The sequence below is a fragment of the Artibeus jamaicensis genome, unplaced genomic scaffold, assembly GCF_021234435.1.
Source record: "Artibeus jamaicensis isolate MK-2021 breed Jamaican fruit bat unplaced genomic scaffold, CSHL_Jam_final contig_196, whole genome shotgun sequence".
Classification (NCBI taxonomy): Eukaryota; Metazoa; Chordata; class Mammalia; order Chiroptera; family Phyllostomidae; genus Artibeus; species Artibeus jamaicensis.
In genome coordinates, this window is record NW_026521401.1 from 1,414,823 (window position 1) to 1,648,273 (window position 233,451).

General features: G+C 45.1%; 7 protein-coding genes and 2 pseudogenes across 31 annotated transcripts; 4 read left to right on the plus strand and 5 right to left on the minus strand.

Annotated features, from left to right (window-relative positions):
- The first annotated feature begins 689 nt into the window (after window positions 1-689).
- SIDT2 (SID1 transmembrane family member 2) lies at window positions 690-16,459 on the plus strand. 6 transcript variants are annotated; one of them, XR_005082810.2, is made up of 28 exons: window positions 690-1,419; window positions 3,059-3,180; window positions 3,462-3,626; window positions 3,714-3,759; window positions 4,176-4,277; window positions 4,383-4,466; window positions 5,217-5,316; window positions 5,509-5,574; window positions 6,498-6,591; window positions 6,991-7,043; window positions 7,769-7,840; window positions 8,010-8,081; window positions 8,272-8,334; window positions 9,124-9,242; window positions 9,534-9,607; window positions 9,703-9,769; window positions 10,341-10,414; window positions 10,556-10,679; window positions 10,926-11,043; window positions 11,539-11,675; window positions 11,927-12,035; window positions 12,252-12,328; window positions 12,496-12,542; window positions 12,814-12,919; window positions 13,575-13,685; window positions 14,880-14,993; window positions 15,083-15,223; window positions 15,870-16,459. XR_005082810.2 is itself a non-coding variant. In XM_037147286.2 (27 exons), the coding sequence occupies exons 1-27, from the start codon at window positions 1,237-1,239 to the stop codon at window positions 15,143-15,145; spliced, it is 2,562 nt and encodes an 853-aa protein (XP_037003181.2). In that variant the 5' UTR covers window positions 690-1,236; the 3' UTR covers window positions 15,146-16,459. The 6 variants fall into 6 exon arrangements, 5 of the variants coding, with proteins under 5 accessions (XP_037003181.2, XP_037003182.2, XP_037003183.2 ...); XM_037147286.2 differs by having other exon boundaries at window positions 15,083-16,459; XM_037147287.2 differs by lacking the exon at window positions 8,272-8,334 and having other exon boundaries at window positions 990-1,419; window positions 15,083-16,459.
- A 97-nt stretch (window positions 16,460-16,556) lies between these two features.
- On the plus strand, window positions 16,557-23,324 carry TAGLN (transgelin). Of its 2 annotated transcripts, none has more exons than XM_037147301.2 (5): window positions 16,557-17,550; window positions 21,614-21,805; window positions 21,906-22,083; window positions 22,347-22,449; window positions 22,749-23,324. In XM_037147301.2, exons 2-5 carry the CDS (start codon window positions 21,626-21,628, stop codon window positions 22,891-22,893), a joined length of 606 nt encoding a protein of 201 aa, XP_037003196.1. In that variant the 5' UTR covers window positions 16,557-17,550; window positions 21,614-21,625; the 3' UTR covers window positions 22,894-23,324. The 2 variants fall into 2 exon arrangements, with proteins under 2 accessions (XP_037003196.1, XP_037003195.1); XM_037147300.2 differs by lacking the exon at window positions 16,557-17,550 and adding an exon at window positions 18,309-18,395.
- Window positions 23,325-23,588: 264 nt separating this feature from the next.
- PCSK7 (proprotein convertase subtilisin/kexin type 7) lies at window positions 23,589-53,489 on the minus strand. 6 transcript variants are annotated; one of them, XM_037147280.2, is made up of 17 exons: window positions 53,290-53,382; window positions 51,642-51,763; window positions 50,696-51,175; window positions 49,834-49,968; window positions 49,060-49,225; window positions 47,811-47,901; window positions 46,814-46,868; window positions 46,201-46,339; window positions 45,246-45,346; window positions 40,084-40,251; window positions 39,521-39,628; window positions 38,988-39,090; window positions 27,142-27,298; window positions 26,483-26,577; window positions 25,607-25,700; window positions 25,301-25,418; window positions 24,562-25,017 (listed from the first exon to the last, which is right to left on the minus strand). In XM_037147280.2, exons 3-17 carry the CDS (start codon window positions 51,161-51,163, stop codon window positions 24,652-24,654), a joined length of 2,364 nt encoding a protein of 787 aa, XP_037003175.2. In that variant the 5' UTR covers window positions 51,164-51,175; window positions 51,642-51,763; window positions 53,290-53,382; the 3' UTR covers window positions 24,562-24,651. The 6 variants fall into 6 exon arrangements, with proteins under 6 accessions (XP_053528239.1, XP_037003175.2, XP_053528246.1 ...); XM_053672271.1 differs by having other exon boundaries at window positions 51,642-51,804; window positions 53,290-53,354; XM_037147281.2 differs by having other exon boundaries at window positions 53,258-53,335.
- Window positions 53,490-53,551: 62 nt separating this feature from the next.
- On the plus strand, window positions 53,552-109,325 carry RNF214 (ring finger protein 214). 2 transcript variants are annotated; one of them, XM_037147292.2, is made up of 15 exons: window positions 53,552-54,000; window positions 55,506-55,621; window positions 57,673-58,183; window positions 58,870-58,929; window positions 63,636-63,776; window positions 66,580-66,719; window positions 105,119-105,215; window positions 105,394-105,482; window positions 106,116-106,206; window positions 106,410-106,508; window positions 106,720-107,096; window positions 107,210-107,342; window positions 107,518-107,622; window positions 107,927-108,022; window positions 108,932-109,325. In XM_037147292.2, the coding sequence occupies exons 2-15, from the start codon at window positions 55,509-55,511 to the stop codon at window positions 108,995-108,997; spliced, it is 2,118 nt and encodes a 705-aa protein (XP_037003187.2). In that variant the 5' UTR covers window positions 53,552-54,000; window positions 55,506-55,508; the 3' UTR covers window positions 108,998-109,325. The 2 variants fall into 2 exon arrangements, with proteins under 2 accessions (XP_037003187.2, XP_037003189.2); XM_037147294.2 differs by having other exon boundaries at window positions 57,673-57,718.
- LOC119050729 (PRELI domain-containing protein 1, mitochondrial-like) lies at window positions 59,673-60,320 on the minus strand (annotated as a pseudogene).
- On the minus strand, window positions 84,879-85,210 carry LOC119050780 (cytochrome c oxidase subunit 6A1, mitochondrial-like; annotated as a pseudogene).
- A 206-nt stretch (window positions 109,326-109,531) lies between the features above and the next one.
- Window positions 109,532-133,612, minus strand: BACE1 (beta-secretase 1). 3 transcript variants are annotated; one of them, XM_037147296.2, is made up of 9 exons: window positions 132,861-133,612; window positions 119,763-119,851; window positions 118,035-118,251; window positions 117,412-117,549; window positions 116,595-116,729; window positions 115,533-115,634; window positions 114,577-114,726; window positions 114,153-114,324; window positions 109,532-113,574 (listed from the first exon to the last, which is right to left on the minus strand). In XM_037147296.2, the coding sequence occupies exons 1-9, from the start codon at window positions 133,116-133,118 to the stop codon at window positions 113,333-113,335; spliced, it is 1,503 nt and encodes a 500-aa protein (XP_037003191.1). In that variant the 5' UTR covers window positions 133,119-133,612; the 3' UTR covers window positions 109,532-113,332. The 3 variants fall into 3 exon arrangements, with proteins under 3 accessions (XP_037003191.1, XP_037003192.1, XP_037003193.1); XM_037147297.2 differs by lacking the exon at window positions 116,595-116,729; XM_037147298.2 differs by lacking the exon at window positions 114,577-114,726.
- Window positions 133,613-140,501: 6,889 nt separating this feature from the next.
- Window positions 140,502-225,287, plus strand: CEP164 (centrosomal protein 164). 11 transcript variants are annotated; one of them, XM_053672728.1, is made up of 34 exons: window positions 140,502-140,629; window positions 143,140-143,221; window positions 143,698-143,822; window positions 148,148-148,250; window positions 153,256-153,367; window positions 170,696-170,900; window positions 179,421-179,576; window positions 179,981-180,115; window positions 181,039-181,116; window positions 189,293-189,664; window positions 190,626-190,706; window positions 194,527-194,610; window positions 198,931-199,016; window positions 199,952-200,119; window positions 203,008-203,145; window positions 205,804-206,013; window positions 210,500-210,631; window positions 210,717-210,933; window positions 211,937-212,014; window positions 212,239-212,370; window positions 212,715-212,837; window positions 213,948-214,091; window positions 214,506-214,589; window positions 214,737-214,808; window positions 215,119-215,294; window positions 215,654-215,780; window positions 216,026-216,093; window positions 216,560-216,767; window positions 217,715-217,822; window positions 218,460-218,574; window positions 219,376-219,708; window positions 220,581-220,647; window positions 221,468-221,590; window positions 221,783-225,287. In XM_053672728.1, the coding sequence occupies exons 4-34, from the start codon at window positions 148,169-148,171 to the stop codon at window positions 221,874-221,876; spliced, it is 4,308 nt and encodes a 1,435-aa protein (XP_053528703.1). In that variant the 5' UTR covers window positions 140,502-140,629; window positions 143,140-143,221; window positions 143,698-143,822; window positions 148,148-148,168; the 3' UTR covers window positions 221,877-225,287. The 11 variants fall into 11 exon arrangements, with proteins under 11 accessions (XP_053528703.1, XP_037003169.2, XP_053528716.1 ...); XM_037147274.2 differs by lacking the exon at window positions 143,140-143,221; XM_053672741.1 differs by lacking the exon at window positions 143,140-143,221 and having other exon boundaries at window positions 216,062-216,093.
- On the minus strand, window positions 144,607-145,063 carry LOC119050774 (cytochrome c oxidase subunit 6B1-like). The gene has a single exon (XM_037147277.2). It carries the CDS (start codon window positions 144,991-144,993, stop codon window positions 144,733-144,735), a length of 261 nt encoding a protein of 86 aa, XP_037003172.2. The 5' UTR covers window positions 144,994-145,063; the 3' UTR covers window positions 144,607-144,732.
- Window positions 225,288-233,451: the final 8,164 nt, after the last annotated feature.

The following is a 233,451-nucleotide window of genomic DNA, read 5'->3' on the forward strand; positions in this document are numbered from 1 at the left end:
TTTATCTGTATTTCCTTAGGATAGAGTCTCAGAAATGGAATTATTGGGTCAAAGAGCATAAAGCTCTTGAAGCTTCTTGAAATATAGTGCCAAAATATTTTGTAGAAAAGGTTTCACCGATTTACACTGAAAGTCATTATCTTGCAGTGAGCTTTGTAGCTGCCTCTATAGAGAAGGGGAGAAAGCCCCTAAGCTTTTTAAGGCATCCCTGAAGCTGTGCGGCTGCTGCAGGGGGAGGTGAGATTGCACAGGGATTCCACCTGCAGTTCTGCTTCAACTACCCCTCAACCCTCAGGGCGAATGTTGTATTTGTTCCCTAATTCTGTGAGTTCTTCATTTCTTAAGATCCCAGAAGGAAAAAAAAAAAAAAGAAGGCCCGGGTGGAGAATGTTAGTGGTAATGGCAGTGGGCATGGGAGTTGGGGGGGATCCTATCCCTAAATTCGAGCAAAGGGAAGTGGTTAACAAGAATCCAACACTTGGAGATCCTTCATGGAAACATCCGTCTATTCCAAAGTGAACTTCCAAAGGGGCAGAATAACGAAAGAGGAAGCAGTAAGGGAAAAGGACTCGCAGACATCCGGCTGGAGTGCTATGGCCCCTTTAACTCTCAATCCGGAACCTGGCCCTTTAAATCTGTGTCAGTTTCCCTTGACGTCAGGGGGAGAGTCCAGCAGGCTGTTTACAGCTTCGCGGAGCTCCACACTCTTCCCTGTTGTAGGCGCCGGAACCGCTGAGCCGCCTGCCCTTAAAGGGCTCGCACTCAATTCGCCCGGCAGCGCGGCGTCCCACGACTACCGACTGTCACGCTCCTCACTCTCTTATTTCCCTCCCTTCGTGGAAGCTTCAGCGGCAGGCTTCCCCACCTTTCCTCCCTCCCCTTTCCCAGCGTATCCAGGCTCCCGGCAACCAGCGCACTCTCGCTCACGGCTTAGGCGGGCGGCCGCCAGGTCTCCCAGCCGTGCTCAACCCCTCGCGATCTGGGGCCCCTGCCCGCGACCGGGACGCCACTCCCCCTCCTTCTCCTTCTTGCCGCCCCTCCCCTCTGGTGCTCCTAGGAGCGTCTCTGCTGCTCCAGGGAGGGGACGTTTCCTAATCTCAGGCCCGGGTTAAAGTTCTGGTCCTGGTGAGATGGTGGCAGCTGCGGCTGGAGCCGCAACCTGTCCCGGTGTCCTGCGTCCCGTCCCGGTGTCCTGCGTCCTGTCGCTGCCGCCGCCGCTGCCGCCCTGCTGGGGCCATGTTCGTTCTGGGCTTGCCCTTCTTGGCTCTTTTGGTGGCTTCGGTCGATAGCCATCCGGGGCTTCTGGGGCCCAAGAACGTCTCGCAGAAAGACGCCGAGTTTGAGTACCCCTACATGGATGAAGTCAACAGCGAGCTGGTCAACATCTATACCTTCAACTATACTGTGACCCGCAACCGGGTGAGGGCTGGGGCTGGGGTGGGGCTGGTGAGTGAGCGAGCAGACGAGGCGGTCTGTCAGTTCCCTGTGGACGGGCTGCCTTATGGGGTTCCTTCCGTTTCCCTGAACCATGCTGGACCTTCTTGACCAATCCTCCTTCCTTTGCCAGCATTGTTTCTCCTTAGCTCCCACTGGCCAGGCTCTGAAGGTGCCTCATTCTTATCTTCTCCCAGACTGCCTCCTTCCACCAGATGTGGGCTGAGCAGGACTGACTTCCTCACTACCCAGCAACCAGAGTCTGATAGCTCTGTGGGGTCTGTGGGCGAGAGGAAGCAGGCTTGCCACTGGGCTGGACCCCGAAAACCCCAGGGTATGAGACAGGCTCTGTCTGCTAGGTTCTGCCCAGGCAAGAGTTAGAGCTGAGCCACCTGGGGGATATAAATACAGGACTTCCGGGGCTGTCAGAACTGCTGGGAACATCCCAGCCCCCCTCCAGTCTCAGAAAACCTTGTAAGATGTAGGTGGCAAAGATTTGGCCAACCCCTAGTTGGATGGGAGGAGAGAAAGAGTTTGTCTACTGTGGAGAATATGCCTCACCCTACTTCACTTAGGTTTCTTCCCTGGCTGTGAGTTGACCATGGGCTTAGCTAGGTCTGGGAAATCTAGAGCTGAAATTTGGAGAATTCTTGCAGCCTGGCTGTATGGGCTCCTTTGCAGTACTCTCCATGACTGCATTTACTGGGAAGCAGTGGAGTCGATAATGGGAATCTGATTTTTTTTTTTTTTTTTTTCAGAATGGGGAGGGATTTGGTTTCTGTGATGAGCTAGGATCTGCCTTCAGTGCCTGGTTCTGTAAAGCTTGATCTCCAACAGTTTAGAGTCTTTTCTTCTTTTTTCCTCATATCTGCGGTTACCTTGAGAGCTGTGGCTTCTGTTCCTCTGAGAAATGCTGCCCTAGCACTTGGGTTTCAGCAGCCCAATAATAAGATTCACAGTACTTATTTAGTTTTATTTTTTCCTTAAACTCCTGCTGTCCTATATACTTTACTATACAGCACCAAGAGTGAGTGTGTCTCCATTTTATAGAGGAGGAAATTGAAGCTCAGAGACATGAAGTGACTTCTCTACAGCCCTAACCCTCCGTCAGAGCTAGGGATAGAATTTAGCTTTCTTGGCTCTTAACAACCCCTTGTGTATTCATCCCCACCCTCAGGTTGTCGAATAGGAGCTTCTAGCTCATAAGGAAGAAAGTGGAGGAGCAGTTTTTGCTCCCACGTCCATATGTGTACATGCACATGTGTATAAGCATGTGCATTCCATGAACGTGGATAGGAATGGGATATTCTGGAGATGCCTGAGATCTCCACTGTGCTTCCTGTTGGGAGTGGGGCCCTGAGTTGCTTGGGTCTTGTTGCCCTGCCATCAGAAACTTGTGTCTCCCATAAGCCTCTCCTTTAATCATCACTGGTCCCTCCTGTAGACTTGGGGCTGCCCTGGCAGAAGAAGGGGCATGGATAGCTTCTCAATCACAATGGGGAAAGAACAAAGCGGTTGGCATGACTGAGGTCAGGGCTCACAGTCTTTGGGTCCATGTGTCCCAGGTGGCAGAGGTAGTATTACTACGGGCTTGACTGAGGGGCATTTCCATCTCATTTTGCAGACAGAAGGTGTGCGTGTGTCTGTGAATGTGCTGAATAAACAGAAGGGGGCTCCTTTGCTGTTTGTGGTCCGCCAGAAGGAGGCTGTGGTGTCCTTCCAGGTGCCCCTAATCCTGCGAGGGCTGTGAGTAGGACCTGGGGGTCAGGGAGGGAGTAGGCCCAGGTCAGGCCTTGCTCAGAGCCTCACCCAGGTCCTTATCTGGGGCCTCAGACTACCCAGGGGCCCCTCTGTCTCTCTTCCCCATCTCTAGACCCAGGAGGCTGCTCAGCGGTCTGAGGACCAAGCCAGTTAGCCCAGAGTCTGTCAGCCCAGTGGGGGTAGGGGGGAGGGGTGGTAGACAACCAGAGTGGAGGAATCCTGGTTGAGGCAGTAGTCATGTCCAGACTCTCTGCTTCGGGCCATAGGTTTCAGCGCAAGTACCTCTACCAAAGGGTAGAAAGAACGCTGTGTCAGCCTCCAACCAAGAATGAGTCCGAGGTCCAATTCTTCTATGTGGATGTGTCCACCCTGTCACCAGTCAATACCACATACCAGCTCAAGGTCAGCCGAATGGACAACTTCATGCTCAGGTCTGCAGGGAAGAGTGAGGGGACCATGGGACTGGCCTCCTTCTTCAGCTCTGGGAGTGACTCTGGGGACTCTTCTCTGCCCTACAGGACTGGGGAGTACTTTAGTTTCAATACCACAGCAGCCCAGCCTCAGGTAAGATCCCTTGTTGACTGCTTCTCAAGAGAAGAAATGGGGAAGTGTAAAGTGGGAGTGGGAATGATTGGCAGCCTTTGCTGGGTGTTTCAAGTTGGCTGGACTCTCCCTGAAGAGACTAGAAACAGAGGCCGTGGCCCCAAAGTGGTAGAGGCAAGTAGCATGGGAAGTGCAAAGACATGGGGCCTGGCTGCCATCTTTCCAACTTGCCACACGGGCACTGCCCTGAGTGCCCAGCTGAGGTTGAAAGGAATGGTATACAGAGAGAAAATGGGGCTGCTTATAGTGAAGGCCTTTCTCCCCAGAGAGCCTCCAGTGCCCAGCCCTGAGAGAATTCACACCGTTCCCTTCTAGAGGGATAGAAACAGCATCCTAATGAGACTTGGCTTTCCTTGCCGCCCTCCCTGTGCCCTCAGTACTTCAAGTATGAGTTCCCGGAGGGAGTGGACTCAGTGATTGTCAAGGTGACCTCCAACAAGGCCTTCCCCTGCTCAGTCATCTCTATCCAGGATGTCCTGGTAAGTGGCCTGCCCTTTTACACTCCGCCAGTGGATAACAGGGCTGCTAAGCAAAGGGGACAGAACCCAGGTCCCTGCATCTGCTTTTCCCCTCCTCCTCTATAGTGCCCTGTCTATGACCTAGACAACAATGTAGCCTTCATCGGTATGTACCAGACTATGACCAAGAAGGCAGCCATCACTGTGCAGGTAGGAAACATACATGGGCCTGTGGGAGATGTGGCTGGTGATTAGCTTTCCAAATTCCTGCTCCTTTTCCCCTGCCCCATTCCTCCCCTATCCACAAGACTGAGTCTGGGCCCATTGGTCCCTGAAACTTTGGGTTCCTGATATGTGTGCAAATTGAATTATAATCCCAATTGCCTTAGGAACAGGAAAGCAACATACCCTTTCTAGTTGTCATATCTACTTCATTCACTGTATTGATAGCAAGGAGAGGAAAGGGGCCCTAGCTGAGGCTTTGTGCCTGCACTTGGCAAAGGCTGGAACCAATGCTCCAGGCAGGGAGGGGCAGCCATACATGCACCTCACATTCAGTCATGCAGGTGATGGAGGCAGCATGGTCCCTTCACTTCTTCTCCTGGCCAATGCATAGCCTGTAATAGGGCATCCGTGAGTCCTACGATGGTGAGGTATGCACATATTTGCTCACTGGCCATAGTATAGGTCCAAGCTTTAGGCTCTGGAGTCAGGCAATCTCAGATCTACAACTTCCTGTCTGTGTGACCCTAAGCTAACTGCTAAGCCTGTCTAACAGGGGTAATGACAGTGCTATCTCATAAGGGTCTTTGGAAGCATTACGTAAAATAATATAAAAAAAGAGTTTAGCATAATTTATGGCCCAAAGTAGATATTCGGGAAAGGATGGTAATAATAATGACATAATATAATGATGATAATGGCAATGATGTCGTCATCATCATCATCATTATCCTGCAGCGCAAAGACTTCCCAAGCAACAGCTTCTACGTGGTGGTGGTGGTGAAGACAGAAGACCAAGCCTGTGGGGGTTCCTTGCCTTTCTACCCCTTTGGAGAAGGTAATTTTGTGCCCCAGGCCCAGCTGGGGATGGAGAGGTCTTGGGCACTTCCTAGGAGGTAGACAGGCTGTGTGACTGATGGACATGGTGGGACACACATTTTTGGCTCCAGACTCTCCCAGGGCTGGTTCCACCAACTCTAGCTAAGTTCCAGGTAGCCTTTTGTTTGCCAATTTGATGTTTTACTTCCAGATGAACCGGTTGATCAAGGGCACCGCCAGAAAACCCTGTCAGTGCTGGTATCTCAAGCAGTCACGTGTGAGTGTGGGTGGCTGAGTGGGGATGGACTGGCCTCTGGCTCTTCCTTTCAGACCTAGGGTAGGAAGGTGATGAGGACCTACTCAGCCAGGCTGACAGGGTAGCAATAGAGCAGTGTTCTTGGTAGGCCTCATGATGGGAGGGCCAGGAGGTGAGTCCCAATATAACTTCGTACATAATACATGACTAAAGAGTAAAGTACTGAGTTCTAGTTCTCCCAATGCCACTTCAGAGCAGTACTATCTCTTTGAGCCTCAGTTACCCGGTCTCTATAACAGAGGTGTCCCGTTATAGCATCTGTCCCGTTAGTCTCACTAAGTTGTGAGGTTTAGAGCAAAATCAGTAGGAAAGTACCAGGCCCCTTAGTTATTTATGCTCAATAAATATTTACTGAGTACTTGAATGGGGCCCTTTATAAACTGGAAAGTATAGGATAAAAATAAGAGATTGTGATGGGAGGAGAAAGAAGCTGCCTCTCCTATACGGATTCTTTATTCAGCAAATATTTGTCGAGCACCTTCTGTGTGCCAGGTGCCATGCTGCAGCGACAGCCCTCAGGGAGCTCCTGGCCAGAGGGACAGGAGCCTGTAGCTGCGGCTGCAAGGGAGCTGAGACCTGTGATGAGCAAAAGACAGGTCACAGTGGGAACACAGGACAGAGAAAGTTTCCTAGAGGATGAAGTCCCCGAGCTGTGTTTTGAAGGTTAAGTCAAGATGGAGTGTTTGAGAAAGAAGTAGAGGAGAAAGTTCTTGCAGAGGGGGCAACATGAGTATAGACAGGAGTCATGTCAGAGTCTGGTGGATTTGGGGAGCGGCCGGTTCACACTGGCTGCGGCACTGCATCTGAGGGGAGAAGTGGTGAGAGGTTCAGCTGGGCCCTGTGTCGTGGTTGATGTGTTCAGCTTCTTGCTTCTTTCCCAACAGCTGCGGCCTACGTGGGTGGGATGCTTTTTTGCCTGGGCATATTTCTCTCCTTCTACCTTCTGACCATTCTTCTGGCCTGTTGGGAGAACTGGAGGTAAAATGGAACTGCTGGGCCCTCCCCTGTTCTGGGTTACATTGGGCAGGGGATGTGGGGGAGATGGCCTGGGAGGATCTGAGCCAGCCCAGAGTAATCTTCCATACTGTTCACAGAGCAGAGGGGACCCTAAGCAGCCCCTGTTAGGGTCTGTGGTCCAGGAGCCTCTCCTCTGGAAACCAACCCCTTCTCTCAACCTTTCCAAGCAGGGAGACTCCACATGGCTTCCTAGCCTGGGAAGAACCATAGGATCATGAATAACAGACAGGGTTATTTCCCTCTGTTATAAGAGGTCTCCATCCCTCTCCTGGGATGGAGAGGGTGGAAGGCAGGCCAGCCCTGCATAGGAGGGATCCTTGTCCTGCCCCTCTGGTTTGCTTCTGGATTTTGTCCCTGCAGGCAGAGGAAGAAGACCCTTCTGGTGACTGTGGACCGAGCCTGCCCAGAAAGCGGTACCTGCAGAGGGCTGGAGTGGGAGGGCAGAGTATGCTTGATGTTTTGGAGGGGATAGTGATGGATAGTTCCCTTGGGGGTTAGAGGAGGCTCTCTAGGGGCTTCTGGGTGTTCAAGTCAGGAGTAACACTACAGGTAGGTGTGGCGCTAGGATACTGTTCCTGTCTGTCCCCAGTGTGCTCATCTGAAAGGCTGCCACTTGATTGACTCTCTGGGTCTAGCTGTGCTGTTTGTCTGCCTCGGGCAATGGGGCTCACAGTCTCTGGGATTATTAACCTTTCATTCTCTCTTCTTCCCTTCCATCCCTCTCTCTTTCTGTCCTCCCTCCTGCTTGGACCTTCTGTCTCAGCTTCTCTCCTTGGTAAGCTCCAGGTGCTGTGGGCAGAGGAGCTGGAGTCCAGAGTAGGGGAGAGAGGGGAAGCATAGGGGTGTCTGGGTGGGACCTGGGCAGGCACTGCTGGCTGGCTGTGCTCCTGGTGACTTAGATGCATCCATTCCTTGAGATTTCTCTCTCTCGATAGGGAACACAGGGTGGCTAGTGTTTCCATTGGGGACACACGTGGTAGGGAGGTCAGGGTGGGTGCTGGTGAAGGGAGTGAGCTAAGTTTGCTGTAATCAGTGCTTATTCTTTGTTACTGCCATTGCCACTCTGTTTCTCTCTTCTCCCTGGCTTTTGGCTTCTCTCTGCTTCTAGGGCTAAGGGGATCTTGATGTCTTGTTGCAGGTCACCCTCGGGTCCTGGCCGACTCCTTCCCTGGCAGCTCCCCTTATGAGGGTAACAACTATGGTTCCTTTGGTACGTGTCAATGCCAGAGATTGTGCTGGTCCACTCACAACCTAGTCCTAAGGCTGCCACCTCCAAGGTGCAAATTGGTAGCCAGTCTCTTTGGAGCTCCTCGGGCTCCTTGGGGGTGGGTCTAGCATCCCCTTCCCTGAGGTCTGTGCTTACCAGTTTTATTCTACAGAGAACTGTTCTGGATCCACCGAGGGTCTGGTCGACAGCATGGATACCAGAGACCTCTCCTGCAGTTACCAGGGTGAGCGGGCCAGGCAGGGCCCAGTGGTGTGGTGCAGGGCTGGTGCTGGCTGGGTGAAACCTTATGATGGGTGGTCACCTCTTGTGCCAGACACTGGGACAGGGAAGGGCCTGCTGTCTCTCACCCCTCTTCTCCCTTGGCCCATCCTCCTTGGCTCCACTTCCCTGGTAACTTTCCCTTTCCTTTGAAGGACACGACCAGTTCAAGCGGCGCCTTCCCTTTGGCCAGATGCGGCAGCTGTGCATTGCCATGGGTAGATGTGGGGAGGTGGGGAGCTGCTCTGCCAATCAGCTCCTGCCAGGGTGGTTGACTGGAGCTGGTAGGCTCTGGGGTCAGAAAGATGCTTTGTGCATGGCTTCCCCACCTAATGCCAATGATTGCCAGCTCTTGTGTCTTGTGAGATGAGCAGGCACTGGTGGGCTGGTATCCCTGCTACCCCCAGGGCCAGATATTCTGGTTTGCTCTCATGTTTGCCAGCACCCTCACTCCCTGGCCTTTTGGGTTAGGGCTTGTGGGCAGGGGCACCATGTTCCGGCCTCTAGGGGCTTTGGTCAGGCAGGGTCACAAGAGGAAGCTTCTAAAGGCACAAGAAAAGAATAGGCTAAAGCAGCAGCTGCCCTTCCTAAAGGCAGCCTCTGACTCTTGCCTGCACCTGAGGGCCCACTGTGTCTTTACCCAGTGTCTTCTCAGAACTCGCACAGCTGGGCACCTACTAATCAGCATGACTTCTGCCAAATTCAGTCCTGCTGCCTGTGTCTAGGGCCTAGGGTCTCTCGGCCTGGAAGCCTTAGCTCAGAGAGGGCCGCCTGGCTGGAGCAGTCCCTACTGAGTGGCCTCTCTGCAGAGCCCACCCTGGTTCCCCTCAAGGACTTAGAAGGATTTGGTACCTCCCCCCCAGAGCCTGAGCCCACCTCCATCCCTGATCTGAGCCTACAGTTTGCCTCTTTTTACTGCTTAGTAATTGTGACAATTGCCCCAGGTGGGTGGAGACAGGCCTTGAGCTCTGTGCCCACTGGGAAACCCTTCTCCCCGCTCACTCCAGACCGCTCTCTTGACCCTGTGGGCACACGGCCACGACTAGACTCCATGAGCTCTGTGGAGGAGGATGATTATGACACATTGACTGACATTGAATCGGACAAGAACGTCATTCGCACCAAGGTCTGACACCATAGAGCTGGCCCTGGTCAGGGGGTTCCTCAAGGAAGGGAGATTCTGTGTTCAGTACCTGGTGTATTATCCTCTGGGGAAGGAAAGAGGTCAGTTGGGGCAGGACAGATTCCCAGGGAAACGGACTTGCCTCCCAGCCCTTCTGGGCTGCCTGGCCAGCAGCAGTGGGATGGCTGCGCTCCCTGCCCAGCGCTGTCTGGCCTCTCGTGGGCTCCTCTTACCTGGGCAAGAGGGGCCTCTTCCAGGTGGTAGGAAAGGGGGCTTACTTTAGTTTCTCCCCAGCAATACCTCTGTGTGGCCGACCTGGCACGCAAGGACAAACGTGTTCTACGGAAAAAGTACCAGATCTACTTCTGGTGAGTGGACGGGGTGAATGAGACTTCCTGTTATGTAGGGTCAGGTGGCCATTTCTTGGGTCCTGCTACCTCACTACTTTCCTCCCACTCATCAGGAACATTGCCACCATTGCTGTCTTCTACGCGCTTCCTGTGGTGCAGCTGGTGATTACCTACCAGACGGTGAGAAGGTGGGGCTGGCTCCCCTGGTCCCGCAGCTGCAGGCTCCCTTTCCCCAACTGCAGAGCTTCACAGCCTGGGGCTCTGGAGCAAGCACAGGTCTTAGGTCATCAGTACTGGGTTCAAATCCCAACTTTTACCAGCTGGGTGACCTTGAAGAAATCACTTAACCTCCCCGAACATCAGTTATTTCATCTGCAAAGTAGAGGCAGCTCAGCATCAGAAATAGCACCTTCCCCAAGTTGTTACAGGGATTCATTAAAATGAAAGGTCTGGGACTTTGTAAGTCTCAGTTTCCTTTCCCTTTTCTTTGTACTGAGGCAAGAACTTCAGTCATGGTCACACCCCTGGATTTTTAGCCATACCCAGAGAGGTGTGACAGTGACTGTGCCAAAAGGAGGACTCGCCTGGTGTACATGCGCATGCACACGTTGGCTGTGGTGGCACTTCCTATCCATGGCCAAATGGGATGGCATGGTGTGGCCTGGGCTGGGGCCTGGCCCTTTCTCACCAGGGCAGTGGGCTGAGTTGGGTGCTTCAACAGCCCACCTCCTGTTCCCACTCCCTGCTGCAGGTGGTGAATGTCACAGGGAATCAGGACATCTGCTACTATAACTTCCTCTGTGCTCACCCGCTGGGCAACCTCAGGTGGGAATCTTCTTGGGAAGCCCCTCCCCCAAGCAAATGGTGATCCCGGGAAGTGGGTGGGGGCTCTACGAATGCCTGCCATGGTGGGGAAGAGGCTGGAGCATGAGGCTGAGGCAGTGCACCCTGTGTTGCCCATTCTAGTGCTTTCAACAACATCCTCAGCAACCTGGGGTACATCCTGCTGGGGCTGCTCTTCTTGCTGATCATCTTACAGCGGGAGATCAACCACAACCGGGCCTTGCTGCGCAACGACCTCTATGCCCTGGTGTGGAGCCCCTGCCCTGCCTGCCTAAGCCTCTGCTGCAGACCCTTCCTGTCAGGCCTGCCCATCCCTGCCCTGTCCTGTCCAGCCCCTGGTCAGCTCAGCCCTGCCCAGCACTGCCATGCCCTGCCCTGTCTACATACTGCCTCTGCCCAAGCCTGTTCCTCTCCCGTGAGCTCCCTCTTTGGGGTCCCTTCCTCCCTCCCTCCCTGCCTATCTCATTTCTCTCCCCTTCCTCTTCCCTGACAGGAGTGTGGGATCCCTAAACACTTTGGCCTGTTCTATGCCATGGGCACAGCCCTGATGATGGAGGGCCTGCTAAGTGCTTGCTATCATGTCTGCCCCAATTACACCAACTTCCAGTTTGGTAAGCAGGGCCTCCCTCTTCCCTGGCTGAACCTAGAGCAGGGACTTGCCTGAGTTTTCTACTATCCCTAAGTCACCTGCAGGGATCCCCCAGACTCAGCTGCACAGGAGACCCCAGGGCTGCAGTGTCTTCTGCACACACATCCTAGCTTACAAAGAATAGGCATCTGGTTGCTATTTCACTTATCTGTGCACCTTTCCAATAGAAAGACGTATGGAAGCAGTGAGAAGGACAAAATAATTAAGATATGGTCCTTGATCTCAGGATGCTCTGACTAAGTTGTCTTGTCAGGGGAAGTCAGATGGTTGGTGACAGCCAGTGGGTGGCAGTGTGGTGTGGCAGGGACAGTTAAGGGACTTGAGGTCAACTGCCAGCCCACCATCGCTCTGTGGCCTTGAGGTAGTATGGGGGCTCTCTTCCACTCTGATTGTCAGGGCTGGGAGTTGCGTGCTCAGTGGATGTTGCTATAGCTCATGGCCATGTCCTCCACCCTAGACACATCATTCATGTACATGATCGCCGGGCTCTGCATGCTGAAGCTCTACCAGAAGCGGCACCCGGACATCAATGCCAGTGCCTATAGCGCCTATGCCTGCTTGGCCATTGTTATCTTCTTCTCTGTGGTGGGCGTGGTGAGGCCCTGACCTGCTCTGCTCACCCTGTAGGAAAGGTGCACGGCACGTCCACACACATGGACATGCACAACCCCCTCCTGCACCTTCAGCAGGAGAGATCCCTGCTCCTTCCCTGAGCTGCCTTCCCTGGCTCCTCAGAGAGCACTGGCCTGGCTGAGCAACAGCCTGGTTCCTCCGGAGGAAGGGTGGGCTGAGGGAGCAGCTTTCTTCAGTGCCTCTTCAGCCCTGCCCTTGGTGGCCTCTGGCAGGTTTTCGGCAAGGGAAACACAGCGTTCTGGATTGTCTTCTCGGTCATTCACATCATTGCCACCCTGCTCCTCAGCATACAGCTCTATTACATGGGCCGCTGGAAGCTGGGTGAGGGCATGCCCAGGGCATGGGGCTGGGATTTGCTGGGCCTCATGGAATGAGTGGAATGTGGCCTTGGGGTCCTGGGTTTCAGGAGACTCAGGTTCTCATGGGGGGGGGGCTCTCCTGGGGGGCCAGGAGGAATCACTGATGAGGAATTAGGTGAGGCCTGCTCTCAGCTGGTGCAGGCTGGGGACAGGAAAGGAGCATACTTTCTCTCTGCAGACTCAGGAGTTGGCCGTCGGGTCCTCCATGTGCTGTACACGGACTGCATCCGGCAGTGTAGTGGGCCCCTCTACACGGTATCTGCCAGCTCCCCAGCCCCTGTTCTTCCACCTGCTCTTCCCTCTGGAGGGGGTGGTGGTAAAGCTGAGGGCCCAGGGTGGGGGCAACCAGCTGACTTGGGCCTTCATACTTCTCTCCCTGTGTTTCTTCTCCTCTCAGTCCTTGTGTCTCTGCTTCCCTCCAGGACCGAATGGTGCTGCTGGTCATGGGCAACATTATCAACTGGTCACTGTGAGTCTCCGCACTGTCTATGATAGCTTGGCTAGGTGGACAGCTGGAAACTTGGCCAGCCACTGGCTGCCTTGGGGACCACAGACAAATTCTAAGCTTTGAGCGTGAGAAATGGGGGCTGACAGGAGAGGTTGTTGGCACCTGGGGTTCTAGAATCTTCTGTAGGCCTCTGAAACAGCTGCAATCATAATAAACCATTGGCTTGGCGTGAGGTCAGGCCCTTCCTGCCCTTGCCCTCCCTTGCTTCACCAGCCTCCCTCGCACTTGCCAGGGCTGCCTACGGACTCATCATGCGCCCTAATGATTTTGCATCCTACCTGTTGGCCATCGGCATCTGCAACCTGCTGCTTTACTTTGCCTTCTACATCATTATGAAGGTGAGTGGGGATGGTTGAGCGAGCCTGCTCTCTGCCTTTTGGGAAAAGAGATGAGCACAGCCCACCTGGGGCAGCACTGGGACAGAATTTTCCCGTCCATCTGTCTATGCCAGTGAGGTTTGAGGAGGGGAGAGGCTGATGTCTCTTGCAGGTATCCCCTGGGAACCAACTATATCCTAAGAGCCTCTCACCGTGCACCTTCAGATTCTAAGAATGGCCCATGAAATTGGTAGCACTGCAGGCCATAGTTGGTAAGAGCCTCATTCAGTACAGAACAGATTGAAGAGGCAGGACCCACTGAGTCTGTGGCAGGCTTGAGTGTCTGAGAGCCAGTTGTTTCTCATGGGACCCTCATGCCATCCAATAGAGAGGAGACCCCTGCACAGGGAGAGCACCCTGGCCAGTACACCCACCAGCGCAGGATTCTGGGCACATGGAGGCTCAGCCAGGGTGAACATCAGCAGTGAGGACACTTGGCTGCTAGTGTGGGGACAAGATGAAGGATGTAACTATATGAGGTGATAGTACGAATTCAAGAAGACTTCCCGAAAGCCTGGGAAGGCACCAGGAGAGCGGCATCGGGGGCAGGCCAGGAAGTGAGTTGGGTGAAGCCTGGCCCTCAGGCTGCTCTCTCCTTCCCCACCCTGACTCCCAGCTCCGGAGCGGAGAAAGGATCAAGCTCATCCCAATGCTCTGCATCATCTGTACTTCAGTGGTCTGGGGCTTTGCACTCTTCTTCTTCTTCCAGGGACTCAGCACCTGGCAGGTGAGCAGTCAGCCTGTTGAGTGTGTCGGGGACTCACCTACAGGCTCATCTTGAGCCAACATGTGGCCCATTTTCTTTCCAAACACCATCTGTGAGTGCTCCCTGGGCCAGCACTTTTACAGCCACTGTCTTGTTTAATCCTCCTACCATTCAACTTGCATGGAGGCAGCTGAGGCTCAGGGATGCTAAGGCACCTGCCCAAGGATGCACGTGGCATGGCTGTGACTTGAAGCCAGAGATGTCAGGCTCTGTCTTCTGCCTCCTAGGGCACCTGCCATGGATCAGGTTTCAGTCCTGGGATCCAAACTAAGTCTGGTATGGGCTTTGCCTTTGGGCACTTATAATCTAGTTCAAGAGAGGGACTGTTGGTCCCTGGCTCTCAGTCTACAATATAATACACCAGATAAAGGTAAAGGCAAGATGGGCAAGGGAATGTCCAGAAGGGCAGTGGACAGAGGCCCCTGTGAGTTAGCCGGTCCAGGGAAAGTTCCTGGAAGAGGCAGGTCTTGCTGTTGGCCTTAAAGGCCTTGGGTGATGGGGAAGGTCCTCTGGCCCAGAGATGCACTGACCTGTGTAATGGTACAGAGGCAGAACTAGATGGGGAAGACTTGGGACTCAAGTCTGAATGTACTAATTTGGGAGCTAGGTGAAGACCGTGAGCTCCTTGAGGGCAGGGAAGGTGTTTTGTGACCTTAGCATGTGGCACAGATCTCCCCCAGATACAGAGTGCAGTCCAGCCAGTGTTTGTTGGGTAGAAGTCATAGACCTTGAGTGCCACAGGTCATGGCTGCTGTTGGGCTTGGGAAGGGCTGTGTGACCCGACAGTTGTACTTGGGAAGGAAAATAAGCCTGAAGGAGCCCTGGAGGCCTGATCAGAACAGAGGGCAGAGTCCAAGGCAGGGACTGAGTTAGGAAGCTTTGTGGCCTTCTGGTGTCTCAAGGTCATGACAGCCTTCTGCTGTCACATCAAGGGAAGAAGAATCTGAGGGGAGGAAGGTCTGAGTGAAAGAAAGGAGAGGGCAGAACAGGGGGAATTTGTAACAAAAGCCAGTTACACCTCCCTCATGTGGGAGATGAGGACTAGGGGTGCAGCAGAAAGTGTCCTGCCACTTGGGGCTGGGAACAGGGAGAGGCCTGGAGGTAGAGCCGGTGCCAGGGCGGTGTCAGCAGGCAGCTCTCCCTGTTTCTGCCTAGAAAACCCCTGCAGAGTCAAGGGAGCACAACCGGGACTGCATCCTCCTTGACTTCTTTGATGACCATGACATCTGGCACTTCCTCTCCTCCATCGCTATGTTTGGGTCATTCCTGGTATGAGACTCTCCTGGCTGAGTGGGGAGGGTGGGGTGCAGACACAGACCGCCCCCTTCCCTGTGCTTAACTTGACATCCACCCACCAGGTGTTGCTGACACTGGATGATGACCTGGACACCGTGCAGCGGGACAAGATCTATGTCTTCTAGTGGAAGCCAGGCCCCTTGCTTCACTCATGGGGCCCTGAGCTCCTCTGCCTCACTGCTGGAGTCTTTGGCACCAGGGGTGTGAGTCCCAGCCCTGCTACCCAGTGCTGGGTGGCAGAGGGACACCAAGGCCTAGTCCAGACTTGGCCCCGGACAGTCATGGTGGCCTTGAGCCTTGCAGCTGGCCTCTGCAAGGGAGCAGGGCTGCTCACCTAAAATCCCAGCCATTGGCCAAATTGCTGCTTTCTTATCAGTGTTGGGGCCTTCCAAGGTCCCTGTCCTTGGTTTTCCATTTGTCCCTCTGCAGGAGAAAGGGGGGAAGTATTGCCCTGCCCATCTCATGCCTTGAATTCTACCTTTCCTTCCCTTCTCCCCCAGCCTGTGGCCCAGAGCCCTTCATTCCTCAGTCTGGGGCCTGATTCTTTGGCCTGTACTAAGGCCCCTCTTCTCTTTGGGGTCATACCGGCCTATCATCACTGCCTACTCTGGTCAGCCAAAATAGATGGGGTAAAGGATTTGGGGGACTGGACAGGCTTATGGTGCTATGACCTGCAAAGGGCCCTGGCTGGCTCTCTGGCAGTGGAGGTCGGTTTATATGTAAGAACTGTCTTGGATTTCAGAGGCTGAATTCAGAGGTCACTCTCCTATTCCATCAGCCCCCAGACTGATTAGCCCTAGGATTGGAAAGAAAAAGCAACTCACCCTCTTCCTTCCTTTCTCTTTCCAGGCCCTTATTCCTGCCAAGCCCCAGCTGGGGGCCTTTCAGTGCCATTGACATTGCCCAAGAATGTCCAGGGGCAAAGGAGGGAGGCTACAAAGAGCACAGCCCATCCTGCCTCCTCCACCATCACGGGAGCCCCAGTGCCTATCATAGAAAGGGGCTCGAGGAAGGGACATGACATTTCCCTCTCTGTCCCTTATCCCAGCCTCACTCTAGGGCCCAGGGCTGGCTCCTGAGTTCTAGCCAGTCTTCAGCCCAGTTCTGTGTTGGTCACACCTGCGTCCATATGAAGCTTGAAGTTTACACTGAGTGGCCCCAGCTTGGGGACCCCTGGTAGCTCTGGTCCTGGGGTCCCCTTTGCCCTACCTGGTCCATTTTAGATGCAGAGGTTGGGAGGTCAGGCTAGGCCTCTGCCTTGCAGATGGGAATGTGTTTTACTCTCCCCGGCTTGTTTTCCCAGCCCTCCCTGGGGCTGGGGAGAGGAGGTGGGTCTGGATCTTCCTACAGAACTCCGTTTAAATGTCTGTTTCCCTGCTATGGTTGCATTTCTGTTTTCTATGAATGAGTCTGCATTCAATTAAACAACAGTTCTCGGACCCTGTTTGCTGCTCTTCTGGGTGTAGATGTTGAGAATGTGGGGTCGGGCAGGGGTCTTCCATTTTCCAGTTCTTCTGGTCTGACTTTTCTGAGTCCCAGTCCCATTGGGAACAACAGTTCTTTGATTCCCTTGTGTTTTTCCTCTCCTTTGAGTAGTGGTGCCCAGTAAATGTTTATGAGAGGCCTGCTCTATGCCAGGCACTGTTCTTGGCAGAGAGGGTAGCATAGTGAAGAAACCTTAGCCGTGCCATCTGATCAGAGGTGCTCACCCCTTCTGGCAGGTGGCAGTGACTTCTGCCCACCTGATCCAGTCCGGCAGCTTTACTTCTTACCCGAGCCCTTCCTAGCTTGACAGGCTGCAGGCACAGTGCTCCCTGACATGGCTTTAAAGGACAGGAATATGCAGGTCAAGGCTGGAGTGGTGCTGGGGAAACACAGCGTGGTGGCTAGTGGGTGCGTGGATGACAGGCTCTAAGAGCAGGGAGTTTTGAAAGGGACCTGGAAGGTTGACGTGTATTACAACAGGCTAAGGAGGATAAGATGCAGGGGATAATGGAGCTGGTGAATTTTCAAGACACAAGCAGAGGTCCACAGGCTGCTCTCTAGCTGATCCCCAGTTCCTCTTCTTGCTCTTCCTTGATGATGCCACTAGGAAGCACTGTAGCTCCATGCACCACTAGCCTGTGGGGCATTGCTGGGGAGATTCTGTTGAGTGCATGCATGGTGGAAAGGGTTAGCTTCTTCCTGCCAGGCTGTCCTAGGATGATGGGGGTGGAGGGAGTGTGCCTCAGAGGGCAGCCCAGAGACCCATCTGAAAGTCTCTTACCTTTGTTACCTCTTTTTATCCCTTCCTGAGACCCCAGAGCCAGGTACAAGTAATGTACCAGTGGGTCTCCTTTCTGGAGTGAGGGACTCTGTTTTCAGGATAAGTAGGGACTGTTCCTAAAGGGAAGGAGGACTGATTGCAGCCTTTGAGCCTCTTACCCCAGTGTTGGTGTCTCAGGCCCTGCCACGCCTTAGAGATCCTCTAGATGGGGACCAGGGTCGACTGAGCTGCTGCTGAAGCCTTTATTCTCACCCCCAACTAAAGGTAACTCAAAACTCCCCAACTGAAAGTTCTCAAACCAATCTGGGTGGTAGAGCTGAAACAGTGGGTCTGACAGCCTCTCCAGCTCTCACGTGGGTCTGCGGGGATGATCATTTCTACCACTCACAACTCACCTTGTGGCCTTGGGTAAGATGCACTCTTAGCCTCAGTTTCCTCAGCTGTAAAATGGGGGTGGTAATTAAGCTCTCATAGTGCAGCTGTGAATATTAAATGAGAGCATTTGTAAAGTGTCTGGCTGGTAGTCATTCCTCAGTAAAGGTCCAACGAGAGCTGAAAGCCCTGGAGGAGAGGGTGACTGCTATGTCCCCTATAAACCCGAGGGATGGGCCTTCCCTCCCCACCCCATCCCCAGCTCCTTTTCTCTCTCTGGCCAGACCCTTTTGAATTTTCCCCTCCCCTCAAACTCTGGGTGGGGGTTGGGGCAGGGAACAGTGATGAAGGAGCAGCCCTAAGTCCAGACAGCAGGGAAAGCCTTCGTGGTCCTGTCCATAAAAGGCTTTTCCCACTGGTTCTCCACCAGCAGCACAGCCCCGCCCCACTCGCTCCATTTCCAAAGCACGCAGAGAATGTTTCAGGCAGGCCCGGCAGACTGCTCCAACTTGGTGTCTTTCCCCAAATATGGAGCCTGAGTATGGAGTCACTGGGGGGCCTGGGGGTGGGGAACAGAGCCCATTTCCTCTAAGGGGGGGGGCGTGGGAGGAGGGGGAGGGGGGAAGCTGACATCATCACAGCAGCGGGCCTTTAAACCCCTCATCCAGACAGCGCCCATCCTGTCTGTCCAAGTCCAGGCAGAACTGACTTCTTCCTGCGAGCTCTGAGGAGCCCCTGTAAGTGCTTCTGTCCCAGGCTTGGAGGGAAGTTGGGTTGGAACTTGACATGAGCAGTGGGTGTATTACAGGCAGGAATGGGGCAGCCCACCTGCTTAGTCAGTGTGCATTCCTAGTCTCCAGATGAGGAGGTGGTCCTACCAGACGGGTGGAATGGGATTGGTAGAATCTCATATTGCTCAGATAGGGCAGCTTTGGGTCCATTGAAATGCTCGGGATGACTTGGTTGGTGAAGAGGGATTAAGGGCAGAAACCGAACTGGAGCGAGAGGGGGTGTGAGAGGATCAGTGTTGTCGGGTTAGACTCGGGCTCTGTTCTCCATTGTCGGTCATGGAGGATGTCCAAGAAGGTGAGGAGGTGTGTGAGGACACCAGTGCTGGAGGGCAGTATCCCACTGTTGAGTCCCCAAAAGCCTGAGAAGCATGGCAGAGCCTCTGGGCAGCCCCTGAGGCAGTGGAATGGACCACCAAACCCTTGTATTCTGAAACAGGCAGGGGTGGCAGGGTGCAGGGATAGGTGAGAGAGCTGATTTTTGGGGTTATGCAGCTCTCTCCAAACACTTGACAGTGGGAGATCACCTCACTACAGGTAGAGGAGTGGGGGCTGGGCACTGCCAGGAGCTTCAACTGATGGCTTGAGTGGCTCAGTCCGAGCTGGGCAGGCCTGGAGCCCTGGGTTTTTCCAGAAGGGTCTGGCTGGTTCCCCTCAGGGGTTACTATTCAAAGGGTAGCAGAGTAGGACAGCTCGTCTCTGTCCCTGGACTTTAGATGAGCCGTGTCTCCTGCCATCTCAGATCCACAGGTGCTCCCTCCTACTTGCTGTGTTTTAAAGAGAGGGGGCATGGCAATCCTGGAGAGGCCCCTGGTTCTGCTGGTTTTTTTCAGGTCCCTGCTGGTAGGTGCCCCCTGACCCTTTGCAGCAGCTCTCCCTTCTCCACAGCAGCTCCAAGCTGAGGCTGGGGAGGTCTGTATCAGAGGCCTTGGAGGGATTTCTTGGAACTCGGCACTGTCCAGTGCTTCTCCAGGAGGGAGCAGGGTAGGGTTGGAGGTGTGTGCATTTCATTCCCACCCTGCCCCCACCATTCTGATCGAATGTGAATATTGTCTCTAGATTTAGAGGCTGCAGTTTTTGTGGCCTTGCCACTGTGAGCCTTGATACATGGGCTGTGAGTCTCTTGAGACTGAGAGCTGGGGGGTGAGGGGCACTCTGCTTGAGTCTGGGTGCTTGGACCCCAGGGAGATGTGCCACCTTCCGGGATGGAGAGTGAAGCTGAAGTGGGGAGGAAGGAGGCAGGGGTGCAGACCGAGCTGAAATCACTTGCCCCTGCTGACTGGTAGGTTCTGACTACTGTGATTTGCCCAGGAGCACTTGGGTGAGGGGGGCACACTGCTGAGGCACAAAGTGGGGTGGGGAAGGGAGCTTGCTGTTTGTATCCAATGGGAGGGGGTGGGGGGTGCTCAGAGAACACTGTCCTCAGAGGTGGCCCTGCCCTCACTTGACAAATAAGGAAACAGACCCGGAGAGAAGTGAGTTGCCCAGCCTCTAGAATTTAGCTGAATCCATCTTGTGTTCTTTCTTTCAAACTTTGTTGTCCTCTCAGGACACAATTTGGAGAAAGGGTGGAGGCTGGAGTGGGAAGGACACTTACTGTGTTTTACCTCTCAGCCAGGGTCTGGCTCTCCCAGGCCACTTTCAGGAGACCAGCCTGGGGAGGCAGGCAAAAGACCGATATTTCGAGGAGCCCTGTGGAGGGACAGGCAGCATGTTAGGTTGTCACAGACAGTGTCTCATGGAGTGTTCACAGTCCTCCGAGGTCGATACCATCAACCTCACTGCGCAGGTGAGGAACTCGAGCCCAGAAAAGTTGTCAGCTGTGGGGAAAGGAAGGGAAGGGCAAATGGAGTTTGGCAGCAGGCCTGGGATGGCCCTGAAGTGCTAATGTTCACTCTGCTTCCCACAGTGGTGGGTGTGCAGAGGGTCTCAATTCCCAACAAGAGAGGGAGTTGAGGGAACATGCCGACTACCTGCATCTTCAGACTGTCCTCTCCTCAACTTCTGACCTCTCTGAGGCTAGTGATGGGTTTGGCCTCATTTGGTACCTCTTCGCATGAACTCTGGGCACCACCTCAGGGTGACTCCAGTGGCCAGATTAGGTTCCTCTGGAGCAACCATACCCACATTTGCACAGCACCCTACTTTTCTGGCCCAGCTCATGCAGTCTTTCCCTTCCATTAGTGGGGTTCTCCTGAGCAGGACCAGCCCCAGGTCCTCAGGGCAGCAGCTGCTGTTTGTCTAGACAGGCAGATTCTTGGCTCTGGGATTTCCATGGAGGACTCTGGCTTCTTAGTTACTCAAGTTAGTGCAGTGGTGAGACTGGGCACGAGGGGCATCCATGGGTATACCAGTACATCTCTCTCTCTGTCTCATCTCATCTGGCTCCCCTGAGGAAATGCAATGTCTTGGCCAAAGGCTCCTAGATTCACTGTCTTCTAGACCTTGCCAGGGATGGATAAGTTTGAGCCTTTTTGGCTACAGGTCAGAGTCCGAGCTGATCTGGAAAAGCACTAGAGTTTTGGAGTTCCAGCATCTGGGCTAGAGAAAAAAGGTAGGGGGAAGTAAGAGATGGAGGCAACTCCATAACTTGAGGTGCAGCCAATAAACCACCTCATGCCCAGTAGGACAGACTCCTGTTGGTTTGTTTGGAGGGTGTGGTGGCATGTAGCCTCTTTCAGAAGGCCTCTCCAGGACCTCTGTGGCCACTCTTGGCAAAGAAAGAATGCTCTGGAATGAGAGTTGTTAAACTGGCCTATGGGCTAAATGGAGACTGTCGTCTGTGTAAATAAAGTTCTGTTGGAACAAAGCTGTGCTCATGTATTGTCTAAGGCTGCTTTTGTGGGACAATGACAGAGACCATATGGCCTACAAAGCTTAAAATACTGTCTGGTCACTTACAGAAAAGTTCACTGAGCCCTGCTCTAGACTGCCAAAGAGCTGGTCTCCTGTTGCTCTGGTCTCCAAGTTTGGAGAGGCCCCTACGACTGAGGGGATGAGCCTGGCCCAGATGAGCAGTGCTGTGAGAACGGAATCAGGGACCCAGGGGAGAAAGACAACATCTAGAGTGGCTGGGCACCACAGAGCTGGATCTGCCTGATGCAAGTGAAAGCAAAGCTGTTTTCTAACCCTCTGATCTCTCTCTTCCCTGGCTGCTGCTGCTTAAGCTCTCCCCAAACATGGCCAACAAGGGACCTTCCTATGGCATGAGCCGTGAAGTGCAATCCAAAATTGAGAAGAAGTATGATGAGGAGCTGGAGGAGCGGCTGGTGGAATGGATTATAGTGCAGTGTGGCCCTGATGTGGGCCGCCCAGACCGTGGGCGCCTGGGCTTCCAGGTCTGGCTGAAGAATGGTGTGGTAAGTGGCATTCTGGGAAGGGTTTGGGGCTGTGCCATCCTGCCAGAATTGTGGGGCAGGTACCCCAGCCAAGTGCTACGCTGCATTGTATGCCCGGCAGATTCTGAGCAAGCTGGTGAACAGCCTGTATCCTGATGGCTCCAAGCCAGTGAAGGTGCCCGAGAACCCACCCTCCATGGTCTTTAAGCAGATGGAACAGGTGGCTCAGTTCCTGAAGGCAGCTGAGGACTATGGGGTCACCAAGACCGACATGTTCCAAACTGTTGACCTCTTTGAAGGTACAGAGCAAAGGGGTGGAGGAGGCAGGTGAAGGAATGACCCCAAAGATGGGTGTGTATAGCAGGAATGGGCTATGCGAACGGAAGACCACACCGCACTCACAAGGGCATACCATGGGACCTCCCTTGATTCTGGGCCCTTTCATTCTGGGATAACCTTTGCCTTTGATTGGTCCTTTTTCTGAAGTGGGATCTGGCCCTGCCCTGGGAGTCTTCTTTATACAGTCCTGAGAGTTGTCTGCCCGACCTCTTTCTTCCCACAGGCAAAGACATGGCAGCAGTGCAGAGGACCCTGATGGCTCTGGGTAGCTTGGCAGTGACCAAGAATGATGGGCACTACCGTGGAGATCCCGGCTGGTTTATGAAGTATGTGGCTACTCAACACTTGGGTCTCTGCATGAGAAGGGAGGTGGCCTTGGCTTACCTGTCAATGTAATAGCTAGGAAGGTATGAAGGTCTCTGAGAGGGGGAGATGGGTCCCTAGTAGTTCTTGACTCCTCCCTTTCTACCCTACCGTGCTCATCCAGTCTCCCTTGCCTGAAGGACACAGTAGTCATGAATAAGAAAAGCGAAAGGCATCAGGCTAGGAAGTAACAGAGCGAAGAGAAAACAGGTGAAAAACACCCAGTCCTGGCAAGTTTTTGTCCCGATTCCTCCTCTTCTAGGAAAGCCCAGGAGCATAAGAGGGAATTCACAGACAGCCAGCTGCAGGAGGGAAAGCACGTCATTGGCTTACAAATGGGCAGCAACAGAGGAGCCTCCCAGGCTGGCATGACGGGTTACGGAAGACCCCGGCAGATCATCAGTTAGAGGATGAGGGCCAGCCCCCAGCCCCACCCTTCCCCAGCTCAATGGCTGCAGCCGTCCTGCCTAGCCCACCTTACCCACACATGTGTAGTTCTTCAGCCCCAGCCAAGTTTCCAGGCTCAGAGGCTCCATCACTGAGCAAAGGGGACTGTGCTTGGGCAACTCCCCCCGACCCGACCCCTCGGCCTGACTTCTGACCCCAAACACTGCTCCCCAGACCTCTTCCTAGCTCCCTCGCCATCTCTACTGTCTCTCCCCATCCTGGGCTGAGCAGGGGGGGTTTGGGCTGGGGGTGGCCTGGGTGTGGGGCACGTCCTCTGTCCTTGGCAGCACATGCCCATTGAAGGAGACCCAGCCCAAACTCCCTCCAATTTTTGCTGGAAATTTTGGGGGTTGAAATTCAAAATGGAAAAAAATACATTAATCTTTTCTCAGGCCTGCCTGGCAGAGTTTGATTTGCCCTAGTCACTTCTGTGTGGTTCTGGGATATAGGAGCGTGGGAGGGGACCATCTGCACGGTCCTGGCCAACGTCCTCTGGAGAACCCCTTGCATTCCAGGATTCCAGGACAGGAAGGGGGTCAGATTCTTTCAGAAGACCAGGCAGTGGAAGAGGAGAGTGGATCTCAGGGGTTGCTGGAAAGGAGGAATGACCTGGCAACTTGCCCTAGCAGAGAAAAGGAGATGGGCAACAGCAGAATTGTGTGGAAGGTTTTTATTTTGGAAAAGCTGTGCAGAAAAAAAGTCAATGAAAGTTGCTGTGGAAACAGAAAACCAAACCTTGAGTATTAAAAACAAATACAAATCAACCAAGCAGCTCAAAAGAGGGGAGGAGGCCAAGAATGGAAAGAAAGAGTCACAGCCTGTCAGGCAGACAGCTGGCCGCAGCTGGGTAAGGCCATTTCCCTGAGCACTTTTCAGAGGAAGATAGGGTGGTCACAGGGCTGGAGTTGACAGTGGATGGCACCTGTCACAGTCCTGTGCAGACTCCCCTAGTGAAGCAGCACACCCCTGGGGCCCATGCCCACTCCCAGCTTTGCCAGGAGCATCGTACTGACCCTTGAGGATGAAGGGAGCGAGGTGATGGGGAAGGAGTCGGGGGTATGTTCATGGTTGGCTTCTGATGAGGAAAAACGGAGGCAGCTGCTTTTAGGGCAGTGCGCCAGGCTGAGGGCCGACTGCCATACCAGTCCGTCCAAGGTCCAGGCTCAGGCAGGAAGGTGAGGGAGAAGAAAAGTCTGCTGTTTCCCTGTCCTGGGTCATTAGGACAGGCACATCCAGGGGCTCTTCCCCACCTCACCTCTCAAGTTCTCTTCCCAAGTGACTCCAGCAGTGTTTCTGCTGAGATGCTCTTTTGGCCGGGCAGGCACCTTCACCTTCTCACCATGCACACATGGGGCAGGGTCTCTATGGCCCACACCGCTGACTTGCCCCGCAGAAATGAGGATAGAGGCCTGCCCAACAGGAGACGGGGGGCCAATCCCTTGTCTAAGGCCTTTTCACCCAAAGCCCCTGTTCAGCTAGAAAAAGATCCTGTGGCTGTTGTCACACGGTTCTCTGGTGCCTTGCCTTTGCCACTTGTACCTGCAGAAAGCCCTGGCCCTCCCTGAGCAGTCAGAGGGTGCTCTTTAGCCTTTGGATTTCAGATGTAAGCATCAGGAAGCCTTTTCTCCAGGGCTCCTGGGACTTCGGAGCAGCTTTCCAAGCTTCCCAAAACTGGGGAAGGAAGAGCCTGTCTCACGCTGGGTCTGTCAGGCACTGGGTCAGCAAACGTGCTCCTCCTTCCCCTGCAATAGGTCTGGAGACAGGTGGTGATGAGTGCAGTCCGGGGCACTACTGTGCTGGGACCGGCTCCAGTCCCCCTGATCTAGCAGGTCTGGGCAGAGGAGACCAGAGGCAGGGGGCGGCCCTTCATTTTCTGTCTCCACTCCATCTGGATCCTTGTTGCTGCAAAGCGGCACTGATTCCAGTTCTATCCCCTCCTCCCTGGCTTTTCGGCTTCTCTGGGGCCAGGGGCAGGATTCACTCCTACAAATCGAGTGAGAGGCCACATTCCTCTGGCTCAGGTACACTTCCAGCATATAGTAAACAGTCCAGAAGATGGTAAAACAGCCGACCAGCACCAGGGTCTGGGAGGAAAGTCCACCACCTGAGTTAGGGACAGTTTCCCAAAGCCTGTAGCCTTGCTTAGCCCAGAACAGTGAGTTCTAAAAGTCTCTCTCCCACTAGGGACTGCCTCTCCCATCCCAAACCACTCACCTACCTACATAACAAACACCCTCTGAGAGCTAGCTAGCAGAGGGCACCCCAGTCTTCACACCACCTCTTTCCCCATCACCTGGAGTATCCCACCAAGGACCAACTCCACTAGTACCCTCCCCCTGCCTCTCGTGTGAGTCTTAGCTCTAGTACCTTGAGGGTGTTAGGGGTAATGGTGTAACCTTCTTCCTCAGGAATTTTCAGCCCTGGAGGGCAGGGCAGAGTGAAGCCATCATGCAGGTACTGTCCGTTCATGGCACCTTCTAATACTCTGTGGAGAAGAAAAGAAGCAGGGTGACCTTGGTGAACTTGGTACCATCTGCCCTTCCCCACCCTCCCTGCTTATAGCTGAAGAGAGGGAAGCCCCATGACAAAAAGGAGAGGGCACTCTGTGGGTTCCCAGAGAGGTAGCGCGTCTCAAGTGGCCTCCTTCCCTCTGACAAGTGTGTCCACACCTACCTTTGTCTCTCTCTGATGTCTCCTGCACTCCACATAGAACCATACAGGGTCAGCTGCCACTGCCGGAGGGTGCCAGCCGGGAGCATCTCATCTCCTAGGCGGCAAGTGAGGTAGTCCCTAAGCCATGCCTTCTGCTGGCCTTGCAAACAGCAGAGGCTCTGCCTGCCCACCCCACAGAGGGACTGGACCACAAGGGCTGCTGCAGGAGCTGTGTACCACTGAGCCTAGGGTTTGACAGTCTGTCTCACAGGCCCCACTCAGGGGTGGAAAGGGAAAGGTTGAAAGGTGGCATTCCAAAGCACAGAAGTTTTGCCTTTATCTCTTTCATATTTTGGGGTTTCAGCAGGGATTTTGCTAGGGGGGGAAAAAAAAGTCCTCCTACTAAATTAAATGTTTGAAAACCACCAGTCTAGTGAATACCTAACTTGATGGGAAGTTGGGAGGGTTGGGTTCAATTTCCGGGCTCCTCACTCAAATACTCTGTCACCTTACAGAAGTCACTTCAAATCTCTAGGTGGGCCTGTTTTTAAAAAATAATGATGAAAACTAGTCCTGCCCTCATCTGCCTACCAGGGCTAGCCAAAGGAAGGTTATATGGGAAAGGACTTGAAATGTGGTTTCAACAAGGAATTTTCATTGCTATCCTGAGGAGAAATGGATCAGCCACTTCTCCGAGGAGAGGAGTTGTATAAATGAACCATTTTAGATATCAGCACCCATTTTTTGAATGGGGCTTAGTTTTTGGTATCTACCCTGCTAGCCCAATGGCAACCCTAAATATTACACATGGGATAGTTTCTGTGGGGACTCAGATCCAGAGTGACCAGATAATAATCATGCAAGGCAGGGCCCTGATGGGAGGGTGGGCAGGCTTACCTACGTCCCTGACAATGAGTCTGTAAGACCCTCTTGCCCTTTCCCCCCAGCATCGCACAGTGGAGAAGGTCCAATCATCGAAGCCATTGGGATCCCTGGGGGAGAAGAACAGAGTAGAAGACCTGGAAGCCATGGAGAATGTTTCATGGGCTGACCCTGTTGCCCAGAAACATTCTTTTTCTTACTGTAGTAGCCATAAAAATGTAGCAGCTGTTGCCTGAGCTACAGCCATTTGGGAGGGTGCCATGAGGGGTCCTCACATGCGGCCCCTTGCCCTGGGATCTCATGTGATGAGGGACTTACATCAGTGTGCTAGTGGAAAAAGCAAATATGGAGCAGGCACTGCCTGGGCAGTCCAACAGATAGGTTTATTGTTACTTTCTGGGGCACTTCCTAGCTCTGTGACTCATTTCCTCATTTGTGAAAGGCAGTTCCAAAGGTACTCTGCATGGTTCTTATAAGGACTAGAGAAAATACTTGTAAAATGCGGTGCTTAGCACATTGTCAGTCCTCACACTCAACCTGTAACAAACGGCTTGCAGTTGCCAAGGCCAGCCAGTGCCGTGGTGACTTAGGGCAGCATCAGTGTCCAATGCTCAATTCCTTGAAAAGGCCCTTGTTGCAAAGAGAGCTCAGAAGGTACGGGCAGGTATACGTACGAGTCCATGCTGCGGGGGGGGCCGATAAGGGACATCATGCCGCTGGGGCAAGAGAGTTTCAGTTCTAAGTTGCCACGTCGTGGGTGGGTGATGGACACTGTCACTGCCACGTGCTCCAGGGTCCTCAGCCCCGACATCTCCAGGTCCATCCTGCTGACTGTAGGAGGTCAGGCTGGGCGGTTGGGAAACCAGCCCCATAAACACACCCTTACTTCATTCCAGCACACCCAAGGCACATGCTCATTGAGGCCACAAAGGAAGTCCCACATCAACTCCGAGTGGCACCTGGTGTGCACAAAGTAAGTGGAATGCAGTGGCTGCTTCCAAGTACTTTACAATCTACTTTAGAGTCTAGTTGGGAAGACAACACTAAAGACACAGTTATAAGAACCAAATCGTGGACTTCAACCGCTCATTCATCCAAAAAAATAATTTACCAAGTACCTCCTACATTTCGGGAATGTACTAGATGCTGGGAATATAAGCTAAGGTGGACATGGTCTCTGCCTTCTACATGCAAGTGCAGAATGATACGGCATGAGGTACACATGACTGATACTAAAACAGAGATATCTGATGGTTTCAGCAGGCAGTAGCGAGGTGCTCTGAAGAAGAAAATGAGTGTTGACTGGTAGAGAGGGTGGCAAAGGGCATTCTAGAAGGGGGAATGGTAGGTACAAAGGCAGAGGTGGAAATGAACTAGTTTCATAAAGAATTTTTTAAAAGACTACTAAAGTAAAGAAATTCAAGGAAATTATGCTGATTATAAAAAACCAAAATTAAGAGGATACATAATGTATGGTTCATTTATATAACAGTCACACATAACACAACTGCAGAGATGGAGACCAGGCTTTAGGGATGGGTCAGAGGGGTGGGTGTGGCCAGAGGGTGGCCCTGTCGAGACTGTCCTGGGTCTCGGTTGTGGTCATGGCTACGCACGGCAATACATGGTGAGGCTGTACACACGCACGAGTGCAGGTCCAGCTGGTGAGATACAAACAAGCTGAAAGCTCTCTGGATCTCACCAATGTCATTTTCTTGGTTTTGATATTGTACTATAATTATTTAGGACATTAATATAAACAGAAGGGTACCTGGAACTTCTCTGAACATTTCTTTGCAACCTCCTGTGAATCTAAAATTACTTTAAAATAAAAGTAGTTGAATAAAAATGACAACAAAAAAACTCTTACAATTCTTGGTAAGATGTTGGTAGAAATCCATCTGGACTTCTGTGTATGTATATGTGCATGGGTATATTTTCTTTAATTCCATCTGTAAACTCTACAAAGTCAATGTCCCACCTTCTCTGAAAGCAACACCCTGTCCTTCTACCTTCATTACTCCCACCTTAATCTCTGCATTGTCTTGCTCTTCAAGAAATCCATCAAGCTCCTCCTTCCAAACCCCACAGTTTAGACCCCACAGCTCATCTCTCCAACACTCTCTTAGTACCCTCTCAGCCTCTCTTTGCTTTCTTTTCCTTTCACAGTAACTATCTGGCAGAAGTCCAAAGCTAGATCAACCCAATTATCCCTTTCCTTGGCTAGATCCTCTTGCTTAGTCTTTGCTATTACAAATGAAAAAATGAGACAAGAACAAATAAACCCTTTCTTAACTCTTCACTGTCTTCTACCTAGTGTTAAGAGCTGGGACTCTGGAAACATCCAGCCTAGGTTCAAATCCCACTCTGCCATTTACTATGAGAATTGGATTAGTTTCCTTAGCTTGGGGTAGTAACAGGACTTACTTCATAGAGTGGATAAATTAGTTAATAATCATAAAGTAATTAGAATAGTACTCAGCCCTGGCTGGTGTGGCTCAGTGGATTGAACGCTGCCCTGTCAACCAAAGGATCGCTGGTTCGATTCCCAGTCAGGGCACGTGGCTGGGTTGCAGGCCAGGACTCTAGTAGGGGGTGCGCGAGAGGCAGCCACACACTGATGTTTCTCTCCCTCTCTTTCTCCCTTCCTCTCTCTAAAAATAAATAAATAAAAATCTTTTAAAAAAGAATAGTACCCAGTAAATGTTAAGATTATATAAGTAAATAGATAGTCCTTTTCTTTGCTGTTAAAACTTCTTGAAAAAGATATCTATACTCACTATCTCTACTTTTTACCCTCCCATTCATCCTTACCCTTTTTTTCTATCACAATAGTTAATGTACATGGTTTTTAAAAGTAAACTGGTTCTTTGAGAACTTTTGAATATATTTGAACATACCCAATGTCGTCTGGCTTCCAGAGTTTCTGCTGATAAGTCAAAAGCTTGTTTATTTGGCTTCTCTTATAAGTAAGGAGCCATTTTCCTCTTGCTATTTTCAAAATTTTCTCATCTTTGACCTTCAGCATTTTATTTATTTATTTTTTAAAGATTTTACTTATATTTAGAGAGGGGCAGGGAGGGAGAAAGGGAGGGAAACATCAATGTGTGGTTGCCTCTGGTGCATCCCCTGCTGGGAACTGGCCTGTAACCCAGGCATGTGCCCTGACTGGGAATCAACCCAGAGACCCTTTGGTTCACAGACCAGTGCTCAATCCACTGAGCTATACCATCCAGGGCCCTTATTTTATTTTAAAGTATTTTTATTGATTATGCTATTACAGTTTCCCAATTTTTCCCCCTTTATCCCCTACTCCACCCTGCCCCCCCAACCCTCCTGTATTCCCCACCCCCCTTAGTTCATGTCCATGGGTTGTACATATAAGTTCTTTGAGTCCTCTCTTTCCTATACCAATTTTTATGTTTCCCCGTGTATTTTGCACCTACTAATTATGCTTCTTCTTCCCTGTACCTTTTCCCCCCATTCCTCCCTTTCCCTTCCCCACTGAACTCCCTCTGTGTGATGTCCATTTCTCTGATTCTGTTCCTGTTCTAGCTGATTCCTTAGTTTTTGTTTTCATTGTTTTTCTTTTCTTATTAGGTTAATTTATTGATAGTTATGAGTTTGTTGTCATTTTATTGTTCATATTTTTTATCTTCTTTTTTCTTAGATAAGTCCCTTTAATGTTTCATATAGTAAGGGCTTGGTAATGATGAACTCCTTTAACTTGACCTTGTCTGGGAAGCACTTTATATTCCCTTTCATTCTAAATGACAGCTTTGCTGGATAGAGTAATCTTGGATGTAGATCCTTGCTTTTCATGACTTCGAATACTTCTTTCCAGCCCCTTCTTGCCTGTAAGGTCTCTTTTGAGAAATCAGCTGATAGCCTTATGGGAACTCCTTTGTAGGTAACTGTCTTCTATTCTCTTGCTGCATTTATGATTTCCTCTTTGTCTTTAATCTTGGGTAACTTAATGATGATGTGCATTGGTGTGTTCCTCTTTGGGTCCAACTGCTTTGAGGCTCTCTGGGCTTCCTGGACTTCCTGGAAATCTATTTCCCTCTCCAGATTGGGGAAGTTTTCCTTCAAGTAAGTTTTCAATTTCTTGCTGTTGTTCTTCTCCTTCTGGTGCCCCTATAATTTGGATATTGGAACATTACAGGTTGTCCCAGAGAGTCCTCAGCCTCTCTTCATTTTTTTTCAATTCTTGTTTCTTTATTCCGATACAGTTGGATGTTTACTTCTTCCTTTTGTTCCAAATCATTGCTTTGAATCCTGGTTTCCTTCTTGTCACTGTTGATTCTCTGAATATTTTGCTTTATTTCATTTTGGGTATCTTTCATTCATTCTTTCATTTTTTGAACAAACTCAATCAGTTCTGTGAGCATTTTGATTACCAGGGCTTTAAATTCTCCATCAGTTAGGTTGGCAATGTCCTCATTGCTTAGTTCCGAGGTTTTGCTGTGTTCCTTCATTTGGGCCCTATTTCTTTGTCTTGGTGCCCCTGATAAGTTGTAAGGGGCAGAGCCTTAGGTATTCACACAGTCAGGGCAACCCTCTTTGCGGCACTGTCTGTGGGGGAGGGGCCAGAGAGGGAGCAATGCAGCTACCTGCTTGTCTCTAGCACACTTTCCAACAGACTCTTGAGTCAGACTGGAAGTATCTCTCATTGTGGCAACCCCAGCCATAGCCCACAGTCAGCTCTGAGTCTCAGCTCTAAGTTTCCCCCTTAAGTCAGTCCCTCCTGCGCAGCTCCACTCCTCAGCCACCTTGCAGCAGTTTTTCTGAGTTGCCTTCCCTGTGGTGTCTGCCTTACCAGTCTGGTGGTTCTGGTTGATTATTTTTTAATTCCCTGGTTGTCGGGGTTCCTTGCAGTTTGATTTTCTGGTACTTCTGGTTGTTTATTGATTTTAGATTGGTTGTTATCCTCCTCTTGGTTGTGAGAGGAAGTGAAGGGTTTCTACCTACACCTCCATCTTGGCTGGAACTCCATGAATGTTTCATTTTAGTCATACTTTTCAACTACAGAACTTCTACTTGGTTCATTTTTTATAATTTCTATCTTTTTATTGATTATTTGATGCAACATTATCATCAAACCTTTCTTTACTTCTTAATCGTGGTTTCTCATCTTTTTTTTTTACATGTTTATAATGGCCATTTTAAAGTCTTTTTCTGAAAAATGCAAGATCTGGTCAATCTCACGGGCAATGCTATCAACCAAGAGTCCCATAGTCCTGCAAAGCTATTCTTCAAAAATGAAGGCACAACAGACAGTTCTAGATAAATAAGAACTAGGAGAAGTTGTTGCCAGCACACTCCTTACAGTATATACTGAATCAAGTTCCTTCAAATTCAAAGAAAAAATGAAAGCACCAATAAATGTAATTGTGTCCCTACAGATGACAGTTTAAATGAATAGTATTTCAGTCTTTGAACTGATTTAAGAAGCAATAACATACTATAATATGTACACAATGTACACAGGAATGTGCTGTATAAAGGAGGTCAGTGGGCACAAGCCGGTCCTGGGCTGAGAAAATGGCTGCAGAAGGTAAAGTAGTCATGACAGTGTATTACTGGGTTTGTAACAACAGACATACTGTTTATAACAACACACAAAAGCAGTGGGTAAAGAAAACAGACCTATACAGGAGTAACATTTCTGTATCTCTGGTATTAAGCTGGTACAAATCAGAAGCTGATTCTTTTGTTATGATGCATGTATTAACCTAGAGCAACCAGTGGGGAAAAAAAGTAAACTGGTTCTGGGGTGCTTATAATATAAACAAGCAGCTCCCTACCCCATTCCTCATCATCTTGGTCATTCACTCCCTAGAAGCAAACACTTTTTATTGCTTTTAGTGGTTTTCTTCTGGGATCTACTTTCATATTCCATGTAATGAGCATGAATGGCTATTTCATGGTTTATCAATAAATGCATCATTTATCTACTTTCAGTTACAGCAGGTAAGGACTTACCAGCAGGACCCCATCTTCCCCCTAACTTGCCCTTTCTTCTCTCTTCTTAAAATAATTACATCACAACTTTTGGTTAGATCAATATTTTCTTTACCATACCATGATCTTATAGATATATGGAATTTAATCAAGTAGTGTACAATGATTATATTTCATTCCCTGAACAATTTGTTTTCCCCTCTAGAGTTAATAATTGCCTTCTCTTTTAGTTTATTTAAACTCATGTGCCCATCACTACTTCTCACCAAACTGCACAAAAGATCACTTAACTTCTCTGGACACTATTCTTCAAGTGAACAAACAAGTCAGGGGCTCCCTCACTGCCAGTTTCCCCCTTGGGAGTCTCTCTCTGGTACCTTCTGTCCCATTTCTATCTGTTGTATGGCTGCTGGGTTAGGACCTTCCTTTACCTCTGACTTGGGCTTCACTTCCTCTCTGTCCTCTCTCCCTTTCTCTCTGCCTCTTCCCCTCCCTTGCTTTTCTTTCTTTCTATCCTTTTCTTGGTTTCCTCTTCATTGTAGAGGAACACATCTTTTAGCAGTTTTTTCAGAGAAATGGAGCATAAGAAATACTTGCACATCTGAAAACACCTTTGTTCTACCTTTCCATATGAGTATTAGCTAGGCGGGGCTTTATCAATCGAAAATAATTTTCCTTAGAATTTGGGAGGTATTTGGAGCATTTTGTATTTTTCTTTTGAGTGTTTTTTCAAATGGCCAGTTATCCATATAATTTTCAAAAGCCAGTTGGAAGCTCTAATCATGGGTGGAGGTTTTCAACTGGCAGGCTTCCCTAAAGTTAACTGAACTGGGACAGGACTATTTCATGGAGGGGCCCTCATATCAGCATCTATCAATGTTTGATAAGGGATCATTCCATTTCCCCAGAGAGGAATCCACCAATATCCTGGCTGCCAGTGCCTTGGGATCTGAGCAGCTGCTTGGTAGGGTCTCCCACTCTCTGTGTATGCTCTCTGTCTTTCACTTTCTGCTGTACCTGGAGTCCCTGGCTCTGGAGAATAAACTTCCTAACTCCTGCCCAGATAAGGAATGGGCCAGATCCTGGCTGCAAAAGACGGGAGAAGGTCCTTGAAAGTCTACCTCTTAATTGATCCCTGTTTTCAGTCTCTCATACCTCATCTCTGTCCTCTGTAGCACACGAGGCCTCCAAGTCCTGTGCCTTTGGGACTCTGGCGTGACTGGGCTTGTTTCTCAGTACCACCCTTGCAGGTATTTGCTATGCAATTTTCTTAGCCCTGTTCACTTCTCCATTCATTTCCATCTTCCAAAAATGTGATGAAATATGTCATTTGCTGTGGTCTCCTCTCTCATTCTCTTTGTCCTTGTGTTTATACCATTTTTACTCCTTTATTCTTATTTTGGTGAGGTTTTGGGAGAAAGCAGAAATAAAAGTATGTGTTCAATTTGCAGTCTTTAACCAGAAATCTTCTCCTGCCCCCATTAATTATTCAACCACCTGCAATCTAACTTCTGTCCCTATGAATGCACTGAAACAATACCTCTCAATGCCATCAATGGCCTCTTTGATAAACCAAGGGGTAGCCTTCAGCCCTGTCTGCTTGCACCTTCTCATTGTCCCTGTCCTAGATACCTGTGGTACTGTGCTCCTGATCTTTCTCCTACTTTCAGGATGTCTCTTTTCAGTTGTTTTCTCCATAGGCTCATTTTCTCTGTCTACTCCTTTAACGTTGTCTGTGTCCTAGGTCCTCTTTTATCCTTTATCTACCCACCAATCCTTCCCAGACTTTTTTCTCCCATTTTTATGCTGGCAACTCCCAAATCATTACTTCCAGTCTAAACCTTCAAATTTATTTATTCAACTGCTTCCTGGATATAGCCTTTAGATGATGCACAGAAGCCTAAAACATGGCAAAGCCAAAATTCTCTTCCGGCTTTTCATGCTCAGCAGCACTTGCCCAAATCTGTTCTTCCTTCTGGGTTCTTGATCTCATTTGCTGGCATCACCATCTAACCAGTTGCCCAAACTAAAAACTTAGAAATCTTTATATATATTTAAAAAGATATATGTGTATATATAATATTTATTTACATAAATATACACATGTATATAGGAATTTTATTATAGGAAATTTCAGACATATATAAAAGTAGAAAGAACAGATGTTTTTAACATCTAACTTTATTATGAACATACAGCCAACGTTATTTCAGTAATGGTCCCCACTTCTTCCCCTTCCCAGATTCTTTTAACAGACTGCTCAGGTATCGTATCACTTCATCAGTACAAAGTACGTATCTCTGAAAGACAGGTCTTAGAAGTCTCTTTGACTGCTCTCCTCCTTCCTTATTGCTAACATCAGTTGGTGATAATTTATCTCGGAGGCTGCCTGCAGACTTCAAGATCAAGTCCAGGCTCCTTACCGTGGCACATATGCTGCCGGCACTACTGTTGCAGCCCTGGGCCTTCCTCTGCTCTTACCCCGTGCTCCAGCCGTACCACATGACTGTCCCATTCCCCGAGGGGGTCCATCGACTCTGCATGTGATGCCCTGCTGCCTGGATGTCTCTTTGGTCACTTTTTCTCCTAGCTAGCTTATGTGGTGGCAGAAGGCACCTCTATGATACTTGTATCATCTCTGTGGCAGTGCTTATGACACTGTACTCTACCTGCAGAGTGGACTGTCTTCCCTACTACACTGTGAGCTCTTTGAGAGCAGGAATCGGGTCTTATGTCTGAATCACCAAAGCTTAATACAGTGCCTGCCCTGGCTGGAGTGTCTCAGTGCATTGAGCACTGGCCTACGAACCAAAAGATTGCTGGTTCAATTCCCAGTCAGTGCACATGCCTGGGTTGGGGGCCAGGTCCCTGGCTGGGGGCATGTGAAAGGCAATCACACATTGATGTTTCTCTCCTGCTCTTTCTCCCTCCCTTCCCCTCTCTCTAAAAATAAATGAATAAAACCTTCAAACAAATACAGTGCCTGGGATGAGGTAGGTCTCATGTATTTGTAGAATGAATGAAGACATTTCAGGGAAACAAATGACAGGCTACATTGTAGGAGACAGGATAGAGGAAGACCTGGGGATTGAAAACGCCTGAGTTTCAAGTATGGGAGTCCAGGGAATGGTAATGGCACTAACAGAAATGAGAGAGACTTGAAAAGCAAGCTGCTTTTGAGAGGTGATAATGAAATCTAAATTTTTGTACATGTTAATATAATGTATTGGTGGAATACCCAACAGCACACAGTGATCGAGGAGCAGAAAGATGAAGGAAAGTATTCATGGCACAGTTGGAGGACAGTATGAAAAAGACAGAAGGGGCTTATGGAAAGGAAGTGACAGAACATTGTGGAATGTATTGGGACCCAGAAGAGCCCTGTGAGTGCTTGTCTGTGTCAGCATGTGTACACAGTGGCTTTTTCTTATTGGTCTGCATAGGGGCTGGGTGGTCATGTACATGAGAACATTAGAATTACCATATTTTATTACAATTGAATGAGGTAATATGTTAAATGAGTTATTACTTAGAACAGTGTTTGCCACATACAAAGCACTCAAGTCTTAGTTGATTATTATCTTACTATTATCGTTTGGCCTTTGGTAACTTTTACCCTCTGACCAGAAGATCCCAGGGCTTTATTTGCCCATCATCTTGTGGAAGCTATGAAAATCTCTATCCTTCTCCTTGGTAAGGGATCAGAATAAGAAATTTCCATCTAGGAATCATTTGGTGAGAGGTGGCAGCCAAAGTCCTAAAACCAAGTGCTCTGTCAAGGAAGAAAATGTCAAGAGAGAATAAAGAAGCATGCAGTGAGCCCAGAAGGCACTGATGGCTGGGAGCAGTGGGACAAGCAAACAAGAAAACGAGTACCTTGGGCAGAGTTGCTGGAAGAGGCTATGGAGCAAGCAGGTCACAGATGCTGGGGGAGGAGAGAAGTTGCTACAAAGGTCTTGTTAATAGGGTTGAAGCAACAAGGTCAGGAGGATGAACTCTGAACCAGCCCCTGGATCTGACCAGGAGAAGAGGTACCATGAGTAATGAAGTAAAGCTTCAGTGGTCAAGAGAGTATGTGATGAAAGCAAGCAATTGCTTAATTCATCTGAATTCATTTAATTCATTTGATAATTCATTTGAAAAAGTTACAGGTTGAAGGGAGACAGGAACTTTCCTTTATTTCCTCATGGGTGAGTCAAGGATGTCTGAAGTCAGAAGGAGGAATCAGTAGGGAGAGGGTAAGACTGGGCTGCAGAGGGAAAAGACATGAAGCAGTAAAGGAACAAGGATTCCCTGCCTAGGCAGAAGGGCAGCCACACACTCAGTTTGCAAAGAAGGGTGCAGGGTAAGTGCAAGTGGTGTCTGAGAATCTTCTGTAAATACACACAGACTCTCTTGTGTTTGAGACAGTCCTCTCGAACCCCACTCACCCTCCTCCTCTCTGGTGGAGAGTTTAGACCCAGAGTCAGATCTAAAGGAACCCAGGGCCCCCAAAGGCTTTCCCCCATTCCCTCCTGCTAATAGGAAGAAATAATAATCTGTCTTGCTCTAAAAGCTGCACTGCCCAATATGGAAGTCACTACCATATGTGGCTAATTAAATTTAAGTATAATAAAGCAAAATGTTAGTGCTTCGGTAACACTAGCCACATTTCAAGTGTTTAATAGCCCTGTATGACCAATGGCCACTGAACTCAGTAGCACTGGTAGGGAACATTTCCATCACTGTACAAAACTCTGCTGAACACCACTGCTCTCAAGTCTTACTGGTGTTTCACCTCCTCTTCTGTCTTATGCACATTTGGCTCCCCTCCACCTTACAAAAAGTTCACTTTCTAGCACTCAGACACTGAATCATCCCGGTCTTGGGAACAGACTACAGCTTGGCTACAGAGGAAGAGGTTTCGTGACTGTCTTCGGGACTGAGTTGCTCAATGCTGTATTAACTGGGCATACTTCCCTCAATCTCCAAGCACACGCACAAGCTTGTGCCTTCTGTTCTGTCTACTTAGGGTTAAGTGCGTCCCAACAGAGGGGAAGACACCTTCACTGGCCTCAGAAATTAGCAGGGTCCTGTTTGTGGTCCTCCAAACTGATGAGAGGCTCCATTGGCAAAACTTCCAGGGTCTCTGCCTCTCCTGGCTTCATCCTCTCTCTCCACTAGTCCACCTCAGTCTCTTCTGCCCAGGATGGTTTGTTCTTTCTTGTGCTTCCTAGCAACAAACAAGCAGTTGCCAGATGCCTCTATACCTAGGGAAGTTTGTCAGACATGCTGGGGCAACAGTGCTGGTTCATGAGAAGCAGAGAATGACCAAGCTGGAAAGTACCCTAACCCTCCTCTAAGTCAGCCCTTCATTTGATAGATGTGGTTCTGGGTTACTTTGTTACCTAAATGACAGAAAACAGTCACGGGGGGAGGTAAAAGTTAAAAGGTACACTATCTCCAAGACACACATGGGGGGTTGGACTGATCTGCATCCCTGAGACTATTTTTGAACTTCTCTGCCTTGGCTGATGCTTTGTGCCCTTTCCAAGGTAGCACTTGTGTTACAAAAATTTCAGTGGATTACACCCCTGAATTTCCCTCCAGTAGAGGCAACTGGGCAAGCACTGGACATGGTTAGGAAGAGATGATTCTTCCCAGTGACACCTCCACCCGAGGGAAGCTGCCTCTGACCCTCCTTTCCGAGCTCCCTTTTTGGGCCATTCCTCCTCTTGTAATTGCTCTGGTTTGACCATTTCCTATGAAGAACGGTAAAGTGAGGACACAGTTCTAGTTTGGGTACAAAACATATCATGCTTCAATTTTCACAAAAAATACCAAATAACTCTGTTAAATTTTCTGAAGAAAAAAGAAAGTCCCCCAAGGAGCAGGAGGTAGGGAAACCCTCACATGGGAACATCGGGAAACTGCAGACAGATGAAATGCTAGCCCCAATTCCCCAGTCCTGCTGTCTCCTTTCTGGGAAGGTGCCCAACCTCTGTGCTCAACACAAAACCGCATCTCTGACTTACAGACCTCAGACAACCCCAGTGACCCTGGGGCAGATGGAGGTGGGGTCAGATGGGTAACTACAGTCGATGGAGACATCACCCTTCTCCTCTGTCCCACCCCCAACAGACCGCATGTGACTCTCTCTGTACTAGACAAGGTTGAGAATCAAAGGAAGAAACTCTGACTCTCTCTTCACCCAAAGGCCACTGGGATGAAGAGAATTGTCTGGCAAGCTCTCAGCATGGAATTCAAAGGACTATCGTTCAACATCGTCTCCCCAAGTCCCTACCCACTGCCCACTGGTCTTTCTAGCCTCTCCAGTCAGTTGTTCAGCAGCTCCTTTCCACTACCAGTAACTTGGGAGAAAGGTCTTGTTTAGGCAGTCAGGGGGCCAGCCAACTCAGAAGCAGCAACATGTCCTAAAATGGTCACAGAAAACTCCACAGGTCTGGCTGAAGCTCAGCTCCTAAAGGAGTGGGGTAGAACCCGGGGAGGATGAGTTCTCCATCACCCCGCCCCAATCTCAAGCCCAAGATTAACTGCCTTTCTGCAGACTACTTACCATTCCACAGTACTTCCAGTGAGTGAGGGGACAGTGGGATAGCCTTGTTCTCTTTTAACACGGGGCTGACGTAGGAAGCTAAGTAAGGGACAGATGTCCAGATCTGTTAAAGGAAAGGGGGTATGGTGGGTAAACCAACAAGACTGAAATCTCTCTCATCAACTTGAACTTAAGGGCCCATTTCTCTTTATTTTTCCTCTCCTCATCACCTTCTTTCATTCTTGAGGCTCCTGCTGACATCATGGAGTGCTCCCTATGGCACCAAATCAAGGAGCCACAGGAAATGGCTGTGTACAGGGTAGAAGATGAGAACAGAGCACCCTGAGAGTTCCAAGGCATACTTAGGTCCCATTTACTCCCTACAAATGGTTTGGAAACTTCAATTAAAGTTAAAAACGGGTATCAGCTGGGATGAGGGTAGATGAATGAACAGACATTTATTAGCACTTATAACATGTAGGCAATGGTTTAGGCCTTTCGCCCCTCCCTTGGTCACTCCACACAGGCTCCCTGTCCTGACAACACCTGCTCACCTTGGCTGCATTAACAAGTCTCCAAGCATTGAGCAAGCCGAATCCATGCTGGTGGCTGTGGCTGAAGCCTGCCTCATTGGTGACCCAATCTGCGTGGCGATCCTCATACTGAGAGGACAGAGGTCCTGATTAGTCTCTTCGATTTCCAAAGTGACCTCAGCAACCTAACTCTGGCTTACCTGCTCACCCAGCCAGCTGAAGCCAATCCAGACTCTCCCACCAAGGCCCCTGGGAATGGATTCCCCAAGGACAAAAGGTCAAAGCCCCATGATGTCACCATCCCCGTGGCTTGCATCTAGAGAGGGAGACAGGAGTCACAGGCTCCAGAGAGGGAGCCCAGCCAGAGCTCTCCTTTGTAGGTAAAATGGCATCATCAGAATAGGTACAAATGAGTGTAGGTCTCTGGTCTTGACAGGGTGCCCACTTCTATTCTGCTCACATGCAACTCTGAGAGAGATTTGGCATCTAACCTCTGGAACATTTAGAACCTGAAGCCTCCTAATACCTGTAAGAACTCTGGGGTGGGCTGGGCCAGGTCACGTGTCTACCTGATAACATCTCACCTGGGTGGCTGTGAAGACAATGATGTGCTGGACATCACGCCACGTGAGGCAGGGCCGCACCTGCAGCATGAGGGCTATCATGCCAGCTGCCAGAGGGGCTGCAGCTGAGGTCCCTGTGTGGCCCTCAGTACAGCCTGTGCCCTTCTGCAGATCCCAGTCAGTGGTCACCTGGGAAGTGAAATGGAGGTGAGGGGATTGGGTTAGAGATTGCATTCACAGGGGCTGTGGAGGGTGGGGTACAGACTGGTCCTCAGAACAAGCATTTCAGGTAGGCCCTTCCTTTGTGAGAGCTCAGTCTTTGACCAGAGGGAGGCCCACCAGCAGGTCAAGACAAAGGAGAGCCTTAACCCTTCTAGGTCTCACAAGAGAATCCCTGGAGAGCTGAGAAAGAATACAGACTGAAGAGTTGCTCATGAAGGTCTGGTTGTGTGTGAAAGGAGGTGGAGGCATGGGAGAGGCCTACTGCAGAGGGCAACATCCTGATTCCTGCTGCTCTAACCACCCACCCCAGATTCTCCACCCCAAAGCCCAGTCCCAACCCTCCAGACCCCACAACCACACTAGACAGAGAGGAAGTGGTTGGGGAGCTTCTGGCCCCAGCTGGAGCTGGGATGACAACAGCTCAGCGATAAGGAGATGCAATGACATCAATGTAAACAAAGGGCATGTGTTCCTGGGGAGAGGGGCCTGTCCCCTTGCCCAGCCCATGGGCTTGGTATAGGGTCAGTGTCTACACTGCCTGCCTGCCATGGCCTTGGCAACTGACATGACAAGCTGCGTCACTGCTTTGCACCTGGTGCCTCTGTATGGCTTCCATGAGTCCCGGCTTCTCTACCTGCAGTTCTGAGTGGGAGGGGGCAGTGGGGGCGGGAAGAAGAATTGCCCAGCTTTCTCCCCCCAAGGGGGATAGATGACATCTGTCCCCCATCAAGTTCTTTTTATGCTGTAAATATCCCTGGAGCCACAAACGCTTTAACTGAGAAGGGCCCTGCCTAACTCTGCTCCACTCTGTGGCACTTGGGCTCTAGCACATGGTGCCAATGTTAAGACCAGAGGATTTTTTTCTTTTATTAAACTTTATATTTACGGTTGACGCTATTACAGATGTCCCCATGTTCCCTCCCTTTGCCCCCCCTCTTCTCAGCCTCTGCCCGCCCTTCCCTCTGGCCATCACCACACTGTTGTCCGAGTCCATGGGCCATTCACATATGTTCTTTGGCTAATGCCTTCCCCTTCTTTCATACAGTCCCTTCGTTCCCCCTCCCCTCTGACACTTGTCAGTCTGTCCCATGTATCCATGCCTGTTTCTATTTTGTTCTTCAGTTTATTTTGTTCATTAGATGCTATATATAATTGAAATAATATGGTTATTTGTCTTTCTCTGTCTGGCTTACTTCACAGACATTCTGTCTTTTTTACGGCCGAGTGGTATTTCACAGCTTTCTTTTTGTCCACTCACCTACTCATGAGCACTTGGGCTGCTTCCGGATCTTAGCTTTTGTAAATAACGTGCATATATTCTTTCCTATTAGTGTCTCTGGATTTTTAGTATCTATTTCTGGACATGGGATCGCTGGGTCAAAAGGTAGTTCCATTTTTTATTTTTCTAAGCTTCTTTTCTGGGTCTGGTAGCAGGGCCCTAACTCCTGTCCAGAGCTGCCATTTCCATACCCTGCTCACTGCCTCCCTCCCCACTGTGACAGTGGCTGCCAGGAGCAGCAGTTCCCACTCAGATGCCAGGAACTTCCAGAAGGAAACGAGAAAACTCTCCCAAGCTGTCACCTCAATGAGAGGGGGAGGCCTGGGCTGTGCCAGGGAGCAGACTGATTGTTTCCTGTTAAGGAAACAGTCTCACAGTGAGCATCTAGTGTGTAGCCGGGAGGCCTGGGAACTTGCTTGTGGAGGCAGGAGCCCCAGGCAGCCCCAAGGAAGTCCAGGGAAGTGCTGCTGACAGCTGGATGGTGGGCAGCATGTGCCTGCACACCCTGCCCTCAGGGAGACTGCTTTACTGAGCTGGTCACTGACCAGAGACTGGCAACAGAGACTGGCTTTCCAAGGCAAAGACATTCCAAAGATGGAAACTTGGCAGGATAAACTGTCTTTTCATTTCTGGATGGGTTACAGTTCTGATGGAAGGTGGGGGTGGGGAAAAGCAGTGGAATTGAGTTGGGAGGACAAAAACCAGACCCCTGGGGGCAAGGCTGACAATTACGCCTGGGGACTCCTGTTGGTTCCTGGGCCGGGCCAGATGAGCAGGTCCCCCGAGTGCTGCCAGGGAGAGAAGAGTACAGTTTGTTCTTGCTCTTACTCCTAGCCCAGTCTGGCCTGGGGAGGCTGGCGGGGGGTGGAGGTGCCCTTCTGTACCCAGACCCCTGCCTGCTAAGCAAAGCCTTTCTTGCTGTCTTACTTCAGTACACTCCCTTTTCTCCCCAGGGTGGAAGGGTGGTGGGCAGGGGTCAACTGGCCCAGAGCCTTGGAACACTGTGTTAACCAGAAGTCATTTACTGACAAAACAAAACTTCAGTTTTGGAAAGTGAATTTGGCCCAGCAGGACACAGAGCAGCCTACTTCCCAGTGGCCCCAGAGAGACCTCCTGATCCTGGCCACTGGAGAAATCTCACACACCTGGCCCCAGCCCAGTTCTTGCCTGAATCCCCCTCCCCAGTTTATTCTATTATGGAGGGCAGCAAGGATGGCAGGGAGCTCTGGGATGACAGCTGTGAGACCTGGCTTGAAGATGCTGGGATGGAGCAGAGCCAGCCAAGTGCAGGCACTAGACCCTGAATTCTTGTAAAGCTTCCCATAGCCTGAGGAGCTCCACTCCCTTGCTATACCCAATCTCTTGTTTGCTGTGGCCTCAATTCTAGCACCAAAGAAAGAGTTCTTGTGGGTTGACAAAGACATTCCCTGGACTCTTTATCCCACCCATCCTATAAATGCAACCACTAGCTTTACTCCTGATAATGACCATGAGCAAAACTCACAGTATTTACGTAAGGGCTGAATAGCGATGGAATGATGACTTTTTTTAAGCCTGCAGAAATTATCCAAAGCCCAAATTCTACTAAAGATTGACATTTCAAAGAAGTTCTTTAATCATTGTGATGCTGAGTAGTACCTGTAACAATACAGAAATTTGTAAGTGAAAATTTTAAAGATAAAACCCACTTTGAAGGACTTCCACTAAGATGGAGGCGTAGGTGGAAGCACTGCGCCTTCTCGCACAACCAAGTTTAAAAACAACAAAGTTCTAGCAACAAAAATGCAGCCAAACCACAGAAAATTGAACTATACGGAAGTCTGACAACAATGAACCCTTCAGCCAAACTGGTAAGAGGGGCAGAGCCAGCAGCAGAGCAGGGTCAGGCCGAAAAGATCCACCAGACTGACCTGGGCGCGTGACCCAGGTGTGTGACCCAGGTACGCCAGCAGCCGTGGGCAGATCCAAGGTGAGGATTGGTGGGTGGACCCACTGAGGGCGCAAGGCGACGGACCCACTGTACACTGACCAGTCACACATTCGAGTGCAGATAAACTGGTGAAGGAGTGAGCAGTGAGACGGACCGTGCAGGCCCCAGTGGCGGGAAGCAGCAGAAGGGACCGCTATTGTCCCTCTCTGACCCCGCCCCCACATACAGTGTTACAACCCAGTGACCTGGGTAGCCCCACCCTGGTGAACATCTAAGGCTCTGCTCCTCATACCTAACAGGCACAAACAGATCAAAACATGGCTCAAGAACAACTCAGAGCCCCAGATCCCATAAATCTAATCAATGAAGAAATAGCCAAACTTTCAGATGCACAGTTCAAAACACTGGTGATCCGGATGCTCACAGAACTGGTTGATTTTAGTCACAAATTAGAGGAACATATGAAGGCTAAACTAATTGAAATGAAGGGAAATACACAGGAAACCAATAGTGATGGAAAGGAAACTGGGACTCAAATCAAAGGAGTGGACCAGAAGGAGGAAAAAAATGACCAAACAGAAAAGGATGAAGAAACAAGAATTCAAAAAAAGGAGGAGAGGCTTAGGAACCTCCAGGACATCTTTAAACGTTCCAACATCTGAATTATAGGGGTACCAGAAAGGGAAGAGGAACAGCCATGAGTAAAAAACTTATTTAAACAAATAATAAAGAAGAACTTCCCCAATCTGGCAAAGGAAATAGACTTCCAGGAAATCCAGGAAGCTCAGAGAGTCCCAAAGAAGTTGGACCCAAGGAGGAACATACCAAGGCAAATCATAATTGCATTAGCCAAAATTAAAATGAAGGAGAGAATTCTAGAAGCAGCAAGAGATGAGGGGACAGTCACCTACAAAGGAGTTCCTATCAGACTGTCAGCTGATTTCTCAAAAGAGACCTTCTAGGCAAGAAGGGGCTGGAAAGAAGTATTCCAAGTCATGAAATCCAAAGACCTACATCCAAGATTGCTCTATCCAGTGAAGCTTTCATTTAGAATGGAAGGGCAGATAAAGTGCTTCTCAGATAAGATCAAGTTCAAGGAGTTCATCATCACCAAGCCCTTATTATATGAAATGTTAAAGGGGCTTATTTAAGAAAAAAGAGTTTAAAAAATATGAAGAGTGAAGAGATAGCAAACTCACAGTTATTAACAACCACACCTAAAACAGAAGCAAACTAAGAGGACAGCTAGATCAGGAGCAGAACCATAGAAATGAAGATCGCATGGAGGGTTAGCAACAGGGGAGTGGGAGAAGGAGAAGGGGGGAGAAGGTACAGAAAATAAGTAGCATAGATGGTAGGCAGAAAATAGATGGGGGGGAGGGCAAGAATAGTAGGGGAAATATAGAATCTAAAGAACTTGAGACACGTAGTCATAAACTAAGGGGGGCAATGGTGGGGGAGGGGGTGTGAGGGTGGAGGGGAATGAAGGGGGGAAATAGAACGACTGTAATAGCGTAATCAATAAAATATATTAAAAAATAAATAAAAATAAATTATTAAAAAAAACCCACTTTGACAGATTATTTGGGGCCCTTAGCCCTGCTGTTTCAGCAGGAGCATATGGTTAATACAGATCTGCTAGGGAAGAGGGACCTGAGGGACCAGACAGGGAAGCAGAGAACAAAAAGAAGTATGGTTGTGAGAGGTATTATGGGACAGCGGTGGGGAGTGGAGGGCCCAGAGGGTACTTACAATGCTCCGGAGCATTTTGTCCCCACCGCTGAACGTGACCGCCAGCATGGAGGCACACTCCTCTGCATAGAAAGGCATCCGTCCCTCCTCATCCACTGCACCTGGGGACACAGGACGGGAAATGAGAGCTGAGATAAAAGCCGATCACTTCAGAGTTATCTTTGAGTTATTTTTTGGGAAGTTATCTGAGTTTAAAAAAAAACTTCAGTGGCCCAAGTGCCTCAGAGTGCCCACTCTCCTTACCTGAGCAGGCAAACTCAAGTGGCTGAGGGTATTCTGTGCCCTATATACCATTTTCTTAAGAGGTTCGCCCCAGAGTAAAACTGGGGCATTCCACCTCTGCACCTGCTCATTCACTCATACCTTCATTTTCCTCAGCATTTATTATCTACTGTGAGTCACACACTGTGCAAGGAGGGCCTTATGGAAAAGGACAGTCCTGATTTCAAGATGCCTACAGTCAGGGAGGGAGTTAGGTAAGTAAAGAAGTATAGTAGGGATAGCAAATACCGTGGAAGGGAGCACGGGTGAGGGGCAGTAGGCCTACTGGTAGAGGGGCCAGAACACAGGTCCAACCAGCTGTGGTTGGTGGAGGTGGGGTGGGGTATCTCCAGAGGTTGGGCTGAAAGGGTTTCTAGGGAATGGTAACTTCTAAGGAAGTCCTGGAATCCTCAGAGAGCAAGGCTAGTCCCTCCTAACTATATGAACCTAAAGAGAAGATCATGCTCATATATGAAGATACACAAGAGCTAGGGCACACCAAGGTACACAGTCCCTCACCAGAGTCTCTCTCACTCTCTCTCTCTCTCTCTCTCACTCTCTCTCTCACACACACACACACACACACACACACACACACACACACCCCAAGGTACACAGTTTCCACACCACAGAGTGACTCACACAAGACGCAGTCCCCTCACCACTGAGTCACACGGAACCACAAGGTCACTACCTATGGTGACGGTGTAGATTGAGTTAGCGTAGCCATCATAGTTACAGTTGTCATTGTGTTGGCCCCCATTGCCACTGGCGACCACAAAGACACTCCCAAAGCCCTGGCGGCCAGCAATCACCCCATGTTGCAAGGCAGCCTGAGGAGTAAAAACACCCAGGAAATCAGTTGAGAAACTCAAACGAAAGACCTCTACCTTCCATACAAATTGTCCTCCCCTCCCCTTCCAGGAAGAACAAAGCCCAAAGGCACTAGGTATGGCAGGAAGAGATCTGAAGGTGGACAAAAGGGGAGGAAGTTGTTAAGCAACTGTTGATGGATGTACTTTGCTTATCAGGGAAGGTAGGGTCAGAAATGGGGAGCCAAGCACAAAATCAAAGGGAAATCATCTCAAAGCACTGCTCCCTTTCTTTCCCTCAGGACCTGTGAACTCCTCCTCCATTCTGCTGCCCCCAATTAGGAATGTTCTTCCCAAAAGGAGGTGGCAGGGTTACATGGCACAAGCCTGGCAAATGGGGGTGGGGCGGGAGAGGGACTGATTTGGAATATTCTTCTAAGAACTGAATGAAGAGGGTGTACTAAGTCTCCTAAAGTCTTCACACAGTTTAGTTACCTTTCCAAGCTGATGGGGGCCATCTACTGTCTTCCCGTCATCATCTGGTCCCCAGCTGTTGAGAAATACCCAGAGAGAAGAGCCAGAGCCAAGTTGTGACAGCACCCCCAGGCCCAGCAGTCTCAGCTGGCCACCTCTCTGCCTGGGCTCTTACTCTTCTTCCAAGGGTCCAGTTCAGGATTCCCGTTATTAAAGGACAGAAGGTTCAAAGGTTCAGCTCCCACTCCAAAGTGGAAAAGAGAAGCATATGCTAAGATTCTTTCCCTTGGAAACTTTCCCAATTTGGCACTATTTTAACCTGTTCCTAAAAATCCTTTCTGAGGTCCCAGGGAGCAAGAGATAGGACATAGTGGTAGACAGGGACAGGGGGGCCACCCTCTCCTGATCTAGGGATATATTAGTAGGCATGATGGAAGAGCAACCATGAAGGAAGAATTCAATCTGCGTAAACTCTTGGGTCTGGGTAGTCTTCTGTTCCTTCTCTAAGAGGAAATGTGCATTGTGGATGCCAAGGATTTAAGGGAAGTACCAGTTACAGGGAAGAACAGGTTCCATCAGTGCCATGGGGGTAGCCCAATCTCAGTTGCTTTTCAATCCAACCCCCACCTTCCACCATAGCCACAACCTAAAGCTACAGGTGAGTTTATCTGTGTTGGGTAGAGGGGACTGGTGCTGGGCATTCAGCTTACTTAGTAGCTATGAGTGGAAAGGAAAGCCCACTTTCTCCCAGAAGCCTTATGAGTTTCTTAAATAGCTGGTGCACTCATGTGGCAACCTGATTACTGGGGTGACATGTGGCTTAAGACCAAGAACCCAGTGGCTGGGAGTCTAAGAAATGAGGGCAGTGGGCTTATAGGCTGAACCTAATAGGAAGACCTCTGCTGGAACCTGCCGGAACCTCTGCTGGAACCAGTTCATTTTGCTGTTCTTTTGTTGCAGAGTTAGTTCTAGGTGTCTGAGCCTCTTGCCCTCTCACCTGTTCCTGGCTCTTTCTCACCTGCAACTGTAGATGTCATTGATCTGATAGTGCTTGTTGAACGCCACAGCCTCCATGCTATCTGTGAGGGGTCCATCTAGTAACCGGATACCTAGGCAGCAAAGGCCACGTCAGCTCCTCAGTGATACTTGACCCCTAGATAGGGAACTGGGTGGTGGGTGGGGGGCCATCCGTGGAGATTTACTTTTCCCTCTAAGCGCTTTTTTCTATAGCATGTGTGACTGTCCAGAAATATTTTTTAAGATAATGCTAAATCTTAGGCTTTAGGGATCATGGGGTCTTGTGGAAAGAGAGCCAGGCTAGAATGTAGGTACCTAGGTTTCCCTTATTTGCATCCTTAATCGTGTAAAACACCAATATGGTGCTTGATACATAGATGGTGCTCAGTAAATTGTGTTTATTACCATTAACTACACCTATGCATGCCTAATTTCACCCTCTAAAATGAGGTGGGTCACATTCTGGTGACCACATAGAGGGACAAATGGAGCTTTCAGAAGGGAATTGGACCCTTAAGTTTTCTGGCTCCTCCGTAGCCTCATTTACAGTGAGGGTTGCTGCCCTCTGCTGGAATGTAGGAGGAATACAGCCAATTTATTCAGTCTGTGGGTTCCAAGCGTTTATGAGGAATCATGGGGAAAGCTTCCCCATTCATTCCCTTCACCTTTTGCTTTGATGGACAAAGACTGAGAGGTGAAGGAGCCACAGAACAACCCCAAGCAGAGGCCAGGGCTTCTCAGCTCTCTTGAAAGGATGGAGAACAACAGTAATCCTCAGAAGGGCTGGGAGCTGGAAAGCTGGGAGACAGGAGAGGAGCCTCAAGACATGTTTGGTCGAGGAAGAAGGGCAGATGAGGTGTTTGGCAAACTGAAAATACAAGTATAGTACAGAGAAGCAAAGGAGGTATCATGGCAATGAGGTGGGTCATTGATGGGGCATAACCAAGATCAGAAAAAGAGGGTACTACGCAGGTGGGACTCGAGGCCTCCATTCCGCATCAAGAGCATTCACACTTTTGTCTGTTCTATACGGCAGGGTTTGCTACTAAAAGCACGTCTAAAACACCACTGCTCTGGAAATCAGTGAGCTGATTTGTCCTTTTAGTATATACATTTATCATAAGCATCCTCTCTGTTCTGTGCTGTGTGTGCTGAGGGTGGGCTAAAGATGGTACACGACTCAGGAAGTGGGGCAGGGAATGGAGACTGCTATCGTGGGAGAAACCCACCGAAGCCAGACTTGAAAATACCTGCTATGCGGCTCCCATATGCCACTCCCACCGCACAGAAGCTGTTGTTAGGCACTGCGGCAATCTCTCCCGCACACCGAGTGCCATGGTGGTTGCCATTCTCCACATCCGGGTGGGGCATGGGGTCAGGGTCATTAGAGTTGAGGTCATAGCTGCCCTCAGGGCTCTGAAACATTGGGGTGGGGCGGCATGTGGTCACTCACTGGTTATAAGGGGTCAGGTCTTAGAGCTCAGGAAGAGAGGGGAACTGGGAGTTTGGGGCTCTGAGCCAGGGCAACAGACCCATATGGGCTACATGATATGAGGACAAGACACACTGGGGTAAAACTGAGAAGTGCTACAGTTCATAGGAAATTTTTCTCTTGCCCATTATAGAAATGTGTCCAGAAAACTGCTCCACGACTTGGGAAACCTGGGATAAAAAAGATCTAGGGCTTCCTAAAGGCCAGGCTCTAGAGAGGAAGGTGCTCAGCACTTGTGTGGAGAGGGAAGTTGCCTACAACCTGCACTCCCGACTGCCCAGGGCCAGGAGCTGCAACAGGAACCAGCTAGGAACCACCTGGGGTCCTCTCCCTTGCTGAGGGTAGAGCTACTCCATTTCTTAACAGCCAGTCTGGAACACTGGCTGGGGAGAAGGAGATGACAGACACCATCCCACCCCCCAGGCTCTTTTGTGTGACCCAAAGATCTCTACAAAAGGGGACAAGCCTGAGGCAATATCAAAAAGACAGTAAGACATGTGGGGGTGGGAGGGGTCATTCCAGGGTCACTCACATAGTTGGGAGCAATATCTTGGATGGTATGCTCCACTCCATCGTCCACTACCACCACAGTCACTCCTCGCCCAGTTACATTGCGTTCCCATACACCCGTCACGTTGATGTCTCTGCCGGGGCTCTGCCAGTTTTTCTGCAGGACAGACAGGGTCCAGAACTGTTTCAAAGCCTTGGGATTCCAGTGACACGCAGCAGAGCCCACAGAGATTCAAGTTCTGTCTAGCATCCTCTTTTTACTCTTGGCTGACATCAAAGAGCCAGATAGAGGTTGTACACCAATATGTCTAGGTGGGGACAGAGTCATGGAGGGTCAAGTGAGAGCTTTGCCACACCTAGGTCTCCAGGAGAGCTTGGCAGCATTCATGGGCAATAAAGATGAAATGGTGGATAGGCTTAAGGTTGGCTAATACAACTGTTATGCATATAGTGTTATTATATTAACATTATATAATATAATGCTAGTAGTTAACACTACAAAGTGTTTATCATGTGTTAGGCACACATGGCAATTAATTTATCCTTACTACCTCCACAAGGTAGGTACTATTACAGTCCCTGTTTCACAACAAGAGGCACAGAGAGGGTGAGAAGCTTGCCCAAAGGCACATGCTAGTAAGTGGCAGAACTAGAACATGAGCCCCGGCAGCCTGGTCCCAGCACCCACTCCCTAACCACTGCAGCCCACTGACTCTCTAGAAGTGACTACAGGGAAGGTGGAGCCTGAGGAACAAACATGTCACCGAAGTGCACAGAAATGTCTCTTCAGGCAAACTGAAAAGTAATATAGTCAAAACTTCACTAAAAAATTGGATACCCAGGACCGACCCATCTGAAGCTGAACACTACAGGGCTGGACTTACCAGGTGCCACTGCTGTGGGAACTTGGGGTCATTGAAGTAGACGCTGCGCTTGGCTCGCTTTAGCAGCTTCTGCTCTGAGTGCCAGCGCACAGCGCCATGTCTGGCTAGCACAGCCTCTGCCTGCTGCCGGATGACCTCTACCTGCTGGTCTAGCTGGTGCCCAGCTCGCTGGACAAAGAGGTAATGGCCCTGGAGTTCCCCGATACGTCCGACATTCACCAGTCCTGCTGCCTGGGCCAAGGCATCGGCCTCTTGCTCCAGTGTCTCTTCTTCTCCACTGCCTTTCTGGCTGTCCAGCTGCACAGCCCAGCTTAGCCCCCCTGGGCCCTGGGCGTCAGGCCCACCTGTCCCTGCCAGGCCCATGATGCAGGGAAACAGTAAGAAGAGCCCAGCTATTTCCAGCCAAAGGCAGGTGGGCAGGCCCAGGGGGGCATCCAAGTGTGGCACCTTCTGCCTCTCCTTCGGCATTAGAGCAGTAAGCTGCAGGCAAAGAGAAAGGACATGAGAGATAAAAGAGCTGATAATTGCAGTACTCTGAGATGGGGACTAAGTCATTAATGTACAACTGGAAACCCCCAATCGGTGTCTTTTAAATTAGGAAACATGTGATCCTCTATTTTTATTCAAGTTCATCTCTGTCCAACAGGGACAAGCCCCCAGGTGGAGTGTGGGCTGGGACTAACTCCAGTGAGCCCCTCATCTCAACAGATAATCAGGCAGCACGTCCAGTTGCTAATAGGCACCATACTGCTTGCTCTTTCCCACTGCTGCCATGAAAAGGGCTCAAAAGTCCTATCACTCCCACAGATTACTGGCAGAATCATGACTGTTCTTTAGAAGAGACCCCCCCTCCCTTATTTAGAGGGGGGCAACAATCTTTCCCCAGCTGACTTCCCGGTCCAGATGTCTTCAGGGCTAACTCTTCCCAGTGGGGCCCCATTCCCACCTGGACTGTATGTGAGGTTGAGCTCCTGGTCTGGCTAACCACCTCATGCTCATTTTGTGCAAATGGAGAAAAGGCATCACTTTCACTATGAGTTGTGTTGACTCTGAGCAGAGATTGCAGACCTGTGGACCCCAAGAAAAGAAGAAATGGTGTCCTCCCAAACCTAGTGGAACAAACAGAGGCTTGCAATGAACCCCAGGACCTGTAACCAAAGAAACTGGCCAATCATCAAGTATCATTTCCAGGGACCTCAGATAGGTCATCGACCGGAACAGAACTAGTACAATAAGGCCAAAATAGTACAAAATCCAGAAACACTATTTGTTGTTCTAACCATCATACATACAATCTTTTTCTCTTTTTACCCCAGAGACCTAAAAGAGGACTATTACCAAAAACCCCTCTTGAAAAAGTAGGTCATAACATTTCCTAGAGGTCCAGGTAGCAGGAAAGTAAGAGTAGGTGGAAGGCAGGGGAAAAAGGAAAATATGAGAATGTAAATGAAACTGAATAGACACAAAGGGCAAGTGGGTAACCAGAAGAGAAGAAATGCCGGAAAGCAGCACTAGAGGGCTATCCTTAGTTGCATTAAAGGGCAACTAACTCAGCAGGCTGGCTTGGAAGTGAGGGCTCAGACTTCAAACATGGGAATGCCACCCATGGTTTGATAAAAGGGCCAAATTACAACTAACTGGTGGGCAACCATGGGGACAGAAACAAGTGAATGGGTGGCAGAACTTCTGTGCACCTACTGGTGGCCAGGCTCCTTTAGAAGCATGTGCTGTCTACTGGTATCTCTCAGTACTCACACAGATACCCAGATGGACCTGACTCAAAACATTACAGAAAATGGGTGTTTCACTGAAGTCTCTTTGGAAAGGGAGAGGGAACTTATACCAACATTTCCCTCCAAGATTCTACATTCCACAATTCCTCTCTGGTCCTTTTAGGTTTCCAGGCACACTCCCTCTCAAAGTCCTCTTTGCTCTACAGCAGCAGCCTGGATCGTCCCAAGATATTCAGGTGATTTTGCCAGTGTTCGTACCTTACTAAGTAAAACACAAGCTTGTTTATTAGTAAGACAGTGACTCATCTAGGAAGGCTCCTTCAATCTCAGGAGATTCCGTAGATTTCCCGAAGGGAAGACAACCTGACCACCACTTCCTCCTTGCCCTCTGGCACAGCGGTTCTTTACCCCACCCACCCGATCCCAGGCTTCCGGGAAAAGAATATTGAACACCTCTGGAAACGGATCTTAACCTCCTTCAACTGCTGAACATATCTTTACAGCTCTTAGGTGCCAAGGGAGAATAGAAGTTAATTTGGGAAGCCCAGAGTCCAAGAGTCTGCTCCCAAGAGACTAACCTCGCACTGTCTACACTCTGCTCCTAGAAACCAGGTTGCGTACAGGGGTCAGTTTCATCGATTTCCCCCTCCCTGGCCTCGACTGCCCTGTCCAGGGTACTCCTCCTCAGAGAAACCCAGACTGTTCTGGAATCCCTGACTCCGGTGGCCCACGTCCCTGGGCTATTCCATGCTTGGAACAAGGAGCAGTCTGTGCGGCTCCCTCATCCTCGGGTACCGGCTCCCCCCAGTTCTCGGCCACCTGGACTTACAATACTGCGCCCCCAATGTGTTTCCAACTCACCGGCCGGGCGGCCGCCCCAGCCGTCGCCTCCCTGCGGAAACTCGCGGCTTCCCGGGGGTCCGAAGCCAGTGACAGCAGCATCACTTCCGCCCGGCGGCGCAGCCAATCAAAGGCGGGTCTTCGGGCCCGGCCGGACTGGGCCGACTGGGAGCAACCGGCGAGAAGAGGCTACTCTTTCGGGGATCCTTCGCGGGGAGAGGAGAGTGCGGGTGTGGTGGGCGGGCTTTCCTCGCGGGCTCCACAGTCTCGAGGTCTCGGGCATCTTCAAGAGGGGATTCCCCAGAACCACTGTCTTCATGGTGTTCTCTGGAAAGAGCTTCTTGGTTGAGACATTTAAAAACACCGCGTTTCTTTTCTCTCTCTGACTGTCATGGTCCCGACTCTCCCTGTAACCTTTCTAGAAAGGCTTTTCCCTCCACTGAGTCCCCTTTACTTCTCGCGATTGCATCTCGTCTCTTCCCCACGCACGTCCCTGGAGAGTCCGCTTGAATCTTGGGCTTCCGTTAAATCCTGTTCCTTCGACGGTGCCAGCTCTGGTCGCCAGAGGGCGCTGTCGGGGGCGGCCGGAACCAGTGCGGCCTCTCCTATCCGGGGCCTTGCCTCGGCCCCTCCGCTCGTGCAGCCGGAAGTGGGAGGTGTAGCGCGCCGACCAGCGCTCGACCCCTCCCCCCCGAAGCCCGATCGCCCCCTCCCCCTGCTCCACCCGCTCAGGTGCGTCCCGAGCCTACCCTTCTTTCCTCCTCTGGGTTAGAAACTCGAGGGGTGTGCGGGGTCGGGCTCGCGGGCTGGGGGCTGCGACGCCGTGAGGTGGGAGTGAGGTGGGGGGGGCGTGGAGGGTGCCGTGAGGATGCGGGCTGAGGTCCTGGCCTAGAAGTGGCACCGGAGCTGGCCACGGGATGCTAAGCGGAGGGGAGTGTGCAGAGGGTCTCTGGTCGGAGGCCGAGGACGGCTTAGCTAGTTGGAGGGCGGCCGTGGTCCCCGGCGCTGCTTTCACCCATTGTCCCCTTCGCGTCCGTCCCCTGTTCTCCAAGGACCCGTTGCTCACGCCATCACCGACTCGCTGGCGGTCTCCGTCAGTTTGCGGTGCGGGGGAGATTCCCTAGGTACCTTCCACATTCCATCCCACACCGCAGCCCGATGCACCTGCCCCCTACTCCCTGGGCTCTCTAGCACGGAGTTGCCTGTATGACCCTGTCCTGTGGTTTCGATTCGCTGGGCACCAAGGATAGTTTGGGGGCAGGATGTCTGCACCTGAGGTAGAAGTAACGGCGATTTAGGGGCCCATTTTCTCCTAGGAGCTTTTTCTAATGCGTGAAAACTGAGGCACAGGGAATCTCTGGCTTGTGACTGAAGTGTTGACACAGCTGTCTTCGTACTTGCCAAGGGTGTATAGCTGTTATTATAACTAAAATTTTAAAAATAGAATTTAAACTAACCCTATCTTACACCACCCTCCCCCGATGTATATTTTTTTCCCAGACAGAACCATGAGTTTGTTCTGCAACATAAAAGATAAGATGATGGTTTGATCTAAGAAAGTCATCTATTCCGGTTCCCTTACTTGGATTGTCCTGTTTTCAGCTCATTTTCATGCTAGCATGATTTAGATTCTCATACTCTTTTGCACCCTTGTAGTGACTGTGAAGAGTCTGCACTTCACTAAGTCAGTGGTTGTCAAACTTTTCCCATCCATGGGGAAGTACTGACAGAGTAAAAGATACTTGGGTTGCCCAATATAATATTGCTTTTCTTTCACACACAAAACACCTCCCTAAAACTTCTCTTAATGGAGTATGCTTTTAATGTAATAGCAATAAAACGATTTAAAAATGTATGATATTGTTGATATTAGGCCAAACAATGTATCTTTTGTAAATGGTATTAGGTAAGGTGGACCATTTGAAAGAGTCTCAAAACTCTGGTCTAATGTTTAAATGACTGCATTTATGCCAAAAGTGAAGAAGATTTTGCACAGACTCCTATGATTATATAAATATGGTGCTTCCTGAGGATCGATGTCCACTGGGACCTATTGCATGAACTGGCTCTGTTAATACCCTACTATAGAGTAAAGGCTCTTAAATATTTTCTCCTGGGGTTCAACTTTGTTTCTTTCCTGGAACAACTAACTGTTTTGTGGGCATTCTGAGGGGAAAAGATACATTTGTTTTAAAAACGTGAAACTCGTGGCCTATAATTTGTTTCTGAATGTGCAGAGCATGATGGCTGCGCCTGAGGTGGCTGGTGTGGTGGACAATGCCCCCAATCCTCCAGAATCCTCTTCTAGTGTTTGTGCTTCCAAATCAGACGGAGGTCTCCTAGGTGCTCTAAGGTAATGTGTGGATTCTTGATTGGGGAGATGTTTTTTGGGTAAAGGGCTTTTGAGCTGGGTTTCTTACGGAAGTGTAGCTGCTCTTTTCTCTTTTTGGCTGTAGTAGCACTGCACTGCACTAGATTAAGCTTCTTAAAGGTAGGGACTCTTTGATTTATATTTTTATTTCTGGTGCATAACAGCGTCTTTGACACTCAACAGGTATGCTAAATGTTTATTGAATAAATAGAATACAAGGGGTCAGACTCATCCAAAAATGCACATATTTCTTCACTGCACCCTACATGGATTATATGTTCATTTAGCGACATGTTTATATATTACACATATGTATATATATCTTCTATGTAATGTGTACATAGATACATGTATGTACATATATGTGTATGTTAGTATTTATATATCTGTATGTATCTATAGGACCCGTTGACACATTGACACATTGTATGTGCAGTGTTGTACTAAATTGACTATAGATTCTACTTCAGCTTTTCCTAGAGTATCTAGGACCTAATGCAATAGATAATGCTGTCCTAATAGCTTTTTATTTATTAACACATTTAATCCTCCCTACAATCCCAGGAGGTAGGTGCTAATATTATTATTCCCATTTACAGGTGAGGAAACTGAGACACAGAGAGGTTAGTAACTTGCCCAAGGTTACCAAGCTATGTTGGAGTCAGGGTTTGAATCCAGGCTTGTCTGACAACAGAGTACTTAATAAATATTTGTTTAAATGAAGAAAAGTTTGTTAGTAAGTGGGTAATGGGGAAAAATGTTAAGTAAGCCTAACCACAAACTTGGATCTTCAATTTGTAAATAAAATCAGCCACATACTACTAGTAATAGTAATACCAATTGAAGTTTATTGAGTGTTTACTATGTGCCAGGCACTGTACTAAATATTTAAGGTGAATTATTTCACATAATCCTATTATTTCACAATAATCATATTAAGTAGGTGATAGTATTTCTGTTTTACAAATGGACTTAAGTAATTTGCCCAGAGTCAAACAACTAGTAAGTAGTGGAGTCAGGATTCACACGTAGGTACTATATATGCCCATATTTGTAATGAATTACCCCCTTCCCAACTCCTCAACTCCCAGCAAGGAATCAGCTTGGAGTATTTATAAAGATTTTCATATTACATGATGTTCTCCCAGTTGTTTTATTTTGAGCAGCAAGTGCTACTGAGGAAAGAAAGGCATAGTGACCTGAAGGTTCACTGTATGCTAGTTTGGGGTTTTTAAAAAAGGCAAAGAAATTTAATACAGATTTAGTCATTGTATTATTCTTTTGTGAAAAACTTAACAGTTGCAAATGTTGAATGTCACTGTAAGTAGATTTTAAAAATCTCTTAAAAACTAATATGTTAAGTCACCACGATAAACAATAAAACAATTTATCCCACTGTTGTACCTGTGTGTCCTTGTCTGGGATAAAATTTCTACTTACAGCTTCAATTTTTGATTCAAAATTGTTTGTACTTAAGACAGCCCAAAGTGAAGGTGCTGTGCTCTGGAAAACTGTCAAAGAACCTAAAAAGTGGTTCTGGTCAGAGATCTGTATAGTGATTTAGAGTGAAAATTATTTTTGTGACATGTGAGTGTGGAATAAAAACATTTCTAAACTAATATTTTATGTATTAAAATATGCGTAACTAACTCAATACATGTAACAATGAAATATTCTAATATTAGGCTATTTCATTGGTGTTATTCCTAAATATTAGGAATAATAATAATAGTAATTGAATAATAATTATTCAAATTGGCCTTCAAAAAGTTTTTGAATCTTCAGAGTCACTTATGTGTAGTCATTTACTGTAGACTGTCTCCAAAATCCAGGTTCTTAACCACCAAGCTATACTCTCTGTATGTGGGGTAAATATCACTGGATAAATACCACTAAGTTCTTTTTCATTTTGATAATTGGGGGGGGGGGTTCTTTTGTTCTTGTTCTTTTAGAGGTTACATGAAAAGCATTATGTATTTAATCCTCTTTAAGATTGGGTGAAGAGAGAAACTTTTTATCTTATGTTTTGGTAGCCCCAAAGACCCTGCACAGAAGCACAAGAACTCACCTCTGTCAAGTGTAAGTAGCCAAACGATAACCAAGGAGAATAACAGAAATGTCCATTTGGAACAGCCAGAGCAGAATCCTGGTTCGTCAGCAGGTGACACTTCAGCAGCGCACCAGGCGGTTTTAGGAGAAAACTTGGTAGCCACAGCCCTTTGTCTTTCTGGCAGTGGGTCTCAGTCTGATTTGAAGGACATGGCCGACACAGCAGGAGAGGAGGGGGACACATGCCTCCAGGAGAGCCTCCACCCTGTCACTCAGTCTCTTAAGGCAGGGTGCCATACAAAGCAACTTGCCTCCAGGAATTGTTCTGAAGAGAAATCCCCACAAGCCTCCGTCCTAAAGGAAGGTAGCAGGGACTCAGGCTTGGATTTCCGACCTGTAGTACCTCCAGCAAATGGGGTTGAAGGAGTCAGAGTGGATCAGGATGATGATCAGGATAGCTCTTCCCTGAAGCTTTCTCAGAACATTGCTGTACAGGTCAAGTATCAAGTTTCTACTATTAAAATGGAATTTGGGCTTTTTTTTTTTTTTTTTTTTAGGGTAAGAGACATTTCTTCATGGTTGGCGGAGAACTACTCTTTATTATTTTTTTTTACCGGCAACTTGCATACTATTTCCATTTGGCACTATGTGATGACTTCATTCTGGTGTTCAGTAAATAATAAAGCCAGGAGCCATTGTCTTAATTGTGGTGACTAGGAACTTTATGATCTACACATAATCTCTTTCACTGAGTAATTGATGAGTGTAGGTCATTCACATTCATATTTCCCATCTTTGTCCTTGCAGGAGGAATCCTTGTTAATTCTCTGACCTACATCTTAAGAAGTACAATGTATCCTGCCTTATAGTGACTGGTGTGCTTTGTTGTAGGAGGAAAGATGGGTGCCATAGGTTGTAGGGGGCAATATTCCAATCTCAGACTTCAGGCTGTCTCTCTGTTAGTTCTTGGGTTTTGTTCAGGTTATTTGGTGGGATAAGTGCTCACTGCAGTGTGGATGTCAGTGTCCATTTGCCAGAACTACAGTGCTTCTCTTGCTGTGGAGCCAGTAAGGTAGTTTCTTAGTTACTTGTGGCAGATTTCTAGGTAAAAGTACTAGAGTAATTCTTCCTCTTAAAATGTCAGTGAATGGTTCTGAATATATTGTTTTTTTTCTTTATAGACTGACTTTAAGACTGCTGATTCAGAGGTAAACACAGATCAAGATATTGAAAAGAACCTGGTAAGTAGGTAAACTGTCATTGTTGATATATAAGACCATTAATGCAGAAAATCTAGAGTCATCTGATCTCAGTTGGAAAAGGTGCAGGAACCTCCTTTATACAATTCCTGATGGATAGTCAGCTGACTTCTACATGATCATTTCTAGAGATGGGAAGCTTACTGCTCACAAAGCAGCCTGTTGCATTTTAAAAATAGTTCTTTATTGTTAGATCTCATTCTGAGGTGAGGACAGAACCTCTAAGACTTGTTATAATTCTCTCTTGAACTATGTAGAGTAAATCTAAATCTTCTTTTACTTGTTAGCACTGCATGTTTTTGGGAGAGGTGGGGGCACTGATTGAATTCAACAAATATTTATTGAGTTCATATTATGTGCTTGATATTGTTCCACGTACTTGGGACACATCAGAGAACAAAACAAAGGTCCCTGCCCTCATGGAGCTTACAGTCTGGTTTTTATGATCACTTTGCCTGCACACTGCCTGTGACCCCATGCAAGTCACGGCACCTCTCTGTGCCTCTGTCCTCAGCTACTTGATGCAGGAAGAAGCAAGCCCAGCCCTAATGTGGGTAACATGTCTGGTGCACTGTAGATGCCAAACAAGACACCACACTCCCAAACTACCACCTGTACAGTAGATTGGGCTAGAAGTTGACTTTTAATAATAAAATACAAGTGAGGAGGGCAGAAGAAGTGGAGCAGGGTAGTCTGGTGTGCTGCAGCACCAGGGCTTGGGCTGGCTACACCAGCTGCTGCTGCTGCTGCTGCTGCTTGGTGGCTGCCTTGCTGACAAGGTTCTTGGCCTTTACTGGCAATGCCATCTCCTCTGCCTTCTCCTTGGCTTCCTTGGTTGTCTCAAACTAGGGTTTTGGAAGGGGCCTCACCTTGCACCTTGGCCAAAATATATTCAAAACCCTTCATTGTCTTGGTCACATTGCTGTTGAATTGGGTGAGACCAAATTCCTGGACAGCTCTGAAGATGCCGAATAAGCTAGAGGAGACCCAGCCTTCCCAGCAGATTTCAGTCCAGCTGCTGTTATCAGGTCACACAGTAAACACATCATTTCTCCACACCAGCAGTTTGGCATGGTTGATGTTCCAGGTGAAGGTGGTCATGGTCTGGTTCTGTGGTCCACGATAGAATCTTCCAGTATGTACACCGAGTGAGCAGCATTGGCAGGAAACAGGTGCTTGGCCTAGTGGGGCCTCCTGTGGATCTTGACAGGAATCTCTGGGACAAGAACTTCTGGTCAGGGATCATCTCTTGGTGTATTGAGTCTTTTGTCAAGACATTTGCTATAGAGATTTGGGTACTGCTGCCAGAAGGCAGCAAACACTTGATCCCAGGAACTCCAGAGCATGTTGTGGCCCAGAAAATATTTCACCATCATCCCCAGTCATGGGAACCTTGGCTCCTGCTAAGCATCAGGGGTGCAAAGTGGGGCAGGAAAGAGGGCTTGTGCACAGGTGGTGGCATGCAGAGGCCAGCTTGGGTTCGGTATACACCCGCCAGCTTTGCACCTCAGTCACCACCAGTCCATGCCCCACAAGCTGCTGCCACCATAAGAAGTTGTCCAGTAACCCTACATAGTTTTGAAGTTTTGTAGTTTTGTTTTTTCCTTGCCTCTTAACTCTCAGGACTGAACCTTTCTAGGTGAGACATCCCCAATGTTTTCTTTCATTTTAAGATTTTATTTACTTTTAGAGAGAGGGGAAGGGAATGAGAAAGAGAGGGAGAAAAACATTAATGTGTGGTTGCCTTTTGCACACCCCTAACTGGGCATCTGGCCTGCAACCCGGCATGTGCCCTGACTGGGAATTGAACTGGCAACACTTTGGTTTGCAGGTTGGCACTCTGTCCACTGAGCCACACCAGCCAGGGCCCCAAATTTTTTTTTTAACAGACCTTTTTTCTTTATGTGATAAGTTTCAGTCCTTTCATCATCCTGGTTACCTTTTTATCCAGACTTTCATCTTATCAATGTTTTTTTGAAATTCGATACTAAAAACTAAATGTAATAATCCAGACAGTATAATTAATTTATAATACAATGGGGCTCTCATGCTCCAGCTTACTATTTCATAAGCTGTTGCCTTATTTTGGCAGTCTCATCACTTTCAGTCAAACTCCATCAGTTCTTTCTCTCATGTGTGGCCAACTCCAGCCAGCAGAGTCTGCCTGTTGTGGCTGACGAGAATGAATGCACAGGTGACAGCAATCCTGTGGAGAAAAGGGGAACAGCACCACTACTCTCTCAAGGAGAGAGCGCCTATGGTGCCTTGGCCACTCCCTCAAGAGGAGGGCACCCCAACCCTTGCCTAGACAGGCTTTTATTGTTTTCTTGGGGTCTGACATCAGAGAAAGATTTATTATCTATTACATAGAACAACATTGTCTACATTTTAGGTACAATCAAGAAAATGAAAATAACAGGCAGAGGGGAATGGCGATGAGCTGATTAGCTCTGTCCCTGGGCAAATTCACACAAGCTTTGGATATTACCTTGAAGATAGACAATACACATTTGTTGTTTTAGACCAGGGTGATGAAGTTTTAGAAAGAGCAAACTATAACAGTCTGTATGCATTTTCTAGGCCTGATTCCTACGGGAAAACTCAGTTTAAAGGTCTGGCTCCTGCCCACCACCTTGCTTCTGTAGGTTTTCCATACAGAGCTGAGTCACATTTGCCAGACTTAAACAAACCGGTCCCCTACACTTACGTATTATTTAGTTGTAGCTTTCCATTTTATTCCTAGATAATTAGTTTAAAAAACTTAGAGACAGAGGGCCCTGACCAGGGTGGCTTAGTTGATCGGATGTTGTCTCTGAAAGCAAAAGGTCTCTGGTTTGATTTGATTCCTGGTCAGGGCACATACCTGGGTTGTGGACTGGTCCCCAGTCAAGGCGTGTGTGAGAGGCAACTAATTGATGTTTTTCACATATCAATCTTTCTTTCCCTCTCTTCCCCATTTTTCTAAAAGATAAATAAAATCTTTTAAAAGATGGGCAAAGATATAAGCAAACATTAAAAAAGAACCTTGGAAACATCACTTGGAAACAGAACTTTGTTACCCTGGTCCCCTTTATGTATCACTGGCATTTTGGGGCAAAAACTTCTACCCCTGAAGTGAATGCCTATCTAAATGTATATTTTTCAAGAGAATGGATAATTTTCTTGTTGGAAAAGCCACCTTGGATCAGGAAGAAGTCTGTAGGGTAAGATGTGTTAATTGAATGGAAAAAAAGGAATAGTGTTTGTAGTAACTGTAAGAAAGTGACTATGTGGAGCATGTTGAAGAAATTTAGAGGTAGATGGAAAGAAATAAATTATTGGAGTACATTAATCAGACAAGGCCAGTAAAAACTTTTCAATAGAGAGTTGCTACTTGGGAGTTGTTAATAACAGACAGGTAAAAATATCCTAGAGATGAGAGACCTCACGGAGATATTCTGGGTAGAAGAGAACCTCCAGAGAATAGAAGAGAAAGTCATCTTTTCTCAAACACATATGCTAATTTGTTTATTTACAAAGAGTATTCATTTTGGTTCCTGTGGTTTAAGATGGGATTTGGATGACTATATAGCAATTGAAGGGGCCAACTGAATTTATAAATACACTTTAGTATCAGTCTGAACCAGGTGGAAACTGGCAAGCAATTGGGCCAAAAGAGGCCCAGAGCTGTGTTCTGTTTGGCTGTCTTCTTTTGGGTGGTGGTATGACCTAAAATTTTTTAGAAAGGCAGTGGAACTAGGCAGGTGTTAAGCTTGGCAGCAATGCAAAAAACTTGGCTCCTGTTTGCTCTCCTTTTCATGCATTTATGGTAATTGTGCACTCCCTTATATCTATGTGTTGTAAATTGACCCTCTGTAAGTTTTAGTGTCTCTTTTGAAAGGTGACCATGGCTATTTTTGATTTACTGATTTGAGGGAGGCAGAGCTGAATTGTGGTCCTTGCTTCTACTCCCAACTTGATATGAGAGCTTGCTGCCTTGCTCAACCTGAATCCCAGGTTTCCTATGCCTCTTAGTGGGTCTCTCAGTTTTCAGAGCTAATGATGTAAGACATCCTGTTTCTGGATGCATTTTGATAGGTGGTATGTTCTTTGTTTTTGCCCATTCTTTTCCTGTTTCTCTTAATGAATGATAAAATGCCTCCTTCCTCTTATTCCCTAGAGTTGAGATTGACAAACTTTTTTTCTAAAGGGTAAGGAAATAAATATCTTAGGCCTTATGGGCTGTATGGGCTCTGTTGTAACCACTCCACTCTGCTATTGTAAGGTGAAAGCAGCCTGTAAGCCATTGGCTGTGGCTGTCTTCCTGTAAAACTCTATCTACGAGAACAGGCAATGGCTGAATTTGGCTCACGGGCCATAGGTTGCCACCTTCTGCTGTAGAGCAGTTTTGTACAGTAGGACTCCCTGTAATGATGGAAATCTTTTCTATCTGTGCTGTCCACTATGGTAGCTACTAGTCACATACAGCTATTGAGCATATGAGATATAGCTAGGAGACAAACTAATTAGATAAACTGATTAATTTCTTTTTAAATTAGTTTAAATTACCATAGCCATAGATGGCTAGTAAGCTGCAGTATTGGACACTGTAACTGTGGAGCTCTACATAGTGTTTTGAGCAGGCACCTGGGGAGTGTTTCTTGCAATTATATTGGGGAACTACACTTTTTTTCTGTTGTTACCAATAGGATAAAATGATGACCGAGAGAACCCTGTTGAAGGAACGGTACCAGGAGGTCCTGGATAAGCAGAGGCAAGTGGAGAATCAGCTCCAAGTACAATTAAAGCAACTTCAGCAAAGGAGAGAAGAAGAAATGAAGAATCACCAGGTATTCTGTTTATGTTATGATTGTCAATAATTAAAGCTATAGTCTCTAATCAAACTTTAATTTTGTTTCCAAGTTAGTAGAACTAGAAAAGCAGTATTTAACTTTTTAGTTATTGTAGAATTTTAAGGATAAAAATAACCTTTGAGATCATCTTGTTCAAACTCTGACTTGTCTTTTAGTTCAGAGAGAAAAGGAATGTTTATTTAATATAGCTTTTTGACATAATTGATAGTCTACCTAGAAAATAATTTGATTAGACTGTTTTATCACATCATATTAAAAATACTATACTAGGTAAATTAAAAATCTACATATAAAAAGTAGAAAAATCTTTCAAATTAGAAAAAATTTAGGTAATATTTATAAAACCTCAAGTTGTAAGAGATCATTTTAAGCCAGGCAGAAAACCCAGAAGCCATAAAAAAATTAATAAATTTAACTACATGTAATTAAAAATTTTTGATGCAGCAAATGATTAAAAAACAGGCAAAAAGATCAGTGTTAGGCTGAGAGAAAATATTTGTAGTACATCTGGTGAAGGGTTTAATATTTGTGACACTTTGAGACTCCTATAAATTTGTGGTAAAATCAAATAATCTATAGAAAAAACACGAAAGGTTATTGTATTAGCTCCCTATTGCTGCTGTAACAAATTACCATGAATTTAATGGCTTAAAACACACAAATTTATTATCTTACAGTTTTTATAGGTCAGAAGTCCAACTTGATGTCACTGGGTGAAAGTCATGGTGTCAGCAAGGTCGTACTCCTTTCAGTGGGCTTTAGGAGAGGACATGCTTCTTTGCATTTCCAGCTTATAGAGGCTGCGTGCATTCCTTGACATGAGGCTCCCTTCTCCATCCTCAAGTCGGAAACATTGCACCTCTGACCATTCTTCTCTAATCACATTTTCCTGGGGTCATCATAGGGACAGGGTCTTCATTTTTAGAGACCCATGTTGTCCCTGGCTGGTGTAGCCCAGTGGATTGAGCAAGGGCCTGCGAACCACATGATTGCCGTTCAATTCCCAGTCAGGGCACATGCCTGGGTTGCAGGCCAGTTCCCAGCAGGGGAGTCATGAGAGGCAACCATACATTGATATTTCTTTCCTCTCCTTCCCTTCCTCTCTAAAGATAAATAAATAAAATCTTAAAAAAAAAAAAAGACCCATGTTGTGATTAGATTGGGCCACCCAGATAATCCAAGATTACCTTCACATTTCAAGATTCTTACCAAAGTCACACCTGCAGAGTTTCTTTTCCCATGGAAGGTAACATATTCACAAGTTCCAGGAATTAGAATGTGTCTATATTTTGAGGGTGGGGCTACTATAGACAGTAACTTGCAGAAGAGGAAAAGCAAATAGGTCATGAAAAGAAGCTCAGCCTCACTGGTATTTATTCATTCACTCAGCAAATGTTTTTTGAGTTCCTGATCCAGGCTCTGAAGATTTAGTGGTGAATGAAACATATTCTCTGCCTCCATTGACTATTTCCTCTAGTTGGAGGAGACAGACAATAAAAACAATAAAGAATGGGGGTTAGGGAAGTGCACATTATAATTCTTAGTGACTATTCCTCCTTCTCCCCCAAAGGACTGGCAAAAGTGAAATAAGTTGTCAAGTGTGAGGAAAATGAACTCTTTTCAGACATGGCTAGGAGTATGAATTGTTTTGACCTCTTTGGAAAAGTTATTAGGAATTGTCAGTTAAAATTTAAAATGTACACATACCATGACCTAGCAGTTTCATTGTTAAGAATCTATTCTACAGAAACGAAAGCTTTTGTATTAAAGTGTAGATATCTTGAATGTTTATTTTACAGTATTTTTATTTTACTTATTTATTTATTGAAAGATTTTATTTATTTATTTTTAGAGGGGAAGGGAAGGAGAGAGGGAGAGAAATATCAATGTATGGTTGCCTCTCATGCATCCCCTGCTGGGAACTGGCCTGTAACCCAGGCATGTGCCCTGACTGGGAATTTAACCTCGGTCCTTTGGTTTGCAGGCCCGCGCTCAATCCACTGAGCTACACCAGCCAAGGGCTACAGTATTGTTTTTAGTTCCAAAAAACTGGAATCAACCTGAGGGACTCAATAGAGAATGGTTGGAAAATGCGTATATGTGCATTACGTCATATTATGCAGGATAATAAAATGACCTCTTTTAAAAAAACGAAAAAGCAGTGAAATACATAAGTATACACACGTTTGTGTGAGAATGGTGAAAGATGTGAAAAGTACAAAGCAATACATTGATTGCTTTATGGATGGAGGTGGTGTGCATTAGGGAGTGACTTAACTTTTTATTACTTTTCATATATATATATGTATATATATATGTACTTGTTAAATAGTAAGAAAAGAAAAAACTAACCTCACACATAATAAAATGGGACTGTAACAAAACAAGGAAAGACCATGCTTGTTGAAAGTAACAAACTGCCACCCTGTGCAAGAATACCTTTCTCAACATTCTTGACAGGTTCATTCAGCCTTTATTTGAACACCAGTAATGGAGAGCTTATTGCTTCACAAGGCAGTAAATTTCTGTTGAATTGAAATCTGCTTTGTTTTGACTGTCTTCCTTACATCTATCTAAATACTAGCTTTTGGAGCTACTCATCAACCAGATTCTTTCAGTTCAGTTTGAATTTACTGTCAGTTCGAATTTACTGAATAAATTTGTTATTCACAAATAAGTCAACATGTTAATTTGTGATAGTTGAAAATAACTTTCAGACCAAAATAACTAATTTATTTCCTTCCTTATTTGTGTGTGACTGTAATTGTATGGGACTCAGGAGATATTAAAGGCTATCCAGGATGTGACAATAAAGCGAGAAGAGACAAAGAAGAAGATAGAAAAAGAAAAGAAAGAGTTTTTGCAGAAGGAGCAGGATCTGAAAGCTGAAATTGAGAAACTTTGTGAGAAGGGCAGAAGGTAACTGATGCTATTTGAGAATAAAAAATGTATGTGTATGTGCATAAGGGGCCAGCCCTGTTTCTATTTCCAGTTTCTTTCAGTCTAATTTTTATTTGGAAAACAAGTACACAAATAAATATCCTCTAATGATTGTAGCTTTTGGACTAAAAGCAGGTAATTGTTGGGTCCCAAGTTTGATCAAGATTTTGATACGCATCTAATACTTATTTTACATGATTTTTTTTTAAGTTTAGGCTATGAGAATACTTTGATTGTGTTTATGCTATTCAGCACCAAAAGCAAACTTCAGAGAGTAACATTGTAAGCTGTTTGGAAAGAATTATTTAGTGGATCTGTATCCTCTTCTGGGTACTGGAGCAAGAGTAAGGTGGGCATAGAAGTCAATCAAATTTTCAGTTTTTCAAGTTTATTTTTTTTAAGATTATTTATTTATCTTTAGAGGGGAAGGAAAGAGGGAGAGAAACATCAATGTATGGTTGCCTTTCGTGCATCCCCTGCTGGGAAGTGGCCTGCAGGGAACCGGTCTGCAACCCAGGAATATGCCCTGACTAGGAATCGAACCACGATCCTCTGGTTCGCAGGCCTGTGCTCAGTCCACTAAGCTACACCAGCCAGGGCTCAGTTTTTCAAGTTTCTTAATCTGAGCTGCCTGGGAATCAAGATAGCTGTGAAATACTGTGATGACTTTATTTAAATTCTACTAAAACACATTTTTATTTATCAAGAAAATCTTGGCTTGCTAATGTGTGAAATGAGCTAAGTGAAAAGTAGCAAACTCATTCGGCTGAATCATTTTCCAAGTATGAAAGATGATTATTAAAGGTCAACATGAGAAATAATGTTTGGAAAAGGGCCTAAAGACCAATCAGTTGTTCTGCTGAGAATCTAGTGATAGTGATTAGAAGATGGATAAGTTGTCCACGATGATTCATATGCCAGCATTTATAAAGAGTATATTAGAAGTAGAACACTGTAGTAGGCTTATTGATCAAAGCAGCTACCACCACCACCCAACAAGGCCATTGCATTTATAGTCTACATGGGGAGGATGAGGCACAGATAGGTACGTGTAAGCAGTTTAGAAGCGGGTATCTTAGAGAGTAGAAGTTGGGAAGGTAAGTTTATGATTTTATTCTAAACTCCATGGAAGATTTCCTTTTGACATGTGCTCTCTACATATTTCTATCTTCTTTACCATCTGATTGGATAGCTACCATTGGTGATTGATACTAACAATTTCTGCTTGTAGTCTTGAAGATCTAATTTTTTTTTTTTTATCTATGCCATGCTTTCTGTTATTCTTTCTGTTAAATTTGGGGTCCATTTTTCCAGAAGTAGGAAGTCTTCTTTGCAGATCTTTGTTCTAGCAGTGGTATAAGTTTTATTTAGCATTCCATTTACAATAGGAACTGCAGGCACAAAATTTTGGTCATTGTATTGGTATGCTCAGGCTGCCGTAACAGAATACCATAGACTGGGTGGCTTAAACAACAGAAATTTACTTCCTCACAGTTCCAGAGGCTTGAAGTCCAACATCATTTTGCTGGCAGGGTTGGTTTCTGGTAAGACCTCCCTTGTTGGCTTGCAGACACAGCTTCCTTCTTGTTGTGTTCACATGGCCTTTCCTCTATGCGTGCACACTTCTGGTGTCTCTTCCTATCAGGACACTAGTCTTAGTGGATTAGAGTCCCATTCTAATGACATCATTTAACTTTAATTACCTCCTTGAATGCCCTAGCTCCAAATACACATTGTGAGTTAAGACTTTAACATATGAGTTAGGGGGGTGGGCACAATTTAGTCCATAATGGACATATTTGTTATTCATAGCTCTTTCATTCATTCATTCAATCAACCTTTCTTGAATATCTACTGTGAGCCAGACAGTCTGGGTCTGGAGAATAAAAAGCCCTCAAGGAGCCCTGGCAGGTGTGGCTCAGTGAATTGAGCACCCATTTGCAGACCAAAGGGTTGCTGTTTTGATTCCTAGTCTAGGGCACATGCCTGGGTTGCGGTATAATAAATAGATAATTACAAAATAGCATAATCATACCATGATGGTGGTATGAAAACATTTAGATGAAGCATGTAATCCAGACTGGGTAGAGGGAGTCAAAGAGAATTTCCCAGAGGAAATGATTCCAAAATTGAGTCCTGAGAGATAAGGGAAATGACCACCAAGTGCAGTATATCACCTTGGATTGATCTTGGGTTACGTAAACTGTACAGGACATTTTGGAATAATTAGGAGCATTTGAATATAGACTGCATATTAGGTAATAGTGTCAAATGCTAAATATTTTGAGTGTGATTATGGTATTTATGGATATGTAGAAGGTTGTTCTTGCTAAAGTTTTAGGGGTTAAGTTTTGTGATGTTTTAACTTCTAGGTGGTTCAAAGAGAGAGATAAAGTAAATATAGCAAAACAAAGTATCACAACTGGTGAATCTAGATGAAAGGCATATTTGTTCATCGTACTATTCTTTTAAAAAATTTATTGTTATTGTATTATAATTGTCCCAATTTTCCCCCTTTGCCCTCCTCTGCTCAGCCCCCGCTCCACAGTTGATTCCCACACTGTTGTCCGTGTCCATGGTCATTCATACCTGTGCTTTGACTAGTCCCTTCCCTTTTCTACCATTATCCCCCTCCCTGGTCCCTCACTGTACTATTGTATTAACTTTTCTGTTTGAAACTTTCAAGGAAAAAGTTGCAGTGGTGAGAATTAGCCAGACAAAGAACTGGGAAAAGACAATGCAGGAAGGGCCTCACAGGGAGAATAGCAACTGAGATGTGAGGTGGAGAGGAATGAGGCTAGCAGGGTAGTTAGAAACCAGATCACAAAAGACTCACTGCATTAGGGAGTTTGGGGTTTTTTCCTGATAGTGAGAAATACCGAAGAATTTCAAGGAAGAAGGGGTAACAAAGGATGAGATTTATATTTTAGATTGATGACTTAGGCAGTTGGAAAATGGATTTGGTGTAGTGTAGAGGACTCCTTAGGAGACTGATCTGTCAGGACCTAGGTTAGAATAATGGTGGCCCAAACTAAGATGGTGTCAATGAAGAGGCAAGATGTGAACATGTTTGTAAGATATTGGGGGTAGTAGCACCAGTAGGTAGACAGGGAAAAGTTAGAGTAATTCCCATATTTCTGGCTAAAAGTTGGGATTCTTTTGGAAAATGGGGTTCTTTTATAAGATGTCTCATCTATTTTACTCATAAGTTTCAACTTAAATTCTACCTCCTTTCACAATCTTCCTCATATTTCTTCCTGAACTAATTTCTTTATCCTGAGAACAGCAATATGCCTCTCTGCTCATTTAACAACTATTTTTATATTGTACTCTGAATTTTTTCTATCTGTTTATGTTTTTCCTGACCATTTATATTGTAAAGGCTACTCTCTATATATACAGGCATAAACTCCCTTTTTATTACAAAATGATAAAGATATAATTCTGTAACAACAGTATCACACTCAAGCACGCCATATGATATTTTAGGTGAAATATTCACATTTAAACTATAAATTATTATTATTTTTGAAAGATTTTATTTATTTATCTTTAGAGGGGAAGGGAAGGAGAGAGGGAGAGAAATACAATGTATGGTTGCCTCTCATGCATCCCCTGCTGGGGACTGGCCTGCAACCCAGGCATGTGCCCTGAGTGGAAATCGAACTGCAATCTTTTGGTTTGCAGGCCCGTGCTCAATCCACTGAGCTACACCAGCCAGGGCTAAACTATAAATTATTATACCCATATTATTTTAAGTATATTTTATTGATTATGCTATTACAGTTGCTCGTTTTTTTCTCACCTTTATCCCTCTTTGCCCTGCACCCCCCTTCCCACCAGCATTCCCTCCCTTAGTTCATGTCCATAGGTCATACATATAAGTTCTTTGGCTTCTCCATTTTCTTTACTATTCTTAACCTCCTCCTGTCTATTTTGTACATACTGTTTATGCTTCTCATTCTCTGTACCTTTTCCCACATTCTCTCCCTCCCCCTCCCCACTGATAACCCACCATGTATTCTCCATTTCTGTGATTGTTCCTGTTCTACTTGTTTGCTCAGTTTGTTTTTGTTTATTAGGTTCAGTCATTGATAGTTGTGAGTTTGTTGTCATTTTACTGTTCATAGTTTTGATCTTTTTCTTAGATAAGTCACTTTAACGTTTCATATAATAAGGGCTTGGTGATGATGAACTCCTTTAACTTGACCTTAGCTGGGAAGCACTTGATCTGCCCTTCCATTCTAAATGAAAGCTTTGCTGGATAGAAGAATCTTGGATGTAGGTCCTTGCCTTCCATGACTTCAACTAGTTCTTTCTAGCCCCTTCTTGCTTGCAAGGTCTCTTTTAAGAAATCAGCTGATAGTCTTCTGGGCACTCCTTTGTAGGTAACTGTCTCTTTTTCTCTTGCTGGTTTTAAGATTCTTGTCTTATCTTTAATTTTGGGTAATGCAATTATGATGTGTTTTGGTGTGTTCCTCCTTGGGTCCAACTTCTTTGGGACTCTGAGCTTCCTGAACTTCCTGGAAGTCTGTTTCCTTTGCCAGAGTGGGGAAGTTTTCCTTCATTATTTGTTCAAATAAGTTTTTAATTTCTTTCTTCCTCTTCTCCTTCTGGCACCCCTATGGGTCAGATGTTGGAACATTTAAAGTTGTCCTGGAGGTTCCTAAGTCTCTCCTCATTTTTTTGAATTCTCGTTTCTTTATTCTGTTCTGGTTGAATGTTTCTTTCTTCCTTCTAGTCCAAATCGTTGAATTGAGTCCCAGTTTTCTTCCCTTCATTGTTGATTCCCTGTATATTTTTCTTTATTTCACTTTGCATAGCCTTCACTTCTTCCTCTGTTTTGCATCTGTGATCAGTCATTTCTGTGAGCATCCTGATTACCAGTGTTTTGAACTGTGCACCTGATACATTGGCTATCTCCTTGTCACTTACTTCTTTTTCGGGAGTTTTGATCTGCTCTTTCATTTGGGTGGTATTTCTTTGTCTCAGTGCACCTGTTATGTTGTAAGGGGTGGAGTCTTAGGTATTTGCCAGGTTGGGGCAACCCACATTGCTGCATTTTGGCTCTGTATGTTGGGGAGGGGTCAGAGAGGGAACAGTGCCGCTTGCTCGGCTCTTGCTCCACTTTCAGTGACTTCTCTTGCTATCCACAAGCAAATTGGGCCCTTCTGGTGCTGATTCTCAGATGGTGGGTTTGTGTATGTTCTAGGACCCCGTAGGTCTCTCCAGCAAACTCTGCTGTGAGGCTAGGGGTTTTTCCTGTTGCCAAAACCCCCACAGATTTTGTAGCCAGAGGTTTTGAGGCTTCAGTTTCCCATGCTGGGACCCTGGGTTGCACAGTCTGTCTCACTCCCCAGTTGTTCCTCCCAGTTATCCACATGCAAATGTGGGACCACCTGGTCTGCTAGCCACCACCTTGCCTGCCCAGTCTATTACCTTGCCATGTGTCCTCTCCACCCCTGCTGCCCATTTTTACCCCACCTACCAGTCTGAATGAATGTTTCTTCTTTAACTCCTTGGTTATGGCCTTTCATATAATTCGATATTGGCAGTTCTAGTTGTCTTTTCTTTTCAGATTGGTTATTGTCCTCCTTTTGGTTGTGTGAAGAAGCAAAGCATGTCTACCTATGCCTCCATCTTGCTTAGAAGTCTCTAATCCTTTTTTTATTACACTCATATTATTGCCCTACCAACCACACTCAAACAGGCATTACTTCTGCCAGGCCCCTGTATTTTGTTTGGCCAAAATGTGCACATGTTTTTTTCCATTAAATGAAGGACACATTTTTCATTGTCACCAATAACTTTATTGTTTTAGATGTTTTGAGTATGTCAGTTATCTCCCACATGGTATAACATTTATTGTTCTCAATTAATGTCTTGATTGGATTACTATCAACTTCAGTTTGTCTACCTAACCGTGGAGTATCAGTAAGAAATCTCCAGCATGAAGCTTTGCAAACCATTTTTGACATGTTCAATCAGTCACAGCACCTTCTGCGTACACTGCACAAATCTTCTTGTGTTTCAGTTGTGTTTTTACCTTTCTTGAAATAAGAAAGCAGAATATGTGCTCAAAATGTCACTTATTTTCTTCTGTCTTCAATATTAAAATGACTACACAAAAATTCACCGATTTTGGTAAGTTTTTCTTGTAAATGCACACTTATGGGACAGCTGTCACAATACAATCTCACAAAATTGTTTTGAAAGAAGTTAAAGACAACTAAGTGCTACTAGAGCCATCTTACAGAAGAAAACCAAAGGAACTTTTTGGCCAACCATCTGTATGTATTACAAAAAACTTTTAAAATTATGTATCTGATAATTATTTGACAATTATTTGTTGAACTATTGCATAGGGAATTAAGAGAATTTTTCATTGATATTGTAGCAGGTGACATCAGTAATAGAATTCTGCTAAGTTCTTTGTACTATTTGGAGATAGTCACTATGCATTTTAACATACATACATTTTTAAAAAAGATACCTTGAACTGACAAAAAAACCTGAAATATCCAGGTTAGTTATGTATTTGATTTTTTTTTTCTGGACACCTGGATCCTTTGTCATGGATGCTGTCTTGCTTTTTGTGAGGATACATTCTAGTTCCCACCTTTCATCCATCAAAGTGCTGGCATTAGAAGGGTTTGGCTTGCAGGCTAGTACTCTTCCAGGACAGAACTTTTTTAAGTTCTCTGCCTTTAATAGTGACTCATCAAGAATGGCAGCAGGTATGGCTCTTTCAGAATAAAAGATGGTGAACTTGCAGTTTAAAAGACCTCATCAATTGATTTATAGAAGTAGTAGTTTAAACAAGTAGCAGGAAAACAGAAGTATCAAGCATTTTTTTAAAAATATTCTGAACTTGTCTGATGAACTCATGTGATGGAGTGATTGAGAAGTAGCAGATCAGGGGAATGATTGTTGGGAACATTACTTTGGGTGTGATATAAGCATCTATGCCAAATAGAAATTGATGGTTCATGAGGATTCCTTTTAGAAATTTCTCACCAAATGCTTGTTTATTTAATTGGTATGCTTTGAATCCCTAATAACTTTTCTAGTGATCAGTAAACATAGTGAGTGTTTCTTAGGTGCAATATCAGTGAGGCTGTTGTTGCAGCATCCCATAGTTTGACCTCAGCCTTCAGTCTTCCCAGCTTTCTGTATCATTCCCAATAAATCTATACTTTGACCACATCAAGGCCTCTTTCTTGTTCAGTGACCTCACTCTGTTTACACTAGGCTTTATACCCCTGGAAGCATTTTTTTAGACAGCCTACATGCATGGCTCATTACTTTAATTGTTTCCTTACCATTACCATCAGTTCTGTGGTACCTTTTTCCTTTCCTTTCACTTTCCCATAGTGCTCCAGTCCTGAGTCAAGTTAGTCACCCGACGTCTCTACTCTTATACCTGGCCTGCTGAGTGCTGCCAGAGAAAATCATACGACTATGTGTCTTGGGATCAGGATAAATCTATGATTTCCAACATTATCTGGGTCCCTATGGCACCCTTTTCCTCTGAGGCCTGTTCCAAGCATTTTAACTTTTCTTTCTAAGCCTCTTGTCTCTACCATTTTTCTCTTTAATCTTAGCAAATGATCTTTTTATTTTTATTTCACTGAAAAAATAGAGGCCATCAAGTAGAACTTCCTTTAGTTTCCTATCAGCAAACACAGCTATCCTTTCTTTCTGTCTTTGTGCCTGAATCTAAACTTTCTACTTGTATGTGAATTTAATTCACTTATGCTTCTACTGTTTCTCCATAAGTGGCGCCACTCTCTCCTCCATTGCCTCAGCAGAATAACTGTGAGTCATCCTAAACTACTCTCTCTTAGCACCTCTCCACCACATGTGCATTTACCAAGTTCTGTAGATATTTAATTATTCTTTTTTCTTCATTTACTCTGCCACTGTCAGTTGAGGTTCTCATCAGTTCTAGATTACTGCAGTTGGCTGCTAAACTTTGCCTCTAGTCTGCCTCCCTAGAAATCTTTCTAAGATACAGTTCCGATAATGTAATTTCCCTGCCTAAAATCCTTCATAGTTTTATATTGTTTTTAGAATTAAGTTTAAGCTCTTAGGATAAAAGACCCTCAGTTACGTAGTCCCTGTTTATGTCATGTTTTTTCACCACTCCCTCAAACCATCATTCTGGTTTATGTCTAATACTACATGCAGTTTCCTGAACTAATTTAAAACTCAGCCTATATTGTCTGCTCTAGAAAGCTTCCCCAGGTACTTCCTTTTTCCTCCCCTTCCCACACCCTAACCATTTTGGATGACTCTCCTCCATGTTAATCTAGCATGGTGTGTGTACTTCTGTCTTACCATGTACCTCTGAAAATCTTTTTTATTCACTTGAGTGCTTCCCCATATAGTTAGCTGCTGCTGCTGCTTTTTCTTCATGGTGGGAGAGTTTTATTGAAAAGTTGGTGAGTAAGTCTAAGTCCACAAGTGATAAAATACTTATAGAACATTTTTCATAGAGAAAACCCAATAACTCTGAAATTGAGAAATTAATAAACTTATAAGCTTGGTTTTTCAAAGTATGGGGACAACTATTAGAAAAAAAGAATTAAAAACTAAAATGGCTAAAGGAGGTTAAGAGCCTATGACAGGGGTGTCAAATTCATTTTCACTCGGGGGCCACATCAGTCTTACAGTTTGCCTTCTAGGGGCTGAATATAATTTTAGGACTGTATAAATGTCCTAAACAGTTAACAATAAAGGGGTTAATAAAACTCCTTCACAGTTAAGTGAGAGCTCAGCACTGCCACCAGGTAGAAACAAGGTGCCAGGTAGGATAAAACAAAGTAGAGGGCCGAATTCGGCCTGTGGGACTTGTGTTTGCCACTTGTGGCCTATAATGTATAAGGAATTGCAGGGAGAGAGGAGTTGCTCTATTCATAGGCTTGCAGAATTATTTGATATTTAACAGTATCTGAATGCATAATTTTAAAAAGTAAAAATTAAAATGAAAAACTGATGACAGTGTCTATAAAAAGAATAGTGTACACATTAAGCCAAGTATAGATAAAAAGAACAGCACATTGATATATTCAGCAATGAACATTGCTTTCTTAAACTTGGAATCGAAATGGCCTGGCCAAATTTTTTTCATAATCAAAGTGTAAATTAATCTTTTCATGGTTAGGAACTCTATTTTTCTTGCTAGGTATTCCTTTCTCCCACTTTTCTCTTGAGAGTTTATTCATTTCATTTTTTTAAAGAAAAGGCATTCATCTTTCCAGCTATATTCCAGTTTTTAAAACTTGATCTTTATTTTATTTTTCCATCACCATTTAGTTTCCTTATACGTCTCTCCCCTCTTCAGTTGCCGCACTGTTGACTATGTCCGTGAATCCTTTTTCCCTTTTGCTCAATCTCTCTCCCCCCTAACCTCCACACCCCTTAGCTATCATCCTGCTCTCCATCTGTGAGTCTGTCCCCATTTTTCTTGTTAGGTCGGTTTGTTCATTAGATTCCTAGTTAGCTTCTTGAGGATAGTTATTTTGATTATCTCCTGCTGTGTAAAAAAACCATTGTAACTTAATGTCTTAAAATGCATAATTTATTATTTCTCAAAATTCTTTGGGTGATTGACTCTTTGATGGTTCCACTAGTTTTCTTTGGAGTCATTTCTGTAGCTGCAGTCAGGTGGCGGCTGGGCCTGGAACATCCAAGATGGCTCAGCTGGGACACTAGGATATCTAGGACTTGCGCACTCTCTCTCCCATGTTTGCTCGGGGCTTTTTCCTCTCCAGGTGGCCTCTTCAGTAGAGAAGCCAGATTTCTTGGTGGCTCACAACTCTTGGGAGTGCAGAAGTGGAAGTTTCCAGGCTTTCTTAGGGTGTAGACTTGGCACTAGAACAATGCTCCTTCTGTGGCATTCTGTTGGTTAAAATGAGTCAGAGGGCTAGCTGACATTTAGTGTTGGAGGGGATTCCCAAGAACATGAACACCAGGAGGCCTGATTCATTGGAAGGGGTTCATCTTTAGAGATTTTCTACCACAACAAATAATAATTTTTTTAACTTTATTTTTAATTTTGATTGTAAAGAGAGGGGAAGGGAGAGAGAAGGCAAGAGAGAGAGAAACTTTGATATGAGAGAGAAACATCAATTGGCTATTTCTGTATGTGCCTCTACTGGGGACCAAACCTGCACGTGCCTAACTGGGAATCAAGCTAGTGACCTTTCTGTTTGTGAGATGATGCTCAACCAACTGAGCCACACTGGGAGGGGTGCAAGTAACACATCTTATTTAACTTTTTCTGTTTGGCATGTATTACTGTCTTTTAGATATAGGAAATTACAGAAGTTATATAAATAGGAGACATATAATTAGAGATGTTTTAGAAATGTGCAAGATAAATTATGGGGAGAATCAGAGGCTGGGATATCAACCATCAAGCTCTTACAAATAAGGTGAGTTTAAAAGGATCATTATAAGACTTCTGGTAGTTGAACAAAAAGGAAGAAATAGATTCAGAAGGAATTGGTGTTTGATTATTTTAAACATTAGGACAGAGAAAGAAGTAAAAAAAAATTATTATTTTGACCCTAGGTAACTATGTGCCACATGGACAGTAGTTGGGAAGTAGAATTCCAGTTATAAGTTCTGCACTAAAACTTAAGATAATAAATTTGGGCCCCTGACCAGTGTGGCTCAGTTGGTTGGGTATTATCCCGCTAACCAAAAGGTTGCCAGTTCAATTCCCAGTCAGTGCATGTGCCTGAGTTATGGGTTCCATCTTCCATTCCTGGTAAGGGTGCTTGCAAAAGGCAGCTAGTTGATGTTTCTCAACCTCTCTTTCTCCCTCATTTCTTCTCTCTCTAAAATAGATGAATACATAAATAATAAAAATACTTTTTTAAATATAAAAATAATAAATTTGATTTTATGAGATCTGTGAGTTAAAAAACTCAGTAGGCAATTGGAAATGAGAGACTCGAATACAGAAGAGATGCTATGTCTCAGTTTAGTGTTGACTGCATAGAGATGATAGTTAAAACTACAGAAGTAAATTTTCTGTGGGAAAAAGTTTAGGGTAGGGCTCAGTTCTGAACCTTGGTTTACACCCACAGCTTGGGAGTAGAAAGAAGAGAAGGCAAAAATAATAATCAGAAATAAAGGGAAAGTTCAGAATAGTATAATAGAATTTGAAAAGAGAGAAGATGATTAATAGTGTCAGAAACAGGTAGGAAGTAAAAATGAGAACTAGGTCTGAATAAAGGCCATGGTAGTTATTGAGTATAACCAGTGGGATTTTTAGGCAGGGGTAGTAAATTAGTAGATTTGTTTTCCCCAAATACTTTATTATGAAAATTTCTGATACTAGGAGAAGCCAAAAGTATTGTACATAAACATTTGCCACCTAGATTCAGCAATTAACATTCTGATAAATTTGTTTCAGTAATATCTTTCCATCTGTCTATCCCTCTATCTAGTCATTGGTTCATCTTTTCTTTTCTTGATGTGTATCAGAGTAAGTTGCATTCACCAATAACTTCACTGCTGAACCCATAAACATATATTATTAATTAGAGTATAATATTATTTGCATTTCTTTTTTTAGTAGTAAAGTATATGCAATTAAATACATAAATTTTAAGTATACCATTGAATAAGGTTTTTTTTCATAAAAGATTTTATTTATTTATTTTTAGAGAGAGGGTGAGGGAGGGAGAAAGAGGGAGAGAAACATTGATATGAGGAACTTCGATCTCTGCTTCTCACACACAAAGCAGCTGAAGATTGGGCCCCAAACCCAGGCATGTTCCCTGAGCAGGAATTGAACTGGTGACCTCTTTGCTTTGTGGGATGATGCCCAACCAACTGAACCATACTGGTGAGGGCTACCATTGAATGAGTTTTGATAAATGTATGTACCTGTATAAATCAAACCTCATAAAAATATAGGAAATACTAGTGTTAAATCAGATGGTCCTCTAGTGCACGTTTTTAGTCACTCCCTGTTCCAGTTCTCCCAAAGGCAACTACTGTTCGATGGTTTCACCATAAATGAATTCTGCTTTTTCCAGAACATCATCACACAGATGAACTCATACAATATGTTTGTTTTTATGTAGGACTTCATTCAGCTTTTGAGTGCTTTTGACACTCACTCAGTTTGTCTCTTTTTATTGTCAAGTAGTATTCTTTTGAGTATACCACAGTTTGTTTAGCCATACCTTTGTTGATGGGCATCAGCAATTTCAGATTTTAATTATTAAGAATAAAGCTGCTAGGGACATTCAAGTGCAAGTCTTTGTGTGAACATATACTTTTATTTCTCTAGGATAAATTCCTAGGAGTAGAATTGCTGGATTGTAGAGTAGGTATACTGGGGTGTGCAAAAGTGGATTTACAGTTGGGAGTACATAAAACATAGTTTATTCTTGTAATATTATTTATTATTGTATTTTTTGTATTATAACTATAAACCTACTTTTGCTACTCATATATATTTAGTTTTATAAGAAATGGCCAGATATATTTCCAAAGTGCGTATGCCATATTATACTCTACCTACAATGCATGAGAGTTCTGGTTGTTTCATAGCCTTGCCATCCAAGTGGTTACAGAGTAGTATTTCTTTGTTGTTTAAATTTGCCTTTCCTTAATGACTAATGATACTGATCACTTTTTTTCCATGTGCTTTTTGGCCATTCATGCATCTGTTTTGGTGAAGTGCCCAGTTAAATTTTTTTTGGTTGAGTTCTGAGCTTTTTATTATTGTGTCATGAGTTCATTAAACATTCCACATATATGTTCTTTGTCAGTTATTGGGTGGTCCAAAAAGTCCATTTAGGTTTTCCATAAAATAAAAGAAAGATTTTTTCATTTTCACCAATAACCTTATTGATCTGGTTATTTTCAGTGTGTCAGCTGTCTTCCACATGGTATGATGTCGATTGTTCTCAATTATTGTCTTAATATGATGGCTATCAACTCCAACAGGTCTACCTGACTGTGGAGCATCTACAGCATAAAACTTTGCAGACCACTTTTGACAGGTTTGATCAGTCCCAGCACCTTCAATATATACTGCATAAATCTTGTTTTGAATTTCAGTTGCATTTTTACCTTTCTTGAAATAATAAAGGATAATATAGGAGAAATGTCACTTATTTTCTTCCATCTTTAATATCATAATGGCCCCACAAAAATTCACCAATTTTTGATAAGTCTTTTTTTTTTAACGCACACTGATATGGCAGCTGTCACAATACAGTCTAACAAAATAGTTTCAAATGAAGTTAAAGACAACTAAGTTCTACTAGAGCTATCCTCTGGGAAAAAACAAATGAGCATTTTGGCCAACCCAACATAGTTCTGTAAAAATTTTCTTCTACTCTCTGACTCATTCTTTTTTTAATTGCATTTGTTGATGAACAGAAATTTTAATTTCAAAGATGTCTAATATATCAAGTTTTCTTGTATAGTTACTGCATTTTCTGTCATGTCTATGACACCTTTTCCTACTCTGAAGTACCAAAGATAGTCTGCAATGTTTTCTTATGGAAATGGTATCATTTTAGCTTTTGTTTTTATGTCTGTGATACATCTCAAATTAATTTTTGTGTACAGCGGTAGGGGTTCAGGCTCATTTTTTCCCATGTGGATATCCAGTTGTTCCAGCATTGTTTCTTGAAAAGGCTTTCCTTTCCCCATTGAATTTCTGGACACTGCCAAAAACCAAATGGTATAGTCATTTGTGTAGTGGGTCCATTTCTGAAGACTACTCTGTTGCATTGATGTTTTTTGTCTGTCTTTGTGCCAGATCATGCTTGTCTTAATTATTATGGTTTTATAGTAAATAATGAAGTCAAATAATGCAATGTCTTCTACTTTTTTCCTTCAAGATTGCTTTGGATATTATGTTTTTTATTTTGACATTTATTTTTGCATTTCCATATATTTTTAAAAGCAGCTTGTCAGTTTCTACTAAAGCAAAACAAAATTGGTGAAAATACAGTTGTCTTGAATCTATAGATCTATGCAGGGGATATTGACATAATAATATTGAACAATTCAATCCATAAACATGATACACATTTGGATTTATGTAAGTTTTTTATTTATATTAGCAACATTTTATAATGATCAGTATATAGGTCTTGCACATATTTCTTTAAAATTCTAAAGAAATTTATTCCTAAGTATTTTATGTTCTTTAATACTAAGTAGAATCAGATTTTTAAAAAATTTCCATCTGGCCCTGGCTGGTGTGGCTCAGTGGATTGAGCATGGGCCTGTGAAACAAAGGGTTGCTGGTTCGATTCCCAGTCAGGGCACATGCCTGGGTTGCAGGCCAGGTCCCCAGTAGGGGACACATGAGAGGTAACCACACATTGATGTTTCTCTCCCGCTCTTTCTCCTTCCCATCCCCTCTCTCTAAAAATAAATAAATGAAATATTTTTATTTTTTTAAAAGATTTAATTTATTTATCTTTAGAGGGGAAGGGAAGGAGATAGGGAGAGAAATATCAATGTATGGTTGCCTCTCATGTGTCGCCTGCTGGGAGCTGGTCTGCAGCTCAGGCATGTGCCCTGACTGGGAATTGAACCACGATCATCTGGTTTGCAGGCCTGCACTCAATCCACTGAGCTACACCAGCCAGGGCAGTAAAATATTAAAAAAAAAATTTTTTTCATCTGGTCCTGACCAGTGTGGCTCACTTGGTTGGGTATCGTCCCACAAAGCAAACAGTCTCTGGTTCGATACCAGTCAGGGCACAAGCGTAGGTTGTGGTTTCAGTACTCGTTTGGGTATGTAGGAGAGGCAATTGATTGGTGTTTCTCTCTCACATTAACGTTTCCCTAAAACTCTCTAAAAGTCAGTAAAGTTTAAATTTCTTTAACTTTCTTGTTAGGACGTAAGCATAGTTTATTTTTATGTAGTAACCTTATACTTGATACTTTTCTAAATTCATGTATTTGTATATTAGTTGTTTTATAGAATCTGTAGGATTTTCTACATACATGATCATGACTTCTGTAAACATACATACAGTTTTCTTTCTTTCTTTCAAATCTTAAGCCTTTTATTTCTTGTAAATATTACTGCACTGGCTAGGACCTCCAGTACAATGTTAAATAGAAGTGGCAGAGTGGGGGGTGAGGTGCTGAGATGGGAGTAAAAGACAGAAAACTGTACTTGAACAACAGTTAAATGAAAAGAAGTGGCAGAGTAGTAGACATCACTGCCTTGTTTCTGCTCTTAGGAAAAATGTTTAATATTTTACTGTTTAGTTTGATAATAGCTATAGGGTTTTTGTAGATGCCCTTCATCAAATTGAGGAAGTTCTCTTATATATCTACTTTTCAGAGAGTTTTTAACATGAATTGGTGCATAATTTTGTAAAATGGTTTTTCTGCATCTATAAAAATTATCAAAGGATTTTTCTCTTTGATCTAATATGGCGAATTGCATTAATTTATTTTCAAATGTTAACCCTTCATTTTTGGGATAAACCCAACTTGGATAAGATATATTGTTTTTATATATTTCTGGATTTGTCTTGCTAATATTATTTAAGGAATTTTATAGAGGCATACTATTCTGGTTTTTTTTTCTGATTTTTAAAAATTTAATTATATCACTTGCTCAGGGGTGGATGTTAATATTTCTATGATTATAGATATTTCTATTTCCAAACAGTTAATAAACTCTTGTATTCATTTAATGACTATAGAAAAAAATTATAAGCATAATGTCTGAACATTTTTCTTCTCTTATGTACAAAGTACACACAACACACACATATACACACTATTGGTTTACTTTGTATTTTATAGTAGAGGTATGGGAAGGAGAAAATCTTAGCCTAAGACATGAATCTTTTGATTGTTTTTACCAGGTTTCATATTTAAATATGTTTAACTTGTACTACTAAACTCAGTGAATATCACTTCGATAGGATATAATCCATGTGAGTTTTTAATTGAATTTGTCGAGTGACATTGTTTAATTGTATAGGTTTCAGGTGTACAGTTTTACACTACATTATTTGTATATTGTATTGTGTGTTCACCACCCCAAGTCAAGTCTCCTTCCATTGTGATTTATTCCCCCTATACCCTGTTCTACTTTCTCCCAACCTTCTTTCCTCTGGAAATCACCAACCATACTGTTGCTGTGTCTATGAAGGCACAGCAACAGTATGGTTGGTGTGCCTTCTTGTGGTATGGTTTTCCTTTTTTTTTCTTTATCTCTTTACCTTTTTCACCTAGTGCCACAATCCCCCTCCCCTCTAAAAGCTGTCAGTCTATCCTGTATCCATGAGTCTGTCACAATTTTGCTTGTTAGTTAATTTTGTTTGTTAGATTCCAAATAAGGTAATTTTGTTTGTTAGATTCCACATATAGAGAAGTCCTTGATACTTCTCTTTCTCTGACTGTCCTATTTCACTTACTATAATGCTGTCCACATCTATCTTACTGTTGTAAAGGGTAAGATTTCCTTCTTTATGGTTAAGTAGTTAGTATTCTATTGCATAAATGTGCCACAGCTTTATTATCCATTCACCTACTAATGGACACTTGGACTGCTTCCACATCTTGGCTATTATAAATAATGCTTCAATGAATGCAGGGATGCATATATTCTGTTGAATTAATGTTTAGGATTTCACTAAATATATTCCACTCCAGGAGTGCAATTTCTGGGTAATAAGGCAGATCCATTTTTAATTTTCTGAGGTAACTCCATACTGCTTTCCACAGGGGCTGTACCAGTCTGCATTCCCACCTCCCAACAGTGCATGAGGGTTCCTTTTTCTCCACATCCTCTACAACACTTGTTTGTTGATTTATTGATGATAACCATTCTGACAGGTGTGAGATGATATCTCATTGTGATTTTAATTTGCGTTTCTCTGATGAGTAGTGAAGTTGAGCATGTTTTTATATGTCTGTTGGCCATGCGTATGTCTTCTTTAGAGAGATATCTATTCAAGTCCTTTGCCCATTTTTTAATTGGTTTGTTTTTTGGTGTTGAGTTTTATAAGTTCTTCACAAATTTTGGAATTTAACCCTTATCAAATGTATCATTGGCGAATATGTTGTCCCATTCAGTGGATTGTCTTTTCATTTTGTTGATGGTTTCCTTTGCTGTGCAAAAAATGTTTTAGTTTGATGTGGTCCCACTTGTTTTTTCTTTTTTTATTCCCTTTGCCCAAGGAGATATGTCAGAAAAAATATCACTACAAGAAATGTCTAAGGTTTTACTGCCAGTGTTTTCTTCTAGGATTTTTATGGTTTTGAGTCTAAAATTTGTCTTTAATCCATTTTGAGTTTATTCTTGTGTGTCATGCAAGAAAGTGGTGTATTTTCATTTTTTCTTGCATATTTCTGTCCAATTTTCCCAACACCATTTATTGAATAGACTGTCTTTACCCCAAGGTATGTTTTCGCCTCTTTTGTCAAATATTAATGGACTATAAAGTATAAAGGTGTGGGTTTATTTCTGGGCTATTTTGTTCCATTGATCTACATGTGGTTTTATACCAGTACCGAGCCGTTTTGATTACTATGGCCTATAGTATAGTGTGGTATCAGGCAGTGTGATTCTTCCAACTTTGTTCTTCTTTCTCAAGATTGCTGGCCAACTTGACTAGAAGTTGCTTGGTGACTTCTGGTCAAGATGGAGGCATAGGTAAATATAGTTGCTTCCTCACACAACCACAGCAAAAATTACAACTAAACTATAAAACAACTATTACCCAGAACTGTGAGAAAATTGAGCTGTGTGGAAGTCCAACAACCAAGGAACTAAAGAAGTCACATTCATTCAGATGTGTAGGAGGGGCAGAGATGCAGAAAAGTCTCGTCCCATATGCACATGTGGTAGATAAAAATCATGAGGGAGTGAGGAATCCCAGCCCCATGCCATACCACCCAACTCAGGGTTCCAGTGCCAGAAGATAAATCCCCATAACTTTTTTTTCATGACTAAGTAATTTATTTAAGCCACCTCCTGCTATTAGCAAAGAGATGGAAGATTAGTATACTCTAGTCATCATTTGATATTAGGATAGAAAGTCAGCTTAAGGACCCATATATTTTTTTGGTCCATGTGCAGAGTAATGTTCCAAACCAGTGCTGTGGTCCAGGTTCTCTTTATTCATCTTCATAGCCATTTGGAAGTGGATTCATGTGAGGATTATGGAACAGAGTATGGTTACTATCTCCCCAGGGAAAGGGCTTGGATCTGATGAGGAGATGGGGGTAGGTGATGAACTTGGGTCTCTTGTGCTGTCTGTGATGCGACTTCAGAAAGACGTTCAGCATGCTCACTCCCACCCTGGGGAGCTCAACAAAGTTGGTAAGGGCCCTCCACCTGTGAGCTGAGCCCTCTTCACTGTGGGCACCACCTGACATAGACTGTGCTAGCTGTGGCTGGAAATGACCTAGTAGCTCAGAAACATGGGAGACCCAGCCGCTGCTGCCATTTTTGACCAGGACCTCAAATCCCCATAACTTTTGGCTGTAAAAACCAATAGTGGGTGGGACAGTGGAAGAAACTGTAGGATTCTCAGGCATCTCCTCTAAAAGGACCCATAATGCACTTAGGACTTACATAGACTCACTCCCTCTGGGATCCATCACTGGGGCAGTGGCTCGAAGGGCATCAGTGGCATATGGGGGGAAACTGAAGTGTCTGGCATCAGGATGAGTGCCAGGGGACAGCTTCCTCCTGGACAAAACTCCAGAGGCCAGGCGGCGGCCATTGTTATTTTTCCAATCCCACCCCCATACAGAGTGGGAGCAGCACCATATCTGAGACTCCATCAGCCTGGTTTACAAGGGTTGCCCTATGCCTGGCAATTACCAAAGGCTCTGCTACATCCAACTTACTACATTTTCTACATTATGCCATGCTACTAAGAGCTGCAAAGCAGCTCTACCTAATACGTAGAAATGAACACAGGGAGGCTGCCAAAATGAGGAGACAAAGAAATTTGGCCCAAATGAAAGACCAGAACAAAATTCCAGAAAAAGAACTACACAAAATGTACATAAGCAATCTGTCAGAAGCAGAGTTCAAAACACTGGTCATTAGGTTCTCTCAGATCTAATTGGGTACTTCATCAGGATAAAAAAGACCCAGGCAGAAATTAAGTTTACAATAAGTGAAATGATGAAAAATTTACAAGGAATCAACAGTGAGTGGATGAAGCTGAGACTTAAATCAATAATTTGGAACATAAAGAAGAAGAAAAAAAAACATTTAGTCAGAACAGCAAGAAGAAAAAATAATCCAAAAGAACAAGATTAGTATAAGGAGCCTCTGGGACAACCTTAAATGTACCAACATTCAAATCATAAGGGTGCTGGAATGAGAAGAGAAAGAGCAAGAAATTGAAAACTTACTTGAAAAATAATGAAAAAACTTCCCTAAATTGGTGAAGGAAATAGACATATAAGGTCTGGAAGCACAGTTTGTCCCAGACAAGATGGATGCAAAGAGAACCACACCAAGATACATCATAATTAAAATGCCAAAGATTAAAGATAAAGAGAGAATCTTAAAAGCAGCAAGAGAAAAAAAGACAGTTACCTACAAAGGAGTTCCCATCAGACTGTCCTCTGATTTCTCAGAAGAAACCTTACAGACAAGAAGGGACTGGCAAAAAGTATTCAAAGTGATGAAATGAGGACCTGTCCAGCAAAGCTATCATTTAGAATTGAAGGACAGATAAAGTGCTTACCAGACAAGATAAAACTAAAGGAGTGCATTATCACCAAGCCATTATTATATGAAATGTCGAAGTGACTTGTTTAAGAAAAAGAAGATCAAAATTATGAACGATAAAATAGCAATAAATTCACAACAGTCAACAATTGAATCTAAAAAACAAACTAAGGAAACAAGCAGAACAGAAACAGAATCATTGATGTGGAGATCATTTAGATGTTTACCAGTTGGGAGGGTGAAGGGAGAGGATGGGGGAACAGGAATTAAGAAGTGCAAATTGGCCCTGGCTGGTGTAGCTCAGTGGATTGAGTACGGGCCTGTGAACCAGAGTATCGAGGTTCGATTCCCAGTCAGGGCACATGCCTGGGTTGCAGGCCAGTTCCCAGCAGGGGACGCATAAGAGGCAACCATACATTGATATTTTTCTCCCACTCTTTCTCCTTCCCTTCCCCTTTCTTGAAAAATAAATTAAAAAATATTTTTAAAAAAAGAAGAAGTGCAAATTGGGGACTTCCACCAAGATGGAGGCATAGGTGGAAGCACTGCACCTTCTTGCACAACCAAGTTTAGAAACAATAAAGTTTTAGCAACAAAAACGCAGCCAAACCACAGAAAATTGAACTACACGGAAGTCTGACAACAACGAACACTTCCACCAAACCGGTGAGAGGGGCAGAGCCAGCAGCAGAGCAGGGTTGGGCAGGAAAGATCCACCGGACCGACCCGGGCGCACAACCTAGGTGCACCAGCAGCCATGGGCAGATCCCAGGTGTGGAGAAGCAGGTGGACCCACTGAGGGCACAAGGTGGTGGAACCACTAAGGGCTGATCTCGGTCACACATTCAAGCGTAGATAAACCGGTGAAGGAGCTAGCACTGAGACAGACCACGCAGGCCCCAGTGGCAGGAAGCGGCAGAGGGAACCACCATTGTCCTTCTCTGACCCTGCCCCTACATACAGCGTCACAACCCAGTGACCTGGGTAGCCCCGACCTGGTGCACAACTAAGGCCCCACTCCTCATACCTAACAGGCACGAACAGATCAAAACATGGCTCAAGAACAACTCAGAGCCCCAGAGCCCATAAATCTAAGCAATGAAGAAATAGCCAAACTTTCAGATGCACAGTTCAAAACACTGGTGATCAGGATGCTCAGAACTGGTTGATTTTAGTCACAAATTAGAGGAACATATGAAGGCTAAACTAATTGAAATGAATGGAAATGCATAGGAAACCAATAGTAATGGAAAGGAAACTGGGACTCAAATCAAAGGAGTGGACCAGAAGGAGGAAAAAAATGACCAAACAGAAAAATATGAAGAAACAAGAATTCAAAAAAAGGAGGAGAGGCTTAGGAACCTCCAGTACATCTTTAAATGTTCCAACATCCGAATTATAGGGGTACCAGAAAGGGAAGAGGAACAGCCATGAGTGGAAAACTTATGTGAACAAATAATAAAGAACTTCCCCATTCTGGCAAAGGAATTAGACTTCCAGGAAATCCAGGAAGCTCAGAGAGTCCCAAAGAAGTTGGACCCAAGGAGGAACATACAGAGGCACATCATAATTGCATTAGCCAAGATTAAAATGAAGGAGAGAATTCTACAAGCAGCAAGAGATAAGGGGACAGTCACCTACAAAGGAGTTCCCATCAGACTGTCAGCTGATTTCTCAAAAGAGACCTTCTAGGCAAGAAGGGGCTGGAAAGAAGTATTCCAAGTCATGAAATCTAAAGACCTACATCCAAGATTGCTCTATCCAGCAAAGCTTTCATTTAGAATGGGAGGACAGATAAAGTGCTTCTCAGATAAGATCAAATTCAAGGAGTTCATCATCACCAAGCCCTTATTATATGAAATGTTAAAGGGTCTTATCTGAGAAAAAGAAGATAAAAAACATATACTAAGATGACAGCAAACTCACAGTTATTAACAACCACACCTGAAACAGAAGCAAACTAAGAGGACAGCTAGATCAGGAGCAGAACCATAGAAATGAAGATCACATGGAGGGTTAGCAACAGGGGAGTAGGAGAAGGAGAAGGGGGGAGAAGGTACAGAAAATAAGTAGCATAGATGGTAGGTAGAAAATGGATGGGGGGAGGGCAAGAATAGTATGGGAAATATAGAATCTAAAGAACTTGTGACACATGGATATAAACGAAATGGGTGGCAGTGATGGGGGACGGGGTGTGCAGGGTGGAGGGGAATGAAGGGGGGAAATAGAACAACTGTAATGGCATAATTAATAAAATATATTTTTTAAAAAAGAAGTGCAAATTGGTAGGTACAGGAGAGGCAGAGGGATCTCCAGAACAGTATAGGAAATGGAGTAGTAGAAGAACTAAATGCATGACCCATGGACATGATCCTAAGGTAGGGGATTGTGGTAGGGGATGGGAGGTGCTGGGTTGAGGGGAGCAAAGGGGGAATAATTGGGAGAACCATAATAGCATAATCAATAAAATATATTTAAAAGGATAAACTTCTAAAAGATGGATGGAAAAGAAAAAAAAGATTGTTGTGGCTATGTGGAATCATTTTTGGTTCCGTATAAATTTATGAGTGTTCTGTGAAATGTGCTATTGGTATCTTGATAGGAATTGCTTTGGGTAGTATGGAAATTTTAATGATGTTAATTCTTCCTACCCAGGAGCACAGTATATACTTCCACTTATTTGTATCGTCTTTAGTTTTTTTCTTTAGTGTCTTAACTTCTTGAGTACAGGTCTTTTACATCCTTGGTTGAATTTATTTCTGGGTGTATATTTTTTAAGTATTTGTGAAAGGAATTGTTTTCTTAGTTTCCCTTTTTAAAAAGATTTTATTTATGTATTTTTAGGGCAGGAGAGAAAGAGGGAGAGAAGCATTGATGTGCAAGAGAAACATTGATTGGCTGCTTTTCCCCCCCTGTAGTGTTCCAAACCTGTAACCCCGGCATGTGCCATGACTGGAAATAAACTGATGACATTTTGGTCATAGGCCAGTGCTCAATCCACTGAGCCACACCAGCCAGGGCTAGTCTCCCTTTCTGAAAGTTCATTATTGGTATATAGAAATGCAACTGATTTATGGATATTTGTATCCTGCTTTTTTATAGAATTCATTTATCAGTTCTAGTAGTTTTGGTGGAATCTTTAGGGTTCTTTATATACAGTATCATGTCATCTGCAAATAATGACAAGTTTTGCTTTTTTCTTTGCAATTTGGATACCTTTTACTTCTTATTCATGTCAGATTGCAGTGGCTAAGACCTCCAGTACTATGTTGAATAAGAGTCATGAAGGTGGGCATCTCTGTCTTGTCCTGATCTTAAGGGAAATACAGTTTTTGGTCATTTGGTATCAGGTTGCCTGTGGATTTGTCATATACCCTTTATTACCTTGAGTATGTTTCCCCTCTGTGCCCACTTTGATGAGAGTTTTTATAATAAATTAGTGCTGGATTTTTTAAAATGCTTTTTCTGCATCTATTGATATAATCCTATGATTGTTATTCTCATCTTATGTATGTGGTGTATCACATTTATTGATTTGAGGATATTGTACCAGCCTTACACCTCTAGAATAAATCCCACTTGGTCATTATGTATGATCTTTTTAATGTATTGCTGGATCTGGTTTGCTAATACTTGGTTTAGGATTTTAGCATCTGTATTCATCAGATATATTGGCCTGTAATTTTCTTTCTTTATAGTGACTTTATCTGGTTTTGAAATTAGGATAATGCTTGCCTTGTAAAGTGAGCTTGGGAGTCTTCCCTCCTCCTCAATTTTTTTTTGAAATTGTTTGAAAAGGAGAAATGTCAGTTCCTAGAATATTTGGTAAAATTCACCTGTGAAGCCATCTGGTCCAGGTGAATTTTTTTTGTTGGGAGTTTTTGAATTACTGCTTCCATTTCTCTAGTTGTAATCTGTCTTTTTGGATTCTCTGATTCTTCCTGATTCAGTTTTGGACGATTGTATGTTTCTAGGAATTTATCCATTTCTTACAGATTTTCAGTTTGTTGGCATATAGTTATTTGTAATATTTTCTTACTGTCCTTCATATTATATTTCTTTGGTGTCAGTTGTTAATTCTCTTTCATTTCTGATTTTATTTATTTGGGTCTTTTTTTCTGCATGAGTCTAGCTAAAGGTTTGTCAGTCTTGTTTATTTTTTTAAACATTCAGTTCTTGGTTTCATCGTTCTCTTATATATATTTTTAAGACTCTATTTCATTTATTTCTGCTGTGATCTTTATTATTTTTCTCTCTTTTACTCACTTTGGGTTTTATTTGTTATTCTTTTTCAATTTCCTTTAAGAGTAAAGTTAGATTGTTTGAGTTTTTTCTGGTTTAAAATAAGCGTGTAATGCTCTGAATTTCCCTCTTGTAACTAATTTTGCTGTGTTCCATAAATTTTGGGTTGTTGTGTCCTTCATTTATTTCAAGGTGTCTTTGATTTCTCTTTTGATCTTGTCATTAACCCATTCATTGCTTAGTAACATGTTATTTAGCCTCCATGTGTTTTGTGTTTTTTAGGTTTTTTCTTGTGATTGATTTTTAGTTTCATACCATTATGGTCAGAGAAGATTCTATATGTGATTTCAATCTTCTAAAATTTATTGAGATTCATTTAGTGCCTTAATATGTGGTCTATCTTAGAAAATTTTCCATGTCACTTGCAAAGAATATATATTTTACTGCTTTAGCATGAAATTTTTTAAGGATATCTATTAAATCCATCTGATTTAGCATGTCATTTAAGGCCACCATTTATTTCTTTGTTGATTTTCTGTCTGGAATATCTATCTATTGATGTCCATAGGGTTTTGAATCCCCTACTATGATTGTATTACTGTCAGTCTCTACCTTTATGTCCATCAAGGTTTGCTGTACGCATGCGGGTGCTCCTATGTTAGGTGCATGTATGTTTACAAGAATTATATCCTCTTGTTGAATTGTTGCATTTATCACTTTGTAGTTTCCTTGGTCTTTCACTATAGCTGTTGTTTTAAAGTTCATTTTGTCAGTATAAGTATTGTTATACAGCTTTAAAAATTTTTTCAATTTGCATGCAATATCTTTTTCCATCCGTTTACTTGTAGTCTGTGTGTATCTTTCATTCCCAGGTGGGTCTCTTGTAGAGGGTCTTGTTCTCTTTTTGATCCATTCAACTACCCTATGTCTTTTGATTAGAGCATTTAAGCCATTTACATTTAAAGTGATTATTGATAGGTACATATTTATTGCCATTTTATTCTTTTAACTATGTTCCTCTGTTTTTCTTTTTATCCTCTTCCCTCCTTCTTCTTCATCTTTGTCATCTTTCCTTGTTCCTTTTTCCTCTTTCCTTCTTCCTTCTGTCTTCTTCTCCTTCCTCCTCTTCTCTTCTTTTTATTTTTTTTCTTCGTCCTCTGCTTCTCCTCCTCCCAGTCCCTTTAACATTTTTTGTAATGCTAGTTTGGTGGTTAACAAACTCCTTTAACTTTTTTCTTGACTGGGTAGCTCTTTATTTCTCCTTCAATTTGAAATATTAGGTCGGCCGAACAGTCTTTTTAGTTTTCACCATAAAATAAAAGACACATTTTTCATCTACACCTATAACTTTATTGATTTGGGTATTTTGTGTTTGTCTGCTATCTCCTGCTATTGGCTTCTAGTGGGTAGAGGCTGGGATGCTGCTAAACATCTTCTAATGCATTAGACAGCCCCACAGCAAAGAATTATTTGGCCAAAATGTCAGTAGTACCAAGAAACTAAACAAACCACTTTTGACCCTTTAATCAGTCACAGCACCTTCTCCATATACTGCACAAATCTTTTTTCTTTTTTGCATTTCAGTTGTGGTTTTACCTTTCTTGAAATAATAAAGCATAATATGCTGAAAATTTTGCTTATCTTCTTCCATTTTTAATATTAAACTAGCTGCACAAAAATTCACCAATTTTGATGTTTTTTTAAATGCACGGTGATATGACAGCTGTCAGAATACAGTCTAACAAAATTGTTTCGAATGAAGTTAAAGACAATTAAGCACTACTGGAGCCATCTTACGGAAAAAACTAAACAAACTCTTTGGCCAAGCCAGCTCCTTGCTGGCTGAAGTAAACTTGGTTGTAAGTTCTTGCTTTTCATCACTTTGAATATTTCATGCCAATTCCTTCTGCCCTGAAATGTTTCTGTTGTGAGATCATTTGAGTGTTTGGGAGCTCCCCTGTAGGTAAGTAACTAACTGTCTTTCTCTTACTGCTTTGAAGAGTCTGTGTGTTTAACCTTTTGCATTTTAATTATGATGTGTGTTGGTGTGGGCCTCTTTAGGTTCGTCTTGTTTGAGACTCTGTGTGCTTCCCTGGCTTGTATGTCTGTTTCCTTTGCTTAGGGAAGTTTTCCATCATTATTTTTTTCAAATAGGTTTTCAATTTCTTGCTTTCTGTCTTCTCTTTTTGGTACCCCTTGATTCAAATATTGGTATACTCCTGATGTTAACCCAGAGGCCTCTTAAAATATCCTCATTTGTTTTTGGATTTTTTAATTCCTTTTGCTGTCCTTTTGCTGATTGGATATTTTCTGTTATGTTCTCTTCCAAATAGCTGATTCAGTCCTCTGCTTTATCTAATCTAATGTTGATTCCCTCTAATGTATTCTTCATTTCAGTTATTGTAGTCTTCATTTCTGTCTGGTCCTTTTTAATGTTTTGTATCTCCATTTTTGTTTCCTATCTTTTGTTAAAGTTCTTACTAAGATCATCAAACATCTTTATAGTGTTTTGACATCTGCATCTGGTAGATTGCTTGTTTCCATTTTGTTTAGCTGTTTTTCTGGAGTTTTTCCTTGTTCTTTCATTTAGGATGTGTTTGTCTCCTCAATTTGCCTGTCTCTTTGTGTTTGTTTCTCTATATTTGGTAGAGTTGCTTAGTCTCTTGGTCTTGGTAGAGTGGCCGTATATAGTAGGTGTCCTGTGGGGCCCAGTGGAACAGTTCCCTGGTCACCAGAGTTGGGTGCTCTAGGTGTGTTTCTTGTGTGGGTTGTGTGTGCCCTCCTGTTGTATTTGAGCCTTGATTGTTGGCATGTCAGTGGGAGATATTGGCCCTCACACTGATTGGCTTTGAGGACTGGCCATGACTGTAGTGGAGGAGCTGTTGTTCAGAGGTGGACCCTATGGAGCAGGATTTGCTTTAGTAGGTTGTTGGGGTTTGCTGAGTTCTCCCTTTTGGCGTGTGTGTGTGTGTGTGTGTGTGTGTGTGTGTGTGTGTGTGTGTGAAAGGGGTTGGGTTGTGCTCTGGTGTGGTCTGAATGTGGCTACGAGTGTGTTGGTTCTGGGACCTTTGGGTGGGGGGGCCTTTAGTGCAGGCTAAGGACAGCTGCTGCTTTTGCTCTATCCAGGGCTACCTGATGTAAACTAAATAGTGATCTGCAGATATTTGCTGCTTGTGCTGACCTTGGAGGTTCCTGAAAGAGGCTAAGGTGGGAACTACAGCTGTCTCTGGCGTCAGGCTGGAGGCTGCTTAGCAAGAGATATGAGGCATGCTGAGGCCAGATGCTGTTTATTTGGGGTTTGTGAACCTTTGAGAGATTTTAGGAAACTTTGCAGCACTAGCCAAGACAGTCTGTTTGTATGGAAAAGCCAGTGGAAACAGCTTGAGTGAGCCTGCAAATTGGGTGGAACAGGGTCTCAGGGAATCACCATGGGAGGACAGTGTTAGCCAGGTTGATGGAGAGACACCTAGGGTGCCCACTTGCTCCTGCAGAAAAAGGGCTTAGCAAAGGAATAGGGGCTTCTACTAGCACTTCTGTGTAGGAGAAGGCTTCCCCTCCAACCCTTACCCTGAAGCCAAATAATTCAGTTTTTCTCTTATAGATTTTGAACTGTTGCTTCAGTGCTGGAGCTCAGAGCGAGTGAGTTGGTCAGCATGTAAGTCCATGCACAGATCCTTTAAGCAGAATGTCTGGGACTTCAGCAGCCCTCCATCTCACTTAGTCACAATCTTTGCAGTCAGAAATTCTGGGGACTTCTCTTCCCTGCATTGGAACCCTGGCCTGGGACCCTGGTGTGGGGATGGGTCCCTTTGCTCCTTGGCGGACCTCAGCAGCCAGACTTTTGAACAAAATCCCTTCTGATTTTGAACCACTACACTTGAGTGTAGGACCAACCCCTTTTGCATCTCTGCCCCTTCTTCCAGTCTGGACGTGACTTCTTACATCCTTAGTTATAGGAGTTCTACTCAGTTAAACTGTGGATGGTTCTCAGTTGTGGTTGTTCTATAATTAGTTGTAATTTTGGTGCAGTCATGGGTGGGAGATGGTGAGCACAGTTTCCCTACTGTGCCATCATGACTGGAGGTGTTTAGTTATTATTTTATAGCTTTAATTTCTCTGCTCAGAACTCTTATTTGTTTAGTCCTTATAAGCATATTTTTCCTTCATGTCCTTTTGCATAGTTAAAATAGATGCTTTAAAATCTTTGCCTGCTTATTCTAACATTTAGGTCACCTTGGAGTCCTTTTCCATTGATTGCCGTTTTTTTTCTTTTTTTTTTTACTAGGAGTTGGAATCAGACCATTATCCTAAATAAGAAACCAGCAGAAAAAAGACTACACACAATATAATTATATTCACATGAATTTCTAAAACAGACAAAACCACAGTGAGAGAAAGTAGATCAGTGGTTCCCAGTGGCTTAGTGTGGAGGGAAGAGATTGACTGCCATATAGTAAATATTTTAAGCCTTGCAGATCATACAGCATCTGTCACAACTGTTCACCTTTGCTGCAGCATGAAAGTAGCAGTAGAAAATATGTAAATGAAATGAGTTTGTCTGGGTTCACAAAAATACTGATTTGCAAAAAGTAGGTGGCAGCCTGTAATTGACTCACAGGCTGTAGTTTGCTAACCCCTGCCCTTGACTGTGGATCATGTTTTTCTCTTTCTTCTTATGTTGGTAATTTGGGGCTGAATCCTGAATATTATCAATAATACATTGTAGAGACTCTGGACTCTGTTGTATTTCTCCAAAAAAAATCTTGACTTAAAAAAATTGTGTTATCAGTCTGTTTCCTTTACTGGGCCTAAGTATCATACTCTTGTTCAGTGGGTAGCAGCAATGGTCTCTATTCACTTTATTTAGCTTTAGGTGGGTTCCTTTGAGTCTTTTTTGTGCATGCATGGGTTCAGGGATCATTCAGAGATTTGGACATATTTATGTGCAGAGTGTAGGGCTTACCATTGTGTTTTTTTATTTTGGGGATTTCCTTCTCATTTTCTAGTTCCCAATTTTATGGTAGCCCCTAACTTTTTTCTTTAGTTTTTCAGGTAGTAAGGCTTCAAGATTTCTATTTCAGTTTTAGCCATCCAAATCGAGCTGCCTGGAGTTTGCCCTTAGACAAATAATCATTAAAAAAATAAACCAGGAAAAAACTGTGAAATTCACTCATTCCAAAGGTTGTATCTTCTCCTTTCCCAGGTTCTTAATTGTTCTGTAGTGTCTTCAAATAGATGCTTTTTTACAGTTTTAGAATTTATAGTTTCTGACCTGTGGGGTGTTTGTCTGTTAGGAGCACCTCTGCCCTTATTGGGAGTAGACATCTCCAGATTTGATTTTTAGAAGGTTAATTCGGGCTAGTAATAGATGAGCTAAAGTACAGATAAATTGGTGTCAGGAAAACAGAATTACAACAAGATAAAATGAGGGTGTGAACTATGTGTTAAAGGAACCAAACGAAAGGATATTCTGAGGTAGGGTTGATGAGATTTGTTGATTGTTATAGGGAGATGATGAGAAGTCCAGCACAACAGGATATCCAGGGTGGCCGAGATGGTGTATATCAGAAGTGCAACAGGTTAAGGGCAGTGAGTTTGGAGGTGGAGGTTGTATATTCTTTTTTTAAAAATCACCTTTGTGGAGATATATGTTATCTGTGATAAAAATTCACTCTTTATTTTTTAAGTATATTGTATTGATTATGCTATTACAGTTCTCCCGTTTTTTCCTCCCCTTTCTCTTCCTCTGCCCTACACCCTCCTTGTACCAATATTACCCCCCTTAGTTTATGTCCACAGGTCGTACATATAAGTTCTTTGGCTTCTCCATTTCTTATACTATCCTCAACCTCTCCCTGTCTATTTTGTACTTACCGTTTGTATTTCTTATTCCCTGTACCTTTTTTCCCATTTCCCCCCCTCCAACTCCCCAGTGCTAACCCTCCATGTGATCTCCATTTCTGTGATTCTGTTCCTGTTCTAGTTGTTTGCTCAGTTTGTTTTTGTTTTGTTTATTAGGTTCAATTGTTGATAGTTGTGAGTTTGTTGTCATTTTACTGTTCATAGTTTTGATCTTTTTCTTAGAGAAATCCCTTTAACATTTCATATAATAAGGGCATGGTGATGATGAACTCCTTTAACTTGACCTTAACTGGGAAGCACTTGATCTGCCCTTCCATTCTAAATGATAGCTTTGCTGGATAGAAGAATCTTGGATGTAGGTCCTTGCCTTCCATGACTTCAACTAGTTCTTTCTAGCCCCTTCTTGCCTGCAAGGTCTCTTTTGAGAAATCAGCTGATAGTCTTCTGGGCACTCCTTTGTAGGTAACTGCCTCTTTTTCTCTTGCTGGTTTTAAGATTCTTGTCTTATCTTTAATTTTGGGTAATGCAATTATGATGTGTTTTGGTGTGTTCCTCCTTGGGTCCAACTTCTTTGGGACTCTGAGCTTCCTGAACTTCCTGGAAGTCTGTTTCCTTTGCCAGAGTGGGGAAGTTTTCCTTCATTATTTGTTCAAATAAGTTTTTAATTTCTTTCTTCCTCTTCTCCTTCTGGCACCCCTATGGGTCAGATGTTGGAACATTTAAAGTTGTCCTGGAAGTTCCGAAGTCTCTCCTCATTTTTTTGAATTCTCGTTTCTTTATTCTGTTCTGGTTAAATGTTTCTTTCTTCCTTCTAGTCCAAATTGTTAATTTGAGGCCTGGTATCCTTCCCTTCGCTGTTTGTTCCCTGTATATTTTTCTTTATTTCACTTTGCATAGCCTTCACTTCTCCCTTTATTTTGCATCCATGCTCAATCATTTCTGTGAGCATCCTGATTACCAGTGTTTTGAACTGTGCACCTGATATATTAGTTTGTTTTTATTTTAGGTGTGGTTGTTAGTAATTGTGAGTTTACTGTCATTTTAGTATACATGTTTTTTATCTGCTTTTTCTTAAATAAGTCCCTTTAACATTTCATAAAATAAGGGCTTGGTGATGATAAACTCCTTCAACTTGACCTTATCTGAGAAGCACTTGATCTGTCCTTCCATTCTAAATGAAAGCTTTGCTGGATAGAGCAATCTTGGATGTAGGTCCTTGTCTTTCATGACTTAGAATACTTCTTTCCAGTCCCTTCTTGCCTGTAAGGTCTCTTTTGAGAAATCAGCTGACAGTCTGATGGGAACTCCTTTGTAGGAGTGTCCCCTTAGCTCTTGCTGCTTGTAGGATTCTCTCCTTCATTTTAATCTTGGCTAATGTAATTATGATGTGCCTTGGTGTGTTCCTTCTTGGGTCCAACTTCTTTGGGACTCTGAGCTTCCTGGATTTCCTGGAAGTCTATTTCCTTTGCCAGAACGGGGAAGTTCTCCTTTATTATTTGTTCAAATAAGTTTTCCACTTGTTACTTTCCTTCTTCTCCTTCTGGTACCCCTATAATTCGGATGTTGGAACGTTTAAAGATGTCCTGGGGGGTTCCTAAGCCTCTCCTCATTTTTTTGAATTCTTTTTTCTTCATTCTGTTCTGTTTGAATGTTCCCTTCTTCCTCTGGTCCACTCCATTGATTTGAGTCCCTTCCCAATAGTTTCCTTCCCATCACTATTGGTTTCTTGTGCATTTCACTTCATTTCACTTAGTTTAGCCTTCATTTGTTCCTCTAATTTGTGACTAAAACCAACCAGTTCTGTGAGCATCCTGATAACCTGTGTTTTGAACTGTGCACCTGATAGGTTGGCTATCTCTTTGTCGCTTAGAAGTATTGTCTCTTTGGCTCTGAGCTGTTTTCCTGCTTGAGCCATGTTTTGGTCTGTTCACACCTATTACATAAGGGGCAGAGCCTTAGGTGTTCACCAGGGTGGGGCAACCCAAGTCGCTGGGTTGTGACACTGTATATGGGGGCAGGGTCTGAGAAGGAGAAAAATGGCACTTTGCTCCACTCTCTGTTGCACCTCAGCCCCTTCTGACGCTTCCCCCAAGCAAACTGGGCCTTTCTGATGCTGATTCCCATGTGGGTGGGCTTGTGTGTATTCTAGGGCCCTGTAGGTCTCTCCAACAAACTCTGCTGTGAGGCTAGGGTTTTTTTTCTGTTGCCAAAACCCCCACAGGTTTTATAGCCAAAGGTTTTGAGGCTAGTTTTCCATGCTGGGACCTTGGGATGCACAGTCTGTCTCACTCCCCAGTTGTTCCTCCCAGCTTATCCACATGCAAATGTGGGACCACATTTCAGTGACTTTCAACCACTTTCAATGACTTTCCCTGTGACCCACAAGGAAATTGGGCCCGTCTGGTGTTGATTCTCACGTAGGTGGGCTTGTGTATATTCTAGGACTCTGGGGGTCTCTTTAGCAAGCTATCCTGTGAGGATAGGATTGTCTCCTGCTACCTGCAACCCACAGAGATTTTTATAGCCAGAGGTTGTGAGCCTTTAGTTTCTGGTGCTGGATCCCTTGGTTGTGTGGTCTGCCTTGCTCCCCAGTTGTTCCTCCTGGCTTATGAATGTGGGAATGCCTGGTCCTACAGCTGCGGCTTCTCCTGCCTGGTCCAGTGCCTTGCCATGCATCCTCTCTGCCCTGGCTTCCCATGTCCACCCCTCATACCAGTCTGAATGAAAGTTGCTTCTTTAACTCCGTGTCAGACTCACATACAGTTCAATTTTCTGGCAGTTCTGGTTGTTTTTTGTTTTTATTTATTTTATTTATTTCTCTTCAGAGGGGAAGGGAAGGAGGGAGGGAGAGAAATATCAATGTATGGTTGCCTCTTGTGGGTCCCCTGCTGGGAACTGCCCTGCAACCCAGGTATATGCCCTGACTGGGAATCAAACCGCAATCGTCTGGTCTGTAGGCCCGCACTCAATCTACTGAGCTACACCAGCCAGGGCTTGTTTTTTGTTTTTAAGTTTGTTGTTGTCCTTCTTTTGGTTTTGTGAGGAAGCAAAGTGTATCTACCTGTGCTTCCATCTTGGCCAGAAAAAATTCACTCATTTTAAGTGATGAGTTTTGACAAGCATATGCAGTCAAGTAACTACCACCACAGTCATGGTATATAAAATAATTTCATGGTTATAAAATAATTCCACTACCCAGAAAGTTCTTTCATGACCCTTTGGAGTCCACTGAAAGCCATTGACAAATACTGATCTGCTTTCTCTCATTATAGTTTTGCTTTTCTAGAACTTCATGTAAACAGAATTATATAATATATAGCCTTTTTTGTCAGTCTGTTTAGGATAAAACTTTTGTGATTTATCCATGTAGCGCTATCAATAATTTATTCTTCTTTATTACTGAGTAGTAGTCCATTATAAGATTATACCGAATAGGGTATGGACCCACTACCTGTTGGACATTTGTGTTGTTTCTGTTTTTTGTCAGTTATAAATAAAGGTTCTCTGAATATTCAAGTAGAGGTTTTTATGTGGTCATGTTTTCTTTTCTCTTGGGTAAATAAATGCTTAGGAGTAGGAATGTTGGGCTATATTTTCTTAACTTTATAAGAAACTGCCAAACTTTTTTCAAAGGTGCTTGCTTTTCTATTTTGCGTTCTTATCAGCAACATATAAGTATTGCAGTTACTCCACTTCCTCACCAATACTTGATATTATCAGTCTTTTCCATTTTAGCCATTCTAATGAGTGTTTAACGATATCTCATTGTGATTTTTAAAATTCATTTATTTTTTAGAGATAAGGAGAAAAAGAGGGAGAAAAACATCAATGCAAGGGAGAAATATTGATTGATTGCTTATTGTACACTCCCAGACTGGGGACCAAACCTGCAACCCAGGCCATTTGCCCTGACCTAGAATCGATCCAGTGACATTTTGCTTTGCAATACAGTGCCCAACCAACTGAACCACATGGGTCAGGGTTCTCATTGTGATTTGAATTTGAATTTTCCTAATGGCTGTTGTTGTTAGACATCTTTTTATGTGATTATCTGTCATTTGTCTTTTTACTTTTTGAAGAACTATTTGAGTATTTTACCCATTTAAAAAAGCATGTTATTTTCTTATTATTTTATTACTCAATAATTCTTTTATCAGATGGATGTTTTGCAGATATTTTCTCCCAGTCTGTGACTTGCCTTTGCATTTCATATCACTGTCTTTTAAAATGGAAATGTTTACATTTTGATCAAGTTCAATTTACCTTTTTTTTCTTTTGTGGTCCAAGAAATCTTTGCCTAGCCCAAAGCAAAAATCAGTTTAGTTAGAAGAATGATATATTGTTTACTTTATTTTAAGTGTCCTTAACAGAAGAAGCTTAATTCTCCTATCTATTTTTGCATTTAATCTATGTGTGTATATGTATTATCAATTATTTAATAGAAAATAGCAGTGAGTACATATTGATTACAGTGCTTTTGCTGCAATCAGATCTTTTTGAAGAAAGTTCCATGCCTTGTGTTTTGATGTTGGCATCCAACACCAAGACTCAAAACGTAATAATGGTTTGAAAGTTGTAGGATCTTTAACTGCATCTTTCATGTCTTTCCTGACCTTCAGATGAAATCACCCAAGTGAGTTAAGTCCAGAGAAATGTAGAGTTTTACAGACCTGTATGTTTCCCCAGAAGAGTTATATTGTCATTCACATTTCTCCCACAGTCAACCAACATGAAGATTTCTTCTAAGGTTCTGAAATAAGGGAAATCTCCCCCAGTGGAGTCAGTGGAGAGGAGAGGTGCTTGCTTCTGCTGCCCCTACTTATTTAGGAGCAGGTTAGGTATGTTTGTATTCAGTTTATCATAGCTGAAAGATGCTGTGATGTTTCCTCCACTTAATCTACTTTGTGTAAACATTTTCTAAAATAAATAAAATTCTAACAGCATTTCGTGAGATGATCACATAGATCTGGTAAGAAAATCAAAGTAGCTGTATTTCAATTCCTGTCTTATTATTGGTTGAGTGATGCTGGATTAGTCATTTTTTGCCAATCTGACAAAAAAAAGGTATAATTTTGATTCTTTCATATGGGACAGCTGTTGTGTTGGCTTTTGTCATTTTTTTATTTGACAAGCTAAGGAAAAAGGTCAGTGCCCAACTAGTCAGGTATTGCATGTTTTTTTAAAGTGTTATTTTTTTTCAAGATTTTATTTATTTATTTTTAGAGAGAGGGGAAGGGAAGGAGACAGAGGAAGAGGAATATCAATGTGTGGTTGCCTCTTGCATGCACCGTACTGGGGACCTGGCCTGTAATCCAGACATGTGCCCTGAACCAGTGACCCTTTATTTCATCTCAGGCTGGTGCTCAATCCACTGAGCCACACCAGCCAAGGCACTGTATTAAATTTTTTATGTGTGTTCTTTCAGTGAATTCTTCCATGAGTCCTGTGTTGTAGATGCTACTCATTTTTCAGATGAAGAAACTGAAGCCTAAAAATTTTAACTTGTCCAGGGTTATACAATCAATAAACAGAAGATTTGGGACCTCTATGTTATATTCTGTATGTTTTGTATTTTCTGAACTTTTTATAATTTGTATTATTTACATGATCAAAAACAAAAATAATTTTATAATTATGGAAACATTGTGACCTACAGGTTAGGCTTGTACAGTTTGGTAGGATTTAGTCATTTGAACCATTGATTCCCTGAACTAACTATGCAAAATAACAGAAGCATGGGACTTGAAAAAAATGAGATCAAGCATTTAAAAAGTTATAATAGACTCATTGTACTATATCTATTCTACCAAAGATTTTTTTAACCATCTACTGCAGGCAATTGATTTTTTTCTAGCATGGATTGCAGGTAGTACCCTTTAGTGAAATGAAATATGGCATATATATATGTTACAGGCTAGTTAACATATAAGGCTGTACATTTTTATGATTGTTTAAGCTGTTTGCTAGCAGTTGTTGTGGTGGTTGTTGCTAGTAGTCCCTTTCATCTTGTTGGATTCCAATGAGGTACATGTGGCCAAATGCTCAAAAGGAAAGCATTTTTTGTGTGTGAATATGTGGAATGTTTTCATGGGCATGGTAGGAGGATTTTTCTAATATATATGTATATCTGTAGTTGGCAAAATATATTTAATGAGGTTAGAAATATTCAGTGAGCATCTATAATCTTCAAAAGTAACATTAATCAAAGAAGGCAATTGTAATGTTTTTCTACAATTATCCCATTGTCAAAGAGTGACTAGTAGCTACAGAGATCATTGATTGACCCCACATATTTCACATATTCATATGGTAAGAGAATTTTGACTCCTCATTTTTCTGTCTGTATATGGTTGTAACTTTAATAGCTTTTTGAAAAACATTAACTTTCTCTCACATAGCAGGTTTGAGATGGGGTAATTGTGGAAGGGGAGCTTCAACTCCTTTCTGCCAGAATCTCCAGTTCCCTGACCTTTTTATACATCCATTATACCTGTCCTGCTGATCTCCAGCTCCTGCTCATCCACTAGGACCACTGGACTTGCAAACACATGCACGCGCACACACATTTCGTGGACTGCCTCTCCCATGAGCTGAGCCTATGATGCTTTCCATCAGTCCTAAGTGTCCACTCTTTCTTTTTTTTCTTTTTTTTATTGTTATGCCATTACATTTGTTCTATTTCCCTCCTTCATTCCCCTCCCACTCTTTCATTCCTTACTATTTTTTCCTCAAGTTCACTCTCCTCCCTGTAATTCTCCCATAGTGAATGATCCTGCTTCCAGTTTTCTTACAAAAACTTAAGTTGTTTGTTGTATTATAGAGCAGCATTTTTTATTTTTGCTTTTAGGGTTTTTATTGTTGATACTATTGGAGATTTCATTCACTATTTTCCCCTTTCCCCCCTCCAAGCTCCTTCTGCCCTTCCCCCAGTCCCTGGCCTTCATCACATTGTTGCCTGTGTCCATGAGCTGTGCATATATGTTCTCTGGCTAATCTCTTCCAGTCCCCTGACCCCTTCCCCTGTGAAATCTGTCAGTCTGTTCCATGTATTCCTGCCTTTGGTTTTATTTTGTTCATTAGTTAATTTTGTTCATTAGATTCCACATGAGTGAGATAATATGGTGTTTATCTTTCTCTGACAGCTTATTTTGTTTTGCTTAGCATAATATTTTCCAAGTCCATCCATGCTGTTGCAAAGGGTGACTCCTCATGTATTTTTGAACTTGAGGAATTTGTGTTGTAACAGAAAAATATATCTACTATAAACCTTTATGGAAAGTACTATTAGAGAATTTTTCCTCTGGCAGGAAGTTAATTTGAGGAGGCCAACACCTGGAGATTAAGAAAGAAAATGCCCACCTAGTCATTTCTGTTATATTAAGAAGACCTTGTCTGTAGAGGGACAGACTAATGTTAGTGAATCAATAAATATGTGCATAACACACACACAAACACACCAATACTTTATCTTTGAAATAGAGAACAGGGATGTGTGGAGGATTGGGCCAAGTGAAAGAAGAAGAGACCTCAACAGTTTAAATGAGTTGTTCCCTTTCACATATGTAAGGCTGCTAAAAAAACACAAGAGGCATAAAACTGCTTCTCTCACTGAAAAAAACTAGGAACATTTTTCTTCTTTCTCTCTCTCTTTTTTTAGAGGGGGGGAAGTGAGGGGGAAAACATTATTGTGAGAGAGATATTGATCAGTCGCTTTCCACATGCAGTCTGACTGGGGACTGAACCCCCAACCCAGGCAGGGACCTCAATTGGAAATTGAACCTGCAGTGTCTCCAGTTACGGGGTGATGCCTGACCAACTGAGTCATTCTGGTCAGGACAAAACTGGGAACATTTTTACAGTGTAACTTCTTTCAGCCCTTCCTTTTTATTTTCACCTTTTTTAAATATTTTAAACTTTTCCATGTTATTCTGTCCACTATCTGGGTAATCCTATTGCTTTCAGCCATAAAACATATTACAGTCAAATGTAATGGAAGGAATTTCTTTGCTGGCTCTGTTCCTTTATTGGCACTGATAGTCCTAATCAGGGTCCCCATCCTGGGAACGCCATCGGTACTAGGTGCACAGGGCAGCTATTTTTCTTTTTGAAGAAAGTTCACCCTAAGAAAATAAGAAATTCAGTAAGCCAGTAACTATGTGCTTAGCAATAAACTAGTGATTAGTATTAAATGGACCTCTGTTTTCATCCTGCATTGTTCAGTACCCATACCAAGAGTTAAGTTGGAAATAAGAGGAATGCTATAATAGTTTTGAGTCCTTTTTCAACACAGAAGAACTTTCTGCCTTTAGTGGATTTGGTTCTGAGTACAGTTTTTCCTGCTCTGGGTAACCTTATTTTAGCAAGTGGAGATATGAACATTTTTACTTTCAAATTTTACTTGCCTTTTTGCAGTTACAGACTGTTTTAAACATTACTTGTCTATTATCTGTAGTTCATATTTTAGAGTAAGGCTTTCTGTAACATAGCTGGCAGTTTGGGGTTTTACTTTGCCTTAGTGTCTTTCTCCCCTTAGTTCTGTTCTTCATTTCTTATCTTACAGAGAGGTATGGGAAATGGAACTGGATAGACTCAAGAATCAGGATGGTGAAATAAATCAGAATATTATGGAAGAGACAGAACGGGCCTGGAAGGCAGAGGTGAGAACAGTTGCTATATTGAAGGTCTTGCTTTGGGGCTTCCAGATGGTGTATCCTTTTGGTACAGCATTATACCACTAGGACATGTAAGTATTACATCATACAGCCACCAAGCATTTGTTTCAACTGAACTTTATGTACAGTTAATAAAATGTGTGCGTATGTGTGGTTTCATTAGATCTTATCACTAGAGAGCCGGAAAGAGTTGCTGGTGTTAAAGCTAGAAGAAGCAGAGAAAGAGGCAGAACTGCACCTTACTTATCTCAAGTAAGTATCTTCCCATTCTAGAATCTTAATGGTCCTGCAGTTTTGCGGGGGAAGGGTTCTTTTTAGTTAGTTAGTTAGTTAGTTAGTTAGTTAGTTAGTTAGTTATTTTTAAGGCTTGAAACCCTAGGCTAACTAGTCTGGCACTTATTTTCACAGGAATTTCACGGTCATCTATGTACAGTAGTAATTGTTCAGTGATTTCTCTTCCCATATTATAACATCCTCATTCTCCAACTCTTCCCTTTTACACTTCTATAGTTTTGTATTTTCTGTTGTATTAGTTCCCATTGTATAAATAGTATCTCTTATACTGTCAGATCATTACAACTTTCTTTGTAGATTTGTTTCTTATACAGTCATTTCTCCTCTTTTTGCCATGGGATCTGGAGTTTCCATGTGGCACTTCCAGGCAAATAAGACCCCTGTCTCAGTGGTTGGTTTTCTTTCTCTAGTATTTGGCTTAAAAGATGCTGGAGTTAAAATGAGGCAAATGACCTAGATCTTTGGCATTTTCTTGCATCTGGTTTGACCTCTTTTCTCCAGGCCCATTAGCCAGCATACTGTTATGCTAGCGCAGAGTGTTGGGAGTTAGGTTTTCTTTAATTCTACAAATTCCTATTGGTTTCTTGAAAGGTCAACTCCCCCAACCCTAGAGACAGTTCGTTCTAAACAGGAGTGGGAGACAAGACTGAATGGAGTTCGGATGATGAAAAAGAATGTCCGGGTAAGTGTGGTAACAGGGATCATTGAGTCTGAGTTAATCTATGCTTAAATACTTCTGGTGATAGAGAGGGACCTTTTACACCTCCATTTAGAGCCTATTCTACCACTCCCTTTGTTTTCTTCATATGGGAAGGTGCTCTTTTTCTAGGGATCCTCACTCAGCTCAGTAGTAAAAGATAATCCTGTCCTTTCTCTCTATTCTAGGACCAATTTAATAGTCATATCCAACTAGTGAGGAATGGAGCCAAGCTGAGTAGTCTGCCTCAAATCCCTACTCCCACTTTGCCTCCACCCCCATCAGAAGTAGGTTGAAATGTTGGCTTTGGGGAATCAGGTTTTTTTTGTGACAGCATATTTTGCTTGTTCTTTTAAAGAAGATACTGCTTTTGTTATTATATTATTATTGTTTTTATTGGTATTATTTGATACAAGAGTTGCTCATTGATTTCAGCGATAGTTTCCTAACTTTCATTTTCCTGCTTTCTCTTTTTCTTCTGCTTCTTCCGCTCTGCAGACAGACTTCATGCTTCAGGTGTTCCAACCCAGTCCCTCTTTGGTTCCTCGGATGCCCTTCTCCATTGGGCAGGTCACAATGCCCATGGTCATGCCCAGTGCAGATCCCCGTTCCTTATCTTTCCCAATCCTGAACCCTGCCCTTTCCCAACCCAGCCAGCCTTCCCCACCCCTTCCTGGCTCCCATGGGAGAAACAGCCCTGGCTTGGGTTCCCTTGTTGGCGCCCATGGTCCACACATGCCCCCTGCTGCCTCCATCCCACCTCCCCCAGGCTTGGGTGGTGTTAAGGCTTCTACTGAAACTCCCCGGCCCCAACCAGTAGACAAACTGGAGAAGATCCTGGAAAAGCTGCTGACCCGGTTCCCACAATGCAATAAGTAAGTGTTTTTCAGGACTAAATTTGTAAAACTTGTCAGAGAAATTGATGGGCTAAAATAGGAGAGGTTTCATAGATATTCCCCACAAGTCTGTCTCTCCTTTTCTTTTTTAGGGCCCAGATGACCAACATCCTTCAGCAGATCAAGACAGCGCGCACCACCATGGCAGGCCTGACCATGGAGGAGCTGATCCAGCTGGTGGCTGCACGGTTGGCAGAGCATGAACGGGCAGCAGCCAGCACCCAGGTAGGACATGCTGCTGAGGGCTCAGACCTGCCAGGATGTGGGGGAGAGGCAGCACTGCAGCCAGGGGATCTAGTTTGCTATTTTCCTTTGCCAACTGGGTACTAAATGATTTCTTTTTGTTACATACTCTGTTACTCAGACTCTTTCCTTACTCTGACACTGTTTCTGCCCACAGCCACTTGGTCGGATCCGGGCCTTGTTCCCTGCTCCGTTGACCCAAATCAGTACCCCAATGTTCTTGCCTTCTGCACAAGTTTCATATCCTGGAAGGTCTTCACATGTAAGGCTCATTTTCTTTGAAAACTAGGATTTGAAGGTGGGGGAGAGAATGTCGGTAAGAAGGGAGTGGGTTTACAGTTGAGTGCAGGAAGAAGCTATTCTGTCATCAGCTGGGTTGTTGGTAGCCGCAACTGGGAAAATGTAAGTACTTTTGGCAAGAATCTCTATATGAACTTTCACCTCTTCTAGTGTAAAATCTTTTTACTACATGGAAACAGTAGCTGGAATCATGGACATAAAAGGCTAAGAGACTCAGAGCTTTCTCATTTTTCTATGCTCTTAACCATCCCTCCTTTGTTATGCAGGCTCCAGCCACCTGTAAGCTGTGTCTTATGTGCCAGAAACTTGTCCAGCCCAGTGAGCTGCACCCAATGGCATGTACTCATGTGTTGCATAAGGAGGTGGGTGCTACTTTCCTTCCTCATTTTCCACTCTTTCTTTTCTGACAACTAAGGTGATTTGATTTTTCTTACACATTTTAGTATTGATGCTTATCCCTAGTATCTAAGTGTAAGGTTTTTGGTAAATTGTGGCATAAACATCAGCAGAATTCAGAATAGTGGAAGCCAGGCTCTCCCAGCTTCCTTTTACCCTGTTCTCTGTAGAGGACTTGATAAGCAGGTTATAATAGAGCACTGATAGGTCACTTTCTTGAAAAATTGATAATAGGATATATATATCTAACTGTTGTTTCAAATATAGCATTGTTGACAGACTTTGCGTAGATGAGAGGAATGGAATAGAGAACCTGAATATGAGATTAGTTAAACTCCATTAACAGAATTGCTTGAAGACCTGCCTGTTAGAGATTATCTATCCAAACTGACAAATTATTCCTATATTTATGGTTACCCAGCAGAGTTAAGTCTCTTAGCAGCTGGGATGATTATTTTTTACTATTTTATTTTGCTTATTTTACTGCAACTAAAGGTAGAAACTGAATTTACATCTAAATTTTTGATGAGGAAAAATTCTGAGAAAAAACTTAAGGTGATGTGTATTAGCAGATAGAAGCTCATTTGAGCCTAAGTGGATCATGAGAAGGAGCAAGCCTAGCTATTCAACAAAAAAGCAGCTTCACACTATTATTAGTTGATTGTTCATGTTGCCTATAAAAAGAACAGGTTCTCTTGCTCTGAAGATTCTTTTGGGGGTAAGAGTAAATGAAATAGACCTCCTAATCCCCCATGGTAAGCGCTTTTCTGACTTAGTAAATATTTCTTTGACCCATTGAACCTTAATAACACTCTCTCTCCTCCTTCCTTCCATCTTTCCAGATAAACTTGAGGTATGTCTTTTTTTCTTTCCAGTGTATCAAATTCTGGGCCCAGACCAACACAAATGACACTTGTCCCTTTTGTCCAACTCTTAAATGACGGACCTGATTGGGGAGGAAGAAGAAGAGAAACTGATGTGAACAGGAAACGCGGGTTCAAGATTTCTAAAACTCTATATTTATACAGTGACATATACTCATACCATGTACATTTTTATTATATAGGGTAATGTGTGTATAGAAAGTCTGTATTCAAATGTTCGTAATGAAAGTATGTATATTATGCAGAATGGTCTGTCCCCTTCACCATGCATTCCCTTTGGGGGATGCAGAGTGTAGCTAAGATGATGTTTAGTTTGACCTTGAAATTATGATATTGCTGCCTAAATCTGTTTCCAAATACAATATAAAAACCATTAGGAAGCTATTGTTGCTCTAAGGCTATCCTACTTTGATTTGGCTCAACTACTAGTCCATTTTCTTGAATCTTATGTGTGCAGATTTCAGCCCTGGTGCTCACTCACTGTCCAAATGGATGCCTTGCTTATTGAAAGCCTCCCAAGCCTCAGTGTGTTCTAGCAACTCTACTTCAAATGGAAAAATGAGACTGATTGAGGAAAAAAATGTAACCCTAATAGTTTGACTTTTTATTGAGTATTTTACTCTGTTAGTGCTCATTTTTTGTATATAAACTTTAGGTTTACAGAATATTCTGTTTTACATCAGCAAAATCCACAGTCTTAAGAATAACAGCATAACCAAGTCCCATTTCCCTCACACCCTCACAAACTTCTGTTTCTAGATAGTCATCTCTAGAAATTAGCACAATCCACAGGTCTCTTCTGGCAAGCCATCCCTTGCCACTGTGGACTTAGTCAACCTTGTGAAGTCCTTACCTCTCCTCCTGGACTTCTGGTCTCCTAGTCTACCTAATACCATTCCCCCTTGAAAGTGAAGGCAGGTAGTTCACAACCAAGTTGTGTGGTGACCTTGAATGAGCTCCAAGCAGGCACTGGGGTGAGGAGGTGTCTGCAAAATTATTTTCAGAATGATCTTGAGATGCTGGGTTTTAATTTTTGAAGCAAGAAAGTGATGGAGGGCACATGTCCTGCCCTGGGTAAAATGGAGACCAAAGTGATGTGAAGAGAGCTGGGGTTTCAGGTTTATATGTCATTTGTTATATGGACAGCTATCTGGAACTAGATCATTTTCCAACTCTACTTACTGAGCAATTCTGGTTTATGCTTAGGAAAACTGTGACTCTGTTAGAGCTTTGAATCTTTTCTTACCCTTTTATCTTTACCCTTAGCAGAAGTGGCTTCAGCACCCTTCTCTTTTGGAATTAACAACTGAAAACTAAGTGTTAATTTAAAAAAATATCTCCATGGGAAAGGATATTATTATATCACCAACGGCTGAATTTTTTTTCCATTCTGGGATCTGGAAATGCTTACACTAGCAATACATTAGTGTAGCAAAGTTTGTTTTCATGTTCATCTGATTCTCTCCTGTTTTGTTATTCTTTTTCTTCTTTGTCTTTCATCCTTATCTATCGGCTCATGGACATATTCTTCCTCTTTTCTTGTCTTACTTGCCCAGATTTATTGACTGACATCAGTCTAAGGAACTGGATTTCCCAGAACCTCCTAGGCATCTTATAGGGTCATTGAAATGGCCTGAGTGGGTTAATGAAGTGACATTAACCCACTTCCTTTGGTTAATAAAATATGAATGTCTCCAGTGTGGTAGCTGTCATGATCAGGAAATGTGGCAAAATGGAAGGGCAGTTCCTTTGTTCTTTTTATTTGTTGGAGGATTCATTTTTTTTTTTTAAATTTTGTAAACTTAAGATTTTATTTCCCCTCAATTTTGCAGCAGTCCTCAGGCTACCTGCAGTATATTTTAGTATCCCCTAAAATTTTAGAAATTTAAAGTATATATGAAGAATATTATGTTTCTTTTACACAAGTTATTTAATCCAAAGGAGAGGAAAAGGAGGAAGTAGGTAGGGGGAGCTTAACTGATACCTAGCAAAAGCCCTTGAAAGCCAACTACAGCAGGAGGACAAATGTTTTGGAGAGTTGTACATGCGAACTGGAGCCTTATTGTTGCTTTTTCCTTTTCCTTGTGCAGGATTGGTCAGAAAGCAGCACTGAAGTTTTAGCCAGCCTTGTTCTCCCTTTCCTTCTGCCCGCTGGCCTTGTGGCAGGAAAAGCCATGCAGTCAGTGAGAAAGGCCCCAGTACCGTGAGGAAAGTGGGGACAACCATTTTCCTGGAGTAGAATTTAAAATAGAGACATAGAATACATATTTGTATAGGCAAGAAGCTGTGGTCAACATTTTTCTTTGTATACTTAGAGTTTATAGTTTCAGGGTAGAAAGGACGTTAACTGTAAAAAGCAAGCCCAGGTTTCTCTTAAAGAAAAATAGGAGAGTAGGAGAGTGGAACTTACTAATGAAGGGATTGAATTTTATGCCCTGGAAAGAACTGAGAAAATAGTTTTCCCCAACATGGGTAGAAATTATAAAGTAGAATATGACATTTTTATTTCATGGTAGCAATTCTGGAAGTTTATTTACACAGTAAATTTCAAGCTGGAAGTAGACAATCTCCAGTCTTCCTGTCTGTCATAATAGTTATGTGGTGTTCCCATTTAGCCAAAGAAGCACCAAGCGCAGGGGAATGAAGAGAATCCACATAAAAAACTATGACTCAGTGTTCTTGATTTATTGGTTTATGGCTTGTGGGCAGCCAGCTGAGGCCAGGATTTCCAGAGGCCCTTCTTGTAATTCCCTCTCCTCATCAGATAACTCCACACTTGACAGGTCCCATACCTGGAAACAGTGTGTTGACCATGTAAGGAATAAATCCAGTGGGTACACTAGGAAAATTCAGCTCTTCTCACTAACACTGGTGTCATAGGTGACTGTGGTAGAAGTGATAGGTAATGAACTTGGTCACCAATAAGTAGCCCAAGAACCAGCCTGCTTACCCAGCTACTGTTAGGGGTGAGGAATAGAGAGCAGAACAGGAGAAAAGGGTGGATTCCATTCACGGGCTCTTGTGGTGAAGTAAGGAAGCCCTGAAGCTGCCATCCGCAGCCTTGATACTGAAGGCAATGATGCTATAACCTGAAAGCCCTGTGTTCCTGACACTCTTGGTATATAATACTTGTGCCACAAATAGATGGAGAGTGAGAGATTAGAGAGGGTGAGAGTGCAATGAAATTGCTCTGTATTATGTAATGGTCTTACTACAACTTAAAGCTGAACAAGAAGAAATCCAAGCGTGGGTAAAGGGCATCACCCCTATGCCTGTTGAATGAATATTCAGGATTCTGCTTTCAAGGATTACTAGGTAGGAGTGGTCTCCTGTCTTTTCTTCTTAGCACCTCATTGGCGGAGCTCCAGAGGACTAGGGATTTGGGGGAGGGAGTGAAGAGGTACCCAGCAAGATGAAGCCCAGCCCTGCTGTTTGCACTGTTCCAGTTGCTTTCCACAGGGCACTAGGGTTTAGGAGGGTTGGGATATTTCAGTGGTACCTAGCATATATAGAGCAGGGCGTTCAGATAGAGACAAGTGGAATCAGTAAGGTAGAAATTCATCTGTTACATGGAACTCTCTTACTTTTCATTTAAGAGAGATAAAAAGCTTTTTGGTTAAATAAGCTCTTCTTCCCATCTTACTTTTGGTCCAGCTGCAGCCACAAAAAAGAAAACACTGGGAAGCAACACCATTTTATGGAGATGGGATTCTGTCTCCGAGATGAAATCTGAAACTGGAACTGGAGAGAAGTCATGCTTCTACCTTTCCTAGCTTGGATCCCCTTGTGTTCCCTGTCTTTGCACTCCCTCTCCTCCTCTTTCAACTACTCCCATTGGTACAACTATTGAATCAAATGATTTTTTGTTTAATTCAAGAGGCAGTCTTTGCACCAAGTTAGGCTCGTTGATACAGTTCCTACCTCTAACGCAAAAGCAAACTGCATTCACTCTTACTGACTTTGGCAGCAAGGAAACAGACTGGCCCTTTTCTCTTCCAGGTACTGCAGAGATGCCCACTGGGGTCACCTGGGTGGCAGCCATTACTTCTGGAACTAAGAAAAGAAGAATACTTTGGGTTGGGGGATTGAGAGGCATGGGCAAAGACTCAGGGTTGAACTTTCAAGCAACAGAATTTCCTAAGTCAAGTTTGAGGTGACAGAGTATACCTGTCACTAGAGCTTTCTTTCTTTCCTCTCATTTCCCACAGGTGCAATCCTGTAACCCACCTCACCAGCTTTTACTTCTTTTCTGTCAAGGCAGAGGCATTCGGTGGGTGGGTAAGCGTCCTGAGGTGCTCTGGCCACAGGTGCCATCTGTTTCCTTGTGGCCAAATTGAACCAACCACCCAGATGTGGTCCATGGGAATCTCTGCCTTCTGCTCATGGGCCTCCTCACTTCAGCAGGGAGATGTCATCAGCAAAGTCATCGTGCTGATGGCGTAGACAGCGGAGACAACGCCACTGACACACCATGAGGCAGAGTGGCAGCATGAAGAGGGCGCAGATGGCAGCCATGACATAGGCTATGGTCATGAGGGTTGATTCATCTGTCTGTGGAATGTTGTAGCCACAGTCTTCCATGTCCAGGGTGACAAATGGGCCTTCTACCGCTGCTGTCCTGAACTCATCGTGCACTGGAGAAAGGGCACATGTGAGTGGGCAGGTGTCATCATAGAGCATTTTGCATTATACAACAAAAAGAACTCCCAGTAGGCCTTGAAATTAGCCCCTGAGGAAGCTGTCGAAGGCCAGTGCTAGGTGGAAGCATGTCTCTGCTCCTAGGTCATTGGGAACAATAACCTTTTTCTGTGTATCTGTCTAGTAGGGATGATACTCAAAAGTCAGTTGTTCTGAGTTGACTATTAAAAGTCGGCCCCATATACACCTAGTAGACTCACTTGACACTGCTAAAATCTAGTTGCAAGACTAGTTGCTACCATTCTAAAGGGGTATTCAACCTTGCCATATATGCTGCCCTTGGATCTAGAGCTTCCCAAGGTGCCAGGCAGCTCTTGCTGCCCTGGGTATCCAACAGAGGTTACCAACCCAGGCAGACAGTACAAAAAAAGCATGAGCACTGATACTGGCTTTAACCAGTATGTTGACTGGCTTCAGGCAACTGTTACTACCTCCCAGACTGACAGGCCCAGGTATCCTGACTGCTGGATAGGGAGAACATGGATAGCTTGACCCCATACACTGGCATTCTCACCATGGCAAGCGCTGACAGCAAAGCCAATTCGTTTTCTTGCCCTATCAAAGACAACGTAGAAGCCCTCCATGATAACTGCTCCCATAACCGTGCCCGTGGACGACTGTGAGATGGCGAACTTGTAGCAGTCATCTTGGGATGTAGCCACATCTTCCACTGGCCGCAGGTATTGCTAAGGACAAAGAATCAAAGACTTAGACTCTTGACTCCATCTGTCACCCCATCTCAGCATTCTAGGTATCTATGTCCTTGGGCCAGTCTTCCCTTTTCCATCCCTGAGCTCTGAAGGGTTGGTTTTTCCAAGAGCCCTTTACCACTGGACACTCGTTTATTTTGTCTTCCAAGTTCTGGGAAGCCATGCCTGCTGACTTTCTATATGTACTGTGTCTTCCTGGGGTTCCACTAACTCAGATTAGGGACATACCTGTGGAAGAATGGTGATGCGGAAGGACTGATTGGTGACCTCACTCATTAGGTAGAGTGAGATGACTGGGAAAATGTTCCAAGGGGTGGTGCCTGCTTGCCAGCACACTAGCTGCTCCCCTAGCCAAAAGCCGTCCGGGAACTTCTCTGTCTGTGTTGGTCAGAAAGGGATAATGAGGAAACAGCCTCTTTCACCATCTTGCCTCTCCCGTTTTTGCATACACTTACTGGGCCCTTTACAGTGGAACCTTGGTTCTCAAACTTCATTCATTCCAGAAGGCTGTTTGAGAAGCAGTTTGTTCAAAAACAGAATCACACTCATACTCACACATTCTCTCCTTTGCTGCTTGAGAGACATGTGACTGATCATACAGGTTACCAGCATGAAAAAGTTGTTGGGTTGAGGATGGAAGCTCTTGATAACCCAGATGTTTTTTCCATGAACAACTTGGTTGAGAACTGACTTGTTCAAGATGGGAGACGTTCGAGAACCAAGGTTTGACTGTATTTGCCTCTCCTGGAACATCCAAACTGGAGAAAGGGAAACTGACACCCAGGAATTAGAGGAAGAAAGCGGCAGAGTGAGGCCAAAACTTGTGGCAGAGGGGATTGTGTGATGAGCAAACAAAAGTTTTAAGAGCTCGCCCTGGCTGGTGTGAGCGCCAGACTGAAGGGTCACTGGTTCGATTCCCAGTCAGGGCATGTTCCTGGGTTGCGCAGGCCAGGCCCCAGTTGGGGGCACTCAAGAGACAACCACACATTGATATTTCTCTCCCTCACTCCCTCCCTTCTGTCTAGAAATGGATAAATAAAATCTTTTAAAAAACAAAAACATTTTCAGAGCTCTTAAGTAGAAGGGTCTCAGAGTAGACATTTTGGCTCTTGTTAAAGAATGTAACTTTCACAGACTTCCTCTGAATCAGTCATTTCTGTGCCCCTGTCCCTAGTCCCACTGACCGAGGAGGCTGCCTTGATGGATTTGACTGCAGCTTCAAACACTTTCTTGGGCAAACGAAGATTGGTGGTGCCACTGTCCACGATGCTCTTATCATAGTTGTACTGAGAGGAGAAGAGAGGGTTAGATAGTCAGTAGCCTTTTTTGATGCTAGGGTCTGGCTGGAGTCAGAGGGGCAAGCAGGTCTGACCGTGACATCCTGCCAGGGCTGGCGTCTTGGCTTTGCCACTTCTTATGTGTATATCCTTGGGCAAGTTGCTTAGCTTTGCAGCCTCAGTTTCCAAATCTTAAAGGATGATAGTAGTACCTACCTCAAAGAGTTATTTATAAGGATTAAATAAATTAATACATTCGAAGTGCTCAGAATGGGGCCTGACACACAGGGTGCATTTAGTAAATGTTAACTCTTACTATGTTGGGGGGGAGAAGGCAGTCTCCAAATCTTGAAAATAAAAAAGTGATTTTAACTTTTCAAAGTACTTCTAAATCTATTCTAATTTAGCACATGTTAAGAATCTAAGGAAGACCCACATGTTTGAGCTGCCATTTACTGGTTACTACTATGTGCTAGGCATTGAACATTTTATTCGTTTTCTCTATCTTCACCACAGTCTTTCAAATGCCGTTTTTACCGGTTTTGTAGATGAGGAAACTGAGACACAAAACAGTAACTTGCCTAAGGGCAAGTAGCCAGTGCATGACAGAGCTAGAAACCCAGGTCTTCCTGCCCCAAAGGACTCTTACATCATCGTATCACACTGCCTTGCAAATGAATTGCCGAAGGCCGTAAAGCAAGGCAGTGACTAGGGTGCAGATGTACTGTTGTCATTACTAGACCATAAGCCATGTGGTCCCTGTGAAAGTGCTCTGTGAGCCCCTCACTCCAAACCCCAGGTCCTACCATGTGACCCTTATGCTCCTGTTTGTTCTAGGTTCAGTCCCCCCAAGTCTTCCTCAGGCCCTGCACCTCTGCCTTGTCCTCCCAACCTTATAAACCAGGGTCTGACTTCACACTGTCTTGCCTCCCCCCTTATCTCTCCCTGCTATCTCCTTGGTTTTATTACCTCCTTGCAGTCCATTTTCAGATCCTGTCCATTGATCTCCACCCGCACAATGATCACCTCATAATACCACTCTCGCCGGATGGGTGTGTACCAGAGGCTGCCTGTGTACAGCGAGTGGTCGATACCCCCAATGATCTAGGGAGAAAAAGAGTCACCTGAGTCCCAGCACAGAAGGCCAACAAGTCACCCTGAAAGCAAGTGATAGGACCAGTAATTTCTGGGGTTAGTAAGGTCCCCTACAGATCACCTTTCTCATCTTCCTGCTTCTAATCAAATCATTCCCCAAAGTGACTTAGAGCTTCTTAAAATGTATTTTGAATATGTCAGGGGAAGAGACTTTCCAGATTTTTAATTATTTGTTTCAGAATCACACAGTCCTTGATATGAAGTTATTTAAACCTAAACTGGCACAATAAATGTTGAATGAATGATTATTTGCTTCTATAAATTTTATTTTCTCTGTTAGAGATGGAGAACCATTTACCAGTTGTCCTAGTTAATTAATAAATAGATTTTTAAACTTCCTACATCTCTGCCTCCTGGTCACCAGACTAAATAATCTCAGTAGGTCCTATTTTCATTTCCTTTGAAACTTCTAATTATCTCTGATCCTTTCCAAGTTTACCATAGGTACATGAATCCTCTCCAGAATAATGCAGGGAAGAAAGGATGGGCAAAGAAAGGTGGGGGTGGGGAATAAAAAGATACTAAATAGTGGAACCCAGGACTGTGGCATGGCTTCGTGGAGGGAAGGGAGACAGATGGTACCCATCTTTCTGCCAGTGCCAGGACCTCCCCTCTCCTAGGACCTACTCACCATGCTCCCTCCAACTGAGGCCAGCACTTCTGACTGGTTGAGGGGGAAGCCAGTACCACATAGCTGCAGGGAGAAGAGGTTGAGAACGTGGGTCTGCTTTACCAGGGAGTCAAAGAAAGGCTCCAGGGAGTCGTCAGGCTGTGGCAGAAAGAGATGAGGAGTGAGTCCTCACACAGAGGACCCTAGTGGACTGAGGCCAGCTCCCTGCCTAAACTGGAAGGCAAAAGCAAAGACTTGGGGATTGTTCCTTGGGAAAGACCTCTCAAGGTAATGAGATGTGGGGGAGGGGGAGAGGGTTAGAAGGAGACACTGGCAATGCAAACAGGAGAGTACTGATGGGCCCACAGATCTATAGGAGCTTTGATCCCCTGTGCCTAACCTGATTCAAATTTATGGGGCCCTCTTATTCTTAAAGATCTCATAATTAGTAACAAACACAGCCTATTCTCTACCTATCACTGTGTCTCACTATATTTCTGTCCATAGGGATGAACTTCAGACTGCCTTTAAAACCAATTTGTTTCCCTCCCTTAGAAGTTCCTCCCCTTCTCTTTCCCCACTCCAACCCTGTGTAGTGTGCAATGCACAGACACAACGTCTAGAGCTAGGCCTGTTTCACTCACCCTGGCAATCTCAGCATAGGCCAGACCCAGGATGCCTTCCCAATTGGAGCCGTTGATGAAGAACTTGTCCGACTCAGTGATGGCAGCAATGTTGGCACGTACAGTGACATTGGGGCCATGGGGAATGCTCACCAGGTCGGTACCCAGCTCCCCCTCCCACTTGCCCTGGGTGTAGGGCACATACACGCCCTTCCGGAGGTCCCGGTATGTGCTGGACCTGTGAAAATGGAGGCGGAGATATGTGGTTGCATGACCACAACTGGTACAGGGATCCAGCACCAAAGCAACTCCTGAATGCCTAGCCTCATCTCAGGGGCATTCTAGACAAGGAAGATAGATGCTCTCAGTCTGCTTTGCAGACTCCGGGGAGATCAATCACCCAGAATATAATGTAAAGTGACCTGGCCAACCAATGAGGGGAATGGAGCTATTGCTGGGGCTCACTCTCCTGTCTCCATAGCTCCTATTTCTAGATGTTGAGCTCAGGTCTTGTGAAGAACAAGCCCAGGCTTTGTGTATTGCACTTGTTGCTGCTAAAGGGACAGCTAGTGGGCATCTCTTGCCCACCCACCCTCAGCTCCATCATGCTCCCAGAGAAAAGGAGCCATTGATTCTTGTGCTGCCTTGAGACCCAGTGGTACCATCTAAGTGGTAGACAAAGTGCCAGGCAGGATGAATGTGGAACCTCTACAAGGTCTTCCAGAGAAGCGGTTTGCACAAGTATCTAAGCAGAACATGTAGGTATTACACACCACTTGTGTGAAACATGCTTATCAATACCTCCAGCTGTGTTTAATCACACCACTAACCAGGACTTGGTGTGTCTCATTGGGGACAATGACAGGACTGGGACAAGAATCTGGAATGAATTCCCTTTCGTTGTGAGCACACCTCACTCCCTGACTGCTTTCTTTAGATGGGAAGTTAAAGGGGAGGCAGCCTCAAAAGGCAGGAGTTGGAGAAGGAGGCTTTGGCATCTTCCTAGAAGTCCAAGAATGGGGTTCAAGCCTCTACTCACATGTTTTCACATGCAGAGATGCCTCAGACACTAGATGTTCTCATGCCACTTGCTGCTTTTATGCCTCATTGCCTCTATTATCTTAAAAACCCACTTCGACCCACCCTTCTTCCACCAGTTAGCTAAATCCAGCTGCTGGAGCTCTGGGTAATGCAGGAGGAGACATTTTAGCTTACAGTCCCTGAGACTGGTCCAGGCAATGGGGTTTATGGAAGGCTCTTTCTTCACCTCTGTGAACTATGCAAAGCCACAGGAAGTGACCCCTGGGTGAGGACATAGTGAAGCGAGCTGTCACGCAGCCTGCTTGGTCTACATTTAACTGGTGTCTGAAAACTGAGAGCCACTGGGTGGGTGTGGAATGAAATCCCCTCGCCTCCCCATTCAGGAAGAGAGAAGGAGATCCTGACATTGCTCTGGGAGCTTTGGGGCTATTCTCCTCCTTTCCCTGCCTCAGGAAGCTGCCTGGCCTCAATACTGAAAACTTCCTACTGCCTCTTAACTCGCCCTTTCCCATGGTACATCTCCTTAGATCCATCCCACCCCACTCTTCTGCCCTGGTTGCTATCGCCTTCTTCTTCATCCCCTTCCCCAGCAGGAGGAAAGGGTCTGAAGACTAGTCTTTCTCTCTACCGATCTCTTCTTTTCTCTGACCCTTCTTGTCCCTGTATCCTTGGGACATATTATCCCCTCCAGCTCTCCCCAGGACTCACAGCTGCCTCTGGTAGTAGCGATGCAGGAAAGGGTGGGGAGCAGCCCCCACTGCAAAATTACTGCTGCCTGTGTCCACCAGGATGTTGAGCTGTCAGAGAAAGTGGAGAGAAAGATGTTATTGACAGGGAGCTCTGGACTCACCACCTCAGGTCCTTCACCCTGCCAGCCACACGGTCTCCCTTTGAAGCATCCATAGTGAAGCATCCATAAGGCAGGATTGGGGAGCCTGGCAACCACAGACACAACATGGGTCCTGTGGCATCCTCAGCATGGCCTCAGAGACCTCATGTCTGCTTCTGTCTTCTCTGTAGAATCATAGCATTTTCTGTGTTATCAGAGCCATATTATCTCTGTGTATGTGTTGTCTCTGTCCCTGTGTCTCTCTATCCTCAACTACCTGGACTTTCTTTATGTACCTATTTCTGTCTGCAGGGCTTGCCCTTTCCCTCCTTTTCTGGTTCTCCTAGGAAGCTCATCACCCAGCAGTCAGCCTGGGTCATCCAGGGCCTGGCTTTTGGCTAAGTGAATACGGACAGGTGTCTTTTGGTGTTCCTTGCTGTGTAGCTCCTACTAGCATGTCTCCTACTTGTCCCTTGTTCTTCCTTTGATGGCCTTCCTCAACTCCTGTCTTCTAAGTCTGCCTCCCCTTTAACTTCCCATCCAGAGAAAGCAGTCAGTACAGAGCTGTTTTCTGAATCCTACAACACCATCGAGGCCAAAAGAGGGAAGGCCCTGTCCTCAGAAACACAATCGTGACTCCTATCTTGCCAACCTGCCATGTCCACCAACCTCCCCTGACCTTAGGGCCTTTCATTTCTGTATCCTCTTTCCTTAGTGCAGTGAAGTCAGCTGGCCTTGGTTTTGGTGCAGGCTCTGACCTTGTCATCTTGGGCAGGTCACCATGCTTTTCTAGGCTCCAGTTTTTTCCTCTCGGGCACTCCTTCCTGTGGTCAGCAGTCCTCTGTGGCACTGTTGACCACACCTCCTCCATGAAGCTCAGGCTTCATGGCCTCCCCGTGTCCCTAAGGATACCTGTCCATCAGCGCCCTGGCCCCCTGACCCCACCTCAGCCCTCCTTCCTGGGTCCCCCACTCCTAGCCTCGTTCCCATTTCCCTCTATGCCCTCTTCCCTGACTTCTCCCCCCTGTCCCTCTCCCTGGTCTCTGAGCAGCCACTTGCTCCAGATGCTGTGCTTTCAGAGAGAATCAATAAAGCTGGAGGCACAGCGATTCAGACTGTAATCACCCAGGTTAATGATTAAAAAGGCTTCTTCATCTCAGGGTCCTCACACCCGCCTGCCAGAACTCTGCTCCCAGCGCCAGGTCAGCCTCATATTCGCAGGGATCCCTGCTACCAGCAGACTCCAAAGAAAGAGGGTCTCTTCCACCACACTGGTCCCACAGCTATACAAGGGAGAACTGCCTGGTCAATTCAAGGAAAATGGGACCACGTTTTACACTGGAAGGGACCTTTTCTCTGGGGGCTCAATGCCCCAGCTATTCCAAACACAACCCCTCCTTCCCACTCCTCTTCACTCCTGCGGGGGGAGGGACTCTCTGCAGGCCACCCCATTCTAGGCCTAGAGGCACAGTCATTCTTGCTGCCTGCCTTCCAGTCCCAGCCTTTCTCTTTGTCTGAGGAAGGTTTCCCCCTTTCACCTCAAAGGGGATCAAACCCTCCACTCCTGCCTACTCAGCCTCCCTTTCCTCACCCTCACAAGAAAATGGGCAACCAGAGCAAGCAGTTGCCATTTCCTCTTGAGCAAGGGTCTGACTGTCTGTCTGCCCTTTGAATGTGATCTCCCCTCTGAGAGAAGTGATTTCTGGTCCTGTCCTTAAACATTTCCAGCACAAGTCCCCTGGGCAGCTGCCCACAGAGGCCTCTTCCAGGGCAGGGCCTTCAGCAACAGAGCTACCACACTCAACTGTGAAACGGGGCAGTTAAGGGTGGCTGGAAAGAGGAAAATAGTGGTGCAAGGGCTGTGTGCCACCAAACCTTCTACGCAGACACCCCAATCACAGGAAGCTATGTGATGGGACCTTCCACATCCCTCACACCAGCCACTGCAACCTGCATGAACCAGTCCTTTCTCTCAGCTGTCCCTCCTCCTGGCTTGAGAGCTGAATCCCTCCTTCCTTCTCAGACACCCACCCCATTAATCATCCCTGTCCCTCAGGTCCTTAACCACCCTCCCTTCCCTGACCTCAACTCTCACCCCCAAGTCTGGATTCTTCTTACTGGCATTTACAAATGCTTTTAGTCTATTCATTTCTTAAAAATCTTTTAAGTCTCACATCCACTTCCAGCTGCCCTCTTTTTCCTCCCTTCACAACCAAAGTTCTCAGCCAAGCTGTCTTCATTTCTTCACCTCCCACACATTCCTCAACCCATTCTAAAACTGAATTTCCCCACTATCCCTCCCTCCACTATAAAACAGCCCTTACTATAGTAACCAATGATTTCATGTCACCAAATGCCAAAGACATTTTCAAATCAGGCCTCATGGTACTTGACCTGGCTGGAACATTCAACACTGCTGACCTCTTCCTCCTTGAAACACTCTTCCCTGCATCTGCCCCATGGTTGTTCTCCCAGCTCTGATCTTACCTTCTCTTTGTAGACTCACTCCTCCAGGCTTGGGCTTTGGCCCGCTTCCTCTTCTGCTCTACTCTCATTCTAAATCGTCTTGCCCATGGCTGCAGCTGCAGTTATCACCTCTGTGCCTAAGTTTGTAGCCCTAGTTCCCCTGACCCCAACAACTCCTTTGAGCTCCAGAAGCACATACTGAACTGCTTCAAATCTATTTCAAATTCAGGATGTCCAAAGCTGACCTTACATGGTCCTGCCCATCTGTCTTTTCCCAGTGTCCTCTACATTAGTAAATGGCATTGCCATCCATCTGTTCCATAAATTGGCAACTCAAATGCATCCCATCACCTCCCTCTTCTTCACACTTGTATTCAAAGCCTCAGCAAGTCCTGTCCAATGAACCACCTGGAAAGTCTCTTGAATTTACTCATTTCTTACTATCTCCCCTTGCCACTCTGAAGCCCAGCTATCATCATTTCATCCTGGAATATGACTGACTGGCCATGGCACATCCTAACCTCTCCGACCTATTTTTGCAAGGTCTATAGTGACCTTTTTAAGGTGCAGATTTGACCATGCTAATGCTCCTATGTCAATGGTTTATCTTTGCTACTAAAATAAAAGTGCAAAGCATGAACATGTTGAGCCGCTTGGTGATCCAGCCCTGCCTGCATATCCAGCCTAGCTTGTCCCATCCTCCCCCAAGCCCTCTGCCTATTTGCCATTCTGGCCTCATTTCAGGCCCTGAAACCATCCTCCTTTTCCACGTCCAGCTGTGTCTATTCCTCCTTCATCCTTTAGTCTGAGCTCAAAAGGGACTTCCTAAGAAAGACCAGGTCATACTCTCTTGTTTAATGTGTTTCCATAAAACTTGGCACTCTATTTTCGCATTGTCTCTCACCTCCCCTTGTAAGTAGTTTCTTAAAAATCCCCATTGTGTATCAAGTGCCTGGCAATAACTATTGCTTGAATTAATGAATGCTTAAAGGAAAGAAAATGAGAAAGAGCTCATCTACCCTATATTTAGGTTGAGGAAGGAATCTCTCAGCTGACTCCCAAGCTGTGGGAGTTTTTAAGTTATAGTATGGCTCTATCTGAGACCTGCCTTCCTCTCATCTGGTCCCCTGGTCTTCAGGCAGCCTGAAGTCTGGAAGCCATGTTACTTCTTCCCCATCCCTCAGGTCCTGGCCAACTCAGGAGTCTCCGAGTAGCCTGGGGGGACTGAAGCCTTGGGGTCAGGGCTAGGTCACTGCCAATTATTGAACAAAGAAATATACCCTTGGGGCCTCTGAGGGAAAGCAGCTTTAGGGAAAGTGCTAACAAGCCCCACCGGAGAAGGAACACCTGCCCATTCCCCCCTGCAGACAAGGCTCCCCTGGAGAAATCTTCAGCAATAGATTTTGGTCGTGAATAGGTGCTGAGCTGGTGAGTTCAGGGTAAGCTTTGTTCCCCAGATTCCATCTGCCTGCGCCCAGCTCTCACTAGCAGATTATGATAGCTCAGATACTTCTGGATGAAAAGAGACTCTGGTCTTTTATCTTCTTGACCTTACTGAATCTTTAATCTTCTCTGGGCCAGCACTCAGTTAAAAATGAAGCTAGTCTGTGGTATAAGCCCAACAGAGTCATCTGTTCATTAGCATGGAGAGATGGAGCTGTTTCCAATTCTGAAAGATCTGTACTTGCTGAGATCCATAACCTTTCTTAGTAGTCTATCCCAGGGTCTTACCAGTTTTGCAAGCCTCTCGGGAGGGGACTTTAACCCAAATTATCCTACTTCTAATTCTCCTAGTCTATTTCCTTCTGTGGAGGCCTCAGAGTTAATGGGAGGAGACCTCTTAGATTCTTATATAACAAGCCTTTTTGCTAAACTGAGTTGTAGAAGGCCTTCTTCCATTTTACTGAGGACAGTGTGAGTGAGCCACTTGACCCATCTTATATTGAATATAATGAGCCACAAAGCCAGGACAAGGATCCATTGGTTCTAAGCCCAACTCTGGTCTTTTATCTTCTTGACCTTACTGAATCTCTCATCTGGAGAAGAGATATATGGTAGATTGTTACATTAATGAATCACACCCCTGTATCCACGCCCTGATGTTATCCCCTCTGACACCAGCTCCGGGCTTAGCCACATGATTTGCTTTGGCCAATGAGACATCATCGAAGGAGGAAAGTAGGGGTTTGATAGGTGCTTATGCATTGGGGATTGCCCTCTTGGAATGCTCTTCAGCCACTAAGTTTTCCAGGCAACTGATACAAAACTATCCGAATTAAATCCTGAGATCCTTGACCTTGGTAGCCTCTAACCAACCACAGATCAACTCCGGTGAACCTCTCTCATCACTTTTCCTCTTCCTCACCATGCTTCTTATAAAATTTCTCAAAAGCATAACAGCCTCTTGCCTCTGCACCTTTGCATATGCTGTTTCCTTTGCTTAAAATGTGCTCTCCTTGTTTTGTCTAACTTTTCTGTTCAACTTTCAAGTTACAGTTTAAACATCCTTTCTCCAAAAGGTCTCACCCCGATGCCCACAACCAAGATTAGCTTCCTTCTCTTGCCGTCCTGAATAACACCTGTGCTTCTTTGTATACCACTCATCAAACATTTAATCATTTATCTGATGCCTGTATGTCCCACACTCTGTGAGCTTCAAAAGGGGGAGAGCATGTTTGTACTTTTATTACCTAATTCTTACCTAGCCCTCGGTAGTACTCCATACAATTACTTGAAGTGATGGCAAATGCCTCGTATCCTGTAGTTCTCTGTGATACTACAGGCTCTTGGTATTAATTCTCAGCCCTGGGGTTTTTGCCAAGGTGATTTCTTAGTCTGGTACAGTGCAGGGTGATGACAGCTCATACCTACCCTACCCATGCAATATCTACTCAGGCTTTTAGAGCAGTCATAGTGACTTCAGGACTTCTTGCTCCTAGAAACACTGGGCCAGCTTTGTTTGCTTTCCTAAGTGATATTTCCAGATCTAAGTTTGCCCAAGGCAGAGAGGAGGAGGGAAGGAAGGACTGAGGAGCCTAACCTCAGCAGCTGGGAGTGGCTCAGGGCCAGCAGGGTACACAGCTCGTGCATCAAACTGAATCTAGCAACTGGGTCTTGTCCAGGTTCTACCCTCCTTGACCAAATCAGCTGACCCAATGGGAACAGATACTTTTTCTCCGGACATGTCCCTTGTTTCCACTTCTCTCTCTAGGACGAAGCTGGCAATTGATACCTGGGAATAAGCAGGCTGCCAGTCTCCCCATCTTGGGATGGTTTTGTTTTGTTTTTTAAAGGAATCCCAAGGTGGCTGCATCATGCCGGTCCTTACCTGGTGTGCCCTTTTCCCTTTAGACAGGATGCCCCATTTCCCCCAGCCTCAAATCCAGCTCAACTAATATTTGTCAGGCCTTCTGACTCAAATCAGATGGTGGGTTCAAATAGTCAAAAAATAAACATGTCTGTCTTAAAGATCAGATCTAAGACAATCATTTGAAAGTAAGACATTCAAACTTTTTTTTTAAGCAGCAGAACCCTTTTCTGACGTTGTGCAGGACCCCAGTGTACTAAAGAGAGAAAAAGCAGAGATGTTCTGCTTGAAGAAGAGGTGTTACCTCCCCTGTGTCCGTCCCATCCCTGGTGGCTCTTCAGACAACCCTTTAGCACCTTCAGCCTCCATGAAACCCATCTGGAAAGCTCCAGCCTGTGAGGTATCATGGCTGCTATTGGCTACCTGTTTTTCACTGTCAGGCAGTAAGTCCTTTCTGTTGTCTATCCATGTCCCACTCACAGGCGACTGGCTTTAATCTTCTCTGGGCCAGCACTCAGTTGAAAATGAAGCTAGTCTGTGGTATAAGCCCACTTTCCCTCTTGGGACCTGGGTCATGCTCAGCACATAGGTTTCTCTGCTTGAGCCTTTGGGAGATACCAGGGTTCACCTATTTTGCTCCTTGGCAAAAAGTCCACAGGCATAGGGAGAGAATGATTGATGGAGTTCATAGCCCTCGAGAGGCCAATCATGGAGACATCTAGCCTGGACACAGTGGGATTACATTTGGCAGCACAGGGGGTAACCACAGGGCCATAACAGTTTGGGAGGTCTGGGGAAGGACTGGCTGGGCTGGGGGAGAAAGGGAGCTCAGCCAGTTTGCTCCGCGGCTTTGTCACAGTCTGTGAGAGAAGACCTAGGAGCCCTGGCTGCCCATGCCAGTCCCTGGGATTACTGATGTGTCACTCACCTCAGAGCACACACTTCCCTCTCAGGACCCACTGGGCACAGCACCTGCTTCCTGGGCCCCTGGGTGCATCCCGCCTGGGGAAGATTAGCGCAGCTCTAGGACCTGGACAATGGTCTGGCTCCTTCCTAGAACACTCCATTGCCCAAGCCCCCAAGAGAAATAGATCCCAGTAGAAAGAGAAGTTAGTTGTCAGGTAGAAAGGGCTTCCCTGGCTCTTTTCCTGGATTTTCTACCAGAAAAAATCTCTGTTTTAGGTCTTTATCAGAGACAACGAGAAAGGTTCCTAACCTTCCACGTTAGTGAGAAAGCACAGTCTTTCTTAGTGCCCCCCTGTCCCAGATAAACTCTTTTTTTCCTGACCTGGGGAGGCAGAGGAGAAGTGAGTGAAATGACATCATGAGGGTTTTCAATCTTTTTAGTATTGGAACTTTAAAAATAATTTGGAATTCCTGTATAAAAACAATAAAAGCTGAGCTATTCTAAGAGGGCCAGGAGATTTGGGGTCAGGTGGGAGCAGGAGAGCTTGGGGAAGGGTGGAAGGTACAGTCTTGCCTGCTTTCCTTTCTCCCAAACCTTCTCCCTCACACTGGTGGCCCCTTTACAGAATGCAACAAACAACAGCTTGAAAAACATTCTGGGTGCTGAGGAGGAAAACAACATGGCTCTTCACTGTTTCTGAGACTCTGAACTTTCATTGTTTTCTCCTTCTCTAATCATTTTCTCTTGCTTCCCTGATCCCTACTCTATGCGCAATGTCCGTTTCCTAATCATTTTTCTCTTTTCTCTCGATTCTTTCAAAGGGCAGTTCATTTGCAAACTTGGCTTTCACAACCACCTCTCTGCAGGTGACTGTGGGTCTCCCTGTCCGGACCTAACTTCTGTCTCCTGGTTTCCAGATCCCCATTCTCTGAGTTGCTGTGTCCATTCACAAGAATGGTCCAGTGGCATCTCAAAGTCAACCAACATGTCCTGGACTGTAGAACATGAGAGAGGACCCAGTATTTGGACTTGGAATCCAATGACCTGGGTTTGAACTCTAGCTTAGTTTTTCTTTAGCTGAGTAACTTTGGGCAAACCGCTTAATCTCTCTGAGCCTCAATTCCCTCATCCCCAAACAGGCATGCTAATACCTGTCCCTTGTAATTAAAGCAGAATAATACGTACGGAATTTTGGAAGATGAGCTTGTGCTTTAAAAGCTTGCTCCTTTTGCTGTGTTCCCTGACACAAACACAGACATAGAGGTTGAAAGGAGAATCATCTTCTCTTCCCTTTCCTCACCTGGGCAGAGACCAGCTGGGTGAATTGACATGTGATTGCTGGATCTCTGAGGACCTCTCCTCCTTTCTTTTATTTATTTGTTTTTATTTTTAAAAAATTTAAATTAAATTTATTGGGGTGCTACCAGTTGATAAATTAAAATGGGTTTCGGGTGCACAGTTCTACACTACATCACCTGTACACTGTGTTGTTGTGTTCACCACCCCAAGTCTCCTTCCTTTACACTCTTTTACCTCCCCTGCTCCTGTTCTCTCTGGCAATCAGAACTCCCCTCTGTTTGGTTCTCATTGCCACCACTCTCAGGCCCTTGTATCTTAACTTGGATTCTCCCCTCAGACTCTAGAACTGTCCCAGCTATCCTCCACATCAGTAATTTTCTACCAGTGTGCGCAAGAATTTTTAAAACATGTAACACCTGACTGAATTTAGTCAGGGGCACTGATCTCTTTTCCCTTAGATTGTCAAGTTAAAAAAAACAAACAAACAAAAAACCAGACCACACAACAATCGCCATCAGTGTGAATGAATCAAAATTCTATTGTTAGGATCTGTGTGCTGCAGAACTTTAGCAATTACTTTGTGTGCTGTGAAATGAAGGATGTTGGCAATCAGGGCTCCACAGCGAAGCTGTTTTTCTGGAACCAAAACCACACTAGACCATTCCCCTTCTCATATGTTCAGCGGGGCTCTCTCTTGTCTCTAGAATAATACGCAGACTACACTCGGCCTCACAGCATCCTGACCACAACTTCCAGCTTCTTAGCACAGCCCGTGCCTCTCTCTCTGCCTGAACTGTTCCACCCCACTGCTCTCTCAACAGCAAAGAGGTCTCCTCCTTCTCGGCCACACTCATGTGCTACACTTTCTAGCAAGCCTTTCCCAACACCTGTCACAAGTAGCTACCTTTTTTTCCTTAACTTCCAACACTTACTGTTCTTCTGTTTGTTCAAAATGCATATGTTCTTGTATGTTATTTAGGTGTTTATATGTCTGCATCTCACATCAAATTTTGCACTTTTCAAATGCTAAAACTATGGCATTATTTTTCTCTTCTGCACACGTGAATGCTCAACAAACATTTGTTAAACTGAGTTGACTATCACCAGATTTCAACCCTAACAACTAAATTATTATCCTGTGCCTGGATAGTGAGGTTCATATCATCCTACTGAGGTGCCATTCTGTCACTGAGAAAAAAGAATGACAACACATTCACCAGGGCTCCAGCTTCACACTGACAGCTGCCCACCAACAGCTGTGTTTAGAAGTCTTACAGTTTATCAGTCACCCATTCAATGTTGGTTAGGGGTGTGTTCTGAGCCTGGTGCTGCTATAGACATTAGATAAAGAGAAGACACTGAAAAAAAGAAATTAAGAAATTCAAAAGATACTTCTCTCAAGAGCTTGATGTTTTAGGAAAGAGACACACAGTTATACAGTTGGTAAGTGTAGTGAGGGAGATATGAGCAGATATCATGAGAGACTGGAAGAGGGATGTTTGCGATAAATTCTTCTTCTCCCCAAGAGACACAAATGGGTAGCATGGTGCAGCAGGAGGAACACAGGTAAGACAGCATCTTAGCTGACTGGCCTGCCACCTCGCCGACTGTTTTCCCTTCGAGTCCCTATTCCTTCTGTTAGAAGACGTGAATATAAAAAACAAAAGGATCTATATAGAATATATTTTACAGACTTTACATAAACTGTAACCATAAGCACAAGTAGGTATTTGTATATAAGTACTGAGAAGCCATTCCCTGCTGCCAACTTGTCTATTCCCCCAAGTGGTCTTGCTCTGCTCCAGTTCACCTCAGATCGAAATCTCAAAATCACCTTTGACACTTTCTTTCTCGTTCTTCACACTGGTGTCACCAAGTCCTGTCCATCTGCTTGCACTGCTCCTCTCACCCTGGTCTTCCCTCCCCTTTTCACCTTACCTCAGACGGGTGCCTTCCTAGTCACAGCGCCTCACCCTGGGGCCGTGTGGCAGAGCCTCTCCTCCTGTCTGTGTCTCTCAGTTCCAGTCTTTCTGAAATTCAGATGTCCCTTCCTAAAAGACTGCCTTCTTTATGTCATTCCCCTGCACGAATAAATTCAGTTTTCCCCTTATATCTGTAGAACAAAGTCCAAACATTACAGATTAAGATTTAAGGTTTTTGGTAAAATGGCTCTATCTTATTTACCCAAACCTGCAACATTAACTGGACTGGTTTTCTTTGTGTCTCCTAAACAAACATGCCTAAACCCAAACACATGTAACTCATTCTCTTGTTTGTTGTAGCCTCTTCTGATCTAAGGGACACAGTGTCAGGGAGGGAAGAAGTGAACATACAAATAAAGTGCAAACACAGTTGGGTGGGATGGGGGCCGTTTCCCTACTGAGCATGGGCTCCCTCCTCCGGGCCACCCTTCCAGATCATGCTAACAGCACGCCTACCTCCTCTGTGAGGCCTTCCCTAGCTCTACCTCATAAACACCAGTGCATTTACTCTTTATCCTGCTGTGGATCAGTGCTTCTCAAACTTGAGAGCACCTGAAATCTGACTCGGTAAATCTGAGGTGGGGCCAGAGAGTTTGTATTTCTAACAGCCTCAGATAAAAGGGTCTGGGGACCTCACTTGGAGTACCATGGCTGTGGATTAACTCGTACTGGCACTTACACTTTCATACCACACTAAACTCTTTCTGGGCAGAAAATGTATGTGCTATCTCCTTGTGGATCAGCTCCCAAACCAAGCAATGAATTGCTTGACACATAGAAAGTGCTCACTTTTACTCAGTCAGAGGACTCTGCCATATGTGTTCTTTTTTTAATTCTTTTTTTTATTTAGTTATTTTTCAAGTATAGTTTTCTGTTTATTTCTCCCATCCCAGCTTATAAGGTGCTTACAACAGCTCACAAGGCAGGGAGACAGGGTGGACTGCCGGGAAAAGAATCCAAGTCACCACAAGGCAGAGATGTTGGTGTTGGTTCAGGCTTGCAGCCACAGGGCAATCCACAGTCCTTCTGCCTGTGGTCTCCCTGGCACTGGCTCCTTGAGCTGGTATTGAACTCCAAGCCCATTTACCTTTCTCTTAGACATTTATTGGGCAGTAAATGTCTCTCTGCCAACATCTGGACTGGGAAATAGAGGCATGATTTCAGGGGTCTAGAGAAGTGTAGTAACTAGTCCCTAGTTCTCCATGTGTAAAACACTGAGGCCCAGAACACCCAAGTTTAATTTATGCTTCATGGCATAGCCCAGAAGAGGCAGAAGTGCCAGACAAATTAGGAGAAAGTGACTTTATATTTACTAGATGTCAATTACGTGTCCAGCTACACAGTTCTAGGTACTTGTACCTATATAATCCCATTTAATCCTCACATGTACCTAGCAAAGGAGATCTCATGTCACCCATTTGAAACACAAGGCAATACCCTCAGAGAGGTTGTATCCTTCGCCCAAAGCCACAGAACTGAGAAGAGGAGAAGCTGAAATCCCTGGTCTGGCTGACCCCCAAACCCTCACTGGTTTCACAGCCCTGTTCTGGGGGCCTACGTACAGTTCGCACAGCACACCATGGTCCCAGGTCTCCACCTGCCTCCGACCCTGGCCCCTGACCCCAGTGGGCCAGACAGCTGGGGGCCTAGATTCAGTCTCTGTCCTCACACCGAGGACTGATTCAAGACCACTCCTGGGTAAGTTATGGTGCACAGTAAAGAGGGAGGATAAGTGGGGGCGACCAGAGCCTTAGACCAGCCAGCAGGTGGGAGGGCCCAAGTGGCAGGAGCCTAGGAGAGCCTAGGAAGTCCTGCTTCCTTCAGGTAATTGGGAGGTGGAGACTTGTGTTTCTCTCCGGTCCAGTGTCTGAGCTGTTTGAGAAGCCCAGGGAAGTGGGCTTCCCTCTATGCATAAACACACTCCCACCTTCAGAGACCCTTCCAAGGACGGGCCTCCCAGACACAGATCCAGGGGACAGGGGACCCTCACAAAGATGTTCAGGCTCAAATTCAAGGTGACACATACCAGCACACACAGAACCTCCCTGCTACCCATGTCCAGACTCACTCACAGAGAAAGCAATGTGCTCAGAGGTCAGGCACAGCATCCCACGGAGGGCTGCTCATGCCCACTCTCCCTCCCACCCACAGAGGTGCTGATGGTGCAGCCTCTACCAACTACTACTTGTCAAGAAGGATGGGGAGAACTGGTAGTATTTTCGCCATTGCTGCCATGTTTGTCTCCTGCTTCCCCCCAGTACCTATCAGCTCATGGAAGGAGTCTTATTCTTAGAAGGGGGCTCTGGTTCCTTTGCTTTGATTTGTCCTTTCCCCAGGGTCAGCTTAGTCCCCTCTCTGGCCTGTGCTCTGGAGGCTTGAAGGCAGGAGGTGGGGGAAGGGCTGGTGTGCAGATGTAAATAGGGGAGAGGGGAGGAGGAGGAGGGAGGGACTGGGGAAAGTAAGAGTCTGTTTAGGGCTTCTGGGTTAGACCAGAGGGCAGAGTTGCTTGGAGATTTGCTGTCCCTGTGGTAGCCAGGATAGTGGGAGAAAGGGCCTGATCCAACTCTTCACGGTGCCAGGAATGATGGTGGGAACCTCAATTCTGGGGACACCAGAAGAGGTGCACCCAGAACTGACCAAGGTTAGGTGACCAAGATCCAGAGTGGTGGGGCTGGGAGACCAGGTCTGGCCAGGGCTGACACCTGTTCATAGCACCCCTCTGGCTTGGCTCCTTCCCCGGGCTAGGCTCTCTGCACCGAGGTGTTTCTCTTGCCCCAAATCCTACAAACGCGTGAGTGTGTCAGATGGGAGAGCACTCAGACTAGGGAAACTGGGAAGCCAGTGAAGGGAAGGGGAGCTTTAGGAATGACAGATGATCCCAGAGGAAAGGTTTGGGAGAGGGGCTCTCCTGCCCACACTATCCCGCCCACTTCAGCAGGGGCCAACATGCTGCATCTCCAGCCTGTCCCCCTCTGCTCATGCTGACAGAAGAGCAGAGCTGGCCTGGTGACCTTACCGTCTGTGGAGGGCTGCCCACAGTCATCTCCACATAGTACCCCTGACCGGACTTGCCCCTCAGGTTGTCCACCATCTCCACAAAGCTGCCCTTCTGGCAAGGCTCCTCCGGCTCCTCCGTGTCCCGAGGCAGTCGCAGCCCCAGAGGGGTCCCCCCCAGCCCGCTCCGCAGAGGCAGCCGGATGCCAGGCTGGGTGCAGCGGGCAGGCAGCAGTGCCGAGCCCATCCATAGCAGGAGCCAGGGCAGTGCTTGGGCCATTTCGGGCCCTGGCCTTCAGGCCCTCGGGGCTCCTTCGGGCCCACGTCTGTCTCTGCTGCCCGCCCCCAACTCTGAGTGCTGGTGGTGGCTGCTCAGGAGAGAGAGCTGTGCAGCATCAGGGCTCCTGCAGGCCCTTGAATCAGCCCTGGTCCAGGCTGTGGGTATTGGACAGGAACAATCCGCAGAGAGAGAGAAGGGAAGGGAGACGGATCTTGGCTACATCTGGCCAGCGGCTTCCAGCCTTAGCGTAGGTCCCGGCGAGGATGGCTTGGACCCCCGGTGGGAGCTGGGAGGGGCGAGCATGGCAGGTCGACCGTGGCTGGTTTCCTGGAGCTCCTGGCAGGTCAACGGCACGGGAAGGGGCAGAGGCTCTGGGCTCCTGCAGCAGCTGCGTTTGCTGGTCAGGCCACCATAATTCATCTCCCAGCTCCCAGGCAGGCTGGGGAGGCGGAAAGACTTGCGGTGGCTGCTGTCAAAGCCAGGGGTTTTCGCTGTTCCATGGGATTGCTGGGAGGTGTAGTCTTCCCACGGCAGACAGGCCAGCTTCCGGAGCTGGTGAGGGGTTTGGGATGCCCTCTGCCGAGACGGAGTCCACCCTGCAGGACCCTGGCGGGGAAGGTTCCCTGGGCTCGAACACAGCGGGAAGAGCCATCAGGGTAGAGTGGCGGCTGGCCTCTCATTTAGTCAGTCTTTACTTCTGCATTTATTAAGCACCCACTGTACGCCAGGCATTCTGCCAGGCCCTGGGACCACGGAGAGAAAGAAGTGCACAGGCACCGAACAAAATGATGAGGCCCTAAGGGTAGGGATTTTGGGGGAAATCTGGGGGATTTGGGAGGACTCAGTGGAAGAAGGTGGTATTTCATTGGAGCCTTATAGAATGGGTGGGATTTCCACCAGTCTGCAATCTGTGTGTAGATGAGAGGCACAGTCTTTCTGTGCCTTGATCTGTTCTAACTTCCACTCCAGATGCTGTGAATCCTGGAGACCCTCCTGATTTCTGTGCTGTCAGTCAGACTAAGGATAAATGGCTATGTCAGCTTTAAAGTGTTACCACTTTAAAAGTAAATTAATTGGTAACAGCTTAAAATGGAAAAGCTTCAGAGCTCTAATAACTTAAAGGAGAAAAGCCATATGATTACATCAACATATTATTTATCAAATGTGGAAAACTGTTGTTAAAATCAGTAGTTCTTCTGATAAAAGCTAAGGAAAAACATCTTAAAGTAACAGAAAAACATAAAACACATAATAGTAACAGGCTGAAGTTATTCCCATCAAAATCAGGCTTAGGAAAGGGAAGCGTACTATCACGACTCTTATCCCACACAGTTTAGGCCAGGCTAGCTAACTCAGTAAGATGAGAAAATGAAACAAGTGCTATAAACGTCAGAAAGCAAAAGATTAATTATTTGCAGATTATATGTTATGGGCAGAAAATTCTAACCAATAAAGTGACTAGGCACAAGTTAAAAATTAAAAAATTGATACATCACTGTATATATGGGAATTTTGTACACATAAAGCTGGAATTCATATCAGAGGGAAATACATTATTTAATGACTATTGTTGGGACAAGTGGCTATTCATTTGGAAGGAAAGAAATCCCTTCCCTGTCTCATCTAAAAATAAACTCCAGATAGATCAACGTGCTCACCATTAAAAATAAAACTACAGTCCCTGGCTGGTGTAGCTCAGTGGATTGAGCACGGGCCTGCGAACCAAAAGATTGCGGTTCAATTCCCCATTAGGACACATGCCTGGGTTGCAGGCCAGTTCCCAGCAGGGGTGCACCAGAAGCAACCATACATTGATGTTTCTCTCCTTCCCTTCCTTCTAAAGATAAATAAATAAAATTAAAAAATAAAACTACAGAAAAATAGAAGAATATTTCATATTCTTATGTTGAAGAAGGTCTCTGTAAGAAAACTCAGAAGTTTTTTTTTAAATGGACAGGTTTAACTACTTAAGTTTTTAAAACTTCTGTAGAATTAGACTTCCAGCATTTCAGTTATGGTTCTGCCCTTAGTAACTAAGAGAACCCAGGTTAGTCACTTACCCTCCAATGCCTCAATTTTCTCATTTGTAAAAAGTAGTAACAACAATTCATACCTCATAGTGTATGAATTAAATGAGATAGTCCATGTAGATCACAAAGAACAGTGTCTGGCATATTGTGAATGTTCAATGGAAGTTAGCTATTAGTGTTGTTACCACTATAACTTCTGAGAAGAATGACATTGACAAAGTTAAAATTTAAGTGACAGACTAGAACATAACATTTGTCACATAATAGAACAACAACACACAGATATCTCTAACATACAAGGAGCTTCCCTAAGTCAATAAAACCTCAAACAACCTGGTAGAAACATGAACAAATAATGTAAACAGGTAATTAATAGAAAACATTTAAAAGGTCAATGAACATGGAAAAAAGTTCATCTTCACTAACAGTAAAAGAATGATATTAAAACAACACTTAGATACCATTATTATTGTTGTTTTTATTATTATTAATTTGCTTCTCATATGTGGGGTTACTGAAGGTGTTGTTGGACTGTAAATTAGTCCATTTTTAGAGATAAATTTGGCAATACCTATTAAAATGTAAAAAACATACTATTTGAGCAATGTCAATGCTAAAATACTATGCAGCAAAATAACAGTATTTCAACATGTGTGCATGCTTAGTCAAACTTTGAAAACAAAATAAATTATTATCAGTAAGGTAATGAGATATTCATTGTATGGTTATAAGGAATGGAGTGACTTCTTATGAACCTTACCTTGGAAGATGTTTATGACATGTTAAGTGAAAAAAGCATGTTATAGATTTCTAGCCAAGATGGAGGTGTAAGTAGATACATTTTGCCTCCTCACACAACCAAAATAAGAACAACAACAAATTTAGAAACAAAAAAATACCAGAACTGCCAGAAAATCGAACTGTATGGAAGTCCCACAACCAAGGACTTAAAGAAGAAACATTCATCCAGACCAGTAGGAGGGACAGAGATGGGCAGCCAGACTAAAGAAAACTCACGGCAAGTGGGTGGCTGGAAGACCAGTTGGTCCTATATTTGCATGTGAATAAACCGAGAGGAACAACTGAGGAGTGAGACAGACTGCACAATGCAGAGTCCCAGTTTGGGGAAATAAAGCCTCAAAATCTCTGACTGAAAGAACTTGTGGGGGTTGAGGTGGCAGGAGAAACTCCCAGCCTCACAGGAGAGTTTGTCAGAGAGACCCACAGGGTCCTATAATGTATACAAACCTACCTACTTGGGAATCAGCACCAGAAGGGCCCCATTTGCTCGTGGGTAGCAGGGGAAGTGACTCAAAGTCAGCAGAAAGCTGAGCAAGCGTCATTGTTCCCTCTCAGACCCCCTCACCTACATACAGCACCACAATGCAGCGGCCTGGATTGCCCTGCCCTGGCAAATACCTAAGGGTCCACCACTTACTATGTAATAGGCGCATTGAGACAAAAAAATATGGCCCTAGTGAAAGAGCAGATCAAAGCTCCAGAAAAAAAATACAAGTAAGCAATGAAGAGATAGCCAACCTACCAGATGCACAGTTCAAAACACTGGTAATCAGGATGCTCACAGAAATGGTTGAGTAAGGCCACAAAATAGAGGAAAAAGTGAAAGCTATGAAAAGCGAAATAAAGGAAAATGTACAGGGAACCAACAGTGAAGGGAAGGAAACTGGAACTCAAATCAATGGTTTGGACAAGAGGGAAGAAATAAACATTCAACCAGAACAGAATGAAGAAAGAAGAATTCAAAAAAATGAAGAGAGGCTCAGGAACCTCTGGGACAACTTTAAATGTTCCAATACCCAAATCATAGGGGTGCCAGAAGAAGAAAAGGAAGCAAGGAATTGAAAACTTATTTGAAAATATAGTGAAGAAAAACTTCTCTAATCTGGCAAAGGAAATAGCTAGAGAGTCCCAAAGAAGCTTGATTCAAGGAAACACACACCAAGGTACATCACAATTACATTACCCAAGATTAAAGGTAAGGAGAGAATCTTAAGAGCAGCAAAAGAAAAGGAGACAGTCACCTACAAAGGAGTTCCCATCAGACTGTCAGCTGATTTCTCAAAAGAGACCTTACAGGCAAGAAGGGGCTGGAAAGAGGTATTCCAAGTCATGAAATCCAAAGACCTACAACCAAGATTGCTCTATCCAGCAAAGCTATCGTTTAGAATGGAAGGGCAGATCAAGTGCTTCCCAGCTAAGGTCAAATTAAAGGAGTTTATCATCATTAAGGCCTTACTATATGAATTGTTAAAGGGACTCATCTAAGAAATAGAAGAAGATCAAAACTATGAACAGTAAAATGACAACAAACTCACAACTATCAACAACTGAACCTAAACCCCCCCCCAAAAAAAACTAAGCAAACAACTAGTACAGGAACAGATTGACAGAAATAGAGATCATATGGAGGGCTATCAGCTGGGAGGGGAGGGAGGAAAATGAGGGAAAAGATATAGGGAATAAGAAGCATAAATATTACATACAAAATAGACAGTGGGAGGCTAAGAATAGAATGAAAAGTGGAGAAGTCAAAGAACTTATATGAACAACCATGGACATGAACTAAGTTAGGGGAATGCTGGTGGGAGAGGGGGTATAGGGAGGAGGGGAATAAAGGGGAGAAAAGAATGGGACAACTGTAATAGCATAATCAATAAAATATATTTAAAAAGAACATGTAGAACAACATATACATTATGATCTAATTTCTGTAAAAATTAAAAAGTATGTACATGTGATATATATGCATGCATAAGCCTTAAAAGATCTGGTAGATAAGAAGCAAAATGTTTAGAGTAGTTTTCTCTGAAGTGTGGGATTCATGTCTTCTTTCATTTGTTCATTCATTCTTTCATTCATTCAGCAAATGTTTCTTGAGTGCTTACTAGATGCTAAGCACTGTTTTAGACACTGTGGATACAATAATAAAGTGGACAAAATTCCTACCATTCTAATTCAACTTACATTCTAATACAGGGAGACAGACAACAAAGAAATAGACAGTATTTTAGATGGTTATATGTTCTATGGAGAAGAATAAAGTAGAGAAGGGAGGTGGGAAGGCAGTTTGTGATTTTAAATAAGCGGGATGGAAAGTGTGGTGGGAACATTTCACTTTTTTTCAATTTATTGTTGTTCAGTTACAGTTCTCCCACCTTTTCCCCCATTGCTCACCCCTACCCCATCCCCTGCTACTCCCACCATCAATTCTCCCCATTGTCTGTGACCATGAGTCCTCTATTTGTGTTCCTTTGCTTGTCCCTTCCCCTTCAATTGTAGGATTAATGAGTGTTTTTCTTTCTCATTTAGTGGGTGATTATTTTGTATATTACAATTAAATAGTATGAAAAGAAGAAATGTTTTAACAGTGGAATTTCTGACCTGAGATTAGGGCATAAAATTTGAGACTAATTTATTTTTTTTCTTCCCCCATCTTTGAAAAATGATCCCTAAATATTCATCCCTGGCTGCAGAAAATAACCTACTGTGTGAAATTCTCAGTTTATTTTCCTCACTTGTTGGGCATATTACTGGTACATCAACTGGTGTGTCCTTTTTGTTCTTTTCCCTCCAAAGACTTACATTCTTAGTTGTTTGCCTAAGGGCATTTAAAAACTGGTTTGCATTTCTGACTACAAACCTATATGGATATGTGATAAAATGCAAAATGCTTATCGGTGTGGGGTTAATCCCATTAATTCGATAGGGACCCTTATTTTTTTAGTTCTCCCCATGAGAGAGCAAGGGACTCATACTAAAAGACAGAAATTAAGACTTTTGATGGCTTTTAAAGTCAACCAAATTGATTGCAAGTTCTTGGACTTGGGACCAAGTCTAAAAATGTTTTTTTAAATCCCTGTTTTGTGCAAGGTCTGTGATGACTAAACTGGTGAGTCCTTCCATTCCCTTTCCTGGCTGGTCCCTTTAGCTTCTGAGAGACTTTTAAGGAGTGTGGAGAGGAAGGGGGAACAGTGATTTTTCATCTGCAGGCAGAATAAAGGAAGTATAGGTAGAACTGCCACAGAAATATTTAAAGTCAAACCTGAGGTCTACATTCTGGATATCTGGTTTGGGATGTACAGGAACAACCACCTGATTTCCTCATTCTGGAATCAGCTCTGACTGGTGCTGGGATTTGTTTCAGGAGTTAGTGGGAAACCTGATACATCTTCACAATGAAATTTACCAGGAGCTTCTTTAGGTGCTTCATTCCCTTTTCCATTAATAACATCTCTTAACTTTCCTGTTCCCCAGTTTTCCGAATGATAATGGCCAGAGCCGTCTGTGCCACTCTTACCATCTCTAGGAGGTTGAGAACATATGAGAGAAAGGAAGATTTGTTTCCTGTGTAAGCAAAACTAAAGCTCTTTGGAATTATATTAGTAGCAATCCTTTCCAGCCAGACACTGTGTGAAGGGGCCACACACTGTGTCACTCTTTCTCCTCTTAAACAGTCTCCTTGAAACTGTTAGGACAGATATTATCCCTGTTTTGAGCCTGTGCTCTGGTGAAAAGATAGTAGAGACTAGTTTTATAACTCCTGGTCAGGTGCTCATTGATTTAATCAGAGAACAAGGAAGTCAGTTTTTAAAAAATTGATGTTTTAATCATTTTTTCATTACCATTTAGTCCCCTTTGACCCTCTTATCCCCGCCAATTGCCACACTGTTGTCCATGTCCATGAGTCCTTTTTCCTCAATCCCTCCCCCTCCAGCCTTCTCTCTATGAGTCTGTCTCTACTATTGGTTCAGATTGTTCACTAGATTCCACATATAAATGAAAACACATGGTATATATGTTTGAGCTTATTTCACTTAGCATAATTTTCTCCAGGTCCATCCATACTGTTGCAGAGAGTAAAACTTCCTTCTTTTCTATGGGCCGAGTAGTATCCCGTTGTGTAAATGTTCCATAGTTTTTTTCAGGGGGGGGGGTCTCGGTTACCTTTTATTCCCATGTGTTTATTAACAGCTCATGGGTTGACTATCCATAATCAATGTATTATTCACCCGATATTAAATCACACTACTAAAAAATGAGGAGCAATACATTGTCTTAGTTAATTCGTGTTTCCCTAAATACTGTGAATGCCCCTTTCCTGCCCCTGAGAAATTACCCTCCTGTCTAAATTCAGAGCTCTCTTTTAACCTCTTCTTATCCCCATCCACTATATTGGACTACATCTACCATTGTGCAACGGGAAACGTGCAGCAGTCCTCCGTGATCCGGTGGAATGTTTAACCAATCCAATGCCAGAACTCTCATTCTGTGACCTATTGACTCTGGGTAGAGGAGGGACTCTCAGTTGCCGGGTTAATACCCTTTCCGGAAGTGGTTGCGGGCCGCTGCGCGGCAACACCAGGCGTCCCTGGAAGCGGGAAAGCTAGGAACCCGGGTGGTGCTGGGGAAGCTGCGCAGACCCGGGAACCCTTGCCCAGAACTTTCCGGGGTGAGGGACAGGTGAGGACGTCCGTGAGGGAGGGCTTGGGTGGTCAGGAAAGGAGGGAAGCGGGGGAGTCGAGGCACTCCTGGAGTGCCAACGAGCGGGATGTGCACGAGCGTGGGCGGGAACTGAAGAATGAAGTGAAAAAGTAACGGCTGGACTAGTGTGCTTCCATCCAGAATCTCTGCGAGTGGTGAAAGGGACCCTAGGCCAATTGCTGGCCGGGCAGTGATTCACCTGGAGGTTCAGTTACCATCTATTTAATGGTGACTCCCCACACTGGCTCCGGCCAGACTCCTGAGGTCAGACTCGCTTACTGATCAACCTTCCCGGTCGTCCAGCTCTGTTCCTCCTCTTGTAGTTCCTGTTTCAGTGACGGACTTCATTCACTTAGTCAAATCTGCACCTGAACTTCATCTAATGTGTGCAGTAAACATACTTGCTGGGTATTTCCTGTAGTCTGGGCCCTATGCCAGGTGAGGCTGTTGGGCAGGATGTAAAAATGAAAAGGTAACAGGGAACAGGATACTGGCTTAAGTGCTCTGATTTGCCACCTCTCCTTCCCTCACTTGCTGTAGACATCAGGCCCTGTTATTCTTCTCCTAATATCCATCATAAGCCCTTCCTTTCTATTCTTACAGCCACTAATTTCATAATTTCTTGCCTGTGTCTTCAGGATAATTTCTTAAGTGGTTCCTCTGCCTCCATTCTTGCCCTCCTCTAATTAGTTCTTGCACATCTGTCATGAAATCCTGTGATGACTCCTCATCATGTACATGATACAGCCTTTTATAATGTGCACCTTGCCTTCCATTGTAGATGAAAGCCACCTTCTCTGCCACCTTTCCAGTTGTCCATTGCACTCACTCTGGTTGTGTCAGAGTGGTTATATCTCAGGCTTTGGAGTCACATAGCTGTGGCTATATGCATGTTTTGCTGTGTCATTTACTACCTGTGAGACTTTGGACAATGTGTTTTTAAACTTTATGAGACTCAGTTTTTTTATTTGAAAAATGGGGAAAATAATCTTCCTAGCTAAGAGGATAAGATGAGGTGATGTATTTGTACAGTTTGAGGAACAGAGGAACTTTAAACTTAAAACTTACACTCCCTCTGTTCAGGGAGTATAAGCTTTTGTTGTAATGAATTCTCTGTACTCGCCATATTCTTTTTCTTCTCCTTTGCCTTGTACATGTTGTTTGTTCTGCCTTCAATTCCCTTACTGCCTTATCCTGGTTGGTGCACTTCTGCATATCCTTCAAGAACCATTTCAATGGTTGTCTTATCTGTAGTGCTTTCCCTGCTCTTCCAAAATAAGGTTAGTTGCTTTGAGTTTTGTGTCCCATTGTATTTTGTTACTTCCCTTAATGTGGTTAACATATTATATAGCCATATGTTTGTGTGTTTGGCTTCCCAGCCAGGCTACGCTGGAGTTCAAGCTCATGTGTAATCAGGTTTGCAGCCCTAATATGAGCACAGTGCCTGCCTGTGGTCGGTGTTCAATAACTGGCTACGGAGTGTGTGAATGGCCTTAACTTATATTCCTGCATACTGGATCTGTCTTCTGGAACAACGCAAAATAAGCCTTTTAAGAATGTGAATTGTAGCCCCGGCTGGTGTGGCTCAGTTGATTGAGCATTGTCCTACAAACTGAAGGGTTGCTGGTTCGATTCCCAGTTGGGCACATGCCTGGGTTGCAGGTTAATCCCCAGTTGGAGCACATACAGAAGGCAGCTGATCGATGTTTCTCACATCGATGTTTCTCTCCCTCCCTTCCCCTCTCACAAATCAAAAAATAAAACAGTAAAAAATTTTGTAGAAGAATGAATAGTAATAACAACTGATATTTATTTAGCTCTTAATATGTTTTTTAGTATTTTACATGTATTGAATCATATAACTCACAACCCTTTGAAATAGGTGTTGTTATTATCTCCATTTTACAGATGAGGAAACAGGCATCCTACTCAGCTGGTAGTGGTAGAGCTTGGATTAATTAAATCCAAGAATGTTCTAAAACATGTGCTCATCGCCACTACAACTCTATCTTCTGCTTTCTCCCCAAAGCCTTCTTCAGTAAATTTTTTCCGAGTTGAACCTTCTTTATAATTGTTCAAGAAGGGAGGAAGAAATAAATATGCAGGGATCCCTAATCATGCATATGCGTGTATATGCTTTGTTCATGTTCAGATGTCCAAAACTTTTTGGCTATGCTGACAAATCAGACAGCATTCTAGGAAGGTTACCATAATATGGAGGAATTGGGGAACATTGGCATGTATTGAATCAGAAAGGGATACTTAGCTTGGAGTGGGGAAGCCTTGGGTGCTCTCTTTAGGTCCAGAGGGAAGAACAGGCAAATGGGAGGAAGTTTCTAGAAACAGATTTTTGGCTTACTGTGGGAAAGGCCTTTTCATAGTTAATTATTGGCAATAACATCAGTTTAACATGTATTGTGTACTAGGGACTGTGCTAGGTACTTTATAAGAAGTACCTCATTTAATCCTCAAATAACTTTTTGTTGTAGATTGTTTCTATTATACACATGTGGTTATTGAAACCTTGAGAAGTGAAGGACCTTGCCTAATTTACCTAAGGTCGTGCCGCTGGTAAGCAAGAGAGCTGGGATTTGAATTCAGGTGTTTATCGCCCCAAAGCCGGTACTTAGACCAGTGTCCTGTGTGTCCCCTGATGCATAGAGAGGAAAAATATGGCATGGGAGGGATAGTTAGACCAAAGTTCTTACAGGATTTTTTTTTTTTTTTTACTCTTGAGACTCCTTGGTTCTGTGCTAATGGTATATAATAGAGACAGAGCTCCTACAGTTTATATACCTTATTTTGTGCTTGGTCAGAAAATGCAGAGGATGGAGGGGCCATGGCCCTCATAAGTTTGTGGTTTAAGAAGAGAGGTGGAACACATGAAAAAAGTAGTATTAGGAGTAATATGCTTATGAACATATGAAAACTGTGTTCTTACTGCTGAGGAGGTTATGAGTTGATGGGAGGGGCTGAAGTTAGCCAAGGAGGCCTTCCTGGAGGAGGTGTATGAGCCACTTTTAAAAAATTTATTTATTCTTGGCTAGATTCTGGGATTGGCAGGAGATGGATGAGTGCGATTGGATGACCCCTCCCCTACAATTGTTATGGCTCATAGAAGATCTCAGGCCTGGTGGCAAATAGGACTCATCAGATTTCAACTGATCTGTTGGTAAGTGCTACATGGAGTATGATTTTTTTTTAAAAATATTTTATTTATTTATCTTTAGAGGGGAAGGGAAGGAGAGAGGGAGAGAAACATCAATGTATGGTTGCCTTTCATGCGTCCCCTGCTGGGAACTGGCCTGCAGGGAACTGGTCTGCAACCCAGGCATGTGCCCTGACTGGGAATCAAACCGCGATTGTCTGGTTTGCAGGCCCGCGCTCAATCCACTGAGCTACACCAGCCAGGGCTGGAGTATGATTTTTTAAAAAAGATTTTATTTCTTAATTTTTAGAGAGGGGAAGGGAGGGAGAAAGAAAGGGAGAGAAACAATGCACTGTTGCCTCTTGTGAGTCCCTCACTGGGACCTGGCCTGCAACTTAGTCTGGGAATCGAACCAGCGACCCTTTGGTTTTCAGACTGGCACTCGATCCACTAAGCTACACCAGTCAGGCCTACATGGAGTATAATATCGATGGTTCTGAAGGCATGTCTAGGGTACTATGAGTGTGTAGTGATGTCCCTCACAGTCTCAGGCTTGGAAAGAGATGTTAGGACACATGACATGTATTTGCAATAGCAGATCTCAGGGCTGCTTTCTTAGGTAGTCTCATCTTTCCTGTTACCACTCTAGCCAAGTTATCATTGTCTTTCTCTCAGACTAGCTCATAGTTTCCCACCTTAATTTCTGTGCAGCAACTCTGATTTTCTTGCTTCCAGTTTGGCTTCCATTCCAGTCTGTATTCCCAATGGCTGCCAGAGTGATCTTTTCTTTCTTTTTTTTTTTTTACACTGTACCAACAAGTATTTATTGTAAGTTAAGCCATGATTCAGAATCCTAGGGTGGAATATACCCAGGTCCCCTTTCACCTCCATGGGAGAAGGATGGAAGACAGAGGACAGGTGGGAAGCAGCCAGTTCAGATCTTTCCAGGAAATGTGCCTTCTGCCCAGTGGTCATCCCAGGATGACACCCAGGATACGGGGCACAGGGACTTATACACACGCTGGTGCCATTCACACATGGAAACATCGCCCCCTTTAGCAGCCATTGCCTTTTCACAGCGGTAAAAGTCCAGGTAGTTCTGCCAGCAGTTTCTGGTCTGGTTCTGGTTGGGGAAACGGTTATCAAAAGGGGCAGTCTTGTAGTTCTTGATTTTGGTCTTGATGTCTTCTGCCATGTTGCTGACTCCTAAAGACACCCATGAAACTGCTCGCAGCTCAATGTGACCCTCAGCAAAGACGCCTCCGTCTGGCCAGAAGTGGAATTTAGTCGGCCCCCAGAGTGATCTTTTCAAAATGTCTATCTAACAAAAACTTTCCCAGCTTTTGAAAACATTTTTTTATAAAGGACAACTTCTCAGCACCCACCTCCCCAGCATCATCTATAGCCATGTTTGGTGTTATTTCCTACTGGAAGGGCCTTTGCACATGCTGCTGCTTCTGTTAGAACACGTGTTCCCTCTGTTTTTGTCTAGTGACTACTTCCTCGTCCTTCAGTTCTCAGCATAAGTCAGGCTCATTTTACATTGATCTGCGACTTCTTGATTGGTTTGTCACCCTTTTTTTTAAAAAAAGATTTATTTATTAGAGAGAGGGGAAGGGAGGGAGAAAGAGAGAGAGAAACACGAATGTGTGGTTGTCTCTCACATGGCTCCCACTGGGGACCTGGCCCACAACCCAGGCATATGACTTGACCTGGAATTGAACCGGTGACCCCTCGGTTCCCAGCCTGTGCTCAATCCACTGAGCTACACCAGCCAGGGCAGTTTGTTACCCTTTTCCACTACACTGTAGCTCTAGAGGAGTAGCAGCTGAATTGGTTTTTATCACCATTGCATCTCTAGTGCCCAGCAATAAATAAACCTAGCTCAATAAATAGTTCTTGAATGAGTAAATGATCTCTAGCAGCCATTAAATAAATATGTTTTCTTTTCCCACCACCTCCTTCGCTTCTACAGTTCTATTCTTTTGGCCTTGTCCTTGCCCACATCTTTTCTGAAGTCAGGCAAGGTGAGGAAAGAAGGTAGAATACAGTCCAACCCTATTTTAAATTTTTCTGGCACAAGGTTTGCTTGACATTGGAGTGATCCATGAATTCAGATTTTTCAGAGTCTTTCTGACCTTTAAATAGTTAAATATAGATAGCTATCTATACAGCTAATTAGACTCTTTGCCCACAAAGACAGAGATTTGCCTGCCCATGCTTTGTAGAGGTGTGATTTTATTTCTTAATTTCTGCCCTAGAGAAGGGCAGCCCTTCTCTAGTGCAGAATTTCTCAAATTCTGAGATAATTGATACAGTGTCTGGTATAGATCACTGCCTATTGTATTGAATAGTGTCCAGTCTGATGTTCAGGCCACTGCTGATCCTTCCCTCCCAGGGCTCCTTCCCTTTCTCTCTCGTCTCTAACTCAGAGGATTAAAGACTCCTTAAGCCATATCTCCTGCCCTGGTTCCTGGTGCTTTTTGGCTCTGCTTTCAGAGTCAGTGGTCCTACCCATCTCTTGACTGTGTGCAGAGGCTGTAGCATTTTGTCCACAGGGTGTTAACAGGTTCTTATGGTAAACACCAGCTTCCTACTTGGTCTTATGTACTGCAGAGAAGAATGCTTCTTCCTCCAGCACTTCTTCCTGAAGTGCTGCCCCAGGTTACTGCCTGGAGATGTTATGGTGGGAATAAGAGGTGGCAGAGCCTTGCTCCCCGGGGTCCAGAGAACTGACAAAGGGAACCATTTCTTGTGAGTCTTAAGGCAAGACACCTGCCTTGCCCATCTCTCAGCTGTCAGGGTGCAGAGCAGGCCTTGGTAACGGTCCCTCATAGATCCCATGCCTTTTATCAGGGTCCCTCTCTAGAAATCTTGGACAGATTCAGAGTGACCAGATCTGGTCCTGTCCTGAGCACTCATTGCAGGCCACATTCTGATCTTTTGATGACAGAAAGGGTTTTTTCTGCTTTCAGAGAACTGTGTCATGCTTGCTGCTCCAGGTGGGACAGTGACAGCTTCCTAAAGAGGTGGCTACAGGAGAGGCCAGGACCTGCTCCTCCATACCCCTGTTAGTCACATGGTATAGCTGACGCCTCCTCAGTTGGGGGACACACTTAGAGTAGTGGCCATAGCAGCCACTTTATATAGGGTGACTTGTCTCTGCTTCATGGGGCTCCAGCACGGGAGCTGCCATAGGGGAGGATCCATGTGATCTTGGGGTCCTGAGGGAGTGTGGAAGTAGGGATGGGAAAGGGGGAGCAATTTTGGAAGCACGCCAGATCGTCAGTTGAAGAATTTGGCACCATCCTGTCCCTGAAGGTGGAAACCTTGGCTTCAAGTTGGATTCCTTTCCACTCTTTCCCCTCATGTCCTAGTTTAATTACATCAAAGCATCCCTTGCATCTGTCCCTTCTTCTTCATTCCCACTGCTTCTGGCCTAGTTTAAACCCTCTCAGTGATTTTCCTGATACCAGGCCCATTTCTCTAATCTAGCTGTGCCACTCCTGCCAGAGTTCTTATCCTATGAAAAGGCCACTCCTGTGTCACTTTCTTTCAACAAAACCAGCAATGAGGACCCTCCCACCCCTATCCCCTGCCGAGTGCCCTGAGAGTCAAGGATCTTGAGCATGGACCAGACCCTTACCTGGCTTTTCACCCCAGCACCTGCCCTGGGTGCTGGTGTCCAGCACTGAGAGCACCTATCTGCATGTGATGTTCTCTCTGCTTAGGATAGCTCTGTCCACTGCCAGACCTCTTGTTAGCCTTTGGTACCCAGCTCCTTGGGTACCTTGATAAAGTCTTTCTTTGTCCTGTCAGTGGGAATGTGTTACTTCTCTCTCAGTACTCTCAGAGCAGGATGTGTTTTTCCCTTTTGCCTAGTACTGCTACTGAGGTTGCGCATGCCACCTCCACCAGAGTGTAAGCTCCCCGAGGGCATTGTTATAGTAAATAGCAACAAGCAAACAGGGCTATGTGCTGAGACACTGACCACACTAGGGCATATTGGTATATGGTGGAGGGGTGGTGTGCTGTTAGTTATTTTTGTCACCAAAAATAACTGGGTTTTGGAGCTGGGGGCCCAGGTCTCCATTTGAGGGATAGTAAGTCAGTCTCTTGAGAGAGTTGGATTTTCAGATCTCCTGTGGTCCACCAAGTGTTCAGCAAGCCTTTGGGACTTTGGGAGCTGTGTCTCAGGGAACTGTCCTAGGCATTAAGCCATAAGGCGAGAGTGCTTCCCAGCATCTGGAAAATTCCCAGCAAAATTGGTTTGCAGGGTCAGCTCCAACTTTTTCTCTTCTCAGCTGGCTCACTGCTGTTCTCTTTGGGTGGGGGTCTCTGGTACCTAGGCATTTGAGCCCAGACCAATCATGGCCGGAAGACCTGTCCGCATAGGAGACCAGCTGGTTCTGGAGGAAGATTATGATGAGACCTACATCCCCAGTGAGCAAGGTAAGAGGCCTGGAGTGATTGTCATAGTTCTTTGAGGGCAGGAATTATCTCTCATTTATTTTTGTCTTCTAATGAAAAGATGGTATATATTCAAGGTTGCTCAGTCTATTTGGGTTAGATAAGTGTCAGCAAACTGTAGCCCATGGGCCTAATCTGTCCCGTTGCTTATTTTTGTAAATAAAGTTTTATTTACAAAACAGCCATGCTTATTTGTTCACATATTAGCTATGGCTGTTTTCATGCTGCAAGGGCAATATTGAGTAGTTGTGACAGAGACCATATGACTGACCCACAAAGCCTAAAGTATTTACAGAAAAAGTGCCTTGATCTTGGATTAGACCAATGATTCATTTTTTTAGGTTTTATTTATTATTTTTAGAGAAAGGGGAAGAGAGGGAGAGAAACATTGATGTGTGAGAGAATCATAGATTGGTTGCCTGTCCCACACACCCCAGCTGGGTACCTGGCCCACAACCCAGGCCTATGCCCTGACCAGGAATCGAACCAGTGACTTTTTGGTTTGCGGGATGACACCCAACCCATTGAGCCACACTAGTCAGGTCTAGGCCAATAGCTAGTTTTAAGTGAAAATATAGTAGGGGATTTTATGAAATACAGTGTATACTGAGGCCAGGGGAAACCTAATTTCTTAAGAACAAACTACAGTGTTTTTTTTTTAAACAACTGCAATAACATTAATAGCAATAATAACATTTATTCACTACTACTATGTGCCATTCTCTGTAGTAAGAACTACAGTATTTCCATTTCAACCCTCATAGTAATTAAGTCACGAGTTAGGTGCTTTTATTATCCTCGTTTTACAGATGAGGGAACCTAGGCCCGGAAAGGTAAGTAACTTCCCTGCAGTCACACAGTTCTAAGTCTTACAGCTAGGACCTGTACCCACGTATTCTTACTAAAGGGCCTGTACTTTGAAGCACTATGACATTTTGGGGGGTGAAGATTCCTTTTAAATTCTCATGAGTTGTGGACCTGGACACACAAATTTTTGCTTATGATTCAGATGGTTTGAGGACCTGCTGGCAGGGGAAAGAACTCTTGCACCTTCAGGAATCTATGGATCTAATATTAAACCCTGGACTTTGCTTATAGCATACACTTTTTGTTGTTTGCCAGGTAGAAATTTTTCATTTTCATGTTAAATGTACGTGTATCAGTCTGTTCTCATATGGCCTCGGAATTTTGTATCGCAGTTAGAAGAGCCTTCCCTACTCCAAGGATAAACGCTTATGTTTTCCTCTAGATTTTTTCCCACACCACTGATGGAATAACTCATCTTTCCCCCACTGGGTGCTGCCTGTGTGTTTGGGTCTACTTTCTCCTCTCTTCCATTGGACTCTTTGTCTGTTCATAGCTAGTATGGTACTGTCAACTACTGGGGCTCAATAATAAATTCTTATATCTGGTAGGGTTGAAATGCTTTCCTTGCTTTTTTTTCCTCAAAGTTTTCTTGGTTATCTTGTTTGTTTTATCTCCCTGTGATCTTCAGAACCACCTTGTCCAGTTCTGGGAACTGTATGTGGGAACTGTTAGGATCTTGGGAAAATTATGTTCAACTTATAAATGAACCTAGAAAGGAGTAACATCTTTATGAAGTTTAGTTTTCATGGCAAAAGAACATTGTATTCCTTTCCATTTGTGTCTTTTTCTATTTCTCAGGAGTGACTTAAATTCTTCTTCATGCAAGTTTTTGGACATTGATTGTTCATTTTATTTCTTAAATATTTTTTCTTAAAAATTTTTTAAAATTACGGTTTACATTCTGTATTTATTCTGCGGTAGTTTCAGACGTACAGCAAAGTGGGTGGACGGTCGTGCACTTTACAGAGCGGTCCCCCACTGCCGTGAGTCCCCACCCGGCTCCACACACAGTTGTCGCAGTGCGGTTGCCTGTGTCTCCCAGGCTGTAATCTGCATTGCTGTGACTCTTCGGTAGTGATCAGTGTGTACTGCTTCGTCCTTTGTAAATGGGTTCTAATGTTTTTAATAAAAACTTTCTTTTGCTCAGTCCAAGTTTACACATTCTAAACTGAAGCCACCATTTTCTCTTCCTGGACTCTGAGGAGCTTCCTAATTAGAATCCCTGCTTATACTGTCTCCTTTTTCCTGTCTGCTGTATTTAGCACAGAGTGTTCTTTCTAAGTGTAAAGCAGAACATATCAACTATTAAATCTTCTGATTTATAAATATCTTATAATAATCCTGATTATTAAAATCTTCCACTGTACTCAGCATAGCACCCTTGGTGGGGTGCATAGAGCTCTGTGTGACCTGGCCCTGCTGCCTGGCAGGCTCACCAGGTACCGCCATCTGCCTCGCTCACTCTCTCAGTCACAGGGCCTTTCCGGCAGTCCCCAAATGGGCCAAGCTGCTTCTTGCCACAGGCCTTTTGAATCGGTTCTTCTTCAGCTTGAGTGCTCTTTCCCCTGCCCTCTGCAGGGCTCCTTTCCGCCTCCAGGTCTCGGTTGTCACCACTCTGAGAGGTTTGCCTTGACCCTTCCTGATACAGTGCGTTCCACCTCGACGTCCTCTATCTCATACCACATTTACTTCCTTCATTATATCTCTCAGAAGCTTTAATTCTTTGTATACTTATCTGTTCACCTCTTTAAAAAAAAGATTTTATTTATTTTATTTTTAGACAGAGGGAAAGGGAGAGAGAAAGAGAGGGAAAGAAACGTCTATGTGTGGTTGCCTCTCGAGTACCCCCTACTGGGGACCTGGCCCCCAACCCAGGCATGTGCCCTTACTTGGAATCGAACCAGTGACCCTTTGGTTTACAGGCTGGTGCTCAATCCATTGAGCCACAGCAGCCAGGGCTCTGTTCACTTTTTTACTGGTCGTTTCCTCTGCTAGGATGCAAGCTGCCCATGGGCAGAGACCATTTCTCTCTTGTTCATGGCACATGATGATTTGTACATAGGAAGCAGTCAAAAACTGGTTGTGAAATCAATGAATAAATTAGTCTCAGGCTAACCAAATTCCAGCTGGCCCTTTGAAAAAGTGCTTTTGTTTCCTAGTCCCCAGGTATGACATCTTCCAAACTCTCTACTGAGGTGACCCATATTGGTGATGGCTCAGGCACTGATGACCCTTGAGGATTTATTTTGTTGTTATTCCTGGGACCTCTGATGACATATTCCAATGCTTTTTTTTTTTCTTTAGATTTTTATTGATTTATCTTTAGAGGGGAGGGGAAGGAGAGAGGGAGAGATTGCCTCTTGTGGGTCCCCTGCTGGGAACTGGCCTACAACCCAGGCATGTGCTCTGACTGGGAATCAAACCACGATCCTTTGGTTCACAGGCCCACACTCAATCTACTGAGCTATACCAGCCAGGGCTCCAATGCTTATTTTACGTATCTTTTTCTTAGGTGAGATAGCTCTTAGTACATGCATCTCCCCTTTTCCTCCAGATCTCTGGGAAGAGAGCATTTCTAAATTCTTGATTCCAGAAGAGTACACAAAAAATATTAGAGTTCATTACATACAGCCAAACTGAAAGGAAGCTCTCTTCATGGAAGAGAGGATTCAGTGAGTGGGGAAGAAGGATGCCTGAGCATCATCCTACTTTCTCAGCTCAGGTATCCGCCGGCCCGCTAAAATGTCACCATTTACTCTGTGCTCTCGTGGCCTCAGTGCACATCTCTCACACAGCACTTGTCACCTGGTTTGTACTCTAATCGTATGTTGGTAAGGTCCCCGAGGAGCTTAAGTGTTTTTGTAGTTTTTCAAATGCGTGTGTTGATTAAGGAGTGCTTGCACTGAGATTTTGCAAATCTTGGAAGAGCTCGTGTCCTGATATGGCTGCCCTCAACCAGGGTGGTTCTAGCTGTGGCTGTTGGGATTCTTCCTGAGGCACCTACTACACTGAAGTCTTGGTCTTTTTTTTTTTTGCCTTTGTTAACTTGGCTTCAGATTATATTCTTGGAGTATGGCCATGGCATGTCTTGATTCAGCTGTACCATTTATAACTGTAATTTAAGAAAATTATATATATTTATTATATAGAACTAATACCTCCTCACTGAAGAAAATTGGAAAGTAAAGGCAGAGTAGAAACATTGTTTTTGGAAAAAACCCTGTTTTTTCTTTACTTTTAACTCAGTGCTTCTGCCACCAGATGTGTGTTTTTCCCCCCTATACCAACCAATTCTCTGACATCAGCTGGATGTCCTACAGTTCAGTTCAGTTCTGAGACTGTTTACGTGGAGTTAGCATCACATCCCACAAGTTAAAGGCTCAGTCCTGCAAGACTGCCCCACTCCAGATGCTCATTGAAAGTCCCAGGTTGTCCCTGATACTTCTGACCAGTTGGCTGTACACCATCATTCCCACGACCCTATCCTCAGGTTTGATAATTTGCTAGAACAAGTCACAGAACTCAGGGGAACACTTATGTTTACCAGTTTATTATATAATAAAGGATATGATAAAGGAGACAGATGAACAGCCAGATGAAGAGATACATGGGATAAAGTCTGAGAGAGTCCCAAGTATAGGAGCTTCTGTCCCCATGGAGTTGGAGGGCACCACCCTACTGGCACCTGAGTGCGTTCATCAGCCTGAAAGCTCTAAGAACCCCATAGTTTAGGGATTTTTGCGGAGACTTCATCATGCAGACATGATCCATTAACTAATTTTCCAGTCTCTCTCCCCGTCCAAAGAATGGGGGTTGAGCCCGAAAGTTCCCAACTTCTAATCATGACTTAATCTTTCTGGTGAGCAGCCCCATCAGGAGCCATCTAGGAACCCACCCAAAGTCACCTCATTGGAACAAAAATGCTTTTATTCCTTGGGAAATAACAAGGGTTTTAGAAGCTCGATTTCAGGAACTGGGTTCAAAGACCAAACATTAATAGGAACTAGGATCAGAGACTAACACGTACACTTCTTATTATTTCACAGATTGATTGTGATTTTTTTCTTTTCATGCACTTCTCACTTCTGTTACTTTTCTACCCTCCTGCCTCTCCTTGCAGAGATTCTCGAATTTGCCAGAGAGATAGGTATTGATCCCATCAAGGAACCGGAACTGATGTGGCTGGCACGGGAGGGCATTGTGGCCCCACTGCCCATGGAGTGGAAACCCTGGTAAGTCAGCGTGGGTGTGGCCCATGGACTTGGCCTGCCAGAGGCAGAGGGGGGTTGACACTGGAGATCAGCTTCAACCTTTCGAACAGTCTGGCCTGCACAGAGTTGGCGGCAGTGATAGGCTGTTCTTCTGCTGGGCTCACTGATGCTTTGGGCCTGAGCATGAGCTGATGTGATGGCCCCCATGAAGGGTTCAGCACTTATACCCAGGGTCCCAGGAGTTGCTGCCCTGGGTCAGGTCCTCTAGCACCAGCATCTGTTTTGAATACACTCACAAGGTGTCTGTGTTATACTTTGTAGACTGATATTGAGACCTCGTCAGCTTGTCCACAATGGATTCTGGTACTAAAGAGGTTTGTGATGAGGCCACAGACTGGTAGGGTTTCAGCTCCCTTGGCAACCCATCCCTGACTTTGAGTAATGTCTTCATGAATAGGTACATATTTGTGGATTTGTTCATATTTTCAGTTTTAGCTCTTTGGATCGTGAGGAACAGAGAGGCACTCAGGTCTCAGGGAAACAGGTTGATGGTGAGGAAACAGACTGGCTGAGGTGGAGAAGCTAAAAGGAGGCGTCACTGTGTCTCCCTCCTGAGGGTGCATCCTCTCCGCCTCTTGCTGACTCTGTTTCCTCTGTTTTGCGTATCTTCTCTGTTCTCCTCATCACCTACACAGAGTTCTCTTTCTAAGCTGTTTTCTTAAAGTGAGTGCCATGAGTTTACTTCCTACTGTAGCATGAGACTTCCCTGTGCTTGTCCTACACTCATCCCCAGATGTCTTAGGGGTCTCTCTTATCCTGGTATTGTGAACTTTTTGTGTGCTAGCTAGAACTATTCTGTTCTTATTCATCTACTTAATGTGTTGGCCACACTTTAAAATGACTGCAGTTGCAGCTTTACTCTTCTCCATTGAAGAACTCGAATCCTTGTAGCTTCTCTCTTGGTGTCTCCCTGTTTTGATCTTTTTACTTGCCTTCCCTTGGACCTTCACCAGCTTCATAATACCTTTCTTTGTGGTAAATCCATCCACAGTGCACACAGTATTCTAGTGCTGAGGACTCCTGTTGTGTTTGTAAGATAATGGTTTCTGTTTTGTTTCCGATATCCATCCTGATGATCACATTTGCCTTATCGAATAATCTCTATCTTCTTTTTCTCTGTTTTTAACTTCAAATATATCTGTGTTGTTTTGCTTTTGGATATGTTATTTTTTAAATTAAAAGCCACATGAGAAATATGATCAGTATAATAATACCTTAATTTACATATACTTAATAAATTGCTGCAGTAATATTAAAAAAAGTGTAAAGAGGATACAGATGGCTAATATATATTTGAAAAGATGCTCAACATCACTAATTATCAAAGAAATGCAAAATACAGCCGCAGTGAGATACCATCTCACATCTGTCAGAATGGCTATCAACAGTAAATCAACAAACCACAAGTGCTGGTGAGGATTTGGAGAAAGGGGAACCCTTTTGCACTGTTAGTGGAAATGCAGATTGGTGTGGCCACTGTGGAAAGCAATATGGGGTTTCCTCAAAATATTAAAAATGGAACTGCCTTTTGACCCAGCAACCCCACTTCTGGGAATATATTTGAAGGAACCTGAAACACTAATTCAAATGAACATAAGCACCCCTATGTTCACAGCAGTGTTATTTGCAATTACCAAGATACGGAAGCAGCCCAAGTGTCCATCAGTAGATGAGTGGATAAAACAACTATGGGACATGTACACAGTGGAATACTACTTGGTCATAAAAACAAAGAAAATTTTATCCTTTGCAACAGTATGGATGAACCCGGAAAACATTATGCTAAGTGAAATAAGCCAGTCAGAGAAAGAGAAATACCATATTATTTCACTCATGTGGAATCAAGTGAACAAACTGAACTAACAAGGAAAATGGGGGCAGACTCACAGATGGAGAGCAGGATGACAGCTAGTGGGGGTGGGGAGGGGTGAGAGGACGGAGGGATTGAGCAAAAAAGGAAAATGGACTCATGGACATGGACAACATTGTGGTGATTGTGGGCGGCAGGGGAGTATGAGGGGACTGAATGGTAATGGAAAAAAAGTACAATAAAGATTAAATTTAAAAATGTCGCCAGATAGCTTCAAAAATTCTCCAAAAATTACTGGAGGGAAAAATTATTCACAATTGAGAAGTAATGGTTTTTATTAAAAATAATCCTATCAGTTAAAAGCTGTATTAAAAATTGTTAATTAAAGTTAAGGATAGATGTGAATTTGCTCAAATTCCACTTTTTATTTATGGAGATGATTATTTTTCTTTTCAACTTATTAATATAGGTTATATTAATGTATTTGCTAATGAGTATGAACTTAGCTGGTAAGGATATATTCTTTAATGTGTAGCTAAATTACATTTGGTAATAATTTAATTGTGATCAATGAGTAGATATTTATATTAATCTGTAGTTTGTGCAATATATGTTGATATTAAGAGATTAAAAAAGTAAAAGAAAAGGTGGATGGAAGGAAGGAAACTGTCGTTAGTTATGGGCCGCCGTGCAGCAGGCTTCGTGCCAGCCATCTCCACCTCCCTGTTGGTGGCAGCCGAGACTCCCTCATCCTGTAAGAAGGGTGTGAAGTACTTCTCATTTTTTAAAATAACAAAAGTCATTAAAATTTATGTATAATGTCACTTTTTACCCTTACCCCCAATCCCAAGAGTAATTAATTGGTGAATTCCTTCCAGTACTTTAAAACACACAGACACAAACATCCCACACATTTTATTTTCTAAACATTAGTGTTATAATGTAGCCACTGCTCCTCTATGCCAGTGTATGAAAGTCTTATCAGCTGCATGCTTTTCCATACATAGATGCAATGTAAATTTTTTAAAATCCCGATTTATTTAGCTACTTACATTGAAGGGTGTTTAGATTTTTTTAGAAATTGACCTTTATGTGTGGTTTTGTTTCTGGATTCTCTGCTCTTTTTTTTTCCTTTTTTTAAAGAGATTTTACTTATTTATTTTTAGAGAGAAAGGGAAGGAGAGAAACATCAATGTGTGGTTGCACTTGTATACCCCCTACCGGGGACCTGGCCCACAGCCCAGGCATGCGCCCTGCCCAGGAACCGAACCAGTGGCCCTCCGATTCACAGGCCTATACTGAGCATTCAGTATCCATTGAGCCACACCAGCCAGGGCTTTTTTTTTTTTTTTAAGTATATTTTGTTGATTGTGCTATTACAATTGTCCCATTTTTTTCTCCTCTTTATCACTGTCCTCCTTGTATCCCCCTTCCCACCAGCATTGTCCACCTTAGTTCATGTCCATAGGTCATACATATAAGTTCTTTAGCTGCTTCATTACCTATACTGTTCTTAACCTCCCCTTGTCTATTTTGTACCTACCATTTATGCTTCTTATTCCCTGTACCTTTTCCTGTATTCTCCCTCCTCAACCTCCTCCCTAATAACCCTTCATGTGATCACCATTTCTATTTTATTTTATTTATTTTATTGATTACGCCATTACAGTTGTTCTATTCCCCCTTCATTCCCCTCCACCCTGCACCCCCCGCCCCCACCATTCCCCCCTTTAGTTTATGACCACATGTCTCAAGTTCTTTAGATTCTGCATTTCCCCTACTATTCTTGCCCTCTCCCCATCTATTTTCTACCTACCATCTATGCTACTTATTTTCTGTACCTTCTCCACCCTTCTCCTCCTACTCCCCTGTTGCTAACCCTCCATGTGATCTTCATTTCTATGTTTCCACTCCTGATCCAGCTATCCTCTTACTTTGCTTTTATTTTAGGTGTGGTTGTTGATAACTGTGAGTTTGCTGTCCTTTCACTGTTCATCTTTTTTATCTTCTTTTTTTTAGATAAGTCCCTTTAACATTTCATATAATAAGGGCTTGATGATGATGAGCTCCTTGAATTTGATCTTATCTGAGAAGCACTTTATCTGTCCTTCCATTCTAAATGAAAGTTTTGCTGGATAGAGCAATCTTGGTTGTAGGTCTTTGGATTTCATGACTTGGAATACTTCTTTCCAGCCCCTTCTTGCCTGTAAGGTCTCTTGAGAAATCAGCTGACATTCTGATGGGAACTCCTTTATAGGTGACTGTCCCCTTATCTCTTGCTGCTTCTAGGATTCTCTCCTTCATTTTAATCTTGGCTAATGTAATAATGATGTGCCTTGGTGTGTTCCTTCTTGGGTCCAACTTCTTTGGGACTCTCTGAGCTTCCTGGATTTCCTGGAAGTCTATTGCCTTTGCCAGATTGGGGAAATTTTTCTTTATTATTTGTTCAGATAAGTGTTCCACTGTGGCTGTTCCTCTTCCCCTTCTGGTACCCCTCTAATTCAGATGTTGGAGCATTTAAAGATGTCCTGGAGGTTCCTAAGTCTCTCCTCATTTTTTCCGAATTCTTGTTTCTTCATTCTTTTCTGTTTGGTCATTTTTTTTCTTCCTTCTGGTCCATTCCCTGGATTTGAGTCCCAGTTTCCTTTCTATCACTATTGGTTTCTTGTGCAATTTCCCTTCATTTCAATTAGTTTAGCCTTCATATGTTCCTCTAATTTGTGACTAAAATCAACCAGTTCTGAGCATCCTGATCACCAGTATTTTGAACTGTGCATCTGAAAGTTTGGCTATTTCTTGGTTGCTTAGAGTTATGGGCTCTGGGGCTTTGAGATCTTCTTGAGCCATTTTTGGTATGTTCTTGCCCGTTAAGTATGAGGAGCCGAGCCTTAGGTGTTCACCAGGGTGGGGCCACCCAGGTCACTGGGTTGTGACGCTGTATGTGGGGGCAGGGTCAGAGCGGGGAAATGGCAGCCCCCTCTGCTGCTTCCCACTGCTGGGGCCTGCTCGGTCTGTCTCACTGCTCACTGCTCACTCCTTTGTTGGTCTATCTGCATGCAAATGTGTGACCATGGTCAGCCTGCTGCCCTGCGCCCTCGCTGGGTCCGCCCATTGCTCACTGGGTCCACTCGTTGCAACCCCACGCCTGGGATCCGCGCGCCTGAGTCCGTCTGACTGAGTTTTCCTGTGCATCCCTGCTCTGCCAGCTGCTGGCTTCACCCCTCTTACTGGTCCGGCTGAAGAATTCATTGTTATCGAACTTCCGAAAAGTTCAATTTTCTGTGTTTTGGCTGTGTTTCCTGTTGCTAAAATTTTGTTGTCTCTAAACTTGGTTTTGTGAGAAGGCACAGTGTCTCCACCTATGCCTCCATCTTGACGGAAGTCCGTGATCACCATTTCTGTGATTCTGTTCCTGTTCTAGTTGTTTGCTTAGTTTGTTTTTGTTTTCAGGTTCAATTTTTGATTGTTGTGAGTATGTGGTCATTTTACTGTTCATATTTTTTATCTTCTTTTTCATAGATAAGTCCCTTTAACGTCTCATATAATAAGGGTTTGGTGATGATGAACTCCTTGAACTTGACCTTAGCTGGGAGGCACTTGATCTGCACTTCCATTCTAAATGAAAGCTTTGCTGAATAGAAGAATCTTGGATGTAGGTCCTTGCCTTCCCTGACTTTGAATACTTCTTTCCAGCCTCTTCTTGCCTGCAAGATTTCTTTTGAAAAATCAGCTGGTAGTCTTATGGGCACTCCCTTGTAGGTAACTGTCTCCTTGTCTCTTGCTGCTTTTAAGATTCTCTCCTTATCTTTAATCTTGGGAAATTTAATTATGATGTGTTGGTGTGTCCCTTCTTGGGTCCAGCTTCTTTGGGACTCTCTGAGCTTCCTCGACTTTTATGTCTATTTCCTTCACTAGACTGGGGAAGTTTTCTGTCATTTTTTCAAATAAATTTCCAATTTCTTTCTCTTCCTCTTTTCCTTCTGGCTGCCCTATGATTCAGATGTTGGAATGTTTAAAGTTGTTCCAGAGATTCTTGCTTCTCAGCAGGCTTTCAGTCACTTGCCCTACTACCCACAAGCAAATTGGGCCCTTCTGGTGCTGATTCCCAGGTGGGTGGATTTGTGTACGTTCTAGGACCCTGTTAATCTCTCCAATAAAGTGTCCTGTGAGGCTGGGAGTTTCTCCCACCACTGCAGCCTCCACAGATTTTTATAGCCAGGGATTTGGAGGCTTTATTTTTTGGTACTGGAACTGGTACCGGTTGCATGGTCTGTCTCAGTCCCCAGTTGTCCCTCCCCATTTATCCACATACAAGTGTGGGACCACCTGGTCTGCCAGCTGCTGCCTTGGTCTCCTGGCCCTCTAACCACCTTGACGTGAGTCTGCTCCACCCCGGTTGCCTGTCTCTACCTCTCCTACCAGTTTGGATGAATGTTTCTTCTTTAATTCCTTGATTGTTGGACTTCTATACAGTTTGATTTTTCTGGAAGTTCTGTTTTGTTGTTTTTAAATCGGTTATTTCCTTCTTTTGGTTGTTTAAGGAGTCAAAGTGTATCTGCCTATGCCTCCATCTTGCTGAAAGTCCAAATCCACAACCTTTTGGTGTATGGGACCATGCTCCCAACTAGCTGAGCCACCTTGCTATGGCCTTGATAGTTTCTGTTTTTGATGTTTCTGCACGTGGTATATTTAAGATTTTAATTTCACAGTTTGTTGTTTTTATACAAAAATTAAGTTGATTTTTTTAATATTGATCTTATATCTTACTAATTTATTGAACTCACTTATGTCAATTCCAATAGCTTTTCGGTAGTTTCTATAGGATTTCCTACCTAGATGACCGACCATGTCTACTGGGTAAAGACATTTTTACTTCTTTCTTACTAATCTGAACACTTTTTATATCTACTCCTTATCTTACTTGAGAACCTCTAATATAATTAAGTAGGACAGGTGACAGTGGACAATTTTGCTTTGTTCTTTAAGCAGTCAGCCTTTCACCATTGAGTGTGATGTTAGCTGTATGTTTTTGTAAAAGGTTTTTTGTCAGGAGGAAATTCTCTATTCTAGCTTTCTGGGAGTTTAAATCAGAAATGGATATTGGATTTTATCAAAATTTTTTTTCTGAATCTGTTGATAGGACCATGTGATTTTTCTATTTCAGTCTGTTAGCAATTATATTGATTGATTTTGAAATGTTAAAGTGACGTTACATTCCTGGGATAAAGTCTGCTTCATAAACATATATTAGTTGATTTGATTTTCTAAAATTTTGTTAAATATTTTTGTTCCAAAATAATAGTTTGGAGGGAATGAGGTAGACATATTTTGGGTATCTTTTATTACTGACTTCCAATTTTATTTATTCATTATATTTTTTGTTACAAGTTGAGACTTATTTTGTGGCTCACTAAGTGGTCCTGTTTTATGTGTGCATGTTAAGAATGTCATCTCTCATTTTTGGAAGCAGGGTTCTATAAATGTCCTTTATATCAAGCATGCTAAATGTGTTTATATCTTCCTGTGTTCTCAGTCATTTTTTTTGTCTTATCTCACGCTATACTATAGCTTAGTATAGTACAGTATAGTATTGCTTGTTGAATATGAACAATCCATCAACAGTGTTATGTACCATTATCTTCTGACTTCTGTTTTTTGCAAGTAAGATGTTTTCTTGCTCTCATTTGTTCCTTTGTAGGCAGTCAGGTTTTTCTCTTCTGGTTGTTTTTATTATTTTGTTTTTAACTTTGGTGTTCTGTAATTTCAGTATAGTGTGTCTAAGTATGGATTTATTTTTAATTATCATGTTTAGGATTTGGAGTGCTTTCTTACTGCGAGGACTCATTTCTTCTCTCTAATTTTGAAACATCTTCAACCATATCACATTTCTTTCTTGGCACTCATACCAGAAATATATTGGACCTTCTTTTTTTTTATCCTCTGTGTCTCCTAACTTGTGTTTCATATTTAAAAAAATCACTTTTTCTTGCATGCTGCATTCTGGATAATTTTTAATTCACTATTTATTTTTTTTTCCTGTGTTAAATTTGCTTTGTTTAACCTATCTATTTTTTTAGAAGTGTAATGATTCTACTGATTTCTATAAATTCTGTTATGTTTTTTACAATAAGTCTGGGGTTTCTTGTAGAATTCTGCTCTTTTATTATAGATTCTTATTCTTTTTATCCCTACAATAATTGTAAATTTAGTTATTATTAGGCTTCTTTTAATTGTTCTACCGTGCCAAGTTTTTAATGTTCTAACTCTTCTCTTCATTGTGTCACTGAATTTCTGTCACGGTGACCTGACTTCTCTTGTAGTTTGTAATTATTTATTGTGAATTTTGTGAGTCCATCCTCTGTAGAAGTTATTTTCTGTGATTGTCTCCTTCCTAGGGTGTCAAGTGGCTTTATAATGACTTTTGTTAGGGGTTTCTCAGGGCTTTAGGACTAAGTTCTTCTATTAATTTCCTCTCTTGGGACCTCCTAAACACATTTTGGCTTCTGTAGCTACATGTACTGTATCTTGGGGTTTCAGTTTTTCATAACATTTTATTTTGCCTGCTGAGAACAGAGTAGGTGACGTGCTTCTTCATTGTTTCTGTGGCCTTCGAGGTTCTTTTACTGATGAAGGGAGCATTCTTAAGGCCCACAGGTATATACAAGGGTCTCATTTCCAGTTTCCAAATTCATGGAGGCCTAAGGCCACATTTTGTATCCATAAATTGACATTAAAACCCCAGTTCCCAGGGCCTATATCCAGGTCAGATACCAGTCTCGATCTGTCAGTTCATGCACTTATTACTTAGATTTCTAGTTTTCTTTCCATTTCTAGCATATGAGAATTTCTCTTTCTTTCTGGCTATATTGAAAACATTTTTTGTCTTATTATTTTGTTGTTGTAATTGTTATATATTAATCCAGTATTTATTTATGTTAGTGTGGGCTGAGACTAGTCAGATGTTTTCTTCAGTTCAGTTAGTCAATGTTACCTGTAGTTTTGTATGTTTCTTTAGAATTTGAATTGCTGTGTTAAAAGATGTGCAGAATTTAGGGACTTCCAGCCAAGATGGAGGTGTAGATAGACACACTGTGCCTCCTCACACAACCAAAATAAGGACAATAAAAATTTAGAAACAAAATAACAACCAGAACTGACAGAAAATTGAACTGTATGGAAGTCAGACAGCCAAGAAGCTGAAATAGATGCATTCATCCAGACTGGTAGGTGGGGTGGAGTCTGGTGGCCAAGCAGAGAGGGGTCGCAGCATAGGAAGCGGTGACACTGCCATGCAAGGCACCCGGGGTGTGCAAGACGGCACTGGGCAGACCCTGGGCACCCAGGTGGCGACTGGCAGACCCCGAGCATGGGGTGGCAGTGGGCAGACCCAGCAAGGCAGTGATTGAGAAGCAGGGCACTATGCAGAAGGTGGCTGGCTGACTGGGCAGCGGTCCCATATTTGCGCACAGGTAACTGGGGAGCTAGATGGATCGCGCAGCCCAGCATCCTAGAGCCAGGAAATAAAGCATCAAAACACTGATTGAAAATACTTGTGGGGGTTGAGGTGCAGGAAGAGATTTCCAGCCTCACAACAGAGTTTGTTGGAGAGACCTACAGGGTCCTAGAATGCACACAAGCCCACCCACATGGGAATCGGCACCAGAAAGGCCAAGTTTGCTTGGGGGAAGTGTCAGAAGGGACTGAGGTTCAACAGACAGCAGAGCAGGCACCATTGTTCCCTCTCGGACACTGCCCCCACATACGGCATGTTGCCCTGCCCTGGTGAATACCTAAGGCTCTGCCCCTCACTACCTAATGGGCGTGACAAGACAAGAAAATGGCTGAAACTGAAGAACAGATCAAAGCCCCAGAAATAATACAACTAAGCAACCAAGAGACAGACAACCTATCAAATGCACAGTTCAAAACACTGGTGAACAGGATGCTCACAGAATTGGTTGAATTTGGTCACAAATTAAATGAACAAATGAAGGCTACAGTAAGTGAAATGAAGGAAAATGTACAGGGAACAAATAGTGATGGGAATGAAACAAGGACTCAAATCAATGGAGTGAATGAGAAGGAAGAAAGAAACAACCAAACAAAACAGAATGAAGAAATAAGAATTCAAAAAAACGAGGAGAGGCTTAGGAACCTCCAGGACATCTTTAAATGTTCCAACATTCGAATTATAGGGGTACCAGAAGGAGAACGGGCAGAGCAACAAGTGGAAAACGTTATTTGAACAAATAATAAAGGAGAACTTCCCCAATCTGTCAAAGGAAATAGACTTCCAGGAAGTCCAGGAAGCTCAGAGAGTCCCAAAGAAGTTGGACCCAAGGAGAAACACACCAATGCACATCATAATTACATTACCCAAGGTTAAAATGATGGAGAAAATCTTAAAAGCAGCAAGGGAAAAGGAGACAGTTACCTACAAAGGAGTTCCCATCAGACTGTCAGCAGATTTTTCAAAAGAGACCTTGAAGGCAAGAAGGGACTGGAAAGAAGTATTCCAAGTCCTGAAAGATAAGGACCTACATCCAAGATTGCTCTATCCAGCAAAGCTTTCATTTGGAATGGAAGGGCAGGTAAAGTGCTTCCCAGCTAAAGTCAATTTAGAGGAGTTCATCATCAGCAAGCCCTTATTTTATGAAATGTTAAAGGGACTTATCTAAGAAAAAGAAGATAAAAAACATGTACAGTAAAATGACAGCAAACTCACAATTATTAAGAACCACACCTAAAACAAAAACAAAAACAAACTAAGCAAACAAGTACAACAGGAACAGAACCACAGAAATGGAGATCACATGGAGGGTTAGCAACAGGGGAGTGGGAGGAGGAGAGAGGGGGAAAAGGTACAGAGAATAAGTAGCATAGGTGGTAGGTAGAAAATAGACAGGGGGCGGGCAAAAATAGTATGGGAAATGTAGAAGCCAAAGAACTTATACTCATGACCCATGGACATGAACTAAAGTGGGGGAATGTGGGTGGGAGAGGGTGTGCAGGTGGAGGGGAATGAAGGGGAAATGGGATAACTGTAATAGCATAATCAATAAAATATATTTAAAAACTGCATAACCTGTTCTCTGTAGCATTTGAGATCTTGTTCCCTGGCATATGTTATTGTTTACACAAATAAACTCATAAAAAATTTTAAAAGGTGTGCAGAATTTAAAATAAATATTGTTAGTTAATAATACATTATTTTCCATTACAGTTTGTCAGTCCTACCAACAGCACATACGATCCTTCATTTAAAAGTGTTATAAATTAAAAAATTGCCAATCTGAAATATTGTCAGTCTGAAGGCAAGAAATTATACCTGATTGTTTTAATTTGCATTTCCTAGATTATTCATAGAATTGAGTTGGCTGTGGTTTATCTTTTGTGATTTGCTAGTTTATATCCTTTGCCTTTTTTTTCTATTCTGTTGCTTTTTATTTTTGTTAAGGAGGTGGACCGCTTTGATTTTGTGTATCAATCTTTTTTCTTAAAGATTTTATTTATTTTTAGAGATGGGGGAGAGGAGGGAGAAAGAGGGAGAGAAACATCAATGTGTGGTTGCCTCTTGTGCGCCACCCTCACTGGGGACCTGGCCTGCAACTCAGGCACATGCCCTGACTGGGAATTGAATCGGCAACCTTCTGGTTCATAGGCCAGCACTCAATCCACTGAGCCACACCAGGCAGGCTCTTGTGTATTAATCTTATACTACCATTTCTACTATTTTCTCGTAGTTTCTTGTCTTTTAATATTCTTTATGCTTTCTTATGCACTGAAGAAGAACAAGGCACAAAAGTCCATTGTCATCACTTCTTTTGTTTTTGTTTTTAAATTAAAACTTTTTCTTAATTTATTGATTTTAAAGGGGGGGGTGAGAAACAGAAACATCTATTTGTTGTTTCACTGATTTTATGCATTCTTTGGTTGCTTCTTGTATGTGCTGTAACTGGAGATTGACCCGCCAACCTTGGCGTACCGGGGCAATGCTCTAACCAACTGAGCTCCCTGGCCCGGGCCATTGTTATCACTTCTATATAATTATACTGGAGGATCTAGTCAGTGCATGTTATTCAATACAAGATTTCTTTTTTCATTTTTTAAAAACATATTTTATTGATTATGCTATTACAGTTATCCCATTTCCCCTTCATTCCCCTCCATATTACACACCCTCTCCCACCCACATTCCTCCCCATTAGTTCATGTTCATGTGTCATACATATAAGTTCTTTGGCTTCTACATTTCCCATACTATTCTTAACCTCCCCCTGTCTATTTTCTACTTACCATTTATGCTTCTTATTCCTTATACCTTCTCCCCCTCTCTCCCTCTCCATTCCCCTACTGATAACCCTGTATGTGATCTCCATTTCTGTGATTCTGCTCCTGTTCTACTTGTTTGCTTAGTTTTTGTTTTAGCTGTGGTTGTTAATAATTGTAAGTTTGTTGTCATTTTACTGTACATATTTTTTATCCTCTTTTTCTTAGATAAGTCCCTTTAACATTTCGTATAATAAAGGCTTGCTGATGATGAACTTCTTTAACTGGGAAGCACTTGACCTGCCCTTTCATTCTAAATGAAAGCTTTGCTGGATACAGCAATCTTGGATGTAGGTCCTTGCCTTTCATCACTTGGAATACTTCTTTATAGCCCCTTCTTGCCTGTAAAGTTTCTTTTGAGAAATCAGTTGGTAGTCTTATGAGCACTCCTTTGTAGGAAATTGTCTCCTTTTCTCTTGCTGCTTTTAAGATTTTCTCCATCATTTTAACCTTGGGTACTGTAATTATGATGTGCCTTGGTGTGTTCCTCCTTGGGTCCAACTTCTTTGGGACTCTCTGAGCTTCCTGGACTTCCTGGAAGTCTTTTTTTTTTTTGCCAGATTGGGAAAATTCTCCTTTATTTTTTGTTCAAATAAGTTTTCAGTTTCTTGCTCTTTCTGTTCTCCTTCTGGTACCCCTATAATTTGAATGTTGGAACATTTAAAGATGTCCTGGAGGTTCCTAAGCCTCACCTCATTTTAAAAAAATTCTTATTTCTTCATTCTATTTTGAATGAAGGTTGAATGTTTCTTTCTTCCTTCTGGTCCGCACGGTTGATTTGACTCCCAGTTTCCTTCTCATCACTGTTGGTTTCCTGTAAATTTTCCTTTATTTCACTTAGCATAGCCTTCATTTTTTTCACCTAATTTGTGACCATATTCAACCAATTCTGTGAGCATCCTGGTTACCAGTGTTTTGAACTGTTCATCTGATAGGTTGGCTATCTCTTGGTTGCTTAGTTGTATTTTTTCTGGAGCTTTGACCTGTTTTTTCTTTCTTTCTTTCTTTTTTTTTTTTGGCCTCAGCCTGCCTATTATACAGTAAGGGGCGGAGCCTTAGGTGTCCACCAGGGCTGAGCAACCCACTTTGCTGCATTTTGGCTCTGTATATGGGGGATCTGAGAAGGAACAGTGCTGTTTCCTCCACTCTCTGCCAGTTTGTCATTTCCCCAGCTACCCAGAATTAGATTGCCCTTCTGGTGTTGATTTCTGGGTTGGTGGGTTAGTGTATGTTCCAGGATCCTGTGAGTCTCTCCAACAAAGTCTCCTGTGAGGCTGGGAGTTTCTCCTGCTGCCTCTGCCCCTGAAAGTGCTTTCAATCAGAGGTTTGGGGCTTTATTTTCTCATGCCGGAACCTTGGGTTGCACAGTGCGCCTGGATCCCCATTTGTTTCTCCCAATTTGTTTGCATTCGAATGTAGGACCACCTAGTCTGCAATCCCCCACCTTCCTGCCCCTGTCCTCCAGCTGAGGCCCTGAGGCCTCTTTGCCCTGCTGCCTGTCACCGCCCCTCCTACCAGTCTTGGTTGTTGGACTTCCATTCTGGTTGTTTTTTGTTTTTAAATTGTTGTTGTTCTCTTTTGGTTGTGTGAGGAGGCACAGTGTGTCTACCTACGCCTCTGTCTTGACCAGAAGTCTCTCAATACAAGATTTTTTTTAAGTGTTTTTTTCTGGTAAAATATATATAACAAAATTTGTTGTTTTAATCATTTTTAAGTGTACAGGTGGAATTAAGGACATTCACAGTGTTGTGCAACCATCACCATCACCCATCTCTGGAACTTTTATTTTCCAAAACTGAAATTCTGTATCCATTAAATAAACACTCCTCATTTTCCCCTCTCCCTAGCTCCTGGTAACCTCTGGTCTACTTTCTGTCTCTATTAATGTGTGTGTTCTAGGTACCTCATATAAGTGGAGTCATACAATATTTGTCCTTTTGTGACTGGCTTATTTTACTTAGCATGAAGTCTGCAAGGCTCATTCATGTTGTAGCATTTTTCAGAATTTAAGTCCTTTTTAAGGCAGTAATATTCTGGTATGTGTAGATAACACATTTTGTTCATTCATTTACTTGTCAGTGGGTATTTGAGTCTTTTCCACCTTCGGCTATTATGAATAATGCTGCTGCGAACATTGGCATTAAAACTGCAGTTCCCAGGAAGTATATACAAATATCCTTTCGAATCCTGTTGTCACCTCTTTTGGGTATATACCTAGAGGTTGAATTGCTGGGTCAGATGGGTATTCTGTTTTCCATTTTTTTGAGGAACCGGCATACTGTTTTTCACAGTGGCCACACCATTTATATTCTCACCAACAGAGCATAAGGGGTTTAATTTCTGTCCATCCTTGCCAACACTTATTATTTTCTGCTTTTTTGATATTAGCAATGCTAATGAGTATGGAGGGGTATTTCACTGTGGTTTTAATTTTCATTTCTCTTATGTTTAGTGATGTTGAATGTCTTTTCATGTGCTTCTTGGGTACTTGCATATCTTCTTTTTTTTTTTAATTGATTATGCTGTTACAGTTGTTCTATTCCCCCCTTCATTCCCCTCCACCCTGCCCCCCATCCCCACCATTACCCCCCCTTTAGTTTATGACCATGTGTCTCAAGTCCTTTAGATTCTATATTTCCCATGCTATTCTTGCCCCCCCATCTATTTTCTATCTACTGTCTATGCTACTTATTTTCTGTACCTTCTCCCCCCATCTCCTCCTCCCACTCCCCTGTTGCTAACCCTCCTTGAGATCTTCATTTCTATGTTTCCACTCCTGATCTAGCTGTCCTTTTAGTTTGCTTTCATTTTAGCTGTGGTTGTTAATAACTGTGAGTTTGTTGTCCTTTCACTGTTCATGTTTCTTTAACTTCTTTTTCTTAGATAAGTCCCTTTAACATTTCATATAATAAGGGCTTGGTGATGATGAACTCCTTGAATTTGATCTTATCTGAGAAGCACCTTATCTGTCCTTCCATTCTAAATGAAAGTTTTGCTGGATAGAGCAATCTTGGTTGTAGGTCTTTGGATTTCATGACTTGGAATACCTCTTTCCAGCCCCTTCTTACCTGTAAGGTCTCTTTTGAGAAATCTGCTGACAGTCTGATGGGGACTCCTTTGTAGGTGACTGTCCCCTTAGCTCTTGCTGCTTCTAGGATTCTCTCCTTCATTTTAATTTTGGCTAATGTAATGATGATGTGCCTTGGTGTGTTCCTTCTTGGGTCCAACTTCTTTGGTACTCTCTGAGCTTCCTGGATTTCCTGGAAGTCTATTGTGTTTGCCAGATTAGGGAAATTCTCCTTTATTATTTGTTCAAATAAGTTTTCCACTGGTGGCTGTGCCTTTCCCCTTTCTGGTACCCCTATAATTCGGATATTGGAGCGTTTAAAGATGTCCTGGACTTTTTTTCCTAAGACTCTCCTCATTTCTTTTAATTCTTGCTTCCTGACTCTTTTCTGTTTGGCCATTATTTGCTTTCTTCTGGTCCACTCCATTGATTTGAGTCCCAGTTTCCTTTTCATCGCTATTGGTTTCCTGTGCAATTCCATTCATTTCAATTAGTTTCGCCTTCATATGTTTCTCTAATTTGTGGCTATAATCAACCAGTTCTGTGAGGATCCTGATCACCAGTGTTTTAAACTGTGCGTCTGAGAGTTTTGCTATTTCTTCATCGCTTAGGTCTATGGGCTCAGGGATTTTGAGAACTTGCGACATTTTTGGTCTGTTCTGGCCCTTTAAGTGTGAGAAGTGGTGCCTTGGACTCCCAGGTCGCTGGGTTGTGACGCTGTATGTGGGGGCGTGGTCAGAGCGGGGAAATGGCGGCGCCCTCTACTGCCGCTTGCTGCGGGGACGCCGGCCCGGTCGAACCACCCACTCCCTCGCCTGTCCGCTCGCGCACAAATAGGTGACCACAGTCAACACGCAGCACCGCTTCCCCGCTGTCTCCTCCGAGGTCACTCGCTCGGTCCACTCGCTCGGTCGCTCACTAGGTCCAACCCTGCGCCTGGATTCCGCGCCTGAGCCCGTCTGACCAAGTCCTCCTGTGCAACCCCGCTCCAGCAGCCCCTGGTCAGGCTGAAGAATTTGTTGTTAACGGACTTCCGAAAAGTTCAATTTTCCGTGTTCTGGCTGTGATTTCTGTTGCCAATATTTAGTTGTCCCTAAACTTGGTTGTGTGAGAAGGCACGGCACATCCACCTATACCTCCATCTTGGCGGAAGTCTGCATATCTTCTTTTCATCTTCTACCTCTGATAATTTTCCTGTTTATTTCTGTATATTTTCTATTTTATTTGAATAGAGATTGAGTTTGTGAGGTTCCATAAGGAGCTGATTGGGATTCTCTTGGGATTATATGGATTAATTTGAGGATTATTGGCATGTTTACAGACTTCATTCATTCTAATCAGGAATATGGAGTATCTCTCTGTTTTTTTTCTTTTCCCTAGCTTTTCAGTACAGCTTTAGAAAGATTTTGCACTTTGGATTTATTCTTAGATATTATATCTTTTATATTGCTATTGTGAATTTTTTCTTTATTATCTGTCTTAATGGATTATTGATAGTGGTGGATAGTAGTGGGTAGTGGTGGTTTATTTTGGACTTGTCTGTGGTGAAGTGCAGATTCCTGAAACCCACCTTCTACATTATTTTATTCTTTTGTTGATCCCCACTAGCTTGGGTTATCACCCCTTGTGAGTTTGGAGACTTTGGTAAAACCAGAGCTTTCACAATGCATCTTTCTCCCTCAGACCATAGATACAAATGTTAGGCAAGGTCTATCCTAGATTTTATTTCCAGTATACCATGGTGTTTGTACTTACCTATCTAGAACCAAGTTTATTCCCACACCAGTCTAGCATGAATTCTCAGGAACCCCAATGATTATACCTCTCCATGTAGAGATGTCTCTAGGTATCCCAGTCCTTTGTTTTTATCTAAATTAACTCCTTTATTCTTAGCTAAATGGTACTTTTTAATTTTTCTGTTGCCCTTTCCCGTCTTTCCCCATCCTTCCATCTTCTCTCCTTCTTTCCCTTTTCTCCAATTCCTTCTCCTCTGCCTCCGCCTCTGCCATTTTTCCTTTTCTTTTTTTTCCAAGTAGCTTTGAACTTGAGCAGGGACTAATTTCTGTTCTCTGCTCCTCCCCAGCCAGGATATCACAGGTGATATTTACTATTTCAACTTTGCCAATGGGCAGTCTACCTGGGACCACCCCTGTGATGAGCACTATCGGAACTTGGTAATCCAAGAGCGAGGGAAGCTGTCAGCTTCTGGGGCCATTAAGAAGAAAGACAAGAAAAAGAAAAAGGAAAAGAAAGAGAAAAAAGACAAAGAGACCTCGAAAAGTCCCATGGTGAGTCAGTGGGTACGAGCTCAGAGAGACTGGGCTGCAGCCTGAGGGGATATTGGGAACCTCTAGGTGTTTAGAGCTGGGAGGTTAAGAACAACCACAATAAATGGCAATTTCCTGATAGTACATCATCTGAATTGTGCCAGTCTTCTGGCAGATTTTCCTCTCACCTTCTTGAAGTTGTTATTATTTCTAAACAATTCCTTTTTTCCCCTTGGGAAGCCCATATCACATAAAGGATTGGTAGGAAAGAGTGCTCTGCTGAGGATTGTGGTTTGCAATACTAATGTAAGAAGCGATGCCATTGGCTCTTCTGGACTGTAGGGGGACAGGGAGCAGCTGGCAGAGGCCAGACAGCCTACATGAGCAGAGTGTCATTCATCTGCTGTCGGAGTCAGGCCTTCATAGTGTGAACTCATTGTGGTCTCTCAGTGGTGTGAGTCCTTGATGTCATCTGCTAGAACACCAGTTTCTTCATAGCCCCCAAAGAAAGGCCTTGAACTTTATCCACTTGTTTAATTAATTAATTATTTATTCATTTTAGGATGAACTTTTAATTTTTATTTATTTTTATTTAAATTAGTTTATTAATTATGCTATTACAGTTGTCCCATTTCCCCCCCTTTATTCCCCTCCACCCTGCACACCCTCTCCCACCCACATTCCCCCACTTTAGATCAAGTCCGTGGGTCGTGAGTATAAGTTCTTTGGCTTCTACATTTCCCATACTATTCTTGCCCGCCCCCTGTCTATTTTCTACCTACCACCTATGCTACTTATTCTCTGTACCTTTTCCCCCTCTCTCCTCCTCCCACTCCCCTGTTGCTAACCCTCCATGTGATCTCCATTTCTGTGGTTCTGTTCCTGTTGTACTTGTTTGCTTAGTTTGTTTTTGTTTTTGTTTTAGGTGTGGTTCTTAATAATTGTGAGTTTGCTGTCATTTTACTGTACATGTTTTTTATCTTCTTTTTCTTAGATAAGTCCCTTTAACATTTCATAAAATAAGGGCTTGCTGATGATGAACTCCTCTAAATTGACTTTAGCTGGGAAGCACTTTACCTGCCCTTCCATTCCAAATGAAAGCTTTGCTGGATAGAGCAATCTTGGATGTAGGTCCTTATCTTTCAGGACTTGGAATACTTCTTTCCAGTCCCTTCTTGCCTTCAAGGTCTCTTTTGAAAAATCTGCTGACAGTCTGATGGGAACTCCTTTGTAGGTAACTGTCTCCTTTTCCCTTGCTGCTTTTAAGATTTTCTCCATCATTTTAACCTTGGGTAATGTAATTATGATGTGCCTTGGTGTGTCCTCTTTGTGTCCAACTTCTTTGGGACTCTCTGAGCTTCCTGGACTTCCTGGAAGTCTATTTCCTTTGACAGATTGGGGAAGTTCTCCTTTATTATTTGTTCCAATAACGTTTTCCACTTGTTGCTCTGCCCGTTCTCCTTCTGGTACCCCTATAATTCGAATGTTGGAACATTTAAAGATGTCCTGGAGGTTCCTAAGCCTCTCCTCGTTTTTTTGAATTCTTATTTCTTCATTCTGTTTTGTTTGGTTGTTTCTTTCTTCCTTCTCATTCACTCCATTGATTTGAGTCCTTGTTTCATTCCCATCACTATTTGTTCCCTGTACATTTTCCTTCATTTCACTTAGTGTAGCCTTCATTTGTTCATCTAATTTGTGACCAAATTCAACCAATTCTGTGAGCATCCTGTTCACCAGTGTTTTGAACTGTGCATTTGATAGGTTGTCTGTCTCTTGGTTGCTTAGTTGTATTTTTTCTGGAGCTTTGATCTGTTCTTTCATTTGGGGCATTTTTTTTTTTTGTCTTGTCATGCCTGTTAGGTAGTGAGGGGCAGAGCTTTAGGGCAACCCAGCCACTGAATTGTGACACTGTATGTGGGGGCAGTGTCCGAGAGGGAACAATGGTGCCTGCTCTGCTGTCTGTTGAACCTCAGTCCCTTCTGACACTTCCCCCAAGCAAACTGGGCCTTTCTGGTGCTGATTCCTGTGTAGGTGGGCTTGTGTACGCTCTAGGACCCTGTGGGTCTCTCCAGCGAACTATTCTGTATGGCTGGGAATCTCTCCTGGCAGCTCAACCCCTACCGGTGTTTTCAATAGGTGGTTTGAGGCTTTTTTTTCCCTCACTGGGACCCTGGGTTGCATGGTCTGTCTCGCTCCCCAGTTTCGCCTCGTTTATCTGCATGAGAATGTGGGACTGCCCAGTCTGCCAGCCTTGTGTGCCATGCCCCTCCACAGTTTGGCACTTTACTGGGTCTGTCAGCCACCGCTTTGCTGTGAGCACTCTCCACCCAGCTGCCTGTCTCTGCCTCTCCTGCCGGTCTGGATGAATGTTTCTTCTTTAATTCCTTGGTTGTTGGACTTCCATACAGTTCGATTTTCTGGTAGTACTAGTTGTTTTTTGTTTCTAAGTTTTGTTGTCCTTATTTTGGATGTTGGAGGAGGCATAGTGTGTCTACGCCTCCATCTTGGCCAGAAGTCTATCTACTTGTTTTAGTTGCCAGTGTCCTAAGTGAGTGATGTATAGCTGAAATTTGATTGTAGCATAATGTCCTTGGTCTCAAGGAGCTGTTTTGCTCAGATTTGAAGATGTTATTTTCCGTTTTATTTTTCCTTTAGTATGTCTGCCTTTAGGAGGCAGAGTTACTGCCCTCATTTTGTAGGTGGAGAAGCTAAGAGTTGGAGCCATTCTGTGGCAGTGCCACACACCCTGCCTTCTTTCCTTCCCTCGGGTGGGGCAGGCAGGGCTTTTGAGCAGAGGGAGGGTCAGCCAGGTGGAAAGCACTAGGACTATCTTTTCAACCCTCTCAAGTCCAGTTGATTTGTTCTTTTGTTTATAGTCTTTATTTCCCACCAGTGCCTGGTGCTTGCTTCTCAGTGAAGTTTTCCCTCATCCTCCATCCTTTTCAAGGTGTCAGTTCTGGCACTGGATGGTTGCTGATGAATTTATTCTTTTCATCATCTCTGAGCTCTATAGATACTCCTCCCTCCCTTCCTCTTTTCCATATATTACTACTCATAGTTCTGTGAAATAAGATAACAAGCCTGTTCCTCCAGATGGAGAAAAGAGGACAGGTAATTTCCAAATAGGTTGAATTTTCTGAAGTCATGTGTTTGAAGGCAAAAGATGAACAATGGGGTTTTCATTTAACTAGGATTACTATTATTATTTTTTACTTGAGAGAGGGGAAGGGGGAGAGAGAGAGAGAAACATCAATGTGAGAGAGAAACATCGATTGGTTGCCTCTCATACACGCCCTGACCAGGACTGAATCTGCAGCCTAGGCATGTGCCCTGACAGGGACTTAATCCCATGATTCTTTGGACCATGGGATGATGTTCAACCAACTGAGCTGCACCACCAGGGCTGCCCAGGTCTGCCTAGGATTATTTTGAATGATATTCAGCATCTGGTCAGGCTGTGGCATGGCCAAAGATACAAGAGAGAAGGAAGTGAGGGTTCTGGGATGGAGGGTTGGGTAATAGTCTGAGTTCTGGCTGTGTGACCGAATTCTTGGCACACTCTTCAAAAAGAATTTCTTCTTTAGTTTCAGGAGCTGGGGACAATTGGATAACCCTGGGCTGCCAGTCTGGCTTTTAGGGCTGAGGATAGGAGTCTCAAACCTTAGTTTATTTAAGGGAAGATGGGTGGGTGACCGGGACTTAGGTGGTTTGGGCTGTCTAGAGGTATGGGCTCATGGGCTGGGAGGAGTTTAGTGTGAATGTTCGCAGGGTGTGATTGATTTTTTAGGGTTTCTTCTAGCCCCAGCATTCAGACTACACAAACCTCTTTTGAGTAGTACCAACTTGTGCCTTCTAAGGGCACAGACTTCGACTGTTTCCTAGGCTTAGCTCACAGTTAGATTTCCCCTCTTTTCTCTCTTTTTAGATAATTCTGGTAGTCCTTGGTAAGGTTGGTGGATTTTATAAAATTTACCAAACACAGAACTGAGAGCTTGATGCTACCTTAGGGATAATCTGGTTGGTGATTTTCAAACTTTGGTTGGTAGTGAAGCCCTGTCTCTAAATCAGTTCCTCCAGAGGGGTCCAGCATGTAAAGAAGAAGTGGAGCCACTGTGGTTGCCCCTGGGGGTGTGGGTCTTGGTAATGCCCCTTCTTCACTACATGTACACTACTAGTGACCCCCAGGTACCATGTGGAACCAACCTGCAGGTTCTGTGGAGCAAGGTTAGTAAGCCATTGATCTGTCACGCCTCCTCTTCATAGATAAGGAAACTAGGGCCAGAAGACAATAAAGCCCAACAGAGCTTTTAACTTTTCTTCCCTCTTTGGTTTTTGTTTTACTTTAAATGGAGGGTGGGTTTCTGCTAAGGGCTTGCCTAGGGCTGAGGTAGCAAGTATGAATTAGCAGGGCTTTGTCTTAGTTTTCTCTGCATGTTTATATATCCATCTAGGAGACACAGCCCGAGCAGGGACTTCTGCCTTCTTCCTCCTTTCTCCGTGGCCCATCCCCTCTCCCAGCACCTGGGCTTGCTGATATGGACCTAGAACAAGAGATACAGGCTAGAAGTGAGGGCTTGTTTAACAAAGGGAAGAGCCCATGCATGCTTGGTGATACCCCCTGGCCTCTCAGGGGCACCCTGCCCAACAAACTACAGCCACTCTCCAAAGGCCAAGCTTCCCACCAAATCTTTGCCGACATGGAGAAAATCTTAGGCAGGGCCCCAGCCCAATGCTGGACGGAATTAGGTGATCACAAGGGTCTGGAGAAAACCCAGAAGCCAACTGAGAACATCTACCTGGGGTTTTCAGACCCTGAAATAGAAGAACTGGAAATGAGGACCAGACAGCAGAAACTTGGCCCTCTGGGCCCTGAGAACAGTGGGCCCCTCCAGAATGAGCAGGGTGTGTTGGAAGGCAGGAGCCAGGCCTCTCCCCACTCAAAGCTTTCTGAAACCATCAAGGGCCCACAGATGAAAGGCGAGCAGCACAGCTACACCATGGCCAAACTGAGCTCCACTGGCCCTGCGGGGGACAAGGGCCAGAGCTCTGTTTCCTCACCATCCCCTGAGGAGGACCTCCCCCTGTCTCCTTGTTCTTCTGACCAGATGCTGCCTACTGGGAAGAGCAAGCTGTTCTTGTTAGACAGAGGCCCAGCTGAAGACTTGAGCTGTCAGGGTGTTTCTGGGGAAGGTGGGAGTGTGGGTTGGGGAAGGAGGAGGAGAGAGCCCCCAGGATTGTGGATGGGACAGGTCTCCAAGCTTGTCAACAAGGACACTCCCAGGATCTGCAAGAAAACAGAGTTCAATGATCCTGAGGATCTAGGGGCCTCAGCTGAAGATCCACTTCAGGGACTCTCCCTAATATTGTCCAATACTCTGGCATCAGAACCAGCCCAGAATGCCCCATCAGGGAGTGCCCCTCAGGCATCTCCTACCAGTGAGAAGAGATACCTCCCATTGTCTACAGAGCCCCCTGAAGAAGACAGGAGGCCCAGTGGTGATGGGTCTGACTTAGAGAGCAACAGCAACAGCAGTCTGGCTTCTCACCTTAGCTCTCAAGTCGTGGGTGAGGTGAATAACTTCCCATGGGACCTGCAGAGCTGTCCGGGATCTGAGCAGGGTGTGGGTCAGGCAGGCCCTGGACCCAGAGATCTACACTCTGGCCCCTTCATAGTGCCCCAGTTGTCCCACCTGCAGGGCTCTGCAGATGAGCAGTCAGAGAGTGAAGACTACTCCGAGGATCAGAGGTTCTACCAGCATATCCTGCAGATGGCCAAGATCTCCAAGCAGCTGGAGGACCTGGGGCTGCCAGAGAGTATGCAGGAAATGCCATGCAGAGACTTGGCCAGCATGGTCAGCTGCACAACAGCTCGGTCTCCCAGGATGTCTCCCATGGGTGAGCACGAGACCACCAGCGTAACGGACAGGGACTTACAGTTTCTGGGTTGGGGGCCAGAGCTGCTGGAGCATCCTCAAGAGATGGCCCTTGCCCCAGCTGGGCAGGAGGTCTCTCAGCAAGCCTGTCTTCAGCCAAGCAGCACCCCTCTCAGTCAGGGGCTAGTCGAGCTGAGTTCCAACAGAAGACTTGCTGTAGAGGCAGGCAAGATGCAGCTTCTCAACCAGGTAGGCTTCTTAGAGAGCATGGTGCCGAGGCCTCATAGAATGTGGCATCGAGGGAGCAGGGTCAGTTCATATCTTAATGCAGCCGGCTGTTAGGTCTGCTTTCCTGTTACTTACCCTCCAATGGTAACTATTGATCCCTTAACTACTCAGGATGGCCATCTTGTGGGATGGCATGTATTTCATGTTTCTTCTACCCCATCACATACAAAATAGAGTTGAAGGGGCCTAGACTTCCTGGGTGGATCGCATGTTTTGGGGATGTTCAGTTTTGAGGGTGAGTAAGGTGGCACCAATCCTGGCACTCATGTAGGTGTAGGTACCTTCCCAGGATTTGGGAAGCCTTTCTCATCAGCTGATTATAGAGAGAGCCCTCCTAACCAGACACCCTACCACTGAGCTCTCAACTGAGTCCCTCCTAAGAATCACACAGAACTAGAGAGTTAATATGATTACAAGGGGCTGAAGCGCAGAATCTCTCTACCATCCAGTAAGCTGCTTCTGCTTCTTGCTTCCCAGGCTTCCCAGAAACCATGTGAATAACCTGTGTCAAGCTGTGCAGACCCTGTTTGTGCTTCACTTCCTGGTAATCCCTACTGGGATTACCAAAGAGTTGGGCTTGCCCTGTCATTTTGACCCTTGTTCCTTTAAATAGTCACACCATATTCTTCATTTAGAAGGAGTCAAGTTGGATCAGAGACCAACAACCAGGAGGCAGTGTAAGCCGGTGCTTAGAGATAGCCCCAATTCCAAGCCCACATCTGCCCTGCTTGCTGGCCACATGACTTTGGGCAGGGGTCTTGATTTCACCAATCTCTGTTGGCTCACGTGGCAAGAACAGTGCCCTTAGGCTGTCATCAGAGTACAGTGAGATGTGGCATTTAAAGTGCTTAACTCTGGTGATTTCGGCCAATTTTATTAATAGCCATTTCCTTTTCTGCCTAACAAAGATATTCCGTAACAGGCTAGGTGAGTGGTAACCTACAAAGGCCTGAGAGTGGTTCTCATGTCACCTTTCAGATGAACATCTGATGCCCTTTCCGTGGAGAAATGGGCCCTATTCAGGGCCTACCTGATGGTCTGGCCCTAGGCCAATACTATGGGTGAGGAGATGGGCCGTCTGAATGTTCTCTCTCTCTTTTTTTTAAGATTTATTTATTTATTTATTTATTTATTTATTTATTTATTTATTTATAGACGGAGGGAAATGGAGGGAAAGAAACATCAATGTGTGATTGCCTCTCACGTGCCCCCTACTGGGGACCTGGCCTGCAACCCAGTCATGCGCCCTGACTGGGAATCAAACCAGCAACACTTTGGTTGTACTGATCCACACTAACCAGGGCTGAATGTTCTAATTCTGACCTTCTCCTGGTTCCCCTTTCTCTCTGCAGTCCATGTGGGATTAGAAGGAAATGGAATCTTTGTATTCTTTATACAATTTAAGTTTGCAAAATGAATTTTAAAGAGCTCTTTGTAAATTGTCCCTAGAGTGCTATCCTTGCCTCTGCTTCTAGCCCAGACTATTATAATGTGAATCTCTGTAGTAGTAATAATAGCAATTCCATAACTTTGGTGTAGCCCCGGACCTCTTGCATGTGCTCCATGCACTGATGATCTCATTTGAACTTCTCAACAAACCTTAAGTGATTGGACACACATCATCTCCATCATTTGGATGGGTAACTGTGAGTAGCCCAAGGTCTCCCAGACTCTGACTCCTAGCCTTGCTTCCCGGGCCGTGCCAGCAGAACGCCTTCAGAGAGCAGGCAGAAGAAGGGGCCAGTCTTGGCTTCTGTCACCCACTTTCCCGTCAGTGCAGGTGGGCAGGAGAGTTTATTTTTTGTTGCTCATGTATATTGTTTTATAGTTAATATTTATTTTAATCAGAATAAAACATGCCCATATTATACAAAGTGAAATTGCACCAAAAGACCTATCACAAGGTACAGAAGTTCTGCGGTGTGTGTGCCTCTTTTCAGAGGCAACTTTCTTCTGGTGTTCACGTCCATATTTTTGAATACTGTGCTTACACTGCTTTTTCTTGATTCATCAGTTTAAACTTTACCCGTTGAGATTTTTCGCTCTAGTAGATGAGGCCCTTGTCTCTGCTTTCTCCTTCCACACCCTTCCCGTGTGGCTTCTGAAAGGGGAGCAGGGTCCTGTGCAGCACCTGCCAGGTGCAAGGGGCTGTTTACTGGGAGCAGCAGTGGAGCTATGAGAATCAGGGAGCCAACCTGTGATTTCTCACACAGTTGGCACGATGGCAATTTCTGGGTGTTATATCTCATTGGCAGCCTCTGAATGGAGGTGGTTTAAATTTGAGTGGGCAGGATTTAGATGTTTAATTTTTATATCTGTCTCCAACTCTCAGAGCCATGTGGTTTCTTGGGTTTGTAACAAGATGTTTTCTGTTGCTCAGGCCCTGGGCTCCTCATTAGCCCCAGTCCATGTTCCTGTTGGGGGCCTGGCTCCCTTACGAGGCCTAGAGGATGCCCCACCCTCTGCTCTTCGTGTTTCTCAAAGTGTGAGCTTAGGGAACGCAGTGGAGTCTGGCCAGCTCGGAGAACTCACGCTGGTAAGTGCTTTTTCTTGTGTTAAGTGTATTTAGTTACTGTGGGGTTTCCTTGTACCGTGCTAGGAACTGTGTGGCCCATAGATGAGAAATAGAGGGCATGGGCTGTGTCCTCAATATTCATAATCCAGTTGGGAAGGTAAATTATACCTGAATGATGCTGAAGGTGGGCTCTTGGCAGTGGAGGACAGACCATGCCCCAGGGACTGCAGTGCTGATTTCCTAGTCTCCATGGCCAGGGCAGTGGTAGTTGGGGAAAGGAGGGATCAGTGTGAGCCAGAGTTATCAGGGTCAGCCTTGTGGATGTGGTAGCCTTGCTCTGGAAGACATCTAAACAGAAGGAGAGTGAGGAGAGCATTCTGAAGGTCTTCCTCATGAGTCCCTTGATTCTCTTTTTCTATTTGGAGCCTTCACAGGGTCTCAAGACTTCTGCTTATGCAAATGGTCGGGTGGGCTCCCTCCATGAGGACAAGAATGCTGTCAGCCTCTTTGCTTTAGGGGAGGAGGCCAATGAGGACGATGAGGTGGAGAGTGACAACCAGGTAATGATGATTCTGCTCCTGGCCCTGAAAACCCTCTGTGCTATTTTTTTCTGAAAAATGTTTTATTATGGTAAAGTGTGTGTGTATAAAATATGAAAGTTACCATTTTAACTATACAATTTAGAGGCATTAATTACTTTTACAGTGTTGTGCAGTTGTTACCACAGTCCATTTCCAGAACTTGTCCATAATCCCAAACAGACACTATGTGCCTGCTGAACAGTAACTCCCCATTCTTCCCTCTGCCCAGCCCCTGGTGAGCCACTGATCTACTTTCTGTCTCTATGAATTTGCCTATTCTAGATATTTCATATAACTATAATTATACAATCATTGTCCTTTAATGTATGGTTTCTTTTGTGTGGCATAATGTTTTCAAGGTATATTAGCATTGTAGAGTGTATTGGAACCTCATTCCTTTTTATGGCTGAATAATCCTTATTGAATATATGGACTACACTTTATCCATTCATTTGGGTTCTTTTTTAAGACTTTATTTATTTATTTTAGAGAGATGGGGAAGGGACTGAGAAAAAGAGGGAGTGAAACATCAGTATATGGTTGCCTCTAGCACACCCCGTACTGGGGATATGGCCTGCAACCCAGACATGAGCCCTGACTGGGAATCACGCTGGCATTGCTTTGATTCGCAAGCCTGTGCTCAGTCCACTGAGCTACACCAGCCAGGTATCCATTCATTTGTTGATAGGAGAAAACAACTTGGGTTGTTTTCACTTTTTGGCTAACTTTTGTGCAACTTTGAAAATAAATAAAAATGATTTCCAGCTCGCAGCTTCATTTGTTGCCTAGTCTGTATACCTCTCAGGTCTGACTGAGAAAGTATAACCAACCAAGAGCCTCCTGGCCGTCTCTCTGGGCTGTCCCATTTTCCAGCTCACCACTCATAGTCATTTTTGTTTCAGAGCATTGGCAGCTCAAGTGAGCTTCTTAAGAACCTGCACCTGGACATTGGGGTCCTGGGAGGCGACTTTGAGTATGAGGTAAGATCCTGAAGCTCCTGTAGGCAGATTCCTTACTTAATCTGTGGTGTACTTCCTTGCTTCTTAAGCCTTTCTCTCCATGGAATACATATTAGGAAAGAGGACCATTTTGTCCCAATTCTGTCCAGATAAGATTTCTGGGGCTTGGGGAAGCATAGAGGGAAAGTACTTCATCCACTTAGTCATTTGTCAAATAACCACCATTTGTTGCATGTTTCTACAAAATAAGGTGCTTTGCTAGGTGCTGCAGGTCATAGCATGACATAACATGCAACAAATGCCTTAGATATGATTCCTGCCCGCTAAGAACTTATAATCTCGTAAAAGAGAGACTATAATTGGAGTGCAGAGTAGCATGCAGCGAGGCCGTGGAGCAGAGCATTAGAGGTCTCTTGTCTGTTTGGATTGACCAGGAAGGGCTTCATTGACAAACTGGTGTCTGAGGTGAGTGAAGAAGAACAAAGGGCTGGGCTAGACAAGCAGAGGTGAATGGTGAGAGAGAAGTCCAAATGCAGGGCACTGCATAGGCAGGGACAGAGGTGTGGGATGAATTTGTGGAGGGAGATGAGGTTATCTCCTTTGACTGGAATACAGAACGTGTGTGGGAAAGGAATGAGAACACTGTGGGGGTAGGTTAGGCTGGATTATGGAGGACCTGTGTGCTAGCTAATAAATTGGGATGGAATTACACAGGCATTGTCTACCATCAGTGGTTTTAAACAGAGTGTAACTTTGTCCAGATTCTGAGCATTTGTTGAATGCTGGCTCTGTAGCAGACCTCTGTGCTTGGCCTTGTGGGAAATCCAGGTATTGGTAAGATATGGGTCTGGGCTGGCCTCAAGGAGTTTGTAGTTGGAGAGAGAGAAAGGATGCTAGATAATTGGTATTTAGTACATGATCAATAACTGTTGAATAAATGAATATTTAGGAAACTATAAAGCAGGGCAGTATGTACAAGAACTGAACAGCTCAGGTACACTGTTTGGAGGAGTCCTGAAGTGGAAGAAATTACTTATTTGAAGATAGGAAAAACTTAGTGGAAGAGATGACATTTGACCTGGCTCTTGAGGAGTAGGTAAGTTTTGGACATGGGGGAAGGATATAGGGGTGTTTTAGGCAAGCAAACAGTTTGAGCGAAGGCAGGAGGCCTGAGAAATGCAGAATATGGTTGAGAATAGATTCCGGAAATATCCCTTTCCCCCAATAGTCCTGTTGCTTCTGATCTCTTTGTACATGGTCTGTTCTTTACTGCCACCAGAGGTATCTTATCTGTTTAGATTGTCTGTTTTTTATAAAAACAAACAAAACCCCAAACTCATCGTATTGTTATTACACCTAAAAACTCCAGTGCAGTTTTGTACTTGAAAAGGAGCATTTCCTACTATATGTATTTTGGTGTTCAGTTTATTCGTTTTTAACAATTAATATTTTGCTCAGGCTGCAGCTCTGCATGTTATGGACATACAAATGCCCACAACTCCAGAAGGGCTGGGGTTCGGGTGGGGTGAGTGAGGCATTCACCTCAGGAGCAAAACTCAAGGGGGTGCTGAAAATCTCAGTAATCAAGATAAGTAGTGTTTCAATGAATGATTTTTCCTTTCTTTAAAACTTTTTAAATTTTTATTTTTTTAATATATTTTATTGATTACGCTATTATAGTTGTCCCATTTCCCACCCCTTTATTCCCCTTTGCCCTGCACCCTCCTCCTCCCACCTGCATTCCACCCTCCACCCCCCCCCCATGTTCATGTCCATACTTATAAGTTCTTTGGCTTTTACATTTATTATACTATTCTTAACCTCCCTCTGTGTATTTTCTACCTACCATTTATGCTTCTTATTTCCTGTACCTTTTTCCCTATTCCCTATCTCTTTCTCCCCACTGATAACCCTCCATGTGATCTCCATTTCTGTGATTCTGTTCCTGTTCTAGTTGTTTGCTTAGTTTGTTTTTGTAGGTTTGGTTGTTAATAGTTGTGAGTTTGTTGTCATTTTACTGTTCATATTTTTGATCTTCTATTTCTTAGATAAGTCCCTTTAACATTTCATAGAATAAGGGCTTGGTGATGATGAACTCCTTTAACTTGACTTTATCAGGGAAGCACTTGATCTGCCCTTCCATTCTAAATGATAACTGTGCTGGATAAAGTCATCTTGGATGTAGGTCCCTCTGACTTTCTTGATTTCTAGCACTTCCTTCCAGCCCCTTCCTGCCTGTAAAAAAAAAATAATAATATTTCTCTAAATATTTCCAAAGTATTCACACAACTAGTAAATCATGAGGTCAGCAATTCAGATTTCCTCAAACATTTACATATTGATTGCATACATAATTAAACTTTTCACAGTGTAATATACCAAATTCTTTTAAATACTTTAAACACTCTAAAATGGAACAGATCACTCTTGTTTTATTAGAATCATCACAAAACTGACCACTAAAACAACAGTGCTTGTATCAGGGATTAAAATTTGTTTCCTTATTATTTCTTATATTATGTCCTTATAATCCCTTATATGTTCCTGTTACTTCTAACTCTTATTTCTTGGTCCTCAGCTCACCTGGAGAGCAGGGGGAACATCTCAGGCCGGCTGAGGTTGCAGATGTTGTCTGACAGGCCCTGACTTATAGGTGGGTCTTCCTAGGTGACCCAACTCGAGCCATTGCAGGCCCCTGTTTTATAGTTAGGCTTTCTCTAGTACCTCACAAACTGTCCATAGTTTTGGCTCCACACAATCAGATATGTTTTGATTGTGACTTAGATACTTTCTTCCAAATGTGACATTTTTTTTCCGACTGTCCCATCTTTATCAACAAACTGATCTTTGCCTACTTTGAAACTCTTCCTTCTGAGTGGGGCCTGGTCTGTTTGCATTAAATCCAAAGCCTTTCATTGGTTTTCTTCCCTAAAATGACAACTTTGTTTCTTGTCATCTACCATTAAGACCTTAAATACTGAAGGAATCATTAGCTCAGGTTTTGAGCTTAGAAGGATGACCACGAATAGGAATGGGGTATCAGGAGGACTGGCTTAACTTTTGGAGAAAGAGGGTAGTCTCCACAAGACAGAGCAAACTGAGAGTAGAGATTTTACCCTATTTGTGTCTATATGTTTATGTTTATATATATATACATATATATGTGTGTGTACATACACACACACACATATATATATATATATATCTCCCACTGTCTGGAACATAGGAAGGGGGTGGGCAAGTTTTGCTGAACAGCTGAGAGAATGAATGGGTGAATGAAGGAATGGGTAATGCTGGAACAGGGAGGGTATCCTGGCAGGTTGTGCTGCATTTTTTTCTTCCCTTGGCTTTCCCATGTCCTATGCAGAGTAGATACTTGGTTCCTGCTATCAGCTGGTGGATTGGAGATTCCAAAGTGGATAGATCATGATGAACTTTGACTTTGGGCTAGTTAATTTTTACTTTACAATGGATTATTAGTGTCAACAAAAAGGGGATTTTTTTCTTAGACATGTCCTGGACTTCCAAAGGCTTCCTTTCTGATGATGATATGCTTTTTTTGGTGAGTGGATGCTTTTAAACATATTTTGTGTGACCTTTTTAATGTAAATAGGCCACCCAGGGTGATGGGGTGGAATGTCTGGAGTGGGAGGTGTTACGTACGCCTCCCATGACTTTTCCAAGCTGGATAGGGCAGGTTAGTTGTGGAGATGAATGCGGGAAGGGTGCGTTTAGGGAGATGATGAAGCTGCCTCTGCTTGGACCATGGCTTTTGAAAATGGCTTTTGCCCCAGTTTATAAACCTTAGATCCACTGAGGTGCCCCAGGCTCAGATGGAGAACTTCTTTTTGGAGGTTTGTTCTACCGTCTCATTGTCAGCCATCACTTTGCTCGATTCCATGAGAAGGCAGTAGGATGGCAAGAATGCCTCTCTCTCTCCCCCCTTGCCCATCCTCTTCTGACTTCCAATTAAACCCATTTGTAGTCTATTACAGAATCAAAAGGGATAGGTTGATGAAACAGACACTGAAAATGGGTGTGAGTGAAAGAGGGAGGTTGAATGGTAGGTGAGCCGGCATTTGGCCTTATGTCGCTAGTGAAAAGCCCATCAGCTGATCAAAGGACAGGGAATAGCAGGATGATGTCACTGTGAATGGAAAGTGCTAATAACACCAGGGAGAAGTGCAAAGAATTGAGACCAACTAGGTGGGAATGAGATGTGGAAAATAGACTGGCCTGATGGTGGGCTTGGTGGGGTCTCCCCTGAACAGGACCTGGGCTTCCCTTCCTTTGTGCTCTGGGCTGGAGGAGGATTGTAGCACTGGGGGCCTCATGGCTTTCTGAGGGTATGTTAAACATGAAATAGTCCTTTCGGGCACTCTCCTACACTACCTTCCACATGTAGATGACAAGGTCTTCTGATCGAAAAAGCAGCAGAAATTTGCCTTGAGATATCCCCGGACCTGGGCTGTGACAGGAGACAAAGGGTGTCACTGCAGAGGAGTTGAGAGCAGAGCTGTGCTGGGGGTGCAGTCCCCTGCCCCTGCCTGAGTGCCCCTTACAACACTGACAGACTCCGTCACCGGGGCCTGGTGCGCGTGTCCTGGCAGGGCCACAGGTTATGGTCAGGAGTGGGGCCGGTGAGAGCAGAGGAGCGTGTCCTCTGGCCATCTGACGGGTTTTCTGCACACTCATCTCATTCACCCGTTTTGGGAGAATCCAGCACAAATGCCTAGTCTCCCTCTGCCATTCTTCCCCTCAGATGTGCCTCCGGCTGTCATGTGCAGTTGTCACAGACTCAGAGAGTGCAAACTCACGTACTGTGTGAGCCGTGTTGTAATATTTTAATATTCAGGTAGATGGAAAGGACAAGCTCTGTTGTAGGAAAATTTTCTTTTGAAGAATATAAGCTTGAGAATGGCTAACCCTGTGTTCTTGTAGTCTTGCTGTGTTCCCTCACGTATAACAACATGAATCTCTGTGTCTGGTGTCCTCTGGTGTTTGATAAGTTACTTGTTTTTCCATCATCTTGAATATTAATAGTTAACATTTGTTTAGCTATTTCTTATTTAATAAGCGGTATAACAAATATATACAGTTAATCCCTGCATAATCTTGTAAAATAAATATTACATCTCCCTTTTATAGAGTGGGAACCCCTATATTTGTACAACACACTCATTTGTCTTTATTTATGCAGCAGTAGTGTTAGTTTCCAGATCTCTCATCCTCGGTTTCTTTCCCTCCAGAGTAGCTGTGAGAGGGCTTACTCAAGTTGAAGCTGTCCTTTCCACAGCAGAGCAAATGTCTGTGGAGTTTTTACAGTTTATTTTTGAAAATTCAGTCAAGCATTTACTGAGAAATTATTATGTGCCAGGCAGTGAGGATAATAGGGAGCTGATCTGGTGAGGAAAACAGACAAGGAAATCAGCAATTATAGTACAGTCATTGTTATGAAAGAGGACGGGGAAGGCTGATCTCAGGGCCACTGCACCAGTGGTCAGAGAGGGCTTCCTGAAAGCTGTGAGGCTGTGAGGACTAGCCGGCAGGGGAGGGGTGAGGGAGAGATTTAAGAATGTGTATGGCAAAGTAGCAAAAAGGCCTGATATTTATTCACTGGCAGGAGGAGAGGATGTGTGCAGGGTTCGGCTGGGGGTGACTCATGAGAAGCAGGCAGGGGCTAAACTTTGTCCCAAAAGCCGTGGGTGCTGTTTGTGATATGGCACCTCCTCTGTCCCCTAACCCAGTCTGCTGCCTTTATTTAGTCATGAGGTCAGCATAGCTGGGTGGATTGGTTTTGTTTTTTGCTTTTGTTTTAATCCTCACTGGAGGACATTTTTTTCACTGCTTTTAGAGAGAGAGGAAGGGAGAAAAAGAAACATTGATGTGAGAGAGAAACATCAGTTGGTTGCTTCTTGCATATGTCCAGATCAGGGATCATACACACCCAGACCAGGAATTGAACTTGCAACCTAGGTATGTACCCTCAGCGGGTATCGAACCTGCAACCTGTCCTTTAAGGGATGACGCTCCAAACAGCTGAGCCACACTGGTCAGGGTTGGTCCTACTTTTGATGAATGAAGCAGTGTGGCTAGCCAGGTACCTCCACTTACCCTGAGAAACTCCCACCTCCTTCATGGAGTCTTTGGGGACCCCCCACCCCCCACTGGTTACTGAGGTCCTGCCAGGTGCTGGCCACTATTGGGGATATTGAGATGAGGAGGCCTCCTCGCCCAGAAGAGCCTGGTCTTGAAGAGGAGGAGCTCATCTTGCCCCCTTCTGTCAGCTCAGTGATCATGGCAGATTTCTCCCAGGCTACAGGTCAGGGATGTCGGGAGGATGGGCAACACTGGAAGGGGCCCTGTTTTTCTCCCTGGGACAGGCTTGAAGCTGGTGACAGCATCACCACTGTGTCCAGTGCTCTTTGTTTTGGCCAGTAAAGGCTCATAACCAGGGTCATCTGTGACATTTCAGTTTTCTTCATATTCATCTGAATTCCTTGAGGGCAAGATCTGTGTCTTGTTCATATTTGGGTTACCAAGGTCGTGTTTGGCACATCAAAGGTCTCAGTGCGTAAAGGTGTGGGTCTTGTCATATTATATTAGTTAATATTTATGGAATAACTAATGCCAGGCACAGCTCCCAGTTCTTTGACTGACTTAATGAGTGTTAACCTATTTAATCTTCCCAATAACCTGTGAGGTAGGCCTTACTTTATCCCTGTATTTTAGGGGAAGAAACTGAGGTGCAGAAAAGTAATTTGCCTCATGTGGAGCCAAGATTTGCACGTAGGCAGTCTGTCTCCAAAGCTGAGCTCTGAACTTCTCTGATTTCCTGCCTCTTCTCATGTTGTCAGAATGCTTGAGCTGGCTTGTCAGTAGGCTGCCAGATGTGCAGGCAGATAGATGCTCATGTCTTTGGATTTAGCAGGTCCTTTCACAGATAGCATCAGTGAGTGCTGTGTTCAGGGCTGCTCTTAGGACCTTTGGACTCTAATCAGCAGGCTCCTTGTTAGAGTGTCTCAGGATAGGAATCAGGAAGTCTCAAAAAGCTCTGCTCAGAAGTTTTTCACACTAGCTGTCAAGTGTTAGCATCGATGTTTTCTGGGAGGAAGGCTTCTCTGCCTGAGCTCAGGAGAGATCCCTGGCTGTCTTTCCAAGGGGCAGGGGTTCTTTTTTTTTTTCTTTTTAATTTTGGCCAGCTCTAAAGGTTTTCCCTAGTCTTTAAAGTGAGATTTGTGTGTGACAAGCAGGGTGTGTCAGTTGTGGAGGTTCACTGCCCACATTTCCTTTCAAGAGATCCTGGTAAAAGGCCCCTAGCGGATTGAAAGCTGCTGTATCTTTGCTCCACTGTGGCTCATGAGAAGGCCATATTTGTTGATGGAGCAGATGGAGTACAGCAGGGCCATTTCTGCCTGGTGCGGGACACCCTCTGGGCCTGCCAGACGTATCTCTGAACTGTGCTGTGGCCCAAGACTCCTCCTACTGTAGCTCCCTCCATCGCTTTCTCCAGTCGCAGGTCTGAGACCTGTGCTCTAAAGGCTTTCCAACCCCCTTTTTCCTTCATGAGCATTTCCCTCATACACTGAGTATGCACCTAATCCCATCTTGGCACCTGCTTCTCAGGACACAGTTGAAGTCCTCTGACAGAGGCCCTGCCTCCAGGGCTGCTCTCATGCATGGAGCGCTCTAGGGAGAGAACTGCACGTATTGCTGTTGAAGAAGGGCATCCTCCAGATACCCTTCTGCCTTTCCCTGCTGCCTTTTAAAATGAAAAATTGAAATTCTAAACTTTGGTACTTTCCTCTCATGTGATTCTCTATCATTATTGTAAATAAATACCGACTTTTGAGTCTGCAATCCTATGATTGTCTGTTGGGGCTGGAGTGAGACAGATTTATTATTTGAGGACATGATAGGTGGTAATGGAGTTGTACAATCCAATGCAGTGTTTTTCAAGCCCATCAGTGGATGGGGGTCAGGTTGGGTTTCTCTAAATCTCTGTGAAGTTCAGATTCCGTAGGTCTGGGGTGGAGCCAGTAATCTGTTTTAAAAAGCTTTTGGATGCTTCCTAACCGTTGGCATCATAACTAGAGCCTGTAGAAGTCAAGGAGTAGCTGTTCTGTCCTACAGCAAGTCTGAATTCTTTGTATTAATTCTTGATGTCTTCCTTTTGACATGATCTCCTGTTCCCCAGGCGTCTCCAAGAACAAGCAAGCCAGAGGAGAAGGACGTCTCTCTCGGATTCCACGCTTCCTGCCCCACTGCTCCCTGCAGGCTCTTTAGCCAGGCTGCAGAGAGCAGTTTGACCAGTGCAGACGACAGAGGGCAGCAGGGGAGAGAGGCGAGCACTTGGCTCCCAGGGATAGAAAAGAATCACAAGAGTGATCCTGTAATGTCCAAGAGTCTGGTGGACCCCGGGGGCAATCAGCCTGCCAAATCCAATAAAAAAGATGCACCAGAGGACCCGGTGGCTGCAGGAGAGGAGGGTTCCAGGAAGGAAGAGGCAGCAAAGGAGCTGAAGAAGGAGGCTGCTGTTTCAAAAGAGAGCAGATCAGATGCCAGTGAAGTAAGTCACTTTGTCCCACAGGCAGTTGCTGGCTGTGACCCTCTGCTGCTCTCTGAAGTCCTGTGCACATTCCCATACCAGATCTTTATTCTTGAGGCAGGAGCTTCATTTACAGGCCTGCAGTTGGTTGTCAACAGCAGGCAGAAACCTTAATTGTGATAAATGTGCCCGGACTCAGCAGGAGGTGAAATCCTGACTGAAACTCCAAACCTGCTGGCTCAAGAAATCAGAGCAGAAGTTTGCTTTTCCATTGGAACCCTCCTGGGATGTTCATGCTCTTCTGTTCTCCTACTTCCTCTTCCCATTTTCTGCCTCCCCCTTCTACTTTTTGGCTTCATCTTGGGGTTAGTCTTGGTTGCAGCAATCTGAGTTCCTATAGAGAGAGAACATTGGAGGGGGATTGGGGGACAGTTGGGAATTCCTGCCCCAGCCATGGGCAGTTAGGTTATAAGATGGTTCCTTATTGTTTTCTACCTGGGCAATGACCCAAATGGACAGAAGTAGGACCCAGGGGGGAGAGCCTTTAGCATTTTTGATTTTCTAGCTCTTAGTCCTGTTCTTCCAGGTAGATGGTGAGGTAATCAATTTATTTAACTACTTCCTGGAAAAGGTACTTTTATTTTGGTTTTTATTTTTCAGTATAGCATCAAACTTGCCTCCTGCCAACTCTGTAGCCATCCTCACTGCACTTCACGAAGCTCTCCTTATGCATGCTGACCCACATCAGAGTGTGGGTGTCTATATTGACCTGGGTGGCTCAGCCTGAGAGTTCTGGGGCTGGTGCCTGTGTCCAGAGAGGGAGGGAAGGTCCTCAAGACTCTTTCAGGTTTTCCAGAAGAGGTGGATTTTGGTTTGGAGTCAGCCTTGTGTTGGCTTCATGGCCTGAACTGACTTCCCTGGTGGTGATCACGACCTTCTGTGCTTGGTGCCGGGTGACTTTTGTGTGGGTCTCTTTACCCAGGAGCCAGAGATCAGTGAACACATGAAGAAACTTCAGCTGTCCTACTCCACTGCTTCCGACCCCAAGTCATTCCTTGGCCTGGTGAGTCTGAAATGAGAGGCAGCAGAGTGGTGGTAAAAAGCATGGATTTGTGGGTCACTGTGCTTAAGAAGTTTGCCTTAACATCACACAGCTTGTAAGTGGGGAAGTCAGGATTTAAACTTAGGTCTTGTCTAACTCCAGTTCTTAGCTTATTAACTAGGAATAATGCTATCTACTTTCTAGGTTTGTTATGAAAAGAAAGTTGGGTAAAGTATGCAAAACATTAGCATATAAACATAAAATAAATATAGCTGTTACTACTATTACTGCTCTGTGAGATCATGTGAGAGCATTGTCTCTGGGCTCTTGTAGGAATATTGCATAAATGTCAGAGGCTAGAGATTGGATGTGTGTACATGTGTGTGTGTTGTGGCTGGGGGGGGATCACTGAGCTATGGTAAGAACCAGTCCTTAGGCTCTGGTCAGAAGGGGTGCTGTGGTTTCATTTCCGAAGTTAAGACTTTGTCCTGGAATGCCAACATTCAGGGTTTTTTTGTCCCAGACCTTCAACCCAGCCTGCTGCATCCTGGCTTCATTTGCCAGGTTTGTATCTAAGAGAGGTCATTCAGGATGCTTTTTGGCAGAGCATTACCACTAGAAACCATGTCCCATCTGTTTGGAGGAGGCAGATCAAAGGGAATGGATTAGTCAGAGAGGGTCAGGGATGAGCAGTAATGATATGAGGGACTGAAGAAGTATTAGGAGTCTGTGTGCTCTTGCTCTGACTGAGCTGTGGGCTTAGGAGGCAGATGGCAGCTGCATTAAGTGGAGTAGAATTCAAACTGAAGGGAAAATGTCACCAAAAAAGAAAACCCATAAGCAAGGAAGGAAAGGCAAAAAGTCATTGTTGGCAAAAACTGTCCTGAAGAAGAGCCATGTCTCAGAACATTGAAAACCAGGCTCCAACCCTCATTTTATTTATTTATTTAATTTTAAAAATATATTTTATTAATTATGCCATTACAGTTCTATTTCCCCCCTTCATTACCCTCCACCCTGCATACCCCCTTCCCCACTATTCTCCCCCTTTAGTTTATGAGCATGTGTCTCAAGTTCTTTAGATTCTATATTTCCCCTACTATTCTTGCCCTCCCCCATCTATTTTCTACCTACTGTCTGTGCTACTCATTCTCTGTACCTTCTCCCCCCTTCTCCTCCTCCCACTCCCCTGTTGCTAACTCTCCATGAGATCTTCATTTCTATGGTTCTGCTCCCGATCTAGCTGTCCTCTTAGTTTGCTTTTGTTTTAGATGTGGTTGTTAATAACTGTGAGTCTGCTGTCCTTTCACTGTTCATCTTTTTTATCTTCTTTTTCTTAGGGAAGCCCCTTTAACATTTCATATAATAAGGGCTTGATGATGATGACCTCCTTGAATTTGATCTTATCTGAGAAGTACTTTATCTGCCCTTCCATTCTAATGAAAGCTTTGCTGGATAGATCAATCTTGGATGTAGGTCTTTGGATTTCATGACTTGGAATACCTCTTTCTAGCCCCTTCTTGCCTGTAAGGCCTCTTGAGAAATCAGCTGACAGTCTGATGGGAACTCCTTTGTAGGTGACTGTCCCCTTATCTCTTGCTGCTTCTAGGATTCTCTCCTTCATTTTAATCTTGGCTAGTGTAATTATGATGTGCCTTGGTGTGTTCCTTCTTGGGTCCAACTTCTTTGGGACTCTCTGAGCTTCCTGGATTTCCTGGAAGTCTATTCCTTTGCCAGATTGGGGAAGTTCTCCTTTATTATTTGTTCAAATAAGTTTTCCACTCATGCTGTTCCTCTTCCCCTTCTGGTACCCCTATAATTCGGATGTTGGAACATTTAAAGATGTCCTAAAGGTTTCTAAGTCTCTCCTCATTTTTTCCGAATTCTTGTTTCTTCATCCTTTTCTATTTGGTCATTTTTTTGCTCCTTCTGGTCCACTCCTTTGATTTGAGTCCCAGTTTCCTTTCCATTACTATTGGTTTCCCGTGTATTTCCATTCATTTCAATTAGCTTAGCCTTCATGTGTTCCTCTAATTTGTGACTAAAATCAACCAGTTCTGTGAGCATCCTGATCACCAGTGTTTTGAACTGTGAATCTGAAAGTTTGGCTATTTCTTCATTGATTAGATTTATTGGCTCTGGGGCTCTGAGTTGTTCTTGAGCCATGTTTTGATCTGTTTGTGCCTGTTAGGTATGAGGAGTGGAGCCTTAGGTGTTCACCAGGGCGGGGCCACCCAGGTCGCTGGTTTGTGACACTATATGTGGGGGCGGGGTCAGAGAGGGACAATGGCGGTTCCCTCTGCCGCTTCCTGCCGCTGGGGCCTGCGCGGTCAGTCTCACTGCTAGCTCCTTCACCAGTTTATTTGCGCACGAATATGTGACCGGTCAGCACTCAGTGGGTCCACTACCTTGCGCCCTCAGTGAATCTGCCCACTTCTCCACACCTGGGATCCGCCCACGGCTGCTGGTGCACCCGGGTCATGTGCCCGGGTCTGTCCGGTGGATCTTTCCTGCCTGACCCCCGCTCTGCTGCTGGCCCTGCCCCTCCCACCGGCTTGGCCAAAGGGTTTGTTGTTGTCAGACCTCTGGTAGTTCAATTTTCTGTGGTTTGGCTGTGCCTCTGCTGCCAAAACTTTGTTGTTTTTAAACTTAGCTGTGCGAGAAGGCGCAGTGCTTCCACCTATGCCTCCTTCTTGGCGGAAGTTCCCCTCCAACCCTCATTTTAGAAAAAGGAGTCACCAGAGAAATTTTCGTTGCCCATTTGTTTTTTTTTCTTTTCTGTGATGGGGTGGAGAAAGCAGTGGGCAGCAGGACCAGAACTTGGCTGGGCACCCCACCATTTTTCAGGGCTGTGACAACTGTCCTAGTAGCATGTTGCCAAGTAGCAGTTCTTCCCTTTGCCCAGCAGGGTCTTGGGGGTGGGGGTGGCAGCAGAAAGCTGGCACCTGTGTGGGCACATGCTGCCTGTCCTAAAGAGACACCCATGAAGAAAGTGCTGCTGACTAATTCCCCTTGTTCAAAGGGGCACCTGTATGGGAAGGAGAAAGAACAGGTTGGGAGGAGCCTACCAACTGTGTTCTCAGCTGCCCACGGGTTTTATGGGCGCTTTGGCCTCCCTCCTGCTGCCCTGATGGGGGGACAGCTGGAAACTGACATGCTTTGCAGCATGTGCCATGCAAAGAGCTTGGGCTTCGGGTCTGTCCTGGACACATCTGCTTGCAGCCCCATTACCTGTCAGGTGTGTGACCTTGGGCAAATGACATACGCTCTCAGACCCGGTTTGTCAGTTGGGAGGTGAGGATAAGAGTATTAGTCTAACAGTTATTTTTTTCATAACTTTATAATGAAAAAATTCAAACATAAAAATTATAAGAATTTTACAGTGACTACCCACATACTTACTGCCTAGAGTCTACAGTGAACATTTTAACATACTTGCTTTATCACATGTCTTTCCACCTGGTCATGGCATTATTTTGAAGATTGAAGTAATTAGCCCTGGCTGGTGTGGCTTAATGGATTGAGCGCTGGCCTATGAACTGAAGGGTTGCTGGTTTAATTCCTGGTCAGGGCTCATGCCTGGGTTGCAGGCCAGATCCCTGGTTGGGGGAGTGCAAGAGGCAGCTAATTAATGTTTCTCCCTCTCTTTCTCCCTCCCTTCCCCTCTCTCTAAAAGTAAATATATAAAATCTTAAAAAAAATAAAATAATTAGATATTGAAATATTTAGTGCAATGCCTGGCATATAGGATGGACCTTTTTGGAAGGTTGGTGTTAGAGTAGAGGCTCTGGTAGATGCTGTGATGAAGGAGAGTTGATCTTCTCATCTCCACTGTCTCTAGGACTTTGGTTCTCGTAGCCGAACCTCAGAGCACCTGCTGGATGTTGATGTGCTTTCCCCAGTGCTGGATGGAGCCCACTGGGAGGTGAGTCTCTGGGTGGTGGGCTGGGGTTTCACTTTTTATTTTATTTATTTATTATTTATTGTTATTTATTTATTTTATTGTTGTTCAAGTACAGTTTTCTGCCCCCCCCCACTCCAACCCTCCCCACTTCCCTCCCCTGTTTCCATCCTGCGCTGGGGTCTCACTTTTTAGGATAACCCAGAACTGAGTCCTGCCTGCCCCAGGATACGTTTACAGAAGTTTCCTCCCTTCCCATTTGTTAAGGCATGGCCCTGACTTTGCCTATGATGGAACTTCTTACCGTTCCTACTCTGTTGCTGCTGTGAATTAAGGCATTCCCCTCTCCTCCATCATATTTGTCCGCTTATCCACTCATTTAGCAAATGAGGGATGAACGTTTGCTCATGTGTAAAGCACTGTGTAGACTGTGGATTTCAGCATGGGCCGTTCAACCTTTGTAGCCTTATTCTCAGGTTGCCCACTGGTCACTGGCTATGCCCAGCACTCTCCATTCCCTGGGCACCTCACCTCCTCCACTCTGCCTGCTGTGCTCCTTCCCGTTTTGTCCAGGGAGCTCCACCTCTGCCATCACCTCTGCCATCACCTCTGCCATCACCTCTGTCATCACCTCTGCCCTTTGCTCCTTGTAGCGATTCTTTGGTTTTATGGTTCTTTGTCTTCCTGCCAGATAGAAGCTCTGTGTGGGCCTGGGTGATGTCTGACCCAGGGTAGGGTACAAGGATGACTCAGATAAGGAGTCATGTTATGAGAAAAAAGTAGAGTAAGGAATGTAGAACTTCAGCATATAAATATTAAATAAACTTAGCTGTTATTACTAATACTGCTGTGCGAATTGCCTGTGAGTGAGATCATTGCCTGTGGGCTTTTGCAGGAACATTGAATGAATCTGGCAGGTTAGAGACTAGGGGTGTGTGTGTGTGCCTTTATGGGATCATTGAGCCATGGTGAGGACCAGTCCCAAGGCTCTGGTCAGGAAGGGTGCTATGGTTTCATTTCCAAAGTTAAGATCATTTTTTTCTCCTCTTTGAATGTGTGAAACCTTTTTCTCTGTGAGAGAAGAGAGATTCTGGCACACAGTCTCTGCAAGTTTAAGGGAGCATTTGGTTTGGGTGGCACAAACAAAATGTTTAATGTGAATCAAGTCTGGGAGCCATTCATGAAGTGAGTGCTGGAGACAGGATAGAGCTATGTGGCCAGGTGCATTTGAGCCTGACGTGATCCTCCCAGCTCTGGCTAACGAGTATTCCTGGGGTCTTCCACTGCCCAGCCACCAGGTCCCTACTGCACATTGGTCATCCTCATTTGCGGTACTAGAGGGATACAAAGGCACAAACAAGGGCAGGTGGGATTAGTCAGGAAGAGTGTAGAGCAGGTGAATTGTGGAGCACCTATGGCAGTAGGTAAGTGGGGAAGTTACTGAGTTGGCTGACCGTGCAGGGTGTGTTTCCATTGCTCTGGCTCCAAAACCTGGCCAGTATCAGAACACTTGGGTACTTTCAAACAGACAGATTTCTAGACTCTTCCTAAAACCTCATGAGGCTAGCAGCCTCTTTTTGAGTCATGGCACTTGGTATTGTATAACGTATTACAGGACCTGGCTTGGATAGGTTCTCATGAGGCACCTCCTGTAGCAGTCAGCTCTGGCAGAGGAAGCCTAAGCTGTGTCTCATGACCAGCATATTGGGGTGTGGAGCACTTCTGGATTCTCAGGTTGGCTGAGCATGTAGAGCCCTTTGTTGGGCTCTGTCTGTAGCTGTCTCCTGCGTTTGGGGCCTGGCAGGGCTGAGCAAGGAGGTGGAACTGGAGGACCAAGCAGCAGCCTCTTTGTGGGACAGTTGGGACCATTGGCGCAATCTGCTTGTCTTTACCGCGGGCTCCTGTCCGTGGTCTATATTCTCTGGATCTCTCCCAGGCCAAGGCCGGTGCAGAGGCTTAGAACTGAGTGCAATGACTTTTCATTCACTTAAATTTTATATAGCTTAACTGAGATGTATAATCAACATGTAATAGATCACACTTAAAGTGTACCATTTGATAAATTTTACCATGTGTGTACACCTTTCAAAACATCACCAGTCAAGATAATGATTGTAATCAGTTATAAACATGATAAATTTTATAATAAACTACAAAAGTGACCATAAAATTATTTCAAATAATACAGATGGTCAAAGTTTCCTACAGCTTTACTCCCACAGATGGGGGCTAGTAACAGTTTGCATTAACATTTTGCATGTGCCTTTCCAGAAATTATTCTGTGTACATGTAAGTGTATATTTTCTATTTGTTTGTCTTTTTTCTTCCCACAAAAATTGGGACTGTGCTACAGAAACTTCTTGGCAATGTGGTCTTTAGATTTGAGAACAGACCTTCATTTCTGAGTGAGTTCCATCTACCTTACTCTTTCAGTTGGTTGCCTTATGACAGCACTGTGGTTTCTTTAACTGGGGACGGGATCATATATAAAACAAAAGCATGAAGCTGAGGTAAGGATGGGAAAATGGTGCCCTTAGCAGTCTTCTTTTTCACCAAATTTGCCCGGATGCCCACGCTTTAAAATGAGATTCGTTAGGCCAGGGGCTGAGGATGTGCTTGCTGTCTCCCCTTTCTGAAGATGATTTCTGTCTGGTTCCTTTGATTTCTTTTCTGGGGATCCAGTAAAAATCTACTCGAGGGCTCTCTATCTAGGTGCTTTCTCGAGGCATCCCCTGTTTTCCAGTAGGGGTTTCTGGCAGACACATAGAAGATGAAACAAGAAGGAAACAGACATTGTCTGCAGCTAGTTCTTTCTGACGCAGTGCTCAATCTCCAAATTTTTATTATGATTACCTTCCTTTTTAGTTTGTTAAACAGATTGGTCTGTGTGGTTTTTTCCTTGAGAAATGAGACAGGGAGGTATTTACTGAGCTTGGTGTGATTTGTAGGGAAGACAAATTGTGAGTTGAACACTGGAAGCAAAGAGCTGGGGCGTTGAGGAGAACTGCATGCCCCAGCTATTGTCTGTGGGCTCTGCCCAGACTGATGCGATTAGGGCTGGCAGTGCTGGCAGGGAGCCCTTCTGCTGTGGGCACCAGGAGCTACTCAAAGCACCATTTCTATTTTTAATATAATTTGGGGGAGCTGGCTTTTTAGTTCAGGCCCTGCCCTTCCTCGCCCATCCAGATGGCAGAGTTGGCCACAGCTGCTGGGTTCAGGCTGCCAGTGGAGAGGTGTGGGAGAGTGTGGGCCCACGGCTAGGGGACCCCACTGGGGCAGATGGAGTGAGTTGTCTTCTGTCCCACCGCTCCTGTTAACTCTTGCATCCTGAAACAGACGGGGCTTCTGGCAATGTGACAGAAGGAATGCAGGTCCTGGGATGGGGACCGGCACTGGCAACACTGCTTGTTTGTTTGTTCATTTGTTTGCCTTTGGCATGGGGAGGGGGAAAGTGTGAGGAGGGAGCTAAGGTTTGTGGCCTTGTCTTTGGGCCCAGTGTCAGTCTGATCGAAGCCCCACCAGCGCGGGAACAGAGGGTGGAGGCCAGGCCAGCTGCACCACTACACTCCCATGGTCCTAGCCCTGAAGAAAATATTTGAGCTTATCAAGAATAGTCTTCTTTTTCACCAAATTTGCCCAGATGCCCAAGCTTTAAAATGAGATTTGTTATTTGTTTTGTTTTTGGATGGGTGGTGTAATCTTTGACAGGGAGGGGGCATCATTGTCCGCTGATGGGAGCCGGTAGGCTAGGTGAGCTCAGAATGCAGCAGAGGGGCACCCTGTCTTTCTCAGGTACTCCAATGGCGCCCCTTTCGTTTGGAACATAGCACTATCTTATTCCCCAGTTCTCTGTTTCCCCAGGATCCTTCCTCTTCAGTGTACTTGTCTGCTGCTCCCAGTGCAGCCCAATTCACTTTAGCATCTTTGTACATCATTTGCACAGAGGTCTGGGGCCTCTCCAGTTGTGGGGTGCCTGTGGATATCTTTCTCTTTGTAACCGGCAGTGAAGGCTTCCAACTGCAGGGGGCAGAGTTTGCTTTCTCTTGTGTGTTTTCCTTCAGCCTCTGTCTTCTGCTTCAGCATTCAGTGGCTGTGGTGTCTGACCTACCCTTCTCAAGCCAGCAAGGCCGGCCCTGGGAGCAGCTGTGAGCCCGGAGGCTTAGCCAGAGCCCCAGGAAACTTTTTGTATGGTTGACAGGCCACTGCTTTTGTATCCTGAGCAGCCCTCATCCACTGAAGAGCCATCTCCGAGTGCTTCCTCCTAGGCATGGGAGTCAGGTGAAGGACTAAGCAGCCCAAATACAGACTCCTCCAATATACACTTTCCACTTCTGCTGCCTATAGGCCCAGAGTTTGTGTAGAGAAGACAAGGATAACAGCCAATCCAGTGAAGATGAGCTACAGAGCAAGCAGTCCAAGGGCTCAGAGAGGTACAGTGTGTGGGAGGCCACCCTCAGGGGCCCGGGGATGCCTGCACTTGGGCAGAATTCCTGGCTTTGGTCAGCATGACTCAGTGTGCTCTTGCCTGAAGGCAGACCTGAGTGCTTCTTACAAAGTCTGTGTGAGTGCGTGCATGTGCATACACTCAAACCTCCTGATTCTGCACCAAGACAGGAATGGGAGAACTACTGGGTGCCTTTTGTAGGACTTTGTGCACATAGCACTACCGTGGGCCAGGGCTCTGTCCTTGTCACTGCTTGGATTAAACTGTGTGTCTGGTCATGGGCCAGCACTGGAGCAGCCTGCGAGAGATCTGGAGGAGTCATGCCCCAGGGTTGGTTCTGCAACTCAGGGCTCTGACCAGGGCCCTGCTGTATCAGAAGTGGCTGTGACCAACTCTGTGTATGTGTGTGTGTGTTTGGGAGGGGGGCTTCCAGCTTCTCAGGCCTGAGCCCCTATAAGAGAAAGGCTGCCAGCCTGGAAGGAGAGGTAGGTAGTCATTTTACTTTTTGGACCTTGAAAGGCTATCAGAATTCTTCCTTAAGGCTACATCTTCATGCATTTTCTATAGTCTGACCACTCGAATCAGACTTTCCTTTTCCTCCCTAACTTCTGCTTAGTTCTTCCATCCCTCTTGGCCCCCAGTGATGGTGAACTCTGGGAATGTGTCCTGCTCTCACTCCTGGAACAATCATATACAGCACTGGGGCCTGGGAAGGCTGGGTCTGGTCCAGGTAAAGGAAGTACTCAGTAGGGAGTCTCTCCTTCCTGCTCTTCTAGCTGCTTTGCCCTCCCTGCCCCTCCAGGACTGGGGCCTAGCCTGGAAGGAGGAATGGACCTAGGTTCATATACTGCACTCCCCAGTTTTCTTCCTGCTCTCTAAATGGAGGGGGCCTGACTCTGCTGCTCTGGCTGGTCTGACCAGGTTGTCTCCTTTACTTCTGCATGGGGAGCGACTCAAGAGTCCCCTTCACAGCCAGGCCACTGAAAAGGGGCCTCTGCAGGCCCCTGATGAGCAGCCTGAGTGGAGTGGGGCAGAGGAGCCTGAGGAGGTTCCTGCAGGCAGCTCCATTCTGCCTGATTCCCTGCAAAGGTAAGTGAATGGCAGTGGCCCTCTTCTCTGTGTAGTCATGTGTTCTGGGGGTGGAAAGGGATGGTAGGGGGTGGGGAGGCCTGGAGAATTTGGGAGAGCGGGGGCAGATTTGCAGCTGAGGCAGTAGTAACAGGTCTCAGTTTTCTGCTGAGTGTCCCACATGAGCTGGAGAGTAAGGAAATTGGCCACTTCTCAGTTTTCAGTCCACAGCTATATTGGGGTATGTAGTCTGATTAGGGCAGCATAGGATATCTTGAATGAGGTGGTAAGAATGTTTTCTCACCCAACTACCTCCCTTCCAGGGGCTGGAACAGAGACTCCTGTTACTGGGCTGTGCTAGTCCTGCACTGGGGCCATTTTTCCTAGTGTCTGTCCACCAGCTCCTTCTCACCCAGTAGTCATCCAGCCTCTGGTTGTTCGGCAAAGCCACGTAGAGCCCTGTTGTGTGCTAGAGGGAGCTGCCTAGCCCCAGGCTTTCCTGTGGCCAGTGGAGAGGACCTTTGTACCCTTGCCTGGTTCAGATCCTGGTGCATATTTGCTAGTTCTGTTCTGGCAAGAGAAAGAAGCTGGTTTCACAGCTCATCCAGTTGGAATGAATCACTGGGAGAAGTTGAGCAACATCAATGTTCAATCATCAGCATCTATGTGATGCTGCTGTGTGCAAGCAGCATCACATAGTGAACATGTGTGTGTGCATCTATGTGAACACCTGCTATGTGCAGAACTTCTCCTTGGGTCCCATAATCATTCTGCCTCACACATGGGCCGTGAGTGTCTGTTCTTCATTCTGAACAGCTCAGGAAGAGGCAGGGAGAGCGGAGTGAGATATAAGACCCGAGGGAGGGAAACCGTTGGGCCTCCCTCTCTTGTTTCCATCACAGCTCTTTGACCCCGAATGGGATGCAACGGGCGCCTCTTGCACTTTACTGGCTTTAACACATTTACTTCTTTACTGCTATCAGGGGAGGAGATCCCAGGCCCACTTGCTGCCTACAGGAGGGGCAAGGAGCAGTGCTCCAAGGCCAAGGAGCCCAAGGAGAAGGTGGTGGTCTGGTGGTCAGCCTTACCCCGCCAGTCTCTCCAGAGGTGTAAGGGCCAGTTTTAATGTGTCTGTCCCCGTCCTCTGTCACATATGGATGGCTTTAGTTTCCATCCACTCTTGGATGCTAGGGACAGGATACCTTGGTCCCAGCTGAGTGGGCAGAGTTGGGGGGCAGTGGGTGTACCCTTGGTTCTGTGAGTAGCCATCACTAGTCCCAAGGCTCCCCTTGTCAGGACCTGGGGTATAAGGGTGGAAGTGAGGGAGTACCTCCTGAATCATTAGCAGAAACTGGTAAATCATGTTCTCCCCTCTACCAAGCACTATTTTTCTCTTTCTTGAGAAAAAGCTATATGTCAGTTGTAATTGGAAAAATGCCCACTCAAAGAAAAACCCAAAAAAGTTTTATCGAAATATTTTTATACATGAAAGTACCCAAGTCTTGCTTGTACAAGTCAGTGAATGCTTACACATGTACACGCCATGTAATCACCATGTAGGTCAGACAGTGAATGTTTCTGTCCCCCGAGAGCTTCCTCATGCCCCTTTCCTCTTAACCCACCCACCTCAGTTGGGTGGGTTAAGAGGAAAGAACCACTGAAACCAAGAACCCAAAACCAGAACCACTGTTCTGGTTTTTGTCCTGTAGATTCTTTTTTCCAGCTTCCCAGCTTTATATACATGGAATTAGGTGGTATGCAGTATATATCGTTTGTGCCTGGGTTTGCAGTTCACCTATGTGGTTGCATGAAGCACTTCCAACACTTAGCAATCATTAGCTTTGCCTATTTTCACCTTCCCCTGTCTCACCACGCTTACAGGTGACGAAACTGAGGCTCAGATACGTGAAGGGATCTGCCCAAGGTCACATTGCTAGTCAGTTGCAGAATTAGGACTTAGGCTCTAGTCAGTGGAGCTATAGACTTCTGACATTTAGTGTGCAGCCACTGTGCCTTTTCTCTACAAGGAGAGAGACAGGTGCTAGGGCTATACCAATTTTCCTGTCTGTGAACCAAGTAGTACAAAAGAATTATGAGTCCTCAGGATTCGGGCTGACTGTTGAGCACAGACACGTTCATCCACTGATTGCTACAGAAACTGTCTGGCTAACAAGGGCTAACAAGGCGCATGAACTCACAATCACATGTTATCACCATGGGCTGCAGGAGGGTTGGTGAGGAGTAGCCCTGTTTTTCAGATGGTGATAGCTCTGACCCTGAAGTCTTGGTGACTGTGGACAGTCAGGGTGCTTTTTTTTTTTTTAATTTTATTTATTTACCTTTTTTTAGAGGGGAAGGGAAGGAGAGAGGGAGAGAAACATCAATGTATGGTTGCCTTTTGTGCGTCCCCTGCTGGGAGCTGGCCTGCAGGGAACTGGTCTGCAACCCAGGCATGTGCCCTGACTGGGAATCGAACCTCGATTGTCTGGTTCGCAGGCCCGTGCTCAATCCACTGAGCTACACCAGCCAGGGCAGTCAGGGTGCTTTTATGTGGAAGGAGGCGAGGGGCTCAGAGAAAGGACCAGAGGGGGTCCACTCAAGGCCTCTGGAAGTGAAGCTGGGCAGTGAGAGAAGCCAAGGCAGCTTTGTGTTTCTCCCCTGCTGGCATCTTTAGGGATATTTTCCTGGACCAGTTTACACAGTACCCAGAGGAAATGTCTGCTATTCCTTTCCTGAGTGTTTTCAGGCCCCATAACTTCCTTGTCATTAATTTTTACAGCTACACTTGGAGTGGGTTGATATTCTGGATTTTGTGGGGAGTAGCTATGTGTCTCATTTGTATCTGTGCGATATTAATTTATGGAGAAGTGAATGCCACTGAAAGAACAATTTATTGCTAACATTTCCAGAGAGAAGACAGCATGCCATGCCACACAGGGTCACGTGGGGAAGGACCAACGCTGCTCAGGAGACAGAAGAGGCGAGAAGGGAGAACGTGGTCCAGAACCTTTATTAGGGTTTTCGTGGAAAGGAGTGGATGAGGCAGGGTAAGCACCGTTAGTGTGGGATTGGATGGTTTGAATGGTTTTGTGGGTTTTGGATTATGGGGGTGGTCTCTAGTTGCCTGGTATGGGCCCTGGGTGATTGAGAGTTGGGAAATACGGGCTTGGTGTGAGTTAGGTAAGGATGTGGTTGGGTTACAGACTTAGGATGGTTTGCATGTGACATCCATGCTGCCTTTGCTACATCTGTAAGAATTGGTGAGCCCTGGGAGAGGCTGTCTCTCTTTGACCAGAAAGCTTTTAAAGAATGTCAGAACATCATAAAATATGGGAAATAAGAAAACGTGAGTTTGCTACCTTTCATAGGTGTTGTCAAGCTGAATCAGAAGGAGTGAGGAGCACAGGGCAGGCCAGGGAGCAAGGGCAGGACTAGCAAGCAGCGCCACTGTGCATGCTTTATGGCCAGGAGGCCTGGGTCTGGGAAACGGGGATATTCTCCCCATTATGATGCCCACATCTTTCACAAGGTGTTTGTAGGGGATGGTAGATGAATTAGAACCACTGGGTTGAACGTGAGAGGGTGTAAGATGTCTTGGATTGCGATCCCAGTTTCAGTGGTGTACAGCCATTCCAGAATGTCTGGGTGCTGGATCTTCTTCCCTCTTCTTCCTCCCTGATCATCTTCCCTTCTTGCTTTTCTTCATATGTCTCAGAGCTACTTGGTGGCTAGCCTGAAATGATTATGTTCCTACAGAGTCTCCTCTTGACCACCAACTGGTAGAAACTGGTTATCATTGTTGCTGATATCGAGGAGAGGCCTAGAAATCAGACCTGCTTCTTCCTTTGGAGTCTTCAACTTCCAATCATCTCGCAGATCTTTTTCTTGTAGGCTCACTGTTGACTGCCCATGGGCAGTATAAGCTGAGAGCTTAGGATATTAGATCTTTAAAACAGGACATGGAGAAGAAGCACACAAAAAAATGGGCCAGTGTGCCCATGTGCCTGGTGTGTGCCAGCTTACCGGTGCATGTAGCCTGGGCACAAGCTGCCAGGCTGTCTGATGCCATATCTTTCTGCAGCATTCGTCCCCAGGGCTCCACAGAGCTAAACAGCCCACAGGGGAGAGACACATTAAAAGGAACCATCTCAGGGAAAAAAGATGTTTTCAGCCAAGTTGGAAATGACTTGGAGGGTTGATGAGGCAGAGAGCTGTGGGGGGAGGCTCTTTCCAAGGGCAGGATTCTCAGAGGAGGTGGCATCCGCATTTCTTACATCTGCATCCATTGGGCTGTGTCAGGAGACCAAGAGGGAGCCGGGAATTGGACAGAAGGGGGAGATGGAGCTGGAAGCAGTAGAGAATTGAAGGCATAGCGCAAGACTGTTTCTGGTCTGAGTTATAATTTTAGGAATAGCGGAAGGAAAGATTTTCATGGTATTTCAGAGATGTCATTGGCCTTTTATGGCTTCCTTCTCTCTGTGGTCTCAAGGGGCTGAACTGGAATTATTCCAAAGGCCTTGTTTTCTTCAGCTGTTCCAATCTGACTCTGCATGCTGGCTTCCATCTGCTGCACTGCTAGAGCTGGAGGGAGATGGGGGTTCTGTGACCTCAAATGGGGACAGGCTCCCTGTGCCACTTTCGATCTAGTGCTCCTTTGTTTGGACTATGGCCACATGCTGCTGTGGTTGACTGGGTCAGCAGGCATAGCCTGCTGCAGCCTGAGCACTGTGGGAGAAGGCTGGTGGTTGTGTGGCTAGATCAATTTGTAATGTAAGGTCTAGGACCTGGGAATGCAAACACATACTGGCTTTTAGGAAAGCCACTTAGGGAGGTGACATACTTTATCCTGCTTATGCTTTCATTGTTCTAAATGTCCCTGGGGTTTTTCTTTGGGTATTTCTTTCAAGAACCAGTGCACAAGCAACAAACAACCTTGTTACATTAATCCTTATCTCACCACCCACCTTGTGCATCCAGGTTAGCCCTGAATTTCTTTTACCCATTTCTAAATACGAACTTAAGTAGATGAAAGTGTTGCATCACTGGGGAGATATGGGGCATAGCATTCCTGTTGCGCTCCTACTACTACTGTCTTTGGCTTAGGGAATAGAATCCTGCCTCTCTCCCTTGGCAGTGTGGGGTGGGGGTTTTCCCTTTCCTGCACCTTCATGGACCACTCTGTAGGTCTCAGGGCTAGGAGAAATGCTCCCGCTTCTACCGCAGGCTCATATGCATTTGCCTCTGTTCAGTTTGGAAGGCAAAGAGCAGCCTCTGGAGACTTCCCAGATTGCTCACAGGAGCCTCAGGCAGCAGGCAGAGCCCTGGTGGAGAGACAGAACAGGGCCTTGAGCCATTCTGGGGAAGAGTCTGTTAGGGATGGAGCTTTAACTTCTTCCTTCTACTGCCAGCTCTTGAGCTACATCTTTACCTTGGGTCACAATCAGGAGAAGGGCTGCCCTTCTCCTGAGGCTCTTGGGGCCTTGAACAGCCACGGTGGGACTTGTCTTGAAGAACAGATGCTGCCTGTATCTCTGAGAGTGGAAGCCTTACTGTCTGCCCTTGGGTGACCTAATTTGCACATGTGATTCTTGATCATGGGCCCTCCATTAGAGTATGTGATGAACTGTAGCTCTATAAACCTTGATGCCAAAAGGTGGGTGGATATTAAAACTTGTGAAATGCTGTTCCCACCCCACCTTTGATAGGCAATCTCCAGAGCTTGTGGTTCCCCTAGAGCAGCTCTCAGAAGCCACTGTGAAAGCCATGGAAGAGGCAGTGGCCCAAGAACTTGAGCAAGATCAGAGGCAACTACTGGAATTGAAGCAAGAGAAGATGCAGCAGCTGCGGGAAAAGCTGTGGCAGGAGGAGGAAGAGGAGATCTTCCAGCTTCACCAACAGAAAGAGAAGTCTCTTAGGTCCTGCCACCCCCTTACATAAGCTGCCTGGAGCCTGGCAGTGACATGTGGAGCAAGGGGCACACTCCTCCTGCCCTGGAGACCAGTGGGATGCCCACGGTGGCCTGTGGGAAGTTGGGTGGTATGATTATAATAGGAACAACTAACACTTTTTGAGAGATCACACTGTTCCATGTACCTTTTTTTTTCATGTTTACTTATTTATTTTTTAGAGAGAAGGGAGGGAGGGAGAAAGAGAGGGAGCAAAACATTGATGCGTGAGAGAAACATCAACTGGTTGCCTCTTACATGCGCCTAACTGGGGATGTGGCCTGTGACCCAGTCATGTGCCCTGACCAGGAATTGAACCAGCAACCTTTTGGTTCGTGGCCCACACTTAATTCATTGAGCCACACCAGCCAGGGCATCCATGTGTTTTGTATCTATTAATTTGCTTAGTCTTTTGAACAGCTTTTATGAGGTGTTGTTATGAACCCCATTTCATAGAATCTATGTAATACGCATGAAGAAATTGAGTCACTGAAAGGTTAAGTCACCTTGCCCAAGGTGTGGAAGCTGAGAAGCAGCAAAGCTGGCTTAACGCAGGAGGCTTGTCTCTGAAGCCTGTTTTCTTAACTACTATGTGTCACCTTTCTTGGGAGTTAGGGCCCTGCCAGGACCCAGTGAGCCTGGTGGAGCCACGCGATGCAGTGTGAGGTGCGCTTGCCCAGGATGCAGAAGTTTCTCTTTGGGTTTCTGCTCGATTTCAGTCACTGGCTAGAAGGCCCTAGGCAAATAAAACACTTCAGCCTGTCCTGGACCTGTGTGTATGTGATTGTATGTGTGTATGTATAAACAAGAAGAGGTTTATTTCTATAAGAACAGGCAGTCTTGGGTTGGCATAGTGGCTCAGAGAGTCACCAGGTCCCTGTCTTCTTAATCTCCACCTCATTAGTGTTGGATTTTACTCTCAGACAGGGTCTCTTCACAGTCTGGTATAGCTGCTGGATCTCTAACCATTGTGCCTATGCTCCAGGCAGGAAGAACAGAGGTAGAGTAGAAAAGGGGGTTCCTTCTAGCTCCTTCAGTCCCATTAAAGGGGTTTTCCTAGAAACTTGACCCAATGATTTCCACCTAAATCTCACCGGTTATTCCTGGTTGCAAAGGAGACTGGGCAATGTAGTCCTTTAGCCGGGCCTCTTTACCTGATAGAATAAAAATCACGATTCTGTTAGTGAGGAAAATGGTAGAATGGATATTGAGAAGGTAATAAGCAACCTCTTTCACAGTCCCAGGATGGGAAAAGAGCTATGGAAAGGTGTTAATATAATTCACTTACTTGGCACTTTAGCTGAAATCTAAATCTTACCTCTTGGACAGAGCATCCAAAAGTAGTAGAGACTTATTTTTTATATTATAGATAACAAGGAGTATATAAACATTTATGCTTTCTTTAGAGAAGCTAACAAAACCAATGTTCGACTGTCTAAAGGGCTAGGAACAATCTCTCTCATTAGCCCAACACAGGGTCTGCTGAGGCAGGGTCCATCCTTAAATTGCCTCCCCACAACAACCCAGACCCTCTGCCAGGGAGCATCCCACAGAACAGATCTCCCCATAGCACCCTGTTCCAGCCAACTGAAAATTGAGCCAAACAGGGTGTGGCTTAGCTTAGCTTGAGAGGTAGTGCCTAGGAGAAAATCCTGGTAGTGTTCCCCTGCCAGCCTACCAGGTGCCCCCTCTCTTCCTGGTTCTCCCAAAGCTTAGCTGACTGTGCTGTCCATTGTCCCCAGACCCCCAATTCCAAAGGTGTGTCCAGGGCCCTCTTAGGCTGTGGTGAAGACTAGCATGCCACAAGTATCTGACTCAGGGCTTGTAGCACCGGAGTCCCTCAATAAATGGTAGTGCTTGTTTTTGTTTTCATGTGAAATCAGTATAGTTTCAGCAGTTTTGATTAAGTGGCATCTCTGTGGGCAGGGGCCATACCTGAGTCTCTTCAAAAGAGTTCTTCATGAGAACCCTGTTTCTGTTTACACATGAGCCTTCCTGAGAGTCAGGGCCTCTCTGTGCTGGGAAACTTCCACTTGGTAGAAATTTCTGGAAGCCACACTGACCTTATAGCAAACATTTCTTTCTTTTTATTTTTAATATAAAAAATGTTAAGTTACAGTTTACATTCAATATTACTTTGTATTAGTTTCAAGTGTATAGCATAGTGGTTAGACAACCATATATTTTACAAAGTGTTTCTCCTGATATTTCTAGCACCCACTGGGCACCTTACATAGTTATTATAATGTGACTGACTATATTTCCTATGCTGTACTTTAAATCCTTGACTATTTTGTAACACATATATTTCTTGAATGAGCAGTCAGGAAGGCAGGCAGGCAGGCTGACCCTTAGTTTCTTTTTCTTTTCAATTGAATTTATTGGGATGATTCAGAATTTTTGTCAAGTCTCTTTCCATCACCATTTATACTCCTTTTTTCTTCTGCCTCCCCCAAAGCCCCCTTCCCCTCTGGTAATCACCACACTGTTGTTTGTGTCTATGAGGTTGTTTTTTTCCTTTAATATCTGCATTTTTTCAACCTGCAACCTCCACTCCCTTCTGATAGCTGTCAGCCTGCTCTCTGTCTACGAGTCTGTTTCTTTATTGGTTGTTAGTTTATTTTGTTCACTAGATTCCTCATATGAGTGAAATCATATGGTGTTTGTCTTTCTCTGACTGGCTTATTTCACTTAGCATAATGTTCTCCAGTTCCAGCCATGCTGATGCAAAGGGTAGGTGCTCCTTCTGTCTTTCTGCTGTGTATAATTCCATTGTGTAAATGTACCACAATTTTTTGATCCATTCATTTACTGATGGGCTGCTTCCAGCCCTTGGCTATTGTAAATTGTGCTGCTATGAACATTGGGGTGCATAGGTTCTTTTGAATTAGTGTTTTGGGTTCCTAAGGATATATTTCCAGAAGTAAAATTGCTGGGTCAAAAGGCAGTTCCATTTTTAATTTTTTTAGGAAACTCCATACAACTTTCCACAGTGGCTGCATCAGTCTGCATTCCCACCTACAGTTCAGGAGGGTTCCCTTTTCTCCACAACTTCACCAGCACTTGTTTGTTGATTTATTTATAGTAGCCATTCTGACAGGTGTGAGGTGCAATCTTACTGGGGTTTTCATCTGCATTTCTCTAACATACTGATACTGAGCATCTTTTTTACCTGTCTGTTGGTCACTCGTGTGTCCTTTTTGGAGGAGTGTCTATTCAGGTTGACCCTTAGTTCCTTTAGTTGTAAGATGAAAACCTTCACCTCAGAAGACCCTTGCAGCTCTAACATTCATTCTTTGGTGCTAGGCATGAAATTTAGCCAAAGGACCGAGAAAAGGTTTCTGGGAAATCTAGAATGAAAGACTTTTACTTAACTCAAATTTTCTGCCATAATGGAAGAGAGCAGTGGTACTGATAAGTTGAAATAGGAAGTGATCCTAAATCTTTTGTGGCTTCGGAATTCATTACAGAAGCTTCTCAGAGAAATCGTCTTCTCAGTCATATTGTTCTCAGGCTTGAGTGCTCTGAATGGCCAGCACACAGCCCTGGCCAGGTGGGGCTGTGTGAGGAGGGTGTGGTTTGCGTGAGCAGAGTATATCCACTTGGGGTGAAATGATTACCATCGTTGGTCTGTAAAAAAAAAAAGACACCCTCATAGATAATCAAAGCTTGCTTATATTTGGGACTAGTGATACTGTTCAAATTCAACAAACATTTATTGATCACCTGCTTCATGTTAGTTATTATGGTCGGTACATGGGATATAACAAATTTTAAGACAAGATTCCTTCCCTGGAGAAGCTCCCAGACTTGAAAGTAGATTTACAAATGATTGATTATGATGCAGTATGATGCGTAGTATAGACTGGTGTGGGAATACATTGATGAACTGGGAGGAAGTCAGAGTTCTCTGAGAGGATGGGCTGGGTATTGAATAATGAGTATGGGTTTGTCAGGTAGGAAAGGGGACACTAGCAGAGGAAGTAGCATGAACAAAGGCTAAGAGGCAAAGAAGAGTGTGGTGGGATTTGGAGGTGGTGGCTCACCTGATGTGACTAGAACAGAATCTGTGGGGTAGAGAGTGAAAGGATATGGAGCCAGAGTCAGGTTGGGGTCAGCCTGTATCTGTCCTTAAGTGATTGCCATGCTGAGGTGAACTTGGAGGCAGAGGGGTGCCTTTGGACAAAATGCTGTTCTGGGATCAGGCAGCCTGTGATCTGCTTCCTGAAGTCAAGGGCAGGTGGAGTTCATGACCTGTGTATGGCCTCTTTACCTTGGGAAGTGTTACAGGGAGGCTGCAGGACTCAGAGGTTGAAGTTAGGCTCACCTTTAAGATTTTAGAAGCTTTATAGGCAGGCTGTAGGCCTTTGAGGCCAAGAGCCAGGGATTATGACTAGAAGAGGAAAGACCTGTGTATCTTCCAACAAACTTGCCTTGCCTTGCCTTTCTTTCGCAGTTTCTTAAAGGAGCAGCTACAGAAAGCTGCTAAAGAAGAGGGGACTCGGATGAGAGAGGAGGAAAGCCAGAGGCTGTCCCAGCTCCAGGCCCAGGTCCAGTGCCGCACAGAAGCACTTGAGGACCAGATCAGGTGAATGCCTGCTGTAAGCTGACCAGCCCCATGGGAGCACCCCCTGAGTGCACAGGTCTATCTCTATTCCCTTCTCTTTGCCCAGGGCTGAGCAAGAGGCATCTCTGCAGAGACTGAGAGAGGAGTTGGAGTCTCTACAGAAGAGCGAAAGGGCCAACTTGGAACGGAGAAATAAGCAAATGCTGGAGCAGCTCAAGGAAGAGATGGAGGCTTTGGGGAAGAAAGAGCAGGCTGCCCTGATCACTGAGAAAGAGGAAGCTCTGCAGCAGCTGAGGGAGCGGCTGGAAGGAGAGAGGAAGGAAGTGAGCAAGGAGAGTTGGGACCTTCCTCTCGGATGTGCCTTGGACTGCCTAGGAAGGGACTGAGTGTGAAGGGAGAGCCAGCCTTGGGCGTGCGGGCTGGGGAGCCAGGCAGAGAGTGGGAGTTGCACAGATGGATGCAGAGATGGTGGGCCTGTTGCTCCACATGGACCCAGCTTGTCTTGGGCAGGTGCTAGTCCTGGACCCTGTGGCAGAGTCGAAGGTACTGGAGGTGTCCAGAGGCTCCATCTGGGGCCGGCTGGGCCAGGAGCAGCCAGGTGTTGTCAATAGTGAAAAAGTTTTAGGGGAGATGGCCTGTGAGCTCTGGAAGATTGCATTACTGAAAGAACTTAAACCAGACCAGAGGTCCTGAGACAAGTGTGTGTTGTCCCTGTTCTTGTCTCTGAGGGACAGCTGTGATGGCCTTTCATCTCTCTCCTTTTCTCTCCTGCCTTAGCATGAGAGGTTAGCACTATTAGAGGAGTTTTTTTTCTCCATTGTCCTTATTCCCTATCCTTCTGATCTGAGGGCCTGTCTCGAGGTAAGAGGCTGAAGTCAGGAGCCATCAGGCCACAGGGAGCTTCTGTTTTCCTTTGGTTAAGGGAGGAGCTTCAGCTCTCAGACAAGGAGAAATACTAACGGTGGGGAGAACCCTGTACTGCAAGTGCTCGGGTAGATTGTGCTAAAACCTCCAGCCCTCCCTGCCTTGGGTATCAGTCATTGACATGAGTGTCACCCAAGTGACCGTGGCCTAACCCAGAGGCTGGGATGGAAGTGGAGACCTGAGGCCCCTCCACTCTGTCCTTCATGTTCCTGTTCATTTGCAAGTTGTAGACTTTAGGGACTGAGTTATACTGGAGGAACAAAGATGTGTCTGTGGTTCCCCTTGGCCCTTTCATGTGAGGAGCATTGAGGATGGTTGTCCTGGCTCTTTCTTCCTCTAGGGTCAGTGCCCAGCCAGCCTTCCCTGTCCTGCATCCCTCACAGACTCTTTGTTGCTCTCCAGGTGGTGGCAGCACTGGAGAGGGAGCACAGAGCTGAGCTGGAGCAGCTCTCTTCCTCCCTGAAGGCCAAGCATAAACAGGTAGGTACTGCTGGCCGGGCCTGCAAGGCAGAGCCTGGGCATGGTGGTCCTTGTGCATCATCCTCAAGACCCCTTCACTGCTAGTCCCATCCCTGCCATGAGAGAGTCAGCCACTCTCACCACAGCCCCAGGGGGAGGGGCACTGGGTCACTGGGAGGTGGGTTCCCCTGAGCCACTGTAGTGCTCTGGGAGAGTCAAACCCCTCTGTGCTGGGGCCTGCTCAGGTCGTCTCCAGGCTCCAGAAGAAGATAGAGGAAGCTCAGCAGAAAGAGGAGGCCCAGCTGCAAGAGAGCCTGGTAGGGACAGAGCAGAGAGCGCAGCACAGAGTTCACCAAGTACTAGAATATGAGCAAGAGGTAAATGCTGGTCTGCCTCTTTGACTTTCTGTGTGCCCGTTGGGGAGGCTCCGATGGTTGGATGAGCCATCCTGGCCCAAAGGGTCCTTCTCTTTGCTTTGGATGGCTCTGCTGGGGTTAGCGCTTCTGGTTCCCTTTTTATGTCTTGGTTTCCTTGAGGCCAGGTGCTTCTCCACCCCCACGCGCCTGCATGTGGAGAGGTGGTGCTGGGGTGTTGCCATGTGTATGTCATGTGTCGTGTACTGTGATGTGTGTGTCATGTGTGGGGGGCTTGGGGAGGTGTGCATATATGATATGAGACCTTTAGGTGCTTCAGTTCTGCACATCATATGTCTGCCCTGCAGCTCAGTGCTCTCCTGAGAGAGAAGCGCCAGGAGGTGGAAAGGGAACATGAGAGGAAGATGGACAAGATGAAAGAGGAGCACCAACAAGTGCTGTCTGAGGCCAGAGAGCAGTATGAAGCTGAGGTGACTTGGCCACAACCCCCTGCATGCGTGTGCCCATGTCACACATAACCTAGGCCTTTCCCAGCCGGCTCGAGGGCAGAGGAAGGGGAAACACCGTGGTTGTGGTTTGTGGGAGGCTTTCTTTCCTGGCCCCCTGCAATGGGGGAGTCATTTTTTGCCTGTTTACTAAACCATCGGGTGTGAGGAGTGCTTCCTCCCCATCAGGCAGGCTGTGCTTTCCTCTCATGGTAATACTCGCTAACGTTGGGCTCGTACTATGTGCCAGGCACTGTTCTAAGCTCTTTATGTACATTGACTGATTTAGCCCTCACAACACCCTCAAGAGATGCATACTATCATTATCTCTGTTTTAAAAATGAGGAAACTGAGATTTGGGTTATGCAAGCAGCTTTCCCAAGGTCTCCCCTGGCTAGGCAGGGCTCAAGCCTAGACTGTCTGATTTCAAAGCCTTCAGCTTTAACCTCCCTAACAACATGCCACCAAGGCTCATGGAAATTCTGGAATACCAAGAAACAGACTGGCAAGAGCCAACCAATGTATACATACTATCTGCCCATCTTTGGCCCTTGGCCTTGGTGGGGTGGGGGGAGTTCAATTATCCAAGTGGCCCTGCTCTGGCTTGGCTTGCTTCCATTGGGGTGAACAATGGCAGGGTGGCTGACTTTAGCCCACAGATGTGTCTGTGCCCGGGATTTCAAGACTGCTGCTCCAGGGACTGGAACCAGTACCCCAGACTTTGTACAGTCCTTCCCAGGGCAGAAATAGCAGGCCCCTTCATGATGAAATGTAGTTGACTCCTTTCCCAAACGAGTTCTGACCTTGCTGAAAAATAGTGATAATTTACCAGCTGCCTCTGTTCCCTCGAGGAAGGGAAACTATGTGGTGTTCCTCTCGTCATCTGACCAGCCTCTGCTTCAGTGGCCATGCGGGGTGCAGTCCTTTGTGGGGCAGGACCATGCTATCCTGGGTGCTCTTCTCTAACAGCTGGCCTCAGGGAACAGATGGAGTCCTTGATCTTACTGACTCCAGGTGGCAAGAGTGGGAGGCTGTGGCTTTAGGGGTGTGAGGGCTCCCGCTGTCTCTCATGGGCGGCCCCACCCTCCATTGCAGGAGAGGAGGCAGCGGGCTGAACTCCTGGGGCACCTGACTGGAGAGCTGGAGCGCCTGCGAAGGGCTCACGAGCGAGAACTGGAGACCGTGAGGCAGGAGCAAGACAGGCGGCTGGAGGACTTGCGGCATCGGCAGTGGGAGCAGGTGGGGGGGACTCTGGGCAGTCACTTGGGGCCCACCTCCATGCAGGGTGGAGAAGTGCTGGGGCAGCAGGGCAGCAGGATGGACCCTGACAGCTTCAGGAGTGGGGGCCTCACTGGCCATCCCCGAGCTGGGACATCTCTGCTCCTTTGTTTTGTGTGCCAGGGAATGTCCCCAGATTGAAGAGGAGATCTGCCTGTCTAGGGCTGTGGGGTTGGCGCTTTTGCTTCTGCCTGCCCCTCCTGGACATAAAAAAGATGTGGTGCTTTCCTGGGAGGCCTCAGGGGCTAACAATGCAGCCTGAGCAGTCTGGGGGGTATGCCATGGGAAGGTGGGTCAGGACCTCTCCTGCCCCTCAGCTAATGTCTTGCACCCTTTCTACACTTACATGTTTTTCTCCTTCTTTGCTCTCTGCAGGAAAGGAAACTTCGAGATTTAGAGGTAGAACTTGAAACCAGAGCCAAAGATGTCAAGGCCAGAGTGGCTGAGCTAGACATCCAGGTGAGGGTGTGAGGGTGGAGGACAGGATCTCCGGGTGCCGTTTACCGTGGAGTCATAGCTTCCCCAAGAGAGGATGGGCCTTTCTGCCTGTTAACCTGGGGCCTGGAGTTGGCCAAGAGGCCCCGTTTTTTCCCTTTCCCTCTTCAGGAGGAGATTGTCCAGAAGGAGAAGAAGCAGCAGCTCCTTGATGTGAAGAAGCAGGTTGAGCTGGAGAGCAAGGTTTGTCTGACTTCCCTCCTTTGTCTCTCTGCACCACCTTTTCTTCCTTTCTTCTCCCTGCAGCATGCTACCTCTTGTTCACTTGAAACTCTAGAGCTTTGGGCTTATTCTACAGCCCAGGAACCTTGGTTAGTGGGGCTGTGTGGGGAGAGTGGGAGCCTGCACAACCTCTGACCAGTGACCTCATGACCTCGGTGTGTCAGCCCCGCTCTTGCCCCTGCTCTTCAGGATCCCTGTGGTCCAATGCTGCCTGCTCTCTGCCTTCTCCCCATTGTTTCTCCAGGTGCTTCTATCTTTTCTTCTGCCCTAGGAAGTCACAGCCACCCGTCATCAACTGGAAGAGGCAAAGGAGGAGCACACCCAGCTGTTGGAGTCAAACCAGCAGCTCCGAAGAATTCTCGGTGAGCTTCGGACCCGCAAGTTGGAGCTGGAATCCCAGGTGGATCTGCTGCAGACCCAGACTCAGAGGCTGCAGAAGCACATCAGGTAGTGTGGACACCCTGCACTTAGCTACCTCATGCACTCTGACCTCTGCTGTTTATGAGCCCTGTCTACTCCTGGCCCAGTTCAGAGGCAGAGGCGGAGCCAGACCATGTCTGCTGCCTTTTGTAGGGAGAAGGGGTTGTTAGGAGGCTGTGCATAGCTGGGGTCCCTGGTGTTACCATTCATGCCCCAGTTCTGCCTCAGAGACTTTGACAGGAGTGAAGGGGAGGGGATGGTTTTGCTCTCTACCTGAGGTTGGGGCTTGAAGTCCAGCCAGGGGTCCTGACAGTGTGCTGCCTGGCTGCTTCATCACGTGACCCTGCCTCACTCCCCACACCTCCCACTCCTCTCTTCTATCACAGTGACCTGGAGGCCAAAGCTCAGAGGAAGCAGGACACACTGAAAGAGCTGGCGGTCAAGAAGAGCAGTGCCTCCCTGTGTTTTGAGCCAGATCTCCACATTGAGGACCTGAGGAGATCCCTTGGAACCGTGAGCTTCTCTGTGCCTCGGAAGGGGCAGGATGGCTGGCCCGGGGCAGCAGGAGTTGTAGGGTGGCAGGAAGGCTCCTGGCTCTGTTCTGTAGAGGGCCTTAGCCTCCTGTTCTTATCACTCCCAGTGCTCAGCAGCCAGCAGAGCCCCGTGTCTTGTCCCTGGGCAGGGTTCAGAGCCCCTTGAGCCTGCGGTGCTTCTGCTTGTGCCGCACTCAGTGGGCCTTTCCTACCATGTGTCCTCAGAGCCAGACCGAAGAGGTACCCTCTTCTGTTTTCCAGAGCAAGGAGGACACCGACTTGTCCCTGGACAGGTGAGTTCTGATAACCTGTCTTTTGTGGGGCTGAGGATGCCATGAAGGGGTGAGTGCCTGTGTCACAGAGCTGGGGTAACCTGAAATGAGGTGACAGCAGTCACCAGTGGGGCTTGGTTCAGGGCAGGGGTTGGGGGACTGAGAAATCTCCTCTGGCAAGCCAAGTAGAAGCCTACTGTGACTGCTGACAGCGTGCTGATCCACTGATCCCTGGTTAGGGGTCAGGCTGATGGCAGTGTCTGGCCATCCACATGGAGGCCTCTCAGAATCAGCTGGGAGGACTTGGTGTGACACACTCCATGCTGTAGTATCCCTGTACACTGTCCAAGCCCAGCCAGTAACCTGTGCTCAGGATGGGTATCTGCTGGGGAAGTGGTCAAGTGACCGAGAGAGCAAGAACTCTCAGTCTTTGTTGGCCCTCTCCACCCCCCACTCTCCACCCCCTTCCTGTCCTGTCCTCCCACAGCTTCCGGCACTACCTCTCTGCTGAGGGGGTAGCTCTCCACAGTGCCAGGGAGTTCCTGGTGCGGCAGAAACACTCCATGCGGAGGCGGCGGATAGCTCTGAAAGCCGCCCAGCAGCACTGGCACCGTGAGTTGGCTAGTGCTCCAGACGCACCCAAAGACCCGATAGGCACCACGGCTCTGGAGGATGTGCAGAAGGACCTGCAGGAGGTCAGGAGCTTTGAGGACGGCCGCCCGTCCTGGGGCAGGGCGGGCTGGGGCAGGGGGGCCAGGGCCACACTCCCCTTGGGGCTCAGTCTCAGTCGATCGTCCTCGGGTCTCCAGGAGAGTGGTGACCTGTGCAGTTACAGGTCCTCTAGGGTGATTGGACAGGTGATGAAAGTTAGGGATCTCCACAAGGGTGAGAGCACTGTCACCCCCTGAGGCAGTGCACGCAGTGTGCAGAGTGCTTTCTCTGATCGTGAACCACCTGGTCCTCACAGCAGCCCTAGGTGATGCAGCCCTAGGTGACGTGTGTGGCAGGTGATGTTATTCCTGTTTCCTAGGTGAAGGGTGTAAGTAAGGTTTTTCAGAATTCACACCCAGTGCCTTGCTTGTCCATTCCCTCACCTAAAGACTTCATTTATGACTGAAAATGTTTTGAGTATACCCTCAGTACAAGACTAAGTGACTTCTCTCTGGAACTTTGATGCCCTGATTTGCACTGAAGAGCCAGACTTTGTGGCCCTTGTTAGCTGGGATCACAGCTGTTTGGGGTCCCTTAGGATTCACCTGGTGTCAGGTTGTGGGCGCACATGGCTTGGGGGGCGGTGTGGAGCCACAGGCAGGAGGCCGACACAGAGCGCAGACTCCCCAGAGGGGAGTCTCCTCTGATGATAGTGCCCACAACGGTGAGTGCGGTGGCAGTTGGAGCAGTGATAATATGCCCGTTTGGTTAGCAGTGACCGTGTGAGAACTTACAAGGTGTGGGTGTAGGGCTAAGCATGTAATACGCTCTTATCTAATTCTCATGATCCTGTGGAAAGTAGTATTTCTCTTTCTTCAGTGAGAATCTAGATTGAGAGTTAAGTAATCTCAGGATAACCCACCTGATGAATGGGACTGCAGCTCTGTGTGGAAGTCCCCCAACTTTTCCCCCGCTTCCTCCCTGAGTGCAGGAGGAGAGACACCTGGATGAGATGCAGTCGGCCATGCGGAAAGGCCACAACCTCCTCAAGAAGAAAGAGGAGAAGCTGAGTCAGCTGGAGTCCTCTCTTCAGGAAGAGGTGCAGCCCTGTGTGGCCACAGCTTCCTTTTCTGTTCCCAGGATATGCTGAGTTCTTTGGTTCTGTGTTGAGGGCACTGAGCCTCTAGGGCCAGGATTGGCCATGGCTTTGGCCCCCTGGGCTGGTGAAAATGGCAGTGGCTTCAGCTTTGAGTTTGGTTATCTCTGCTGAGTGGTTCCGAGAGACCCAGAGCCTCTTGCTTGTTTCTTGAGAGAAGATTTAGCCCTTGCCCTTCCTCTGCAATGGCACCCAAGGACACATGTTCTTAGGCTATTGGGAATACATGCACCTAGGAGGCTTCCTGACCTTCCCTGGGGCCTTGTAGACTTTTCCCCAGATGCGTGAGTCGTGGGTGTGGCGGGAGAGAAGCTTAGATGGAGAGACATTTGGAGGGAGGTTATTGGGGGAAAGAGTGGCACTCTCTGGTCCTGGTGGCCCTGCTGCCTGTGTCCCGGCTGGTTTAGCTGTGTTGGCCTAGCCTCCCGCCTGCTCCCTGCAAGGCAACCTGCATGGTGTGCCTCTCCCAGAACTCTGGGTCCCAGAGAGCCCACACGCCAGCGCTGAGTTTCTCACATCCTGGGCAATGGGCAGAATGCCCAGGGAGAGGACCAGTCATAACTGCTACTGTTACCTGTAGGCTGCAGGTGAGGACACACTGAGAGGAGCCCCAACCAAGAAAGTGGTGACCTTTGACCTCAGCAGCTCAGAAGACACAAGCAGTGAAAGTTCAGAATCCTGCCACCTGCCTCACAGTGAGTGGTGGTAGCAGGGGAAAGAGGGAGGGGAGGACCACAGTTTCCATGGAGAGAGAGGAACTTGGGGAACTGGTGTAGCCCCCTTTTCTCGGCTCTGTGTGGGTTAGCCTCTGGGAGGCAGTGTCTGGAGCAGGTTCTTAGTAAATGCTTGGGGAGGAGTGAACCAGTTTGGATTTGCCAGCCCCCAGGGCCCAAAAGGTCCAGGAGAGCCTTCCTTTTTTTTTTTTCTTTTTAAGATTTTATTTATTTATCTTTAGAGGGGAAGGGAGGGAGAGAGGGAGAGAAATATCAATGTATGGTTGCCTCTCGTGAGTCCCCTGCTGGGAACTGGCTTGCAACCCAGGCATGTGCCCTGACTGGGAATCGAATTGTGATCCTCTGGTTTGCAGGCCTGCGCTCAATCCACTGCGCTACACCAGCCAGGGCCCAGGAGAGCCTTCTGAATGTGCAGAGTACTTGACAGTGAGGGGTGTCCCTGTTTGCCGCCCCCTTCCAGTGCTCCCTTCTGGGAGGCTCGTCTCCCTCTGCCACTCTGGCCTGAGGAGCGGAGAGGGCCCTCTCCCCCTCCTCCCCCTGGGGCCCTGCCCTGGAGAGCCTGTTTCTTTGGGTCAGCTTCCTATCTGCCCTGTGCGGGACACAGAAGCCCTGCTGTCCCCCAGTCCCTCAGTCAAGGTGAGGGGCTCTTGCCTGGAGGAACAGAGAGGGGTGGGCAAGTAGGGTGACATAGTGCCAGCTGGGCCTGGGGACACTGCAGCCCTGAAATCTCGAGTCCTTTACCACCTGCCTCTTCCCTTTCAGTTGGCCCGACAGAAAGCCCCACCTTACTCAACAAGATTCACTACTTGGACAGCTCCCTGCAGCGGATTAGCAGTCAGCTAAATGATGTCCTCAGCATGCTGGGTGTCCTCAACACTCAGCCACCACCTCCGAGCCTCACTTCCACCCTGGCCCAGATCCCACCCCCATTCCGCAGGAGTGCTCTCATTCCTGCCCACGCCTCCCCAGGCCGAGTCTCAGCCTCGTCCCCTGCTACACCCATGTACACCCAGAGGGCCTGGGCCCCTGGGCTCTCCTCTGTGACTCAAACGGTGGATGACTTCCTCGTAGAGAAGTGGCGCAAGTATTTTCCAAGTAAGCTTCCTTCTGGGCCAGTGTGCGACTCTCGACTGAGCCTTCCCCACTTCTTCCTCCTCTTCCTCCCCTGCCCCACGCCTCGTCTTCTTTCATCTACTCTTCCTCCTCCCCTCCCCTCAGCTGTGGTTCCCTGATCCAGTGGTTGTGGGTCCCTGGGGGGGAGACCTTGCTGGTTGCCCTGCAGCTGCAGGCTCTGTGGACCCCCGGGGTGTGCCTGGGGCTTGGCTAGTCAGGGCCTTTGTGACTCCAGAGCTCAGCCCAACCTACAAGGTCATTGTCATTGTCGTTGTCATTGTGATAACTGCCAGTGATGTGCGGTGTGTTGTAGGCCAGGCATTTTATATAAAGTCTTTGGTTTAGGCCTTATAATAGCCCTCTGAGGTAGTAATTTACCTCTACTTTACAGATGAGAAAACTGAGACTTAGGGTGGTTAAGTAATATGCCCCAGGGTGCCCAATAAGGGAGCAACAGACTACATGGCTCTGTGACTTCAGGACCCTGCCTGTCGCCCTGGGCTGTATGGCTTCTTATTTCTGGGAAGGCTGGCTTCCCCTGGCAGCATAGCTCTGTTGAGGAATGTGAAAAGCCATAAAAACACAGTTGTTTGAATGGAAAAGTTAACTCCACATTCCAACCCAAACAGAAAATAGATTAAGTTTGATAAATAAAATAGAGGAATTCCTGTCTTATCACCTTTCTGTCACTTCCAACTACTGAAAGTTTCCCTGTTTCTATTTGTTTTGGGGTTGCTGCCTTTTCAGTGTTGGGGAGGTAGAGGTGCTGGGGAGCAGGGAGGAGGCCTGCTTGGGCCCGGCTCTGGCTCAGCTGACCCACTGTCCTGTGTGAATGATTTCTTCCCGCTTTCCAGCTGGGGTCCCATTCCTCAGCAGCAGCCCTGCCCCCTTGGAGAACAGGCTGGGTTACATGTCTGCCAGGTAAGATTCCATGTAGGCTCAGGGGGAACCACACAGTTCAGCTGCTTACTGCACCTCCCTGGGCTGGTAGGACCTCTGAGGGGAGCAGAACTCATAGTCATGTAGCTGAGACAGGTCAGGCAGGCTCCCAGTCCGCAAAGCTGCCTGAGTCTTAGACCCTCCTCCATGCACAACCAGAGGAAAGTCCCTGTGCAGGTTTGGCTGGGTGTACCTGGCCCAGCTCCATGAGGAACTGCCCTGTGGCACCTACCGGGAGAGAATAGCCCCTGGCCTGACCCTGCACACCGCCCTCCCACTGGCCCCTTCAGCGCTGGAGTGTGGCCTCTGTCTGCTTCTGACAGCTCCCTTCTTCCCCCATCCATCTGAGCAGCATCTGGAGTGAGAGGGGTGCCCCATGGGGGAGACAGATGGGCAATCATTGTAGCCTGTTATTTCTCATTCATCTTATTCCTTGCCAAATGTATCCCCCACACACAAGACCCCCGACCATAAGTACCCTCACCCCATTTATCGCTTTGACCAGTTTGAAACTGATCCTGGGAAGGAGTTTGAGCTGACACTGGGGAGAGCTTTTGCCTATGAGATTGGCCTGGAATCTGTGGATGTGGGAGCCTTGCTGTCAGGAGTATTTACCCAGGAGGGGGTGGGAACATTAGCAGGGGCATCCTACCAGTAGAGGAAGCTTTGAATTGCTCAAAAGACCCCCAGCAAGGCTGCAGCTGGTATGTTAAGAAAAGGGAGGGGCAGACGTGATGGCCTCTGGGTGGCCGCATCATGTTCTCCCTTCCTCCGGGGCTCCCCCCTGTGTCCTTCTTCCCAGTGAGCAGCTCCGCCTCCTGCCGAGGCCCCAGTCGCACATTCCTGATGTGGGCAGCACCAACTTTCAGGGCATGATTGAGGCTAACCTGAAGTGGCTAGAACGTTACAAGAGTGACCCCAAGTTGTATCCTTTTAGCCAGTTCGCAAACCCTGGTCCCTTCCTGCTGTAGCTGCTGGGTTGGCTGAGCTGGGCTGCACGGCTTGTGTTTGTGCCCTGGGGGTCCAGAGAGGATCCTGTTTGGCTTCTGGCCCTTCCTTCCAGGGCCCTTCCCTGGTGCTCAGCTGACTGCAGAGTTTTCCTTCACCCTTTGGCCAGACATCTTTTCTCGGTGCATAAGCCTTCAGCCACTCTGGGCTTTCAGCAGCTGGGCCTGGACCAGAACAACAGACTGAAGATATATCACTCTTGAGGCCCTGAGTGGTGGCGTTTGGGGCACCTTGCACCCAGACCAAAGTGCTTGAGGAGGGCCCTGCACCTTATTTCCTCTGATAAAGCATTCTTCTGTCCCCTCTTTGCTGCTTGCCCCACTCAAAACTTGGAGGAACTACAGAGGGGAAGTGGGCTGGGAGAAAGGAGATATGACCGAAAGCAGTGAGTCACCCGCAGTGATCATGTAATGGATCTCAGGCCAAAATATGTGGACTTTTCTGAGCTCCTGCATGGACACAGCAACACTGGTGAGGCGCATCGGGACATGGGCACCTTCAGGATGGGGTTTTAGAGGAGTTAATGTCTAAGGCCAGGGGACTCCCTTCGGAGCCAAGTGGATCCCTTGTACCTGCAGGGCACTTCTCAGTTCTGTGTATGGTCCTCACTTCACCTGAACGAAGCCTCTGGCATGTCCGTTCTCTGGGACCAGCCTCTGTGTCTCCAATACCTCAGCCTCATAGAGATCAGGCCTTTTTCTTCTTTTCTTTTCTTTTCTTTTCTTTTCTTTTCTTTTCTTTTCTTTTCTTTTCTTTTCTTTTCTTTTCTTTTCTTTTCTTTTCTTTTCTTTTCTTTTCTTTTCTTTTCTTTTCTTTTCTTTTCTTTTCTTTTCTTTTCTTTTCTTTTTCCTCCCTCCCTCTTTTTTCTTTTTTAAAATGTCCTCTTTCTTGAGCCCTCTGTTTCTCCCTTTAAATATCTCAGGATTGGACTCGGAGCCCTGCCAGAGGTTTCTGGAGGCAGCGAGTTTTGTCACCTATTGTTCTCCTGTTGACACTGTGCTGTTTCAGGGGCTGTCCTCAGTACCCCAGCCCCCTCCCTTCTCTGGGCTTTCTCCCCAGAGCCCTCCCAGCTGCTTTCTCAGGTCTCAAGCACACAACTTTCAGGAAGACAACAACAAGCCATAGGAAAAGTCCGGGATGGCTTCTGGTCCTCACCTTGCTTTTCTCCACCTTGGGTGTATCCACGGGTTCTTTTTTCCATCTTGTTACCTTTTCTACCTATGCCTGCCCCTGCTGTCCCTTCCCAGAGCTTGGAGACTCATTCTGAAGGAGGTAAAGAGCTGGGGCATGACCTCACCTTGGCAGTGAGGGGTCTTGTGTCATTTCGGCTCAGCTCCCTGCAGCCCCACTTCTCGTCAGCAGGCTCCCTAGGACTATAGAGGGTGTTCTCTGATGTCTGTCTCGTTTTTAAATTTAATGTCCCCATTTTTTTGTCTTGAAAGCTTGGGGGGGGCTGCCCTTGCCGCTATAATGCCTAGAAACCAACTTGCCACCATCCCACTGATTTCTTTGTGCCATGGATTAAGAAATGAAGATCCTTGGCTTTTTACCCCACCCCCTACCCTAACCCCATATGTCTTGCCGTCAGCCTACCACATAGAAAAAACCCATTTTGTTGTGTGGTTGTTTTTGTGTGCTTCGGAACTAGTGTGCCTGTCACAGCCACCTCGGTTGACAATCCCACATTCTGTCCATCAAGTAAATCTCTGCAGGTCCATGTTCTACAAGGTGGTTGTGTGAATGTATGTCCTGTCTGAAGGCCTTTATTTCCTTCATCTTAAGAATAGAGGAAGGACAATTTAATATTCATAGAACATTTCCTAGCTAATCTAATCATTATGACAAACCTATGGTGCAGCAGTTTTCATCTTTGTTTCTATGAACAAGAAGATCAAGGTTCAGAGGTCTTTAAGTACCTGGGGTCCTGGAGAAAGTAGCTGAATTCCCTACAAGTAGATTCCTTGCACCCATCCCCATGCCCTGGAGCCTGTCCCCTGCTGCCAGCCTTAGGAAGTGCTGACCTTCTCCATCTGTTCCTTGGCCCCTCTCCCTGCTCTACTGCCTACCAGATGGAGACCCACTGTGCATTCCCCAAAGGGCACTAGTTTTCCCGTGCAGGCAAATGAAGCCTGAAGCAGGGAAATTTAGGGGGGTATTTTTTCCCAACTCCAGCGGTGTGAACAACCTACATACAGTGCAGACTTGGATCTGCAGCAACAGATAGGAGAACCAGCTGGAGATGGCCATGTTTCATGGATTTGCACAGGAAAACCAACTTAAAGAAAGAGCATACAAACTAACCCAGGTGTCCTACCTGCTCCGATGAAGGCAGGGAAAAGGAAGCAAGCTAACATTTGTTGAATACCTTCTGTATACCAAGTACTTTTAGTATGTAATCCTTCAAACCTATGAAGTTGGTATTCGTATTTTATAGATGAAATAGTCATTTAGGCTCAGAGGTTAAATGGCTACAGTTTAAGGTCACCTAGGGTTTGAACCCAGGTTTATACATCTCTGAAAGCCACATTTTGTTGACCAGTATGCCAGCATCTCCTGTCTTTCTCCTAGCTTGCAGAAGAGTCCTCACCAGCTTGCTCTAAAGACCTGGGCTGCAGGAAGGGGGTGGCTTCTGGCTGAGTGAGCACTGCCCCCTACTTCATCCTGCCGTGGCCTGTGTTTACAAAGTGACTTTTTCAAGCCCGCAAAATTGTCCCATCCTTCCCCTCATGGATTTTAGAATCTGCCTGGGGAGTCTAGAATCAGACATTTACAGCTGAAAGGAGCCTTGCAGATGTCTGGTTCAGCACATTCATTTCACAGAGGAGGAAATGGCCTGGGGAGGTTACATGAGTTGGTCCAGAGTTAGTGTGTGGCAGAGGTGGGGCCAGAACCGAGGAACTGGTTCTGAAACTCCCAGTCTGAGGTTTCAGGAGTGTTTTTTGAAGGCTGTTTATTTTGCATAGGCTGTATGTTCACATGCTTAATGTTTAAATGGTGTCACTCCATCACAGGCCATCTGGTTTCCCCCTTGAAGGAAACAAATATACCAGTTCCCTCTGGAGGTTTTATGCAAATACAAGGAGAAAAATGGATACTCTTTTGATGCTCTTCCCCTTTGTGGGTAGGGTTAAGAATCATTCCTAATACAGGAATAGACTCCCAAAGCTCTTTTGCAAGAGGTTCACTGGCTATTTGCTTATGAGAGAAATATTGGGAATGATAATTGCCCCACTGCACCCCCTCAACTGCCACGAAACTTATACAAAATGGCAGTGTGGTGAGGAGGAAAACAACCCTGGCTCTAGGATGCCTAGCTCTGACACCTACAAGCTCTGTGACCCGAACAGGTCCTTTCTGGGCCTGTGCCTTCCCTGCTCAAAAGTGCAAAGCCTGAATCCATGTCTCAGAGAAGAAGCAGGGTAGCTGCCTCAGCTTCAGTGGCCCTGAGGATCTGCCGTGGGTGGGGAGCTGCCCTCTTCCAGAGGGAGGCTGGACTGCTGCCAGCGGCCTAGGATAGAGCTTGGTGGGGTGGGGGGGTTTGTCAGTCCTGCTGCCAGCTTTGTCAGTGGAGATGGGGAAGTGATGGTTATCATCAGTGTCCTAATAAATTGGAACCCCCGCCTGCCAGCGTGTGCCTCCTTTCCTCTTGCATCTTCCGTCTCCCACTCCTGCACTCCACTAAATTTGTCATCTCCAGCAGACATGTTCCCTAGAGGGCCCAGTAAAGGGCAGTGCAACACTGCCATTATGGAGAAGAAGGCTGCCTGCTCTTGGGAGGTAGGAAGCAGTGGGACAGTTTGGTGAGTCTGAGGGGGTGTGGAACAAACGAGGGCTCCTGATTTATTCTCTGTGCCTCAATTTTTACATTTTTAGAATGGGTTAAGAGCAGTACCATAAAGTGGTTGTGAGGATTGAAGACCTTAATCCCTATAAAGTTCTCAGAAAAGTGTTCAGCATATAGTAAGGGAAGTGACATCAGCAAGATGACAAAATAGGTTGTTCATGACTTGACTTCTTACAAGAAAAACAACTAACTACTTATGGGCAGAACACCACTGAGAGAATTCTAGAATGTGAGGGTGAGGCTGAAGTGCTCCCCCTCCTTCCCCACAGACCTGGAGAGACTGCATTAGGAGGCTGAGAGTGGCTGCATGCTGACTGCAATGTACCTCCCCAAGCCTATGGTTCCTCCAGAGGAAAAAGGGAGTCCAGGGGTAACATCCAGCCCGACAGAGATTGTAGGGGAATGTGGGACTCAATCATTCAGAGTCTGATTGTGATGGAGAAGGGGGTAAGATCTTCCAACAACCAGCACTTGAATCATGAGCAGACCAAGTTCCTACCTGCAGAGCCCTAAGTAGTTGAATCTGCAGCTTTGCTCATCTGTAGAATCAAGTTGGTTTTGCATCTGTAGAATCAAAGAACTTGGCAGGGTACAGGTTTGCCTAATGTGGGTTCTCAGATGGGTTTCCCTGGCTCTGGAGGCTGGTCTGCCTGTGCCTCCGTGGAAGAAGTGAGTCATAGCCCTACCAGCTGTGGGGTGTGACTCAGGGTCCTGACAGGAAGGGCTGGTGAGAACACCTAGAAGTTACATAACCCAGCAAAGTTTGCTCCAAGAGGTGGATGGGCAGAGCTAACTGCTCCCATAGCACAGCCAGTGGCCCCGTTTGGCTAAGGAACTTGGATCATGAGTCAGCTCGAGTCAAGACCACAAAGAGCCTAAGAGGCCTTGGAGCTGCTTCTGCTGCTGAACCCAGGCAGGGAATCTAATCTGTAGCCCCACTTATTACAGAATAAGCATTCAGCCCACCTGACCAGCTCTGTTTACAGTGGCACTTGAGCAGAGCACAGCCTGTGTCTTTCCCTGTCTTCAGAGTGAAACTGGTAGCCTCACCTGACCAGGATATTCAGTGCACACTGTTGTCTAATTTGGGTCCCCAAACAATGAGCCATATAGACCCTGGGTACTGTCCTGCCCTGTCAGAGCAGGGAAGCTAATTCACAGCTCCACCTACTACTGAATATAGTACCCAGTCTGGAATATCTAGTAAACCTGACTGGAGGATTGAGGCAACAATGGAGCTCATTCTACAGCCTCACTTGGACAGGGAACCAAGTCAGCAGTCCTGTTCAGCTGTTGTCAGCCAGTGGTACACACACCCCATTACCAAATTCAGGGCTCAAACAATTGCCTTACCCCAAAATAGACCCTAATAACAGACTCCACCTGCCCAAAGTAATTACTAACAGGCACATCCAGAAACCCCAACTAAGCTGACATGAAGAACTCTGCCAGAGCAAAGCTACAAAGTCTGGGAGAGGAGAACACGCAAATGCACAGACACCAACCTGAGGAATCAAGGCTCACTCTCATGCACACACCTCCATAAACATGACACTCGAAAATGATCTCTGATGACTGATCCTAAAGAAATGGAGGTCTGTGAACTGCCAGGCTAAGGATTCAGAATAGTCTTTTAAAATCAGTGAACTCCACAGACAACCAAACAGTTAGGAAAAGATCACATAAACAAAGAAATAGAAACCATTAAAAAAAAACCCTGAGGAAATTTGTTTCCTCAAACAAACCCCAGAGCTGAAAACACAATAATTAAACTGAAGAGTTCAAGAGAAAGCTTCAAGAACCAAAGATAAGTGAATTGTAAGGACATTTGAAATAATCCAGTCAGAGAAGCAAAAAGAAAAGTGAAAGTAAGAAAGACTATGGATCTTGTAGGGCACAATAGAAACCACCAATATTTGCAATGGGAATTCCAGAAGGAGAGGAGACAGAAAGAGACATAAAGTGCATTTAAAGCAATAATAGCTGAAAAATCCCCAAACTTGGGAAGAGAAACATATCCAGACTCTAGAGGCCAAAAACACACACACAAAAAAACCAAAAACCCTAAACAGGTTGAATGTGAATAGGGCTACACCAACATACTATAATTCAATTGTGGAAAGTCAAAGATGGAAAGAATTGTAAAAGCGGCAAGGGAAAGCCCTGGCTGGTGTGGCTCAGTTGGAGCATTGTCCCATAACTGAAAGGTTGTGGGTTTGATTTCCCATTAGGGCACATACCTTGACTACAGGTTTGGTCCTTGGTCTACCAGGCGTGTGTAGGAGGCAGCCAACCAATGTTTCTCGCACTGACATTTCTGTCTCTAAAAAACAATGAAAAAAATGTTCTCAGGTAAGGATAAAAAAAGCAAGAGAAAAGACAAGTTACATACAAGGGAACCCCCCTTAGACTTCAACAAACTTTTCAGGACAGAAGAAAATGGAATAGCACATTCAAAATATTGAAAGAACAGGATACAGATAGGAAAAACAACGTGGCAGCAGAGTAGGAGAATTTATCTCACGCTGCCTCCCAGAACCAAACTGAAAATAAAAACAAGAAGGGGAACACCCACCTGAAATAAACAACTAAAGACCTACCTTAAGGGGAGATACTTAACCAAGGATGTGCAGAACTCATCTCGAGATCAGTAGAAAGGGCAGGAACACGAAAGGGAATGGCACTGCTTTCACAGGTGGCAGTCAAGTTTCCTGCAAGGCTGTGGGAGCTTGGAGGGCAGGGATGGGGGAGGAATGAAGCCTGGACCTCCCACCAGGGTCCCAAGCACAGAGCACCAGTGCTGGGACCACTCACCCATACAACATCCAGTGGTGAAAGGCTGCCGGTATTTAGGCCCACTGAAGACAGAGCCCACTGCAGATAAAGCAACATTTCCCCCTGTTTTCTTCTGAGGGGCCAATACACAGGTTTTGAATTCCCAGCCACTCACTCTGTGATCAGACAAAGGGAGGGCAGCACAATCTGGAATCATGTGAGGAGAGTCTGGAGTGGGAAGCTTCAGGGAGAGGTGTGGGGGAATGGATGCTGGGTTCCCAGTGCTAGGTAGGATATGACATGATACTGCAGCAGTCATTTTTCTTGAGAAGAGCAAACCCCTTCCAGGGGAAAAACAAATTACCGTACCTTGTGGAAAACTAGCCCCACCCTTGGAAAGCCTCCTACCCACATCATTTGGAATCCTACTTGCCCCACCCTGAATCTTCCCCTACCTCCATTCTTTCTTACTTTTCCTCAACATGCATCTTATTCCCTGCTGAGGAGATAGCAACATAGACAGACTCAGGGGTGTGAGAGACTGGCTTTAGGGGATGCCCATTATATACACTTTCCTGGGAACCAGACTGGCACTTCTCCCTCATGGGAGAGCCTGGGAATGCTGTCTAGATCTCCAGCAGACCCAAACTCTGGGCTCTGGAGGCCCCACTCACTATTCTACTAGAGGCTCCGTTCTTCCGAGTTCAGGGGCATTCTGTTTCTGACCTGGGCTGTTTCACTTATCCTTAGGCAACCTGGTGCCCATCACCCTCCCCACCCCCTGCTCCCAGGAAGTCACCATATTGATGCTGAACTTGCTGCAGACACTGTGCATAGTGCACTATAGCCCATAACTCCTGGGATCAAGTGATACTACTGCCTCAGCCTCCCAAATAGCTGGGACTACAGGCATGTGCCACCATGCCTGGCATGAGTACAGGGACATTCTGAGAAAGACTCAGATGTGTGGTGCTGGGATGGGGGAACACACTCACCACCTTCTCTGAAGTCTGAACTTCAGGAGAAGTTCAAGGGGCCCATTCTCCTAATTCCACCAAAAGCCCTCTCAAAGAACAGAAAGGCCAGTGGCTAGACTAAGACTAATAGCAGGACCACAGGCAGAGGCAGGTGGAGATGATTCCTGCTGTCCTTTTGGTTATTAGCTGACCCACCCATGATAAAAAGCCAGGCTTACAGAGAAGTGAGACCTGGAGGAATCAGCCACAAACTGTGGATCACTTGTAACTTTGAAAAGGCTGCTGAGACTAGATGTGGACAGCATCTAACATTGGCTTGTGCCAGTTTCTGACAACATTAGAGCTGTGTCCACAGGGAGAGCCCAGCAGGCAAGTACTAAACTCTGCTGAGATGAATTCCATTTTGTACTGTTTCATTATTTTCTTCCCTAGAGCTTTGTACTTTTTTTCAATTTTTTTCTTTCAAATTTTGTATTTTACTCTTCCCTTTTATTACTCTATTTTTGCCGTTTCTCTTCCTTTTCTTATATGTTTAATTTTATTTTTTTCTTTGTTCGTGTGTGGCAATTCCCTGTGTCTATTCCTTACTCATGGTTTCTCCTCCCTCTATTCTACATAATCATTTTTCTTTTCTTTGGTCTTACTGTATTCTTGTTTTCTTTATAATTTGCTATTTCTCTTTCCACTTTTATTGCTTTGTTTTTTTATTATTGATTTTGTTGTTTTTTTCCTTGTGTGGGTTTTGTTTTCTGTTTTTGTTTTACTTCATTCTGTTAGCACTGATACAACACTGTACAAGATGTGGTGGGGCTCGAGTCAGCTAGCTGGAGGTGAGAACCCACCAATGAACAGGCCAACAAAGATCAAGACCCAATAAAATTGGAGAACCCACATAAATTGCCCAAGGGGTATTTCTAGAGCATCCAGCTAGGGTATCAAAAAGACTGCACCAGAGTCCCACAGGACTCCTACCACATAATGCCAACCCACAAAGACATACAGTCAAACCAGATCTATTGAATACATAGAGACAAACTAAAGGAATCAGCTAAAATAGGGAGACCAAAAAAAAAAAAAAAAAAACAACCCAAATGAAAGCAAAGGAGGAATCTCCAGAAAAGAGCTAATTGAAATTGAGGCAAGCAAATTACCAAACATAGAGTTCAAAGTACTGGATGTAAGGATGCTCAAGGAACTTAGTGAGAACTACAAGGAACCTAGGGGGAACTATGTCAGCATGAAAATAACATAGAAACCATGAATAAGAACCAGCTGGAAATAAAAAATACAATATCTGAAATGAAGAATGCATTAAAAGGTATTAAAAGCATTAAGCATAGGACAGAATCAGCAATTTGGAAGACAAGGTAGTAAAAACACACAGAGCAACAAAAAGAAAAAAGACTTAAAAGAACGAAGATGGTTTAAGGGAATTTTGGGGCAATATGAAACATAACAATATCCACATCATAGGGATACCAGAAGGAGAAGAAAGTGAGCAAGGGATAGAAAACCTGCTTGAAAAAAAAATGACAGAAAATTTCTTGAGCTGGTGAAGAAAAATGTCACAGAAGTCCAGGAAGCACAGAGAGTCCTAATCAAGAGAAACCCAAAGAGATCCAAGACACGTCATAATTATGACGGCAAAGTTTAAAAACATAGAGGTAATCTTAAAGTCCATGAGAGAGAAACAATCAGTAACCTACAAGAAATGCCAACAACACTGTCAGCTGATTTCTCAACAGAAATATTTTATAACAGAAGGGATTGGCATGAAATATTCAAAGTAATGAAAAGCAAGTGTCCACCATCAAAACTACTCTAGCAAGGCTATCATTTAAAACTGAACGCAAAATAAAGACCTTCCCAGACCAAAAAAAAAAAAAAGAGAGAGAGAGAGAAGGCTAAAGGCATTTATTAATACCAAGCCAGCTTTGCAAGATATGTTACAGGAACTGATTTAAGAAGAAAAAATAATATAGAGAGTGGAACATAGGTATAAAGAAATAAGACTTCTGGCCAAGATGAAGTTGTAGGCAGATACACTGTGCCTCCTCCCACAACCAAAGAAGGACAACAGGAAATTTAAAAACAAAAATAACAAGAGCTGCCAGAAAATTGAACTTTATGGAAGTCCAAAAACCAAGGAGTTAAAAAAGAAATACTTATCTAAACTGGTAGGAGGGGCAAAGGTAGGCATCCTGGGTGGAGAGGATGGATGTGTGGCAATGCGGTAGCTGGAGGACCCAGCAAGGTGGTGGCTGGCAGAATGGAGAGTCCCACATTTGCATACAGATAAACTGAGAAAAATAACAGGAGAATGAGACACTGTACAATGCAGGGCTCCAGTATGGGGACATAAAGCATCAAAACCTCCAATTGAATAAACGTTTGAAGGTTGAGGTGGTGGGAGAAATTGCCAGCCCCACAGGACAGTTTGTTGGAGAGACCCACAGAGTTCTAGAATGTACACAAAGCCACCCACCTGGGAATCAGCACCAGAAGGGCCCAAATTACTTGTGGATAGAGGAGGAAGTGACTGAAAGCCAGTCCAGAGCCAAGCAAGTGGCATCGTTCTCTCTCAGGTCCCTCCTCCAACATACAGCAACACAACAAAGCAATGTGGGTTACCCTGCCCTGGTGAATACCTAAGGCAGTGTTCAGGTGCATGGAGAGAAAAAAATATGGCCCAAATGAAAGAACAGATCAAACTTCCAGAAAAGATACAATTAAGTGATGAAGCAATAGCCAACCGATCAGATGCACAGTTCAAAACACTGGTAATCAGGATGCTTACAGAATTGTTGAGTATGGTCACAAAATAGAGGAAGAAGTGAAGGCTATGTAAAGTGAAATAGAGCAAAATGTACAGGCAACCAACTGTGATGGAAAGAAAACTGGGACTCAGATCAATGGTTTGGACAACAAGGAAGAAATAAACATTCAACCAGAATGGAACAAAAAAAAAAAAGAATTCAAAAAAATGAGGAGGGGCTTAGGAACTTCCAGCACATCTTTAAACATTCCAACATCCAGATCATAAGGGTACCAGAAGGAGAAGAGGAAGAGAAAGAAATTGAAAACTTATTTGAGAAAATAATGAAGGAGAGCTTCCTTAATTTGGCAAAGGAAATAGACTTCCAGGAAGTCCAGGAAGCTCAGAGAGTCCCAAAGAAGTTGGACCCGAGGAAGCACACATCAAAGCACATCACAATTTCATTACCCAAGACTAAAGATAAGGAAAGAATCTTAAAAGCAGAAAGAGAAAAGGAGACAGTTACCTGTCTCCCATAAGAGTTCCCATAAGACTATCAGCTGATTTCTCAAAAGAGACCTTCCAGGCAAGAAGGGGCTGGAAAGAAGTATTCCAAGTCATGGAAGGCAAGGACCTACATCCAAGATTACTCTATCCAGCAAAGCTTTTATTTAGAATGGAAGGGCAGATCAAGTGCTCCCCAGATAAGGTCAAGTTAAAGGAGTTCATCATCACCAAGCCCTTATTATATAAAATGTTAAAGGAACTTATCTAAGAAAAAGAAGAAGATCAAAAATATAAATAGTAAAATGACAAGAAACAACTATCAACAACCAAACATAGAAAAACAAAAACAAAAACAAAAAATGAACTACAACAGGAACAAAATCACGGAAATGGAGACCACATGGAGGGTTATCAACGTGGGGGGCAGGGGAAGGGGAAGAATGAGGAAAAGGTACAGGGAATAAGAAGCATAAATAGCAGTACAAAATAGGGGGAGGTTAAGAATAGTATGGGAAATGGAGAGGCTAAAGAACTATGACCCATAGACATGAGCTAAGATGGGGAATGCTGGTGGGGGGTCAGTACTGGATGAAGGGGAGTAAAGGGGAGAAAAATGGGACAACTTTAACAGCATAATCAATAAAATATATATATATATACACACACATATATATATAAAGAAATAAAATGGCAATGAACAAGTACATATCAATAATAACTTTAAATGTAAATGTACTAAATGCTCCAATCAAAAGACATATGGTAACAGAATGGATAAGAAAGCATGACCCATATATATACTGTCTACAAGATACCCACCTCAGAACAAAAAATTTACATAGGCTGAAAATGAAAGGATGAAAAAATATCCCATGCAAATGGAGATTAAAAAAAAAAAGGCTTGGCTAGCATACTTATGT

Coding starts and splice junctions, on each gene's coding strand:
- SIDT2 (XM_037147286.2), top strand. CDS start 1,237: ATGTTCGTTCTGGGCTTGCCCTTCTTGGCTCTTTTGGTGGCTTCGGTC. Junction 8,082..8,271: donor CCTCTCCTGCAGTTACCAGG/GTGAGCGGGCCA, acceptor TTTCCTTTGAAG/GACACGACCAGTTCAAGCGG. Junction 12,543..12,813: donor AACATTATCAACTGGTCACT/GTGAGTCTCCGC, acceptor CGCACTTGCCAG/GGCTGCCTACGGACTCATCA.
- TAGLN (XM_037147301.2), top strand. CDS start 21,626: ATGGCCAACAAGGGACCTTCCTATGGCATGAGCCGTGAAGTGCAATCC. Junction 21,806..21,905: donor TCTGGCTGAAGAATGGTGTG/GTAAGTGGCATT, acceptor TATGCCCGGCAG/ATTCTGAGCAAGCTGGTGAA. Junction 22,084..22,346: donor AACTGTTGACCTCTTTGAAG/GTACAGAGCAAA, acceptor TTCTTCCCACAG/GCAAAGACATGGCAGCAGTG.
- PCSK7 (XM_037147282.2), bottom strand. CDS start 53,370: ATGCTGCTGTCACTGGCTTCGGACCCCCGGGAAGCCGCGAGTTTCCGC. Junction 40,252..45,245: donor ACAAAATGCTCCGGAGCATT/GTAAGTACCCTC, acceptor TTCACTTCCCAG/GTGACCACTGACTGGGATCT. Junction 25,419..25,606: donor GACATCAGAGAGAGACAAAG/GTAGGTGTGGAC, acceptor TCTTCTCCACAG/AGTATTAGAAGGTGCCATGA.
- RNF214 (XM_037147292.2), top strand. CDS start 55,509: ATGATGGCTGCGCCTGAGGTGGCTGGTGTGGTGGACAATGCCCCCAAT. Junction 66,720..105,118: donor CTTTGTGAGAAGGGCAGAAG/GTAACTGATGCT, acceptor CTTATCTTACAG/AGAGGTATGGGAAATGGAAC. Junction 107,097..107,209: donor CGGTTCCCACAATGCAATAA/GTAAGTGTTTTT, acceptor TTTCTTTTTTAG/GGCCCAGATGACCAACATCC.
- BACE1 (XM_037147296.2), bottom strand. CDS start 133,118: ATGGCCCAAGCACTGCCCTGGCTCCTGCTATGGATGGGCTCGGCACTG. Junction 119,852..132,860: donor TGGGCAGCCCTCCACAGACG/GTAAGGTCACCA, acceptor TTTCTCTGACAG/CTCAACATCCTGGTGGACAC. Junction 115,635..116,594: donor TGAAAATGGACTGCAAGGAG/GTAATAAAACCA, acceptor TTCTCCTCTCAG/TACAACTATGATAAGAGCAT.
- LOC119050774 (XM_037147277.2), bottom strand. CDS start 144,993: ATGGCAGAAGACATCAAGACCAAAATCAAGAACTACAAGACTGCCCCT.
- CEP164 (XM_053672728.1), top strand. CDS start 148,169: ATGGCCGGAAGACCTGTCCGCATAGGAGACCAGCTGGTTCTGGAGGAA. Junction 170,901..179,420: donor AGACCTCGAAAAGTCCCATG/GTGAGTCAGTGG, acceptor TCTGTTGCTCAG/GCCCTGGGCTCCTCATTAGC. Junction 221,591..221,782: donor TACAAGAGTGACCCCAAGTT/GTATCCTTTTAG, acceptor CCCTTTGGCCAG/ACATCTTTTCTCGGTGCATA.